The sequence below is a fragment of the Agelaius phoeniceus genome, chromosome 7 (genome assembly GCF_051311805.1).
Source record: "Agelaius phoeniceus isolate bAgePho1 chromosome 7, bAgePho1.hap1, whole genome shotgun sequence".
Classification (NCBI taxonomy): Eukaryota; Metazoa; Chordata; class Aves; order Passeriformes; family Icteridae; genus Agelaius; species Agelaius phoeniceus.
The window spans coordinates 36,350,735-36,596,191 of NC_135271.1; the positions used below are offsets into that span (position 1 = coordinate 36,350,735).

Here is a 245,457-nt window from a genome sequence, read left to right on the forward strand (position 1 = left end):
CATGGCTCAAAAGACATCCGCTGAGATCAAATACTCGGAGGAAGGATGTGTTACCGATGGCAACTGCCCACTTCCAGAGCTCTGGGGCCAGCTTCAAGCAGGCACCTCAAGCCGTTGGAAATACACAATCTCATGGCACTGCAAATCATTTTGTAGCATCCTTTAAGGAGCCATTTCTCCAAGGAAAGCTGGGAGCCCTGCTGCATAGCTGGGTAGCAGAGAGATGTCACCCACCCGCTTCATCTATAGGAGCTGGGCCAGCTCTGTGATGCAATTTTTCCCCAAGTGGAGCTGCTGAAAATCCAGGTAGGATGAGCAGTAGGTGGGAGCTAGGATAATACATAAAATCAGATGGTGACTTGCAGCCCATTAAAGTGGTGCTCACATCATTCTCTAAATCTGGCTGCTTCTCTTGTTGTCCAGTGTTTTGAGCTGCATGCAAAGCCAGCAATAAACTTCATCACTAAATCTCCTTTCTTTCTAGGGAGAGACCTAGAGGATAGTCCCAAGACAGGGTTAGCCTGCACCAGGAAGGTGACTCACCTGCATCAGTCACTCTTGTTTCTGTAGTGCCATTGAAATCTCCTTGGGATGCAGCATGGAGGAAGGAGCTTAGGAAGGCCATGAGCAACCCTTGATTGTGCTCAAGGAGGAAAGTAGCTGGCCATACAACAAAACATTTGATGGCCATGAAAGTTAGAAATCACACTGGAATATGCTCCTTAAAACACAGTGCCCATTGTTTATAACTGCCAGGCTGTGTTCCAGTCAGATTCCTAAGACACCATGTCAAAAGGGAACACCTGCACACAGGCTGAGTTCACACCACCCTTAAGTCAGGACATGCAGAAAGGGCAACCAACCAACCCCTGTGGCTGAGGTTTTTCATTCCTGTAAGCCCTAAACCCCCAGTCTTTAATATGGAGCACAACTCCATGGTGCCCCCAAGGCTTAGCATCATGATCCCCTACAGACCAAACAGGGTGTTGGTGACCAAGAGGGGGCAGGAAGCACAAAGGGGGTAAAGCCAAAGCAATTATTTTGTTTTGGAAACAAAGAAATACTTAACAGAAATCAGAATGAGGAAAGCTGCCCTGAGCTTGTTCAGTTTTTTATTTCCAAGTTCCTTTGGGCTCCTGAAACACCTTTTGGTACCTGAAATGCCACACTTATTACAGCTACCATCCCCTTAGGTTATATCCTTGATCCTGAAAGAAAAATCCCATGGGACTGATATATTGGTCTGAGAAAGAGGTCCCCTTCTCACTTGCTCTTCAAAAGTAACCAAGATAAACTAACCTGCACAGCCACATCTACAGAACATTCCGTCAGATTCAAAGTCTCAGTTTCCATCAAACCCTTCTCCAATTCCTAGAGCTGTTGAAATCCAGATGGGTCTGGTATTGCCATAAGCTCACACCTTCCAGGACAGGTATCAGCTCTCTGTTGCTACAGCATCTAAGACAACTCTGTTCAAGTTCCTGACTAAGGCTTAACAGCAAATGTACTGAAAGCAGTAAGCAATATTGTTTAGAATTCCTGTTTTCACCCTAGATTCCCAGAGGAAACACCAAATTCCGAGGATCACCTGGCTGAATCACTTAGTTGTCAATACAAATCTCTCCTAGTATATACACAGCATTTGGATTGATCACTGACACAGATTCAGCTTTGCTAGTGGTGATAAATGACTACAAAACCCTCATGTCCAACCTGCCCATTCCTATGGGCGGACAATCGAAAAGAGGTCCATGGTGTGTTTTGGGGGGAGCGGGAGCCGCTGAGCGGAGCAGCTGTGGCCGGAGCGCAGGTGCGCGGAGCCGCTGCCGGCGGGATGCAGCGAAGCCGGGGCGATGCAGCGGCCCCGCAGCAGAGCGGCAGTGGCGCCCGCTGGCCGCTCGCAGCATTGCCAGCGCATCCTCCTCCTGCCCGCCTCACTTCGGGGAAATGGCACTGGCAGCCTCGAACATTCACCCACACGAAAGGCCTCTGCCGAGGAGCACGCCGGGGTACCACGGCACAAGAAGCCCAGGGGATCTGCGGGCACAGCCCATCCCACAGGGATGCAGGTAGGACCACACAATCCAGGTCTCTCACATCCTTATCTTCTCTTTGTATTTCTACCCTGCCCAGCTTCCACCCTCTGCAAATATTAATCCAAAGGGAACTAATAACCTCCTTAGTAGGAATAGAAGTCCTCTCAGATAAGATACCTGTGCAGCCATCATGGGGTATCAACACAGTGAAACATATCCTCTGCATCTGTTAATGAATAGCCATTCATACTTCAGAGCAGTTGAGAAAGCTTCATCAGAAACCTGTACTTCAATTACGACCTCTGCATTAATGCAGAAAGCACAGAGGTGTGCAGAGTCATGTCTCACCACCTGGAAATGTGACCCAAGCACACTGAAGCAAGAATAAAATGCAATGTGCAGAACCACACTGTCCTGCCCATGAGAGGAAGCAGAGGGGCAGGGGCTGATGTCTGTAGTGATCAGTGACAGGACCCAAAGGAACGTAATTAAGTTGTCAGGGGAGGTTTAAGCTGGACATTAGGAAAAGGTTCTTCACCCAGAGAGTGGTGGGGCACTGCAACTGGCTTCCCAGGGAAGTGGTTACACCACCAAGCCAGTTGGGATATGAGGATATGCAGATTGATATGAATGACACCAGATACCTGAATACATGAATTGACTTTAGTAAGGGAAGTTTGAAGCACCGAATTAAAAGGAAAAATGAAAAGTTTGGAAAACAAGTTCAGGTGACTGAAGTCAAACTTGTGAGCCACAGACTTTTTGCAACTTGGGAAAAAGTTCCTACTTAGTTCCATCTTTGAATTAATCTTTTGAAGATGTCAGGCTCATTAATGAATCATTATTGCTGTGGCTTATCACTCCCCAAATCCATGTAAAGCCTTATTTGGAATAAAAATAAGCAACCCCTCTGCTACTTCCTTGCTATTTTTCCTCCAGCAGAAAAAATTGTTTATAAATTTTGTTAATAACCAAAGTTATTAACAAGACTTTTGTTTTCTGACCTGTATTGCTAGGGATGGGAGATACAGCCACCAAAAAACGCCCAGATAAAACCAAATTGAAACTCACAAGTCAGACCATAAAAGATATTCCAGCATCTTGACAGTTTAAATTGATTATTTGGAAGCAATTACTAACTCAAACAGCAGCTTTTTCACCAAGACTGAATGTCCAATTGGCTTAACACGAAAATTTATTGTTGCAACTCAGTGTGGATTAGGTGACTCAAACATCCAGACACGAGAGCCTGCTACCAGACCAGGGAGCAAAGCGTTTGGTGGACCAACCCCGAGATCTGCACACACCAGAACATGCCACAAGCTATGGTACACAGCGATCTGTGGGTGGTGCTGAAGGATTAGCAGCACCAGCCATCTTGCAGCACATGGCTCAGTTCCTTGAGGAAATGGGAAAAGGCAGAGATGTTTTACATGTTCTCTCTTCCCCCCCTTACATCTGCCCATTCCTCCACTCATGGAGCTCTACTCTATTCCTCGAGGCACAGATGTGAAGGACGTACCAAGATGAGCCAAGCTTCTTCAAGTTATTTAAGCTTTCCTCAGATTCACCTCACTGCATTCAAGCACCAAAATGTGCAATTAACTAGAAAGGAAAATGGTTTTTAATGGCTTCACCAGTAACCAGGGCCACTCAAACTACTGGATAGCACTGCTAGTGTCTCCATAGTTACACCTATAAATACAGAGCAGTGCACTGGGTTTGCATGGCAAGGTTTTGGGAGTGGGAGGGCTACAGGGCAGCCTCTGGGAGAAGCTGCCAGAAGCTTCCCTTGTGTCTGACAAAACCAATGTCAGCCCACTCCAGCACAGACCCACCACTCACCAAGGAGGAGCCCATTGGCAGCGATGGTAGTGTCTGGGCTAACAGATTAAAGGAGAAAAAACCCCAAACAGCAATTGCAGCCAGAGAGGGCAGTGAGAGTATGAGAGGAGCAGGTCTGCAGGTACCCAGGCCACTGCAGCAGAAACAGGAGATGCTCCAGGCACCTTTGAGAGACTGAAATTTTAAGGTTAATGACGAAAACAATCAGCCTTTCCAAAAGCAGCTGGTGAGGTGCAGGACTTTAAACCAACTTTTGTTTAGCCACAAACTGGTTTTGAGCCAGATGAGGGAGAAGGGCATTAAGCAGATCTTGTGAGATGGGAAAATGCTTTTTATCATGCAAATGTCCTCCCTTACACCACTGGCTGAGATGTAAAACTCCTCCTCCCTTTCCCCCTCCCCTGGAAGGTATTGGGACATTCACATGCACGCTGTGACAGCATTCGTTCCTGCCTCAGCGAGGATGATGTGAGGGAGCTGTCATGGCTTGGTCATAAACCATCAAAGACCCCCGAAGCACCCCCAGACCCATTTAGGGCCTGGACTGCACCTGACCCACAATGTTATATCCAACAGTGGAAACCCCACCTCCTTCAGGGAAGGAACCTGGGCATTCCCACCACACCTGAAGATACTAACCCAGTGAATTTTTGTGTTTCAGGGGCTCCCCCACCTCCCACAGACAAAGACTGTGACCATCACCTTGACTAAGGGACACTGAAGTCACCCACAATCAAGTCTTGTCATTGGATCCATGGGTGGTGGTATTTTTCATATTTTACTCTTTTCTTTCCATTATTTGCTTATGTATTTTACACTTTTATGGTGCTATTTCTATAGCTAACCAGAACAGCTACATAGCTCCGCCATTCCATGGCAACCAAATTATTCTAAAATGCATCTGCCATCCCAGTCCTACAGCCCATGGAGGGCTACATGCTGCAGCAGGGCTGTCCAAAGGAGGCTGTGACACTGCTGGAAGCCTGCAGTGGAGCTGGCCTGTGGCAGGACCTGTGCCCTGTGGAGAAGAGCCCAGGAGCCCATGCTGGAGCAGGTTTGCTAGCAGGACTTGTGACACCATGAGGGACCTGTGCTGGAGCAGAGGAACTGAGAGCAGCTCTCCCCCTGAGGAAGCTGGAGCAGCAGAGTCAGCATGTGATGGACTCAGCCCCCATTCCTCTTCCCCCTGTGCAGCTGCTGGGGAGGGCAAGAAAGCCAAGAGTAAAGCTGAGGCTGGGAAGGGAGGGGTGACTGGAATGAACATTTGGTTTAATTTCTCATTATCCTACTCTGATACAACTGGTCATAAATTAAACTGGTTTCCCCAAATCAGATCTGGTTTGCCCATGAGTAGCTGGTGAGAGGCATCTCTCCCTGCCCTTATCTCACCCCACAGACCTTTCATTCTATTTTCCCTCCCTTGTCCAGTAGAGGAAGGCAGTGATGGGGCAGCTTTGGTGGGCACCTGGCACTCACCATACATAACAGACAGGACAGAAAAGACAAACATTATTCCACTCCATCATCACTCTTTTATTGATAAAAGGATAGGTCTTGACAGTGGAGGAAAAAGGATGTTTCACAAGGAGAACAGGAAGTAGCTTCTACTGGTCTTTCAGTTCCTTCAGTCTTCTGATGGCAGATTTGACTGTCACTGCAGAGGTGGTACTGGAGGGAGAAGCAGAGTCATTTGCATGTGGCAGAACAACTGTGCTGGTGTTGTTTATTTTTGAGAAAGCACTTATCATTTCCAACTGTTATCATCTGACTGCGCTGTCAAACAGGGTCTAACTCCACTTTGAGTTTAATTTTTCCTCACAACACAGCGTAGGCCTGGCTCCACAAAGCACATGGAACTTCAGAGGCTGCATCCCAACCCCAATCTCCCAGTCATGCACTGACCACGTGCACCAACGTGTGGGCTCAGGTCCCTCACAACTGCTACACGCGCGTGGGGCAGGAGTGTTTTCTACAGAATTGTGGGGCAAGGAGCAAACAACAGGAGGAAGCAACTGCACCCTCACAATAAAGGTTATTATAACTCATTTTTTTTGCTTTTACAACCAATGGAAAACATTAAAATAATTTTTCTTGGAATAAATCTGGCTTTGCCTATTGCAAAGAATAGCAACCAAATTTTAACAAAACAGGCAACTTCCCCCATTACTATCTCAAGACAGATCTACTTAATGATTAGTAGATCAAAATTAAAAAAAAAAAAAAAAAAGAAGTCAAAAGCTGTATTATGCCACAGCTATGTGAGAATAAATACTGGTTAGAGCTTCTTTATTTCCTTACTTGTAAGTCCAGGCACCACCAGCAACTGTCTTCATGCAGGACCCGCAGTGCCAGATACCCACAGCCTTCCTCTTCATTTTGGTCTGGAACAGAAGAAAAAAGGAAAAAAATAAAGTCACTCTCCATCAGCTGAAAAAGCCAAACAAGAAACTTCAGGTAAGGCCTTCACAGCACTGCTATAAGCTAAGTTTAGACAAGAAAGGGACAGACAATCCTTTTACTCAAATTCTGCAGGCACTTGTGAAACACTTTTCCATTCAGATATGAACTGGGTTATTTCTAAAGGCCTCATCAAAACTTCAGCTTATCCTGAAGGAGAAAAATAGTAAGGAGCTACCTTGGTTATAACTACTGATATTCTCTCTGGTTTGGTGCTCATGTAACCCCACTGTTCCCAGGACTCCCTGGGCAAGCTCAGCTTGCTCAACCCAGACCCAGATCTGAAGAGTGAGTGGTGGGTACAGAACTCCCTCCCCCAGGCAGGTATCCCTCACCCTGCAGAGGTGACAATAGGTTTGCCCACACCTATGCCTGATTTAGGCAGCTCTGCAGGCAAGACTATGAACATTCTCACTTCATATATGAAAGGCAGTAAGCTAAAAACAAACAAAAACCCAACAATAAATCAGAGCAAGTAAAAACACCATGATGAAAATATTTTTACATTTCCAGACAGTTTTAAGATTCCTACTCTACAGATAGCAATAAAAATATCTGTGCAAAGCATAAGGTGATGGACCTTTCAAACTGTCAAAAACTAGATTTAACAGCAAACTTGAACTATGTACAGAGTTAAGATTACTTCCTATCAGAAATTCTTCCTCATCCAGAGTTATACAGCACACAAAAGCAGCAATTGCCATCAGAAGTTTAAAGTGGGAAAAGCAAACTCTGTTCCTCTGCCAGGTATGCTGTAAAAAGTTACTGAAGGACAAAAAAAAGTCCAAGTTAAGCCTTAATTATCAATATAACAACTGTGATGCTTTAATTCTGTCAGGTCTATTTTATTAATTATGTAAAATATAATATGGCAACATTGCTCCCTCTTTTGCATCATGAAACATAATAATGTTTGTTTTCATTTAACTACTACTAAACATTCATGTGAAATGTCTACTCTCTTTTTCAAGGACTCTGACAGCAGCTTAAAGCTCACTACACACCAGTCCCTGTCTTGGAACTAGGCACGTTTTTCTTCACTACAAAAATTACTGATGCATCAAATCCCCTCTCTAGCATCAACACCAATGTGATTTTTGAAGACTTTTTTGGGGGGGAAGGAGATCTCTCACCTTGCCGCAGAAGGAGCAGGTATACTTGGCATGCTGGCTGATTTCAATCTTCTTCACCATTTTCCTAAGGGATGCACCGTAACGGGTCCCATATTTACCCACGATCCCGACCTTCTTGGTGCGCTTGGCCTGTTGGGAGGCAAACCAGAATGAGCTTCAGCTCTACAGAGACAGCTTTCTCCTCGCTGCTCCCCTCTCCCAGCATGGCAGCTGAGGGCAGAGCACCCTACAGCCTTCCCTGCAGCCTGGGAAAACTGAGTATTCACAGCGTCAGGCTGGAAGGGACCACCTGGTCCAGCCTCCCTGCTCCAGCAGGACCGGCCCGCAGCACATGGCACAGGACTGCATCCAGACGGTTCCCGAGTATCTGCACTGAGGGACACTTAACGCCCTCTCTGCGCAGCCTCTCAGTGCTCGGTTCAGCAAAGTTCTTCCCCGTGCTCAGGTGGTACTTGCTGTGCATCGGTGTCTGCCAGTTTGTCCTACGGCTTGGCACCACCGAGAAGAGCCGGGCTCCTGCCTCTTGACAGGAGAAGAGATAATATCCGTACACTATTTTAAGTATTCAATTATATGTATTTATAGAATGAGATTCCCTATCAGTGGCCACTTCTGAGGCTGAACAGGCCCAACTCCCTCAGCCTGTGCTCATGAGAGCCGTTCCAGTCCTCCAATCCTCCTCGCTGCCCTCCCCTGGAGCATTAGCGATGAAAGGCCACCGGGCTGGCGCTGCCGCAGCCCCGCAGCTCCTGCCGGGCACCCGGGGCCGCCGAGACCGAGCAGAGCCCCGTCCGTCCCGGGGCCATACGGCGGTGGCACGGAGCGCTGCAGCCCCTCTGTCCCCGCGCCCCGGCTGCCATTCCCCTCACCCAGGCCGCCTCCCTCCGGCCGCCCGAACCGAGTGAACCGCTGTCGCAGCGCAGCGCGGAGCCGGCTCGGGGACGCGGCGCATCCCCGGCCCAAGCTCCGCGCTGCCCCGGGCGCGCCCCGCGGGCTCAGCGCGGCAGTCCCGGCGCGGATGGCGGCAGATGGCGGCGGACGGGCCCGGCCTCACTCACCATCTTTCGCCGGCCCCGACGCGGAGAGGGAGCGGCAGTGCGCAGGCGCGGGCGGGCCGGCGCGGGCGGAAGTGACGCCGGGAGCCGGGCGGTGCCGGCCCTGGGCGGTCGGGCCTGGCCGCGGCCGTAGCGCAGCGGGACGGAATACAGCCCGCAGGACGGACGGACGGACAGACAGACAGCTAGCCAGCCGGCCGAGCGAGGCGCCTGCGCTGATGCTCGGAGAGTGTGTGGGGCCTCCCCCACTGCAGACACTGCCGTGTGCTCCGCCAGGGTCCTGCTCGAGCAGGGAGGCTGGAGCGGATGAGCACCGCAGTCCCTTCAGCCTGACCCCTCCTGTGGAACGCTGTGAGACCCAGGCGGTGCATGGGCGGCAGCACCGCCGGAGCTCACATTCCTGGGTTTCCAGCGAGGGAAGTCACAGCAGAAAAGGAAACGGGGTAGTTCCATTCACTCACCTCGTTTTTAAAGAGGATAAGCAGTAGGTCAAAACAGGGACAGAAAACGTGCCCAGAACTGCAGAAAAAGTAAATATAAAAATCAACGAGGATGAATTCGTATAATAAAACATACCAGCCCTAAACCGTGAGGTTTCAAGAGATAGGGCATCAGGTCAGGTCAAAGCAACTTCCTAACTTCCTCGGGGTTAGCCTGTGCTGAAACCAGCAACCCTGAAAGCCGTTGTGTGCCGTTTCAGAGGCGATTCCCAGCACCAAAACACAGAGGGAAAAATACAGCAGTGCCACCGAGCTGCAATGCTTGTAGAGGGATTAGCAACTCATTAACCTACATTAAGAAATGTAATCTAGTTAGCCTGAGAGCTTTTTCATGCGCAGAGGCCGCTCCGGTCCATCCCCTCCTGCCAGGAGAGGGCCGGAGCTTCCCAGTCCCCAGGTAATTGTTGCAGGTAATTTTCCTCCATACCCACCCATTGCTGCCTCCAGCAATGACAGCACTCTTCACTTGCAGTTTAGCTAAGAGGGAATCAAGGAATCGAATGTACCCACCCACTGTGTTACTTTCCCTGGCTGGGGTCTGTAGTTTTAAGAGATGCTCATGGACGACAGATGTCACATCCCTTCTTGGCTCTTCCTCTGAGGGTTTGAACACTGACATTTTTAATGCCCTCTGTCATGCCAGGCTCTTCTGGGAGCTGGTGGGCCAGAGGAACGTTTGAGATGAGGGCTCAGCAAGGCTTTAGGCAATGGTATTTATATCTCCCTCAGCTGAATCAAAATTTCATTTGATATATCCTACGAATAAATCTGCCCTTTTCAGATCCTCGTCACAATGATGACTCACAGGATACAGCTTTGATACCAGTGTATTAAAAAACAGAAAAAAGTAATTTCCTTTGGCTGCCTAGTGACGATATGGTTAAAAAAATATAAATTGTCAGCCAACACATCCAGAGAATCTACTGCTATTCTCTGGTCTGTATCTACCGAGTTCAGGTTTGCTATGACAGTGCAGCACATGGTCATATCCATCACCTACCGGTGTCACAGAGAGCTCTGGCAACAACCAAACCCAGCCACCCTGGGTGACAGCCATTCCCAGCACTGCCAAAGTAAACACACATTTATTTCCAAGGGACTGAGAAGGACACAGGCCCAGCACAGCCATGCCTTGATAGTCCACCCCCTTGAACTTTTCAGTTTATTGTTGATGTATTTTAACCTGTTGTTGCTGTTCTAGCATCCTCCTTGAAAACACAGCTTTCTCCAACAGAGGTGGGAGCACTGATGCAGGTGTACAAGCAGGCAACCAGCCACAGTAAGATGCTCCAGATCAGTGAGATGGGTCCTTCCCTTTCTTCTGCTGGTTTTAGATAATGCCAAAAAGATACAGCTCTGTCATCTTCAGCTGGCAGGTGCAAGAGGCCCAGGAGTGCTCCATGTTCCTGAGCTTGCTGCGGGTCCCATCCTGCACACTGCCTTGTAGAGGTTCTTCAGCAAACCAGGCTCCTGTCTGAGCCTGCTGCCAGCTGCCCAGCCACCTCCTCACCACACAAATGATGGACTAATGGTGCCATTGGGGTAAGGCCTGCAGTCTCTCCAGTCCCTTGAAGTAATCACTAACAGCACTTTCCTGGAAGCTTCTTCTCCCCTTTTTCATGTAGTAAGGATAAAAAGTGGATCTCAGGTGTATTTGAAAAACCTCTGTATCTGGGCAGCAAACCAGCTGAAATTTTATGTCCTAACAAAGGGAAGGTTCACCTGGCATTCCTCTAGCAGGGCTGGGATTTATCAACATACAGACAAGACGAATCAAGTTAATAAGAAGCAGAATTCTCCAAGGGTACTTTCAGTGTATCTTAGGAAAGTACTGTTTTGAAGCAGCTGTAGCTTTACAAAGAAGAGAACTACTCCTATAGGAGACAACAATATGGGCACCCAAATAATGCCTTTTGCATTTTTGTTTTTCAGTCAACAGACAGCAACATTTCTCACCCCTTACTCAGAACAGCCCACTTTGCAAGTAGGAAGATCACTCATCCTACAGACAGATTAAATACTCTGTGTTCAAGATGACAGACATTTTCAAATGCCAAAAAGCGTGTCTTCATCACCTGGCCAGCTGCTGAAGTAAAAGCAGTGATGGTAACTCTCAGCCTCAAACCCAGAGATAAAGCATTTCCTCCAGCTGCCCCAGCCACAGCACCCCTTGCTACTGCTCACACCCCAAAGACCCATCTGCAGGCACGAATGAAATGCAGCTCTCCAAACTGTACACACAGCCTGTGGGGCATTTCCGTGACCTCACCAGCTGAAAATAGAACAATCAAACCCTTCAATGCAGAAAAGAATACCTAATGTTACCAGGTTGATATTACAGCACAAACATTTTTCTCCTCTGCCTTGCAAGAGAGGTATTTTTGTCAGTGTCTGGTACCTGCACAGAGCCAAGCACATCACCTCCACAGCACGTTAGCTACTGGCCTCCAGGAGCTAAATGTAAGCCTTCAGTTTGCCACCTTTTCTACAGATTACAGCTGTAAAACACAGCTAACTGGGAGATGGAATGCTAAGATAGATAAAGTACCAAAAGTTTGGTACATAACTCAGAACAATTTTTTAATTTAAACAGTTCAGTCCAGAATCAGTTTCTCACAAAACAAGAGCAAAAGTCTGCCTGTGTCCCCTTCTCATCATTCAACTGTAGAAATCAGTCAAGTCTTGAAGAAAACACCCACCCACCCACCCCACCTCCCTGAGAAGTCAGGGTTAATCCCTGGCAGTCAGCACAAGCTTCACCCTCCACTGATAGAAGAAGCTCCTGCCAATGGAGCAGGTCCTAATATTCAGCATGAGGCCAGAGATGAATGTGCAGAGGCAGACATGTACCTAAAACAGGCAATGCACATTTACTGGCACACAGCTACATTACTTAGCTCAAGGTGGTAACTTCCTCTTTTCCCTCCTCTTCCCCACCTCCACAAAACATCAAGATCTGTTTGGATCTTTTTTCCTCATGGCCAAATGGAATACCCAAGAGCCAGTCTGTGAGTGATCCAAGTAATGGCCCAATTTGCCAGTGAACAAACTCCTAGAAATACAGACTTTTGGAAATGGAAAACATTGTTAAAAGCACTCTGCAGGTGCTGATGAGTTAGTTTTCTCAAGAGTTCTGCCTTGGAGACAGATAACCATTATCTGCTTTTTAAACAAAACAACTGTGGAAGCTGACATGCTGAAACACAGCAGAATGATACTTGCCCATGTCCATTCAATCATCAGCAAAACGAGGACTGCAAATCCTGCAGGCTGCCAGGTGTGTGCTGCACATCTGTCACACTGTCAGTCTGCCTTCTCATCCTTTGAGATGAAACATCCCAGAGATACAGAACATTTCAAGTCTTTTATTTTCAAAAATTCGAAAAAATAATATGTGATTGCTTTTGGTTTTTCTTTTTTAATAAAAAAATAATCTCTAAGCTGCTATTTTTAGCTGTGACCATTTACACTTCCTCAATACGCCGCTTTTTTTTGGGACTCACTGAACATGCCTCTGCTTCTCTGTCTTGCAAGGCACTGCCAGAGTCAAACTCACAGCCAGCATCAGCTGCCTCCAAAAACAAAACATCATCAGCATCATCTCTGCTCTCAGAGAAGGTCTTCTGGAAAAGGTCATAGATTGTCTTCTGCTTTGGATCCGTCTGAGGAAACAGAAAAGAACAGGATCTGCATCCACATGGTCATGTAAAACATGGTGAGCAAAATCAGAGGACAATCCCCTACACAGTGCACATGTGTGTACAGATCATACCTCACATGATACACACCCATATGTATCTCATACACTACATACTCAAAGACATATGTATGACATGGATGCTAACAGGTCTCCTTGCAAGTAGCAGGCTTGGAACTTCTGTGGAGAGTCCAAGTCAAGGCATGGATCCTGGGAGGAGCTGAACAGTCTGGTCTGAACAGGTAGAACAGGTGTAAGGTCACCTGTGCCAATCTAGATGTACACAAGCCAAAGCCCATTCAGCCTCTCCCAGGGACCACCAATATTCTTTCAGGTCAATTACCTTAGGACAGTAATTAGTTGACTCAGCTGTTTCAGAGAAATTGGTTTCTGAAAGACCAGCTTCACCCAGCACTTTGATCTTCTCCTGAATCATTGGCCTAGGAGTGATAAACAGATATTACTGAAAGGAAAAAAATCAAGGACACTGCTTCATTTACTATGTGTAGATTAAAAAAGGATACAACTGGGAATAAAGATGGCTTTTCTACCAAACTTTATTGGCTCCTTAACCTGTCCTGCTCTTGGTTATAATCACTGTGTGCTGTCCTGAGATATCAATCAATTAAATTAGTAACAATTAGAGCATTTTGGGCTATAAACATTTGGAGAACACATACGTCCAATACAGAAAATAGCTGACTGAGGCAACAACACCAATGGTGCATTTCAAGGATAGCTCCCAACGTACAGCAGGAGGAAGAATCCATCACTGGCCCAAGAGGCTGAGAGGTCCTGGCCACACCTGCACACTGGACACTGAAAGATGCCAAGGCCACAGCACAATTAGTGCATTTACCAAACAGCCTTGCCCTCTTGTTCTTTTTCTTGTCTTTAAAAAGATGCCACTGTCCTTTCGAGAGCCATATTTCTTCCCCATTAAGCACTAATGACTGCACAGACAGCATTTCACAAATAAAGGCAGAATTACTGTCATTAACTTTCCATGAAATTTGGGTGATGCATCAGTTTCCAGATCCTTGCATTGTAGGGTTGTAATTACTTGCCATCATGATATTCTGGGAACTGCACAAGTTCACTTAGTTCATTCATTCCTTTAAACAAGGTAATAAAGATGTAATTTTGGATTTAAATGAAGCAGCTGGTGGATAATTTCTTGTCATCATTTGCAGGTCAGCTCCCTTGCAGCACTAAAGATTCCTCAGATTCTGCCCACCCCCAGATGGTCAGATTCCCCAGTCCTAAGGACTAATGTCCGCTGCTAACTCTCACTGAAGCCAAAAAGCCTCATTCCACAACTACCCAGAGGTGGGTCAATAGCTTTTAAATCTATTTGAAGGGCTCACTGAAGTGCAAGAGGAAGGCAACAGTGCAGTCCTCCTCCACAGCTCCCTGTCCAAGCACACAGCAGCCAGACTGCTCCTCAGAACTGATCTACAATACACTGAACCATCTCCAGTGTCTGCTGACTTCATTTCAGTCTTGCACTTTACAGTACCCTACCACAGCAATGTTCTGGGCTGGTATCTAAGACAATTCCTCCTTACACAGAGAAGGTTTTAGATGCATCAACTCTCCCAGAATTTCTCTCGAGAGCCCTTTCTTTGTTAGGTAACTACTTTTATTCCTCTTGCTTGTCAGCCACTCAGTCATGTCCACTGCAGCCAGGCCATGTCACCAGCTTGCAGCAGCCCTGGCACACATTGATCCTCCCCTCACAGGCCGTGGAAATCAGCACAAGCATTAACCCCTCACACCACATATGTTACAAGTGTTACAAACCAAAGTGTCTTTCTCACTTCTTACCATAAGTAGTCATCTGCTGTGCCTTTAGCCACCAGGTAGTGAACATTAACAGAGCTGGTCTGTCCAATTCGGTGTGCCCGATCTTCTGCTTGGATCAAAATCTTAACGTAAAAACATGACAAAAAGTGAAAACTGCAACATCTGAGAAACAGTGTAAGCACCAGAGAACAGAGGATCTCATTTCTTCTGCTTAGCAACTCTTATGTGGGTCCTGTTGCGACCTGTATTCTCAAACAGAGTAAGCCAAGAAGTAATCTGGTACACCAGGTTCCCAAAAGGCACTGAACAGTTTTCCAGAGTAGAGAGTCAGCATTGATGATGGACCCTTTCAGGTGCTGGATAAGCAAACCCTTTTAAGAGCTCTGTCAAATAAAGACAGAAGCATGTCTCCCTTTTGTGCCACCTTCCTCTGCCAGCAAGCTGTGTAAGCCAGCCTCACAGGTTCCAGCCCAGGCATCTGTGGTTGCAGAGCCAGCAAACCACAGAAAAAGAAAGAGACAAACCCTTTTAATCAGCAACATTTCTGCTCTCCAGAGAACATCCAACCCCTGTCCCCTCCAGGACACTCACCCCTGGGTTCCAGAAGAGCTCTGCAAACACCACCAGATCTGCAGCAGACAATGTCAGGCCCATGTTTGCAGCAGTGAGGGAAAGGACAGCCACAGCCTGCTTCTCTGAGAGCTGGAACTTCTGGCACAGAGCCTGCCGCTCAGCTGAGGATGTGGAGCCGTCGATGCGAATGTGCTCGACGTGCTGTGAAAGGGCAGAAGATGCTGTTTAGAGACCTGGTGTCCCCTTTCTTGCATACTCCTTCCATGTTTTAGGGGATCCCATTTTCAGTGATGCCACTGAGCAAAGTCACCAGTGCTACTGTGGGTTATAGTCTGGAACGTTATCTTCAATCATTCTTCACACTGCCCAGCGTGACCCAGGATGCTTTAGAAGCATCAATGGAAATCTCACATGAAAAGTTAGACAAACAAGAGAAGTCAAGAGAAATGACTGGCAGGTCTATCAACTCTCCCTACAGTATATTACTTCAAAAATGTAAGAGCACCACAGAGGTAAAGGCAGGCAGAGATGATGGGCTTGGGTAGCCTCATTCTCCCTCTGAGGAAAGCCTGGAGAACAACGGCCACACAGGGTAACACAAGAATTCACAAGCTCCAGGGCAGACAGTGGAATTAAAGAATATTAAATACATAAAAGCCATTCAGCTAATACAAAATGCATGCTGTGAGGCATTCACCCTGACAGCTCAGCTCCCTCGGTGAAGGGCACACTCAGAAGCACAGCAAGTAGAAATCATCTCTGTCATTAACTGTCCTGAACTACCTGACCAGCCATAAATCCAGGGGGCTGTTCAACAGCTTTGAAGCTGGAACAGTGATAAAGTTAAGACAAATCAGTCACTTACTTTCTTCTTCAGCTCTGCAACTACTGCATCCAGCATTATCTTGTGATGAGCAAACACCAGGAATTTATTTTTCCCACTTTCCAGTAACTCCAGGATGTATTCTCTACATGAAAAAGGAAAAACACCAAAACACTATAAAATTACGTGCTGAGAGAATACAGACTTTGCTCACAACAAATTTTGAAGCTACTGCCCATCTATACACAAACACCAGGAAACAGGCTAGCATAAAAATCTGCAGTAAAGTGCAAGCAGCAAGTCAAGTCTTCTATAGATTAAAATACAGAAAGGAAAACTCCCTCAGTTTTTCTTCACCACAGGCAGACATCTGCCTACATTATACTTGGGTGTCAAAGAGAATCAGTTTATTATATCCTACTTGGAACATGACATCCCAGGTCAATCGACTGAAGATCATCTATACTTAATTACAATCTCACTCACCCATCTCTATTTCTAACTTCTGCACAATCACAATATACTAAAGTAATCTGTATGCAGTTTAACTTCCTAGGTTTACTTGGGATTGTTTTTATATCAGAAGAAAACACCTCTAAACATACTGATCAGGAAAAAAAACTTTTCTTGCAAGGGTTCCCACTGACAATTTACTCCAGCTTAAGTATCTAAATTTGTCAGCTATTTCTAGGAGTTATCCACATGTATACAGGCTAGTGGCCAATGAGAGGCAACAAGGCTCCTTTTAAGCAACTTAAATGAAAACATCTAGATTTTCCCATGGATTGGCAGCCCAGGTACAGAACCCACTTCTATGTAGTAACTTGTATTACAATCAGGTTAACTGGAGCCTGAGAACACCTATAAGCCCATACAGATGATGTATTTTTTTCTTTGGAACAGCAAAGTTGTTGAGAAGATCAGGAATACCAAGACCTTTGCTGAAGTCAACACATCTAGGTCAGCTGCAGCTGTCACAAAAGACCAAGAAGGATTTCCAGCACTGTATTAAGATGGCAGACGACTTTGCAGAGTTCATAATATTCAGATCCCCATTACATGACAGTGTTATTTTAACAAAGAAATCTGGGAGAGAAGTGGGACTGCTGTATTTTAAAACAAATATCAAAGCAAACATTCAGAGTAGTAAACAGATGCCAACCAACACATCACAATTATTTTGTATTTCATTCCCACTTTCTATTTAACAAATGGTAAGTCATTTCAGTGGAAGCAATGGAAGATAAGTCATTAAGGCTAAGACATGGGAAGTGCTGATGATCATAGGACAGTATCTTTAGTTAGATGCAGCTTGTAGTAACTCATATTTTATATGCTACTAAACTCTAGGAAAAAATGGACTACTTCCTACTAGAGAGTCAAATAAACAGCACTTTATGGTTTTATATACAGTTCACACTTGTAACTACAATAAAAACATGAAAGTCTTGTATCTGTTCACTAACAAAAGGAAGAAACTCTTTAATAGAAATGAATGCTGGGACTATGAAGTGTAATTCTGTGCCAAACAAGCAAATTTTGCAGCAAGGTCTGTGACTGTAAAATCACGCAGTGCACATCAGTTGGTCCTTACATTCAGAGAGTTGTGGAAAGTAAATAATTTTCATATTATTACCATATTACTTATTAGAAAGTTATGCTATGACCTAAAGCAACTCCTTTGCAGTCCCAGCAAAAAGGCTAAGGATGAAAGGGCACAGAGAGAAATTACTTCTAGGGAAGAGAGAGTTAAAAGCACACCTGTGGTACAAAAATTTTACTACAGAGTTCCCATGTCAGCCCTGTCCCCTTCATGTGGAAGAGCCAAGAACTTCAGTAGGAGCTGTGAGATTCCTAAAGCACACTACAACCAAAGCTAAGCCCATCTCATAGGTTCTTTGGTTCAGGATTCTTGCTGCAGCAGAACTGCAGCATTTGTTTTCTCAAATTCTGTTGATGCTTTTAGTTTCATTATTTCCCTGCTCCTTAAATTGAAAAAGGGTCCAGACCAGGGAATTTGATCCAAGTCCCAAACACAAAGTCATTTTAAATGGTTCAAATGACAGGTTAGATTTGTATCTGGAATGAAATTAGAAGACTTATTCAGCCAAAGAACCCCAAGAGAAGAAAATGTTTAGTGCATTGTAATTACAATCAAGTTTTTCTAGGCTGTCTTGAGGCTATGCTTCATGTCCCTGCACTGTTATCTCTCAGGCACTGTCTCCCTGTTCTCAGCAGAAAAGCACATTTTACTGGGCAAGAATGAAGCAGTGACACGGAGCTTACACGACTGAGCGGATTTTGGCTTCTGCTGTTCTGCTGAAGTAGACAAGAAGAGCTTCCTTCTCCTGTTGTTTCTGTAGAAGGAAGAGATAAACAAATCTGAGTCTCAAAAATGCCTTTATGCCTTTTCTCCTTCTTGCTTACAGATCTGGTATTTCTGCAGCTGCCAATAAACACTTTGCTAGGAAAAAAATCAGCCTAAAAAAGCACAACAATAGGGGCCTGGGGGGGAAGTCTCCTACTCACCATTAGGTACAGCAGACACTCACACAGCCCTGACACCTCCCTCCCTACCTCCCACTCAACTCCTACCAGCTGGATGACATGTGTATCACAAATGCAGTTGTAGCTGAGAAAGCGTGTCCCAACTAAAATGGCAAGGAAAAACCCCCAAGTTCTTACAGAACTGTATTAGCAACCTAGGAGCCTACAACATGCATTTTCCACCCATACAAGGAAAACAAACAAAGAAAGCAAAAATAGACCCTTCGCATTTTTGGCCACTGCTCTGTTCACAACACAAATAAGTCTGTTTTTGTAGGCTGAATGAGATTACAAGTCTAGACAGGAGAGTAAGTAGAGAGGCAGAAGATATGAAAGACAATTACTAACAAGAGGAAAAAAAAAAAGAGGAAATGGTATTTCACACAAAGGACAAAGTAGACCACTTAGATCAAAAGCAAATCAAGCTGAGCTAGTTTTGATTGTGCTGTACACTCATTTAAAATTGTGCCTTCACATAAAGGTGTGGCTCTGTCCTTTAGAACCCAGGGTACTGCTTTTTCATGAAAAAGTTTTTTAAAATAAAAGTACCTGAAATAGCAATGGCTCATTGCGAATATAAGTTTCTGACTTACACTTTCATATCCTTTGGCCATCTTCTTTGCTTCAGCTGCCAAGGCAGCTTTGGTCTTTGCACTAATGCCTTCAGGAGCCACCACAACCATTTTGCGTTGCTTTGCTGGAAGCTGGGAAAGCACATCTGACTTCAGACGTCGGATCATGATGGACTCTTCCAGCAAAATTTTCAGTTCAGTTAAGTTGGATGATCCAGAGTAGTCCCAACCCCATGGCATCTGGAAAAGATCAAAGCAGTTATCAGTGTCAAACCTGTAAGAGACTGCTCTGCATACAATCCAAAAGCAGAATAAATTTCCAGGGAATCGGGACAAGGCGAGAACTTGATGGTCAGCAGGAGATTTGACAAAAACAGCCATAAGGTAGAAGTGTACAAACTAATCCACTCAACATGAAAAGGTTACTGACAAGCTTCCCTTCTTCCTATCTACAAGGGCCCAGGGAGGTGCAGGGAAGCAGACTATGCAGAAAGGTGGCAGGAATCCCTTCTCCAGCCCTGTGTCCTGATACTCACTCTCACACAGCAAGGTGTTGCTGCTCTCGACTTGCAGCTTTGAGCAGGCCAAAAGAATTCACTGCAGTTCTGTGCAGGCACATTTATCTCAGCTTTAAGCAGAGAGACACACAAAAATATTCTCTACGAGCATGAGGACAAACATCCTTAACCCAGATGCCTTCACAGAGTTGTTACACTTGTCTGACATGCTAGGTCAGAACTGCCTGTTCTCCACTGTGACCCGACTCCTGCTCTGCTTCCTGGCATGCTCTATTTCTGCCATTACTGTGTTTGGCTCAGACTCAAGCAAACCAGAAATAAACTGTGCCCCAAAAGACATTACTCCAAACATTGTCTCTTCAAAGCATCATCACTTCAAAGCCCCTCTGAACAAGCCATTCATTTACTCCTCCTTGAAGCACTCCCCTCTGAAGCTGGCCTATCCTCCAAGATCCTGTGTGCAGGCAATATACACCTGTTCAATTAATCTCAGTTCATCACTTCTCCTACCAGCAACCCCACAGCCTATCTTTTGTTCTCTAAGAAAGAACAGTGGCATCAAAATTGGTACATTCCCCAAAAGAAGCATCTTTCAAACAACTGTCTTTCAGAGAAGAGACCAATACAGTTTTAATGCTGAAGGAAGCAAGGGAAAAAAAAGAAACCTTTCTGCTACAATTTCACAAATAAGTATAGGGAATACAGCTACAGGAATACCAAAGACCAAGGTGGGGAGAGAGGTGACATCTTTCTCATAGCTCTAGTTCTAAATAATATTGGCAATGTCCAAAAATACAACCCCTGGTCTTGGAATAACAATCCAAAGTAATCCACTACATATACCCTCCTGAAATGCATATAATGGAGATGGGAGGAGCCTCAGCAGCTCAATCAGCTACATTAATTGATAAAATAGACTTAACCTTAAATATCTATATTGATTTTGTCTTCCCCAAGAGAAAACTGCTACAACACATAAATAAATGAAAGTAAAAGAGAAAGATTCACTGCATCCTCCATCCTCTCCTAGAATGCATGAGACAAAAAATAAATCATACTAGCCATAAGGTTAGTCATGCTACTGACTGTATTAAGGGGTGGTGCTTCGATGAGAACATGCTGTGGGATAGGAAGAAGAAGAATCAAAAAGCTTATAGGCAAGTAAGACCTCTCTGGTATCCAAAAGTGAATGTTCTTACTTCAGGTTGAGATAAAACAATCTGCAATTCCTATTGCTATATTGTACTGATGTGAACCATTAACTGACTTCAGATTCTGGTACTTATGGCTATCATTAAACTCATCTGACTTAATCTATTCCTACATAATTATGGCACCATCTGATTAGCTACAGTTGGTTCATTAAAGCAGGAAACAATTCAAATCCTTAATACATAGCCAGTTTGAATCCTGTAGAATTAAAACTTGGGCTCTGACAAGAGCCCAGTGGTGTAGGGCTAGAGTTAATAAGCCCACCTGGATCTCAGCCAACCCCTCAAAAAACCAACATGGGTATCACTGCTCTGCTTCCCTGAAACCAAGAGTGCAACACAGATGCATCCCTCAGTTGCATGGAAAGCTAGCTCAAGTCTGCCTGGGTTTGTTAGCTTTAGGCATTCTGCATGAAAGCTGACATTGCTGAGCCACAGTCTTTATGCTCCCTTTCTGCATTTCTCAGGCTCCATGGGCCCAGCAGAGCAGATGGACAGGACCAAGAAGGACCCCCTGGTGCTGTGCCCATCCTCCAAAGCCCACTGCCCACACTGCTCAGTGCACTGGAAGGTGAGTAGGAAGGACCAACATGATTAGGCTGCTCAGCAAGGCCTGCTGTGGGGCCTGGATATCCCTTGGGCTACCTCTTTCCACTTAAAAGCCCATGTTTTCCCACTTTCCACCTCCATAACAAGCATTCACATATGCTTTGTGTCCACGTAGCCAAACTGATTTCAGAAGAGCAGCATCCTCATAAGGCAAAGCACAAGGCACACACAGAGCCAAGACACCATCTACTGTCATGTTAAAAAGCACACACAGGCAGAGTCCCCACAGCATGTTTAAGTTATATGTTGCTTATGGTGCTGGAACAATTTGTAAACAAGGAAACATTCTAGCTCCGTGCTGCACCTAGCTAGTTATAAAGAGAGAATTACTTCTGGAATTATTAAAATTTACCTTAGTATACCCTATTGTGGAAAAGAAAAGAGAGAAAAAAGAGGGACATTTATTTTGCCAAAATACACATCTGGCTTTGATCCATAATATTACAGAACACATGCTTCCAACTGTGATTTTCTTAACAAATTGTTACAGCATCTTACATGAGTCAGTAAACTTATTACAGTGTTAGCAGAAGCTGCCAAACTCTTACAAATTCAGAGCATGTGCTCAGATAGAAATTACTTAATATTTGCCAACATCAGCCAATTTGAAAAATGAATTCACAGCATGTATTTTGGGAAACAGTCTTGGGACATCTTGTAAACAACGGGTGACATTTCACTTGCTGCATTTTTAAAAGTACAGATGCTGGGAGGTTGAATTAATACTTATAAACTTCTATAACTTTTGTAATCAGAACTGCCAGATATTTGCAATTTTCTTGAAACAGAAACTAGTCAGACTTTAGTTTTAAACTGAACCGATCAGGTTTGCCAATTTTTCTTTAATCTTATAGTACAATCAGATTTATTATTAATACCAAAACATTTTTACATAACACCCTTCATCCTTACACATCTTCAAAAGCCTTGCAAAGCCTTTCTGTGCAATTATACCTCCACTCATGATACTGCCAATTTCAGGACAGAAAGCAGAATTTATTCGAGTATTGACAGCAGAAGTACCACAACAGTTCTTCACAGAGGATGCAACTCCCAACACAGTCTCAGGTTAGAGCTACAGCAACAAATGCCAGGGATATTCCACAGTCATGAAGGAACCAACTACAATCAACTTTTAAATTTTTTGATTGCCAAGTGGATCTGTGGCAACCGATATTCAGCAGTCCCATCTTTTTCTCTAATACCATCTACATCTCTTCACTTCCAGCAGCCCCACTTCTCCAAACAACCAAATTCCTCCTAGGTTCATGCTATCATTTACTGAGATTAACTGGAACAAAATGTCCCAGGTGAGCATGGAGAAGACCAACAATGTTCAAGTGTCTAGGAGAGGCAGGTCAAACATAGAAAGAAAATTGTACTAGAAATCCTGACAAGGTTTTGAAGGGAAGCTGATATAGACTGTGACCTCCATGCTGAGTTTCACTGAAGGTTGAGAAGTCATTTACACTGGACACACTATTATAACCTGGATCCTGTAAAACAATTTTATTTTCTTTTATCCAAGGTCCATCTGCCTCATAATTGAAATGACAGCTACTTGTGCAGAACTTTACCCTTAACAGGGCTTATCAAACTCCAAATCTACTTAGACTCACATGCTGCAAATGAACTTTCCTTTTTACTGCAGAAAATCAGTAAGATTAAACTGTATCTCTTCATTTCCCTCTAGGAACCATTCTGAAAGGAATGCTCAGGAAGGAATCTTTCAGTTTTAAAGATAATGAAGCTTACCAGAAGATGTGGCCTCTCCCTCCATATGATTCCTACCATAGATGGATACCAGGATTGATACTCTGTGATTCTGCATGCTAATGGCCTTTCTCTAATCAATGGCACCAGCACATGACTACCAAAGCCAATTAAGTGCTCCTCTCACTTGCACACTTGCACATACACAGAACATCACTCCACTGGCTATGAAAGCAAGTGGGCATTCAGATCTAGGAAAAAGGGGATTCAAGAATTTTATATGAGACTGCAGTAAGAATCTTCTTGGTGGAAACTTGGTATATGTTAGCTACCCCAAACAGAAAAGAAAACAAACACAAAAGCACTACAAATAGCTGTAACTATTTTTATGGCATACACTGATGATGTTCAGCTCTCCAATAATACTTTTAAACACTGAAATGGTCATTTGGTGTTTCCTACCACTTTGCTGAACACACTGAATTAGAGCTGTAGGGAGATTTGAGTCCCTCTTTTGTGTCTATGCAACCAGCACAGAAGATCCTAGAGCCTCTGTGTACAGCAGCAACAACTCTTCTCTTAGCAGTGTGCATTCCAACACACAGAACAGACCTAGGGATAGCAAATCCAAGTACAGGTGAGTCGCCCATACCTTGGCAGCAAGGCAGACATTTGCTATCATGGCTGCAAATGCTGGCTTTGTGCAAAGCCAAATTCTTGCAGTGGCTGGACTCAGTAACTCTGTGGAAACAACTGCTGAGCAGCTGGCAGAGGAGTTATTTTCAAAATATGCTGAGGATTGCATCCATTTTCTAAATTAGAAGAGTGTGGAATACAAAGATATAGTCTGTAAGTCTTCCATTTTTTACTTACCTGGAGGTGTAAAATCCAAAATCCCAAGCAATGAAGTCCTTTATCAAATAGTGACTAAGACTAGGAACTAGGTTTTTTTGTTTGCTCTTTTTAATTTTTTAAAATCAATTATCCTAAATCTGCAGCTGCTTAAAGGCCCCTTAGTTACTCTGCCCCTTTTAAAAACTTGGGGGGAGCAAGATCTGATAAGAATAGGCTCTTTTTACCAGTTATGGCCACATTTGTTTCAGGATTTTTTTTTCTCCATTTTTATTTCCATGGCTTTCAGGGCAATAAACACTACTGCCTTCACATCTCAGTACTCTTCATCTTCACAGGCCCACCACTGCAGCACCTACCCCTCCTCAGCTTACAAACTTTCACAATGTTACTTTGCAGAGAAACTTTCTCAAGGAAAGATGTAATATCGTGCAGAAAGAAGAAGGAAGAGAAAGCCTCCACATTTTGCAACAAGGCAGCGCTGTGTGCAGAGCGCCACTTGGCCCTTTCCCAGGGCAGTACCTTCCTGGCGTCGCAGTAGCGCAGGCCGAAGGAGTGGAAGAGCGGGAAGAAGCTGGGCTGCACGGCGGCGATCTGCGTGTACAGCTCCGCGGGCCGCGACATGGCCGGCGTTCCCGAGAGCAGGATCACTCTCTTGGCAGCCTGGGAAAACCAAGCAGGGCATCGTTACCATACAGCTTACAACACACAAGAACACAGGAAGTCACCAGAGTCCTGAAAATAAATCCCAGACCCCCCCGTTCAGGTGCCCTAAATGGAAGAGTGCTTCACCTTCACCTATCGCTGCCTGAAGACATTCATGCCCAGTACTTCAAACTTCCAGGGACACGCAGTTTCTTAATACCCATCCTCACACTCTAAGAGAAGGGTACATCCATTTTTACTACAGTACTTTCTGAATCAGCATTTACCCACTAGACACATCTTATGCCTGGCTCAGCTTTTCATTTGGCATCAGCTATCCCAGGAAAATGACACACCCTCGCAGGTACATCCCCACCTCCAAAATAAATTCTCTCAGAATAAACCTGCCACAGCATGCCACAAGCAGACTGTCTTTCTCACAAAAGCAGAAGAGATACAAAGAAGAAGGATTTTTTTCCTTACATCTTTGTTTCATTTTTTAAAAGATTATACTAGCAAGGAGAAAAAAATGAAGCTCTCTGATGCAGGGCCAGAAGATCTGACAGCCAATGGTGAGTGTAGGCACATCTGGCTGGATACTAGAACATGAGAGAATAAATACAAATCATATAAGATTGTAAAATGTGTTGTAGAGGAGACAGGAAGAGGACAGAAAGCCTGCATCCAAAGTAGGTGCTCCCAAAAATCAGGGGCAAAAATTATACTTTAAAGTAGACTCTCCAAGATACACTTCTATCTCCATGCCACCACTGTTACCTAATTCTATTATTAGATAAAAGCTATGAATTTCTACTGCTGTAAATTCACATACTGTAGTTAAATTACACGTGCCTTGCAATTTCCTACATGGTTTAATGCAGGTTCATTAAAATAACAAAGAGATTGTTGAATGACATCTGTACCAATAGCTCATTCACATTTAAATGAAAAAGAAAATTAAATTCTTTTATCATTTCACTGAGATCAACAAGTCACCCAGATCTATTCAGCTGTTTCATCCACTTACCAACCAAATCTGGTGGAAAAAGAGTTCCGGAAATTAATTCAAGACTTTATCAACTATTTATATACAGGTTGTGATCAAGGTGGGACCTGCTTTCTCCAATAGTCCCTACTAAACAGATCAGAGGGAAATGTGATCACCACCAGGATCAGACAATTCCCATGAACATTTAAAAAAGCAGAATAGTTACTGAACTAAGTAAGAAGAGAGGTCAAACCTTTGAGCATGTCAGAAGGTGAGAGTTTGCACAAGACAGAGGTGCTGATGCTACTCAAAAGAGGAAGGAGTCACAGAAACCAGAGATACCAAATCCCATGAGGAAACTGATCAAGCAGAAATTAGGTCCTTTTTAAAAATAAGGTAACAGTAGAGGACAACTGAACAGAACCTAGACAATATCTGACACCTTGCAGAAACCTTTGAGGAAGAAACTGACACTACCCTGAGAAATCTGCTAAAAAGCAAGACAAGCAAGTCCCACAAGTGCAAGAACCCTCCAAATTAAACTTGTTCCTCATGGAACAACAGAAGGTAACTGCCAGAAAAAGGGAAACATGAAGGCAAAGGAAAAAGGAAACATGGGATGACAGACATCTCATGTAAGAAAACTCTGGATCAAGCTAAAGCAAGAACACACTCAAAGCAGAGAGAGACATAATAAATGCAACATAAACCCAACTGTGTTGAAAGGGTTTATGCCATTCTCAAGGCTCTTCTTCTCAGAGGGTGTTCCCTGGGAGCTGCACAAGAAGAGGCTGGAACACTAATTCCCCAGTAGTTAAAACAATTATTCAGGCTCCTTCCCGAGTCCCTAAATAGGTGTCAAAAGAGAGGATGATGAAGTTGCAGGTTATTTGAATTCTAAACTTGTCCAGCTGCTGTTTTGCTGTGTGGAACTTATTTCTGAACAGAGAGGGTATTCAACTACTGCAAGCTCTTACCAAGAGCTGTGACATGTCTTCTAATTAACTATTTAAAGCAAACTGAAAAGTAAAAAAAAAAAAAAAAAAAAAAAATCAATAAAAACAACAACAATAAAACCAACCAACCCCCAAAAAACACTAACTCTACAAGAGCTGTGAAGAACTTCAGAAATTAATTCCAGAAAATTTCATGGAACATAGGTGGTCTAACTCATTATCCCAAAGGTCCCTTTCAGTTTTAAAACCTGTGACAGATGGAGCTCAAGAAAGAACAGAAGGAAAAGAAATACCCTAGGACGACAAATTTCCAAGTGTTGAAGGCTGACTTAAATTCTGGATGAAAGAAATGGCTTTGATTCCCATTTCTTTTTCTAGTGGCAACTCATTTTGAATAGATGCCAATAAAGATTTGCTCCTGCAGAGAAGTCTCTACTGATCACTGCTTAATTCTTGTTTCCTGCTGAACCTTCTGTGCTGCCAAGAGTGAGCACGTAGCCTCTTTCTTCAAAGGTCTGTAACAATAATATGGAACAATGCCACAGAAAATGAGATTGCAGGGGCCAGAAAGGACTTTCTAGCAAAATCAGATCTTGTAATCAATTGATACATATTTCCACACAGATGAACTAACATTAGCTGCTCAGTTGCATTTAGGCATGAAGTTCACAGAACTGGTGGAGACCTGGTCTGAAGTTTTCATTTATTAAGTAGCCTAAGACAAATGTGGCTTTGTAGCATTACAAAATACACCAGCAAGAATTAATTCCACAGCTGTGAAAACATTTACAAAAGTCACTTCTGAAAGTCAAAGAATAATTTATGAAATTATGGCACTTACTCTAGAGGTCAAGACCCAGCAACCAACGATTGAAAGGGGAGTAGGTGAGGCAGAGGGGTTATGTGACAGCCAAATAATTGAACACACAAAGAGCCTCATTAACATACAATGACTGTCTCTGTGTTAAATGGATTTCCCAGCAGGAGCTCTGCCATATGCTATCAGACTGACATACTTTTTTAAATAAGTGTGGCTGGTTCTGGCTGTACATTTACTCGTGTCCCCAGTTTTTGCTTACTGTGTCATTTTAAACTGCTTAGCTTAAGAATAGCTTATCCTGCAAAATGAAAAATCTGAGAAGGACCATAATAAAATAATCACCTGATGAAATAGAAGATGTGGTAAAGGGGAAGAGTAGCAGCTGCTTTCATGAGTTTGTTTCTCTACTTCGGCAAGAGATCGGGCTCCGCATTTCTTAAGATGAAATTATTCCAAAAAAATATAAATACTTTTCCCTATTGTTAACTGACATCTAGACAGACAATGTGTGTCAAACAGCAGTGATAAGCTATGACTGAAGCAAATTAAACTGCCTTCCTATTCCAAGAAGGAAAAAAAATTTGGAAGGTAAGAGCAGATCTGAAGATGAAGCCCTGAGGGTCCACAGCTTCTTCAGTTCCAAGATGAACCTCCTTCTCTCAGCAGGTGACAATAAGGAAAGGTTTATTTATCTAATCCATACAGATTTGTAGCACCTAAAGACAGCTGCTGTTTATTTCCCAACAGAAATAGAAATTTTTGTGTTCCCTCCTCACCTTCTACCTTCAGCATGGACCTGTTTCTCTCCACTATTTTTAAGTTGCTCTATGGCAGCAAGCATAAAAGGTTTAGATTCCAGCCACACAGTGTATTTGGACTCCCATAGCAAAACCAAAGACCTTTAACCCTGCAAACATCAGGATGTGTATCAGACTATTAAATGGAACAGCAGCTCAATGGGAAGAGTCAAATTATTAATATTATCCGTGTGTTGGAGAGGAGTGCTCATAGAAACCACAAAGATTATAAGAACATGTAACGCCACTGGAATTTCTGATTAGATAGTACCTTTTATTTATCAGTTTCCAGTGCAGTTCTTCACTACTTATTGTAATGCTTAAAAAAAACCTCACCCATTTTCCATTGGGACCTTCCCTAGTTTCCATGCCTTGCAGTATTCCATGCAATTGCATGCAGCACCTTGGCTGGTGAAAATAAGTAGAATCCTTTCCACTCTGGTCCCCAAGAGATCCTACTACAGATCAGTGAAAAACTTTTGTTTTGTTTGTTTCCTCTCCATCCACATCCCTGAGGCCTTGCTGGTTTAAGGATATTGGTAGTATGTATGCTGACTCTCTTATGTTTACGTCTCCAAGCCAGTCTAATCTTAGAAGCAGAAAACAAAATGCTTACAAGAAGTGCAACACTATTGACACTTTCTGCCTCTGAGGGAAGCAGATCCAGGGCAGAGGTGAAGGGAAAAAACAGTATTGTCAGTATGCCTAGGAGAACTTAGTCCCAAACAGAAGACTACAGAAAACAGCAAGATGACAAGCAGGTCCTATTACCAATTGACACAGCTTTGAGTTAGGGGGAAGGACATGCCAGGCCTAACGAGGCCTTTTGGTGACTCAACTACAGCCCAACAGTATGAAGCTATTCTCACTTTGATGTGCATGGAAACAAGACACAAAGATCACTTTGAACACAGCAACCTCTGGCCCCTGAGTACGTGAGAGCTGCTGCAGCTGGGGACAAATCTCAGGCAGCTGCTGGCACAGACCTGCTGGTGTGAAAGCTGGCTGACTTTGAAAGCAGCATTTCTGCCACATGAGCAAACATCAAAGAACTGTTTTCTACTACAGCTTTCAATCCATCCTTCTCCATAATTCTGCAGGGATGCACACTGACTGTGTGCAAACTCTACCACCTCCTTTCACTGAGGCAGACAGAGCATTCTCCCCCATGTACAAGTCTGCACACCCACAAGTTTGCACATCCAGTGGAAGATGAAGGGAATAAGATATTTGGCCTAAACATCTTGCTGCTGCTATTTCACTCTATCTTATTGTTCATGCAATTATAAGTTCCTCTCAAAGTTCTGTCCACTAACAGTAAATTTGGCATAACACGTCTGTATATTTACTCTAAACTAATGACAACCTGGGATAAGCCATGAGGCAGTGAGCACAGCCACTCCATACATCCAGCCATTACAAAATTTCTTCCTCTGTCTCAAGCAAAACTTCTCTCAATCTCTGTCAGGGTAGCAGCTAAGTATGTCAGAAAAGATACCGAGTGGTGCACACACAAAATTTGCAGCTTTTGTTAATATTAAAAAGATGTCTAAAAATCCCCAATGGGCAAACTTAGGTGACATGTTTAATACATGGCTTTGGTTGACAATTCCATACCACACTTGCTCTGCAATATATACAAGAGAGCAGGAAAAGATGAATTATGACTGGCTAAAAACACCATTTTGAAAACCTGTCAATATCAGACATAAAAACTAAAATAACGCTTTAAATGCTGTAACAATGAGATAAAGATTTGAGAGGTGGAGATGCAGTTTGGCTATCTAACAAGACAAATTAGAAACTAATATCCAAGGTATGTCATCTTTATTATCAATGTACCAATTTAATCCAATTATTGTGCAGTTCTGTATAAACACTTGCAACAACTTATGTATTTCATTTATTATTCAAATGGAGAAGTCGAAAGTGCAGATTCTATCAAGATAAAAAGAATTAATTAAGTATGGATAGAACTGAAAAACATTTCTGTCTCCAAAACATTTTAACTTAGATATGTCCAGTGTCCTTATGGACTCATAAATCTTTGCAGCATGTAAGGGCCAAGGATCACATTTCTTAAGTAATTTCTTTTTTTTTGGTCCCTAAAAGTCAGTTCAAGCTTTTATACTTTAGGATATTGAGATCCTCATAGGAATACCAGCAACTATGGCAATTTCAGATAGTTTAAAGCAGTATTATGCTAACAGTCAGAAGTGGCAATGCTCAGAAGGTAGACAAGGCATGCATTAGCTCCAGGGCCTCTGGTTACAGCACTGGCACAGCTGCACACTGTAACCTTAAGGTAGGGACTGGGGTACCGGAAGCAGTTTTCCTCTCAAGGACTTGCTTATACAGTTACACCTTTTTCTGTTCTCTTCTAAGAGCCCTACTGCTGCTCAAATCATTTTAACATAAAGAAGGCAAGATTAACAATATTATCCTCAGCAGCACGTTTAGTCACATCTCTTATTCAGTAATTTCAAGGTATCATGTAAAAGAATGAAAATACTCCCAATTTCTATCCTACTGGCTACTTACTATAGGTATCACATAGTATAGTTGTTAGAGTCAGTATTTAAGTGATGAAAGCTCATGATGTTTTGGGAGTTCTTTCAAATACAAAAATATTGGTGTGATGTGTTGTGCCAGGAGTGACCACAGCATCACTCATTAGGAGATGAAGACACAGCTGGTAAAAGGGATATTTTTTAGAGCAAAATGCCTATGTTGGAAAGCAAGGAGAGAAAAATGGCTATTACAGCAAGTACTTCAGAAATTTTAGTCAGCAACCAGGCAAACAGAATTTACCTGAACATCTAACACAAAACATCTGGTACTGTATGCTCATTGCAGGTGAGATAATGCACCATGTTTCATATGAATATGAAACTCTTAATGCTTTCAGAAGACTGAAATTCAGTTTCAGAAGCATCAGCTCTCAATTCTTTAAGACCAGTGATGTGACAGCATAAAACTGTAAATTCTCAGGAAGTGCATACAGGCAATTAACCTCTGCCTAACAGCTACCATCTTTCACTCTCATATCTTGCAGCCTGCAAATAATTTTGACAAGCTGATCCTTACAAAGCTTCAAGTAGCAAAGGATGAGGCTGTTTTTTGAGCATTTTACTCAAAATGAGGGCGAATTTGTTATTTTCCATGATTTTCAGTCATACACCCTAATTACTGTATTTCAAACTGCTCACAGAATTGGACCTCCCACTTAAGCTTCCAAGCATTAAAAGCCTGAAGTGATTTGAAAACTAAGAGAAGAGTCAGGCCTTTAAGGAGAGCAACCAAGTTATTCAAGGACAACCATCTTCATCAAGCCATTAAGAATCTTGCATATTAGAGGTGGTTGCTATGAAGCCATCACAGATCAGATCTTCTCTTTATACATAGTGCTGGTTAATTGCTGAAGAGGAACTGCATCTACCTTCTTCCAATGTACAAACCCTGCAGTGTCTAGAAACTACCCCTAACTTTAATCTGTACCTGTTAGAGGCTACCAGGGTGAGTTTGATTCTTTGATCCCAGGACAACAGACAAACATTAGAATTTACATTTCTCCTGGTATCTTATAATTGACCACTGCCTCCCTTCTGTGGGCCACTTGTCCCACTAACATCACATTCTGCCATTTTCCAGCAGCTCTGTACATGTAACCAGAGGGAATGCTCCTAAGCCCCAGCCACACAAATACATTGGAAGCCTGCAGTAACAGTCTAGAACCCTAAAACCAGGGAAGGGCCCTAGGCAATGCCATTCTGACATGCAGCAGCAATCTGTGTACCAAGAAGTAACTGATGATGATTATTTTCATTTAACAAGCTATTTTGACACCACTATATTCTGTCTACTCTCCCTGAATACATTCAGTAAGTTCTGACATTCTATTCTCCCTGTCATGACAGAACTCATCAGCAGCACTACCACAATTATATCGAGCTTTTGAAGTTGTTTTGTTAGGTTTTACCATCTGATATTTGTATGGAAACAAGTGGTAAAGCCAAATTTCAGTCTTGGATCTACACTATTACCCAGATTTCCCCTTAAACACCAAAAGAATTCAGCTGCTGGCTCCTAAACCTGCTAAGTGGAGCTACACTGCCCTGGGAGCCTGAGGTTAGCAATCAGAGCTTTGGCACCCAGCATACACACCTTGAGTAGAGGCATGGCAGCTTGGCAGCGTGCAGTTTTTGTGTTCTTCAGGAAATGAGATTCATCCTGAAACAAAACAAGCATGAAAGCAAAGTCAGTTCAGATCCATAGTCAAAATGCAGGTTACAGAACAAATTCCCAGTGTTCTCAGCTATCTAGCATTAGAGGCCTTTCATTCAGGATATTTCAGGCACTGGAATAGTCACATTAAATTCTAAACAAAAAGACAGGATGCAGAGTAGCAGGCTTCCTGCACTCAAACCTGCAGCTGCAATCAAATGGAACAAAATCAAACCTTGCAGGCATGAATCATAAATGAACACCAAAAAAAGTGAGCAGAGGGGGCTGGAGAGGGAAGGAGAAAGAGGAATATTATTTCCATAACTGATACTCATTTGCCCCTATGTATCTTTTAAATGCAGCAAACATAGGAGGCCTATACAGTGCCAGTTCCCTTAATAAGGGTTAATGCAAATGATAAGGAAAAAAGAAATCTAATTAAGATCCAACTGTTCTGCTGATAGGGCTCACCAGGTGGGTAATAGTCTCCTACTCCAGACATCACCCTCAAATGGGCTTCACTTCTACTGCTATAGTAAGGCAGAATTTAAGGCACAAAAAGAGTTGGCACCCTCCAAGGGTATATTCTCATCTTTCCATGTGTGTAGAAACAAGCATGCAAAGACAATGTAACTGCTCAGCCTCTCAGGCACAGCCTTCTCCCTCCCAAATAACAAATAAGCTACATTAATTTTCCCAGCTACCAAAAGAAGAGTGGAAGAAAAAGCAGAAAAGCTCAGCACACAGTAGGACTACTCTCATCTGTAAAAACCTACCAAGGGTCCAAATTTGAACATATAAACACACAGAAAGAACATCTGCCATTTCAGGGCTGGTTAAAAGTTCCAAGGCAGTAGCCTCAAGCCTAAAAAAATAATAATCTGCATTTCCACCTTGACAGAATGTTTAGTCAATGTGTGTAGGAGACAAAATATAAAAATGAAAACGATCAGTTCCCCCATGAGTAGCTTGGTCTCCAAAGAACTCCATCTATTACCACATTCCCATCTGATGCTGAGAAACAGAAAGACTAATATGTTCCAATTGTCATGATCTTTGGGCAGGTGTGTGTGTGCTGAAAACCAGACTGAGAACATCAAATACTCATAGTAAGCTACAAATACACTTTTGCTCTCTATTGATCCAAGCTGGATTTGAAACACTAGATGTTTTGAATTTTTAGTAACTGAAATCCAGAAAAATGCCATTTACTGTGGCTCTATAAAAAGATAAAAACTGGAATTTGAAGTAATTTACAAAAGAAACTGTACAAATGATCAAAGAAGGCTTAATGCAGATTGTCAGTGGAACACAAGCTAAGGGAGATGTTTTTGATGCTTTACCCACATACTTGATGTTGAAAGGTTATCTGGTTTACTGGATAAACACTAACACCACCCTGAAGTCCAAGACTTAAGAAGATACAATTCCATGACTACTGTATTGACACACCACATTAAACACTTTTCTCTCCAGCAGAGGACATGACCAAGCACAGTGGAATCAGAGAGGCACCATAACCAGTAAAAGTGAAAACACAGCCTTAGGAAGCACAAAGGAATTAAACTCTACTAGTTATTTCAAAAGGTTTCAGAGAAACCTCATGCTTGTACTCATGAAGACAGCTGTGATTACAGCCACAATTACAAGATACTTTCAGTCCTAAATAAGGCCCACTTCACACTTCTTTGCTGTAAAAAGGCTACCCCATTTGCAGCATACAATTAACCTGAAGATTTTCATGTATCACTTACAACAATAACTACTTGGAATGTGCTCTTAAGTTGCTTGTCCATCCTGCTGAGGAGATCAAAACTGATGATGTTGATCAAGCTTCCTGTTAGGTTGTCTTTCCCACTCACTATGACATTGGTGCTTCCTGGACTCAAGGATGGAAGCCATCTGTGGAATGCCTGGAGGAAGAGGAAAGAAATTAATTTTTTTCTGGTGCTTATCTTCTTTGTCAAGATCCCAAAGCACTACACAGAATATCCTCATGAATATTTAGAGCATGGACCCACCCCATCCACCATTAGACATCACTTTGGAGCACAGTAAGGGTAAGCAGCCTTCCCATGGCAACCTCCCTGGTAATGGGAAAATCAAGAACAGAATTCAGGCTACAAGGCAACATCTACTTTATATAGCAAGGAAAGCTCAAACCCTATTCCTTCTTACTGGGGAAAAAAAACACCAACAAACAAAAGGAAAACAAACCAACCCCAGTAATACCCCAAAAAACCAAACAAAAATCTGATCTTTAGTGGAAATGTGCATAACTTCTTGAGAAAGGTACCTGCTATGCTCAGAGCCAGAGAATACTGTGACCACTGCTTACAGTAAAATTTAGTTTTCCCACTCAACAGGATACCTATAGCTATGAAACACAGACTTCTAAGCAATAAACATCTATGACTATAGCAATGTTTACTCCATGGTGAGGGTGAAGTACAACTCGTCCAGATGAACAAAACCCTTCCACTACCTCCTCTTCTTAAAAAGACCACCAAAAAAAACCCCAAAACCAAAAAAACAAAACCAAAATGAAAAGATCAAGTTGACAACACACCAGCTGCTCTATGACAGCAGCTGAAATTCATGTGGTAATTGTCATTCAATCAACCTCTTGAAATGCTCCACACACCAGAGCAAGATATCCTCCCCCAAACCCATCTGTTAGCCAGACCACCCACCCTTTCCCTTGTAATTCTGTCCCCAGTGACACCAAGCTCTCTCCAACATTTCAGTTCTGCTGATGTTGCTCTGCAGAAAACTGTCTGGGCCCATCAGGATCTGGTCCCCACAGAAATGTAACCAAATGGTGATGATAAATGGCATCTCTGTCTCTAGGAGCTTTGCCTGTTGAAATCCCACAACCACAATCATTCCTCTTCACTGTTCAGCAATCTCATGCAGCAGCAGGAGCAGTGAAAAGTGAGCTTCTCACATTTCTCAGTATGTGAGAAAGTAACAATGAACTATCCTTCTCCACTCACTGAAAGCACCACCAAATGAGCAAATGTGCAGGCAAGGTTAGATACCACCCAAAAAAGGATGTGCTTGACACCACATCAGAATTTACAACAAAGGTGGCAGCAAAGGAAAGTACCTGGAAACTCCTACTGTACTGCTCTCTCCTCTTATAAAGGACATGGGAACAATTTACACCATAAAATTGATCCTGAACTTTTTATGGGGTGCTGACCTTAGTCCACAAGAAGTGCTATGAAACTACACTGTTAATTGTTTAATTTTTAATGCTGAACTCTAAATGCATATGGGTGCAACACTTCAGATCCGAGAGTACCTTGTCCCTTCCCATGGCACCTTGACTATAAAGTCACTCAGTGGCCTGAGCAGAAAGCCAAAATACAACACTGATATTGCTAAGATGAAGAAAATTTCTGCTGATTTGGTTCCAGAAACACCACAAAAGCTTGTACCATTACAATACAACACATCTGTACAAGAATGAACTGAGTAGATTACAGACTATAATAAATTTCACCTTCTGAATTTCTGTGACACATTTTTCTTACGTCCACATCCATCACATACTCAAAAATCAAGCAGAGCTCTAAAGCAAGTGTCCTAACAAAACATCTCCTACAAGAGCCTCCTGGGCAGCTGGGAGTAGGGGAAGGAAGAAATTAAGCACTCAAATTAAAAAAAAAAAATAAAACAACTCGACAAAAATGCCTCATATTTCTTAAATCTCCTGAAGCAGAATGTAGAAGTTTATTTGCAGTTGCCCAATACTTCAGGAAACCTAGGCACAAATTGTTCCTGGTAGATATCCCATGAAGCAATGGATTCAGGTTAGGGGCTGTCCCACAGGTCTACAGACCTTGAGATTTCAAGTATGATGAGCATCACCCCCTTTCTCAGTAAACAACTTTATCTTCTTTTCACCCTGCATTTTGTTGCACTACTGGATAATAAAACTCACACCAAGATGCTCTAACAACCTGGTTATAGTATAAAACCAGTAAATCCAAATCAATACTTTTCTCATCAATGCCACATTCCAGGAAAAGCTAAACTCCCACCTCCTCCTTCTCTGGAAAGAATTCACTGACCTAAAAGCTCTGTCTCACCTTTTTCTCCCACAGTGAACATTTCACTAGCCTATGGCAACCCAACAGCCTCAGTGTACAAACTATGGCAGTGATTTATTTCAAGACACATTTCTCAGCCATACAAGCTTTCTTGGGCTTTGACCAACATTAATAAAGGACTCAGGGGAGTCAGCAGCATACACTGGACAGGCCAAAAGACATATTATGACAGACAATGATGATGATAATGGGGCTTTTTGAACAGAATGGAGAATCCTAGCATCTGGGACTCTGTTCTAGCCAAGGAACTGGCAAATACTGCTATGATGAGCACAAATACCAGACAATTGCTTGAATGTAACTATTATCTTTGACACTGATGAGTAAAATGCCCACTTGGAGCCAACTGACTTGCAGGAAAAAAGTTAACATAGGGTCAGAGGACACACTTTCTCTAGCTGTCCCTTTCCCCAACAGATCAGCTGGACTAAAAAAAGAAAATCAGCCATTAAAAAAAAAAAATTAGGCATATACCATACAGTCAATGCCAAGCATTTTCCCACCATCATCAAGTTTCTAAATCAGTACATTTTTTGGGGTTTTTTTCCCTTAATACATTCAGAAGTTTAACTTTTGCAAAGCACAATACAGTCTAACCATCCCACAGGCTCTTCACTGACCCCGTGCACATGGCCAAGCCCACAGTACCTCTGCCCAGGTAAACCTCACAGAAGAAGGAGTGACCACCAGCAAGGGCCATTCCTGCTGGTAATAGGCAGCAATGCAGATGGCCTGGATGGTCTTGCCCAGGCCCATGTCATCCGCCAGGAGCAAACGCCCCTTTCTGGAAATTGCAAAACTGGGGGAAACAGAGAGGGAAAGAAGAGTCAAGAAATGGGTTACTAACTGGCAACCAGGATGAGCACAAGTAATGACCAAGCCTCTGATGTGGATCACCTGGAAGTGATCTGGGTTCTTCAGTAAACCTGGATTTTCTTCCTTAGTCTTCATACAAATGAGCAGCTCCCACAATCTCTCAAAGCTTGGAAACTCCTTAACAGAGTGGTTCAGCTCAGTTCTTAGAGATTTTAATTTCATATGAGAAGTAGTCTGAAGACCTTACAATTATTTAAAGCACATTTTTTCCATTATATTACTCACATTCTGTTCCAGAGTTCATTCTGGCTAAGAAATTATTACTAAAAACAATAGCAATTTAAGACCATTAAGTACAGACTGTCTCCTGGATTGCATATCAAAATCAACAACTATTGATCATATATGATGGGGATAGGGACATTTAAATTTTTATCTGTACATATAATTAGTAATTTTAAATGGTTTAGGGCTTAGGTCCCATTTCTTGGTCCCTTCCCATGTGTACTTAGAATTCAAAAAACAACAACAACAGAAGAGATGCACTTGGGAAAAAAAACAATTACGTTACAAAATAAAAAAATCATATGACAAATATGTACATACTGAATCACAAGAGGGAGATCAGAGATGTATCATTTGATCAATTTTTTAGGCTAACAAAATACTACTTTCCACCTGACTCATGATGAATTCTATCTAGAAATAAAACAGATGTGTCACCCAAAAAATAATAAAAAATTCAAAAAAAAATCCCAAACAAACCATCCTATACCAAACAACCAAAAGCCCAAAGTGGCAGAGTGTATAACAGACCCAGACTCTAGAGAAATGCAGAGCCCTCCATGGACAAGAAGGCAATCTGTGCACCAATAAAAATGACACAATTCTAGACAAGGACTAGCACTTAAGAGCATGCAAAAAGGACATACTTCACACCTTCCCGCTGAAAGGGCATGAGGCTCATCACAATTTTGGAGTCCACTCCTGAAAGGTCAGCATCAGGAATGTCTGTCAGTGATGGAGATCTCTGGAGCTGAGCAGCAAAGGTCTTAATTACTGCTTCAGGCAGTGGCTCCACTTCTACGGACACAAGGTTCAGTAACACTTGCACTGCAAAGAAGAGAGCAGTTCATTATCTGAAGGACAACATACATACAACTTCCATTATGGATCTCAGGACACAACCCTCAACCTTGTCAAAAATATCATCTCCTATCCTGAAACAGCTCACAGAAATCATAGCATCATGCACAGGTGTCAGCCTGGCCTCTTCCCTAAGGTCTATTTCAGAACCACATGATGAATCACATTTCCTCCCCTCTTACTTAGACTTGATTATAAAAAACTGCAACTCTGATGCCATCATTGAGAGACGATTGCTACTAATACAGCTGGAGCTGGATTATTCATGCTGAGGGCAGCTTAGGGCACACTTTACTCAGAAGTGAAATACAGATTTGAATAAAAGAGCTCCTGAAGCCTAGAAAGCAGGAGCATCTTTATCTTAACCTTGGGATTCTGTACCTCTGAGGTGCCCACCATGCCAAAACCATCAGAAATGACCCAAGACAGTAACTTAAAGAATATAATTCATCTTCAATTTCGAAAACTCTCTTCTCCTCCTGTTCCCTGAATTCACACAGTTGGGTTCTGCCTCTACTTTACCACACTGGGTAAGAAAACAGGAAGCACCTCAAGACTCAGAGAAACAGCACTTGTACCACCAGCAGCAGCAGGCCAACAGCCATCCTTCAGGACCCACAGCACCTCCCTGCCCAGCTGCTCTTCTCCTGGACAGAAGCAGCTTACAGGCAGCCACTTCAGTTCCTCAGCACTTGTGTTCCTTCACCCATGAAGCCTCACAACTTTACCTTCCCAGTTCAACTAAAGGGATCCCCAGCACCCATTATGCCAAGACCTCAGAGCCTTCATCTTTTCATCCCACACATCATAACCAGAGCATCTAGCCAATTCTCCTCCTGGACAACCTTATTTTAGTCCCCTCCAGCAGCCTCTCTATCCCATCCCCCCAAAAATGTAAGTGTTTCTTTTTAATCCAACAGTTAATTTCTAAGCAAATTAACACCAGTTTTAAACATGCAGTGAGCTGTAACCAGGAGAACTTATTAAATAATTTTTGTCCAGTGACTATGAAATCAAAGACACCTCTACGCTAGGAACACAAATGCAGGGGCACAAATTTTTATTGCAGGAAGCAGCTTCCTTTTTTTTTTTTCTTTAATAGTGGTTTGTATATGAAGTCCAGAAGGCAAAAAAACCCTGCTTGGAAAAACAACTAAAATAAGAACTCACTATACCAGCAGTAAATGCACCAGAATTCAATTAGGTATTTTTGTTTCAGTCGTCTCCAAGAGGAAAACAGCAGGATGGACCCCTGCCATATAAAGGGGGAAAGCAATTCCAAGAAATATACATATGAAAAGATTTCCATTTGTGGTTGGGCAATGACCAAACTTTTAAAACTCTCTGGTTTAATTTATACTTCTTCAATAGCAGGAACTCTCTCCATCCAAAGAACAGCACAAGCTTGTTATTACACTCACAGACTGAGCTGTGTGTTAGCATAATTGCTACAATTTGCTCACTGATAATTCTGTTGCTATTGTTCTGTACATGAGCTGGGAGAGTGATTAAGATATATCTGCCACCAGCATGATTCATCCAACAGACAGTTTTTAGTGAAGTGACCTTTATATAAAGATGACTGAGCAACTAGGCAAAGAGACATTAACCTCTACAAACAGTTCCCAGCTAACAGATCTCTCTGCTGGAAATGGCATCCAGCCTAAATTCTCTTTTTTTAATTTTGATGTAGGCAAATGAACAGGCAACAAAGCAAATGCTGCTCCTCTAAAAGGCACGTGCTGGAATCCTCAAATGCCCTCACAAATTACACGCTGCAAGATTCATGGAATTATTTTCCTTTCCTCAAATCTGGGGGATTCTGAATACCTCATGTAATGTGTACAACTCCCAGCCAGCATGACTGATCCTATGACAGACTAGGAGGTGATGTGTCTGCTCACACTGCCTGGAACATGCTACAGGATCAGGCTCTTTGCATGTACAAAAGGCCTTTTGACCAAATTGTGAGCGATCATCAGCACTCACCAAAATCAGGAATGTCAACATCCCAACCCTGCAGTTTCATAACAGTCTCCTCCAAGACACACTCACTTGTTTCAAGACTTGGCCTTCCTACACAGCCCCACCACATGGCTTTCAGCCCTATAACCATTACTAATGTTATTAAGATATGCATCATAGAAGCAGGCACTTACTCAATTATTCAACACATTCTGGTATCCCATGGAAGCAGGAGCTCATGCTGGAGAACAAGTACTCTGAGAAACAGCATTTCACCTCTGAAAAACTCACACTTCCTAAGGATGTGCAGAGAGCACCTGGCTTATTATCCTTCTGGAACTTACCCCAACCAAATTCCACAGCCACAAACCCTCACATGAGCACTGAAGCAAACACAGCATGCTGACTGGGATGATAAATAATAGTTATAATCTATAAAACTTGTGTAATGCTATTCATCTCAAAGCACTCTATAATCTCAATTAAACATAAAAACCTGAGAAGCAGATGTGCTAGAAGCATGCTGCAGAGACTGGATGATTCTGCAAAGTTGCATCTATTAGGAAAAAAACCATACCAAAACACAGTTCTACATTTCAGCTTGGCAAGTCACAGTTTCAGCAGGATTATACAGATACATAAAGGCAAAAAGCAATAGACAGAAACTGATGCACAGGAAGTTCTCCTTCACTGGAGAAACACAGCTACTCACTTAGTTTGGGGTAATCCTCCAGCAGGAAATTCCACTTTCTGGTATTCATATCTGCAATAGTTACAACAAACACTGTCGTAAGTCTCTTTTAAAAAAAGACTGAATTCTCTGTCCATAGGAACATATCTATTTACCTACATCCTCTGCATTTCAAAACCATTTTAGAAGAACTGTTACCTCAATTTAAATCAATTCTCCTCTGTTTGCTGTCATGTTAAGCTGTTAGTTTGGAGAAGATTTAAAAGTATGACCACACATGAAATGGTGGTATCACCAGAGCAAGCCAAGATCAGCTCTCCTAATGAACCCATCTGCTCAAGGATTTTGGCAACCATTTTTCTTCACTGCAAGAAGGGATGAAGAATGTGTGCAAAATGTCTGCTTCTGAACCAACAAACTCTGACTTCAGTCAGTAAAACAATCACTTTCAGTTGTGCCTCCATACCCCAGAGTCGAAGTGCTCAGGAGGGTGCAGGAGGAAATTCATCAATATCCAACTTTAATGCCAGACCTATCTGGAAGGCTTATCCCTGGGTAGCAGCTGTGTGCAACACCAGGGAAAGAAGACTGAATTCAGAGTCAGGTGAAGGCAGAACAAGGAAGTGGGGCCCTGCCCAAAGAACTAGAGCTCCAGAATTTCTTCTCCATGCTGTCACTGCCTTTCTGTGACACCGCACATGTCACCTCATCACTGTGTCTCATTTCCCAAATTACAAGTGGAAAAAAAATTATATTTACTATAGCAATCTGAATGACAACATAAAAAGCACTCTACAGTTACACTTGCCTTGAAAATATTGGTAAAACTCCTGGCAAACTAAATCTGCTCAGGCAGTTGCAGCCACTGTACACCACAGTAAAGCAGAAGTAAGAGAACATCAGCTGCATTTGATAATAACGACAAGAACTTTGCATGGTCTCCATACTGCTGGCACACTGTCAGCACAACCCACCTCATTTACAGTATTTACAGTAAATGTCAATGTAATCATGCTGAGACCTGAACTATCACCTCAGCTAACAGGCTGAGGACATGTTCTGCCATGGGATAAAGTGCTGGACATGGATACAACACTAAACTAGAACTACAAGATCTGTTAAAATCTTCACCACAGCACATTCTCTTGTACTCTTTCAGAGGATGTACTCTTACAACCTCTTATCTACGAAGCAAGAGCAGTCTCAACATGGCTGTAATTACAAAGCAGACACAGCAGGAGACTCACCATAATTTCTGGAATCCATCTTTTTGAACACTGCAATCACTTCTGCAGAATACCCAATATCGACCTCAAATCGCAGGCGAGAGATGAGCACACACTTCCCTTTGACCAGGGCTGAGGGCTTCTTCCAGTTCTTACACATCTTCAAGAGGGATTTCACATCAAACCTACTGCCAACAAAATGAGAGCCTGATGCCAAGCCAACCACATTTTCTCCTTCCAGTGGTGCCAGAATTACTGATGGAAGTTGATTTGCTGCTTCCACTAGGGAGAATAGAGATATAGAAAAGAATTAATAACAAAGAACCCACACAAGTTTAAAAGGAATGATGATTTCCTGCTTTCATTCACAGGGACAAAGACTAGAGAAAGCAGTGGCCTGGAGGAGGAGGGTGGTGGGATTTTCCACAGAGAATACAGCAGGGGCAAAAGGAACATGTGACAGTAAATGAACAAGGGCCTGTCCAGCATCGTGATTGCACTAAGCTCCCTCTCTGTCAGCAATTCTAAAATGTGGCTCCCTAGGCCAGGGCAAGCAATCTTCAGAAGCACATTTAGCAGTAAATTGCACCCAGCTTACAGTGCTTTAACTCAGAAAATCACAGGGACAGGGGCATGGTGATCAATAGCATGTGTCTGAAAAGATGGGAAGGTGCTTCTGTAAACAACAAAGGAGAAAGATTTAAAAATCTGCCTCCTGCCTCATGTCAATATCTGATAAACAATCCATCTAGGAGGAATGCTGTAGGAAGGAATCTAGTCCAAATTCCTAAATCTCTTTTGTTACAATTTAAGTTCATTACCCTTTATTCTGTGTCTTACAGTTAGACTTGCACTTCCACACAGCCACTCCTGTCCTACCCATCACCAGCAATCACTTCTGACACAATGCCAGGGCATGGAGACTGGAGGGACAGCATTTTACTGATGTTAGCCTGAGAACACAGCTATCCACAGAAATAAACATGCCACTTGCCCCTGTGTTTCTCTGCCAATCCATACCCATGTGTTGCCTTTATTATTATAACTGAACTCTGATGGTTAAGAAATACTATTACTTTTTACAGCACCCAAGTAGTGAAGTTTGTGCACAAGCCTCCACCTCACAGATACTACAGTAACACAAAGATTCATGAACATCTCCAGAGTCCATTACACTCAAAAGCAGGGGACCATTAAGCACCCTCTGCCTCCAAGTATTTGTGGAAGGCAACTTCCCCTCTCTGTGAGATGTTCAAAATAAACCCAGGTGAATCCAGTCCTTTGAGCATTGAGCTGCACATGATGTTCCTCTCTGCTTCTTTTTAACTAGTCCAGAAAACTTATATACAACAAAAAGGTACAAACTTTAAGTTCAGTGGTCAAGATGTGAAAATGGAGAAAAAAAAATCAGACAATTTCTTCCCAATCAATTAATAAATAAACCATTTGGGTATCATCCAACCTTATTTTAAAATAAGTGACTTCCTGAATAAAACCAAGCATTTGAGATTTCCACTCCAAATAAAAAGAGTACCCACTGAAAATAATTTTCAAATTAGAGGGACTGGAAAACACCAATACCTTCTCCTCCCAATGCACCAAGCAAAAGATTTTAGATGCTACTGGTTTAGCATTGTGTAGTTAGAGGTCACCTCTACAACTAAAACTGAAAGAAATTAGGGAGGAAAAAAAGCATATTTTACTCCTTTATTTCAACATTTGCCCCTAAGCTTGACTGCGTGTTTAATTTACAGTACAAAGAAAAAAAAAGGTGATAGAGGATCACGTTATTCATAAAAACTAAATTACAAGTGGGAACTTTAAAAATAATTGGTTTTCATTTTCACTTTTACATTTTCAAGGCCCTCTTAAGTTAGTTCCCTTTTCTCAGGCTATTTTCCCCAATTTCACAGGCCAATGTTGGTCACATACTGTCTTCACTTGTAAACAGGAACTTTCCACAGAGTACTCAGGTATTTCATAGCTTTAAAGAAAAATGCTTGATTTCTAAAAACCATTCTCTTCATTTGCAGGCTCCTTGGTACAGAGGAGCTCTCATCTGTACTTCATACACTTCAAGCAAGCCAACAGCATTTAAATTATAAATGTGTGGCAACCCACATGGGAAGCTAAAATACCAGCACTCAACTGTGGTTTTTTAAAGTGCTCAACACAGGCCTAATTCTGTTCCCACTGAAATCAATAGTGATTTATCACTCACTTCAGTACAGTGTGCTTCTGAAAAGCCTACCTGAAGTGTTTGCCTCTATAATCTCTCAATCTTTCCAGAATAAGATGACAGGAGAGGAAAAAAAAGATGAACCCACCCTTGTTATACCAAAAAAAAGGCAAATTCATTTTCAGTCTCACTCAAAACTCTGGAGAACTACCCTTTATCTTTTTTTGACACACAAAATGAACAATAAATGTGTTTATAGAAGAGCTATTTAAAAAGAAAATACATTAATGGACCCAGAAATTAAGCATCAGCCACTGGAACACACTCAGTTTTCAAAACAAATTCAAAACAAGTACCAGCACAGCAGATAATTTTCCTATGATCTTGTTGGTTGCTGAAAAATGCAATGGTAGAGAAAGGGCAACCTGTGCTTGGTATTTAGATTACATGAAAAATTAAATTATTTCTAATCAACTACAAAACATCAGAAAAATGTTACAAGCTTGATGCCTAAAAGATGGGCATTATCTTTAAGTAGCACTATTTTATTACTCAAGACACTAACAAAGCTAAACAATAACTGTGGAAAGCAGGGGAAGGAGGGGGTGTCAAGATTCCACTTGTTTCTATCATTCAACATTTACTTACAGACAGTGCTGTAATCTTCCATGCTGAAATTCCATTTTTTCATAGCAGGATCTAAAGTAGGGCAAGAGTAATAGGGCAGAATATGAATCATTTGGGGCAGAAAAAAAGTGGTGCCATGAAATGTTCATGTGAGGTAAGAGTATTCAATCTACTCATGCAAATTTTTTGCCACACATCTGAGAAACACTTATGCCCATGTTTACAGCTATGTGACAGCAGAAAAAAACATGGGGAATATGAATACTAAGACTGGAATGCAACAGCCATTCACAGGGATCAGCAACACCTGAGGGAAAACAAAAATAGAATAAAACAAATAAAGATAATGGTAAAATATTAGAAGAAAGACAAAAGGGAGAGATTCCACTGCTCTCTGTAACCCAGGAAACAGAATCAGCTCATAACTCTGAACTACAGCTGAAGTGACCCATTTTCACATCCCAGTTTATGAATAACTTTGCTTCCTTCACTTCCAACAAACTGACCAGCTGCTGCCACTAAACTTCTCAGAACACTGCTCATAAAGGAAGGCTTCAGACTTCTTTTCTAAATCCAAGCTCAAGCTATTTATGTCCAGAATTTCTATCCAATTTAATCAGCATTTACTTCTTTAATCCCCCATTAATACCACATATTCCACCCCAGCAATAGGTACATTGGTAAGAGCAAGTAGCAACTACAATAGCAGCAGATGCCAAAACTTCAACCCAATTTACAACAGAGATAACAGCAGACAAACAGTTCTTACCATAGACTTTGCTTGGTACCTTCTTAAACACAGCAATAAGTTCAGCATTGTACCCTATTTCAACCTGGAATCGGTCTTCCCCATATTTCACACATTTTCCTTTTGTAACATTATTTGCTTTCTTATAAGAGGCAGCTTCAAAGGCAGAGCTCACACCAGCAGAGGTGGTCAGCTTCTGCATCCCACCACTGGCCTGAGAGACAAAACCTCCCTCTGTTCTTTCTGTCACTGTGTTTATGCTTTCCAGCATTTCTGAATCGCTCAGGGGGGCACTGCTTGGTAGTGAAACATATTTAATGGCAGATTTGTCCCAAGTTTGTAAATCTTTACTACCCTCAGGGTGCCCGCTATCAGTGAATCTCGGATGAGCTGGTCCTGTGGGGTTTTGGAACGCTGGGTTGCATTTGGGCTGCTGGAATGTTCCATGATTAACTGAAGTGTGTTGTCCATCTTCCTGACTACCAGCATCCAAGAAATGTTTATGGGAATAACTCAGAGAATTCGGGATGATCGCAGGGAACTGCTTTAGGCCACTTGCTTGCTCTGAGTCCTCTGAACAACTCTTTTGCTGCTCTCTGTGTGAGCCAGCCATCTGTTGCTCTGCTGTGTAATGGTTATAGCCTTTCTGGAGACAGCTCCTCTGCTCCACAGGCGTGTTTGGATTGCGTGGGGGTTGGCTGATGAACCCAACATGATTGTTTTCCTCCTTGGAGCTTCCCGGCTTGCCCGGCCTGTGCCCCGTGTGCGGAGCTGCAGCGATGCCCACGTGCCCAGCGCCCTGGGCTGCCAGCCTCTCTGCTCTCCTGGCCAAAGCCAGCCGCCGGTTCTCCTCAATCCTCCTCTTCTGCTCCTCTGTAAGGCCCGATGACATCTTCAACGACTCCAACAAGTCTCTTCCAAAACTACATTGGGAATTAACCACAGAGGCAACTGCTTTTTTAGAGGAAGAGAGGCCCGTCTACGGGGAAAAAAAAAACCAAAAAACCAACATATTATTTTTGTATTGATAACTTAGTATTATTGGTGATTGAGTATTACTGTAACTGATCCTACATGAATCTAGTAGTACAGCAAAGTAGATGGTAACAGACACTGATGAGGCCTTGCATGCCAGTCCTGCATTGATAAAACATATGGAAAAAGGAGAAAACTCCTATTCCACTACTGTTCTGAGTACTCTTCTCTGCAATTCCCAGCAGAACTAATAAAATAGCAAAGCACGGGGACACCCTGCATTGCAAAGCCAGCCCTGCGAAGGCACATGGAGGCAAAGGATTACATCCCTTTGGTGTTACTGTATCCTATTTCGGGTACCTTTTAGCAAAGATGGGACGATGCCCATCTTCCCTGTTCACCTTCGGTTCCTGGGTATCTCAGAGCGTGGCAGATACATGCTGAACCCCACAGGACAGAGCCACCTCCTCCTGAGAAAGCTCCATTCGCAGGTCACGGACCTTCAAACAGCAGCGAGGAGCTGCCTCCCGTCACTTCTCCCAGCAGCCCGCCCCGCTCCATGCGCTCGCTGCCCGCGTCCTGCGGGATGCCCGCCCCTCCGCTCCTCAGCTTCCTGAGAGCGGGGGGTTCACCCTCTGCCCCCTCCTCTCCCAGGAGCCGGGCAGGCTCCCGTCCCAAACTCCACGGAGGTCCCGACCGGTCCCTCGGGTCCCCCCGCCACCCGCGCAGTCCCGGAGGTCAGGCTTTCTTCCCGCCCGCCGCGGAGGCTCCGCCGCCCGCTCACCGCCGGCGGGAACGGCCCGGAGCGCCGCCGAGGGACTACAGCTCCCAGCAGGCCCTGCGCTACCGCCCGGTGGCACGGAGCGGCCGGGAGTGCACAGCACGCCGGGAGATAAGAGCGGCGAGCGGGGCGCGCGGGGCGCTGGGAAATGAAGTCTTCCGGTCGCGGCGCCATCTCGGGGGCGCTGGGGTTGTGGCGTTCCGTGGGGGGAGCCGGGACCCCGGGGCCGCCCCTGCTCAGGCCCCGTACGGCGTGCGGGGACTCTGCTGCCGGCCCCAGGCTGAAGTCCTTCCCCAGCCAGCACCCAGCGCTGTACGGGGGGGCGGACCCCCTCGCTGGCTGCCCCTCCTGTGTGGGTCTGGCTCGCCAATGCGTGCTGTTCCTGAACGGTGGCTGAGCGGAGAGTTAGCAGTGAGCTGATGTGTGAGAAAGGGTGACGGCACTTGTCAGCAGTGAGGAAGGAGTCTGCCCCCGGGGCTAGGAGCAGCAGCTGGCATTGGTGCAAGGCTGCTTTGTCATTTTTGAATATTGGTGGTAGGCTGGAAAAGACTTCTGAGATCATCGAGTCCAGCCTATAACAAACACCACCATGTCAATCACACCATGGCCCTGAGTGCCACGTTCAGTCTCCCTAAACACCTCCAGGGACGTGACTCCACCACCTCCCAGGGCAGCCCATTCCAATGTCTAATCACCTGTTCTGTGAAGAAATTCTTCATAATGTCCCACCTTAACCTCCCCTGGTGCAGCTGGAGGCTGTGTCCTCTCAATCTGTCCTTGGCTGCCTGGGAGAAGAGCCCTACCCCTGCTAGCTGCAATCTCCTTTCAGGCGCTTTGAGAGAGTGATAAGGTCTCCCCTGAGCCTCCTTTTCTCCAGGTTAAACACCCCCAGCTGCTTCCCAGCTGCTCCAGACCCCTCACAGCTCTTGTCTGGACTCACTCCAGCACTTCAATGTCCTTCCTGAGCTGAGGGGCTCAGAAATGGTCACAGCACTCAAGATGTGGCCTCACCAGTGCTGAGTACAGGGGGACAATCACTGCCCTGGTCCTGCTGGCCACACTATTCCTGATACAGGCCAGGTGCCATTGGCTTTCTTGGCCACTTGGGCAGTGCTGGTTCATGTTCACCTGCTGTCAGCCAGCACTCCCAGGTCCTTTTCCACTGGGCAGCTTTTCAGCCACTCTGCCACCTTCCTGTAGTGCTGCCTGGGGTGGTTGTGGGTGAAGTGCAGGGCCTGGCATTTGGTCATGTTAAATGTCATACCCTAATCCAAGCCCATTCATCCAACCTGCCCAGCTTTCTCTGCAGAGTGACAGTCCAACCTAACTTGGTGTCGTCCACAAATTTGCTAATGGTAAACTCAATCCTGTCATCCAGATTGCCAATAAACAGGACTGGGGCCAACACTGATCCCTGGGGACACCACTAGTGACCAGACAGATGAGGGGGTGTGCCTGGAGGCTGGAAGAGGACAGATGTCAGGGCTTTCTACAAGCAGAACACAAAAGAGGACACAGGAAAATATGGGCCCATTAGTATTACTCCAGGCCCTTGTAAAGTAGTACAGTCTTCCAAGAAACTATCACAAAGCAAATGAAGTAGGTGATTGGGAAAGCCAGCACAGATTTATTAGAGAGAAATCATGGCAGATTAACCTAAACACCTACTACAGCCAAACGACACTTTCTTTTTATATGGAAAGAGTAATGGAAGTAGTTAACCTGGACTTCAGCACAATATTTGACCATGTTTCCCATGGCCTCCTCCTGGATGAGTTGACCAGATAGGCTGAAGGGGGGGATCTGTGAGATGGGGAGGAAATTGGCTCCCAGGCCACAGCAGAAGGCAGCAATCAATGGGTTTTATGCAGGCCGGCACTGGCAGCCTGTCACAAGTGCAGTCCCTCAGGAAGCAACATTGGGTCCCTACGCTGTTCAAGAAATTACACTGGAAGAGGTTTCATCTTGAAATGAGAAAGAAATTTTTTGCATTGAGAACAATCAATCATTGAAACAAGCTCTCCAGGGACATAGTGGGGTCCCCATCACAGAAGGGTTTCAAGATCCAGTTGGACAGGGTGATAGAAAACCTAATCTTGGCTCCCTTTCCCACAAAGGGTTAGATCAGATGGTCTTTCAATGTGCTTTCCAACTTGGAAAGCACATTGATTATGATTTTGTGAACATCTTCAAAATAAGGTGATTATTCATATTTGCATCAGTTAAAATAAAAGTTAAAATAAAAGGTCCTCCCAGGGTTTTAATTATATATGGGGCTTGATCATACACATGAAGATGCCTTTCCTGAACAGTCACATTCCCCATGTGGGTGACCAGAGCAGGGGAGAAAGCAGAGAAAAGGCCCTGGGGAACACCATAACCCCCTCCTACCTCAGAATTTTACTACCCTGCCCAGTGGCAGGCCCAGAGCTGCCATCCTTGTCCCCAGACACCATTTTCTTTCACCTGACAGGCCCTTTGGCTCGGGACACTGCAGCCAGCTGGCTGTTTCACAGTTTATTCATTCTTCTCTCTGCTAGTTAATTAGAAAAGGTTATCATTAAATTGCTTCCTGATTAAGCAGCAGTGACTGCCATTAGTCAGGAGCTTGTCAGCCCGAGAAAAACAAGGCAGGCAGGAAGAGTGAGGTGCAACTCAACACACATCACAGCTCTGAGAGTGCTGTTCCTCACCTGGGAATCACACGCAGACATGAGCACACCACATGCACACAGGCACTTCCAAACACACCACTTTTCAAGAAAACCACAGGCTAAAGAGATGTCTGGGTCCAGGGTTTTGCCTCTCTCAAGCAAAAAAATCAAACTTTTTCACATGTTTCAGGTCCTCTTGCTGCAGAGCATGTTTGCTAGGAAGGGATGCATAGCCCCATGGTCTCTGTCCCGATCTGCCTTCGCCCTTTCTTCCCTTGCAAGCCAGCAGACTCCAGGTGGCTGCACAGCAGAGAGACACAGGAGCAGATGAGAGACCTTTTTTCTCTCTTTCTTGTCTCACTTTTCACTGCCCAGAGCTAAGCCAGATCCCAGTGTCACATATGGATGAGAGGGAGAGGGAAGGTGCAGAGCATAACCCTGCAACTGTTTCCAGCCACCTTCTCCCTGCCAGCAGCCATCCAGTTCCAGGTCCCTGGCGATGGCTCCTTATGCTTTGAGAGATCCTGTGGGGAAAAAACCAACAACTTGGGAAGAGCGAGAAAAGCCCCATCCAAGGACTGTCCCAGCTCATGCAAATATTGAGAGCAGAGCATTGTTTGCAGAGAGCCCTTGAGTTGCACGGTCAGGCAGACACAGACAGACGTTGGAGCATTTGCTCCATATGGCACAAGTTCAGCGAGACACAAGGAACAGCCCGGCCATGCAGAGAACAGACCTACAAAATGAGAGGCCACTTGCAAGCAGTTTGCTGGTGCACTCCAGGTGTCCTTTCAGTCAGAACATGCTCCCAGCAGTGGCTTGGACTCACCCTCCACATACTGGGTCAGGGGCAGAGATGCAGAGTGAAAATCCTGGGAGGGATGGTGAATCCCAGCTGTGCTGCAGAGGAAATGGTTCACATCCTTCCAAAGAAATGCTCCCATTGGTGAAAAAAATAAAGGAAATGGGGTTCTCAGTGTTGTTCTTAGCAGGAGCTTTGTCTCATTTGGATCTAAACCTCTTCTCATGAGCTGGGCTGGCTGATTGCTGGCTTCAAATGAACTGCCTGTATTGTACATCTTATATGAGCAGCAGCTAATATCTGAGTCCCCCAAAACTCCAGAGCCATTCTGGAATCTCATGGATTATCCTTTGAGGGGTCTTAGGCTGCTCTTTAGAGGTCCTATTACTGTCATATTGAAAATATTTGCCCCATTTCACCACTTTGCCAGCACACCTTGGTGGTTCTCCACATGAACAAGAGCTCACTTCCTTCCTCCTGGATGTGTGGCCAGCCTGCACTCTCTGCTGGGGCTGAATTGCATGCAGGGCTGCTGTGTGTAGCAAAGCTAACCAACAGAGAACTGGAAATCAGCCCAGGGTAAGGATCCTGAGATACCCCAGCTTCTGGGAGGGTTTTGGTAGCCCACACTAAGCTCAGAGACGCCATAACCAATGCCCAATTGCACCAATCTTTGACTTTGGCTGAGGAGAACTTGTAGTTTCACCTTCTAAAATAAATTAATCCCATGTTATCAGTTTGTACCCAGCTAAGACCAGTCAAGTGGTTGGACTGGGGACATACAGGTCAGCTTTTAAGAGAAGGTTGTTGTGCAGGAGAGTCAGAGAAAGGCCTCTGGACTGTCAGAGCTTGTTCTAGATGGAGAAACCTTTATTTTGGGCTGCTAGGGTCTGACCTGAACACTCTTTACAAGACTTGTCTTCTCTAGGCTGTGGGGTTGTACTTCCTCTGCTCTGGTATGGGATCCTCAAGGAGGTCAAACCTGCCTGATGGGGAACTCGAGCCCTGGGCTTGGAAGGCCAGGGTGTGCTTGGGGAGATGCCAACCCTGCATCCCCTACAATTCCCTGGATTTCTTTTCTTAGACAGCTGTAAATCCCCTTGACTTTCCCTCTGCCATTGAGGCCCATTAAGGACCAAGGCCTCTTGGCCCATTTGACAGCTCAGGCCCTTTCCCTGAGCATCTTTGTAGGACCAAAGACAAAATTTGGAGTTTGCTGAATCCTGCTGTCCTTGAAACTCTGATAAAAGAGCACCTGCAGAGGCTTTTCTGTGAGTTTTTCTAGCATGAGAAGGTTGTTCCCCTCCTCTGACTGCCAGCTCAGTGAAGACCACTTCTTTTTCCCTCTTTTTGGCTGCCCGGTGCAAGAAAAATTAGTTACCCTCCATTCTTTTGAAGCAGCCTCCTTTATCTGCACAGCTTGTTCTTCCCTGGCATGCTGAAGCCTTCCTGCTCTTGTTTATAGTACAACCCCTCCAACAGATTGCAGGGTCTCTTTTCTGCCTTCTGTCCTTCTTGGCTGGATTCCCCTCCATAGCTCCAGTCCAGAGCAATGGTCTGCACAGCACATGGCCCCCGCTTCCCTGCCAGGCCACTGCCTCACAGAGCTGCTGCAAAGTTGAGTCTGCTCCTGATCTTTTGTGTGAGGCAGCCCAGGTGTGGGGGGCAGCTCATTGGCACCCAGCACAAAAATTTAAAAGAAAAAACCCCATATCCTACATTGAAATTCAAACAGTGTTTCCAAAGCTTCTGTGTCACCAGCATTTAACACAATATGAGCTGTGATCCAGCTGGGGTGAGGCCACTGGCAATGTCAACTCTCCAGTATCTTATGCTTAAGACTGGAGCAGAGCACACCAGTGGTGGGATTCTTTTGTTCAGATGCTCAACAGAACTTTATCTTTGTGAAACACAGTTGAACTGGCAGAAGGGTACAAGGTTAGAAGGAAAGGCTTGCGTGCACACAGGGACAATTTAACTGCATAAGCTTTATTTCTTTAGGAAATGAGGTTAAACAAACTAAAGTTGCATTCCTAGTTCTATTCTGGAGTTTAAATTATTGGCTTGGTTTTCAAGCTCAAAACAAGCAGGTAATCCTATGGCCTTGTATTTATATGAAGCCAAGTATTGAGGTCCTGTTTGTTAAAGCTAGCTACAGTTTTCTGCCCTTTCTTCTTCTGGTGCATAAGAGACCCAGAGATATGGAGATATTCTTTAAGCAGTAGAATCAGAGGTCACTGGTGTGATATTACACCATTGTAATATTAATGGTCCTTTGCTCTTTCACAGGAGCAGCATCTTTCCTTGAAGGATCTCAAAGCATAATCCTGACCAAAAGGAGTTGGCAGAGCACCTCTGGAGTTCTGTGGGATGCAAGGTCTGATGCCAAGGGGTCTTCCAAGAGAGAGACCCAGACCTGTGGCATCCTCAAGACTTCCCTAAAGGCCCTGAGCTTACAGTGGGTTCTGAAACAGTTGTTTGCCATCCTCTGCTGTGGCTTAGATGGGAGCAATGTGAGACTGCTGCTTGAATTCGGAATGTGGATTCAGCAGAGAACTCTCTTCTACCCCAGTCTTCACTCAACCAGTGATGCAGGAAGCTTGCTCTCATCTTAGAAACTGTGAGTGCAGTTCTTGGAAAGTGAGCCAGAATCTGGCCTTGACAAACAGCACGCTTAAGCACATGCTCAACTTGAAGTGTGTGCTTAAGCTTGTTAAGCCTGCTTCTTCAACAGAGAAGATTTTCCTTTGTGTTGGGAGTCTCATCTGCTAAAGAAGGTGGAGGTCACAAGGTGATTTGTTTATTATATTTTGTGTAGCAGCCTGATCTAGAAAACACTTGCTGTCAGCTGCAGTATTTTGCTACCAGCTTGTCTCAGTGATTTCCACTGGGCTCCATGGGATAGCAATTATTCCACAACAGGGAGTGCTCTTGAAGTGTCAGGTCATTGTGCTTGCAAGGTACTGCTGCAATCTGCCCATACATCTCTTATTATAAATATCAAGGGTCATAGGCAATGGGAGTGCACGTGCTTTGTTTAGGGAGGGCATTTCCCCTTTCTGATCATAGTAAAAATTGTAATAGCCAGATCCTGAGAAACAGCCATAAAGGTTCTGTTTGAAAGATTGTGACTACAGAAAGCAGATGCTCATCAAGTTAAATAAGGAATTTAATTAGCCAGCATTTTATCTTGTTTTCAGCAACATGATGACAAATCGCATCTTAATAAAATAACATTAGGGAGCAGCACAATTCCAGTGCTTCAGGAAATGAGAAGCAGTATAAGTTATAGGCCTGTTCCCACCAAAGAAGTCATTCCCATTCAGAAATTTGACAGGCTGTTAAGATGGATAGTGTTTTAGCAAAATGGCCCTCTGGAATCTAGAAAGATTTACACCACTTTTGGCTTTAAAAGGCTTAATACAGGGGGCATGAATAGCTTGATGGACTGGTAATGCAATTAATACTTCTTTATTCCTGTGGTGGCACAGGTATGCAGGGTTCTTCACAAGTGAGTAGAGCAAAGTTGTACTGTTCTCAGTGGGGCTATAAAGAAACACAAATGTTAGACATTGTATGATAAGTAAGAAATTTAGTGTTTGTCATGTCAAAATTCAACTACAAGCTCTCATTTGATGTTTTGTGTAACATACCAATTCTTACCTAACACTGAGAAAGGTTTATTAAGGATCCACAGAAAGTTTGCTCATGATCTGATTTGAGAATCACAAAAGCTTGTCTAAGCTCAGCTTCTGAGACCCAAGAAACTACTGCTGTTTGGAATATTTATGTCCAGCAAAAAGGATTACAAAGCATAAGAATGACAACAATAACAGATGAGGAGAATTAGCTTAATTATACAAGAATAAAGGAACTACTTCTCACATTCAGCATGGCTGTCCACTGAATCCTTCCTTTTGTCTGTACTAGGGATCAGACCCAAGTTTTAGGTGACTGATCATGTGGTTATCACATAGCTGTCTACTATAAAATGCACATTTTGATCCTAGATTATATATTGAGGCAATACATTTCCCTTGCTGATCATCTGTTTTAACGACAGTTATTTCTGATGGTCTATTTGACATTTTCCATCTTTCATATTCAGAAGTTGCTCCATATAGCAGCTATTCATATTGCACCACAGAAAGGAGGAAAGTGCAAGAGTTGTCTGATTGGATCTCTTTGTCATGCGAGGGTGCACACATACAGAGACAGTACAAACACTGAGTTTATTGAATCAAAGACAGTCAGTGCAGAAGTGTGGGTTGGGAGTGGGTCTCCTCTTTTAACAGGCAAGAAATTCCTTTTAAGATTATCTTGCAGGAGCTTGATTTAAGACTGAGTGTAGAAGAGTGAGGTTTTCTCTTCTCTCTTTTGGTGGAAAAAAATTGAAATGTATTGACCTGGAAAATCCAAGCTCAGAAGCAGCAGCTAGGTTTTCAGCAAGTCCCTTGATTCTTTCCCCGTTGTCCATCTGGATTCACTGTAACACAGAGAAATCAAGCACTGCCTCTGAGGTCAAGTGAAGTTTGGAAATGGCCACCATTTCCATGTAATTTTGTGAGGATGGGGCACTGCTCCATCCTCTGAGAGCGCTGCTGGATGTCAAGGTCTCTAAGCAGTGGTGGGTATGACTTCTCATTTGCAGAGCTGTTTGCAGAATTGGACCCTAAGCCCTCCTGGAGTGAATTGTGAAGCAATGCACAAATCAAATCAAGATGCTGACTGAGATTGCATCATGGCACAATATCATGCTGACAGAATTTGAGGCTAAAAGCAGTGACATTCATGTCCTGCAATGTCTAATGCTTTGTAAGGTTGTAAAATGACAACTGAGTCCTGGAGGACAAAGACTAACCCCCTCGTGCCCTGCAAATACTTTCCAGTCCACAGCCAAATTAAAGACCAAGTCTTCACAATCTTCTGATCAGCACCTAAACTCGGTCTCTTAACAGCAGAACAGGTAGTTCCTTCTGAATTTGCAGATGCTGTCAGGTTTTATCCATGGGCATGACACCTTGCAGTATTAATGTTCCCTGTGGATGCCACCACCTTTTTTTAATAGATTTTCCACACTTTCATTAATTACTTAATTGGCATACAGTAGTATAAGAATTGAAGTGTATTCCTATAGGGCAGTCAAACTTTAGACAGGCACCATCTATTTGCAAGCAGAATTAAAAACAACTGGGAAAAGCATTTTCAGTTGTCCCTGCTTCGTTCCTGATTTCAGCAACAAAGCTGATATATTGCCAGGTACTGATCCCACTACCTGGGATTTGTCCAGGTTGAAAACTTATTAGCGTTTATTTGAGGGAAGAGGGAGAGAGAGGGAGAACACAGCTTGTATAAATCAGATTAAAGTATTGACAACTCCTAAGCAATGTTCATTCCAGGAACAAGTTCACTATGTGATAACACCACTGCTATAAAAGAATTGCATTTTGAATGCATGTCACTCTGCAAATACCTGGTGGGTCATGAGTTCTTGAGGCTCAGCTCCTAGAAGAGAAAACAGGATTGTTTAAAAAGTTAAATACTCTAGATGAAGATTGTGTGAATGATTTAATACGTGGGAAACTTAACAGCCGTTGGACCCTGCCCTAGTTGATGATTCATAGCCATCTTGGATCAGAATAGAGTAGAAATTATTGCAGGTGATACAGACTACATGAAAAAATCCAGGTCTTGACCCAAGCCTAGTGAGCAAAGAGGCTCACTGTGTGCCATGATTAACCTTGGCTTGCACATTTCAGTGGGGAGGCATGGTTAAATGCAAACCTAAAAGTACAAACTCCTGTCTCTTCTCTCCGTGTGGCTGCTGGATGTCACAACCATGAAATATAATAGTCAGTGTGTGTTAAGAGTCCTCCACTCTGCCTGGTCCACAAGTAATGTACATCTGTCTTTGATTTCAGCCACGGAGCTCAGCTTGGGCTGCAGACACTGGTGCTTTTCTCTTGGGAGCCCTTGATGCCCTGAGCAGCAAAGCTGCTTTGCCACTGGTGTCGAGTCTGGGCTTGGCTTCCTGACTGTCAACCTGGCATCTTGTATCAGCACTAAAATGCCCTGTGTTATTTTTATTTGACACCCATATGGATAGCAATGGATAGCAGGGTAGTAGGAAGCAGAATTAATATAGGGAGCAATGGATAGCAGGATAGTAGGAAGAAAAAGGGACAGCTGCAGTTGCAAGTAGAGAGCTCTTCAGTGGTTTTACCAGTGTCCCAACCCCTTTCCCCGTCCCTTTTTCACATACACACAGAGGCAGTTGAGCAGTGGCAGATGGGGAAAGAAAATAGATAAATAAAAGTGTCAGCAGGATGGATTGATTTGCACTTGGTCTCCTCTCATCTCTCTGCATATGTCTACTGGTATGTAAAGATCACACAAGCAAGGGACTTAGCACTGACCTGGAAAATTTATTTCACTGAACATAAAAATGAATCAAGAAGAAAAATGTAGGAAGGAGGTGGTCAGGGAAGAGAACAAAAGGAGATTAATTTTTTTTCCCTTGTACACATCAGGATTTCATTGGGACAGTGATTTTATGGGATCACGTGGTGCCAGTGCTTCTGCAGCTCTGTTTTGGAGAAAAGAGACCATGTGGGCAGTATCCTGTGCTGAGATCCCTTGAGGTTTTGACCATTTTCTGCCTAAATGAGGGTTCCCCAAGTGGCAGAGCCAGTCAGGGGTAGGCTCAGCAGCAGAGTCCCAACACATGATGACTTTAGATAGAAAAGACTCCATCTCTGTCTGCATGTTCTCCTGATACCCAGGAGGCTCTACCAGTACCGCCACACACCCAAACAACTTCAGGAAGAGCAGGAGAATACATCTCAGTGTACCCTGGGCCAATTCTCCTGTGCTTTACCAGTTTTTTATTAAGTCTTGATGCTTAACATGAAAGTCATACCCAGGATCACAGGCAGCTTCAACAGTGGAATGAGGTTCAAATTTGGCCTGTGTTTTATGCACGAAAACCTTCATTTTTAGAAAATGCTGGAAACATTTTTCCTAAGGCACCATTCTCCAGGGCATCCTTGCCTCCTTTTCATTGCTAGTTTCTACACAAATGCAGGATCTTTGGTGCTTAGTCACTCTACGATTCCTGCTGTTTATTGCCTCCAATGGGCATAATTCTCTGCTTAGGAGACCTTTGCGAGTTGCTGTGGAGGACCCGTGGGCTGTTGTCATCCCATTTCCAGGGGGTAATAAACAGCAGCAGTCAAAGTTCCATGGAAGAAAGATTGTGTGATTATTCAGTCATAAAAAGAGGGAAGAAAAATAGAGATATATTGCATGTGTTCTTACTTGCACATCACACAAGGTTGTGCGAATTGCTCTTGAAGAGAGCCGTGCTATGAGGTAAAATAGTTCTCTACACAGCACTTCACTGCTGACTCAAAGGGGGAATTCTCTTGCCTGTGCCTCAGTTTCCCAATATAAATCAAAGGGGTTGTAGCTCTTCCCATCTAGCTTAAGTGCTTTCAGGGCCAGGAATTAATTTATGTCCTTACAGGGCAGGGCAGGAAAGCAGAGTTGTGAGTTTGGTGATGATGCAGGGAAAGAAGTGTTTCCTGGGGTTGACAGCTTGTTTTCCCCCTCTTGAATAAGACCACATTGTCTGCGAGGAAGATCCAGAGAGACCCCACTAGTCTTAAGATGGAAAGGACTGGTATTAGAGTCAGCCCATCACCACAGTCATCTGCACTATGACCTGAGGGTTAAAAAACATCACCAGAGAGAGCCCAGGCCTGTTAGGAAGTAAAAGCCCCTTTAGCAGCATGGAGTTGTTGCCTACTTGCAGACACTGGCTCAGAAACCATTACTTTTGAGGGTTTCCTTTGAGGATCTGCAAGACTGAATATTTCTGTCTGCTGGGACTAAGTCATTAGGAGATGCATGACCCCAAAGACTGGAGGAGATTTCCAGCTCATCAGCACTGAGGGTTCATCCCACAGGGAAACCCAGGCACTCACCACCTTTATGGAGATGTTCAGCTTATGGCAGCATCCATCCCTAAAATGCTCCCCCACAATAAAATGTAATTACAAAACTCTTTAACTACATAAGCTTCTAAATCAATTAATTATCTTGGTAAGAAAATGTGTATGATCTTAAAATCTCACTTTAATTAACAAAAAGTGCATTAGGAAGCAGTAGATCTGGGCCATCACTTGGATGTAACAGTCTCTCACTTCATGTGCTCCTAAGGCCCTGGGAGAGTGTCAATGTGATGTTTAAGCTCCCTTTCAAATACTGTGTCTGGGCTACATGCAAGCCCAAGATCTCCTTTTCAGAACAAAGTTTCCATTCTGAGATACTATTGGGGGATGCTCCTTAGAAATGCAATGGTCATAAATCAATTCCTCTTTCCATGGATGTAAATCCACTGATTTTTCCCACTTACCATTCTTCTATTTCCCTCTGCTTTCATTGTCTGCACTATGCCACCTCCAACAACCCTGCCTTTAAATCCACACTCCTCTCTTCCTGTTGGAGCCTTCAGTTCATTCATTGACAGACACTGCACTTGTCCTTTGTGCAAAGTTGTGGGGAGAGGTCACCAAGGAGAGTGACACCTGCCAGTGGAAACTTTGTGCACTTTTTAATCACAGTTGTGATCTTTCCTGTGTTTCTGATGTGTGTTGGAGCATAGTCAGGGCAAGAGAGGAGACAATGCAGTATTTTAACAGGCTGTGGGGCAGCCCTCTGTTTTGTGCCTGACATTTCCAGGCAGATGTGGAAGCCTACTGCCTTCTTCTGTGAAAATGATGTGGATATGGTGGGTAATTCTTCAGCACAGGGAGACACTAGGATGTCCTCCTGCAATGTACTTCAGTGTGCCTTTCTCTCATCTCCAGTGTCCCTGCTCTTCTCAAGACCCATTTTATGCAACAAAGATCATTTAGGAGACACCTAAAAAGGGTTTCTTCTCATGTCTGGGTCTTGGGCTCTGCCAACATTGAAACTCACCTACTGCTGATGAAGCTAAGGAGATTATCTAGCTTGTAAGCAACTTCACCACCTGAACTGTATTTATGCAGCATGTGTATATCTGCCTGCTGATCTAGAAACAAACTGCTGTAGATGCGGAAGCTATCTGGGCAGCCTAAGATGTTAAATCCTAAGACTGGTAAGAATTTGGGGAAACAGTCTCAAATATCCAAATATTCATTATACTGAAGGAGAATTGTATTTCAAGAAAGATCTTAGCTCAGCATAGGATTCACAGGATTCATAGGAATAATCTCCTGGACATCCTGGTGTGGTGTCTCCATGCACTACCCCTTTATGCCAGGTACAGATCCTCCTGAGGACAGACTATCAATCTTCCCATACAAAATTGTTGGCTTTTTCTTGAGGATGGCAGTGTTGTGCCAGATGATGGTTCTAGGGGTACATCCTCAGTGTTACTGTGTCTGCTGATGAACCCTGGTAACTACACAAATGCTGGATGACATGCTAGATCCTTTCTGTTCACCTGGATTTGGAGAGCATGGGATATCTCTCAGGATCAGCCCCTAATGGGCTTGTTTAACAGCATTAGTTTTCCTCCAAATCTGTCAGACAAGTGTAAGCTAGTTCTAGGTCTGTTGTGTGTCACTAAAATAACATACATCTGAGAAAGCAATTAGACACTTGAAACAAATTTGACTTGACTTAGGAGAGTGGTGGAAATATCTAAGGGACTTTTGATTATATACTTTCTTTTTTTAATGTCTAATTTTCAGGTCCTTTTAGGCTTGGGATTTCATGACAATTACTACATTCCTGGATAGTTAAATCCACTCAGCATTTGGCTGAATGCCTTCTGAAGATATCCTGAAACACACCGTCTATTGCAGCTGCTCTGTTCCAGTCAGAGTTCTGACTAGTCATCCAAGGGGACAAGGAATTCCTTTTGTAGGAGGTAGTGTAGGACTTGTTACCAGGAAAGCTCCATGCTTGAAGTTGTCTAGTCCTGAAGAGAAGTGCTGTGGCACTGCAAGTTTGAATTTTAAATCCAGAGCCTAAAGAAAGAAAAAGTGGGGGCTGTCCTCATCAGCAGTAGTATCTTCTCACCCACATTCTCCTGCACATTGACTGGCCTCAAGCCTGCTTGTAGAGAAAGCTCTAAAACAAAGACATGGATTTCTTCCTGAACCCAGGCAAAAAGATGTGCAGTTATACTTTGCTTTGCTTGGGGTCCTCTTGCTGGACATGCCTGATTTTTCAAAGAAGAACCAATTCTTTTCTCTCCCCTTTGTATAGAGCAAGCTGCCATGGAAATAGAAATTTTTTTTCTGTATCAATTCAGAGACAGACCATGACTTTTGCAGGAAGAGAGCAAGTGGAAGTTCAGTCCCTGCCTGGGGAGAAAGCAATAGCACAGGAACTCCCTGTATACAGAGTGCAATGACTTTTGCTCCAGTCCAAGACAGCAGATACACCAAGGCACAAAACTCCAGAAATTATTTGTGTTCTCCTCAGAGAAGATTATTCCAATCAATATATAGATTATTTCTGAATGTTTAGAAGATGCATAACCCCCACCTGCTCAACCCAGCTTTCCAGCAGCAACATCCTTTGCATCAGCACATTTGCAACTGCCCAGAAAGAAAGAAAGATAAAAAAAAAAAAAAGTGACAGAGCTCCCTCTGGCCCCTGGCTGCATCTGCCCACAGGCTTCCTCAACTGAGTTATGGTAATTACATCACTTGAGATTTATTTAATATCTCTGTCCGGGAAAAAGAACTAGGAAGTCTGGCTGTGACAAGCAATCAGAGGGTACTCAGCTGATGAGCAGCTCCCCATCATTGAGAGAGCAGCAGGAACCTTCAATGTATTGGATTTAAGTAATGGTTTGCCAGAGGGATGGGGCCCATGCCACGGCAATCAAAGCTACTCTGCACCATTAAGGAGCTGTAAGTGGAGTAGGAGGCGCAGTGCCGCTATTGACCGAGTAGGTGGGCATGAAAATGGGTTTAGGTAACTGTTTCCTGAGAGATGGAAAACACAAAGGAATGTTTCTCTGGCAGCTTTCTGGCTCCCTGATCCTCTCTGTCCACATCAGCATTTATATTGTCTGTCTCTCACATGCTTGTGCACAATGGCCAGTCTGCTGAGTTCAAGCTGTTCAGCTGCAGTCCACATAATGTTTTCCTGCTTGTATTTGCCCTCTCCCTATCTCTGCCATTTAAAAAAAAATCCCTGAACTAACAACATAAAAAAAAAATAAAAATAAAAATTTGCTTATATATTTTTATATCAAGCTGCCACACAGGCAGACCAAGTATTCATGAAGCTCTAGCCACTTTTTTTTATTGCTTCCTCCACCCCCTCTCTGCTGAGCCATGGCTTGTACAGAGAGGTGAAGAGGAGGCACATGAATAGCAATACTTTTTTTGTCCTTGTTGAGGGAGTAGCTAAGGGCAAATGGGCCCACACTGTGCTTTAGATAACCAGTGTTAGAGTGTCTGCTGTGAGACCAACCTGCAGCCTGACACCTGAATCTTTCTATAACAAACAGTCCTGCCAAGATTCCTGGACATCTCCCCAGTCTAATTTCCTAGTCAGTAGCTTGGATGTAAGCAATGAAGAGGAACCAGTTATCCATTCTTAGCTGATTGAGTCATGTGTTTTTTCTTCCTCTTTGGGTACCCAAGGAGGGCAGAGGTAGTGTCTGCCAGAGGTGATGCCTCCCATGGTTATCCTCCCAATGTTAACCTCTTGCCTGTTAGTGGGCTCAAGAGACAATGGATCAAAACTCCCCAAAACAGGTCCTTCTGCAAAAGAACGTGCTGCCCATCATTTGCTGCACATTGCTTCCTGTGAAACAAAATTAGGAAGGCTAAACTGGCATCCTAACACATCCTGACTCTCACTGGAATCTCACCAAAGTGTCTTGGGCCAGCTCTTTCCAGTGCAAGCATTTTAAGCGAGACACCTTGATCCATACCAAAGGGCCTGAATGCAACATCCAAGTGTGAAAACATTGGCAGCTGTCCCATTAACAAAACAGAAATAATACCCACTCACCTCTGGGAAGCATATGGAGCACTTCCGATTTATTATTTGTTTTATTTATTTTGTCACATTTATCAGCCATACAACTCTCTGGGCATACAGCCCACACATTAAAACCCAGAGTATAACACAAAGATCTCCTCTAGCCTGAGAATATCCTTTCTCTAAAACCAGGCCTGGGCAGGAGGGAAGGATGAAAGATGCTTTACACAAGAGAAGGATGACAACAATATATTTTTCTCCAGTTCTGTTGTTGATGGAACCATTCTGAAAATGTTGGTGACATTAAGACAAGAAGATGGGAGCATTAAAAAGCAGGGGGGTGGTGGTGGAAAGCCATCCTGGAGCATGGACACAGAGACTCAGCCTCTAGCCAGCCTGTCTCACACACAGGAAGTCTCTAAAATGCTCTTTCCATTATTATTTCTCTAATGACCCCATTAGACACGTATGAAATTCTGAGAAGCTTTAATATGTTGTAGACAGCCACACTGGCAAATCTGCCCAGCTTTTCTGAGGAATGGCAGGCTGCATTGATGAATGTTTTAAAGCATCCCAATGTGTAATTTATTTCCTGGAAATTAATTGCATGTGCTGGTTTCATTTTCCGGTAGCAAATAATCAGTCTGCTCCTTTTTAATTAGGTAACAACATAGATTCCTCTACTAATCATGACACGATATTTTATGCACGTCATGTCTTTTTCTATGGGAAACAATTTCAAATCATTGTCTAGGGCCCAGCACAACTTTAAAGACACATGAGATTATTTATCAGTGGTATTGCCTGGGTCACTGCCAATGAAGACCTTGTACACAAGACCAGCTAGAGTACCCAGACTGGGCATTGGTGCAGGCAATGGCCTCCTCAAGGAAAAGTTTAGGGAAGAAACCAAATTAAATGAAATTTCAATGGCATTGTCATGATGTCAGACCCAGATGCCAAGAGGTGTGTCTCATCTTGCAGGTATTCACTGGTCCCTGAGCTGAGTTATTCCACTGACATTAGCCATATTGCACAGACTGTATCAATAATACTTTTGGTCCACATGAAACTCAGCACTTTTGTCAGCTGTTCCAGCTGGAATGCAAATACCAAGTTCCAGTTGAGACCTAAGCTCCCCCTAGCATTCAGAGGCTGCAGGGTCTTCATGGACACACATACATAGCAGGATGGGGTGGGGAAAGCCACTTCTGCTGATGATTGCAGAGAAGAGCTAATGGCCAACAGCAGCTGCTACTTAAAATTTTCAAACAGGCTGAGAGAGTAAAAACTATTGGCCTTGACATCCATTCATTACTTGCAGCAAAACTCTAATTAAGCAATAGTGTTCCGTCATATTTACCCTCCACTGGGCTACAAGGAACCCATATTTCTACTGAAATACATGCTACTGAAACAAAACAAATCTATCAGCAAAAAACGCTGCTGGAGTAAAATGTAAGAATGATATCATAGCTATTAGACCGTGAAAACCTCTGCAACAAATTAATCTGCTAGGGAAAAGTTTGTTGGTGGGGTTTCGGCTTCCTGCTGGGAACATTTAAAACCCTCACCACTACCCGAGACACCGCCGCTCCTGCGGCCTCTGCCTCCTGCCCCTGGAAGTTCCCGAGTGTCACAGGATCCGCAGCGGCCGGTGGGAGCTGGAAACCCGCCTGGAACACGCCGGGGCGCCGAGGCTTTGCCGCCTTCCGGGTGCCCCTCGGCGGCGGGGCCGCATCCCGCAGGGCTGGGCTCGGCGGGGCCGGAGCGGGGCTCGGCGGGGCCGGTGCGGGGCTCGGCGGGGCCGGAGCGGGGCTCGGCGGAGCGGGCGCGGGGCTCGGCGGGGCCGGTGCGGGGCTCGGCGGCGCCGGTGCGGAGCTCGGCGGGCGGGCGCGGGGCTCGGCGGGGCCGGTGCGGGGCTCGGCGGGGCCGGAGCGGGGCTCGGCGGAGCGGGCGCGGTACTCGGCGGGGCAGGAGGGGGCTCGGCGGAGCGGGCGCGGGGCTCGGCGGGGCCGATGCGGGGCTCGGCGGAGCGGGCGCGGTACTCGGCGGGGCAGGAGGGGGCTCGGCGGGGCCGGTGCGGGGCTCGGCGGGGCCGGTGCGGGGCTCGGCGGAGCGGGGCTCGGCGGGGCCGGGGGCTGGGCGGGCGGGCCGGGGGCGCAGCGCCGGCGGAGCCTCCGCGCCCCGCCCCGCGCCGCCCCGCCCGGCGGAGCTGTCCGCGCCCCGTGGTGCTGAAGCCGCAGCGCCCGCCCAGCCCCTTCCCCGCCCCTCCTCCCTTCCTCCCCGGCGTGGGCTCTCGCAGGCAGCCGGCAGCTCGGGGCATCAAAGGTTGGGAAGGGCTCCATTCCTCGCTTTGATTCTCCCCCCCTCACCCCGCCTTTTTGCTTTTTCTTTCTCTCTCTTCTTTTTTTTTTTTTTTTTTTCCTCAAGCTGGGGGAGGAAGAAGAGCGCGGCCACGTCCCACCCCTCCCTTCCTGCAAATCCCTGCTCGCACTGCAAACAATCTGCCTTCCCCATTGCATCCAAGGGAGATAGCAACAGCAACATCATCACGGCAAGCCGGATGGGAGAGCGGAGAGGAGGCTGCTGCTGAGGGAGGAAGGCACATACGCACACACCAGCTCGATGTTGCCAAAGCGGTAGGAACCGCACGAAAAATAAGCCATGCTGCCCCATATGTCTGGCGCATTGTGCTCCATCCGAGCTTTTTAGGAGGAAGAAGAGAATTATCTGCTCCGATTTTTTTTTCCCTGCCAGCGAGAGTGCGACAGACTTGCGATGGTTGAATGTCAATGCCTGTGAGAGAGAGCAACAGTCAGAGCAGGAGGAGGACAGAAGGGGAGGAAAATGAAGGTGGGGACGGTGGAGGAGAGAAAGAAGGAGCCTCGTCCAATGCATCAAAAGGAGGTCCCTGCAATTGCTGATAGAGCCCCGACCGCCTCGCCATCCACAATGGTCTGTACAAGCTGCCAATGCGTTTGATGACGTTCCTGTTTTGTGAAAGGAGGAAAGGAAACGTGACCATGTAAGATCCACGTTTCGCCGGTCAATTACATGCGAAGAATAGATCCGATTTCGACGTGGGTTTTTGGTCCAGGATGGTAACAGCTTAGGGAATAATACAGCCGCCTTCCCTCATCAATTTCGCCCTGATTTTTTTTTTTTTTGTGCGTGGTCCAGACAGCTGCTGGAATAGAGAAGGTCAGAATATATAAATATATATAAAATATATATGATATATATATTATATATATAAAAATATATTTGTCTCAGTACATCTGGGATTAAGCTCATTGAATGCTAATTATTTCTTTCCGGACTTTTAATATTTACAATGAAATCTTTTAAAGGCAACGGTAAAATCTGAAGCCACCTGGGAGCACAGTGTTGAAAACGTAGGGTGTTTTCCCACAAACAATGTGAAGGTCTTTTTTGTCAAAGAGGCAATTTTGATAATAACAACAGCTACCAATTTTGCATTTTGATAGCCAGACCAGCTGCTATTTTGTCTGGATGCACACCGGGAATCGTGTGATCGGGTTTTATTTTTTAATTGAAAAAAATTATTATAAAATAGAAGAAAAAGGAAAATTACTTGAGATGCCAAATACTGTCGAGAGAACCATATTCTCTCTCCTCCCCACACCCACCGGAGACGTGGACCCTTCTTTTTTACAGGCTTAGGAGTTGTGAGAGCCGATCGGGGGCTTTCTCCCGAGACCGCCGCCTGCGCCCCTGGACCCTCGGGCGTGGGAGATTTATTTCCTCCTCCCGCTGATTTCTAAGCAAACTTGTGGAGGGGGAAAGGATCCCTCGGCAGCACAGAGTCGGTTTTTTTCCCGGTGTGGATTTTTTTTTCAATCGCCGTCCCCGCCGGGTCGCAGCGGGCTGCCGGGGACTCGGCCCCCTCGCCCTCCGGCTCTGCTTTTGTGCGTTCCCCGGCGGCCAGCGCAGCCCCCCCGGCACTGCGGCCGCCGCGGAGCCCCCCCGGCCGCGGGGCGCCCGGCTCCTGCCCTTTTCTTTCCCCCGTGCCCGCCTGCCAAGGAAAGGCACATGTTAATACCACCCGGCGCGGGCATTTTCTGCTACTGCTGCTGCGGGCTCCTCCGTCCGAGACAGATGTTGCGAAACCAAGGCCTCCTCAAGTGCCGCTGCCGCATGCTCTTCAATGACCTGAAGGTCTTCCTGCTGCGGAGACCCCCCGCGCCGCCGCCGCCCTCCCCGCCGCCGCCGCTCCCCATGCCCGGCGGCGCAGAGGCGGCGGCGGGGGCCGCACCGCCCGGGGGGCGCGGGCCCGGCTGGCGGGCGGGCGGCGGCGGCGGCGGCGCGGGCAGCCCGGCCGCCGAGGAGTGGGGCAGCCCCGCCGGGGAGCCGCCCGCCTCCCTGCCCAGCAGCACCTCCTCGGATGACTTCGGCAAGGGCAAGGCCGAGGACCGCTACTCGCTGGGCAGCAGTGTCGACAGCGGCATCCGCACCCCGCTCTGCAGGATCTGCTTCCAGGGGCCCGAGCAGGTGAGCGACCGCGGGCGGTGGGCGCTGGGCTGGGCGCCGCGGCGGGCCCGGTGGCAGCGATGCTCCGCCTGAGGGACCCAGGGCCTGCTGCTTGAGGGGCTGTCCCTGTTGCTCGGAACAGGAACCCAGACCCAAAGGGGCTCTGCCTTCTGCCCAGGCCCCGGGCTCCAGATTTTGCACCTCCGTAGTGTTTCCCAGGGAGGTGTGGCGTGGAGGCGTGCTCCGTCCTTTTCTGCTTCCCGGCAGCCTTGCCCCGGGCACTCATGCCCAGCCTGAGAGCCGTACAGCCGTGGCATGGCAGGAGGGACATGCTGGCACCTTCATAGAGCCGAGCACATCTCAGCAAGGGAGGCTGTTCGGTGCTTTGTGGGTACCCAGTTGCAATGATTCCAAAAGTGATGCAGAGGAGGAGTTCAATGTACTCTTTGCTTTTAAAAATACAACTTGAGTCTGTACAAAACACGTGGCACAAGACAACCCCACTTCAGTGTTTCCCAGGGGATGGCTAATAGGAACTGTGCAGGTGCTCCAGTGCTCCCATGCTCCCAGTTGCACTATCTGCAGGAGAAACACGGCTGGCTACGATTGTACCTGATGAAAATGCAGCCCTGAGGTGCTGCTGGTACAGACTGAGGGTAGGCCAGTGAAGTTTCCCTCCACCACACAGGAGAATGAAACAAATGCAACCATGCTAGAATATAAGATGCCACCCTGGAGCATTATGCTCCATATTTAATGACAATTAAAAGCATCTCATGGCTGGCAACTTCCTTACATAGATGTACCCAGCAACATTTGTACCTGACGTGACACAGCTCGCAGGTGCAAGGAAGGCTGCAGACCTCCTCATGTGGGATCAAGCCCATATGTGCACATAACCATTATTACTCAGGATAATTCAATTACCTGTCATAATAGGGGATCCTTGTATGAAAAAGGGTTGCCAAGTTCAACTTGACTATTTCCATTTTGGGGACAGATTCTGGCATGTAAGGTGATACGTTGAAATCTGATGCAAAGTGGGTTTTACCCCAGGTGTTTTTTCCCCTTCACGGACCTGTGTGCTCTGCTAAGGAGAAAACCAGTGCTCATTTGAAAGTGGCCATGCTCTGGTACACGTCCTGCCTTTCCCAAAGTTGCCTACATCTGTAATGCAGTGATTGTGCCTTCCCTTAGGTTTGAGGATGGTGGTGATGGGTGCTGGAAAGTGGGGAATGGATTTCCATTATCCCTTGGGAGAGCCGGGGCCTGCCACCAACCAATCCCAATATCCACAGACCTGCTGGATGTGTCATACCAAGGGTTCCATAGGTCCCAGCTCAGTGCTCAATGGACTGTAGCCTTCTTTAATGGTTTATGCAGCTGGCAGATAGCTGTGAAATACAGTTTTCACTACAGGCTTTCAGATGGGAGTGGAGGAAATAATTATTTTTTGGAGATACTGTACACCTTCTTCTCTTGCTTGTCTTGTCCCCATCTCTTCTAAAAGTTGGAAGCCATGCAATTCGCTTCCTGGGAATTTGCATTATTCCACATTTCTAGTACTCTTCCCTGGCTTGCCATTCTGCCTGTGTACACAAGACGTAGGCACCTCCGAGATTGGCTTACGTGTCAAAGCAAATAGAGCCTAAGCAGAATTAAAAGGTAGCTTGCTTCCTTGGAGAACATTAATGCTTGAAAATAATTGGATGCTAATTTTCACTCTGAAAACCAGTGTAGGTTGCATTGTAAAAGTGAGACTATTTGCTGACCATCTGCCAGCCTACCTGAGTGAGGAGCTGAGCAGATGTGACTGGCATCTCATAACGCTTTCACCAGGATTTCTCTTTTTTGATTCTCACAGTTTCTGACCAATACAATATTTGCAGCTGTATTCTGCTACTCGTCCTTGAGCAGTACCTTATTCCACAAAAAATTTTTTGTTCATTGGCATTGCTTGAGGAGTATTTGAAACCTTTGCCCCTGCAGCAGCTGGGAAGCACAAGTCATTATGGAGGCCCAAACTGTGGGGTTTCAAAGCACAGCCAGATCCTGACACAGCTTCCTGGAAGTACAGTTCAGAATAACTGAGCACTGAATCGGTGCAGCTGATGTCAAGACCTGCAGTTTGGTTTATTTGGTGCTTATGTCAATAAAACTCCAACAGGGCTAAATCCCAGATTCCTTGTTCCTTTTTTTTATGGTGTTTATTACTGGTTTAGCCTTTATTTCCCATTTTTTTTACAGCTCAACAGCTGACCAAAGACTTCATATTTTGGACCCTCACAACTGTAAAAGTTATAGATGCACATTATTCTATACCACCCCTGCTAAGATCATGATAAAAATTTATCTGCTTGGAAACAAAATATAATTGCTACTTCTTTACTCTGCTGATTAATAACAATGACAGATCTAAACAGTATTTTATTTACCTGTCAAAACCATCTGAATTTGCTGCAGCTGTGGGCAAATTTGCAGGGCTGCATCACAGTAACAAGAACAAAAGCCTTCATTATAAATTGACTGTTAGGCGCTCTAAGCTTATTTACTCAGATAAAATGACAGTGAGTCTCCAAAAGATGTTTTAATCCTGTTTTGATATAAAAAAATCCTAACCAAAACAACAGCCAAAAAGGTTTCTTAGTAATCTGGCTTTGCAAGTAGGTTTTATTTAGTATCTAATGCAAAGTAAAATTTTAGGGATTTTTGCTTTAAATTTATGATTGCCCAACATGCATAATATTTCAGGCTACTGAATTCTTATATTTTAAGCTCCTCATGTTGGTTTGTGGTTCTTATGGGTAAGCTGATTCTTCCATTTAAAAATGTCCTGAGGACTATAGGAAGGAGGGAGACTCATTATTGTGAAGCTGTTCTGATCCTTGCATGTTAGTCAAAAGAAACCAGGGATGTGGGCAAGAAAAGAGTGGATCTGATGACCAGGGGATCACAGCATCTGGACTCGTGTTTTGAGGGCATTTCAACTGCTCTGGTCTGGCAGTTGAAAAAGGCAGCTGCTTTCATTGAAAATGAGAGATAAACATGGTTGAAGCTGACTGAACTCAGCTCTTGGCAATGGCATTTCCTTTCAGGGACTTGTTTGGCATTTTCAAAGGTTTCAATGACTGAACGTCCTGCACCATTGTGTCAGCAAATTCTGAGACCCTGGATTGAGCAGCAAAGCTCTGGGGAAAAAGTGAGGAAGAAAAATGCTGGAGTATTTTCTTCTGTTTTGGTTAATGCTTAGTGTTTGTAGAATTTTGTCTGCTTTCCTGGATCTCTGACAATGTTCTGCAAGAGAAAGAAACTAAGATGAGCTCCTCTCTAACAAATGTTTTACAGTATTTGGTATGGTTCCAAGCTGAAAGCAAGTCATGGGGATTACCAGCAAAAGGCATGGGTGAAAAGTCCTTTTGCATCAGGGGATAAACTGTTAGCCCACGTCACAAGGAGTTAGCAGTGCTGTGGAGTTTAGGGTCTCAGAAGTGGTGCTTTCAGCTATACTGAAAATAAATAGAAAACCATTCTTAAATGAAACTGAGATAATTTGGAAAGCCATGTGTTTCAAGGCTTGCTTGTTATATTGTCAGTTAGAGCGTGTGCACATCTTTTCTTACCTATCATTTTCAAGTCTGCATTTCTCTTTCTCTTTTTGGGGGAAAGATGCTGGAAAGATGGAGCTTTGAAAAGTCAGTAGTGGTAGATTTAGTTGGCTATGGAGGATCAGAGAGAGTAGATTGTGGACTCTTACCTACAGGCTGGTAGCTTGGACTTAGCTCAGTATTCAGTAGAAATGCTTGGATGAAGACTATTCTTCCCACCAAATTTCCTGCTAGACTTTTGGGACACCAGCCTTAATATGAGAACATGAAGACCTTCAAGAAAATTGGAAGGGAAGACAAAATGGATATTGAGACATGCATTTCCATGTGAGATGTGACTAGGCTGTGGAGGACCCTGCTGCAGGACAAAAAAGCTAAAGTTTAATGAATTATTATAAAGCCATGTGATTTTTATGAATACCTACAATCGTCACAGTTAATGATAACACTTCTTAAAGTAAAATTCATCCTTCACATCTGAAGCCAGTCTAGAGATCAGGGTAAGACTGTCGAGGAGCAGGGCCCTGGGGCTGGTGTCTTGCCCCACAGCTCACCAGCCTCCTGTGCCTGACCAGTGAGATCCACTCCTGCAAGTGTGTGTCTGGATTTCATGCTCTTGTAAAGTAATGTCTTCAGTGTGTAGGCACCTGCCATGTTCAGGACTTCTCTAGAATTAAAGTGACCTCAAATTATTCATCCTGGACTAACACACATTCTTGGGGCCCTGGGTAGGTTCAGGGCATGGTCAGTAGCATTGAACAGCTGGTCATTAGCCTGTGTTACTTGAAATAGCTGGTGAGAATCTCAACTTCTTCCTGGTACAGACATGAGCAAAAAGCATCATCAGCTCCCTGCATGGTAGGGTCTGCAGAGAAGGCATGAGCTAAGGTCAGGAGATATTGCTGGAATACAGACTGGTCTCTCAGCAGCACAGAGGAGTGGAGGGGGTGTCTGGGATACCTGATTTCTGATTTGCAATGTTGCAAGATTGAGGAAAATGAAGTACTAGAGTGAGACAAAAAGAGGCAGTCTGTGTCAGAATTCAGAGCACAAGTATGATAATGAATGAGTGGAAGAAGAAACAACTGTGCAACCAGTATCACAAGCGTGTCCAAAGCCCCGAAAACTTGCAAATATAGATGTTGGTGCTTCATGGGGTCTGTCCAAACTGGCTAGACCATTAGGACATTGTTTTCAAATGTGTTGAATCACATGACAGTGCAGGCTTCCATCCATGACCTTTTCATAGGTGTGTTTCCACAGGATTCTTTTCTTTGCTGTTAGAAAGAGAATAATTCATTAGAAAACAGCCAGTCCTGCTAAAACTGAAGAATAAAAGATGCTCGAATGCAGCCATTTAGATTTCAATCTATATTTTGTAATTTATGGGAGAAAGAAAGAAAAAGAGGATGCTTTCTGTGACATTAAGTCCATCTTTCTGCCTTCCCATCTTTGAATCTTAACACCTCTCTAGCTACCTCTTCTCTTTCACCTGTCCCAGGACGAAATCCGTACTGTGCAGGCAGAACGTTTTTGGCTTTGGCAAAGCTTTGCTTGAGCCATCAACTGAATGGAGCCCAGGATGTCATCTATTTTAGATTTAGTTGCTTTTGCCACAGAGTTGATTGGCAAAGCTCCCATTAACTTCAACAGCAAAAGTGTAGGCATCCAGTAGCAAGGACCTGACCCCTGTATTTCAATAATGTTGTGTGCACAGCGGGGTTTCTATAAATAATAGTGAAAGCCACTAATCCCATTGACTTTTAATTGCTCTGGAAGACAAGGTTTTCACCTTTTGTGCCTGCTGAAACTCTGATGCCTGACCCATTTATTTCAGTGCCACTAGCTAGCCTGAGCAGCAGTTTTTCTTTTCTTTCACTTTTCCCTGTATAAAAGGCTTCATGAAGGAACTTGTCTATGTGTCACTGTTTCTTAAACATACATTTCAGACCATGATTAACAGTGGCTGATGTCAGTTAGTGACAGAACAAGCAATGCAAAAGCATGTAGCTCCATTGTTTGCATCTGTAGAGTCACTGTTATTTCGACAAAGGCAACACTTGCCTCTGGAAGGGCTCTGTTCATACAAAACTGAATTGCATTTAGATTGTCTTTTAAGCAAAAATTCATTCCCAGCAAGGGCCTCCTCTGTGGCAGCCTTTTGCTCACATTGGTGTTTTTGCATTCAAGGCTGGCCCAGTCTAGAAGTCAGAAATGGCTGTGCCAAAAATCTGTGATACTGTGTGTCCTATGTGCCTGCTGCACATCTCCATTCCTCCTAGACCTGTAGTAAGATAATAAAATGTACTGTAATTGTTAGTGGTCCATGTCTGTGACCATCCCATCCCTTTACTATCTGGCTGCCGCAGGAATAAAGCCGTGTGATGGTGTTAGCTGTTACAGGTTATGCTCATCAGCCCTCCTCTAAACCTAGTGGCTAATGACAGCCACATCTGGCTGAGAGCGGGGATCTGGAAGGCATTAAATTCCATGCTATGCTTCATGAAAACTAGCTGGGTGAAGAAGAGGAAAGCTAGAAATGTCCTGCTGAGGGAGAGATTATAGCATTATCTGTGCTAGACAGTGTAGAGTCCATGGACGAGAGAGCTTCAGATGGAACAGCAGCTGTAATAGGAACGTGTATCCCATTAGACAAAAAAAGAATAACCCCATCATGATATGGTTTCCATGGGAAACCAGACTTACAGAATAGCTTGTTAACTTTTTATCTTTCTCTTTTTCCTTTGTTAATCAGAATTGCTTACCTAAAATGAATTGCTTGATGCTGAAGACTTTCTTCTCTTCCCCCATCTTTTCACAACCTACCTTTTATCCTTTTCTGATTTATCACTGGTTACAGTAGAACAGATTACACTGTTGGCAGTGGAGAGTGATGAGTGATGACTTTCTTCTGGTGAAGAAAGTAACAGCAGGACCTGGAAGCCTATGTAGATAATAAATGGAATGTCCCCATGCCCCTCTGTGAAAAGTGATGAGATAAGGCAAAATCATAGTGGGCAAACTGGTTCTAGTGACAAGGCCCCTATACTGAAATTCTCACACATCTTCTGTCATGTCATTTCTTGTTCTTTACACTCTTGGGTGGTTTTCTCTCACCTAGTCTTCCTTCTTTTTTTTCTTGGCCAAAGCCAATTGACACATCAGAGCTTGGTCTCACCCATCCTCTCTGTCTCTATCTGCACAGGTTCTCCTATGGCCTATGTACTATCAAATCCAAGCCTCCTCTCCGTGCAGCTTGGAACACAGGTGACATCGCTCCCAACAGTCACACAAGCTCAACTTGCTTCCCTGGGTGGGGAGTGAGAGATGGTACAGAATGGGAGAATGATACCAAATAAAAAAAGTGTTTACATATTATAATTTCCTACATCTAGTACCTTGTGTTTATTGTAGGAACCAGTCTGTGCTTGGGGAAAACTGTGTAAACTCCATGGAGGATGGGGTAGTTGTATCTTGAAGAGATCCTTGAGAAAGTTTTGTCTCCTCTGTAGAATAACTTTGCAGGGAATGTCCATGTTGGTTGAAGAACTGGACTGTCCGACATACTTTTTTCCATGGAGTAACAGACATATGCAAAACAACTTTGCAGAACATGAGAGAGAAAACAAACTTGATATTCAGCCAGTTTGGAGGTCAAGCACTGCTACGGCCTTTGTGGTTTCTTTGCCATGTTGCTCTTAGCAGAAGGTTACCAAGGTCTGCTTGATTGACAGTGTGTTCCTGTTTAATGTAAGGCCATGAGGTCACCTTTCCCATGCAGAAAGTATGTGCCATTAGCCCAGAGGTCAGTCAGTGCTAGAGGCACCTCTAAGGGTTGCAGTGCACTAAGCATTTGGAGGTGTTTGCCCTCACCGTTTGCAGACAGTCCTGTGGCCGCAGCCTCTGTCAAGTCGTTCCCTGGGATTGCCATTGTAACCTCTGGCACTGTGGAGGTTTAGCTTCTGTTTATTAATGTCTGCGCTGATCATGCCCAAGCCTGGGGCAGTGCCCGGGTCTCAAGAGATCTACCCATCCAAAATCCTGATAGAGCCTGGTCTAACCAGTTCTTAAGGATGGGCATAGTTGGAAAACCCACCTTTGCTGTTGGTGCTCATTTCTTCTTGTCCTTTCCTTTTTTCCCCAAGAAGTATGTAACTGAAGGTATTTTCCAGTATTTGCATGTAAATACAGTGAAAATTCATCCTGTCAGGACTTTACAAGTTTAAGTGACAACTGAAGCCATAACACTGCTTCTTCTCTAGGCCAAACAATCCCAATTGTGCATTTCCTTTTATGATGTATTTTCTAGACTACTAATCATCCTTGGTGTTACACTTACCAAATGGTCCATATTTTGCTATAAAAGCACTGGAAACAATTATCCAACTGAATCCTTGACAGTGCCTAGCAGGCAGAAAGGTTTTGAATCCTGCTTAACAGGTAGCAGAAATCATCCATTCCAGTCTAATGTTCGCCCTCTTTATTTATTCATTTATTTAGGGAACAGCAGATGATTATTGATTGTTACTCAGCTCATGATCTCCATGTCCTTCAGAGCTGCTTCTTGGCCAGTCCTCCATGCTGGCTCTGTGCAGTTGGCATTACTGCACAGGTGGAGGAGCTGCATTTGGCCTTTCTGAATTGCATCTATTTTTCCCCAGTAGCAGCCCCTTACAGGAGGCCTGCAGAGGCAGTAAGCATTAACTCTGTTGAATCTTCAGATCCATAATGACTTGAGCTCTTCTGCCTTGCCTCCTGAGGGGAGCTGGAATGAAAAGGCTGGAGGAGCAGTTGTGCTTTTCTTTAAGGATCCCGTGACTGCCATAGGTAAGACTTATGGCTGAGGCTGGTCCTGCCCACTTATGGCCATGTGGAGGAAGAGTGAATGGATCCTCATTCCTTCAGTTCAGGTGTCTGCTTCTGCCCCAATTAAAGCCACTCTCGGCAAGGCGGAATATGATTTTCCTGACAGTTTCAGGCTTCTAGCCAGTCGTGCTTGAAATATTGCCTGCACCACCCCTCCTGCTTCTTCAATCACTTTATGGATGGGGTGGCTCACATTTCCTCCTTGCACCTTCTTGTGCTAGGACTGTCACTTGGGGCATTAACCCTATGCCCAGTTTGAGCTTATGTTTTCTCATATCCCAGCTGTATACTCATGTTGCGTTCATTTGCTTTCTCTTAAGATTGCACAGACATTTGTTCAGATCCTCACTTCTTGCCTTCATTACTGTGATCCCTCCTTCTCCAATTTCCCAGCACAGGCATTGTCCTGCTTTAGTGGAGTCAAAACCAAGAAGCTCACTTCTTTGACTGGTATCTTGATGAAATAAATGGTTTTCCAAGAACTTCCATGTGCATCTCCACACCCTTCAGTTTTCCCTGTCCTTACCCAGATAGATCCTGTGTAGTTTTTTACTCCAATTCTCAGTGTTTGGGAGAGCTAAAAAAAGCCCATGTGGAAGGATCTGTTGAAGACATAACGCACAGCATCAGCGTTGCAGGAATCCTGCTGGCACTTCACCCACATCACATCAGCACCTACCCTGGCAATTTCCTGCAGGTGCTGAGCTAAAGCTCAATGGATGCTTTGCACTTGCTGCAAGTACAGGGCCATGGGCTAAGCCTGCCCCTCCAAACACCCCAGTGCTTTTAGTTTTATCAGTCTTCTTCTCTGTCTGATGTCTTGCATGACCTTGCACTGTCTGATGAATTAAGCACTTCCCTTTTCTTTTTCTCCTTGTTAAGCACACTAGGACCTGTCAGGGCTTAAGGTGCTGGAGAAGTACAAGAATATTATTATCCCATTCCAAGTGATATTAAAAGAACATTAAGACGGATCAGATGGGCATTCAAGAAAAGTAGGTAATAATAAAATACTGTATCAGAGAGAAATAGCAGTTAAGTAATTAAAGAGAGGGTTTACACAAGAGGCAGAAGGAGAGTTATGGGTGCTTCTGGCCTCCTGACCATTCTTTATTTTAGTACTATGATAATCTTTACAGGATGTCAATATGTCAAACATTGCACCAAGAAATGAAGCAAAGGCTTTTCTTGCCCTACAGAGTTCACATTTTAGGACATAAACCCCCAATATTTCCTTAACATTGAAAAGGCAGGCATTCTTACAAGATTTAAGGCCAGAGGGAGTTACTGGGTTAGTCTAGTCTGAACCTCTCTGTAATAGCAGTGAAAAAGTTCCCTCAATGAAATTCCTGCTTGAAGCTTAATAGCAGTGCAAGGACTGGAGAAGAAATACCCCTTCTTGATTTTCAGATCTCCAACAATGGGAAATTGTGGCAGTGCCCAAGGAGAAAATCTAGGGAAACAGAGAACTGAAACTGTCTTTGCATATCAACTTTTGTCTTTTCTGTCACAGAAAGAACTGTGTACTGTGTGCATCCTTAGAAACCAGCTTCAAAAACCCTTGGGCTAGCTGGCAGAGAAGATTTCCCTCATGGAAGAAGTTCTGTGTTTGAAGACAGTTTTATTCCACATCAGATTAAAAGCAAGAAACTTTCAGCCTGGAAAAACACTCATGGGATTCAGCTAGTTAGGAAAAAAACAGTTCATAGCCTCCTCTGACATATGAGAGTAGAAGTGCTGTCACCTACATTTAACCCACATCTGGAGAATTTTCTTCATAGATGGGATAGCTACATCTTAGAAAAATGTTTTTCTAAGAAAAACATTTTTAGAGCCCCCAAAGCCTGAAGTGAGGACTCTTTCATAAAGTGCAGTTTGCTATTCTGTCATGACCTGGCCCAGCTGGTCATGTTGGGTCATTGTTATTACCTTTCCCACTCCTTATGATTTATTACTTGCCCTTTTTGCAGTCATGTGAAATCTGTGGGAGAGTTCTTGGCCTTCTCATCCTGCAGCTATTAGTGAGATTTCCTCTCTCATCTTTTTCTTCGTGATGCCAGACAGGAGCTTCATCTCTTTGAAGGTGTGCTCAGGCATTCAGTGCAAATGTCAGATGATGGTGACAATTTTGAGTTATAACTCATGTCAAATAAATTCACACAACCTCAAAATATTTTAGGATTTTAGGGAACCTCAAGAGATCATCTTGTTCAACTTCTACTCAAGCAGATCTGACCAAATCAGATCTCCAGATATCCAGAGCTGGATAATTCCAAGGACTGTTATTCCAGTCATGTCTCTGGATGCCAGATTTAATATTTACCACCCTTGTGGTAAAAATGTGTGTGTGGGGGGGTGTATTTCTGATTTATAATTATAATTTCTTGTGTTTCAAATAGTATTTGTTTCCTCTTGTAACCATACACCTTTGAGAAGAGTCTGGTTTTCTTGCTGTACCATGAGGTGGCTGAAGACAGCAGTAAGATCTCCCCATAGCTTTTAAAGTGATTTTAGGAGGAGCTGTGCAAAAGAAAGGATTAAATGTCTGCTCTAACTCCCTGGTGTGGATTTGGACAAGGGCTGAGATTTGTGTAATGGTAGTCAGATAAATACCAAGAGAAAATACCTGCCCATCTATAGCTTGCAGAATGAGAACAAACATTGCTAATAATAGCAAAAGCTCAGTTATGTGTCTTTGTCATAGCCAGGACACTTCTTGATCCAATAATCACTAAACCTCAAGGAGGTGATTCTATCTCAAATCTGAGTCTTACAGAAATACTGGTTGTAGAAAACCTTGATTGAACAAGAACGTTTTTTGTTTAAATTGAACAGAAGGGTGAGCAAAAAGAGATCTGTGACTAAGGTTTTCAACTTTACAGAAGCAGATTTTGAAAAATTAATCTCTAAAAATATGCAATATAGCAGAAATTTATGATACGTTGTCTTATGACTACCAAAACAGCCATTAGTCTCTTTATAAGAAACAAAAGCATTCTGTTACAATTGCTGCTTTCTGGAATCTTACAGTAATTCTCTCTTCTACAGGCCATTTTTGCTTTCTGCCTTCAATTTATTTGCCTTGGAAAGCTGTTTAAAATCTTTCCCAAGATATGTTTTAATAGAAATGAAAAATATTCTCCTCTCTCTCTTACTTGCTTCCCTAAGCATCAGTACTTATCCATGTCAGTTCTGTTTATAAGTTTACAAGATACTCTCAGTGACATTTAAACTTCTCTGCCAAACCCAGCCACCTTTGATAAATAAAGGGCTGCAGGACTCTTAAGGTCTAATGAGTTGCCTGAAAATGTGTGCCCAAGTGGGGCATACTCCCCACACTGGGTTTGTGATGCCATGGAGGGGAACTGTCATAAGAGCCCACTCCTACTAGACATCATAAAAAAGGCACCTTACTACCAGGTACAATTCAGGGAAAACATATACACTGTTTGGCTCCATTGCTCTGAGAACTTCTGATTCTGCTGTTGTCTTTGCTTTTAATTCTCTTTACAAAAAGGCAAGAAAAAGATCCATCTGCCAGCAGATGTGGAACTAGCAAGTTTGAAGTTAATACTGGAATATTTCAGAACACTGTACATTTAGGAAACATAGGGACCTGTATAGTAAAAGTTCTAGAGCCTTCTCCACTGACCCCAGTCCAGGATCTGTTATTTCAGTCAGCCTCTTTCAAGGGCACTTCACAACAGGGTGGTCTCACACAGCCAAATGGTGAGACTTGCCCTTCAGGCAGCACAAAAAGGGAGGATGTTGATCCAGCCCTACCTAGGACTGCTTGAAAACCTGAAGAAACACCTTTGGTAGATGGCTGATGACAGCAGCTCTTCCTCAAACCTGCAGAACTCTATGTGTCACTCCATCACTGCAGAAAACTCAGCGGAGTGGAGAGCCAGGTGATCAGGGGAAGGATTGTAGTTAAGGGATCATAACTGGCAGGGAGAATATCAGAAATAATTCTGTGCAACTTAATAAGAGGAAGAACTTTGATCAGAGGCATCCAAAGTGCATCTGTCAGTAGGAAAGCAAACTAAGCTGCAGGGACTCTTCAGAAGTTCTTACTGCAATAGTAAGCCAAAGGAGATGCAGAAGCTGCTACAGGCTTATAGATTTCCATGGATCAGTCCAATAAGCTCACATCAGAGATTATTTGCAAACACAAGGCATACAAATGTGTGTGTTTGTGTAACTGAGCTGCTCTGCCTGTGTTTAGGAGGATCACAAACGTACGGGGTAAAAGTTGTGATCTCTGGAGGTGGCAGGGTTTCTACCATAGCATGGCTCTGCTTTCTGTTTGTGTTGGATCGAGTTATTTTTCTCTGTAATGGATGTGAGAAAGCCTCTGAGATTGGGTTTCTGTGATGAAACAGAAGATGGAGGGGGATGTTCTTGGGACAGATGAAAGCTGGAAAACACATGCTCTGCTTCTCTGATCAGCACAAGGTTCTGTTGCACGTGATGGAACCTCATTCATTCATTTATTCCTGCAATGCCACTGCTACCAAAAAAGCCCAATGGCATTCATCAGCTCCTTGCTTCTTTGCATCCCAGTTCTGCATTGCCCCATTTTGTGTGTTTCCTTCCATAGGATTTATAACTTCATCCCTCTCCAGGTGGCATCTCTCCAATAGGGCAATGTAACTCTGTCTTTTCTTACCAGATCATCTTTTGCCCCTAAGCACTGTGAGTGGAGCAGCAATACCAGCCCTCTTAGGCTACAGGGGAGATTTTCACCTTCTCTAACTACATTGTGAATGTTACCAGTTTTTCAGCATGCTCTGCATTTTGGCTTGATTAGCCTATTTGTTCTGTTGTATTGCAGAGACGAGGAGCAGTGCTTAGGCACTGAGAGTATGTTCTCTCTGTATCCTGTAAAATAAGAGAAAATTTGCTCAGCTGGAAATGAAACAACGTTGAGTTCAAAACTCATTTTGACTGACAACTGTTTTGCATTTTTGTACAACCATCAGTGCAGGCCAAGGTCTCTACCCCTATGTAAATGCTCCTAAGGCTGTTAGTCATTTGTATGCCAGAGATACTGACAAGTCAAAAAGAGGCTGCACAAATCCATAGAGATAGGGAAAACCATCAGGATTTCCCTCCATATGGCATGCCCTATACATGTTTGGAACAAATATGGAACAAAATTCACTGCAAGTCCCATTTCTCAGACTGCGCTGTCCACCTGGCCAATACTGTTTGGTACCCTCTGACACAGCTTTGGCTGTCATGGGTGGGTTGCAGCATGAATAACAGCCCTTCCTGTGATTTAGATCCTTTCAAGGGAGTGAGAAGGAGTTTTGCCAGATATCCATCGACCTATAAATGCATGTGGCATAACTGCTGGGACACAGCTGAACTCACGTGACTGTCTTTAATCTTGTTTCCTTTTAAATCACTGTGTCTACATTGCCTTGAGCTGTTTTTCTTCCCTCCTGAAATGTGCACAGCAGCTTTGGCATCAGTATCTCCAGTGCACCGGCTCTGCTTCGGGACTGCACAGCCTTTGGGGTCTCATGGGATGGTCAGAGGGCCATGGGGGATCAGGGTCCTGGGTTCCCATCAGCACATCCATGGGCTCTCTGTCTTGAGAGGTTCTGTGTGATTCCCAGGCAGCCGCAAGCATCGCTGCAGTGTATGAGTGTGTGCTGATCCCAGCACTCACTGCTGAGCAGGGACCAGCTGTACGCGTGTTTGTGGCAGGGTGGGAGAAGGCAGATGCCACGTGGCTGAGCCAAATTGGATTGAGGAGATTAAATGGTCATTTGTGGGTCACGTTTTCCTGCAGAGGGCAGATTGATGCCATGATGCACATCTGGGCTGTGGAGCAGATGTAGCAGTTTCAGCTGCTCTGAGGCACTTTCCTGGAGGACTCTGCTGAGCACACTACGGGGCTGGGAACACAGCACACCAACCAGGAGCTCTCCCAGCTGGGGAGCTGCTCTCTGCTGTTACTGGTACATTTGTAGTGAGAGATCTGCTCTTTTCTGTTTCTCCAGTAGTGTGTGCATGGCATCGCCAGTGCAGTGTGGTGATTTGCAGTGTATCACACCTGTACTGAATCACAATGGCTCACAGATCAGGCCTCCGTGTCTTGTGGTTTTTTTACATTCCACTTACCAGTGTTCTGTGTCCATCCACTGAAAAAGATCTTTCCATCTGACTGGTCAGCTGTAAGTTCACCAGGTCATGAAAGCAGGCTGACCTGGAAAGATCCAAGATATGAAGATGGTTCAGAACTTGATTTATGCTTGAATACTTTCTGACACTTGGGTGTCAGGGCTGTGACTGTGAAACAGTAGTGAGCCCTTGCTGGATAATGCAAGTGGTAAAGAAAACTTCCTGGCTATGTCAGAAGATCGCTAAGCAAATGGCATACTGTGATATGGAGGAAAACCACATGGCCTGCCTCCATGAGTGCTTGGAGAGGGCACCTCTGCTTCCTGCAGAGCCAGGTTTTGCCTTTCTGCAAAAGAAAAAGAAGTAGACTAAAAGGTGTGGGGAACTGAGCAGCTAACACAGTCCTCTCAAATGAGAGTTACCCTAGGAGGTCAGAATTAGCAAACCCCGGATTTTAGAGTCAGGGTGGCAGCTGGGTCACTGGATAACAGGTCCCAGCCCAGGTAGAGGGTCAGTCTCTGGCTCTGATAGGATACATTTAGAATAGTTCCCCCACTAGGATGGCTTGGCTAGAGGAGGTTCCTCTTCCAGTTCAAGTGAATGAAAGTGGATGAGCAACAACCATGGATCTCAGCTTCTCATCTGAGCTTTGTAAACAAACTGTGATTCTGGGCACATCACCAAGGTGGGACACAGCTCTGAATTGCAGACACCTCAATGTGAGTGTCACAATGTAGGTGTCTGCATGTGGACTGGGTGTTTAGGCAGTGAAAAATCAAGAGCTTGAGTCATGCCCACGCCATGATTTCTCAGTGGAAAACATCTTGAGGTAGGTAATCGTGCCCCTAGCGAATGCAGGCAGTGGAGCTGGAGAGCCAGACACCTACATTTGCTCTGCTGACTCACTCCCAGGGCTCTGCTGTCAACATTGACTAGACCTCCATTGATTATAGAGGAACCAGGGCAGCCAGTGCACGCAGAGCTGCTGCATCTACATAGAGTACACAGGACCCTTTCATGCCCCCGTAAAGCAGACTGGAAACCTTCACTTCTAGGAATGCTTTAAGGAATCCTTGCTCATCTACAAAACACTTCAACCTAGGTGCTCTGCAAATGCTGAGTGTTCATGTTATTATAAGTAAACAGGAATTCAGAAATGCATGCACAACACTGAAGAGAAGTAAACAGATGGGAGAAGTTGCCAAGTAAGGCCATGCTGAAGTGATGAGCAAAAATAAGTGTTGGAGACAGTCTGACATTTTTATAGCAAGACAGACACAGCCAGGATTTGAAGCATATAGCAATGAAATGAGGTCAAGAAGGTGAGCTGCCTTTTCTTGGCCAAGCTCTTCTCCTGTTGGGCAGTCCCTTCTGTGCTCAAGCAGCAAGTGCTCCTCACTGTTGGCCTGGCTAATCAGGGTAATCATGGTGCAAAATGGCTCCAGTGGACAAGGCAGGAAAAGTGATACTGTTTGTGGTGAGTTGTTGTGTGGGAGAAGAGATTTTAAATACAGCCTTGAAGTCACCGAGTGACACCAGCACTGGGCTGACTTGAACTGACAACTGCTAATTACTGAGAAAAAAATGACTCACTAAAAAACAGTAATTGTCTTACATCTAATAGATGACTTACAGTCAAATAGAATGCTACAGTCTTGGCATGGGGGACATGCATAATGTGACAGACAGCCTGCAGCCTCACATATCTTTTACAGAAATGGAGTTCAAAAGTTGCACAAGACGTGCTGTATTTTAATTAACCAAAGCCCAGAAAAGCTGCTCTGCAAACCTAGGCAGAAACTGCATGAGCACACCCTTCTCTTGGCAAAACACTGAAAATCCAGTCTGATTTTGCTAACAGCAAAAATCCTCTGGCTTCTGAAAAGTCACTATTTTCCATTTTACAGTATCCAACTGGAATTGCTGCTGGAAACTCCTATGGGGAGGGGAGAGCATCAGCAGAAGGGGTCTTCACAGAGAAATAGTGAAAGGGAGCAATTATTGGAGATTGATGTAGTGAACGTGTGACAGGCACTTCTGAAAATTCATGTGTCTGTCAGAATTGATGAAACTATTTCCTGTTGGTGTGATAAGAATGTATTAAATATTTGTCTGGGTTCACACAAGCATGGATTATAAGAAAAGTTCCTGTATATTAAGGGATTACATACTTTATTACAGTGTATGCTACCTAAGTAGCACTGGGAACAGTTCTCACATGTGTCTGTGCTACAGGGGAACAGTAAGCAAAAGGCAAATTGTTTATGGTGGTCCTAGGCGTAATTTGTATGAACCATCATGGTTTTCCTGTTTTTGGAATCCAGAATGATCTTTTCACCTTCATAAAGTGGCCTAAGTCAGTCTGGAATCTGATGGTGCTGAGGCTGTCATCATTTGGATATAAGTGGCTCTACCACGCTTCTTGGGCATGGGAGCACAGGGGATGTGTCTCTGGTGCTCAGATCCCTTTTTATCCTCCAGCAGGTCATTTCCAATCTCTGTTTTTGGAGGGATAGTTCAGCAGACCTTGGCTCAGAATTTCAAGATGCTGGGCCTGTTCAACAGACAGAGATGTCTGATGGGAAGCAAGGCACACAGCATCTCTGCAAACAGCACCATCAGTTCAATGCCATCTTTATTTTTTAAAGAAAAAGTTGGTTTGGTTGACCCTTGAGTCACTGTTCATTATTTTCCCACGTGCATGTCAATAATTCCATGTTATTGGGTCATTTCTCTTTGTAAAGCACTTCAAGTACAGTTCAACACCAGTGTGGGACATGCAATTCCCTGAGATGGTGGTGGCTTCCTGTTCACTTCTCCTTCTCTTTTTCTCACTCTCTTGCAATCACTTGAAAGTTCCCTTGAGCTCTTGCTTAGCTGGCTCACCCTTGACTCTAAATAGTAACAGCCTTAATCCAGGGGACTTCTCTAATCCTGGGGTCAGAGTGGGAAGCATGAGTGATTGCTCTGAGCAGCAAACCCATTTATGCAAAGTGTTTCACTCTCTGAGCAGCATCGTTCAGGAAGGATGAGATTAGGAGGATATCACTGGCAAAGTGACTAAGAGATTTATCTTATTCATAGGCTTGGCTTGTACTTAAGGAATTTACATTATTGGGATTTTTTAAAAAATCTGAGCTGGCTGAATCTATCAGTCTTCCAGCTGTGTCACAGATATTGAAGGCTTGTTGTTTCCTTCCTGGTTCCTACCTCGCAGCACCTACACATTGCTCCCACTGCTTTCTCTTGTTGCTCTTCTACACCTGTTTCCACTTGCCAGGAGTACCACAGCCTCCCCCAAGTCCCTAAGAGATTATCATAAGGCAACTCAGTGTCAAGACGCTTTCCCAGGTATTCGGTCTGTTTTTTTCTTTTAGCTTAATTAATTTCTTCATTATTTGTCTAGTTAATAGTGTTGGGAATGATTAAGAGAGTTGCATCTCCCTCTGACACTGATATGTCTGAGTATTTATAATAAAGAAAAGTCAATGTCCTTGAAGCTTCTAAGTCAGTGATTCCCCTCTAGAGCAGGGGCTGGGACAGGTCATAGTATGGACACAGATATTTCTCTGCATCTGAGAGAAAATATTTCTCTGTCCTGAGAGAAAATTCTCAGGCGCTCAGCCCTCAGAGATCCCCTACCCCAGCTGAGACTGACAATGCCAGCACAAGTGCCCCAGCTCACAACAGTGAGCAAAGGCCTGGAGTGCCTTTGCTCCACTACAATTGTGTATTCAGACAGACTGCTTGGGAAATTATATTGGCAAACCCCACACTCCTCTGCTAATGAAGACTGACACCTTGCTGGGGGATGGATGAGGAGGGGGATGGTTGGCACAAAGGAGTTGCACTGGGTAAAGGCTGCATGAAAAAAGACATGCAGTGCTGGAAGGCAGAACATCCAGGGTTAGCACAGTCAGGCTGAAGTCAGTTCAGGAACTCTGTCTTCCCAACATGGTGTCTCCTTGCACAGCAATTCAGACAGGAGCAGCAGGGACATTCCCAAGGGAAGGAAGGAGGTGTTACTGAAGTTGTAAGAGAAGTCAGTGTCACTGAAAGAAGGTAAAGTCTTATCTACAGACCTTTCCTGAGGATAAGGGTCTGGACACTGTCCAGTGTCTTGGTGATGTGTGTTCATGAGTAAGCTGAGCCAGTCCAAGAACTTGCAGCTATAATGAGCAGTAGCCCCCCTCAGCTCTGCATTTCAGCCCTTTCCAAGCTCTAGCAGCAGGGACCATGCAGCCAGGACCTTGATCTCAAATTTTTTTTTAAATTCTGTTTAGCTTTTTTTTAATCAATTCCCCTATCTGACCACCTGGTCACCAACACAGCACTGCTAATGGGGCAGGGCAGCACACACAGGAAGGGCAGTGGGAAGGAGGAGATGGCAACACAGGCATAAACTGTGCCCAGAATTGCATCCCAATACCAAGAACTTAGCTACTCCCTTCTAGCAACAATGAGGTATAAGGCATTTGAAGATACTCTGCAGCAATTTAAAGGGGATTATTTTATATTCAGCCCAGAGATAAAGCAAACTTCAAGCTCAGCTCTTCAAGAAAACAAGCTCCTTGCCTGGCCTGACATCTGAATATCTGTCCCAGGAGGGAGTCCCTTTTACCTCTGTAAAAGGAAAAAGAAAGCCAGTGACACTTTTAGGCATGGAGCCATGCCATTTTTGTTCTTACACACTTTGCAGTTTTTCCCAAGTGACACTGAAGTTGTTCCCAGCTCAGGGAGGAATTGTTTTCTGGCCATTCTGGGAAGAAGGGCTGTACGAGGTGGTTGCAAGCTGCAATTTCAGAGGTATCTTTCTTAGTACCCAAATACTCCCCCCCAGCACAAATAAGAGATTGACAATCTGGGCTAGTCAGTGGGGGATGCTAAAATGCCTAAAGGGACAGAAGCACATTATGTGTGAGGAGAGGTGGAGGGATTTGGACTTGTTCAGTCTAGCAACACGAAGATGAAAGGGGAGATCAGCTGCCTCCTTCTACTTGAAGTCAGAGCATAAAGACCACAGAGGCAGAGGTGTACAGCAAAGGGCTAGAGGCAATGGCACAAGTTGCAGCAAGGGAGGTACTCATTGGATATACAGAAGTAAACTTTTGCACTGAGACAAGAACCCAGATGTATGGTGGAATCTCAGTCCTCTGACATCTTCAATATTCAGCAAAATGGAGTCTTGAGAAGCCTTGAAGCTAGCCCAGGTTTGAGCAGAAGGTTGGACAAAAGAAATCCAGGGACCTCCCAACCTAAATGCTGTGACCTTAAAAAAAACAGGGGCTGAAGAGACTGAGAAGTGGCTGCAATGTCATTGGTCACAGGTTTTAGCCTTCTCCTTCTGGAGAATGGTGTTACAGGGAGAAGATTCTTAAGCATGCAGAGATGGGAGCCCACCCACTTGCCTGCCTTCAGACATGACTGTGCAGTGTGTCCCAACTTCTGTCTGACTGACCTTTGCACAGATGAGCTGGCCCAGCACGAGAGCCTGTCCTAATGAGCACAGCAAAGCTATGGCCTTTTGCACTGGTGGCAGCAGTCAGCCCATGACTGATGTCCAGGAGGTGCCTGTGCTCCACACTCATGTTGTGGGGACTGGTACTGCCATCCTTCACTTTGAGATCAAATTAATATCTAACTAATGAAAATTTGGGCTGGAAAAGACTGGATAGATGTGCTGTATATGCCCACCATCTGCCTTACCTGTACCTCTGGCATGACTCCTGCTCTATTCTCTAGATAACTTCCAACCTCCCATATCATCAATATGGTTTACTGTGGGTTACACCAGGTCCCTCCAGTGTAACATCAGACCCCTGCTCCCCAGATATCAACCTCTTTGCTTTCAGTATTATTCTCCATCCATCTTGCTGAGGCACCCCAGTAACAAATTCCCAGTGACTGTCAGCTCAGATTCCCACTTAGCAGCACCTCTTACACCCCCACTTCCCAGAGCCTTCCCAAGCTCAGAACTGCAAAGTACCACACTTGTGACCATCCTCACACAAGGCTCTTTCTCCTGTGGCACATCCCCACTTTCCTCTTCCAGTAGCTCTTCCAACCTAGCCCCCCAAAATGGTCCTTACAGGTGCTCTCCCTTTATCTTCACCTTCCTCCCTGGCAGGAGTGTGGGAGGAGAAGGCAGGCAAAACCTCTCCCTTAGAGTGGGCGTGCTTAATTTGGTGTTTGTTTTCAGTGCCGTCGGCTCATCACTGTTTAATGGATTTCATTTATGACGTTCAAAGAAAGAAAAAAAAGAGAAATATCTCTGCCTCACTACAGCACCTTATTTCAAGGGAAAATACCCTTCCTGTTTGCCTCTGGATGCTTGTTCCTGTCTGTGGGATTCAGCTATCAAAAGGCATAAGTGTGGTCATCTGACACATGCATTGAAATGCTGCTCATTTTCTCCCTCAAAGAAGTAGCTGAAAGGTTTCAATATGGTGCTATTCTGCCAAGGGAGAAAGTGATGATAAAATGCAGCCTACCCCAGAGGAGAAGCCAGACAAAGAGGGAGCTCTGGACAGGTAGATGGGCTCAGCTGGCCAGGTCTGGCTGCCCTGTGTCCCTGAGCATACCCAGCACCAGCAGAAAGGGACTTTATTCCCTACCTGCTTTTGCTGGCGACTGACTCAGAGAGCCCCTGCACTGGGGATGGCCAGGACATCTTGACCAATTTCTAGCCAGCCCACAAGTCCAGGCTATTTGAGACCTGTTTGGTTTTGTGTCCACTAAGTCCTTTATTTAACCAAAATCAGGCCTCCAAAAATGTCAAATAAATGATTTATATTCCTTTAAATAGTTACTAATTTCCTCTTTAAAAAACTTCTCTCCTGTTCTCCTACAAGGAGTTAGAATTAGGTGCCACAGCTGGACAGGGTAGGCTTTCCCAGTCTCTGCATGGGGCTTGGTACGACATTGCTGGTTTGCAGAGGAGCCATTTTCCTGATTGTGGCACTGGCTCTGACTCTTATTTAAGCTGCTGTGAAAGGAGAGGCATTAGGGAACAGCTATCAGGTCTCCAGAGAGCCAGACCCCGGCAGAAGTGTGAAACGTCACCGTGCCTGTGGGTGAGAAGGAAGAAAGTGTGTTAATGCTTTCGAGAAGCACCATCAGGCCACAGACTTTATTTCTCAGCCATCCATCTCACAGTCCTCTTAGCAAACCGCAAATAGTAACACCTCCCTCCATCCCTCCCTCCCTCCATCCCTCCCTCCCGGGAGCTGGGAGGCAAAATTAACTATTGCAAAACCCTGTGGGCGCATGAAGCCGAGTCCAAAGGGTCTGTGAAAAAGCCTTTCCACAATGCAGATTCTCACTTGTGATGTACTTCAGGTTTTTCATGGGATTAAAAATAAAGCAAGACGAGCCTCCTCCCAGCCAGCGCTCGGAGCTGGGGATGTGTGCAGCGAGGATTTGGGCTCAATGCAGACGCTGCTTTCCCCAGCACGAGTGACTTGAAGGAGTGAGCCCAGCGCCGCATTGTGCTTTTAGCACAAAAGGATGGATTTTGAGGCTCAGTGCAAAGAAGTAGCGCTGCCTTTCCCTGCCACCCTGCTCCCACCTTCATTATGGCAGAGTGCGCTGCCAGGAGCAATTAAGCAGAACGAGTTTTGTTCTCCCAAAGAGCAAGAGCTCTCTCATGGAGCAGTGGCTTCTCACTGCTGTAACGTGGCTTAGCTCAGGAATGTGGCTTAGCTCAGGAATGTGCCGTGGCTTTGAAGGGGTGTTGCCAGGCTGGTTTTGTTAGAAAGGGGCTGCATGAGAAGCCAGGGAATGTCATACAGGCTGGTTAAAGGAAGAAAGGATGGTGCCAGTAGGAAACCTCTCACCTGGCATTTGGAAGCCTGCAGCGTAAATGTCTGCTCTGCCGGTGTGTCCTCCAGCACTCCTCTGCCCACACACCAGCTCCTGCCTGGGCACGGGGGATACTGTGCTGTCCCTTTTCCCCAGGGAGACCATCAGGGCGAAGGCATTGACAATTGTACACCCTCAGACTGTATGAAAGAAGGAGACACATGCCCAAGATAGCCACTGTTAACCTTAACCTTGCCTCATTTTATATATTTTTACAGCTGCTGCAGATGTCTCGGTGTCTCCCTGAAGGGATGTTAGGTACTTCCAGCCCTTTCAGCTCAGACAGAGCTGCCTACCAGAGCTGATGGCTTTGGCCCTGGCTCCATGAGGCTCCCTCCTTGCAGGGAGGCTGGTTGAAGTCAGAATTCTCCCTGCTCTGAAAGGGACTTCACTCGAGTGCGGCTGGGCTTCAGCGGCTGGGTCAGGGCTGGCAGCTGCTCACCCAGATCTGATTGTAAAGTTGAGATGGAAATAAGACAGAGGATAAATAAGCAAGGATGTACTGGGAAGCCCTACAAGAGAAAATAAGGACATTATTATTGATTATTGAAGATAATAACAATAGTAGTTATCGACTTGATCTTGCAGCATCAACCAGCCATGTTGTGCTGTTGCAGGAGAAGGGAGAGGTGCAGAACCCCTGCACACCAGTCACACAGCTCATTTGCTCTTACCCAACAGAGCCAGAGAGAGCACGTTTGTAAAATGTAGCCTGAATATCATAAGCTAAAGTGACCTGTAGGATTTTCACACTACAGTCAGCTGGGGAGCTGTTGGCAGCAGCAATCCAGAAGTATTTTTCCATGGCATCAGCCCAGAGGGTGGTGGAATTGCTGGGAAATGTGTTGAATTTGGGGAGCTTTGGAGCTGCTTGGAAGTATATTGCAGGAGATGGAGAGGAATTGGTGTCTGGATTTATGGTAGTGCTGGCTCCCATTCCCAGGCTCAGTAGCAAAATGGTCTCTCCATTTAAGCTATCCCTGGACTCACTGTAGCTCCCCGGGCTCAGAGCTGGCACAGCCACCTGTGGAAATGCTGCACGATGGGATGTATCCATCCCAGACCAGCTCAGCTCAGCCTTAGTGCCAAGGCAGGAGATGCTCTGCATGGAGCTAAACACTAAACATATTTGCTGTCCTCCAGTTACCCCTCTACCTGGTCCCTTTGCAAGGCAAGTAGCTTTTAAATGGGGAAAGAACTATCAGGACACTGCTGCTGCTGCTGCATCCCAAGTGAGACAATGCAGAGCTCAGGTGACCCTAACCCACAGTGCTGTGGGATGGATGCAGCCCTGACTCAGGTAAGAGGCTTATGTTATGGAGGGCGTGTGACACTCTGTCCAAGAACATTTGCTTTGTCCTCTCTCACCCGCTAAATCTGATTTAGGGTGGCCTCATCTCTGAGGCCTCCAATTCCTTTAGTCTGTTTCCAATCACCCTCCTGGCCACCCTGCTAGTGTGCAGATGTATGTGTGTGTAGTGGGGTGTTAAGCCCTTTAGAGCATGAAATGTGATAGCTGTCCCTGCACGCAGTGAACTGGGGCTGCAAAGGGAGATGGAATTAATTGCACCAGCAGTAGCAGTTGATTGGCAGTCAGCATCGTGGCAGCAGGGAGGTAAGTCTGCAGAGGGGGAGCCTTATCAAAAAGCTGGAATCAGCTTAATCAGGAGGAGTTTTCTTCAGCTGGTAGCTGGACAGAAAAGACATCTCTTGGCATTAGTACCTGAAGGCATCCACCAGGTTGGAGGAGCACAGTGGAGGACCATGGCAGCCACTTGCACACATGTTGGCCCAGGCTCCCCAGGGGTGTGGAGAAGGACTCACAGGACAGCAGTTGGGATGTGCTGCCTGAGAGACCTGGTTTGATGGGATCATAAGAAAGCAGACACAGACAAATCCCTGAGATGTGGGCTCTAAGTGAGGGCTTGGGACTGAAATGAAATACCAGATCTAAAAGTGAATTTTGGAGCTAGCAATTTTCAGAGGTAGCTGTCCCTGGCAACTCAGTCAGAGGATAAGGGACATTTAGCTGCTCATCCTGCATGGGATTCAGCCTGGCATTTCTGCTCCCCAAGCGCGGAGCTACCACAAACCTGCTGTGCCATAGCAGGGTGAAGCAGAGTGCTAGTCAAAGTTGGTTTTACTGTGTTGTAGGCAACACTGACAGCTGATCTCTAATCTGTAGCTCATCTTCATAGCCTCAAACCCACTTTGTACAATTCACAGTCTCCACTAGGGCCAGATCCTCAGTGACTCCAGCTTGGTGTCTTTCCCTCCTTGGTGCCATGGAGAGGTTTTATTGCAAGCATCAGAGATGTGAGCACCCAGGCTGATCAGGGCAAGGCTGAAAGTCACCATAATGACAAATTACCCCATGGCTCTGCCTTTTGTTGCAGGGCTATTGCTACCATGTCCGTGACACAGAGATGAATCATTCTGCCCAGCGGTAGCGCACAGCCTCCCCCGGAATGGCTGCTGGTTACTCATCCACAGCAGGAATACGTGCTGCCTTACTCTTCCAGGAGGGTCATCTCCAGCTGCCTCTACAAAATGCCAGAAGGGGGTGTTTGGCCCATGCTGTGGCTGAGTGGGGCTGGTACCCTAGATGGGCAAAAAGAGGGGCAGCACATTGTCCCTGGCCCACTGTGGGGAGCACAGTTGTGCAGAGTCTTTTCTTAGCATCATGAAGAAACAGAATTTCCACCTTGCCATAGAGTCATTTGAGCTGATCGCAGTAGGAAGCAGGGCTGGGTAGCAGGGCCCTGGGCTCAGCTTGTAGCTGATTCCCTGCCTGAAATGGGAAAATGAACTAGGGCTTGTCTGCACCAGAGAATTTCCCCCCTGCACTAATCTGGTCTGGCAGAGGAGGCAGAGTGAGGTGCCAAAATGGTTTTTTTTTCCCTTTTCCTTTTCATCCTCTTTTTAAATAGCAGTTCAGCTGATGGGCAAAACACAGTCTAGAGTAGCATTACAGGCAGCAGAAAATTAGTTCAGCTTTTACCCTCATTAGCTGATTGCCAGTAATTAACATTTTGTCATTAACTACAGATGTTATGGCCTGGAAGAGAAGTTTGGGTGTCTTCATGTTAGCTCTCAGAAATGCACTGATTATCTACATTTAATTGACTGCCTGTGCCTCAGTTTCCTTATCTCCTACAGGGAAAAAAGGTCACCCCTATCCTCTGCTTTACATCCCAGCCTATAAGGGCTGTCAAAGGAAGATGTGCTGCCTTCAGAGATAGTTCTTTTTATGAAGTTCAGCTTCAAGAAATGCAATTTTTCACTCTTTCTAGCTTGCCATCTCTTCCCTTTAATAAGCCTCACTATCCAATAGATCATAATTTTCTTGGCATTGACCTTTCATTGTGTCCAGGAGCTTTATTCCATCTGTTATTTTCAAATAAGCATGGATGCCCACAAGTTCATTCATGCCTGTTCTTTGACAGCACCTGGTTACAGTAAGGTATCTTATAGAACCAGAGCTGGAAACCAGGAGGAACAGCTCTGAGGCCCAGCTCCTGATCTGAAAAAGCAGGCAGAGCCCAGCACCTGGATCTCAAACCCATTGACAACTGGGGATGGATAGCACTCACTCATGGGATGCCTCTTTGACAAGCTCCTCTGTGTCCCTGCATTTCAGAACAAATCCTTTCATAGCATTTGGTTTCTCATTAAAATAAATGCATTTCTCTAGCAACCTCCTCAGAAGCAATAGCCCCACAGTAGCAAATTCATGTGTGCAGCCTGGCATTTCAGAGGAACAATGTAATGAGAAATAAAGCCAGCTGGAGTTTAATCAGGAGAACCAAAAGAAGCCTCTCTCCTCTTCCCACTGCTTGTGCCTGGGGCATTGAGCAGGGCCCAGCACTGACCTGGTTGTGGTTCTCCTTCCCTCCTGTTCCCACTGCAGCTGGGAAACATTAAAGGCAGCAGCACTCTGTGCAAAAATGTCTTTCCAGGAGACTGCTTTAAGTGTCATTGAGTGAACAGGGAGAGGTAGGAAAAACTGAAAAGTCATGCACAATACCCTGCCAGTTTCCCTTTGAGAGTCATTGCTGTTTATGTCCCCAGCATCCCCCTCCTGTTCCTCCTGCTGTGCTGGGAGCCTCAGCACTCTCTGCTTCTCAGCCCTTCCTCCTCTTCTGCCTACATAGCCATCTACACCTTCTGATGCTCTTTCTGTGTGCAGGAGGAAGCAGAGTGGGGATTGACGAGGGAGTTCAAAGGCCCTGGGGATCGAGCAGTGACGCTTTCTTGCTGCCGCAGTGACTCCGAGTCTCTGTCTGCTGGTTTCACACACGGGGTTGTACACCAGTGCCTCTCCCAGACACTGCTGCGGTCTCTGCAGGTTGAGACAAAGGCTCTGGTTGTATCTGGAGTCAGTGGCAGTCTTTAACAGAAGGGAACATAGCTGTTCAGCAGAGCTAAAGGCAGCTGGGTGATTTCTGGCTCACACACCAGGCCCAGTGCTCAGCTGCTCTCTGCATGGGCAGGGAGTTTGCCTGTGCCAGCAAAATGCACATTGATGCAGCCTCACACACTGACCCCTCCCACGCAGCAGCATTGGCTGTAAATGCATTCCCATCACTGGATTTATATCCCAGCAGTGCCCTGGCCGTGCTATTGCTGTTAATAGGTGTCAGCATCAGCACCAGCAGCTTTGATAGCCCCCAGGCAGAGCTCATCTGAAGGATAGGGACATTGCAGTATCAAGGCTGGCATTGCTCCAGCACAGGATGGGAATATTGGTGAGGGAGTCCATGGACAGGCTGTCACACTGAAGGCAGGCAGCAGCAGAAGTGGGCTTTATGCAGCAATGTCCACTCTCACTCCTGTTTATTTTCCTCTCCTCCTCTATGGGTGTCACCTGCAGAGTCTTTGGCACTGCTTTTGTGTTTGGCATGCCCCATCTTTGCACAGATGAAATGCAAGTGTGGCTGACAACTGCTGGAGCAGCACTGGGAAAGCACGACAGCACAGAGCACACCATCCCAGGAGCAGCCAAGACAAGTGAATTACTGGGCATCTGGATAAATCCAATGGGGAGTCCAAGGATTGGCCTCAAGCAGGGACAGTATGTGGCCAGAAGGTGTGTCACAGTCATTAGGAAGGAGCAGGACCCCCGAGGCTGCCCAAGCTGTGCAGAGCATGTTTTCACTCAGCAGGAGCTGTGTGTCTCAGAGCACTCTGTGCTCTTGGCATCCCACTCAGGCTCGGGGCATGGGACAGTCACATCTGATCTAGTGCCAGAGCAGTGACCCTCTTGGCATGACTTTTAAGTCCCAGTGGCTCTATTAGCTATTGCTCAGCTCTCCAGCTCTGCCCTGAGAGTGCTGTCCTGCTGGAGGTGCGTTGGACAAGGCAGGAATCCCCAGTCCTGGGTTTCCCTCTGCTCTTGGCAGACAGGCTTTCCTCATGTAGTAGAACCACCAAACACCTACTGGTTCCCTGTGGAGGGAAAATCCTGAGGCCAGTTTTGGTGAAGTCTCTGCCTTCTCTGCTCCTCAGCACATCACCCAGTCACACCATGTGACAGAGCTGCTTTGCAGGCAGAGAGGGAACTCCAGAGAAGCCTGGAAAATGTAGTTTTCCTGCTTGTTAGATGTCTTCAGGATGGAAGGATCCTCCATCCACAGCCATGGCAAACACTGTCTCCCATGCTGGCAGCTCTGTGGTTTCCAGGAGTAAAGATCTGGGATCTTCAGGGAGGTCTGGAAGAAAAGGTGGATCAACGCTGATGAAGACTGCTTTCCTCTGTGCCTTGCACTCAAAGTCTCTGGTGCCTAACCATGTGAACTACAGCAATTTCCAGGATACCAAGGCACTTCTGACCCTGTCTTTGCATCCTCTCCATTTTGTGTGGGTACTCCAGAGTCAAATAAGGAATTCAGCTCAGTGCATTGATTTTCCTACACTGACAGTTTGTAATAAGGTTTCTCTCTTCTATGCATTCCCTTATTTTCAAGGCACATAAGCAATTTTATCTTAGAATCCTCTTATCCTTGCCAAGTTTGGCTGAAAGTTGCCAACAACTAAAAAAATATTTACTGGGGGCTTTACACAGGCCTGTGTATTACCAACTATGCGGTCTTGCAAGCATCATTCCCATTACAAGCCATGCTGAAAAGGGGAAGAGCAAAACCTGGTGTGACTGGTCATGATGGGAGAAGATGCAACACTATAGAGATGGCAGTGATGGCAGAAGTGAGGTAGCTCTGACTGTAGGAGAGAGGAAAGAAATACACTCAGCAGTGCTGCTGAAGCAATTGGATATATTTGACGTGTGTTGGGATGATCCAAAACACTGCAGTTCTGGACAAAAGTTGATACTTCAGGTGTGGCTGAGCATTGTTTTGAATGCCTACATGCTTGTGTATTTCACAGAGTTTGAGCTAGAGAACTGGACAGACTGTTGGGGGTCCCTGGGAAGACTGGGTCAGGTTCAAACTGGTGTGTGCATTTCTGCCAGCATTAGGGCACAAGCACATTGTGCCCCAGGGGGGCTTCAGGGCAGGACTGCCAAAGTGTCTGTCTCAAAGGGTTTGGATGAGAAGGTCTCTGACAAGGCCTCAGTGTACCACTGAGAACGGAAAAAGCCCATGGGATAGGTCCTCACCATGACTGCAGTAGCTAGAAGAGAAAGTCCTTGATTTTCTTGACAGTGCCCATGTGGCCCTTTGGTCACCAGGTGGAGGCCAGTAAGACCTTTTAGCATGTGGAACTTTTTCTGTTATTCAGAGTGTAGCAGCTTGGCCAGCTGTGGTCATGGGTGCCTTAGAACACCTGGAAATGGAAGTGGGAGAGGACTGTGTGCAAGTGATCAAGAGCCTGATTAACATTCTCCCATGGAGAATGTGTGTAACTGCTCAGTGTAAAACCATGTAAATTCCAGTGGCTGGAAGGTGACAGCTGTTAAACAGACATGCAGAAAGCTTTTAGAAACAAAGGTAAATTCATGGATTTCTTTAAGCAGTTATATTATAAAACAGTGCTCCTGGTTTCTCTGTGGTGTGAAATTCTGTCAGACTTCCCTCATTTCACACCCAGTGACACTTACAATTTCAAACATAACTAGATTTTGTTTAAGACTTCAGGAGTTGGGGGAGCTAGTGCATCTCTCTGTAAGTTCTTTAATAGCTAATTGCTTTCGCTCCTTCAAAAAAATGCACTTTATTTCTAGACTGTATCTGTTCACCTTCATCTTGCATCTACTGGATCTCATTCTGCCTGTCTACAGGATTAAAAAGCCCTCCACTGTTAAAAAGCTTCTCCCAGTGGTAGTACTTAACAGATTACAGTCGCGTCACGTCTTCACCTTCTCTTCATTAAGCTAAGAAGATTAAGCTTCTCTCTCTACTCACTAGAGAGACAGGTTTTCCCAAACACAGACTCACAGTTCTGCTTTTCACCTCTGAAATTGTAGGAGGTTTGTGCAGAGTCAGGGTATGCTCCAGATGGTTCAGATGACCAGACTAACCTCAAGACATGAGGATAAGGTGTAGGCTGTGTTTGAGAGGCTGAACTCACTCTGAGGTGCTGATTTGCCAGACTCTGGTCCATGGAGATGAAGCACAGTACTCTATAGTCTTGGAGCAATTGGAGCTTGGAGCAATCTCTCTTGGAGAGCTCTCCTCTCCACCGTATCTTCTTCCAGGATGTATTTACAGGAATTGGAGGTGAAAGAACATTTCTCAACTATGTCAACTTAGAGCAGCTCCTCTCTGCATCTGGCAGTCCTTGGGTTAATCTCGCACTTAGAAGTTTACTGATTTGCAGAAATTTCTCATTTACTTCTTGTGTGCACTTTGTTAAGGATAGGCCCATATGTCCTGTCTGCTCATCTAGTATGAAGAGGATTGACACAAACGAATGGTGCCATCCACAGCCTGATCATATTTGGCATTCTTGAATTTGGCAGAGGCTGTGGAGCTAGCTTAAAAAAGAAGAAAAAACTGTAAGATGCTGTCAAGATGCTTTCCTAAATGGTTTATTAGAAAGTACACTGTAAGAATCTGCTCAGCATTTTTGTGATTTGATCAAGAATACCCAGGAGGGATGAGTGAAGCAATCTGGAAGGAATAAGAATTGATCCAAAGCCTGAAACTTACTGAAGTTTTTAAGTTTGAGCAGCTTCACGTAACTGTTCCCATTGGTGTTTTCATGATCTCTTACCTTGCTAACACTGGGACCTGGGTTCCACATAACAGAACTGCTCTAAAGCCAGGACATGTCGTGCCTGACCAGACTTGCCAAGTCTTGAAGAGAATTTCTGCCTCTGGATTTCTGGCCAAGCCACACTCCTCAATCACAGGTTTCTCCCTCAGTGTAAATGCACAGTTTCTCATCTTGGCAGTCTGAGGATATTCCGTCATTGCTGTCACCCAGGAGCAGTGGGTGGGATATGCCTCTGAGTTGGGGACTGAAGGATGTTCAATCCTGTGTCTTTGCATGATGTTTTGTCTTGTTGTCTGTGAAACATGAATTCCTTAGCAGCTGATTTGGCTTAATGTGCTCAGATTATTTTGCGTCAGTCCTCAAAGCGTTTCCTGTCCTCTTTTCTCTGGTTTGTGGAATAAAGAAAGCGATGTCCAGCTTTGCCAAGGACTGAAGAGTCCTCAAGACTCAGAAATCCTCAGTGGGACACAGAATGATTTAGTGTGCAACAAGACTAAGCAAAAAACAGCTCCAAGCTTTAGGGGAAGTAGGAAGAAAAGTAATCATTGGAAATTACCCCAATGTCACCACAGTCTGCCTGCTGCTTGGGGCCCTTCCAGTCCAGACCCAATAGACTGCCCGGAGCAGTGTTACTGAGTTAAGGACCTCTGGTCCCCAGAGTGATGGAAAAGCTTGTGTTTATCTCAAGGAGCTTGCTTTCAGCCAGAATGGCTGTGACTGTTCCCATTGGTGGGAATAAAAGTTCTCATGGTGCTTTTGGAAAGGGCATCCAAACAAGTCCTGGTGAAAAGGCATCTAAACAAGTGCCTGGGGCACTCACCAGGCTGGGGAAACCACTGCTTCTGTCATCTGCCTAGGTCTCTCCTCAGAATTATGAAATTGTGGTAGGCCTGCCAACACCAGTGGCATTGATGGTAAGTTACTACTTTTAGTGGCAGTCTAATGCCTCCCTGCTTTGGGCTCTAATCTGCCACATTTCCAGTTACCTATACGGACACCTCCTCTCCATGTGTCAAGTAGGTGAGTTGGGCATTGAGCAGTACATTTGATGCCTTTATGTGGCACCAGACTTTCCAGAGCAACAGGACTTCTCCAGAGGAAGAATCTGCTTTCCCAGGAAGGTGATAGCATGGTGGTTGGGCAGATGAAGCTTAGCAGATAAGGGTACATATTAATTGTGAAATTGTGCAAGTAATGGGAACCCAGTTCCCTTTCTGTCCTGTATAAGGTCTTAGGTCGCAGATACACTCGGTTACAATGCTCAGACTAAAAATAATTAATCCTTATGAATGCTGAGAAGGAGGCTAAGGGGACTCCTGTCTTTTTGGTTATAAATCTTCCCTAAATGCATTCACCAGTCAATCAAACATGTAACTTAACACTGGCTACATTTCTTGGCAGCTAAGGAGATTTTAGCTGGCTGGGCAGGGCGAGTGGATCAGAGTGCTGACCTTTTGAAATCAGTGCCCCTGTGGTTGTTAAAATGTCCCCTCAGTGTCCCTCTGAACTTCCACAAGACACACATGGATAGGATGCTTAACCATTTGTACTTGAAGTCATGGGTGATAATTTCAAGCCTCGGGAATGCTAATCCCATCCAAGACTACGAAAGGAACTGTGTAACATTGAGGAAATCTTCCCATGCAAAGATTCTTTTCTATACAGCAATCATGGGTGGTCACTGTGTAGAATCATAAAAGGGTTTGGGTTGGAAAGGGCCTTAAAAATGTCAGGTTTCCAACCTTATTGCCGTGGTCATGAGGACCTACCATAGAGCAGGCTGCTCAATGCCCCATCCAACCTGGCCTTAAACACTGCCAAAGATGGGGCATTCACAATTTCTCTGGGGAAAATATGCATCTACAGGTTCACATTTCTTTTTGCACCTTAAAAACAAAGAACATGAGAAGGTTGGGCAACATAGTCTATAAAACTAAAGGATAAGAAAAAAGTAAAAAAAAGTCTCAAAATTATGTGTAACTGGGGAAGACCTGCATTCTCTTCAGCTTTCTTCATTTCTGAGCATTTTCAGAGTAAGCTCCAGAACTGCAGTCCCCACACTGCTCGCAGAGCCCAAGCCATGGCTGCTGCATAGTGGTTGTTGCTTATCAGGGGGCAGGAAAAGCCTGATGCAAGGACAGAGTGGCTTGGTGGGCCAATGCACTGCTGAAATCTGCCAATGACATTAGGTTCAGAGGCATCATCTGTGGAGAGGAAAACGGCAGAGGAGGATTTTTGGCATGGTCACAAGCATGGAGACCCATTGGACAAGAGGAAGACACCAGCCATGTGTTTAGCTTAAGAAGGCAAAGTCTGAAGGAAGGATGCTGGGCTATTCCAGCTCTGCTAGGTGGGGTATGGGAGACTACAGCATGAAGGAGCCACGTCCACTAGCAGTCAGCATGGTTCTCAAAGGAGAAAAATTCAGAAACAGCCTCAAGGGGAATGACACAAAGAGAAAAACTACTTTTAAAAGCCTGGGTCTTTTACTTGGGATTGATGCTTGCCGTGGGATACAACTTGGTCTGTCCAAGTTAAAAGTCTCCCCCATAAAAACAGTCAGCTCAGAAAAGTCTTGTGTAAATCAACCACTCAGAATCTGTAACTCTGATAGTCTTCACACACCCAAAACCTATTTGACAAAAATAATAAATTAGGTGGCTAAGGTAAGAAGAAGGTGGCATGAAACTTAAGCTGGAAGAAGAGGACTTGAGATTCCAAGAGTAGGTATACAATTCTATATGTATAGTTTGTTAATCCCAGCTGGATTTGTTTGTTTTAGTCATTTGAGACTTATTCACTAGCAAACTAAAAATAACTTTGAACTTATGACTATTTCATCATCTCTGGTTTCTTCTCCCTGCTCAAAAATTTGAACTATTAATCAGACAGTTAATCTTTTAATCTACATCTAGTTGATTAAATGGGTCTTAATCAGTGTAGTGCCTCCTATGAACTCAGAGTATCAAATTTGGGCAAGGTCTAGATCTCCACACACACTCTTCATCCCACCTAAGTAGCCAGGTCAGCTGTCAGGAGGCAGAGACAGGAGATTTGCTCTGGTCCAGCTCCTGCTCTCATAAGCTGTAAGTGCAGACATCCTGACCTTCTCTTGGCTTTGTCTCACCTCTCATGGCCTTGTGGCGAGATGAGAGAGAAAACAACAATCATTCAGGTCAGTATTTAAACTTCCACTCACTGTCCAACTGGTGGCTGTCCAACATGGCTGTGTGAGGACAAATCCAGCAGGCAGCTGGGACTGGCTCTGGCTGTAGCTCATTACCTGTAGCCAGTGCAGGCTCCTCAGAGGCACTGACAGTCCCACTGTACCTGAGCCATCTGTCCCAGGCACCACAACCTCTCCAGCTCCAATATACCTAATGCTATTCTCTGGGAAAGGCTCTTCCCAGCAAGTGCAGCTGGGAATCAGGCTCTCCTCCTGAGCCTGACCAAGGGACAGCAAGCTTTCCAGCTGGTGCTCAAAGGACTTAGAGCAACTGTATTTTTCCACTGAGAAATCACAAGGTCCACTTTAAATGAATAGCTTCAGCTATCCTGAAATCTCATGAAAACATGAAAAGTAAAAGGTAAGACTGTCATTGGGGTGAGAGGTCTCTATGAAAAACTGTCCCCTGTTGCCCCATACTGTTTGTCAGACCTCTCCACCCAGAAATGTCTTCAGCCCCACAAATCAGGATCTGAAAAAGGTAGCAGGAGGGCAGCTGAGCGAGGAGTCTGGCAATTCTTGCTGGTCCATCCCACAGTAACTGCTTTGCATTTCTCCTTCACTCAGAAAAGGCTGTTGGCCTTCATCAGTCCCAAAGCAAATTTTGTACACAATTATTCCTTCAGCCTTCACATGTGGTAGGCCTCTTCGAATGCCCCTCCCTCACTATTCTTGTGTGACATCCTTTCTCCTGGTCATAGGAGACTGTGCTTGAGACTCCCAGCTCCTGCTGGGGCTCTCCAGCCTGCTCCTGCCCTGCTGGCACTGCCTTCCTGGGGAACAGCAGACCTCATGCACAAGCTGCTTTGTTCCACATCAAAAACCAGTTCCCAACCTGTTTTGCATGGGCCTAGAGCAGGTAGAAAATATCCCTCCAGTCTGAGTGAGCCCAGGAAGGGGCCTTTAGTTCTTCAGAGCCAAAAACATGGTGGGTTTGAACAAACCCTCCCTGAGTGACCTGCCCCAAGACCATGCTGTGAAGAAAAATAAATTAGCCAGCCAGTAATGCTGCCTGCACAGACAGCATTAAATGACTCACTGGGCTTTTCTGCCAATTTGTTTGGGGTTTTAAAATGTTTTTTACTATTACTTAGCTTCCAGAAGTGTTTTTCATATCCTCTCATCTGCTTTTAATGGACTGCATTTAGTTTTCTTTTTTTTTTTTTTTTAACCCAATATTAAGGCTGTTGATTAGCTGTGTCAAAGTTTTTGGTATGTCTGGAGTTTCTTTTCCAAGTGTGTTAGGGAGAGCAGGCCATGAAGCAAAAATAGATGTCTTACATTTATTCACTGTGCTGGCCATGAAAACCATTCCTGTTTGAAATGAAGTCTTGTTATCTCAAACATGCCTCTTACGTCTGTGCTGGCAGCTGCCAAAGAAAATGCATTACTCTTCCAGCTTGTGCAGTGAGGTTGTGGCACTGTGTGTGGGAAGGGAGGAGTGGTTTTTTATGGAAGGACCCTTTACTCAAGTGCAGATGCCTTTCCATCACAAAATTTGTGCTTCTGGGATGAGGGACACCAGGAGAAAAGAAAATGGGGTTTGTTCCCCAGGAAAACATGGGGAAGTGCAATTGAGATGAATGGTGTGAGCATGTTGCATTTTTAGGCAGACTCTGCTGTCACTCAGCTCCAGTGAAGGCTAACGTGCTTTTCTGGTGGAGCAGAGGCCTCCAAGAGGAGCAGCACAGCCTGCACTGCCCACCTACACAACAGCACATCAAGGTCTCAATCCCATCCTTTCCCAAAGTCTTTGCCGGCTCTGGAGATGGAGGCGTGTGTGGATGAGACGATGCCACTCAGAGCTGCTCTCCAAATTACGTCATGGGAGAAAAACAAGGAATACAGGCAGGCTGGAGGGAAGGGGGAGGCAGGCAGACTGGAAGGGTGAGTCCAGAGGCAGGCAGGGGAGAGGAGAATGGTAGGATCCTAGAAATAGAGGCAAAAGGACAGTTTGATGCAAAAGGACAGTCATCAAGCCAGGAGGATCAGGGGAAGAGCATGGACATCCCAAGAACTGTGTGTGGCTGTGGTGGAACGTGTGGGTGTTATTTGCTATCTGACAGAGATTGCACAGCATCTTCATCATCCCTATCTAATATATTGATTGTGATTAATGCCATTACATGGCGTATCTGATTAATTAACAATGGCTGCTCCGCCACTGGCGGCTGCTCCTCACCCAGCAAGTGCGTCAGCTCTTACCCTGCAGATGCCAGCACTGGTGTTGCTGATCCCCACAGTGATCCCCACAGTGGGCTCCCCACTGCCCACCACCAGAGCACAGGGTACAAACAGGAGAGCTGGAGGGGAAGCACAAAAGCCACCACCACCCCACTGGTGGCAAACCAAGCTGTGTGCCTGAGTGTGAGCAGGTGTGCATGAGTGTGAGCTGGTGTGCCCGGTTGTGCAAGAGTGTGCCCGGGTGTGCACAGGTGTGAGCAGGTGTGCCTGAGTGTGCCCGGGTGTGCCTGAGTGTGAGTGGGTGTGCATGGGTGTGCCTGAGTGTGAGCAGGTGTGCCCGGGTGTGCCCGGGTGTGCACAGGTGTGAGCAGGTGTGCATGAGTGTGCCCGGGTGTGCCCGGGTGTGCACAGGTGTGAGCAGGTGTGCCTGAGTGTGCCCGAGTGTGAGCAGGTGTGCCCGGGCGTGCCTGAGTGTGCCTGAGTGTGAGCTGGTGTGCCCGGGTGTGCATGAGTGTGCCCAGGTGTGCACAGGTGTGAGCAGGTGTGCCCGGGTGTGCACAGGTGTGCCCAGGTGTGCATGAGTGTGCCCGGGTGTGCCCGGGTGTGCCCAAGTGTGCCTGGGTGTGCATGAGTGTGCCCGGGTGTGCACAGGTGTGAGCAGGTGTGCCTGAGTGTGCGCTGGTGTGCCCGGGTGTGCATGAGTGTGCCCGGGTGTGCACAGGCGTGCCTGAGTGTGCCTGAGTGTGAGCTGGTGTGCCCGGGTGTGCATGAGTGTGCCTGGGTGTGCACAGGTGTGAGCAGGTGTGCCCAGGTGTGCATGAGTGTGCCCGGGTGTGCACAGGCGTGCCTGAGTGTGAGCTGGTGTGCCCGGGTGTGCCCGAGTGTGCGCTGGTGTGCCCGGGTGTGCATGAGTGTGCCCGGGTGTGCCCAGGTGTGCATGAGTGTGCCTGGGTGTGCCCGGGCGTGCACTGGTGTGAGCAGGTGTGCCCAGGTGTGCATGAGTGTGCCCGGGTGTGCATGAGTGTGCCCGGGTGTGCACGGGTGTGCCCGAGTGTGTCTGAGTGTGCCTGAGTGTGAGCAGGTGTGCCCGGGTGTGCATGAGTGTGCCTGAGTGTGAGCAGGTGTGCCCGGGTGTGCATGAGTGTGCCCGGGTGTGCACAGGTGTGCCCGGGTGTGCATGAGCGTGCCCGGGTGTGCACAGGTGTGCCCGGGTGTGCACAGGCGTGCCCGGGTGTGCACAGGCGTGCCTGAGTGTGCCCGGGTGTGCACAGGTGTGCCCGGGTGTGCACAGGCGTGCCTGAGTATGCCCGGGCTTGCACTGGTGTGAGCAGGTGTGCCCAGGTGTGCACGAGTGTGCCCGGGTGTGCATGAGTGTGCCTGAGTGTGAGCAGGTGTGCCCGGGTGTGCATGAGTGTGCCCGGGTGTGCATGAGTGTGCCCGGGTGTGCACGGGTGTGCCCGAGTGTGCCTGAGTGTGCCTGAGTGTGAGCAGGTGTGCCCGGGTGTGCACAGGTGTGCCCGGGTGTGCACAGGCGTGCCTGAGTGTGCCTGAGTGTGAGCTGGTGTGCCCGGGTGTGCCTGAGTGTGCCTGAGTGTGAGCAGGTGTGCCCGGGTGTGCATGAGTGTGCCCGGGTGTGCACAGGTGTGCCCGGGTGTGCCTGAGTGTGAGCAGGTGTGCCCGGGTGTGCATGAGTGTGCCCGGGTGTGCACAGGTGTGCCCGGGTGTGCATGAGCGTGCCCGGGTGTGCACAGGTGTGCCCGGGTGTGCACAGGCGTGCCTGAGTGTGCCCGGGTGTGCACAGGTGTGCCCGGGTGTGCATGAGTGTGCCTGGGTGTGCCCGGGCGTGCACTGGTGTGAGCAGGTGTGCCCGGGTGTGCACAGGTGTGCCCGGGTGTGCAGGAGTGTGCCCGGGTGTGCCTGAGTGTGAGCAGGTGTGCCCGAGTGTGCACAGGTGTGAGCAGGTGTGCCTGGGTGTGCCCGGGTGTGCACAGGTGTGCCCGGGTGTGCCTGAGTGTGCCCGGGTGTGCACAGGTGTGAGCAGGTGTGCCCAGGTGTGCATGAGTGTGCCCGGGTGTGCACAGGTGTGCCCGGGTGTGCATGGGTGTGCCCGAGTGTGCATGAGTGTGAGTGGGTGTTCATGAGTGTGCCCGAGTGTGCACAGGTGTGCATGGGTGTACCTGAGTGTGAGCAAGTGTGCATGGGTGTGCATGAGTGTGAGCTGGTGTGCCCGGGTGTGCCTGAGTGTGCCCAGGTGTGCCCGAGTGTGCACAGGTGTGAGCAGGTGTGCCCGGGTGTGCCCAGGTGTGCCTGAGTGTGAGCAGGTGTGCCTGAGTGTGCCCGGGTGTGCCTGAGTGTGAGTAGGTGTGCATGAGAATACATTTGAAACTGTTATAAATTGAGATTTAGTAAGTAATTAACAAAGCTGCCAACCAGTGTCCACTGCAGATGCTGCATTTTCTTTCCAAATTCTTTTGCTCACACCTATCATTTTCCCCATACTTGCAGAAATGCATTTTTATTAAATACTAGATTTTTAAGATTGTAGCTGAGGAAAAGCTTGCTGAGCTCATGCTTGAGTTACCTATTTCTATCAGCTCTATCTTCACTAAACACTTTGCAGCAGAGTCCAAATCATCTTGTATCAGAACAACAATGGTACTAAATGCTGTTTGAATTACACTTGTGTGCTCATGAGAGCCCTCTGAACTTTCCCTTCTGCTGGGGTTACACCAAAGAGTGAGGGAAGGACTGGGAATTGTGTTTCCTGCAGCCATGTGAGTCTCTGGTGGCATGGTTGTGTCCCTGAGCAGCTTCTGCCCAGCCCAGTGTGAGCTGTGTCCCCAGCCTGGGCTGATGTTCATGGGGCTGCTCCTTCACAGGCACCAAATTCTTGTATTTTTCCTTTGGTGGCACCAAACAATTGGGGTTTGGTGTGGGAATCCTTAAAATCAGAGGGTTTGGGAAAGCTGCAAAAGGCAGCCCTCATAGAGCTAAGCAGCAGTCATAAGATTTGTCAGCAGAAAGGTTCTGTGAGATGTAGAAAGTGAGGACAAATAGAACAATGGTCTGTGTGTTAACCCTTGGCTAGAATAACTCCCTAAGCTGCAGAAAAGTACATCTACCAAGATATTAGGGAGTTCTAAGCTTAATGCATCTCTGTGCATTGTATCTTAAGGCTTACAAGCATGTATTTGAAATAAGCAAGCATTGTTTTAACCAAATGTACTTACAGTGTGCTTATAGTGGTTGGATAAATCTGCTGTCATTATGCTTTTGCTTTGTGTGATTGGTCAAAAAACTTTCAAAGTGAGTTGTAACACAGTTCTTTAGCTGCTGCTAGCATTTTCCCATGCCATGTAATGAGACTGATGCTGGAAAATAAACACCCCACTGATGGCAAATCAAGCTTTGTCATAGGGAGAGCAGGGTGGCGTGTGACAGCAGAAGTGATAGCAAAGGGGAGGATGTTCCTCTGGTCAGATGGAGCAGCAGGCTTGGAGGAGTCAGAGTTGCCCATGTGCAGGGCCTCGCAGCCCCAGTTGCCGTCTCTCCTTGTGACATTTCTCTCATGGATGGTTTTTGATAGCTGATAACCTGTTTCCATGACAACCAGCCACTGTTGTGACATCGGTCTTGAAACAAGCTCAGGCTGATGTTTTCAAAGTTCCTGCATGTCTCAAGCAGTCAGAGGGCTGCCTTTGTGCCCTCCCTTCATCGCTGGCAGGCCTCTGAGGCTGGGAGGAGGAGGGTAAAGTTTCCCTCTAATGAGGGCAGTGGGTGCCTGGCTACATTTTTATGCATTAGTGAACCAGAGAGAGATTAAAGGGTAGAGGCTCCACTAAAGGATTAGCAGATTTGGTTATTCAACTATCTCTTTAAATTATTATCCCTAATTATAAGTATGATGAAAGTCCACTTGGTGAGGGATTAGAAAAGAGCCAGATGCAGCTCTTGGGGCTCTTGTGCTAGAGCCTGGCTCTGAGGAAGTTCTCCGTGTTGTGCTTTTGTATGCTCCACTATGCTCTTTCTTGTCTGGCTGGAGAACAGCTCCCTTAAAGGGGAGCTGGGGCCCTGGTGCTCCCTTTTCTCCCCTCTGATCCCAGTGAGATGTCCCATGTGTAGGAGAAGCCAAAGGCAAGCAGGACCCCCATCTCCTTTTTGGCTCTTCAGCATCTCCATTTGCTTTCATATCTGACTGCACGTGGTTTCTTTGCCTTCCCACATCACAATGTGAGCAGAGTCTTACCATTGTTTCCAAAACCCTTTGGGGTCGTCACATATGCTGCAGACAGAAAAAGTATTTTAGTATTTTAAATCCACACAGTCTTTGCTGCACACAGATCTTTTGCTTCTGTGTCATTACTTTCACTTAAAGGGCTCCAAAGTGGTGTGCAAAAGCAAGGCTTGGGATCCTGCTGCTGGAACTCGTGGTGGGAGGGGAAGAAAGCCACTGCCACCAAAGGTGCAACAGCTTACATGGGGCCAAATATTCAAAGTGGTCTGGAAAAGGCTGAGCTGAAAGACACGGACTTCTTTCTAGGAAGAAAGCTGAAATTTGGGCAGGAAACAGAAACTAACCCATTTATGCCTGTGAAGTTCACACAGAGAGGTTCTAGGCTATTTTGGGTGTTATTTTGTGGGTGCTGAATCCCAGTTTTCCTGGCAAGCTAGCTTTCTTTCCTGGAAGCCTGCAGAGAGTCTGCTGTGATGTAGAGCTGAGCATTTGGGACCAGAAAAGGGTCTAAGATCAAGGGGTTGAACAATTAAGCTCAAACATCCTCTTAGGGAGTGGGAGAAGCAGCTGGCATCCATGAGCCTGGGTCATGCCAGGGTCTTGGAAGTCCTAGTCCCATGGGAAGAGCAGACCTTGCCAGCAGCTGTGAGAGGGACCTTACAGCCCCATGTGAACCATGTCTCAGGACAGCTCCTTGGGAGTCCCAAATCCAGCCACAGCAGTCTGGGTTCTCTTGTAACTGTGGTGTTGTGCTACAGATTTGATTGAATAATTTCTTTTTTGGGGGTGGGGGAGAGTAAATTGCTGGCAAGAATTCAAAACATGGCAATTAATAGGCTTAAAGTGTCATGTTTTACAAGACTGTGTGCACAACTTACAATAATGGGAATTGTAATTATAAGTTCTCCCAGCTGACAGGGAAGGCACAGCTTTGAGAGTTGGAGTGCCTTATCCAGCCCACCCCACAGCATCTCGTTGGGATGAGGAAGAAATGAGCTACAGAGCTTGGGAATAGCATTATTTTAAGGAACAGTTGCTACATAGGCTCCTAGAGGAAACCTGGGAGGTCCAGGTGGGGATCCACAATCAAAATGGACATCACTGTCACTGTAAGGGTCACAGGGCTTCAAGTTATGTGCTGGTAACCACCCTGGAAACCTGGGCTGGGATCCCTGCATTGAAACAGAAATACACTCCCTTTTGGACTAATATTCTGATGGCTGGAAAGGAACAGGACACCTCCAAAGTCCCTACCCCTTAAGCTGAAGGGTTTTTCAACATGTTTCAGTAACAGCATTCAAAGTCACCCTCTTGCTGCTTTAAATGGTTCACAGCTTGCAGGGCCTTAAATGAGTTGTGTATTGTGAAGAATAAATTACATCACAGTGTGTGCAATTGGCTCCAGCCGAAACATGAGCCCTCCTTTTCCTGAGTCAGCAAGTTCTCCTAACTAACTTTGAAGGCTATTAATGTTTAAATGTCATCTGCACAGAGGACCTGGGACCCTCTCTTTTGAATGCTGAGGTCAATCACTGCCTACAGAATGCCCACAGAGCAATAAGGATTTTAGTTATTCACACTCCCTCCTTTTCCAGGGAGATTATTGCTTTGTTCACAGGAATATGGTTAGGGGTCTTACAGCAATGCAAAGTATGCCAGGAAGATTCAGTGTGTGATGACTGGAGATCTGTAGTGGGTCCTGAGTTCTGGGTTTAGCTCTCAAGTTCACATTTAGTCCCCTGAACCATCTGCCCTTCCCATGCATCAGTTTCCCCAGCAGTAAATTTGAGACAGTGGTCTTCCTACCTATGAATCCTGAAAAACAGCTCATAGGAGAGGGGTTATACTCTCAATGTGTTGCTAATAAATACTGCAATATGAATCATTTGGTAGCCTTACATATAATTATATACTCTCCTTAATTATTGAACAGCTGCTTTAATAAAACATGCAGCAAATAATTCAAAATCTATTCAAATAAAAAGATGTGCAAAAATTCTTCCTGTAAATATGTGCAAAAAATAATTTGCGTATTATTTAAAAATCAGAGCAGTCCTTTGCTCTATCTACAGAGAATAATTGAATAGAAAAATACTGAAGTCAGTAAACAGCAAATTAATAATTCACGTAGTATTTACAGTCACAGTACACTATATTTTCCACCAAGTGCATGTTCTCTTTTTGCCAGTCGACCAAAGAGATGCTGCAATCTAAGACACTGTGTCTGGGCATTTCTGTTTGGTGACAGGGGGATGCTGCTGTGAGTGAATGTCAAGTTCCAGCTGACACTGGGGTCTATGAAAACTTGCCAAGATGGAAAACCAACCCCTGTCTAGAGATCTGCAACATTTCAGCTCCAGATCCATTCAGTGACCTCATCTGCATGATCTGCATCCTGGTCCTGTTATCACACACTGAATCCAGTTTATGGCACACAAATAAATTGATTTTGTGTTATTTTTCTTGCTCCTAGCTCTGCAGTGGTCAGTTTGGGAGGTGATTGTCCTATGTTAACATTAATTCTTCTCTGGAAAATCTATTGAAAGGCCTCTACCAAAATCTGTGTGTTGCTCAGGAAAAACAAGATGTCATTCAGGGTTCTCTTTTTAAGAGGAAATGGAGGTAGAACACTGATGTTACCAGAGATCTCCTGTGGGATTTTGGTGAATCACTCAGAGCCAACCTGAACTGTCACTACAGTGTGCAAATTTGGGGGAAAAAAGAAAAATTTTGATGGCCTGCTTTCCTGAGCCCCCTGCTTGTTTCTGTGGGGAGCAGTGCTGGGGTGAGCACCTTCAGTACTCACATACTGGGTGCTCAGGGCTTCACAGTGTTGAGTCAGCACTGCTGCAGGGTGGGGTTTGAAAGCAACTGCTCATTGCAGAAACATGGAATAAAGTTTCTGGAGCAGCTTCCTGGACCACCAGGTTGTGCTCCCAAAGGCAGCCCCATCCAGCAGTGCAGCATCTCCCCTTCATCCTTGTCCCACCCTTGACAGGGAGAAGGTGTCCTCACACTTCACACACAGTGGTGTGAGGGGACATCCCAAAGGCAGTGATGGATCAACCTTCAGAGGCAGCTGGGACCAGGCTGGGGATATCACAGAGTCATAGAATAGATTGGATTGGAAGGAACCTTTAAAGGTCACCTAGTCCAAACCCCTGCAATGGGCAAGGGGAGCATCAAGTTGTTCAGCCTCATCTAATCTGACCTTGAACATTTCCAGGGATGGAGCATCCACCACCTCTTTGGGCAACTTGTTCCAGTGTTTTACCACCTTCACCATAAAATCTTCTTCCTTATATCCAGTATAAATTGTGCCTTCTTTAGTTTAAAACTATTACCCTTTCTCCTGTCATAATAGGCCCTGCTAAAAAGTCTCAATTTTTATTAAAGGCCTCCTTCAAGTACTGGAAGGCTGCAGTCTGGTCTTTCTGGAGCCTTCTCTTCTTCAGGCTGAGCAACCCCAGCTTCATAGGAGTGGTGTTCCAGCCCTCTGATCATCCTCAGGGAACTCCTCTGGACTTGTTAAAGTACATCCGTGTCCTTCCTGTGCAAGGGACCCTGGAGCTGGATGCAGTACTCCAGGTGGAATCTCATCTTCTTGCCCCTATCTGCATCTCCACAAGGGATTGAAGTCTGAGAGTGAGACTAATCTAATGAGGGCAACCCTCCAGGGGAGGTTTTAGACCTGAATTCAGCAGCTTTTGGGTCACTTCAGTTCAGATCAGCTCCAGTCTTGCACTTTTTCTAATGGCACTGCCCAGGGCACATCTCTAGAGTTCAGTGCATTTAAAAGTGCTAACTAAATCTTGGGGGAGAGGGCCTTTTCAGGGGCTCTTTGAAGAAGTTTTTCTAAGATCTAGATTTATATTGTGTCCCTTCACTTTCTTCAGATGTGAAGCTTCAGTGCTGCCTGACTTCTCTGGGAGTTTATCCCCAGTGTGGTCAGGCATTGCTTCCCTTCTAAGAAAACAGAGCATTCACAGCATCCTAAGTGCTCAGGGGATTGGAATCAGAAAAAAATACTGCATTTTCCTTTCTAGCTCACAGATCTAAATCCTGCTCAGGGAATGCCCATGTAGGGTGGTCCTGTCAGGAGAAGAGCTGAACTTTGTTTCCAAGCCATTGTCCCAAATGATGTGATTTTGCAGGAGGAAGATGTCGAGACGTCCTCACAGCTATGTGTTAGTAGTGGTGGGTTGGAGTCAGGGAGTTTTGGTTACAGGGAAGGAAGGGGTAGGTGGTTCTTCAGCATGGGCCATGCTCAAGGAAAGGCCAGGAGCAAGGGAACTAGTCTTCAACCAGGAGTTTGGAGTGATAAAGCCAAAAGGATGGAGGTGTTGGTGCTGAGCAGGGAAGAAGGAGCCACAATGACACGACTCAGACATAGCCCTCAGGGTTGCATCTGGATCCTCTGAAGAGGGTGGGGAGTTAGTCACTGGAGATCTGCGTCAGGGGTTATTTCTTCAATCAGGATCCTCCCATTTCCTCCCTCTTTCCTTCTGGGAGCCTCTGACTGACAGCTCCCCAGCAGGGATCCGTGCAGCATTGCCAGTCACTCATTACTGCCAGAGATGTTACGCGCTCGCTGCAGCTGCGGATGGCACCGCAGAGGAGCAGGGGGTGTCTGAGGGACACCAGGTACCTTTTACTCCATCCATCATTTCCCTTCCTTGCTGGGGCTTGCGTGACTTCCTATCTGACAAAAACAGGGGTATTATCTCCAGCTCTGTGACCAGATTTTAATGAGGCAGTTCTTTTATTTCTGCTTTACATTTATTGAATGCCTGAATGCAGAGACGAGACACTGAATGAGGATTAAACCATTATCAAACCTGCCAGCAGTGGCAAACTGGAGCTACCTCTGTGTTTCCTGTCCAAAATCTCCTGCAGAGACTGACAGCCATCTTGCCCCAACCCACAGTCATGACTTTCAGCAGGGGATGGTCAGGTGGTTTGGTTTGAAAGTTTCTCATGAAAACCAACCTCCTACCCTTGACACTTAAGACTATAAGACCACAGAGCATAACAGGCTGATTTCACAAATACTGTCTTGCCGTCCCATCAGCTGAAGGGTCTGGGTACAGGTTATGACTGGAGACTCCACTACAGGATCTTACATGGTGAGGGCTGGTGGGGCTGAGTGTAGAGCTGAGTGTTCAAGCACCCACTGATGCCATCAGGAACTGGCCTCAGACTTCCTCAGATGGAAGCAGGGAACATGGGTTATCCTCATGGTGCAGCATGGATGTGTCATGTCCATCCTGGCCAAAACAGCTATTTTGATTCATCTCTGTTCATGCATTTTTCTTTGACATTCACATTAGAGGAAACAGAGGCAAGGGAGAGGGTAGGATCCACGTGGCAGCACCTGCTATTTTCACTCCTCCATGCTGTCCCACATTTTTAATTCCATCATCACTTAACCACCTGCTCAGGTGAGGTCCTCGGTCATGGCCTTGCCTTGATTTGAGGGCAGTGCCCAGAGGGAGGAACTGCAGGCTTTGTTTCTCCTGGCACGCCTGCAGTTGTGCACTCATGGGTACAGTCGTGATATTGTCTCATTCTTTAGTCACATACTGTCTGAAGTTAGGGCCTGACTGTTCTTGGAAGCCTTAGCTGTCCTACCACCCAGGTGGAACTTCCCCTTTTTTCAAGGGGGTGCTCTACTCCTCTGTAGTTTTATTTACATCTTTATATTTATGTAATTATCTCTACTCTTTTATATATATTTTTTTAGTGATAGACTCCATTGCTACCATGAGTAAGGACCCTTTTCTAGGTCTTTGTCATGTATTTATATATTTAGCACCTGCTTCATGCTAATGCTGCTGCTTTCTTTACACATGAAGACACTAAATGAAGAGCTGAAGTGACAAATAGGTTTTTCTCTTTTGTTCTCTAAAAATAATGACATGCATTGTTCACAGTAAAGATATATTTCAATCAACCAAAACAGAAGAGACTGTCTCCCCTCTACATATATATAATGCAGTTTCAACTACAATTTAAAAATAAGGAGTTATCCCTATAAAAGCTAATTCTATTAGTGTAAACGAGACATCAACTGATCAAAAACATGTTTGCATTTATAAAATATTTAAATTCTAGTCAGTGTGATTGTGCAGCAAGAAGACTAAAAATACCACATCTCGGTTTTGTGAGGCATAATTTCTGCCTTGGAGATCAGAAATTTCCAGGTGTTCAAGGGAAGGTGAGCACACTGCACCCCAAATACCTTTAGAAACATCTAGAAACCAAGCACTGTCCGCATGGATCAATAACAAACATGGCCCAGCAAGGAAGTGTCAAGACAGTTAGCATCCATTTGCTGTGGATGGTTAATGGTCCCCTCTTACCTGTCTTGACTTGTCCCTAAACCAGGAGCTCAGGGAGCCAAGCTCAGATGGGGAGTTTGCAGGGGAGCACTGCACATTAGATGTGATAAATCCCACACTCTGTCTCTCAGTCAAACTGTTTCTCTTGCTGTCACTGCTTCTCTCAATGTTCCTCTTCATTTCAGGTTTTAAAAAAGGCTGATGTTGCTGCTATGTATAGGTTATGCAAATGAGACATTTTTCCCCAAAAAATACACCACCTTCCTTCGGTGTGTTTCTAGAAAGCAGGAAGCTAAATAACTAGTTCACCTTGGCTCAGCAATTGAATGGTAGTGGGGACTTCAGGGTAGAAAGCTACAAAATCCAGCATCAAGAACAAGAAACAGTTGATCACTCATCACTTCTTCCAGTACAAGAGCCAAAGGGTGCCCAGGTGCCAGATCAAAAAGCAGCACAAGGAAGCACAATGCATCAGCTTGGCAGCTCACTTCCTTGGGATGTTGCAGGAGAAAATAAAAAGAATAAAACACCTGAAAGAGGGATTAGGAGTTACTAAACACAGTGGTCCAGAAGCAGCTTCTTTCAATGAGCTCTGGTCTGACCCTGCTCTTATGAAGGCTGTGGCTGGAAAGCATTAACCCCAACCACTGCTGCAGCCCCAAGAGGAACACTAATTAAAACACTTGTCCAGAGCAGGACAAACAGTGCCCTGGAGTGATGGGAGGTGATTCAACAGATATTGGTGGCCTTAGAGGCAATATCTTCTTCTGTCAGCAAAGGGGCCCAGCTGGATCCTAGGAAATGGGAAGCTGATCTGCTCCCCAGCCTCAGGAAAACCATTTCCTTGGTATTGCTCCTGACTCAGCTCTGTCTCAGTAATATGATTGTCACCTCTGCAGGGCAGGCACAATCTTTTACTATCTATTGGTTCCATTCTTAGGAGAAATCAGCCCATCTCTAAGGCAATGTCTCTCATTGTGCTTGCCATTGAGACGCAAATGGGCAATAATTATGTCTATTCTGGAAAAAAAATAATCCATTCCACTGTGTATTTTACTCTGCATATTTGAAGCTGTTCCATTTACAGACACCCTCCATGTGTCACTCCACTTACAGACTCTGATGCAGATGGTCCAATTATTTATTAATCTGGTTTTAAAATATCCTCAGCATGTTTCAGCAGGAGACACTTTCTTCAAGGTCCCAATTTCAGCACAGTCAAAAAGAGGTTTCCTGTTGAATTTGCTGGAGAGCAAGATTGAGTCTTCTTTTGTCCTTTCTGACCTTCCCTTTTATGTATACTAACATCTCTTAGACCTGGGAGAAGCAGTTACTCTTGTGGTGCATTTATATTTCTTAAATGTCTGAAATTGAAGGGATTATGGCTTAAATCTTTGCCTGCATCCCTAGAGTACATTCATACTCTCACAAGCCATAGACACATGGATCAGAAAAAGCATAAAAATTTATGTGAATTAAGTGTTAAAGAGCTGAGTTGGTTTTTTTGTTTTGTCTTTATCCTTTCTGCCACATGTCCCAGAAGATTCAGAACATCTGGAATGTTGGCTGCAGGCCTGAATGAACTAGTTTTAGTGGCAGCCCACTGGGTTTTTGCCCTCCCTCTTTACAATTGTGTGAAGCTGACCAGGTTATTAATCCAGTCCAGACATCAGAGCTGAATGAGGCATCACCATGACTCAGGGTTTTCCCTTGATGGGATATAGAACATGTCTCACTGCAGAATAAGCCTTCAAACTGGCCACCAACCACATTCACGGGCTACACTGAAACCCAAAGGCTAAATTCACCAAGCCATGGGGGATTTGAAACATCAGCTGTGCCCTTCCTCTGCAAAAACAGCAGAAGAAAGGTGCTAGGAAATGCATTCACCACCTCATTGCTTTCCTAGCAGTATTATTTGAGTGCTGTTGCTCATGTGCTCAGGGGGGTGATACACCAGAGGGGTCCAGAAAGCACTTCAAGATCTCTGCCTGCACCCTCCCACTGGCTTCACAGGATGAGGTCTGAAAATGGCCATAGACTTCAAAAGGTGACAAGCAGAAAATAACAACACTCCAGACTTCCCTCTTGTGCATCCTGTGAACCTGAGGTCATGGTATGACACTGCCATTGCCTCAGCCAGCCTGAGCACACCTGGGAGAAGGACTTCCTCGTACTGAATGGCACTGAGGGTATTTTAAAGGGCTGAACCTCTGCCTCCAATTCAGTGCTCTGCCCCACATGCAGGAGCAGCTGGAGGCACAGAGGAACGGAGCAGCAGGTTTCCCCAGCACAGCTCCTTATTTGACTTTATATCCTGATCTGCCTCTCAAAGGTACCCATCATTCAAATCACTTCATTGCAAGATTAAGCTCCCTTTTGTTGCGCCAAGTGAGTAAATTTAGAAACAGTTAATCAGTATATTTGTCTTACACCAATTAAATTATTATGCAGCAAACAAGGTTTCCCGGGAATAAAACTATTATTGTGGAAAATGAAAGAGGATGTTTGTTTAATTCCCTTCTGCAATGAATTGTTTGGACAATGCAACATTTGAACTGATGAGCAGGAAACACAGGAATTCTGCCCTTAAAGAGAAGTGGAAATCTCCCCAGCTCTCCCCCATCCCTGCTCTGTGGCTTACAGCACCACTGTCTGCCTTGGGCCTTGGAGGGAAACACAGACAAGAGGGACACTGAGGGCTCTGCTTTGCTGAAGGAAATCTTCAGCTCATCTGGGTTTTTGCTGCTGTGCTCCTTCATATTTTTCTTTCATATTTTTGGCTTTTTGTAGCTAGGGGTTCCCATCATTTAAAGACCCTTTGGCTTTAGGAGTAACTTGTGAGGCTTCCACCTCACACAGGCTGGTCTCACAAGGCTCCAGTGTATGCCTTCTGGTAAAAATAATATTCCTGCACTTGCTGCTGTAAAGTCCTGCACACATCAAAAGCAGAAGGGTGATGGTTCCTTGTGTCTGATCACTCTGGGATCAGTGATTTTGAGTGACCAGAGTGCGTCTGGGCTGAAAAAGACAAATGTGATCCTGAACACTGTGGGAAACAGGGTCTCCCTACTGTTCTCTGCAGTATTGATACCTGTGTGTGGCTGCAGGCAAGGCTGGGCCAGGGTAGCACAGGGAGCACACCATGCTTGGAGGGCTGTTTCAATCCAGCAACAGTGCAGAAACAGGCTGCACACAAACCCAAGGTAGCTTCCTGAGCAGGAGCTTGGGAGCCCAGGGAAAAATAAACTGCTGACCTGATTTGTCCCTGTAAATACACAGGAGACATGTAACTCTGGGTAGAGAGTTCAAGCTGTTCAAGCTTACCAAAATTATTCTGCAACAGGAATATTTAATCTAGATAGAGGTTGAATGAATTTAGGGTGAAACTCACAAGTTTCCAACTGACCAAGTAGGGAGCTATTGGAGGAACATTCCAGAAGGATCTGGGTCATTAAACTGAACTGATATTACAATGAAGCACAGCACGTTTGAGAGCAAATTTATGACATGCAATTACAGGAGGCTGGAGCTGGTGGCTGAAGTGATCTCTTCAATCTTACATCTTTCTTCTGAAAGCAGGCTCCAATTTCTGAGCACAAAAGTATTCACTCAGTTAGCAAGGGCAGATGTGGGGCTGGTGACCACCACCCAGCCTCTCCCCACAGCCCAGAGCTGCTTGCCATGGTCTGCTCTCCCTAAGGAGATGCTGTGCAAGGCAACAAAATCTCAGCACCAAAACCTCCTTCCTCTGAAGTCAAACCCAACAGGGCTCTCTTTCTGGAAGAGCCTTCTGTGAATATATTTAAGCTTTTATTTCTCTGACTGCAAGGATGAAGATTTTTTTTTTTTTCCTAATACCCACAGAAACAGTGGAAGCATCGTGGTTCACGCCACATGGAGGCTGGAGCAGAGTCAGTGTGAGGGGAAAACCCTTCCCAGCCCAGAGCAGCATCATCCCAGCTAAGGTGGACCCTTGCCACATTTTTGCTCACTTTCTCCCACTGCTTCTCTTAGAACTTTGCCAAATAATCACTGTCCCTCCTTGACCTTGCAGCTTTCATCAGGCCACACACACAGCAGGTCCACCTGTGCTTCTCCAGCCTTTTTTTGCTGTTTCTAGCGTGGGTATTCCCCTGTGCAAAATCTCCTCTGGGTGTTGCAAATCTAAATGAGAACAAGCAATTCTGAAACCAGCCATGATCACTGAAAGCAGCCAGCTCCAAACTCACACACATGCGGGAACAGATAAACCTCAAATTAGTAGACAGCTTATCACTCATTTATCATCACTCAAAGCTTCCAGTTTGCTAATACACCTGGGTGATCTTTTTACAATTACTGTAGTATTGCAGAGGAGCATCCTTCAAAATAATTCCAGGTAGAGAGAGCTTGTCTGGCACACAGCTCTGAGTATCTCCCAAGTGAAATAAGTACTGTTTCCACCTAAATAGGATCTAATGAGCCATTCAGTAGAGTAGGGGGGGAGGGAAGTCTTTGCCCTGAGGAAAAGCATCCCAAAGAACTCAACAGCATCTCCAGTCTGCTGCTGGCAGTGCTTGTCTCTCAGAAAATACAAGCTACAATAGTTTTCCTAAAGTATAAGTGAAAACACAGAATTGCAAGAAGGAAATGAGCATTTTTAGGATATTGGTTTCATAATTGTTCCCAAGAGTCTCAGTCTTCAGTTGCACAGTACCTTATCCTGTCACAGTTGCAAAAATGATTGGTAAAGACATATTATGGTGGATGGATTATTGCTCCCTGCATTTGTAGGGAGCCCGAGACAGCAGGTCAGAGGTGAGTGATGCCTGATCACAGGTTCACAGCAATGCAAGGAGCAGTAACAGCACTCCCAACAACCACTTTGCAACTCACAGACCCACAGAATTACAGCAAAATTACAGAAATAAGTAAATGCCTGCCTGAAAGGCTGCTGGGTTGCAATGGCATGTTTCTGTGAGTCTGGGGATAGGGCAGGGAGGTGAAGGTGCAGTCCCATAGTCCACAGCAAGGTCTGCAGAGAGCTTTCATCAGCTGACCTGATAAAAAGTGAAAAATTGGCCTGACCCACAGGGGAAGTAAAAAACAAAACAAAACAAAACTATGTAAGCAGACCCATTATTCCAGTCCTTGAACATGAAAGAAACAGTGCTTTGTGGACAGAAAACTTATTTTTATCCCCAAGACCATATCAAACTCTTGAGGTTCAAGAAAGGAAAAACAAAAAATTAGAACTGGATCAGATCTCTGGTGAAAAACATTCCTTCCCTGTTGGCTGAGGGTCTGTATTCAGGTTCACTGTAGAGGAAACAAGTCTGGAGCATAGAACACATCAAGGGTGAGGTATGTGAGACATAACCTACAATGTTTGCATCTTCAGCAGTCTCATTTTCTAGTCCTGCATGGTGCAGAGCCTAAAGTCTTCTCCAGGGATTGGAGGACTGGGAGGGGCTTCTGCACCAAAGATGATTAAAGATGAAGTGTGTTTAGCATCACGTTAAAAAGCTCATGTCAGCTCTCTACTCACATTCAGCCATTAATCTGCTCTTGAGAAATTCTGTACCTGGGAAACATCCAGAGTAAATAAAGGTGCATGCAGGAGGAATCCCAGTCAGCTCAGTTCAGAGCTCACACTTCCATTTCTACCTGGCTGCACTGAGGACAGATCAGTCCCCTAGGGGCTACCTGGACTGGGGCAAGGGCAAATTCCTTGATGAGAGGTAGGTTTAAGTATTTTCTGGTCACCACAGGCTGACAGAAGGGTTTTTTTCTTTTTGTTGTTTTCTTCTTTTTTTTCTTCTACATGAAAACAGCTGTGTTTTAGTAATAAATCTAGATTGCATTTCATTATGAAACACTTCCAGTCCATGCCTAGGAATGAGTTCACAGAGCACATGCAGGCACTGCATGAACATAGGGACAAGGAGAGGAGACAGGAAAGGGGAGGCTGAGAAAAATCAGTGGTACCTGCTCCCCATGAGGCAGCAAGACCAGTGAGCTAAGTCCTCCTAGAAAGGAGGTGCAGCCTAACATTGTCACTGTCCCAGAGAAATGAATCCTGCATGGCTCAGAGTAAAGCCAAACAAACTCACTAAAGCCAAGCAAAAGCCATAACATTGCTGGCTGAAAGGGAGCTCAGCCTCCTTCCATCCTGCTTCTAGGGACAGCCTCCATTCTGTAGCTCTCTATCTTCTCTGGCCCCACTAAAGATTTTAGGCTGGTTTTCAGCAGAGCTTGTTATGGACACAGCCACCCAAATAGCAGCAGCAGCAGCAGCATCAGAGAGCCAGCAAAATCTTCCCAAGCTTCCTGTGTGACCCATAGCAAACCCATACCCAGACAGCTCCCTGCTTTAATAGAGACTTAAGCTCCTCACAGCTGCTCTGAGAAGCTGTTCAGCTATGGACAGTCCCCTCCTGGGCACCCTGGGACTGCTCTTGGCCACTAGCCCAAGAGGACACCCCACTGCCTTATCCAAACCCTAAAACAGCCTCACTTTCCACTCTTCAGAGGTGTGCCCAGGATACTCAGGTGTGTTTGATAATGCCCTCAGGACTGTGGAAATGAGCCCAATGGGCTTTCTCCTGGGTCAGACCTGGTGAGGTGGAAGGCTGCAGCAGCTGCAGGTGGGCTGTGAAGATGCTGTGTGTCCTTGCAGGAGAGTTCTGAGCTGGGGAAGCCCTGGGGTCTCCTTGGACTGTATTTTTGGAAGTTAGGTGTCCAGAAATATTTTCTCCTTTAGACAGGATGCTTTTAGGGTTATATTAATACTTAAAGAATGTAGTAGGGCTGTTTCTCTAGGGCACTTTAGGATCCTCCCTCTGCTGCCTGGTGGGAACTGGGAACCTTTTCTATGTGTGACAATCTCCATAACTGACTACCAATGTGTAAAAAGCCTGACTACACCCACACCAATGATGAATTATGGCATTTCCCTTGTAGGCCCTCACTCCCTGTGTCTGTCCCAAGGTATTGTCCCATCATCTTTCACAGCTGTAATGTATGATATTCCTCCTGAGACAACATTGCAGGTGGACATGACAGGATAAGCAGCTGTCTGTTGCCATCTCCTCCTGACAGTCTGGAATGAAAAAGAAGAAATTCATGCCTGTAGAGAGGTGATGTAAAGTGCAGACGGGGAGGAAAGGGAAGGTGATGGCAGAGCGAGGCAGGTTTGAGTGACTGCCTGTGCATATCTGAGTTTGCTTTGTAGTTAATGCAGGGAATCCACTGGGTTTGCTTCTGGAAAACAGTGTGCACAAGGATCTGTGCAAAGCTGGGGACAGTGCAAAGCCTGGGCCAGCCCTGCTCTGAAGGGTTTGTGCCCTGGGACGATGAGCAGATAATCAACCCTGAGATCCTTCTGCCCAACATCCTCAGGCCCGAAGCAGAGAAGCAAAGCATCACCCAGGCTGAGGCAGGGCTGATCTGCCGGCAGTGTTGAGGTAGCGTGGCTTTAACACGTTCACCTAGCAGTGCTTTGTCCCTGCCCCGTAGGGAAAAGCAAATAACCCATCTCACCAGGCTCCCTCCCGCCTGGCTCTCTGTGCCCAGCCGGCCGCGATGGGCAGCCCCTGTTCCCTGCTCCAGCCCCTGTTCTCTTCTCCAGCCCCTGTTCCCTGCTCCAGCCCCTGTTCTCTTCTCCAGCCCCTGTTCCCTGCTCCAGCCCCTGTTCCCTGCCCCAGCCCCTGTTCCCTGCTCCAGGCCCTGTTTGCTGCTCCAGCCCCTGTTCCCTGCTCCAGCCCCTGTTCCCTGCCCCAGCCCCTGTTCCCTGCTCCAGCCCCTGTTCCCTGCTCCAGCCCCTGTTCCCTGCTCCAGCCCCTGTTCCCTGGAACAGGTAGCAGCTCCCGCGGCTCGGATTCCTCAGCGCTTTCGCACCTCGCTCCCTTCCATCCCATTACACCCAGGTGACCGTTTCCCCTCCGCCTCCCCTCTTCTGTGCTCCAACCCCAGCTTTGTCATGTCCAAGTTACCTGCAGGCTGAGCGAATAAAACCATTCCTGTGGAGGCAAGCATGCCCATATTTTTGGCTCACCTTGGGGAAAATCTCATTCAGCTTATGTCCCTGTTTCCTTGAAACCTCTTCAGGTAAGGAGGGAGGCAAGCTCCCCTCTGTAACCATTGACAAGTCTAATAGCTGCTGGCTAGGATTATTACTTTTTTCCTATTAAGCAATGAATTTAACCAGAAAACGAACCGGTCAGGAGGGACTTGGACACCCTGCTTTCAGTTTGTAATACAGCCAGCCCTAAAACACGTGGCAGTGCAGCAGAGCACGTTTCAAGACCTGCCCCCTGTGTGCTTGTGTTCCTCAGCACTGTTACCAGGCAGACTTTCATCTCCGTTATCTCCAAAGAAATAAAGAGAAGGAATTAAATTAAAAATTCAAAACCCGTTGCTCTCCTCCCAGCAGCAGGAGGGCAAAATAGCTGGAGGAGATGCTGAGCAGTGAAGGCCAGGATGCAGGTCCCACCCAGAAATCTTGTTCAGCTTCCATGGAGCTACCACAGCCCAGGAATGTGACCAAGCACGAGGAAGGGGTCTGGAGGACACGGGGTGTTCACACCCTCCAGACCCTGGGGCTGTCAGAACTCTTCCTGCTTCCTGGGATGATTGCCATAGCCTTGCCGGGAGGCACCACTGCTTTCATTTCATACTCACTGCCCCTCAAAAGGAAAACCTTGAAATGTATTTACTACCTGTGGAAATGTGTGGATACCAGAGATGAGGGCAGACATGGCTTGGGCAAGAGCTTTGGATGCAGGTGTTGTATCTCTGCCAGGGCCCCTTGACCCTGCTCTACCATCCCTGCAGTGAGGGACCACTGAGCACTGCCCTTCACAGATTTGCATGGTAGCTGGAGGTACTCGTTTTGGATACAAAAAATCATCTGCAACTGCCCATTCATTTCACCCAGGACGCAGAAGGTAGGCTGAGAATTTGTATGTAAACATAGTGAAGAGGAGAAGCCCCTCGACCAGGAGGCTGTGACGTACTTAGGTAATTTCTTTTTCCTTAAAGTTTCAGTTTGCTATCAGAGAACAATGGCAGGGCCCCTGAAAAACAGCTTCCACATAGGCACCTCTGCAGGTGAACAGGGCTGCTGCAGGGATGGGACCTGCCTCCAGAGCAGAACTGGCTGCCCCAGTGCTTTAGGCTGGACATGCTCCGACTGCCAGAGCAACAAAGACACACCAGTGAAGATCAATGTCCATGAAGACAGGTGGCCAGCCATACTTCACTTTCTCTTCAACAGCCTTGTTTTTTCAAGATCTTTACACACTGTGGACACATGTAGATAAATGAAGAGCAAGGATCACAACATGGAGCCTTCCCCAAACCCAGCAGCAGGACATCAGCAGAGCTGTGGGAGGGAGAGCTTTTGCCAGGGCCCACTCTGCCCATGCCTTCCCCACACAGCTCCCATCACACTGCAGCCCATGAGGAGCTTCTGTGGCTGCTGCAGGTGTTTCCCATTCCTGGAGCATTGCCCTGGAGGGTGATAGCTGGGTAATGAGTTTCTTTAGTCTTGCTTGAATGCTCTTGGCTCTGCAGACACGACTTCTCAGTGTTTGACATCAAAGAGCAGATGAGTAGCTGATTACACAATACCCTGCCCTGAGCAGTTAGTGGGACTTCCTCCAGGAAATACACATGTGGATAGTGATCATTTCTGTGCTTATCTCTCTACCAGCCCCAGTTCTGCAAAGGCAAGAAAAAAACCCACTAGGATCTTTCAAAAACCTCTTAGAATCACAACAAAGCCCAGGAGTGTTGTACTAAAAGAACTCAGCTCTTGGGACTTGCAGTCCTGTCCCCTTTGTACTCATGACATCCAGGGCAAAGCAATGAGAGCAGCTTCCCTCTTTCCTCTTCTCTCTCCAGTGCCCTTCTTCCATCCCAGCTGCTTGCATGAACAGAAGTGAAGGAGTGATGAGTCTTGCCAGAGTACAGCAGGTCACTGTCAGGGAAGTGGGCTGGGCATTTTCATGTTGTTCCTGGCTTGGTGCACCAGAAAGTGGAGTAGGGCAGCTGGGTGGATGTAAAGGACAACCCCGTCCTAAAAGCTGAGTGCAGGTTAGATGGACAATAAAATCTCCAGCACTGGAACTCAGGAACAGGTATTTGAGCCTTCCTGTGTGGAAACACAACTTGCTGAAAGAACTGTAAGTTGTTACAGAGGAGATGTGTTGTTTCAGAGAAAGGCAGCCTAACCTGTAGCTAAAGAAGGCCACAGCCCAGTCTGACTGGACATAGTTCACTGAGCTAGGCTAATCCAGCTGTGGTAGGAGGAATCTTGCTTGGCACAAACAGGTTCTGTATCTCAAACAGCAAATCCCATGGGGAAAGGGCAGGAGAACCAATTTGACAAAGCACAATAAAGACCAATAACAGAGAGACAATAATTCATATTTCAATAGGGCATCTTTCATGCTGAGGGATACAAATGATTGGGCCACTGTCTGAAGTTCAGCCACCTCTGGAGTGGAGCATAGGTGTGCATGGCATCTGACATTGCCTCAGTGTTGATGTTTTTGTTAGTATGTAAATTGCCAATCAGTACATCTTCAAAAGGCTATCACAGAGTCAGATGATAAATCAGCCCTATGTAATGCTTAATATCTGTGCACTGATAGTGCTGAAACCTCAAAGCCCTGGCACTCTTTATATATGCACATCTGTGTGTGTATTTCACTTTTACACACACCAGTAAACCTGGTCTTCAACTTGTGCTAAAGATTGATAAAAAATAAGAAAATGGCCTCTATAGCCCACTTGACTAATGTTACATCTGTTCTTATATTTATTTCTACTTTCTCTCCTCTCTGTTTCATATTCTGCCTGTGAAAGGAAAGCTGGATTCCCCAGCTGAAGTAGGAAAACACAAGAAGGCTTTCCAGGATATGTATGCAGGCAAAGACTGAAACACATGGATTTATGCAGCTTGGTATACCAGAGGCCTTTTGCCAGGGCAGCACTGAAAAAATCATAATTAGTGTTGTGCAGCTTCCCCTGGGGACAGTGCCCCCAGTGCCACTGGTACCTCTGGCTCTATCCTATTGCGCCGCTCTTGACTGGAAAGTTGTCACACTAGGCAAAAGGATTTGGGGATTAAGCTGCCTTTTCCCATGGTGTATTTTTGCTGCACTTAGCTAAGTGGGCCTGTGGGTTTATGAGCTCTGGAGCAGGCTCCTGCAGTGGCAGGGAGGAAGGTTCTGACAGTCAGCAAGAGCATGCTCCCCTGCCTCCTAATCCCAGCCTTTTCCCAGGGGACTTCACCTACTTTCCCAGGATGCCTTGAAAATAGAAAGCAAATGAAAGGGCAGTGTGACTATTCTTGCCATGGCCAAATGGTGTGAGGCCCCCTGCTTTTATCCTCTCCCTTACCCCATTCCTTACTCAGGCTGCTCTGTGCTGTCACTCTTCCATCCAGCTCGCTGCCCCTGAGCTGCCAGCCCTGCAGACATCCCCCACCACAGCCCCATGAGTACTTCCCTGGATCCCACTGGAGAGGTGCTGCTGGCAGTGCTGCCTGGTGGGATCCTGAGTGGTATCCATCATCATGGCACAAGTGCATCCTGCAGGCAGCTGCTCTGCTGCTGCTGGCAGACACCCGCAGAAGAAACCCTTTATATTTATGGCTGGTTTTCAGCTCACTGCCAGTAAAGGCAGTTTAGCTTCACTCTGGAGCTGTATCATTTAGAAAGGAGGTGCTTCTGCCTCCAGTGCACGTTTGTGCCAGCGAGCATTTTGACTTTCTGCCAAACACTCAAGTGACCTTATGGCAGGACTGGAAGGCAAGGCTCTGGAGCTCCACCGCCCTGCTGACCCTGTGGGCCTCTATTTTCCCCTCAGCTGCCTCCTTCATGTATTTTTGTTCAACATCTCTGCTTGCAGGGTTGACTGAGACATTAAAAAGAAAATGCCTTCATCACTAAGATGATAAGGAACTTGATCTCACATAAATTGGGATGTTCTGAGAACCATTTTAATTTCTGCTAATCAGCAGATGAAAAATAAATTACTTCAGATGTCATGTCCTATTGCACGAGTCTTGAAACGTTTGGAAAAGCCATAACAGAGTTACCCAGTAATTGAACAGCTCTACATGAGTGAACTTTGTAATTGCATATTCTTCTCCTTGAGCCTGGGAGGCTGAAAGGAAAAGCAGATCAGGCCACGTCTTAATGAACCTGCTCAGTCCCGCAGTGCTAGTGAAGCCAAAAGTAAACAAACCACGCTCATTATTTTATATCACAGCTCCCCTGCTGCTGCAGTAGCCACGTGTGTGTGGTCTCCCACCTCACTTTTGCTTTCAGCCCCCTACCAGGCTGTCCTCAGCCTTCACCCCAGGTGCCCCCAAGGCCAGCAGCCCACATTTGAGCTCTACCTCACACCACAGGAGACACAAACAGCTTTGGAGACAGACATAGCTTTGAAGGGTTTCCATCTCTGAGCTGCCAGTCTTGACCATCCCAAATGGAGCAGGGAAAGCTCCTGCATACCCATTCCCATCCTGACCTGTTGGGACAGTCCCTCCTGTCATGTCCCCATCTCCACTCCCAGCTGGGAAACACTGCTTTCGAGTAGTGGAGATTTGCTCTGTGCTTCTGTTTGTACCTTTTTATTGGCTTCCACTTATTGAATGTGCACATGGCCCCCTCGGTTCCTCACTGCACTGCCCTCAGTCCTGTCTGGGGGTCACTTGAGGGTATTATGGCAAATGACAACCCTCAAATCCTGGCTGCCATCATCTGCTCCCCTCCACTGATGAGCTGCTGGTACCAGGGTGAAGCAGCTCCTAAGCAGTTGCTGCACTTCTGGAAGGAGCTTCTCACTGCTATATGACTGCCAATAGCACCTGGCCATTTTCTCATTCCTGAAGAACCCAGGAATATTAGGCAAATATTACAGAGTAAAGATTTTCTTAGGTCTAATGTTGAAGGGTTTTTCAGCTTTCTCTGAGGAAAAAAAAAAACAAAACCGAAAAACCTATTGGTCTGTTTGTTTCACTGTCTTTAAAAGTGGGGTTTGTGTCTGGAGAGTCAAGCAGCATCCATTTCTGTAGATTTTCCTCAGCAGCTGATGGCATAATGTTTCCTGAAATGGCCATTAGCTGAATATCTTTATGAACAGCTTCCTAGGGAAGTAGCTGCAAAGTTCAATTTGCTGAATTATGAGCACATCTCGGATAAGAATTGCATTGTACAGTACTTGCATTCTGAAACCATTAACTTTATGCTTTGAACTTAGAGATAGTAAGGAATAATTGCTATCTTTTTTATCTATGGAAAAAATAAGTATATTTAGAAAGATTTTATTTGGATAAGGCTTTCTCTAGTGAAAAAGCCATTTGTACCCCCCCCCCCCCAAAAAAAAAGAAAACTTATATAGATGATTGTAGATATATTACAAGAAGCCATAACTTAAGGGTACTTGATTTGTGCTGAAGAGTTGTTTGACTTCATGGTGTCGCATCAGATTTATCCCATCGCATCCTAGGGAGCAAAATTGAGTTCCCTCTTGTATCTCACACAGAATAAATCCAAGTATTGTCTGAAATACTTTAATTAAGAAGACCCAGAGTGAAACAACAGTGGATTTCTTTTTCAGAAGTAACTACCTCATGAAAGGGTTGGGGTCTGTGCTAAATCTCCAGAAGCTTAAAGCCCTCAGTACCTTGGGTGAAAGCCCAGGAGCTACAGGTCATGACATTTCTTCTCTGGGATGCTGAAATGGCTCCACTCTGTATTCAGGATGAGTCTGGAGCTGAACTCAGTGCAACACCCAAGTGCTCAGGGGTGTTCAGGTACCTTGCTTTCACATGTGCAGCACTGTGACTTCCATGCACTAAAGGCTCTTCACTTAATCGGTGCTATTATCACACCTGATGAGGCACAGCAGGAGATATTTGAGACACTTGCCTTTTGATTCCTTGCAACCAAGCAACATTTAGTAAGAATTACTTAAATCAGCTAGTCAAAAACATGTTCAGTGACATTAGGATGAAGTGGGCTGTAGAACACATAAGTCAAGTAATTTTGCTTGTGAAAATCCTTCTGTAGAGAGAAAAGCAAATAAATATCATATTCTGTAACCTCTCTGCTCCTTGGGCTATTAATAATTAATTCCTGATTCCTTATTCTGTATTTCAGGTAAAGTTCAACTTTGTTCTAGTGGAATAATTTTTCAGGATCAGTTTCAGCTACTTTGTCATGGGTTTGCTGGTGGCAACAACAACATGGCAGGAGTGCTTGCTGGTCCCTGTGTTTGCTGATTTGCACTGAGGACTGCCTTGTTCTGATTTGCTCTCATTTGCTTATTTGCTCTGAGGAAAACTGATGGGTCAAGATTCCTGTTCAGAGGAATCTCCTCCGAGGAGGGCCTGTCTTGGCAAGACCTGCACACACAGATGGAGTTCAGCATCTTTCCTCTCAGTTAAGAGGACCCTTAGGGACTGCCCTTCCCTCTCATTTGCCCTGCAGTGGTGGACTCAGGTGAGAACCAATCCCCAGCATCCCTTTTCATGCTGTCTCCCTTCCCTGGCCAAGTGGGACTTAAATTGAATGGCTCTCTGCCCTTCACCTTTCACTGGCCTGAAACCAGGTGTTAAAGTACTCCATAGCTCATTGCACATAAAATGCCCTGTGATTCTCTGTTTCCCACAAAAACGCATTTTTTCTGCTGCTTTGAAGGAAATTGGTGTTAAGCCATGAGACACCCAGACCTTCCCAAACCAACTCCCTTTGGTCTTTACTGGTGGTGGCAAAGAAGCACCCAGAGATGTAGTAGCAGGCTGTGGGGAAACACATGACCAAGTTGCTGTCAGATAAATACTGAAACAGCCCTAGCCTAGATTAAGTCCTTTTTTTTCCTTTTTTATAGTGAAAAGGGGTTGGGTCATGTCCAAATATTTTATATTAAACTCTGCAACTTGCCCGTTTTCTCTTCTGTTACCAAGGCAAATGTGCCCCAGCTCCCTGACAGATCACATTAGGCTCAGTGGAGCTGTGTTCAGTCACCTAGCTCTGGAAATCAGTGAAGGAGCGAGGGCAGAGCCACCACTCCAGACTGCTCCCAGGATGAGTCACCACAGCAAAGGCTCCTGGCTGAGTGAGCCACAGCCGCCTCTCCAATGCGCTGGGCTTTCTGCACCCAGGACTTCTCAAGCCTCTTCCTTCTTCTTTCTTTTCTTAATGAGATTTTATTCCTTGTCTTCATTTCTCTCTCCCACCTCCTGCCCTGCAGAATTCTTTAAGGTTTTAGCAATTAAGGGAGGAAGACAAGGCATCCTCTTTCCTGTTCCTTGGCAGAGCTGAGAGATGATCTGAGTGCAGAGGAAACCCATCCCTGCTCCTGCCTGGCTGAGTGTGTGGCACCATTGCTTACCCTGTGGGAAGGTGGAGTACAGAGGTTGCCCTCAGGCCTCTCTGATGTGGCACCCATCCCTGTTAATAGGCAGTGGGGATCCCCTGGGGGCACAGGAACAGTGCCATGAGAGGTCTTGCTTTGGAACATCTTGCTCAGAGGTGGCAAAGTAGGAGCAGAGCAATTTGGTAAAGAGGGCAGCCACTGCAGCTCAGGGCCCTCTTGGGACTTTCCTGTTCTCTGCTGAACAGCCTTGAGAAGGGACCTCAGGTGCCTCTGTCAGATGCCTCTCCCCCACATCCCTGCACTGTTGTTGGGCATGGGTATTTGTTGTTGGGCATGGGGATTTGACCCACTGTCTGCCTGCAGCACAGCTGAGACTCTTGAGTCATCTGCTTCAACCAAAAAAAACATGTTTTGACTTAAAACATGGGCAAGCTTTGTTCCTACCCTGATGAGCAGCCAGATGAGGTGATGGTCCCTCAGTTCTGCATTGACAGAAGAGTCCCCAGGGAGAATGGTAACGCTCAGAAAATGGAAAGTCTTCCTTCCCACTTCTCCATCCCACTCCCAAATTCTGAGCTGACACCTCTGTCATTGTCTGTCTCAGCAGTGGTGACAAGCACAAAACACTGCAGACGGGAAAGAGCAGAGAAAACTTAAAATTTCCCTGGTCCATGGTGAAGCCAGAGGCTGTGGGCATCAGCTGCTCAGCTGGGAAGTCATGCCTCTTGTGACAGTGGTGGGATGAGTTTTCCAGCAGAAGGAAGATGCAAAGCAGGTCCCACCCTGCCCTCCTTGTAGCTGTGGCTACAGTCTTTCATGTTTTCATCAGAGAGGTGCAGACAAAGCCTGAGCAGCGTGGCAGCCCCAGCACTCCTCACAGGTGCCACAGCAGCAGCCTCTGTGGGTGGAAAGGCAATTTGTGTTGTTTTTGGAGCATTGGGAGCTCTGCAGATGTGATGGCTTTTCAGACAAGACTCACTGGAACAAATGTGGGGTTTTGGCTCAGGACCTTGTGAGACACATCCCTTTCCCAACCAGCGCCCACACTCCCAGACATCACCAAAATACTCCTGGTGGTCCCAGAGGGGTGTGTGATGGTTTTGCTGGGTGCACTAAAACTGAGATCCCTGTCTGCTCATACCCAGCCTGTAGGCAGAGATGCCTGAAGCACACAGAACAGCTAATGCCCATTGAAAACCATGAAAAAGCAGAGCTGTGCCCCCACCACACCCATCTCAGAGCCCCCTGCCTGACATGCCCAGCTGTGGCTGCTCATTCATACTGCCAAGAAGCTGAGGAATCCTGGAGAGGGGCCCACACCTCTGCCCACACCTCTGCCACAGCTGAGCCCTGCAGAGACATGATCCTGACCCAGGGAGCTGCCAGGCCAAGAGCACACACCAGAGGCTTCAGCCAGGCAGTCACAGACTTAATAAAATCAGAGCTAGGCAACAGAAACAATTGTTCAGAGCTGGATTTTTCTCCTTTATAGGGCTGCATTTTCTCTTCCTGTTGGGATGGGGGTACTCACAGCACCCAGCTCTGCTGAGGTGCCTGGGGAAATGCCATCTCACCATACATAACCATGTCCTGTCCTGTCCTGGCACCACAGGAGACCTAGCTCCACTTCTCTCTGGGTCCACACTGTGTCAATTTGCCCCAGTGCTGGAGAATTTCATGCAATATAACACATATGTGTACACACACATACACATAGATACCTGTTCCATGTCCCTTGTTGCCTGTTGCTGGCTGGCACAGGGTTTGCATGCATGGGGAAGCATTTGAGATGCTGGTAACAACGTGTTTAGTTCAAAAGGATGGAAGGGCAACTCTTGTAAGTGTGTGAAGATGGAGTGGTCATTAGTACATGTTTATTGAAGTTTACCAGCTGTATAACAATGGACTTCTCTTTGCCATTTTACTTAATTTGTCTGTAATTATGTTCCTAATATAGAAATAATTTGGCATTTATTTGCTGTAATAAAACTTCCCATTGCATTTAAACTCAATGGGAAGATTTAAGTATGTTTAGGAGACACAGCTGAGGACCTGAAATTAAATGACCCTGGCTTCCTTTTGCAAACAAGACAAACTCAGATAAATGCTAGCAGTCAGATGCATGCATGCAGATCTGTGAGCAGCAGCAGCAGCTGCATGTATGCTCCCAGAGAGAGATGGCAGCCCTTGTGATGGGACAACTCCTCCAGAGTCTCCTCATTGACCTGCTCCGGCCCAGGGCACTGCTCCTCTGACTGATGCTTTTGCTACTTTGCCTACCTGAGCTGGAAAAATGCACTGGTAAAGGAAAAACTGCAGGTCTTAAGATCAACATCAGCTGTCTTGATTTTCTGTACAGCTTGCACTGGCTTTCAAAATGTTTGCTTTAATGGTTGTGATAGTAGGATGTTGGTAACATGGCTCTTTCCAGCTGAGCTGGTGCTCAGGAGCAGCCCAGGCACCAGACATGGTGAGCACAGCTGGGCCAACCCAGGAGACCAACCACATCCTGGCCCAGTGACACCATCATCCCCAGCCCTGCCCTGTTTAAAGGAGACTGGGTGGGCAAATTTGCTGTACTTAATTTGCAGTTAAAAGAACAGGCCTGGGAAACACATCCCATGTCTGCCTGCTGGTGGGTGAGCAGCTGCAGCTGTGGATGGGCTCCCAGCACTGATAAATGACAGATAAAAGCCAGGCAGAACTCTGCCACCACCACTCAACAGGGCTGACGCTGCTCCTGACGTGGTTATTTTCTCCCTGGATATACCAAGCACCACAAGCACGCACTGGCAATAATTTTTTTTCCCATCCTTTCTCAGCACTCCTGCCAGTAGGCTTTAAATAGCAGGGGCCAGATAATCATTAACCACTTTGACATATTGCAGGGGACAGATTGGGAGTTCAGACAGAAAGGACAGAGCTGGAGCAGACCTGCACTACTGGTGCATCTCCAGCAGTATTGTCCTCCTCAGGGTAAAGCCAGTTCAGCCTGGCCTTGCCCTTGCTGCTCCTTGAGACAAGCTCCCATCATACTGAGAGATAGGGAAGAATATTATATATATAATTGATCAGTAAATTACTCTTTCCAGAAGTAGGGAAGAGCATTTCATGCATATGTTTGAAATGGTTGGGGCTGAGCCAGAGCACCTTTCCCTTTTTGTTAACTCTGTTTTTTCCTAATTTAGACTTGGATAACAGCAAAAAAAAAAAAAGAGAAAAAGAAAAAGAAAAAAAAGGCAGGTGCCCTGAGTCCAAAGCACACTTCAGTGTTTCAGAAGAGCAAGATGGTAGTGAGCAAACTGAGGAGGAAGCTTGCAGTTGGGAAGCATTTCTCCACTAGTTACTGACAAAGGAAAAATGCTGCTTAGACTCATCCCAGTGATGGGATATAACTCTACAATGGGAAGTTGCAAAAATAAATGTTGTGAAATAGGGAAATAAAAAAACCTTTGAAACCCTTCAAAGGGTTTTTGGAGAGCAGTCCCCAAAGGGATTTGGTAGGAATTGTTTGAGCACTGGAGAATATGTTGTGCAGACCTGTCTTCTACATACCTGCAAAAATGGATGTTAGGGATTTAATTTCCATCTCTAATTGTTGTGATTTTTGTCTCACTTTGGGATTGCTTTTGTGTTCCTGTAGCTTTTAGCATCAGAGGACTCTGTATAGAAAACCCTTCCTGTGTATCACAGCCAATGGTCTGTTCCTGAGCTCTCTGTACAGCCAGCAATGAGACTCCTTCTCCTTTGCTGTACAAAGGATTTATTCCTTTAATATGCCCCTGATGTTTGTTTTTCTGCTGGTACAGGAGTGCATGTGCATGTGTGTGCATGTGGCAGTGTTTTACAAATGCCTGCTGTGGATAGAATTGGGCTTCACAGGATGCAAAAATAGCTGTGTGCCACATACAAGGATGTAATATTTCAGACGGCTGGAGAAAATGTGATAAATTGAGTTTTTGCTAGATTTGCTAAAATCAAGTTACTGGGGGATTCATCTCCACAGCTGAATCCTGAGGTTGCAGGAGCTGGCAGGACTGTGTGTTTGAGCATCACAGTTAGGGAGGGAGACTGGGTCCCCATGGTGCTGTCGGACATCTGTGAACATCTCTTGGCTCTGAAGAGAGAAGCTCAGATATCAGAGACTCATTTATTACAGAGTCCCAGAAGCCAACATGAGTCCAGGCTGTAGCTGCAGCTTTTCCCCTCTGCCTTTGCCTGGAGGTTGTTGCTCTTAGTTCCTGCTCCATCCTGCTCCATTCCTGATCCCTCATCATCGATGCCTCCAGCTGCTCGTTAGACAAAGCCCAGGTCCTGCACTCACCATTTTGAGCCCTGTAAGAGACCCTGCTGTGCAGTGAGGTGGAAAGGCAGGGATGCTGCAGATCTGGGAGGTTTCTGCATGACCTCCTTACTGCTAGGGCCTCATTTGTGTGCTGAGGGACAAAACTGTTGACAAAATAAGGCACCAGGGACTGACATGAGAAGGGCAGACCAGAGGCACAGAGCAGTGGTCCTTGTACCAGGCTGGCTCTTGGTGTGGAAGAGGTTTGGTGAGTGGGGAAGCAGAGGAGTTGTGCCAAGTTCTGGTCCCTCCCCTTTTGCATCCTGTCTGGCAGTACCTGCTCTTCTGGGCTGCTAATCACTCTGGTGATGTCCCACCCCAGTCTCAGCCAAGGGCACAAACATGCACAGCCAAACCTGAGCCCCCTCAAATTGAACCTCACGTGGGGAGTTTGAGTGCCAGATGTCAGTGCTCATTCCCACGTGCACCTTTCTCCCATGTAATCCTTCCCTGCTTCCCTTCTTCTGGTTTGTTATGTCACCCCTTGCCAGGTGGAAAAGGTTCATGGAGCCTACAACTCTCCTTGCTCCCCCTCTCCCTTTGTATCCCCTCCAATATATAATGAAAACCAGTAACAAGTATAGCCAAGGATGGGTTTGTAACATAAACAGTTGTTTACAGTTTTGCTAAAATTTCATCAAAGATGACATTTTTAGGTGATCTAGCTGAAACAAATGAAACTATCAACATGTTTGCATTAGGTTTTGTAAAAAGAAGTATCACTCTTGCCCAGTGTGGTCCTCAGTTCCTTAGGTTCTGAGACCTGATGTAGTGACCTAGAAGCTGAGACAGTTTCCCACCAGGGTTAGCAAGAGCAGGATCTGGTTCATAACCTGAGGCAGTTGGAATGGATGTCTTTTACCATATCCAGCAGTGTTCAGTGCCAGGGTCTGTTATCCTGGTGCTCCAGCAGGCTAGTGATGAGGCTGATCTGGGCTGTAAGAGCAAATATCTTCTCCCCAGTGCTGAAAGTATGATTCAACCTTCCCTATCCCATAGATATTCTGCCTTTAAAAGCTTTTTAATCTTGGAGCGCAGCTAAAGAGACAACTGGAATCTATAATATGGCTTTTAAACACTAAACAGTGAGGAGTAAAATGTAATGGCTCTCTCCTAACCTAAATAAGCAATTACAAACAACTGTAAAGGGCTCCTGAGCTTGTGTGCACAGAGGATTTTAGTCTTGTGGTGAACAGGATGATAGCAGATGATAGATCAGAATAATATGGGGCGCTCATGGATACCCTGTTAAAAGCTGCACCAGAAACAAGGGGATGAGCCAGGAAGTTCAGTGTTTCAGCCACCACTCTAACTGTCTGAGTCATAGGGCAGAACACAATTTGTTCTCCATCTTGCTTGCTTCTAGGGTGCAAATAGCCAGCCCTGTAGTTCATCAATATGACTGGCTGGGATGTTGGAAGGTGTGGGAGAGAAATTTGAGAACATTTTCCTTGCCTGGGCTTGACGAAGCTCCCTGGGTCTGAGTAGGACATCAGCCTGCAGCAGAGGCTGTCTCAGAACTTATCACCACCACCAACCTCACTTTCTAAAATAGGTAGCAGAGACAAAAACCTGAGCAATGAACTGGTGGTGTCTGGTTGCCAACAGAGCTGGTTGGGGTCAGTGTGGGTCCTCTGGAGTGGTAAGAGTTGTGCTTATCCAGCTTTTCCTTCAGTGGTGACAAGGCATGTAAGAACCCAGTATTTGAGACTATTACATCCCTGACATCTCATTCACATCAGCCAAGCATTATTAGAGGGAAAAAGGGATGGAAGCAGCATGATTGCCTGAGCCAAACCAGGTAAAAAAGGAAGAAAGCTCAAATGGTGGATAAGGGAGCTTCTGCCATGCCTGCCACGTGTGCTGTGCCGTGCTGTGGAAGGAGGGGAGCCTCGCTGATGCTGTCTGTCTGTCTGTCTGTCTGTTTCAGGGGGAGTTGCTGAGCCCGTGTCGATGCGATGGATCTGTGAAGTGCACGCACCAGCCATGTCTGATCAAATGGATTAGCGAGAGAGGCTGCTGGAGCTGTGAGCTGTGTTACTACAAGTATCACGTCATTGCCATAAGCACAAAGAACCCTCTGCAGGTAAAGGTACTAGAGACATTTCAAAGTCTATTTATTCTTGTTTCAATTTTTGTTTCTGGGAGCAAGTGGATTTTACCTGTGTGGGTTTTTCTTCCCTGTGCACAGGGATTCCTATGTCTAAGACATTTAGAAAGGATTGCCAAGGGCTGGTCCAAAGAGACCCCATGTTCTGCTCAGTGGTTCTGGGAGCATCCCTTGGGAGTCTGCTCTTTCTCTCCTTGGCAATTCCTATATTCACTTGCCTCCTGTTGAAACTTCCACAATAGTGCTTTAACACCTCACAGCCATTCAAATGTGTTCATCCATAGGAGATCCCAGGTGTGCCTGCCTCCAGGGCCAGGCAAGGACTGTGCCATTGTGGGATTTACTGCAACAAAACACACAGTCTGTGACTGAGCAGTCGAGACTCCACGTGTTTATGGTTGTGCCATTAATCCTGATCTCCTCCTGCTGAGACTCCGCTGTGTTGGCGTGAGGGATGGTGGAGGCAGATGGAGGGTTCTTAGCGCTCTCCTCTCTGATCTCACCCCCTTTTTCACTCTACTGCTCTCACACAATCATGACACGGCACGGGAGGTGTTGACTCTGATGCTCTGGTCTCTTCAAGCCTGATTCTTGATGGACTTCTGCAGATGTGCACACAACAGGTAAAGCACATCTTGATGTGTCTGTGAAAGTCATCCAAGGACTCACATTCTTATCTGAAAAGCATTGTAGTGAATAAGTCACAGTACAGACTGGTGATTTTAAATCAGGATTCAGAATGGGGAAATCTGTGTGACTATTAAAAATTGGATAAATTATCCTTAATAGCTATTGATTTATTGTGGGGGCAATGCCTGAAGATGCATTAATTACTGCTTGCCTTTGCTGAGCATCATTAGTGCCTCGGCCATAAGGAAGCACATTACATCCAGGCACTTCTTCTTAATCAGCATCATCTGGACTGGAGGGGCATTACAGTGGTTTAGAGACCAGGGTCACGTCTGTAGGGATTTTGGTCTGTCCAGTGCCTGGCCCTCTGTGGGTCACTCTCTCCCAGGAGGCAAGGGCAGTGCTGGTGATGGTGCCCAGTTGTACAGAGGAGTGGAGGAATGCAAACTCTTGCTCTCTCCTTCAAACTGCAATCTCTGTGTGGTTTTTTCTAGGCCTGAGGTCACTTACCACATTGAGGAAACAGGGACAACCTATTAGGACTCCAGACTTAAATGAAGTACTGAAATTAGGGGGATATCATGGGGAAACTTTGCTGAGGGGGAAGGAAAAACCTGCCTGCTCTCTGAGAATCCCTAGAGCTTCTGACTCAATTTTCCATGAGCCATGGGCTGGACACATCAGTAGTTTCATCCCAAGCCTCAGACCCAGAATGTTTTAATTTCTTGGCTCTAGTAACTGAGAGCAGATTGAAACACAGGAGGGGAGATGTGGACAAAGCAGCTTTTGTTTATTTCTGGAAAGCTGCTCCATGAGTGCCCTAATGCTTCCTGCATCTCAGATTGGGGATGCAATGCTGAGCAGCACTGAAGGTTTGTGAGTACAAATTTGTGAGCCTTTGTGTCCCCAGAACCACCTTTAATGAATGACTTCAAACACTCTGCACTTTCAGGTGGCTCAGGGCAATGGGTCAGTGACTTTCTTCCTGTTCCTCACTCAACTAAAATTTGTTGGAGCTGCTCACAGACAAGCTTCCACCCCACATACACAACTTTCAGAGCCTGTGCAAACTTCTCTCACTCTGGGAGAGTGGCCTGATCTGATGGCCTTTGCCATGAACACTGGGTGGCAGAAACAGCTGAGTTAGAGAGCTCAGCTCCAGGAGCAAGGGTCCCAAAGGACTGTGCAGATCCGGGGCTTGGAGCCTTCACGTTGCTGGCTTAGACTTCACAGCACTTCTCACAGAAGCACTGGGAAATTTGGAGGATGGGAAGAAGCAACTGGAGTGAAAAACCACTTGGCCTGGAATAAATGCAGTGTGTAGAGCTACAGCTGTGTGCCTGGGTGCCCTGTCTGGTGCCAGCACAAAGGCACTGCTGGGAAGCAGATGCTACCCTGGCGTTAATATGCAAAATCCCGTGGGAAGTGGTGATACACCAGGCCAGGACTTCCTACCAGTACGCAGGGCCCCCTGGAACCCCTTACTGTGAATGCCTCATTTCTCAGTGGCTCTCACCATCTGGTAAGATACTGGGAAAAGGAGGCAGAGAAGACACAGGAGTTACTATGCCCCAACACTGTATCCCATAACAAGTGACAGTATGGGTGGAGGAGCATCATTTCTGCTTGGTCTGCACTCCATGTGTGGATAACACGGGCCAATTGAACATACAAGTATATCTCAAAGTCCCTGACCTTTCTTCTCAGAGTCTGCTGGAACTTGGGCCCAGCTTGATTCTTACAAGAAATCTCTGAATTTCTCAATCACAGTTCTCAAAGGGCAAATGCTGTAGGAAGTCAAGGTCATTTGTTTTTTCCAGACCAGCCACAATACAGGCAAGGACCACACAAGCCTCATGTCCTTGTCCAATATAACCTATTTGGGTGATGCTCTGAGCATGGCTAGATTCTAACCAAGATCATGGCCTTCCTCTCTCTTGTGCCCTGTATCTGATAGACTGCTAGAAGCCAGATCCAGGCAGCTGGCAGACCCTGGGCTCCCTGAAGCATGTCCAATTGGTCTGAGCAGAGCAGCACATCCAACACCCACATGTTCCCTGGGACCTGCATGTTTCTCTGCCCATTTTGACATCTGCTTCACATTTTTTGGAGTGCTTAGAAGCACAGCATGGGCCAAATGTGTCTAGAGACTCATGGTGTGGGCAGAGAAGTTACAGCCGGGTTCATGCATAATTAACACAGGCTCCTTCCAGCCTCCAGGCTATTACGATGCTTCATACCAGAGAGGGACCTTTAGTCTTCTGTTTTGGCAGAATTAATCTCTGTAAATTAACCCACCCCACTCCCAACTCCCTGGATTGCAGGCATTTAAGAGCAAAGGTCTTCAAGCAGCAATAGTGCTAACCTGCTGAGACTGGGGAATAAAGTTGTTGGGCAACATAGCAGGTGTCCTGCCAAGCAGCAGTCAGGCAGTGAATGAGCAAAAATCTTCCATCAGCTGTGAACAACTAAGAAATCCAGAGCTTTTGTCCATCCATCCATCCATCCATCCATCCATCCATCCATCCATCCATCCATCCATCCATCCACCAGTCCATTCTGCTCTCCAGTTTGCCAGTCACCAAGACAGGAGTCACGGGCTTGAGGGCTTTAAATGCTTCCCTCCACTGTAATACTTGTGTTAAGCCCATGATTTTTAAAAGACCCTGAAGGCACAGGGGTTTAGAAGCACGTGATCATACTGCCTGCACCCTGGTGCTGATACATAGTGGAGTAGGTATCTGCCTTGATGGGCCTCTGAAGTGTACTTAATCTATACACCTCCTTTATAGTCAGTCCTGAACCACATCCACTCTGATGCTCTCATTTTAGCAAAGAGAAAATCTGTTTGAACCAACCTTCCCAACAACTGTCTGCAGTCTTGATGAGTTCAGCTCTGATTTACAGTTTTTATCTCCAACTCTTCCTGCATTGCAGGCTGTTTCTGCTCCAAAGATCCCCAGTTATCCAGTGCTGGGGTTGGGATCTGCTCTCTGTTCTCCTCTGGCTCCATTTTATCCATGGTGATGATCTGTTAGGAGCTGATGGTCTCTTCATCAGAACACTCACAACTGCAAGAACAGCTGATCTCACAGGGTGTTTGAGCTTTAGCCTGAGATGCTGAGTTAAAAAGCTTGAGGCAAGTTTACTGATGTGTCCTGGTTGTCCCAGCCTGCTGAATCAGTTTTGTTGAGCATGAGCTTTGCTGGTCCCTGCTGAGCTTCAGCTGCAACCTGCAAGCAATGGGTCCAGTCACTGCAAGAGAGACTTCAGGGCCTGTGTGTTACAACAGGATTTTTCCAGGATGCTGGTGCTGTAGCCTGAGTCTTACCAGATGCTGTGGCACATGGAGGAGGGGGGTTTTCATCGCTGCACATTTCCATTACATGGCCCTACTGGGCCCTCCCTCCTCCTTGCTGCATTTCTAGTATCTGAATAAGCCACAGCATCTGTAAGTGTACAGCAGGGAAGCTATGCCAAAGCAGTAGCTTAATTTTGCTTGGCAAATTTATAAAAAAAAAACATCCTCCAGAAGTTAATTGATGGCTGGGGTCTTGGGACAGCAGCAAGGGGAGAACCACACCTAAGCTGCAAATGATCCTCTCCAACCTTCTAGGAAAAACCTCTCTTGCTTGTGACCCTGGGTCTGAGAATTAAATTGCTGACTAGCACAGCTCAGGATGTTAATGATGTGTATTAAGGGGACATGTCAGATACAGCAATAAAAATAAACTGAACTGCCTGAGGCAGGCATGGAGGAGCTCTCAGGGGAGTGCAGGAAGGCTCTTCCAGCAAATGAGACTTCTTTGCAAGCTGCTGCAGTAAGACATAGACATCTTCTGCAGGTAGTATCTGCCTTGGATATGCTTGTGCTGCTGCTTGGGAACCTTTGTAGACTGCAAGTGCCAAAGACAGGGAAATACAGATCAGGCATTAAATACTATAGTAATGACATTATTCATCTGTGTTACATGAGCAGGTTTTCACTTACAAACCTCTAAGCAGAAGCACTGAAGCAAACAGGGAAACAGGTTTGTGTCAAGTACAACTTGCAGGTTATGAAACAGTGCAGAAGAACAAGTGACATACTCAAAGGCAGCAGTACCAGCTTGGACCCTGACTAAAGTCATCACAAATGTCAGACCTGAGCTCCTAAGAAGCCCTTTCTGAGGCACCTGGGTTGCAGAGCTTTGTGATTTGTGCAAAATGGGGAAACCTGGGGAAACTGGTCTGAGAGAGAGTGGTCTGCACCTGTAGACATGGGTGGTGTGCCAAAGCACTTGGCCCAGGGGGGTGGTAGCCGAGGACAGACAGCTCCAGACAGTTTCTCTAGAATGGTTTGGAGGGTTGGAGCACTTTTCCAGTGTGGGTGGCAGACCATCACAGAGAACTGCTTGGACATGTTCTGAAGCCTTTGTGAGTCTGGAGCCCACAAAGCTGATCCTGTTATCCTGCAGGAGCCTTTAAAGCTTTTTGGTACCACCAAGTCCTTAGTTCTGCCCTGTTCAGCACTGGCAGAGCTTTCTACCTGCCTAAAGGTCATGTCCCTGACTGACAACCTGGGTGAGCTGAGTTGTTAAAGGTGCACTTATTTTAGTGCAGCTCACTGGCTACCAGGAGCTCGAGTCATTATCAGCTGGGGGAAGAAGGGCTCAGCTTTAGGTCTCTCCCCACAAGTGGGATTGCTTGACCTACTGTGATCTTGCTAGATCTTGAACATTTGAGTGGAGATTTGGAGGGAGGGGGCTGTGTCTGCTGCTAGGCATTCAGACAAAGAGCTTTGGGGGTTTCAGATGTGCCAATAGAGGGACTTCAGAGTTGCTGAGCAGCTCTACTGGTGACCCAAGAATGATAGGGTCATCTGCCAAGTCCCTGGTCTGCTGGCCATAATGAGGATGGAGAGGGCTTGGGAAAAGGGGTGATTTTCTAAGGGCTGTTATGAAATCTGAAAGACACCGTGCTGTGATTGAGGTGAGCTCCTAAGGCTACCAGCGCAGGGACACATCAAGCCCAGCTCCTGCAGCTGAAATTCATCAGTACATTCCACCTCTGAACAGCTCTTGGACCTTTCTGTCTGAGCACTCATGGGGGTAAGAGGCTCTATCTTCTGTCTCATGCTAACATCTTCCATCTCATACACTAAGATGTGTAGCAAAATAGAATTAAAAGATGAAAAATAATAACTCTAGTTATTAGTGGCTCAAGCTAGACCCGGGACACTAAACTGCAGTTCTCAGGGTTGCCAGAGAAGAAATACAGAGAGAAATACAGAGAAGAAATACAACATTTATAACATTTATTACTTCTTTTTTTTTTTTTTTTTTTACTGGAAATTATTAAATTCTTCTGCATGCTGGCTGTTTTCCCCAATGTTCAGCTTTGACCCATTTACCTCCTTGCCAGAGAGTAATCACACCCCAGTGCCACCTTCTGAACAGAGTCAGGACTGCTGCTGTGTGTGTCACTGTCACTTAGTGCCAGATGCAGGGGGAGAGCCTCCTACCCCCTGGCACAGCTGACAGACTCCAGGCTCTTCATTATCACCACAGTCAACTTCCCAGCAGCCACTGCCAGCTGAGCAGTGTCAGGCACTGTCCTTGCCAGTGTTTCAGCCTCCCTGTTCCCAGCCAAGGGGAGCAGGGTCTGAGGTTTTGCACTCAGGTGTAACTCTTCTGTTCTCTGAGCCCCATCCCCTTTGACAGTGTATTTAGTGCTACACCTAAGCCTCCCTTTCTCTGCAAAGCCATGGTGTTGGTTGTACATGGCTTCTAGTTGTAGAAAACAGTTCCTTTGCTGCTAATTGCTACCTTGGAAGGACCTGTTGCTAGCAGAGGCCTTGCAGTATGCCAGGCAGATGGTGAGGAGCCAGTCCATTACCTCCTCAAGAGAGAGAAATGATGCAGAATGATTTGGCTGGCACAGGCACATGCGGGTCAGTGTGCGGGGCCCGCAGTGAAGCCTTCGCACGCAGCCCCAGGCTGTGCTCTCAGCACTCTCATTCCCTCTGAGTCAGCCACAGCCAGTGGAATGGGAGATGAGGTCTGGGGAAAGCTGCAGGGGCAAAACTGCAACCCCATGCACACAGCCAAGCTCCCTCCCCACCACATGAATTTAGTCCTGGAGCTCTGGGCTAATGGCATTTCTTGCAGATTTGTCCTTCATTGGCTTATGGTGCTGTTGAGAACAAAGCTGGAGAGCTGGTGGGAGGATGGCAGAGCTGCTTATCCCACCCTCAGAAGCCAGATTTGTGATGAGTGCTGGGTGGGCTTTGCTCTGCTTGATGTCAGGAGAGGAGTTGCACCATTGCACCTCTCCTGTGGACTCCAGCACCCCTGCAGCATTGGGACTTCCAGGCTGCTCACTGTGTGACCTTCTCAGTGGCACAGAGGGGCCAGGTGGATTTGGTGGAGGCATGGAGCAGGTCAGGCTGTGGCAAAATGGAAATGGGCTGATGAAATGTTTACTGAGTGTCCCCAGTGCTAAGTGTTTTTGCTTTTGGCTGGGGCAGATAGCAGGAAGGGGACTGGAATAGCTGAGCCCAGGGAAGAGACTGGGTTTAGCTGAGCCCAGTCCTGCTTCAGGGGAGAACAAGCTCTCTCTCTCTGTTCAGCAGCTCAGTGGCCATTTCTGGGGCCAACTACCAAATAAGCTGGTACTGCCCACCTCACTGGTGCTGCACATCCATGGTAGACAATTTTAGAGCTGTCTGCCCATGCAGGATGTAAGCCAAGGAGCAAGGCTGGCAGAGGCAGAGGAATCTCCTTCGACTGCCACCCACAGACCTCAGCCTCTGGCTGAAGCTCTCGTTTGTCCCTCTCCAAATGCAGCCCTTTTCAGGGAAGTGCATTCAGTTCAGGGGTTTGGTCATTGGCCTGGTAGCAGTGCTGTGTGTGCCTGTACCAGCACAAGTCACTTCTTGTGCTTCACACTCTTCAGTCAGGGTTCAAAAGTCCTTGCAAAAAACATTGCTAACTCCTGGCTGGCCTGAGCATTAAAGAGGTATCCCGTACTTGAACTCCCTTCTTGCACTTCAGAAGGATGGAACAAGGCTTGATGGGTGATCCTGCTGTCCTAGGATGTGTTTGACCAACATGCAGGGCACTGAGATCTCACCAGACTGTCACTTCACAGGGGGACTGAATTTGGGCTGAATCTAGGCTAAACATTTTCAACTCCTCTGAATCCTCTGTACCTGCAGGAGGTTGAAGTCCATCCTTGTTTATCCTCCTGACAGTCCCACTGTGACTTCAAGGGCATGTATCTCACAGCTAGAGGTGGCCTATATACTTCAATGCCAGGAGAGACTGTCTCTCCTCAGCCTGTTTACACATGTGATTTTTGATTTGCAGGAGATGCTATGGACCACGTCCCCAAGTCTTGTTAAAGACTCCAATTTCTGCTCTTGGTTTTATAGGACAGTTTTCTCAGCAGTGTAAATCTGAGTGGGGAGGTTTTATGCTGGATGACAGAGAGGAGTCTGGGTTTAGGATATTTATAACGTAGCTTATACAAAGCTCTTTGACAAAGTGAATGGATTTGGAGGAGTTATTTCTATTTTTTTCTTTTTCTGAGGAAGAAGCATTGACGTTTACCTTGGAACACAGCCTGAATATGTCATCATCTAAAGGCAGGGTGTCCTGACCACAACTTGTGTTGTTTGTAGCATGTTCTGTGGGATGTGCATTGCCACTGTGAGATTCTACCTAGGGCTGTGATCATGTCAGATCTCACAAAGTGGCGCAGAGCCAGCTCATATGAGGCCTTCAAAAGAAAGCTTGGTTCTCTGAGATACTTACTCTTTTGGTACTCTTACTCTCCTGGATGAGGATGTTGCCTGGCTTCTATTTGAGGGAGCAACTGAGCTTTATGGTTTGTGATGGCCATCACAGATCTCCTGTCATTTTTGGTGTCTTGCCTTCATCCATCCTGCCTCACTCAGGTCACTGTGCTTTCCTGGTGAGAAGCAGGACACCTTTCAATTGCCTCTTTGGCAGTGTTGTCAAGAAACCCAAGGCAATGCACTATTGAACACCTGCCACGCTCCATCCCAGATGTGGATGGGGTAAAAGCACCTATGCCCAGAGGTGCTCTTTGAGATCTCCAAAGCCACCACAATGGTGTAAAACAGTGATGTGCTCCAAGTAACTAACTCTTCTCTTTTGTCCTCCCTCCCTCCCTCCCTGCCTTCCTCTTGTGCCCTCCCTGTACAGTGGCAGGCCATCTCTCTGACGGTCATTGAGAAGGTTCAGATAGCAGCGGCCATCCTGGGTTCCCTCTTCCTCATCGCCAGTATCTCGTGGCTCATCTGGTCGACCTTCAGTCCTTCAGCCAAGTGGCAGCGCCAGGACCTGCTCTTCCAGATCTGCTATGGAATGTACGGCTTCATGGACATTGTCTGTATAGGTGGGTGACCGTACCTCACACCGCGGCCACGGCTCACTCACCCCTGGAGAGCAGTGGGACATGGCCTGGAGAGCCAGCCCATACAGTTTGGCTTGGATTGAGTCCCACAGCTTTTTCTCCTCTTTGCTTTTTTGGCCCATTTTTTCACTGTTCTCTCAGCTCGTCTGGGCAGCGCCAGAGTGTTTCCTTGGCTGGGGTGGCAGAGGGACCCGCAAAAACGCCAGAGAGAAGCAGATGTCTCTTCAGAGCAAGAAGTGGGTGGGGAAGTCTGGGGGAGGCTGGGGAGTGTAAGGCTTTATAGAAACTCCTTTCCTCCTGGAATAGCTAATTTAGGGACTGCCTCACACCGGGCATGGCAGGGTCTCTCCACACGCAGCTCCTTGGCTCTCCAGCCCAGTCTCTCTGCCAGGCAGGAGTGGCTTCCCCTTCTTTGGCCCACCTTGGAGATGCAAGTCCAAACCAGGTCACAGGCCAGCCTGGGGTCCTTGTCAGGTTGGTACAGAGCAGCTCTTTGAGGATGCAGCTGCCTCACTCACACTGCACAAGCCTGCAGAGTACAGCAGCTGCTGTCAGCCTGACCCCAGTAGAGTCTCCCTGGGACCAGTGCAGGTCTGCAGATTGGAGGGGCATAGCTGCCAATACCTGCAGCAGTTCCTGAAACACTCTGGTGAGCACCAGCCACCTCCAAATGCCCCTGAGCAGTGTCCACCCAAGCACAGGCCACAAGATAACTTGTCAGTTCAAGTGACCCTGAAGGAAGCAAAAAGGGAGCCAAAGATCTCTTCATGTCTGGGTCCTGGCATCACTGTTATGAAGTTAGAAGAAGCCCTCCCAAGCTCAGTGGGAAAAGGCAGTCTTCTTGACTTGGTAGGTATGTGTATGTGTGGATAGAGCCATTCCAGAGGATAGAACAGCCCCCATTCCAGCCCTCAGGAGAAGCAGGACAGAGCTGCAACTGGTGGAATTTGGGTGCAGAAGTAAAACAGACCCAGTGGCAGGGACAGAATTCTGGACTGCACACCCTGGTGTCCAGGTTCAAATGCTCTTGGCCTCAGCAGCCTTCCAGCACAGGACTTGGGCCTGCCAAGACCAATTCCTCCCACTGTTGCCACCACTGTGCTAGCATGAGATGTGAGCTTGGCCTGTAGAGATCATCCTGCTCCTTCATGTGATGCTGGTTGGAGCTACCACATTTCCCCAGGAAGAAAGTGTGTTAAAGAGAGATGGGCAGCACCCATGTGTTGGCACAACAGGCACAATAGGCTATGTTCTCTTGCTGGAGAAATTGAAAGTGGAAAAAAAATTTTCCCTATGCATGTGTGCTGTGCACATATGTTGCTTTGTTGGCAGGGGACAGAAGTGGAGAGCTCTGAGCTGGGCAGACATCAGTAACATGATTAACTGGCTTTGATAAAGCTTCAAGAGCTGAGGGGAACTGATTAGCTCATCTGTTAATAGGAGGCAAATCTTCCCACATAGCAGAGAGCAAACCATGCCAACCTTGAACTGAAGGGGAACTGGGCAGACAGATCAGATTTTAGGTTCTTTTATTTGTTTGTTTGTTTTTTTTTAATTTTTTCTAAGGATTTGGCCTCTATTTCTCTTTCCCACCTTCTCTGAGGGAAAAATAAGTTTATTTGCATCACCATAAAGCATAATGCCCTAAGCTGGGAGCTTACATCCCATTCCCAGGAACATTTCAGAGTCGTGACTTGGGGCATCCCCTTGTCTCATGTTCCTCCCTGCACAGCTGGCAGTCCTGGGGTGCCAGGCATGCTGGCTTTCCCACAAACTCAAAAGGCAGTGGGAAGCATTACAGATGCAGTGAGTTAACATGTCTGTACGTGGGTTCTCTTGCCCAGAGCTGCTCCACTTGGGCTGTGTGCAGCACGTCTGCCTGTGCTGCCAGGCAGCCCACCCATGCTCGTCAGGGAGAGGGTGGGCACGTGAGCTCCGTCTCCATTCCTGTAGAAAAGCTCATATGTGATGCTGCCAGCCCTCTGCCCCTGCCACCCTGCAGTGTAAAACTTGATTGTATAGTGCATTTTTGCTCTTTGAAATCCCAGCTGTGGATGCTGCTGCTGCTGCTCCCAGCTCAGCAGTGGAGAGAAAATAAACTCTGAGCAGTACTAGCTGAGAGTGTGTGTTCACTTTCCTCCCCTCCTCCTCCTCTTCTGCCCAGTTCAAACTCAGGGACAAATGAGATCTCCAGCAGGAGCTGTGACTCCCTGGCTGTTGATGTGGTCATCTCTCTTTTCTGAGTGACTTCTCCTCAGCCCTGCAGATTTCAGGGCATGCACTAGCACTGGCCAAAAGGCTGCTCTGTCCCACTGAGGGGCAAGGCCAGGTCAGGCCAGGGGAAGGGATTGATCACAGGGAATTCTTTCCTATGAACACAAGCTCAGAATGTTGTGGTTGTTCTGCCTGGAGAAGAGGAGGGTCTGGGGATACAGCTTTCCAGTATGTCAAGGAGCCTACAAGAGAGCTGGAGAGAGACTTAGGGCAAGGGCATGTAGGATGGAACATGGGTCATGGCTTCAGTTTGAAAGAGAGTAGGGTTAGATATTAGCAAGAAATACTTTACTGTGAGGGTGGTGATGCACTGGAGCAGGTTGTCCAGAGGAGTTGTGGGTGTCCAATCCCTGAAGTGTTCAAGGCCACACTGGATGGGGCTCTGAGCAACCTGGAGTAATAGGAAGTGTCCTTGCCCAAGGCAGCTTGGAACAAGATGATCTTTAAGGTCCCTTCCAACCCAACCCATTCTATGAACGCTGCAACTGAGGTGAATTCCTCATTCATTATAACTTTGTGATGGATGCAGCAGTGTCTCCCTAGAAGGCTTGCAGTGAGTTCCTCACTGTGGAGAGGGAGAGCTTTTCTCCCTCTCTTTATCCTTCTTCCAAACCTTACTGCCTCATGCAGGGTCTTTTGACAAATAGTCAAAGGCAGCTCTGGAGATGGAAAGTTCTGCTCCTGACTGCCAGCATGGCCCCAAGCCTCTTGTTATTCATCCCTGGGTTTTAGTTCAACTTCTGCAAGTTTAGGATAAAACCTCTCATGGATAATTACAGTGGCAATGGATCTTGAAATACTGGAGTGTTGTCTGTGCAATTCAGTGTCTCCTCCTCTGCAGTAGAGCCTTTTTCCTCTTTTGTTACCTAGCCTGTGGGTGGGTAGGAAAGGTTTAGGAGCTAAGAAATGCTCAGTCATGGGGAAAGGGCAGGACATTAGGTGCACTCAGTTCTACCACAGTTGTTTTTTCCAGATAATGTAAGATGCTGTCTGTACATTTTTTTGTAACAGGCTGGGCAGCCTTAGCTAGCAGAATGTGATACCATAGGTCCTACAGTAATTGCATCAATTCCAGTTGTTTCTTCCTCCAGCTTGACCCCCAAGTTTTTCTTTCGCTATCAGAGGAGCAGAGGTTTGAAAGACCTCTCTTACTGAAGAGCAGGTGTGCTGAAATAGAGCTCCTCTGTAGTTCCTGCCAGTTTGCACTTCTGTTATACTTGGGTGTCTCACATCCATTGGGTAGCCAGTGATTCTTGTCCTGGAGGCAGGTTTATACACCCTGTCACTGGAGATGCTCAGCAGGACACTTCCTCTGGCACTGTGGAGTCTCAAAGCTGGAGAGTCACCAACTCTGCAGAGGTGTGAATAAAATCAGACAGGCAGTCAGCAACTGCCCAGCTGTTTTGTGTGATCTCCTCTCTACCTGGTCAGTTAGGGATTTAGGTAGCAATTTGCCAAGATAGAGATAACTGTGGCAATTTGCATGGGTAATCCCATGGCAGCACTGATCTTTTCCAGTGTGGAGTCAAAGGTGAGGGCATGAGTGCTTCCTTGCACATACAGCTCCCTCAGCACAGATTATTTGGTTGCTGTTATCCTCATTTGTTCTGAAATGGTCAGATCATCTCCAAGCTGAACTCTGAAAATATGTCTGTTTACTCAGAGACCATTGATCCATGGAACAAAATCCAGGGGTCTGGATTTGACCCTCAGTCACTAAACCTTCAGTAATATACTAGTTTTCTTTGGACTTTTCTAGATCTAGCATGCCCCACAAAAACAGTTGGGAGGGACAGGAACCATTATCTACCTCTTCACCCGTGATGAAAACAAAAACCACAACCAAAGTAAAACCAGTTTGCTCCTCATCATCAGTGGGACAGGTGGTATGGCCCCAATGACCAGAATCTCTGTCCTTCCGGGCAAGATGTGCAAAATGGGCTTTCAACACTTTCTCCCTCTTGCTCTCAGACATCTAACAGGAGGGCAAGAAGCACTGGAAAAGATTGCTTGGGATTTGTGGGAATCTTCAGTACTGGATTTTATTTAAGAACCTGTTAGAAAACATATGTCAAGAACAGGTTGCAGAGAGATGATCCCAGTTTGTGAAGGAGGAACAAATTAAATGCTTCTTGATATCCAGCCAGCCTCGATGTCTTTGATTCTGATCTCTCTTTCATCTGTGCTATCTCTGGTCATGTCTGTAGGACAGATATGAGAGTTGGATTAAACTAGAAACTGGTGATGGTGCCAGCATAGGTACAGCTCTGCTATGAAGTCATCTACAACGCAGACATCTGAGATCAGGAACCAGGAAGGGAATGAGAAGTGAGATGGGGACTGTTCATTTGATTAACTGCTCTCTCCATGGTCCATGAGAGGTAAATCCAAGAGGTAAATCTCTTGCATAGCAAGATTAGCAAAAATGCGGTTATCGAAATGCACAGATAAATGGAATGAGCCTTCTCAGGCCTCAGTTACTGAGCAGAGAGAGTAGCAGCTTAGAGCTGGCCTCTAAATCCTGAGAGATACCTGCCTGTTAATTAAATGACAGTCCTTGGAGAGGAAAGGAGGGGTTTGCCTCTCTCTCTGTCAAGGTGCAATTAGGGGAAGTCGACATTTGTAGAATAAGGTGTCATTTGGGGTCAGGAGGGCAGGAAAGCATCTCCTGTTAAACAGGGAGGAACTCTGCCAGCTAATGAGAGCATGTCACAGAGTAGGCTCAGGCATCCCCAGATGGGCTCTGAGGGAGAAGCATGTCCCAGGAGGGCCATTAGCAGGCTGTGTGCACAGGGCTGTGGTGATATGGTTTGTGTGTGCTGGCCTGCTTGGGATCACACGGGGTATCCCTGAGGTTGGCATGCTGGGGGTTTATCCTCAGCAATGCAAAAGTAATCTGATCTGCCTCCCTTGGATCACTGACTGATGGGCATTTCTGCTTTGTCTGTGCCCAAGTCCCTGCTCCCTGGCTTACCCTGCCTTGGTGCTGACAGCAGGGCACTTCTTCAAGCACTAAATCCTTGTGCTTTCTGAAGTTTTTCCCGCTCTTTCCCTGGCTGGCCCCTGATGGTATTTGCCTTTAAAATGGCACTGCACCTCAGCAGCACAGGATGGGCAGAGCAGGACCATTCATCCAGCCAACGAGTCTTGTTGGCACACCATGGCAATCCATTACAGATCAGGAAATGTCTGCCTGCTGTTTTTAATCCCAGCTGCCAGAAGGAATAATCAAAAGCATCCAGTATGTCTGACAGCATCTCAGCACAACCATAGGTAATAACATAAGAAATCAATAGCCAATTAAAACCGATCCACAGCATTTGATCTTTCTTAGTGCAGTGGGAACAGTAATTAATGGAGCTTCCTTGAAACAGTGACAATTCAAGCTTCCTGCCAAGACTAATGGGGTTTTGTTCTAAATGAGCTTTGCTTTCCAGAGGAAATGCTGGGCTGAGGTAGCCTCGGGGTGTTATCCAGCCAGGTCACTTGGGCCTTCAGCATTCAAAGGATTTAGGAGTCAAAGTCACAACAAAATAAAAAGAAACTGAGAAATGAAGTGTCTTCAGGGTCTTGGTCTTCATCTGTATCAGTCCCATTCTCAAAAGGAAAGCAGATGTTTTCATTCAGGTCTACACAAGTCCCCCAGGGTACAAAGCTGGAAGAATTGCTACTGCAGTAGGGAATCAGTTTTGAGGAAGCACCAAACCCACATGTTGGCTCAATGACATCCTAAAGGCAGAGCACAAGGGAGAGAAGTTCAGCAAATGTCTTTGGAGGAGAGACCTGACAGCAGCCCACACAGCAAATTGTGTGGTTTTGGCATACCTGGAAGAGATCTGTGAGAATATACAGAAGTCTTCTGAGACTTTCAGCTTGATGCACTGCTTGCCATGCTCTTCATGCACTTCTTACCCAATTTGCATGTAAACTGGAGCTATCAGGAGCTAATAGGAGTGGCCAGATCCAGGTCCTACCTTCAGAGCAGGCAGTTGGGTTAAAGCTAGGCAGCAAAGTCACCTTTTCTTCACCATGAACTCCGGTTGGACACATTCAGCCACAATGTGCGTGCTTTAAAAACCACTGAGCACATCATTGATCTATCAGCTGTACAGAGGCTGAGTAGACAGGAACAGTCCCCACAGGGCATATTGTGGGGCTCTCGATCCAGCTGGGCAGGGTCCCTCCTGGGGAGCAATCATTGTGGGCCCTGTAGCTGGGCCAGCATCAGGAGAAGCAATGCTGCAAAGCTGATCTGGCCTCTGACTCCTTGGCTGTTATCCATGAACAGTGGATGCTCGGCAAAATTGAGACAAGCCACCCTTCTGCCCCTGAAAGAAGGGACCTATTTTTATCCACTGTTGCATTGATTGTTCCATAAGAGAGCACAGGGGCAGCTGGCACGTGTGCACTACGTGCTCCAGCAGAGGCAGGACTGCAGGGGCTCCATGTGCCCACAGGACTCCGGCACAGCTCCAGTCGCTGCTGAGCAAAGAGACACAGCTTTGGACCTGGCTCTGAATGCTCTCCCTCTTTGCAGGGAAGGAACTTGGCTTCCAGCACAACCTGAGCAGCACCTAGGCTTTCACATGTGTTCGTTCAGCTCCACGCTCCTTCCCCACATCCATCTCCAGCAGGGCCCTACCGTTGCAGCAGGGCTCCAGAGATGTATTTATCGTGAATAACCATATGGTGCTCTCTGCTCCAGTGGATCAGTGTGCTTGGCGTTTAATGAGGGCAACATAATTAACTTCTTTTGAGGGAGAAAAGAAATTATTTTACCTTATGAACTGCATCTTGTGTACAATCAGAATGGTGCCTTACTATCACTAAGGTCCTTGACAAAATCATATGCCTGGTGTCCCTGGGTTAAGTTTCCGTATGTGGGCAGAGGCAGGAGCACTCACCTGCCTGTCACAACCTCTACACTGTGGCAGGAAATTCCCTTGTAGGCAGCTGGTAGGATCTCCCATGCCAGCTGCACAAATTGTGCTGTCTAGTAAGGGATGAAAAAAGTCCTCAGTTCTGTGCCAGGCTGTGTTTTTCCAACTGCCTTCTGTCCCATCACTCCTCCTACTACAGCCTGCATCCCACAGACACATTACTCCTGGAGGTGGAAGCTGTGGTCCATGGCAGGCTGTTGTGGCTGTAGAAAGAGAATTCAACTCCATGGTCACAGATGAGACCATGGTGGGGTCACCCCCCATGTACAGTGGATGAGGCTGCTTTCCCCAGCTCAGTGGGGAGCCAGAAGGAGAGGTAAGAAGAGATTAATATGAAGACACATGAATCAAGCTCTGGGATCACCTTGTAGAGACTGATTGATGGCTACCTACCAGCAGAGCCATCTTTCAACCCAGATACAACAGGCTGTAATGAAGAATATTGCAAACAAGCCTATGGGCTAAGTTGCTAAACTTAATTCTTCCTGAAAGCTACTCCCTGAAGCAGTGCTTTTGTTCCTGCACCAAGACCCATGAACAACAGCCGCAGCCTGAGCCCCTCTGCCCCATGGCAGAGTTGATTCCACAATATCCATACTATGCCAGGTAGGACAATTCACTCTGCTCAGCCACAGCCACATGAAGAGCCTTTCTGTGTTCTGCAAGGCTCTCTAAACCTTTGCTGCAGGTTTAGCCATGGTCAGCTCCATTCACTGTTGTCATACCTGTGAGCTCAGCACTGGCAGATCCCATAGGCATAAGTAAACCCTTTCCTGCCTCTCAGCCTCTGTCAGCATTCACTCATCTGGATATTGTAGCCACAAAGGCCTTCAGCTCTGGTGGAAGACCCTTGTATGTGCAAAGAAGAAAGGAACATGTTTTGCCTTCCTAGAGATCCTAGCTAGTAACAGATCAGAAATAACAGACCCTGGTCCTTTTGGCTTCTACTACCCTTTGTTAATTTTGAATAGGGCCTCTGTGGGAGAGGTGAAGACCTTTGCAGGGGAGAAGGTGGGGTGAGACCTGTGGGGACATCATCAGGGAGCAGAGAGAAGCTGCAGCACCCAAGGTGAAAGGCTTTGGGAGATCTCACAGAAATCCTGGGTTTGCAATGAAAGATTTTTTTTTTTTGCCATGGCTGTGAAGGACAAAGCAGCACAGGACAGGCTGCACCATGGTGTGTCCCAGGAACCTGTTTATCCCAACAAAAGGCTGGCCAAATTCCAGCATGATCACCTTCTGCCTCACATCCTTGGGATGCCTTCCTGCATGTTGGAGGGGAAAGATGCCCACATCTCACTCCAGTGAGGCAGTAGAGGCAATCACCATGCACATGCCAACGTGTGACATCACAGGCATCTCAGGTCCCTTAGTTTAGCCCATGTGCCCTAGGTTACCCTGGGGGATAGCAAGGGTGATCTGTACTCACCTTTGTGTCTCTCCTAATTAGTTTGTATTTCTCTTAGTGAAAAAGCACTGAGGTGACTGGAATAGTCTGGAGGATTTGGGCTCAGACAGGACCTGCATCCCTTGGAAAATGAAAAAATTGTGAAACTATTCTCATTTTTCCTTACAGAATTTCATTTGCTAATAAAAGCAGAGAGGGAGGCATTAGTTCTACTTTCAATAAGCAAATGTCATGTTTTGATCATTCTTGAACAAAGCATTTTGATTTAACATTTAGAGATGACTGCTCATGCTGAGTGTTTCAAATTCAGTGTCAGAATTTAGAATACAACATTTTTTAAAAATTCAATTCCAAATGAAACATTTTAACCTGTCTGCAAATACACGTGTGTTCTTCCATTTTGGGGAACAATGTGACTTTTTCAGGTCTGCAAGCAAGTGTGAAGGCAGATTCCCAAACCCTGCACAGCACAGTGGTGTTGTCCTTCTAAAGGAGTGTCCCTGGAATGTCTGGGGATCAGCATGACTGCACATGCAGTGCTTTGGTCAGAGTAGCATTAGCTATGGCATAGGAAGGTTCAGGACCCAGACCTGGAGGAATGGTTTCCCTCCTGCAAACAGAATGAAGTGGAAGTCACGTGCTTTTTCTCTCTTCATCATAAGTATTCAACTCCATGGACTTCTGTAGGGAATGTCTGGAAATCTGAAGGTGGAAAAGACCCATAAAATCACCTAGAGACCAGTGCTCTATTTAGCCTAGCTTGAAATGATTACTTACTCCCTTCTTTTAAAGACCTTGCAGTATCTGTCATGCACACAATGAATGTCTTTCACCTCTTGAACAAAGCCTTTTCAAGATGTGGGGTGTTGCTGTTATATCCATTTTAAATTCAGAGGGGAAAAAAAGGTTCCAAGAGAATCTGATCTACCCAGTCCTAGCTACAAAGCAAGGAGGGGAAACTTTGAGAGAGCAAGAGGGGATATGAGTACTGCCTCCAAGCCCTGTCCCTCCTGTTTTGGCACAGTTATGGATAGACACACAAGTGGGGAACGGTGCTGGAGAGGCATGATTCAGAAGCAAGGGGGTGTTCTCTTGGTGGAGCTCCCATCTCTATTTATTTAGTTGCTTTTTCCAAGAAGAGTCTCATTTATTGCTGCCTGCATAACTACAGACTTCCCTTTAATCCTCTGCTTTATAATGCCCTGTGAATTCAATACTGCAGGAGTACAAGGGCCCTTTAGGGCACAACATCCATTTTGCTCTATCTGTCCACAGCCAGCTGAGTTTATGGGAGTACTTCAGTTTATGCTTTTATCTACTGCCTGAGCAAGAATTTCTTTGGGTTTCATTTTACCTATTTTCACTGCTATTTCTTGTTTTCCTTTAGGGTGGTTTTTATCACTGTTTTGAGTCAAGGGGTAAAAGAGTACTGGTCTGGGCAGTGCAGGAGGAGAAAGTTGTGGTTGGTAGTTTGTATGTTGTATGTACAGATGGAAGTACTGTGGCATCTCCAGGGCCATGGTGTGGCTGTGTGCAACTGCAGGGGTCAGCCCAGCTCCTCTGTCACATCTCTGCTGGACAGCTGGTGTTATTTTCCCATTGCAAACAAATCACGTGGAAGTGCTGAAGAAAATGAAATTTCTTTTCTATTGGACAGCTCTTCTCAGCTCCTTAATTTTGCCAGTGTTTCCTCATGTTGGGTCTTATCAGCTCAGCCTACAGGGCCCTGCCCATGCATTGTGGAGAACATGGCTGGGCCGGCTGCCCTGGGATGGAGGCAGCACTTCACAGAGAAGATGCATTACTTTGCAGCCATAAAAGCTCCCCAAATGCTTCTGCAACACCCTGCCCCCAGCTCCCATGAGCCCCACAAGCCCTATGACAGGCAGTCCTACCTGTCAACTCAATCCATCCTGCTGGATGAAGCCTTCCTCCTCCTGCAGCTACAAATGCCATGTCTGTGAGATGGACAGCTCTCACTTCCAGGAGGAACCTGTAGCATCCTGTGCCCACAGGAATCACTGCTGCATACTTGTGTCACATGAACTCAGGACATGCTGCAGTGTCACAGCCTAGAAATGGTTTCTTGCCATGTAGCTCAGCCTCATCCTGCAAAATCTAAGTGCTTCCTGGGGGAGGGATGCTGCCAGCTGCCACACCAGGCACTCCCAGCAGTAATGAAAGAGCTGCCTCTGTCCCCAGCCCCCCACACTGTGCCCCAGGATCACCCACCTGGTGGAGCAGCAGCTGTGGGGACTCCCTGAGGTGGCAGCACGCTGGATCCATGTCCCACCTGGCAGGGCTCCTGCTGACTCTGGGCTGGGTGTTACTGGCTGCAGAGAGCTTGGGGCACAGCATGATGACCTGCCCAGGTGGGATCTGCTGCTCCCCTGGCTCTGCCAGGTGGGGTGGAGGAAGCAGGGAAGGAGAAGGGCTCTCACTGCACTTGGAGGGTGGTCCTGGCCCACCAGGGGCTGAGGAAGCTCTGAGGCACAGCTGCCTTTGAACAAGGAGAAATGAGCTGTAATAAACACAAGGTTTTCTGTTTAGTCAGCACTGGAAGGTTATGGGCCAGCTTGTTTTTGCTGTAGTGACCCAAAATGGAAGAGTCCAAACCTTCATAAAAGACTGGGAACAGCTCCTCTGTGCACACTGGTGGGAGCTCTTCCCTGGATGTGGAGGTACCAAGCTCTGAGGGGCTCAGTTTTGCTGGAGTCATGGCCCTGTGGCCGGGAGATCCAAGCATGGCATGCCAGTGCTGGGAAAGCTGTGTGACAGTGAAACCTCACTACCATTAATGCACTTTGCAGAAGAAGGAGTGTTTTGTCTTCCCCAGGTCCATGGGATCCATGATGGCCATGTCCAGTGATAGCAGCACTCAAGGGAGTCCAGCCATGCAGACATCCCAGTCCTGCTGAGCCAAAACACAGTTTAGACTCATACATAATCAGTTCTTTAAACATTAAAAAAAAAGTGCATTGAGAATGATTGATAAGAAAGTGCCTGATTATAATCAGCTAATTATTTTTCCATATGTTAAGCATTCACTTGAGCTCTATGAATACATTTTCAATTTATACTTTATCTCATTAAATGCTGGCAATTGCTAAGTTTGCACACCCTCCTAGTACAGTTCCAGCATTATTCAGAGCAGACCTTTGCTAAAAGTCTTGTGGACTAGAGAAATCCTGATCACTGGTCCAGTGTCTTGAAGCTTCCAGAAATTTCTAAAAGACAGCACCATGTGTTCCAGGCTAACCAGTAGGAACTAATCCTGTATGCAGGGTAGACTGTTCAGCTCTGGGGAAAAAAAATTATATTTTGGAGAGGGGAGATGATAGTTATGAAGGAATCTATACTTCCTATTTGATTTCCACAGAAAGCAAAGACTCCCTGAAAATTTGAATGTATCAGTAGTTTGTATGGGAAGCAACTGTTTAATGAAGGCATTCCAGAGCTAAAGAAAAGTAAGATGTGAGGATAATGGACTCCAGAAAAGCAGCAGCAGCAGCCCCAGGGGAGCAGAGCAGCAAGTGTCTCTTGGGAAGAGAATCTGAAGGATAAAAGAGCTGTGAACAGCTCACAGCTGCCAAAAGGGATGATACTAAAGGCACAGCAGCAAACTGTGCCTGTGCAGGGGGAAGCTCAGAAGCGTGGGAGAAGAGCACAGAGGCTGCATCAGGAACTCTTTGAGGACCCAAAATCAGAAGCTGCAATCACACAAAAGACAGAAAGAATAACCTTAAACTAATGAAAAGTCTCTAGAAATCACACAGGCATGGGGAGCTGTCAGACTTGAGCCCCAAGATGACCATCCAGAGATTCAAAAGGCAAAAATAACTGGGTCCATAAGCATAAGTGAATAAGAGCAAGGCAAGTCTAAGAGCTCAAATAGTATTTCATAACAAAGGGCCAAATAGTTAAATGTTGCCTTTGTTTCAGTCCTCAAAATTTAACTAAAATAATTTTAATGAGGAAAAAGGAGCCCAGGGCAGAATCAGAAAAGAACAGCCTCAAAAATATTCAAATGAGTTAGCTCTGTCCTTGTCAGCATGTCCTAATGAACTTCAAAGACAGCTGCAGGAACAGTGGCTGACCCATGAAGATTTCATCATCAGGAACTTGAGGAGGATGCAGGAGGTGCCAGGCAGCTGGGGAAATGCAAGCAGAGTACCTAACTTTAAACATAATCTCTATCAGATAATGAAGGTAGGCACTGAGGAAATGAAGGGCAAATCAGCTTAACTGATTCATAGAAAGATACTGAATATTTTTTAGCCAACCAATTGGTGAGCACAGGAGTATAACCAGATGTAATTTGGAAGGGTAATTGCAAAGTGGCTAAGGAGGAAGCTGTTAGTGCAATATGCTGTGGCTTGGGCAATGCTCTTGGTGCTTTGCCTTTGGACTCTCCTCCCAGAGAAGCATGTTCTAGATTAAATAACTATAATGCAGGTGTACAGCCAATGGAGAAACTGCTTTCTCAGTAGTTGTCAGTGGTGTGCTGTAAACTGGAAACACATTTCAAGTAGAGAGTCTTTTGGACTCTGCTGTCCTCAATATTTTTATTAATGACTTAGATAATTAAATAGTATCTGCTGTTATAAAATACACAGATGACACCAAGCTTGGAAAGGCTGCAAGCACTTTGGAGGATCAGATCAGCATTTGAAATTTGAAATTATCTTGGCAAATTGGAGGAATCAACAAGATGTAATTGAATATAGAAGTGCAAAGCATTACCCTTAGGAATGAGAAGTCAGAATCCCAAACACAAGCTGGACCAGTCATACTGCTGAAGACAGTGACAGACCAGTTTATTTCACCAGGGAATCAAAAGGCAGGTGGGATGTTACAGTGCTGATTCTGCACCTCTCTGCCCTGAGACTGCACCCTGCTGGGGAGTTCACCTGCAGAAAAAAGGGAGATTGAAATGAAAAGATTCTGGAGATGATGAGCAGGATTGAGGAGAAGAAGGACATTACCTCATTCCCAGCCTGATTAGTTCCGGGGTTCACAACTCTCCTCCAAATCAGCCCAAGTGCAGAGTCACACTGATGCCATGGCATTGTTTTCAAATACAAAACTACCTCTCCCTGCTCCTTGGTTCACTCTCTTCCCCATTTCCTGAAGAGCACAGGTTCACCCTCTTCCCCATTTCCTCTGCAGCCTTGAGTATCAGCCACAGGAGCACCTAAGAATGCCAGGCTGTTCAGAGAACTTCTCATATTCAGCTGGGACTGACCTGGGCACAATGGTGAGGGATGCCAGATACTATGTACCCTTTTCCAAGCCTGTATTTCCATGAACAGATCCTTCTGGCTCTCTTTTCCTGATTGATCATCAGCCGCTTTCCTGTTCTTAGGTCAAGATAAAAGGCGACTAAGGATGGAGCAAATAAGATAAGATTAAGGCAAAAAGATTGGTGAGGGCTGAGCTGGTGGAGCTTTGGAAACAAAAGTGCAGAAATTTGAGATTGTCACAAAAGATTAAAGAATTCACAGAAAGGGAGGGAAGGGTTTGTGTATGCAATGATGTCAACAGAGAGAAAGCCTTGCAAATAAAATGTTATCTCCCAGAAAGCTTGGTTTACCTTGGCCTGAGTCACAACTGCTGTGGAGGCAAACATTAAGCTTTGATCACAGCTGCCATAATCTTCCCTTGACACCCAATAATGAAAGCAACAGAAACAGGCTGAAGCATGGCAGCTGTCTGGCTGAGATGAAATTGCATTTGAAAAGGAAAACAAAAAGGAAAAGTCCTGCTGAAGGTGGAAACAAGAGGTGACAGGACAGGGCCTTTTTGAGAAGGCAACTGGTTGGAATGGACTGTGATTTTTTTCTTGTGTAGAGAATATCAGTGTCAGTGCAGGGGTGATGAGCCACCCTCTGTCAGTAGAAGCCCTGTTTCGGTAGTTTTCCTTACTGGCAACAGGTGAAACAGTTCCTGCCTTAAAAATTTACCTGCTTCTTTCAAGAAAATGCATGGCAGGTGTTGGAATAAGAGGAAGGGTAATTAGAGGCTGAAAATTCTGGGGAAAACATCACTTAGTGGCAGAGGCTGACCATGTTCAGGACCATGTTCAGGAATTCACTGTATGTCATTTCTGGGAAACTGCTGCTCCAAAGTTACTTTAAATTGTAGTCTCACAACCCCCTGGGTTAATCTCACAGGATGGTGGTACAGCAGCTGTGATGGTACTGCTTCCCCATCCAGAGACACAAACACAATTTCCTTGTTACTCTGCCACTGTTCTCCCAGCAGCCCTTCTGGCCCTTGGGCTGAGGACTTTTCTCTTGATCAGTTTTCTTACAAGCCCACTGATGCAATGCATCTCTGTCTCATCTATTCCAAGAGATTCCAGCTTTCAATAACTTTCAGATCAAGGAACTTAATCCAATGCTGGTCCAGCCAGGTCTCTACATGAGAAAATGGGAATGAGAGCAGCACATCATGAGTGCCCTCATTCCATGGGAGCTTCACTTCACCCAGCACAAACTAGGGATTTCATGAAGCAGGCAATGATCTGGACTAACAAGTGTACAGCTCACAGAAATTTTCCTTCTGAAGAGGATGGTTTTCACAGAGGATCCACTGAGAACAGATTTTGTGAAGCAGAAGAGGGCAAGATAAAATGGGGAGGAGTAGAAAAGGACCAGGACACTCCCAGAATCCATCTGAAACTCTATCATGATATAGACATTTCTGTGTTGAGGACTGCACAAAGAGAGAAGATCACACCAGCCTGTAATCTTACACACTCAGAGGATTTGGCTTATGGAATAACTGCTTCTAAATGGACACCTCAAGTTGGAAACAGTCCTTCCTAAAGGACTTCCCACTGAATTCTGGCCTTTAAACTGAACATTTCACCCCTGTCAACAAGAATGATTTTTCAGGGGAGCGGTGTTCTTGTTAAGGGATGCACAGAGCTGAATGTAAGAATTCAGATCCTAATTTATCTGAGGCAGGCAAGATTTGTTTCAGTGAGAGCATTAAGCATCCTGCAGCTTGATATTAACTGATGGACTCTTGCTTACTCTTGGCACTTCCTCTTGTGAATGAATCACTGTTACTTCCGCTTCCATGCCCACCCCTCCACTTGGTTCCTTCTTAATTTTACAGCTTCCTGAGCTTGACACTGGGAAATCGATAAGTAATTTAGAGCCCAGTAAATACAGATGAAAAGAGGTTATTTTGTACTTTTATAAATATTTGGAAACCAAAACTATCTAAGAAAACAGCTGCTCAATTGACTCAGCAACCCATCCATCAGCATCACACAGTTAATTGCATAAGATCATAAACATTTATAATTAGAAGGCAAACAAACAAGAATTTTATAAACAGCCCTCTTGAATCAGGCTGCACATTAAATATTTGTGATAAGGTAATTAAGAATAGATTTACAATCGTGGCTCGGTGTTTAATACTTTGTAGAATGGATTTGATTCTATGGAGAATGTTCTACAGCCAAAGAGAAAACATTTGATTTTGGTTCTTTTATCCCAGGCTTAAAGTGGTCTCTGAGAAACACTGATCAGAGTGGAATTTCATTCATTACTGATCAGACAGCTCATTTAAATGTATGTCTAATGTCCCTTGTCATGGGCTGATCCACTTCAGGCATGCTTCAAAGCTCTGTCTCCTTGGCTGGATCTGCAGGCTTTCCCTAAGTCCTGCTTTTTATGGTTGATACTTTGATCAGACCACGTCAGAATTCTCAACCATGTTTCAAAGCAGGAAGGAAAACCCACATTTGCTATTATGACATCACTGGGTTTGGTTATAAAAAGCCAGCAGCACTGCAGGGTTACAGCTGTGCAATCTCAGTGGCCTGTGGGAACCAGAGGGTAGAGCTCTCTCGTACTGTGGTGCCCTACACCATTCCCTGTCCCAAAATAGTCAGATCTGCGTACAAGCTAGCCAATGGAGTTAATTCTACAGCCAGTGAGCAGGCTCAGCACCCCATTTCAATGAATGTGAGTGCCCCTGAAGCTAATCTGGGATCAAGTCAGCAGGGCTCCTAAGTTATGCTTAGAACCAGGGAGGCTGGACACTCAATCTGTACTGAAGCAGTGATTTAAACTCTCTGACATCAGATGCTGATCCTAAGAAACCAAGTGGCTGCATCCTGTGAGTGGGTAATGGGGAGATCAGCCCTGAGGGTAAGATGACCTTCAGGTATTTTGGGGTCTGATGTGGCACAGGTTGTCTCCAGTAATTATCTGTCATCAGAAGCTAGAAGTGTCTGGAAAAGGTAGGTGGTGGGTAAAGCTGTAGCATCTGATTAATCAGTAATAGCTGTAAACCACTTTATTCTGGGGTGCCCATCATCTCTCTACATGTTGTTGGTCAAGTCAGCCCCTTTGTTTAGGCATGGGTTTGATTCTTGTGAGTCTTGTTCATGTATTTTTATGGTTGCAACAGGAAGGCAAGAGAGCTACTCTTCTTAGAAGGGTTTTTGATAATTTTGATCCTGACCCAGAATGGTGAAGCCTTCGTCATTAAGGACAATGAAGCCATCCATGTGCTAACTCACCCAGTCCTGCCTGCTGGTCTGGCTTCAGTTACATGGGACACAAAGGCACTTTCCTAAGAGACAGATGGCTGCAAAGCAGACTCCCCTCATTCCACATAAATCCCATTGTCTAGCAAAGCTTGTGAGGTATATTATATACAGTGTGCCGCTAAGCCAATCTACAGGAGATGTTGCAGCTTCCTTCAGCCTCAGTGGGGAAGACCTGTGTGGAAGCCACTGCTAGACCTAGTGCTTCCACAGGGTCTAGCCAGAGTCTGCAACTTCAGTAATAATAGCAGAGCTTAGTACTCAAGTACTGTCATCATCCAAGCAGCTAAAATTATTTAATTCCTTCGTCTCATGCAAGGGTGGGGAGGATGATGGAGACACCTGGGAAATGAGATAACTGCTGGGCTGCTGAGGGGCCTGAGCTGCTCCTTCTCTTAGGAACACAGAGACCATTAGCAGTGCCATGTCCTACAGCCCAGAGCCATCCCCAGACATCAGCCCTAAGCCTGCGGGTGGGCGGCAGGACACAGGCACTGTCTGCATGCTCTGCACACACTGGGAGCTCCTCTGCCCTTTCTGTCAAGCGTCCTGAGCTTCCCCTTGAGAGGAGGCAACGATGCTGGATGAGGTACCTGCTCTGCAGATGAGCAAAACTTTACCTTGGATAACAAACCACTTATGGGTACAGACAGAACCTCTTTTTCTGCTCAGTTGCTGCTTCTGGCCTCCACATGTGTGTCTGCTCTGCTGCTGTGTGTGTGGGGAGAGACATGGGCTGTGCACACACACGGCGCTGGTGCACAGCTGTCAGTGACACGTCAGCTGCAGCTACACCCCCTCCAAACACACGCCTGAGCCCAGTGAATCATGCCTATGCAGCATGCAAAATTAGCCCAGTGAGAGATAAACCTTGGGCATTTGTTGGTAAACAGATACTCTTTTGCAGTAAGAGCATAACTCACTGTGCTTCATTTACGATCCGTTTGTCGATGGCTGAGATAAAACCGTCATCCCTTTAATTCAGGAGAAAAAGGGATCCAGCAGAGGAGGAGCACCAGTGCTCTGCCTGTCGGTAATTAAAATACAGGATTTATCATTGAGAAAGCACTGGCTGGAGAGCTAAGCTTAGCCAGCTAACTGGGGGAAAATGCTGGGGAAGGTTTATGGTTCTTTCTAAAGTTTTGTTTGTGTTTTATGTCTATTTCTTTCCCCCTTCCCTCCAGGTCTAATAATACACGAAGGGCCCTCGGTTTACCGGATTTTTAAACGGTGGCAGGCGGTCAATCAGCAGTGGAAAGTGCTGAACTATGACAAAACAAAGGACATGGAGGAGCAAAAAACAGGGACCAGGACAAATCAGCGCCCCTCCTCCCAAACCACCCACTCGTCCTCCACTGGTGGTACAGCCACTAACTCCGCTCCAGCCGACAGCGGGGCACGGGCTGCCGGCCATGCCACAGGCACCCTCTCTGACCACCACTGTGCTTATACCATCCTGCATATACTCAGCCACCTGAGGCCTCACGAACAGAGGAGTCAGTCTAGTAGTAACAGAGAGCTCGTCATGAGGGTCACGACGGTCTGAGCAGAGGAATTCAGGAGGCCTTAACACGAAGCGGAGGAGACAAAGAACTCATAAAGCAGAGGAGCATGGTGTGCCTTTTTCTTTCTCTTTCCTTTTCTTTTTTCTTCTCTTCTTTTCTTTTTTCAGTAACTGCACAAGATATAAGAGGCGGCACCTGGCCAGCTAAGGAAAAAAGCAGGTGGAGGGAGAGCTGCACACTCATGCTAAAGAGGTTAATGTTTTCCAGCCTGTTTAAAAAAAAAAAAAAGAAAAAAAAGAAAAAAAAAACAACCCAAATCACAAAAAAACCAACAAAACAAGTGCAATACAGACTACAAACTGAGTAGGCAGAGTTCTGGGGAAGCAGAGGAACAGACGGTTGAGCATGTCTTACAAATCCTATTACCTGGAATAGGTAACGCTCTGTGCACAGCCCCCGTACACACACGCACACGCACACAAACACACACATAGTGTGAGATTTATAAAAACATGGAAGGGAACGAAATATTTGGAGTGGTTTTATTTTCCAGACTCCAATTAACCAGGGCTATGAGTTGTTTTGTTTCATGAGTCACTGGAGCCTTGTTTGATTTACCGTGGGGTACCTGAAGTGAAATGGCTGGGGATTTTTCAGTATTGATTTACAGAAGACAGATTGAATCATCTCACTAAGAAAATCTTAACAAAATCCAGGCATACCCAAATTTCACCAAGAAGCCTGTTTTTTTCATAATGTTCCTGACAAGGGGTTTGTGAGGGTAGAACTGGGAGGGGGGAGGGTGCTCCATAACCTTTATTTGACGTATAGGCATTTTTGGCAAATTTTGTACAAATGTTCCACAGGTGTTTCAAGCACAAGTACTGGTGTGATTCATGCCTTCATAACCCCAAATCCAGCATCCAGACCTTGCCACCCACACACATCATTTTCCATGCAGACATTCCAGGTTAATTTCCTTCCATTTTACTCTAATCACAAGAAGCTGACCCATCTTTGGTGGGTTTCTGCTCCCTTGCTGATTCAGACACTCATGCATTGGAGATGTACCTTTTTTTTTTTGGTGTCTGTATCTCTGCTGCTCAATTTGCAACAGTCTCACTCAGTCTTGTAGGCTGATCCTTTCACATCCAGTCTGTTAGTTTATTACAGAGTCTATTCCATTCAATCATCCAAAAGAGAGTTAGTCTGAAGAGGGAGCACAGTTGCTGACTGACTGTGTAGCACTTCTAATAAGTCTCCCTCTCTGGGATATATCCTCGAAGGTATCGGTTGCTCTTCAGGAACATTCTCTTTCAATGCACAATGGCTGAATCATTTGTGGATATTAAAGGGACACTGTCAAGTACTTTTTAAATAGTTTTTAGGGTTTGGGCTTTTTTTACTCTCCATTGTTTGTAATATTCTCTTACAAGCTTGAAAATAAAATTTCTTTCCCTACCGATTTTGTCCTTTTCCATTTGGGCATGTATGGTTCTCTCCACTCACCCCATTCCTTTCACCATCCCTGTCCTTCTCCTCCCCACCTTTCTTCTGTGACAGGAGGAAATCCATATTTCTGATTTCCTGCTGACTGTCTTCATTCTATGGAGGGTATGTCCCAACTCTATGGGGTTGAGTTATTTTGCAGCTGCCACAGAGGAAGCATGAGAGCAGGAACCCTAGAAATACGGAGATTAGCTGGGATTTTCAGGAGCAAAAGCTCAGCTATCACAAAACAATGACCCCATAGTGTTCAAGCCTGAACCCAGCTCCCTCCAAAATCAAGATAAAGTCTTCAGCCAAACTGCATCCATTTAGCAGCAGTGCCAAGCAACGTTGCATGATGGCTGAATGCAGCTGCCCTCCATCATCATACCAGCACCTCTCGCACCTTCTGTGGAGACAGGGCAAACGGGGGCTACCAGCTCCTCTGGCAGCCAGGCTGTCACAGGTCAGGTGTTTCTGGACTGGAGAAGGTGTCAAACTTCAGCCTCTGTGTTTGAGCATGGCAGCCATCCTGCAGCGTTGAGGATGGAGATGAGCAGCTTAAGGCAAGGTCGTATTTTTCACCTCGATTACTTGACAGTGTCCCTTTAAATATCAGAATGCAACAGAACAGGTACTTACTTCTCTGGCAGAGAATGTGGGAGGTGGAACACCGTCCGAGAAAGCCAGCTTACTGAGGACCAGTGTCAAACAGCATGGTTTCTGAGGCCACTGTACCTTTGTCTGACCAGATTTACTATCTACCAAAGAGTACTTTTGGCAGAGGGGAGAAGAGAGATGGTGGTGGGCAGAGGGAGAGGGAAGGGGCAGTTCCAGTCATCTCTGAAAGTAGCTATCCCCCAGAAGGAAGGTGTTGCAATGAATGATCTCTGGAAGAACTGTTTCAGTAGAGAGAAACCTGGCCAAAGCAAGCAAACACAGCAGCCTCTCACTCCTATGCCTGTTCTGGAAGCTGTCCACATTCCAAGAGATGAGTAATTATAGTGTTTTTGGGAAGGGGGAAGCATACACAGGTGAAGGGACAGCTGTCACCCATGATGTCGTTTCCCGCCCTGCCCTCCACTCATTTAATATGGAGAAGTCAAATTCCTTTAATTTGGCTAACAGATAAAATGTTACGAGGTCAGAAGCACAACTTGCTGTGAAAGAGTGGTGTACTCTGAGCACACAGGACTCTGCATACTCTCACTCCAGCTCTGCCACTGACTCTGTAGCCTTGGGCTGTTTGGCTCAGTCCCCCCTCCACGCAAAGGGGGAATAACAATACGTACCTACCTCACAGGGGTGTTGTGAGAATCCACGTTGGTAAAGCCTGTTGAAGTGCTGAGTCTACCGCCGGTAGTGACGAGGTGTGTGGTGGGGGTGAGCAGCGCTGCCCTTTTGCTGGTTACAGTGTGAATCACAGCGGGAGCCCATCGGCCTTCTCCTCCCTGGAGACCCTCCTCGAGCGGAAGCGGAGGCTGTCGCCCGAGTGCCCTCTCCTCCATTGCATGACATTTTAAGCGGCTGTGAGGTGCAGGATAGTGACAGACATGAAGTCCTACTTGACCAGGGATTTGCTACAACGTTTTCTATATCTGTGGGGTTTGTTGGTTTGTTTTTTCCATATATTGTGCTTAGAAATAAACTTTCCACTTAGGGCTGGCGGTTTGGGGTCTATTCTGTTGCATGGCAATGTATACAAGTCTTATTGTCTGTCTTACTGTGCAAATGATCCCGCAGCCCAGTTTCAGAGATGGGCATGGTCTGAGCCTTTTCACAGCGGCATAAGACTCAAAAGCCTGTCTAGACTGTTTAATATTTAAACAACACTATGAACTTGTCAATTGTATGTGTTCTGTGCAATACGAAGCATGTCATTAGCTGGCTTGATGGGCAGAGGGGCTTAAGGAAGGTCAAAACTTGTTCAAAGAGCTTCATACATGTGCCAGCATGGGAGCCGAAGGGCTGCCACCAGCAAAGCAAACTCGGGGGAAGCCATTGGAAACTATTTTCAGAACAGTTTACTCCAGAACAAGGTACTTCTGAGTTTACGAACTTCTAGGCTGCCAGCCTGAGAGAACAAGTGCAAATTTAGTGTGGGGGTTGGGGTTTTGAATTCCCTTTTTGTTTCCTCCTCAAAGTTTTGATGGCAGAAATACTGAGGATCTCTTCCTTCCATAGCACAGTTCTCTCATCTCCCACAATCTCCTTGTGCTACTATGCAGGACTTTCAAAGGTGCAAATGGAGACAGTACGCTCCTGAGACATGAAAAATAAGTTGTGTATTGGGTGATTCTAGCAGATAGATGAGATGGGGCAGAGCTATGCTGCAGAGGCATCTCTTCTTCCCCATGTCTTTCTTCTAGTCTTGTCTGCTGGGTCCCTGAAGAGACGTTCCCTGTACTTTGTTACAAAGCTGTCAGATCACCTTCCACTGACAAACAAAGCTTGCAGAGTTTGGCAGCTGTTTCTCCCAACGGAGAAAATTCTGGGTCCTATCACTGTGGAGACCCCTCAGTTCTTGGGCTTTGTGGTCCTCCAGCATTGTTTGGGGGTGGTCAGTGTGGAGGACTGTGTTCAGCCATCATCAGAAATCGTGCGTGTATGGTCCTGCTCAATCTTGTGATTTCTGCCAGTCCCCTGATTTTCTGTCAGCTTTGACAGGTCTTTCTGGTAATGCTTTTCTGGTTATGCTCTTCAGAGGTGTTTTGCTCTGTGTCAGTTGCCAATGCTGTTCTTGCCTACTGAAACATCAGTGCTGGCCTCCAGCTTCACAGCTCTTCCATTCTTGCCATCCTGTCTCTTGGTAAATACTCACTGCCAAGTTCAAACCCTCTTCCTCTGTGCCTGCAAGGGGTCAAGCACATGCACTAACCCAAGGGTCACCAGAGAACACAGGGAATGTTAAGAGTCTGTATCAGTAAGTCAAACTCTATAACCATCAGTCTTTAATATATATTTACTTTTCCAATCTCAGTGCCTGCTGTTAATTGGTTGCTACAAAAAAAAAGACAAATGCTGGCAAAACCCATATACCCAGCTAACACTTGATTTCCAATTTAAAATGTAAAAAACTATGGGCTGTTTTTCAGAAAAATCTGGTCTGTTCCCTGTTGTGGTTTCCCAAGCAAGTGGTGAAGAGGTTCTTGTTTTACCTTCCCATGATGGGATGGGCAACCCAAGGAAAGAGAAAGCCAGCAGCTTAGATTTGAGTCAAGAGAAGTGTCAGCTGTCCTGTTTTCACTCAGGGAGACAGGAAAATACTATTCACACCTACCAGATCCTTGGCTCTTCTCAAAGCCCTTGATATGGCAGCAGTAACTCTAGAGCCAATGGCTGCAGCTGGAGGACCATTCTGAAGAATTTCCAGTTCTGAAGACCATCCTCTGTCCACTTGTAGTGGTCAGTCATTCAAGCATCCTCTCTTTGTTTTCCTTAAGAGAAAAAGATTATTTGACTAAGCAAAGCACCAATGCTCTTCAGGGTAGGATGAGGCTGCACCATTAGCACTTCCAACCTGTGGTACATCCACCAGGATTCCTGTCCATCTTCTTGTGAGGATGCATGGTCAGAAGAGCTGCTCCTTCCCTGTTTTATGTTGGTCAAGCACTTGGAGGAAAGCAGTCAGGAGTGCAATTGCCTTAGGGACTGCTGGCTGAGTACCCTGATCTCCCCTCCAGCATCATCTCCCCTGTGACTGCTCCTTCTCATTCCTGAGGCAACAGATGCCTCATCCCCTCTGCCATCCTTAGACTCTGGCCCTGAAGATCTCATGAGCAGACACAGAACTACATCCTTCACATTTCCAGACAGGCAAATTCACTCCATTGATAAACAATGACATTCAAATCCTGAGAGGACAGGCAAGTGTAGGAGCCTATTGCATTGACCTTCACCATTTCTTACATGCTGAAGGAAATAGGGTGAAAACACCAATTGGTTTCCTCCATTTTGCAGCAATGGACCAGTGGCCCTGGGAATATTTCCCTCAATAATGCAAGTCTGACATGCAGCAGTTACTGCAGGCTGTCTTTGATCTCACATCTATCATGTTGGATAAAAGGAGAGCAGAATCTGACAGTTCTGTGCTGTTTACACAAACATCAAAAACTATCTTAGTTCATTATTCAAATTACCTCCAGGTCAGTGGGTGAATTTCTCCTTTGATGAAAGAAAGATTTTTTCTCTTTCAGAACTGGAATTGCAAGATAATAGATATGTAAACATATACATATATATTTATAAATGTTATCCTGAAAACATAAAGAAGAGATAAAAACCTAAATAAACCTACAACAATACTTGATTTTTGAATAGGTCTTGTCAGAAGCCAGGGAGTTGCTGTGTGGAAAATGTGACATAGGGTTTGACTTCAGGCAAAGAGAAGACAGAAGAGGGAACTACTTTTATGGCACTCTTGGCCTATCTTTACTTCATGCTCATTATTGTATAGCATTTAATTAAGACAGAAATATGTGGAAAACAGACACTCAGCTCCAGCAGCAGGAAACAGACTAAAGACCCCTCAAAACTACCTGAGCCTCAAACAAGCACAATGATGCAAAAGCACAAACAGCTGCCATCACAACTGCTTGAAAAGATGGATTTCTAAATGGGACAAGAACTCAGACAGAAATTCTTTTCCAAGCCACATTTCCCATATTTCTTACTTAAAAAAGGAAAAAAACAAAGAGAGAAAATGAAAAAGGAGTGTTCTGATACCCGAGTCTTAAAGAAGTAAGTAACAGTAGAGAAGAGGTACTAAGAGAAGATGCTCCTTTCTATGTTATATTATGCATCAAGATGTGCTTTGCCAAACAGAATTAGGATATCACATTCAGTTCCCCGATCATTCAAAGACAGTCTCAGTGACTGAGTCTGCTCAAAGAGACTTCCTAGGGTGTAGCCTTCACCAGAGTACCAGAGCTCCCACTGGATGGATGAGCTGGCATCAGGCTGTGTGCCTCCAGCTGCACTCTTCTGTGGCAGGATCACCACCTGTTAGCAAGTCACTGTTGGGCAGCTTTCATCAACTGATAGAGGTCATGATATTAATAATCACAAAAATTGCACATGCCCATCGGGCCCCTGTAAGGGACCTGTCTCATCCTTTCACAGCTCAAGCTGATGAGAGCCACTCTACTCTTTGGTCTTCATCACAGGAGAGCTTTCCTTTAAAATCCAGCCTGCTACACTTCTCTGGGAGTTCTTCTACCACACTTTATAGAGATCCTTTTTCCTATAAGGATGAACAGACTTCTAACCAACCCACCTGATCTTACTTTCTAGCTTGAAAGACAAAAATTAATGTTCTCTGACCAGCTGATCTCAGTACCTATGTTCTTATGAGATGATATTCTCCCTCCCCTTTCACTCACTGCTCCATCATCTTCGCTTTCCTTTGGAAAGGGGTGATCCATTGCTACCAAATGGTAGCAATCTCCAAGATGGGAATCTGGACAGCCCTTCTACTCCTTGCTAACAGGCACACAAACCTTCCTCCCGCTCCTCTAGACTGATGTGGCCAGCAGAACCCTTTTTCATGGAGTTTCACTTCTTGATCCAGAAGAGCAACCGCTTTGAAGCATCTCCTTCACTGCTATCAAGCTGTGGGATAATGGCATGGGGAATCTTTTGTTTCTTAGCCTCAGGGTAACTACAGTGGATGATGTACCTGAGCCAGAATCACAGTGAGGACGAAGCACTTGTATTTTGGATGGTGGTAAAACCCGGCTGAGGCTTGTTCTGATGACAGGAGAGCAAGAATCTTTGTCAGCTTCATACGGTAGCAAATCAAAATGGCCTTGTTCCCTCGTGTTTTTGGCTCATTTACATCAGCTCTCCATTACAAACAAACCCTTTTGTAGGCAATGCAGGCCAGGCCTGGGGAGGAAATCTTCCTCATTCCAGAAGCACAACCAGCCCGTAGCTATGCATCAATCCCTTCAGGACTTTTGCCCCTGAGAGGCTGAGTGCAAGAATGGAGGTTGCTAGCAGGGATGGCAAGAACACTTCCCTGGATCTTTGTCCCCAGGGGGCAAATTTTTCATCTCTACATGTGAGTCCCCTTTGAAGTCACTCCTAAGGCCTCCTTCACTACTACAGGGTCTGCCCAGGAGACTAAGCAGTGTCTCTGCATGGATCCCCCAGGTCTGCTGCTGGGATCCTCATTCAGGCCTGCCGGAAATCACATTGTTCTATGAGGGTTGAGATGAGTCAATGGTGTGTCCATGCAGAAATACTCTCTTTGAGACAGCTACAGAGATGTCTGTGGGGTTGGGAGGGAGGGGGTGGATTTGTCCAGGGCAGGAAGCACAGGGAAGGGAAGGCTGCAGTGTAAGGAAACATCAGCCACAAGGGAGGGGCTGACTAAGAGGAATGACCATGTCAACTGTGTTACTGTCCCGTCATTCTCCTGAACCCAGAATGGAAACTTCCAAGTGCTCTTCATGAGCTTACGTTTATTAGAAAACTATTCCTGGGTGTTCAAGATTGTTTTCTAATGAAAATATACATAATAAAAAAAGAAAATCAATGACTCTTGGTAATCTTTTCCTCTCTTCGCTTGTAACGCATTGTGGAATTCACCTCCTTTCTCATTTGTTTGCTACAATAAAAAGTTTCTTTCTGGTCACAATTCACACAGGGCCTCACACAGTCAACTTTTATCTTCTCTTTACACATCAGAGGCGAAGACTTCACAAAAGGAGATTTGAAGAAAGGGCCAGGGCTCATCATGCCTAGCACAATGTGTTAGCATTTTGACTTATCAATTGTTTATGGCATTCAACAGCAAAAATTGTTTACCAAACATCACTATAAGGTTCCTGTGTAGTGTCTTCCCTATGTTGAAGAGAGAAGCTTGAGGCAACCATGGTAAGTACATACAGCTATTTTCAGAGTACCCACCCTGATGTGCTGTGTCCTTCCCAGGGACTGTACAGAACTGCTCTCAACAGAGAACATCTCCTGTTCAACCAGTGCTGGAGTCAACCTCTACTCCAATCTTCCACAGATTGCTGTGGAAACACCAAGACACAGGCAATGCTCAGAGCAAGCATGCACAGGGGAAGGGAGGACTGTGGAAGCAATCACCACTGACATGGTTGGGTAAAGGGATGGTAAAGAGCTAGGCTAGATCCACAGCTCCTCTCCTGGGTGCACATGGCAGCCAAGCTGTACCCCAGGACACCTTCTGAGGCTGCCCCTTGTTCCTGAGGTGCCAGCTGAATGCCTAGAGCATCACTTGTCAAGGTGATGTGACCAGAAGCCCAGTGCCATCAGCCACACAGCCTTCCCATCTCAGGCAGAAAGCAGGGGCAGTGCTTCACCAGAAGATGGTCACAAGGAGCTCTGCAAACTCTACTTATGCCAAAAGATCACTGAACTTGCCCATGCTTGCACATGTGAGGATACTGCTCTGTGGAGTTAAGCAGTCTGTTCCTCATCCATCCCCTGGAAGCAGGGAAATCCTTTTCTTCTCTCACTTTTTTTTTTTTTTAATATAGGTTTATTCCAGTAAGTCTATTGAAATGCAGAGAGACAGAGAGGGAGAAAAGAACAAACAGAGAAAAAGGAAATAGGAAGGACAAGGAGGTGCCTGTAAAGAAACAGCTGTGCTAATCAGAAATGAGGGACAAAAAAGAAGAAGGACTCTGACAGTGGGAGCAGGGATAGGACTGATAGAGAGAAGGAAGATAAATGAAGAGGCTGGTGGCAGTTATTGATAACTGCAGTGATAACACCAATGGTTTGGAATAAAGAGGACAAGACAGGTCCTAGAGGATCCTCAGGGAAATGAGAAGGAAGCCATGAAACATGGACAAAATGGACTTCAAGGAGCCCTCTCCAACCAGCCTTTCTATGAGCCCAGTACCAAAACTGGTTCTTTGACAGACTGCAGCCTGACAAACAAACTTCTTGCTAGATCACATCTCCCCTGATTAACAAAAACCTGCATCACCCAGGCTAGACAAACACAAATCACTGCACACATCATCTTACCTCAAACCCAATTATTCTTAATAGAATGTATTATTCCTAATTCAAGGTGGCCTCCAAGGGCTGGTTTTATTCAGTGCACACAGCTCCATTGCTAAAAGCCATCATGTGCCCTGCACCTGCTCAGACCAAAAGGAATTTCCTACACCAGCCAACCATGGCTCTGCTGAACTGTGGCAGCTGTAACACACAGTGGTCTTTGCCACCTCAGTGGATTTCAAGAGAACAGGGATACTGAAACACTGGGTTGCTCTACAGAGATGTAAGGCAGTCTGTAAAACTGGGAGGTTTGAGTGATATTGCAGCCTGGATTCCCTCACACACAGAAAGGAGTGTTGCCAAAACATTGGGATCTGAGCTCAAGCTGCAAAATTCACGGCAGAATTGCAAAAATCACAGGCTCAAGAGTAAAAAGCTTTAGAGGCAAGGTGGTGGCAGGAAGATGTTTTAACTCCTTGAAACATGGAAGTATTTTGGTTTAGGAATGGGAGGAAATTTCAAAACCTAAACTACAATGAATGTAGGTATAATGTGAATGGGAATATATTTACCTGAATCTTAAAGAGAAAATAATCTGGTTTAATCTGAGAATTTCAAGCAGCAAGTCAGTGCCTCCCATCCAGAAGTTACTGGTCACTTCTAGAGGCAATGTAAGACTGTCCACTCAATGGCCAGAGGATGCCCATCTCTAAAGAAGATGGCAAACCACTGTTTGCAGTTACAGTGGTAAAATTCACAGTGTAATATAAGTCTATCAAATAGACAACAAGTTCATTAATTTTGAATGAGATCACCTAAGGGGCTGACATAAACCTGACTGAAATCTGAAAGATTTTTCCTCAGGCTTGAGTGGGTGCATAAGACCAGGGCTGTTCCCTTGGGGCATTTTGTTCTCCCAGCTCCTCAGTACTTTTCTGGTTTTGCAATCCTAAATGAAGAGCATAGGAGAGCAGTAAGTGGATCAGCTCTGCGAGGTCAACTGAGCCTGTGTTGCTGCAGGATTTGCAAAAATTACTATTTAGCCATAGTTAAACCATAGTTAGGTACCTGCATCTGCAGGGGAAAAGAGCCTGTTCACAGGCAGGAATGGTAATCAGCTGAAATATTCTGAGTTCCTACCAAGGTCAGTTACATTTGTAAACAAGGCCTCCCATCCTCAAAAAGAGCCAAAAATAGCCCCATGCATCCAGACAAGACAGACACAGAGCTGCACACCTTACAGAGAATAATTAAAGTATTTCACTCAGTCTCATTTCAGGTTTAGCTGGGAGCAACAAGCACTGATTACTTAATGTAAACAGTGCTCTGTTTTTTTAATGCATTAAATAACAACAGACACCCATAAACTCACTTATTTTATATACTTTTTTTTAATGCCCAAGCCTTCTCTCTAATCTGTGGCTACTGTGAACTTTATTGCACCACTAAAGCCCTATCAAACTTCAGAGTGGTCTCAGGTCAGAGCATAATGGATCATTTTCAAAGCTGTAACTGGTGTACAGGAAGGCAAAATCATTTCACTGAGTGACACTTTCACATACCAGCCATGTCTTTTCCATTCAGATAAGGTTTCTTGCTGGTGAAGGATGCCACATCTGGAGCTGTCTCTGCTCACAGCACATAGAGTGACCCTTGAAGCTTCTCTGTGTTTTTAATCTCCAGTAAACCACCTCTGCCAGCTGAGCAATGCTTAAGGCCATCTATTTCCACCTGCCTTTGTACATATTTAATGTAGTCATCTACAGCTACAGCTCACCCAAATTTATACATCTAAAGGCCACTTGTCAAATTCTAAGCTTCCTTAGTAATCATCAGAGAAAAATAGGTGCCTCCTAGGAATTATTCATCTCAATTGTGTTCAGCACCAAACTGCCCACACAGTTGTCTCGCATGATTTGAGATGCTTGACTGGCCTCCATTGTCTCAATTTTAAATTGACACCTATCTGTAAAGTTAGGAAAAAAAGCACCCACCCCTCCTTTGCATGTCCCACATACCCAGCAGTTGCATCAGTCATTTTTCCCCTGACTGTTAATCAGAGGAAGCAAGTTTGGCTGCCCAGGCTGAATACAAGATGTGGTCCCCAAAGCAGTTGCTTCTTCACTTACTGAAAAAGGGAGAGGAACCTACAGCAACTGTGAGGTTTTCCTACTGTCCACAGTCAGTGTGAGACTTCAGCTACCAAACCTCTCAGCCCTGCAGTTAATTGTGCTTGGGGTCTACAGATCATTACATCTGTTGCTTGAAACCTGCCTCCTGTTCTCAACTTCAGTTCTGAATTTGCAAATAGCATAAATAAAATGCTGTTCAACTTTTAGAAAGAGTAAAAGAAACCAAACCAAAATGCTTTCTAGGCAAATTTAGCACCTCAAATTACTGTTACCTCTTGAAAATTCAGGTCTAAATTTCTAAACACTCAGAGGAAACCCAGGATTTTTTAAGAAGCAAATTCTTCAAGGCTGTGGATGAAGCCTGGCAAAAGTTGTTCTCTAAACAGCAAGGCAGCTAGTCCTGTGCCTGTCACCATTTGTGACTCTCATCATTACAGCACATCTTGTAACAGAAGCATCTTTCAGAGCTTTAGGGAATAGTTTGTTTTCTTGTTTAAAGCCTGTAAAAAAATCCTGAGAAAGCAGAAAAGGAAAGGTAGAAAGAGGCTGAGTACCAGACAAAATGGAGCAAGCAAAGCCACCACAGCCAACAAGCTGGCCTGATGGAAAGCACAGCCTCATGCTAAAGGACAGCCTCAGGATTAGATATTGTGCCTGAAAATGTTTAATTAAGGCATTTGTCTGACAGCCAAAGCAAAGAAGAAGAGGCACAGGGAGGTGTTTTGAGGCTTTAAAATACTATTTGCAAGGTTGAAGGAGATCAGAGGCTCAACAAGGTAAAGCTGCTGGCACTCATTAAATTTTGCAAAGTAACAAATCTGTGCAAGGGAATCACTCATGATCTCACACAACAAGGAACTGGTGTTTTCAGGGAGAGCTCTGCACCCAGGAGTTTTTCCTTGGACTGCCTTTCTCAGCTACCCAAACAGCAACGCTCCTCTCCATCACCTGACCTGCAGCCTGTCTCAGCCTCCCCTTCTGGAAAGCCAAAATGCTGTTCTCCTGCAGGGCAGGAGCAGATGTCACTGGCTTCCCATCCCCACCAACAAATGGGCCTTGGGAAGCCCTGGTGGGATCAGCCCTGACCTGCATGTGCACATCAAAGGGCACCAGCAACCCTGCTCCTTGCCATGGACTTGATTGGAACACATCAGATTACACTAAAACTACAGCCCAGGAGGCACTGGAAACATCCACAGCACTCTGTGCTGTACACCCTCAGCACTCTGTTTCTGAACACGTGTAAAAAAAAAAAAACATTACTTCACCTCTCCAGAAAAAAAAAAAATCCACTGCTTCCTTTGGCATCTGTCTCCACACTTCTTCCACACTTTTCTCTGCCCTGTGGTGGTAATTGCTGCTGTTACTGAGATGCACAAGATTATGCAACAGTCTAGCATTTTGATTTAATCAGCACGGGGAAAAAACCTGCTCCAAATTCTATTAATAACTACCAGCCAGCTCCCTCCTTCCCTCCCTCCCCAAATTCCCATGGAAGGAGGATCACAGACAGATCCCTGCAAGCACAAACTATCATCCTGACTGGATCAATAACATCCATGGTGCCAGGAATCTGCAATGAATTTTGGGTAATTAATCTGCCAGGGAAACACAACCTTAATTAAGAACAGCCAAGCTGTTCTTTTCCCAAACCTTGTGCTTAATAAAGTCACAGTATTGGTTTGGCTGAGGATTTTGGTCTAAATTTTAATGGGTTTTTTGTTCCTAACAAATGTTTTGAAAGCAACAGTGCAGGCAGCAGGAAAGTCTTCACACAACAGTCAGAGCTACAAAGTCTTTACTTTGCCTTCTTGATGCCATATTAAAGGTGGATGATCTCATTATTTAAGTTGCTTCAGGGCTGGAGAGAAGCACTGGCTTCAGCTGGGATGGACACTGCCCTGGAGAGGCTGCTTCCATCCCTAAGGGGCCACAGTTGAGATAAAGCTGTGACCTTCCTTCCACTTCTTGGGAAGAGCAGCCAGGACAAAAGTTTTCTCAATAGGCCAAAATTTCATCTTTTTCACAACCCTCCAGGCAATCTGGGAAACACCATTTCCCCATTTCAGCCCTGTCAGGCTGCAGGCAGCAATTTGGGTATGGGCAGTTGTGCAGGTCACTCCAAAGCTCCTGAAGCAGTTGCTGCCACAAGACAGCCAGAAATGCTGCCAGGCACCACATGATGATTTAGGAGGCACCACATGATGATTTAGGAGGAGTACTGGTTATATTTCTGATACACAGAATTTAAGTTCTTTGTTCTACTTCAAGCTCTTCATTTCATGCATGATAAGTGTATCTATAGCAACACTTATCCAGTGTGCTCAGGACCTTTTTCTGGTGCCAGTGTCAATGGGTAAAGACTCAGCCAAGTCCAAACTCTTATTCCTCAGGGCAAAAAACCAGTTTGGCCACATCCAAACTGTCCATTCCTCCTGACCCATGTCAACTCCTGAATTTTGCTTGGGCCAAAATCAGGTCAAAATCTGTGTTAACAACTTACCAAGATGAGCCTGGGAGTGTTTCCCGGGCATCTGTTCATGACAAGGACATGTCTCAAACGTTCAGAAAGACCCAAGAAACTCCTCCCAAAGTGGCACTATATCCCAGCAAGGACTTGGTCAGCTGCAAACAAAACCCTCCTGAAGCAATTTTGGTCAGGTCAGTTTTGAGGGCCTAAAAAGGTGTGCTCCAGAGATTTTCAAAAAGATCTCCAATTTTACCAGCCCTGCTCACTCATCTTTGCAGGTCAAACTCTACTCACGTGTCTGAAGCCAAGAGGGGCCTCCACATTTATTGGCAAAAAATCAGCATTTTCCCTCATGGTATCCTGGACAGAAGGTAATTATGGTAAGGCCTGATGATTTAACTCCTACTATGGGAACAGCATCATGACAGCTAGATTAAAGATGTCCTTTATGAACTGTCACAGAGCAGGAGAACATGATAATGAACGAGTTAATTACACCAGCATTTGAGGCTGATACTACCCATCTGTCACTTTGATTAATTAAAACTCTGATGGACAACAATGAGGCCCTTCTCAGGTCTGAGAGCAATTAATTGCCAAAGTCCTCAATAAATCTAACAGCATCACTGAGTGAACTGGCAGAAGAGTCCACTGTGAACAGCCCCAGAGCAGAGGCAGCAGAGCATATCATGGAGTTTGAAGCATCCTCAACATGATGCATTAATCTTTTGGTGTCGCTGGGAGCTGGGGCCGAGGAGTTTTAACTTTTTTAATCACCTTTTCATACCTCTCAACATCAGAAGGGGCAGTCTCAGTAAAGGACAGGAACTGCTGAGGAAATTAAGGGCTTTGGCCCTTTTTGTCCTTTGTCCAGGTTCTGTAATGAATGGGCTGCATTTTTGCTCTTGAGTGTCTGTTTTCCTTGGACCAGTTGTAACCAGTCCTCACAAAGAGGGATTTTGGAAATGCAATGGGAAGCCAAACTCTTCCAATGCTTCCTGTGTTCAGCAATCAAAGAATGGCAGCAATCAGCAGCAGTTGCTCAGAAAGGGGTGGCAAACTGGGCACCTGTGGGCAGGTCAAGGGAAGACTCTGAGAAACCAGACACAAACCACATGTCCTGATTCCATCAGAGCAAAGACAGAGCATGACAGAGCCATAAAATATCCTGAGATTGAAAAGACCCACAAGGATCCTTGATTCCAACAGGGTAAAGCTGATCAAGGCACTTTCTACTGTGAGAAATCCCAGACTCCAGAACCACTTTCCAAAGAAGGGAAAAGAGGAAAGCCCTAGTGCACAGCCATTTAAACCCAAAAAATGTTGTCACTGTACTGCAGAGGAAATGTCCACAGCCAAGGTTGAGGAATTAGTGCTTTTCACTTTTTGCCCTCTGTCTGCACAGGAGTTATACAAACTAAGAACAACTACAAGGCAATGGATTTTTGAGGGAACACCACAAAAGTTCACTTTTTTGTGCAACAAACAGAGCTAGAGGGTACCAGATCATCTTCAAAGCCAGTGCAGCTCACACATGTGGTTTGGAGACTTCGCAAAAGGTGCTGCTTTTTCAGAGAGATGAGGAGAAAAAGCCTTCCTTCCATTTTTATCCTACTTGTGCATTGTTAAGCAGTTGTTGCATTTCACCTCGAACAGTCACAATTGAGGAAATAAAGCTTCATAGTACACAATAACAATTATCAGCAGTGATTAGTTAATATGGCCATAATGAACAATCCCACTGCCTGCCTGTCAGTTGGAGGCATCAGTGCATTGGATGATGCCAGCTGCTCTCATTAAACACTGCCTGGCTCCTGAGGACAGCTCTCTGCAGCACCAGCTCAGCTCAGCGTGATGCAGCTGCAACTTCCCAAAGCTTCTCAGGCTGGAATGGGACAAGAAACAGCAAGTTTAGACAAGCTGAAGTAAATACAGAGACCACTGCTTTATCATCACAGAAAGGTTTGAGTAGGAAGGGACCTTACAGATCATCTTGTTTCAACCTCCCTGCCTTCCAAGCCCCATCCAGCCTGGCTTTGAACATTTTCAGGGATGGGACATCCACAACAGGCAGCCTGTTCCAGTGACTCACCACCCCCTCATTAGAGAGAGGGTGATTATCCCCTGGGTGCATGGCTCTTGCTTATTGCTGGGTCCTTAGTCAGTAATTGAAAAGGAACCATGAATCAAGGGGTAAGCCACAATCCAGTTAGCAGATGATAACAAAACAGGTTTGCTCACAGGGCTCTTGCTTCAAATTCTAGTACCTGGTTCTTACAGAGTTTCAAAAAGCAAAGCAGTTCTAACATACAAATAAAGTAACAATGGGCTCTTTTTCCAGCTACAGGAAAAGAGGAAAACAGTCAAGGAAAGAAATAGATCTGAAATGGGGAAGGCACTTTCCAACAGATGCTATGGCCATTTGCAAATAGTAATAACTCTTTATCTCCATCTGAGCAAAGGAGGGTGAGGGACAGATGACACATACATACCTGTATTTCTCAGGAGAAGGATGGAAATTAGAACAGACCAGACATTTTAAGGATTGCAATTTTTGAAGACTAACAAAACACACAAGGAGCTGTTATTGCTCAGGTGAGCCCCAGGTGCCTCAAGGCATGTCTGCATCATGCAGAACAGAAGCATGCAGAAGTGCCCTAGGCATCACAGAAAACCCAGCTAGGTCAGAGCTATGCAAGTATCTCCTCAGAACATGGTGCTCCCCTGAGCCCAAAGGGCAAGATTAATCCTCCACCAGTGCATTTTAAGCCATCTTCAGGAAGCAGATAATGTGGCATGTCTCTGCAGATCAGCTGACGTGACAGATCCATACAGACATGTGCATCCACTGTGGACTGAATCCATTACTCAACCTAAGATTTGGGTCAGATTTTCTGACTCCACCTGCAGCTCAACTAAAGACCATTCCCAAAACCAGAGAGCAAGGATGTGGTAGGGATTTGGGGTTTTCACATATTTTTGCTTTCTAAGCCCTCCAGGTATTACATATTTAATTCACCGAATTCTCCAAGGGCCCTTCCCTTGTTGTCCAGCCCCAAAAGACTGCACATTCAGGAAAAGTATGAGAAACCATGCTCCAAGGACAGGGTTTTTTTTTCTTTGTCCCAGTTTTAGGTTTAAGCCCATTTCACATATTGATTTTTAATGTTAAAGTTTTAGCTCCCTCCAAAAAGCCATGTTAGAAGAAACACTTTTCATAACACCATTAAAACCTTGCTGCCACTGCAAAGAGAACCATCATTCCAGGCTCCCTGCAGTATTTGGCCATTACAAGGTAAGATGGGGATGTGGGTATAACATTAGCTTCAAATTTCTTTCTTACCACTGTCAGTTTGAGGTAAGCCCCAGTGTTATTTTTACCCACTATATAGACCAGGTTCTACAGAAGAACTTGGTGTAACCTGCCACACTGCAAAACAAGTGTCATATTGAATTAGTGAATCTCTACTACACTTCTGTCCTGTTCTTTCACAAGCAGGCATGTAGTAGAAGAGTAATAAAAAAAATAAAAATCACTTTCTAACTCCTGTTTTATAAAACAGTTAATGCCTCTAGTTACATAGCATTATTGTCATGGACAGTCAAGAGAAGCACTAATTAGCCTGGCACAATAGACAATTGCATTCTCAGTTCTCAGTGTCAGGAGAATGTCCCATTTGTACCTTTAGAAGCTGTGTGAAGAGGAAGAAGGGAAAGCAAAACCAGCTCTTCTCTGATGTAGTATAGTTCTTGAATAACCAGTTACTGCAGTGTGGCTGCCTTATTTTTGTCATAGACCCATCTGGATATGCAAAGGGATTTATTTTATTCACAAGAATATACAAAACAAGCATCTCTCTGATGAAGTCAATGGAACTGTATTGGTATGCAAACCAGCAAAAATAAAATCAAAATGCAACACATCACTTCTAGGATTTTTATCTCGATCTGAGATCTGCAATCACAGATGATGTCTCAGACCATTCACATATGGCTGGAGTTGAGCAGTTTGGTCTAGTTCAGCAGAACTCAGTTCAAGACACAAAAACACCATTTAGGTTTGAGGGAATTAGAGATAATAAGTTTTGATTCAAGTTCACCTCTAAATTGATCTGATTCTCCCCTCATTCATGTGTATAGTACAGCTTTTAATGTCTTCTTCTCTAACAAAATTATCACACTTTTCTCATCCCTTTCCATCTCATGTACTTAACACTGCATTTTCACAGTTCCTTCACAGGTGGCCTCTGAGCCAGGTATTCCTGAGGCACAGAAAGGGGAAGGATGGCTGTCCAAGAAACTGTAAAAGATATGTTGAATCTACCAAAGGGCTCAAGAATTGCCCAGTAAATTGCTCTCAAAGGTGCCCTGAAAGTGCATTGTCCCTCTAGCACAAAAACTGAGCAAGGCAAAGGGTGTACCAGCACTGAAAGATGAGTTTATGTGATGAGCAGCACTGAAAACTGATGTTAAAATCCCATTCAAAGCTTTCCTCAGAGAATTGACCTAATCCACCTCCCCTGAGGGTAGAACTCAGCAAAATTACAAGTAAATCCCATATGTCCTAATCACAAGTATCACTGATTAGCCACCAGAACATGTTTTCTAGCACATAAGATCTTTGAAATGCTTTTATATGCTTTGTTTTGCCAAGCAGAGAGCAACACCAACTCCAATGATGATGGAGGACACATTCCTGCTTTGTGTCCTCCATCAGCCACCCTGCAGCAGGCAGCAAAGAGTGCATGAACAGCCCCTTGCATTGAAGCAATTGTGTCTGGAGACCTCTTGTAAGCTCATACAGATTTTAGCATGAACAGATGATTAGATTCCTTTGATAGTTTTGAAAATGTTTTTTTTTTAGACATTTCAAAAAGCAATCAAGGGAGTGAAGGGCTAGTTGAAAGGGATTGTGTTCCCTTTGGAGTGAGGCTCTCGGGCAGCTGCATGAGACAGCAAACACCCACATACTGGGCTATGGCAGTGTCCTGCTTTTGGCTGGGAGAGAGTTAACTTTCTTCTTAGTAGCTGGTACATGGCTGTGTTTTGGATTTACTGTAAGAATAATGTTTATAACTCACTGATGTCTCAGTTGTTGCTAAGTAGCGCTTACCCTAAATCAAGGACTTTTTAGTTTCTGATGCTCTGCCAGCGAGCAGGTGCACAAGAAGCCAGGAGAAAGCATGACCAGAACAGCTGACCCAATCTACAGGAGGGATATTCCATACCACAGAACCTCATGCTCAGTATATAAACTGGGGGAATTGGCCAGAAGGTGCTGATCAGTGCTCAGGAACTACTGGGCACTGAGTAGTGCACAAGCCAACTTGGTGCCAAGAAAGAAGGAAAATCCTACAATGGGTTTTCTTAGGATACCAGACCACCACCTTGCTCATTGCTAGATCAGCCAAGCACAGCTGCTCTCTTGGTCCCACCACACAAAACACAGATCCTCCCAGGCAACAGTGACCCCAAAAGCTCCAGTGGCACAGACTCTGCTCCAGGCCATCTGTTTTGCAGAGTAGGTGGAGCAGTATCAAACAAGCAGGCTGAAACTTTTGTTTAAGGATCACAATTTTAAACTGACATCTCTGCAGCCTGCACCAGCTTCTGGTCTTGAAAACATATATGGGTGATGCTCTTTCCTGCCTCATGCCAATGGATAGATCAATATGAACCTCTTTATTCATCTAATTATAGCTGCAGGGGGGGCTCTTTGCAGCTCAGGTTCATTTGTCTCCCTGTGATGTTAATACAATCAGGCACAAGGATCACTTCATTAAAAGATCATCTATGCTTGATCTTATTTGAGCTAGAAAAATCATTCCTTTGTCATACAAACTGTATGGTCAAAATTGCCAAGCTAAATGAATCAGTGTAACACAGGGAGCAGAGTTCAGCTCCAAAGAGCAGCTGGAAGAGGAGCTGTCACTAAGCAAACACAGTATTTCCACCATGATTCAGATGGAGGATCTATCCACTACACAGAAAAATGGGCATTCTACAATCAGGTACAAGGAGGAAATGTGGAGTACAGTGGATGTAAGGTGCAGAGTATCTGTGGCAGAATCCAGAGCAGAGCCTAGCTCTCCTTCACTGTAAAATGATGTCCTGTTTTATTTAGTCCACTTCCCTCCACCTTCTTCCTACATGTTCCTCCAGAAGTACAAAAGACAGGGTGTGTTTGTTTAGAGTGTGGTCAAACAGACACTGTCCTCAGAGCAAAGGGCCTCTTTTCTAAGCAGCTGCTGGCCCTGAAGGGATGAGGCCTGCAAAGGAGGCTGAGAGTGTCCCAGAAAATGCAGCTCTAGGTTGGTACTTCACAGTCACCTCCTAGATGCAGCTTCAAGCTGGTCACCCTGTGAATATACCCTTATACAAGAGCACATCTTGAGTGATACAGACACAGACTAGAGATTAACAGCCAAGAGGAAGGATTTAAATTTGAAACTCTGTTATTGCTAGAAGATGCTTTAGCCTCTTGAGTAGAACAGACAATAAAGGGGGTAAGGGAACAGCACAACCAGCCTGGTTCCACTGGATGTTTTTCAGATCTAACCTATTTTTGCAGACATCATCTGAGGACACCTCTCCTCGAGGCCTGTGGGTAAAGAACTGTTTCTTTGTTAATTTTGCAAGGAAATCAATGCAGCCTTGGCACACTGTAACACACACAGAGAATATGCAGGCAGAGCACAGCCTTTGCCACTGACTGCACCCCAGCCCAAAATGGGCATCTTCAAAATCCTCCACAGGAACAATCTCATCCTGCCTACATCTGCATTTCTACCTTTACTGACCTACCTGTGTGCATATTGCCTCTCTATATTATAAACCACTCAGATGAAAAATAGGAGCAATACTTTTTCTTTTGAAAACCTCAGGATGAAAGTAAGCTCTTACAGCACTCTCTGTGCCACTAAGTTATTAATAAACACACAAAGTCCTGAAATCTTTTTAGCAGATTCTCACTGAAAGAAACCCTTACCACCTGTACATGCTAGAAATTCAGCAGCAGGGAAACATGAATCCTTGGTTCATTATTCATAGGAGTTTCTGGACATGAATTAAATACATATGCTTGACACCAAAACTGCTCATATAGCAGCACCATAATGTGAGTTTTTCTCACCTTATCATCCAAAATGATTTTCAGGAACTAGTAATCACAGGAAAACTCAGGAAGTGATAATTATGGGTCACCAGGTTGACATTGGCCTCAGAGAGCAGAGATTAGTTGTACAGCAAGATGAAAAGCTATAATGGAGCAGCCTAGCACAACAAATTGGCAAGAGGCCTAGCATGCAGCATTGGAGAAATAGTTATATCCCCAAAGAATGGTACCTTGGAGCCTCATGGGTACCCTTCTGGAGAGGTGAAAAGCCACTTTTGAAAAGCCATTAGGACAGAAGGATTTGAGGGGATCTCATTCCAGTCCCCAAGAGTCAGAATCAGATGGCAATTTCCTGCAATTAATGGTTTTGACTCCCAAACCTGGAAGCACAGCACACATTGTTGATTTTATCTGAAGGTAAGAGCTGGGAATGACACACAGCTGCAAAACAGGCTGGAGAGTCTAGAGGATGAGCATTCACAGCAGCTGTGTAAGCTTCCCTGCACCCTGCCACCAGAGCATTTAGAACCTGATCAACCAGGCTGCCAGACCTAGATGTACCTGGGGATTTTGCCTCAGTATCATCTGTGCAGACAACGTTACCCAGAGGAAAATTGTAGTGCAATGAAGACATCAGCTTCTGCCCCATTGGCTGGTTTTGTGCTGTCTCTGAGAGTACACAGAAAATCCTCAGAGACTTTAGGAAATCTTTCTACAACAAAGACTTTAGCCAAGGGTACATTACCTTCAGATGCATTTGCTCTTCTAGGAATTGGAAATTGGTGATGATTGTTTCTTTAAAGAAACATTGCAGAGGGGCTGGACTAGGTGACTTTTCAAGGCCCCTTCCTGTCACAGCATGTGCCACAGCACATGCCACAGTTGACAGGGCCACAATACACAGTGTCACCATACAATATCAGAAGGCTTCAACTCATACAGAATACCACCAAACCTCAACAGAAGGCATCTGCCCATACAGAGCAGTATCAGCTCAAAAGACTTCAAGCATCTGCCCTTCTTGTTCTTTAGCCCAACCTTTTATCCCCTCATGTTCATGCACTGCACCTGTGTGCCCTCTGTTCCCTTTGGGGGTTGGTCAGTGCCCCTGGGCACTCCATGGCTCATTGCTGTCAGTGCTGCTCACCTGCTTCTCACAGCTGTGCCCATTGGGGATGAGACTCTGCCTCAGCCCCATCCCAATCACCACAAACTGTGTGCCTACCACACCTTCCAACCCAAACTCCTCTATGACTTAAAGTGTAACAAAATATAGAGTTACATCCCAACAATTCCTGCCATTCTGCAGCTACTGAGTGAATGATAGAACTGTATTTTCTTCAGTTTCACTCATCCCATAGGATGAGCTTTTGTACTAGCCACAAATCATTTGCAGCCTGGCCTAGAGTAATTTTTCAAGACCAGATACTGGCAACCTAAAGACCAGATTCCATCACAAGGAAATTCCTGCACAAAAACTCCAGCAGTTAAACGTCAGAGAAGGATATTATTTTGCTTTGGATACCTAACATACATATTCTCTATGTAGTTGTGACTTGGCATTTCAATTCTCTTTACTCCACAATAAATTTTTGAAACTGCCCACAGCTCTTCTATGAAGAACTAGATTCTGCAGAATAATCTTCCCTTGAGGAGTACACAGCTGTCTAGAAGGTGGAGCTGGTCCTGCCTTCCTGCACACATTCAATCTGTAACATATATCCATAATGGGGTTCCCGTGATTTCCAGTGGTCCCCTTGGGTATGTGTCATTCTTGTATTTTAAGTTACAGTAACCTGTGGGCAGCAAAAGGTCATTCTTGCATGTTTTTCTCTCATCATGTTTGTTCCTTTTCACATGTCCTCTGTCTCATCACAGTTCTTACTTCTGAATCATCATCAGCTTTAGGTTAACAGGGATTATACACAATCTCATGTGTAAACCTCGAGCTGTGAGTCATTCAAATACTAAAGCCTATATTGCTCCCATTTCCTGAGGACTGCAGAGAAATCTCTTGCAGACAAACTACAACCCAATTACATCTTGTCTTGCTGGACTAACCCTATTCCTTCTACATTGATTTTGTCACTGCTGCCCGAAGGGAACTTCACGACCATTTGCATTTTTAAATAGGTCAGTGTGTGTGTGTCTGGGAGAACTGTAAGTAAATGCTCATTATGTAAAATAGATCATTCTTTCTGAAATGTGAAAAGAGATACAGAAAGGCTGTTCTTTCCAATAATAACCTTTGAAACCTCATCTGTTTCCTCTCCTTGCCTTTCAAAGTCATTAAGTGGAATAACTGCTTCTCCATTTCTTCAGAATACCTCAGTCTTTGTCTGTTTAATGTCTGCCTCTCATATATACCTGGTGCCTGTGGGACATTTAATGGAACTCCCACTGTTCCACTTCTCCTCAAGACTAATGATCACATTCTCCTCATGCCCAGGGAACATCACAATAACTCGGTTTTTTTTCTTCATTTATTCCCATCCCCCCAAATCTTGTCATAAAACTTTTGCACGGATATATCTTCTGTATATGAAGTCTCATCCAACCAAAGTCTATCAAAAGTCTTTCCTCTGCCTTCCCTGGGAGATATCATAAGTAAACAACTTTCCCCAATTACAGAGGGAGAACAACCAACAGGCAGAGAGATTTTTGGTCAGAGCATGGTGCTAACAACACCAAGGTTGTGGGTTCACTGCCTGTATGGGCCACTCACTTAAAAGTTGGACCCCATCACCCTCGTGTGTTCCTTCTAACTCAGGATATTCTGTGAAACTGTGAATAAATGGCCCCTAATGAGCCTTCAACAGAACTAGGAATAAAACCCTACTGTTGCTGTCCTCAACTAGTGAACCATATTAGCTCTCATATTCTTAGAAAATAAAACAATGAGAAAATTTTAATGCAGCTATGGAGGACACAGCCTGTTTCTCTTACTGTTTAATTTACAGGTTGATTTAGATGGAATCATTGAGGATTCACCTCTTCTGGAGTACCTCCTTTATCTTCCAAGAAGCCTGACCACCAGATCTCACATAGTTTTGAGCCACCCCTTGTGACAAAGCCACAGATCCCTTACAAACAACATGAAGCAAGCCCACCCAGCTTAGCTATGCATATGGTCCCTGTAAGTGCATGTGCTCCCAAGTTTTCCTTGTTGGTTAGCCAGCAAAAGTACTAAAGACAGAAACCTTCCCTATCTCTGCCTCTTCAAGGCATTTCTGCAGCAAGTGCATTATCCAAAGATAATGTTACTGTTGCTAATCAATGGCTTAATAGCTACAGGACACACTGATAGTCCTGGTACTTTAAGGGATAGCATATAAAATAAAAGCAAGTTCATTAAACATACGCAATTTCCCCATCACCAAGCCAACTTTCCTTCCCAAAATCTTTATTCCTCTTACTCAGGGAGAGAAAGGGCATACTTGCTGGCTGATGTTATCTTTGATGAATTCCCCCCAGCCTGCCCAAGAAAATGAAGTGAATCAGCAAGTTGAGCTGCTAGAAGATCAGATGCTAGTTAAAGGTGGGATTCAGATGATATACAAATTTTTACAGCACCCGGCACAGTTCTCTGAAAGGTGGATTACCATCACTTGTGCTATGCTCTTCTTGGAGAGCATTCAGCCTTCTAAATCTTGGTGTTAAACTGAAATGTAGAGATCCTACAGGTGGCAACTACTGAAAGTTCCCAAGGAGTAATAGAGAGGAATTTACATCACAATCACTAGACAAAGATCATATGATTTCTCAATTCACCTTTGCTGAGCCATTTTTCATGCTTTGCAGGCAGAGAAATGATACCTTCTCAACATTCAGGACAACTGTGGGCTAGGAGACCAAATTCACACAGGACTCAAACAGCATTAAGCCATCACAGGAAAATGCTCTTGGCAGTCTCTCACCCATTCAGATCAGAGCCTTTAATGCTGGCCTGCTTGGGACCAAAGAAAAAAAATTCTCTCCATCCCCCTCCCTCCTTTTTCAGTAAGTAAATGGTCCCTAAGCATTCTGATACAGCTTCTGTAACTTGTGAAAAGTCAGCATAGGGGCCATTTGATGTACTCACTCCATGGGGAGAGAACATTTGTCATTTGACTACTTGCATTAGCAGGCTGGAGAAGGCATTCTCATACATCCCAGTCATATAAAACTCCAGCAATCAGGTACTAACAGCTATTTTACCTTTCTTTTCCTAGCATTATATCTGATCCACATGCTTCAGGCAAAAATATCTGCACCACAGTTGGTCTCCTCAGGGGCTTGTGCTCCCCTTATGCATTGTCTCAGACAGCAGACAGAAAACGTTTCTAGTTATACCCTACATTGGAGGTATTTCTGTTGTCTGATAATATCTTGAAAGCTGCAAGATTCACTCCCTTCTGGAGGAAAAGAAAATGACAGTTATTACTGCCTATTATTGTACGTTAAAATAGGAAGAAAGGATGAGACAGAGTTGGAACTCAGTGAGCCCATGAAGAAAAACAATCCTTTGGTTTGATATATTTAAAGCAACAGTGAATATATTTCCATGGTCAACCTACTAATTCCATTATAGAGGCCCCAGATCTTCACAGCAGTCCATACAGCTGACTTGGTGCATAGGAAGGGGTCCTAAGAATCAATACACCAGTAAATATATATGTGACCAAATCTGAGTACTTTTTAGTGCTGCAGAATAATTAATTCTTTGGTAACAGCAAAAAGTACTGTAAGTATTTCAGGTTCCTGACTAAAGAGGTGCTTTTGATGGTCAACTATTGAGACTTGTACTGGGGAAGCATCAGAAGGAACAGAATTAATTTTACTATGTCTTAGTCATGCTGCCTTCACAAAGTTTATTGGGAAGAAGCAGATTAATTTCTATCCAGCTTAAGTCACTAAAGTACAGTATGTGCAGAGTCAGATGAGCAAAGAGTCTATTTTAAGGCACTCATCTCACAGATGCACTAAAGCTATGCCTGGTTTGTAAAAACAAAATTGAGAGGTTTTCTCTTCCTGTTTAGTTCTTTTATTTTCATAAAAGCAAGCACTATTCCAGAACAGTAGAAGAGGGAAGGTAGAGTGGGACGTAATCTTTCCACTTACCAAAACTTGCTGCATGGAAAAATATGATCAAACTTTAAGCTAAGCTTTGTTCAAATGTTTTTCAAGTAATTTTCTTGTAAAGAGTATCTCGATGCCAATTTTTTATGCAGAGTTTGATCCTTTGGGAAAAATAAGAGAGGCTAAAAATTACAGCCTTGCCTTTTTTAATATATCTATTTCAGACCTTCATATCAGAATATGATAGTATTACAAAAGAAAACTTCCCCTATTCTGGTTTCCTTTATTTTCTTTAATATGTGGTAATCTATTCCTCTAAAATTTTCAGGTTCAGTAGTCACAAGAAGAGTCCAAATTGGTGCAGAACTTCTAGAGCTGCCCTCAAAACAGTGCAGAGAAATGCTATACACAAACTCCACCCCCCAAAAGGCAAATCACTTCTTGCAGAAGTCAGTGCTGCCTTACTTTAGCAGCACCTTTAAGTAGTGAGGGCTTGTTGAAAGAACTGGTTTTTTTCTGTGGTAGTTCTTCAAAGAATTTAGAAACAAAAACCTGGGTGGGCTTCCAGTCCCCTGCTAGTACTGGGAACATTTTGAGTTTTTAAAAAAGTCTTTGTAACCCACATCTCAAAAGAGACACAAGAAAACTTGGAGGTTTCCTACATCTGATATTCACAAGCACTCCCAGCACTGAGCTCCATTACTGTAATGGTACCAAGAGAAGAATAAAGATGGAAGGGGAAAGGAAGCCAAGCTGAAAATTTAGTGGAAATGAGTTTTCCACTGTCACAAACCAACAGCTAAATTTAATACTTATTTCACACTGACAGTGGTGAGGCTGAACAAATCCAAACCCACCCTTATAGGCACAGCAGCAACATCCACCAGTGTATTTGCCAGCTTAGCAACATGCAAGTCAAAACTCTCTTTCCAGATCATCCCCGACCCTACTGAGATCACAAGGGAATTCCTCCCTGCCTTTTAACATGTGCAAATGCAGACTATAAAAATGGCCTGTGTCTTTAGAATTCACAACTGAGATAACTGATTTTCCTTCCTCATTTTCTAATTCCAAAGATCCTGCTGCAACATCAAACAGACAATTCTGTCAAAACCCCAAATACCAGGAAAGTCAGCAAGATATAAATTCACCCTGGCAACTAAGAGACCACAGTGCAGCAGAACAGGTCTCTTCACATTAGAAGTGTTTTGATGGCATGTGTAATACTTCTGTGCCCCATTCCAAGGACAGAGATGAAGCCTTGCTTTCAGAATTCTCCAAACATGTTGACATCATACTGTTGACCTGACATTCATTTCAACCTGATTAATATCAAGCAAATCACAAGTCTTCAACTATGTAACATTCTAGAAGTTATTTTTTATTACTGTGGCATATTGACAACTGTCCAAGAGTACAAATTTAGTTTCTGAGTATAAAAGGAATGATATCAAACTTGAGAACTGCATAACAGGTAGCAGACCCCCCTACCCAGTGACAGAACAAAATGCTCTTTGCAGAATTGATATAGCCTAGACACTTACAGATTAACAGTATATTTAACCAGGACAGTCTTACTCTTCCTCTATGACTCCCAAACCCAGTATTTTGTCCTTTTCTGTGGAGTACTCTCAGTTCCATGCTATGGTCCCAGCTCCCTCACATATTACTTTCCCTTTCTGGTATAATACTTTTGGATAGTCTCCACCTCCCAAGGTCCACACTGCAAAATATTTTTTTTTTAGTCCACACCCCTCTTCTAATTAAGGAAGATTCTAATTAATTCTAATACAGTCTTCTTTTCTGTAGACACTCTGATAATTTCTCTGCCTATAAAGTACATTACGAGGGATGTGCTGCTGCTTTCAGGAAAACAAATGCACTTTATGTTTCCTTTAAAGCTGCTTTTGAAGTGAACAACTAACTTCTCTAGTGCTTCTGAGGACTGGTCAGTATGGCAATTGAAAATGAGAATTCTCAGTGTAAACAGTGAGTCGGCCCACTAAACAGCAAGTCAGACTCATAACTGAAAATGTGAACTTAAATTAAATGCAAAATCTCTTTCAGTCATTGAATGAGAACCTGAAAGCTGACCCTTTGCCAAAGAACAAATGTAAAATCAGGCTGCTGATGTGACAGACCTCACCAAGATCAGAAGCTTCTGAAGACTGAACTCAGAAGCCTGAGGAGAATGAAAGATGCTTTTCTTGCCTTCCAAGAATTCACTTTTATTTATTTTGAGTCATAAATTTTCATTCCTCTTCTCAGTACTAGCAACTCCATCACCACACTGAGCCTACCTGTACATATTGTGCTGTACAGGTAGCAAGAAGATCTATGCAGCAGCAATTCTCCATGAACTAAATGTATATTCCTTGACAGAAGCAATACAGTCTAGAAATGTGGTCAACTAAATCAAAAGAAACAAAGTAACTCCATATTCTGGTCACCAGGTTCTATATTCTGTGTGGTCTTGACCCAAGATTGTCTCATCATCACTGCAATGTATTAAAAACTACTTTACTGGGGGGTGTTGCAAAGTTTAGAGTTTGTAAAGAACAGGGTAAGTATACTCTGCTTCTGTGGAGGGATTTTGATATTCAGTGTTTGCATTGTAGGCCCAGAAAAGGAGCTTTTGATAGTTTCCTATAGGCACTGCATAAGTAGTCACCTGATTTTAGCAAACATGGCTCTGAAGACAAAACTTGACCTTTAAAATATTTTTATTAAACAAAAAAACTCAAATAAAGTGTATAAGAAACCCCCAGCCAGCATACTACATATATTGGCCTTTAAAACACTGATCAAATAATCCTTATTTACAGTTGAGAAAAATATCTTCTGGTGATACAAAAGCTATAAAGGTCTGCAAAAATCACTTGCTCTCTGCCATCTGCATTTGAGAAATGCTTTCAATTCAGTCAGGATAGGATGTAAGACAGGAGAGAGCAGGTTGCTGTGTAAGGAAGTAGGGGCAAAAAGCAATTGATATTTCCCACACAGGAGCTGTTGGCCAGTATAAAGTGCAAATATTCCACAACATTTTCCAACTAAAGATCATGATTTTCCCTTTTTTTTGTGATCTTAATACCATTTTGCACAGTACATTTATACATTTATAATAATGAAGCACCAGCTTTTAAAGGAATGAATCTGGTTCTAAGAGACAAGCATGTGTGAAGGTGTCATTACTGTCTCTTCAGCTCTGTAATCAGACTTGAATGTCTCTTTCTAAGCACTATTTGACTCGTTTGGATTGCTCTGTGTAGACATTACTCCATCCTGGTTAGCAGTGTTAACTATTATCACTTCTCTAGCCCAGATGTCAGTGTACAGCTTTGAGGGACTCTTCTGCTCTGGGTGAGCAGCTCTCAGCAGTGTATGGAATGGACACAGAACTGATTCATTCTCCTCTCAGCACCAGGAGCATCTACAGTAACTGTACTAGTTACAAGTCTAAAAAAATCAAAAATCCCAGCCCCTGAAACAGGGAAATGTGTCACAGAAAGGGACAGAGACCTTAGGCTGCTGCTGAGCTGACAGGATAGAGAACCTGTAGTGCAGAGAAGACCATAATTACTGATCTGGGGTCAGTGTGGCAAAATCAGCACACCTGGCTCTACTGTGTGCTTTAGATTCTGTTGTGTATTTCAAACGATGAACTTGTGAGTCCCTGACCTAGAATTTTTTCCTACCCAGCTTCTGTGGTGGTTTTCATGGTGCTTTGTTGGGTTTTTTTTGCTCTACCTTGTTTTTTGTTTATTTGAGTTGGTTGGTTTTTTTAAAGCATGAAAATCAGAGAGTTTTTCATTTCTGTAACAATAAACCTATAGGGTTACCTCCACTAAATATTCAGTATTACCTGGTAACCTTGCTGTGACATTTCTGTCTTCCCTCCCAGGCAATGCAACAGGAATTTCAGGCACCAGAGCAGATTCTCATTAAATTTAGTAGTGTTCAGCTAAAAGCAATACAAAGGACAAGCTAACTTCAGTTCTAAAGAAAAGAAAAAAAAAAAATGCCTTAAAGTTATCATTACTGCCCAAATACTTTAGACAATTTCAATCTTCTGTTCTAGTTTTGAAAGTCAGATGCCATTTATACCAGCTGGAAACGTTTCTGGGATTTCTGTTCTCATTTGAGAAAATAAAGATGGATGTACTGTGTTCTCATTAGCATCTTTTTTTGGGCCCCATCTCACAGAGACATCTCTTCCAAAACTTCGCTTCTACAGTCACCATATATCACTGGTCACATCATGTCCAGCTGCAAACAGAAGAAACAGATTTGAAAGAAGCAGCACTGAAGTAATTTCTTATATGTGTTTAGTGCTGAAGAAAACCAAGCAAATTTGGAAATCCTTATCATGTAACATAAACAGATTGCACAGAATTCAGTGCTAATCTTCTATAAAGTCCAAAAACAAACCAAAAAAATCTCATCTTCACATAATCATCTGTGCAATTTATAGATTTTTAAAAGTACAGTCCAAATGTAGAAATCTGTCTGTTATCGAAGCTTCTTTAAAACCATCTACATCATCAGCTGAAGCCTTGGAGACAGATTTGTAATGAGACAGCCTGTAAAAGATAGCTAAAATATTTATTAAAAAACCTGGTATCCTTGAATTTCAGCAAGCCTATATAGAGAAGTTTAATTCAAAAGATCAAAACATCTTTTTAAAAATGTTTGAGTTTTCAACCCACATAAATAGCAGTTCAAGATCTACAAACCTTTTAAAAAGCTATTATAGTAAATTATACCAATCCACTTTTAAATGAGTGGCTCACTGGCTCTTTTGAAGCATATTAGAGGACACATTTCACCCCTGTAAACACCTATGTTACTACATCACACAGTATAGCATTTGCCATCATGAAATTACACACCTGCCTAAGTCTTACAATAGCAAGTAAGTAATTTCGTGTGGCTCTTCTGATTCAATTCCTTAGGTGCTTTCTAAGCCAGGCACTCTAATATCTACTGCTTTAAGAAGCATTTGGCTCTCTCATTGCACCTTTCCAGCTTAAATCTTAAGCCACACCCCATCTTTATGGTACTCACCAGATCATCAACATCATCACCACCTTCATCTGTAGGAGGCAGAGTTTCATTTTTCTGTTCCTTTGGAGCCAAGAACTAAAAAAAAAAAAAAAAAGTATGTTAAATTCACAGAATGTCTCCTCTGTATATCAAAACAAAGCCATCTGAAATTAAAATTCAGGAAGGAAGTGTTTTCTGGTTTCCACCCTCCAAAACCATATTAAACTACAAAAAACTTCATAAGACTTGCTTTTAAAGGATTTTATGGTGAAGTGTGTAAAAAACCAGGCATAAGGGTATGGTTCTTGAGACAACACATGTAGAGGGCTGTAGAGAACCCTGTGATAAGGATGCTGCAAACATTATTCCCTAGGCTGAGGGGGAGATAAGAAAGATGCATAGAAATCATTTGAAGTCTACTAAGTCCACAGAAACAACCTCAGGCACAAGAAGTTTTTGAGACATCAGTGGCTGCAGCCTGGGACTATACATTTTCTCTATCCATCCTTTTTTGTCCACTGTCAGATGGGATTCTGGATTAGATGGAAATTTTATCCATTTCAGTTTGACCAGGTTTATGTTCTTCAGAAATATTGTGTGTAGCTACAAAATGCTCAGGGATAACAAAATCCCTGACCCCCAGTGATATGAGTACATACATGAGGGTGACCAATGGCTTCTTTGAGATGTTTCCTACGCACAGCATTCTAGTTTTGTGTTGAATTTTTAAGCTTCCCTATTTAATTCAATTAACATTTACCAAATGAACAAAGATATCAATTAAAAAAAACTCCTCCAACATGCAAGATGGTTAGAATGCCAGTCTTAAAAATGGAAAATCATTATGTAAAATTACATTGCCATAGCTGCTGATACAACTCACCATATGCCCTTCTCTTAAAGCATGACATTCATAAACAGAAGAGAAAGGTAAGTTGCTCAGATACTATAAAAACTGAAAACATACAGACAATATCTGGAGTACAACCACCTCCAAAATTATTTCACAGATTTTTCTCTTGGCCTAAAAAAACCCAAAACATTAAAATGGTAGGGAAAAATGGCAATACTTAACTCTTACTTAAAAAAAGCCTCCAGTTGTCTACAAATCCTAGTTACTACCTTTTTATCAACATCCTTAATATAAAACCTTTTTTTAATCATTATTAAAATGCACCAAGCCCTGCCCCCCAAGAAACCATAAGCATGAAGCTATTGAGGAAAAGCCACATTCCCAGACTTGGAGTCCTGTCATCCTTAAAGTCAGAAACAACTTCACTATAACTCCAGATGATGAAAGAGAACAGCTAAGCAGAAAATAGCCACATTACACAGGCTATAAATACCTGCTTAGATAACTCTTTTGTGCTCCTAAAAGGGAGCTGCTGTTCAGCTGGGGACTTCAACTGTATCAGAGAGGTTGTGTAAGAGGCCATGGGATCCCTATTAACATAATCAATCTCTGAGACCATACATTTCTAGGGTGAAAAGCTTAAACATTATTTTAATAAATAAAATATTCTGATCCTTCTCTAGAACCCCAGTGACAGCTTTAGGCATGGGGTAAAACTCTGACTTTCTTGTTGCATCCTCTAGGATGAAAAGTAAATACATCATGTTTGGGTAACACCAACGACAGAGGACAGGCAACCTCTGCCTCATTGTCCCAGTGACCAAAGGTCAGACCTTTCCTACATCCTAAGCAGCAACATCCAAGAGAAACATAGAAATCTCACTCCACAGACAACATTCATGTTCTAACATGCTGAGTTTAACTTATCATAGAGATTCTGTAGCTGAAAAAAAAAGAAAGGCAGGGAATGTGACAGAAGGAATTAGAATTTCAGCATGCTGTACGTCTGTTTATCTTTTTTGTTGGAAGAGTTCTTAATCTAGTAGTAATATAAAGCACATACTATGAAACTAAAAGCTAATGACATTTGTCAGCTCTGAAAGGCTTTCTGTGCCAGATCAAATTTCCTTTTTTCACATTTAATTAAGAGTCAATTGGTATTTCTGGAAGTAGCACATTTTTCAAAATTTTTACAATCAGCTTTCTCGTGCTAAATTATGCAAAGGAAGCTAAAAGCTAGAGAAATGTACAATGAAGATTTGCAGTAAATTGAAACCTGAAGTTTCCATCAAATGCTGAACATCCAAAGCTGGGTTTTTTTCTGAAAACCTGTTTTACATTTATGCAAAAGCAAATTACATATAATAGCTGTGCTGAAATCCATTATCTTCCCCAAAGCAACCAGAAAAAGCACTTGACATTCCTGCTCTTTTAACCTACCATCCTCATGCTCTAAAAAGAGTATCTCCACTATTACAGGGAAAAAAAAATTTCTCAGTGATAGGAAAATATGCATGCATAACCTACCTCAAGCAAAAAGAAAAAGGAAAGTTTGACCTGTCTAATAAGCAGCCTGGTAAGTCTTCCTTTTTCCTGCAGACAACAACCCTACAAAACCTGTAATCTTACAGACAAAACAGTCTTGAAACTACTAGCAGCCAGTAAACAGCACATAAGAGAAAGGGCTTTTGTGTCACAAAGGCCAACACTGACAGACAACCTCATGACCTACAGGCTTGCACATAACCTCTACAGAGGTGAAGAAAACTTGCATCTTATTCTGTTGGGAGATATTTGAAAAAATCCAATATAACACTTAAATGAAGGGTATCGCCTTTGGTACAACAAATAAATGAACCATTTTTGCAATCTGCTGTCGACCTAGGAAAATGCTGGCTTTGTATCACACAGGAAAATTGTGGCAGGGTTTAATTGGACCAAAGAAGACTAGATTTTATACCAGCCCCACAATACCAAGATAAAATACTCTATCCCTGCAGATCTTTCTCCAAGAATACACAGTCTTGCATTTTCTTAATGAAAAAGTCATATGAGCCCTTAACAGCCAATGGGAATTAGGGTTCTGGGTTTGGATTTGGACAGTGTGTGGGAAGATGGTTATCTAGTGAATATCTGGAATTGCCAACTGCTTAGTTAGCAAAGAGATGCAATCCAATTACTCTGGTAGTTAAGGTAACTGCCATCTTGGAGAACTCTGCTGCAAAACTGATTTCATGCAATATCTTGTATTCCTCCAATTTAATGAGAAGATATGGCTATTGTATGACCCTCAATCAATCACAAAATGACCTTCAGTCACAAAATAGTTTCCTGTATTGCAATATATGGTGATTGCAGGATGATGGTAAACAGAAATGTAAATTTGCAGTCAGCCTATAAATGCCTTCTCCAGCTTAGCCTGGCAGCTGTGAATCCAGTCCTTGATACTCTCATTTGTGCTGCATTCCCATGCAGGCACAGTATTTTTTAACCACCACAAGCTCACAGGGAAGACAATGGTATGCTGCAAGGTCTTTGTGGTTAGTAGAGATTTCCTTAAGGAACAGTGGCTATTTCACACAGCATTAGCACATTCTTTGAGCATCAGTGGTAGTTTCAGACTAGAAAGCACAGTTCTCAAGAACAATATTGTCTTAGGAAGTTTCCAAGTAATTTCATAGCACTTGAAGTACATAAAAAAGGCTGATACTCTTTAAAACCACCACTGGGGGAAAAGTTGCTCTATACCTTTATGTGTAATGATAAATAGCCAGTAGGTCCTTCATGTCTAGAAAAATCATCATACTCTGTCATTTGTATCCTGCACATGTGCTCAGTTTTCTGGACTTCTAGTTTGTTAGCTTTTCATTTTCATGACATTTCTGTGCCTTCTTCACCTTGAGGTAAATTGTTACAGATGAAAAAAGCAGTTTCTAAAATACAACGTTTTTCTACTCATTAACTAAATCACAGAGAACCTACTTCTACCCACTTCTGCCTATTGCTTATGGAAGGCCTGGAAGCTGCAAAAATCAATGTGGCATCTTCTATAAAAGCTACTTCTCTGCAAAATGGTGATTTTAGACACAGTTTCACCTTCAGGGGGGGTCTGTGATACAAGGACCTTTCTCCTAAACTAGCAGCCTGATACAAAAACATCCATCTTATCCTCTCCACACAAATATCATTTTTGACAGCAGCTTTGAATTCTGCTTCCTTCCAAAGAGGAGGCATCATTCTGCCTGTTACAATTCAGTCCTTTGTAACTGGGACATCCTTCATTCATCACTGTAGTTACTAAAATGCTACATATCTGTAGAAATTATACCTGTAAATAGTCCAAAACTCCCATTTCCAAAAGGATCTAATATGGTCACCAATAATACCCCCAGCATTATGTATGATGTCCACCCATCCACAAAAGCTGCATAAAGGGAAAATATTGGTATCACTGCATGTATGGTGAAAATTAGCCACAACAACTTGAATTGCTGGGGTTCCCAAAACCTTTTTTAAAAAGTATCATATTTTTGAACTCGTGCTACCAGTGAGAACATATTTCTTTCTGTGAAGTTCAAAAAGTGATCTTAGATATGTAAATAGCACTCTGCTGTTCCACTACACTGAGTTGCTGAAGTTCCTATTCTTTGTAGAGGATATTTTCAGATCATTTCAATACATGCTACTTTTTAAAGACCAATTACAGTAAAACTTGTACATGCTAAGGTAATTTTGCTCTGAAATGCAGAAGTTTCAATTGTGTGGCAAATGAACATTCTTATTTCTTCACATGGATCTTATTTCATTCAGCTGAAGATTTATCCACATGAGAAACTCTTCAGTTCCACAGCAAGAGCTCTATACAAACACATGCTTATTAAAAAAAATGATACCTTCTCAGCCTCTTCATCTGTCACCAAACTTCCTTCTGCTTCATCTTTAGTGATCAAAGAAATCCTTTCTGGAAAAAAAAAAACAAAACTACCATTAGAAGGCTTCCCAAAAATTCACCTAATGTTACAAGTGAAAAAAACGTTCCCCATTCCAACTTCTGGATGTGTCATCATCACCAGCAAAAAAAAGAGTATCACTCAAAGGAAAATGTGACTTGCATAACTGAGTCAACTATGATATAAAATATGATATAAAAATAAATTAATGAGCATATTCATAAGCTTGTGGAAGTATCCATTTAGGAAACTGCTAATATTGTGACAATCAAACTAATGAGACACTGAAATCATAGATCACAGATGAAATGCTGAAAATCTATTAGAAATTGCACTTTTAGTCATTCACAGCATGCTCTTAGGTCCTCAGAAAAAATTAACTCCTAGCATTCAGACACTTGTGCTGTGATTATACCAAAGTGCTGGTCCTGCCCCACTTTGCTCCTTGGTTGTGCCAGCAGCACCACTGTGTGTAGTGATGTCCCACCTCTCCAAAAAAAAACCTTCCAAAAAATCTCAATTTATTCTGACCCCAATAGTTTTTTGAGTCTAGTTCATCACTTGACCATACAAATGCTTGTGCCTGAATAAGCAGCTGTGGGTGTGAGAGCAAAGAATAGGAGATTCATAAAAATTTCAGCAGCAGTGTAAGTGTAGAATCACCTTCATGTGCCCACAGAACCACATGGCAGGGTTTCATGAACAAAGGAATTTGTCAAACAGCTCTGCCTTTCTTCTGAGCCACTAACTCATTAACTTACATCCACCTTCTTTTGGTGATGGCAGTCACTCATGACAAGACCCAATGCACACCACACTTGGTAGAAAAGAGGGGATGGGTCATGTGGCAAAAATGAGAGAAAACAGAACTTCTGCTCTTGTTAGCAGCAAGTAAAAAGCAATTTCAGCTGCCTAAGGAGAGCAGCCAGATTATGCATTAAGTATCAAATTTCATTTCACCATGTTCTCAAAGGAAGATAATCTATGCTGTATAAAAATATCATCTCTCTTTGTATTTGTTGGTTTGTTTGATTTTTTCCTCAAAAACATACTTCCGTTTGTCAAAAACTCTGATTTATACTAACTAAAAATTATTCATGGCTTTGAAAGATCCAAGTTTGCTATTTTCAAAGTTTATTGGTTTCTTTTTCAAAATTTATACAGAGAAGGTCCCCTACAGCACTACTGAATATAATGTTCTTGTCAGTGTTGTCCTGTGCTGTTTTTTTCACATTGCTAAGCAAATTCCCATGCTGTAATTCAACGCTGGACGAAGCAGACATTACAGCATGTCTGGAGTTCATCACTTTGAATGGTACTACACAAAATCACATCACTGCATTTTATAGCATGCATCCTTAAGAGATACAGCTGGGCATTTAACAGATTTCCTTAGCATTGGTTCCAATTAAAAACAAGACTATGATGTAAAAGATTTTTTTTTAGTCCGCTACATTTCTATTTGTGAAAGTGTTCCTTTATTTATCACTTGTGTAGTCTCTGAATGTCTTTTAGAATGGCACTGCCTTGTATCTCCCAGTTTAATCATAGGTAGGTGTCATACTACCACATATTCTGTCCTTCAGGTTACTTAAATACAAAATGATCAGTGACACATTTCAACGCTATCTATGACTTTTTGGAAGCTTAAACTACAAGAATCTTTTTATAGCTCTACTGCATGAGTTTTTTCCATTTATTCTGAAATTCAGCTGAAATTGTGTCGTCTTCTCCTTACCCCATAACATTTAATTTGTCTCTTCTTCCACAATTAATTTACCATTTCAACAAGACTTGGCAATGCACTATGAATAATGCTGATATAAAACTATTAGTGCAGAAAAGGAAAGGAAGCTGCAACATGGAAGTTTTTTTTAAATAGGCTGCAGGAATGAAGCATATCAAAATGCTGCAGTGGGGTTATCTAAGTGCCCCACTGCTAATGAAGTTTTCTTACTTAATGGATAAATGCAATACAGTTAGAAATTGCCTATTTTTTTTTCAGTGCCATCCTACCTTGTACCATGATCTCCCAGAAATCAGATAAGGCTTTATCTTCCAACTTTGATTTCAGGGACTGCAGAAAGTCATTAAAGCACTGCACCTTGGACAGCTGAAAAAATGTAACAGCAACTGTAAGCAAGAACTATTAAAGCAAGCTTAATTCTTCATGAAGTCATTTAACATGGTGAACACAAAAGTCTCTACAGAATTTGGGTTTTATTTCTATTAAAACTCTGAGTTCTAAGGAGTGGTGAGCCACAAAAAGCACCTCTCAGAAAACTAGAAAGACTTGCTTGTAACTAGCTTTGTTGAATAAGAAAATTGTAGGACTGTACTTTTAACTAGCACAGGCATCAGCTCATAGGCCTTCAGTTTTATGTTTAAACAAAGACAAACAACAGCAAGTAAAACCAGAGAGGCTAGTCCCCATTCCAGGAACAATAAAAACCCCCATAAAATGCAACTCTATTTCTAAAATTTGAAACATATTTAAAGTTAAATTCTTTTTGCTGCAGCAATAAATTATCAAGCAAACAGCCCTATCATGCCTTTAATTTGAAAGAGGTAAGAGTATTCATCCATTGACATTACCTTCATGGCCTCCTCTCTAAAAGCTCTGATACAGTCAATCCCTTTCATGTAGTACTGGGAACCTTTGTTTTCCAAGAACTGATCAATGCGGTTTATCAGCTGCTGACTCACTGGAAGACAAGGAGAAATAAATTGATAAACAAACAAAAGAATGCACACTTTCAAGAAAAAAAACCCAAGTTTTCTTTTACATCTCTCTTTTCCTACTCCACAGGCACCTAAGTAGTTAATCCTACCCACACTGCCTCAAGCTATGCAAGTTGATAATTGTTATATAAGCTAGTGACAATAATTTCAGCCTCTCTGGAAAAGCCAGATATACTAGGAAGAACATCAAGCATGTCCAAGGCATACTTTTCCCTGAAAGCCAAGAAAAAAAGCAGCGGCCTAACTTGTTTGATAAAAATTTGGAATCCTAAAGCTTAGGGAGATTAATGTTCTACAACACAAGCATATCCCCTAAACATCCTTTGCAATCAATACATATTTCAATGAAAGCATTAAATTTATGAGAAAGGTGTAATAATGTCAAACCAACAGGTGTAGGGTGACTGCAGTTAAAAGACCTTGCTGTTATTGACATCAGGGTATGTATTGTCTCTTGTACAGGCAGTTTGATAATTTTTCATCAGAGCAAAGAGGTTTATGATTATAGAGATTATAAACTGTGCACGCCTGACAAAAAGCAGCAGAGGTAAACAGTGAGACCTGTACCAACAAATGGGGAACACCAGTGTTACCCTTACTGTTGAGCTCCTAAACGCAGGTAGCTGTAAACCACTGCAAACAGACAAGAGAAAATGTCACCCAAGAGCTCTGCAAATCCCAACTAATTTCTGCTAGATTTAGTAATTTACTTTCTCTTCGTGTTTACTTACAGTTAAGGAACTGTCCAATTTTACCCTCTGACAAACACCTCAGCCAGGAAAAAAACAAGCGTGAGGAGGATACAACAGTGATCTATAAACTCAGAAGCATTGTAAAAAGAATGAATAGGGAGTTGATAGTGCCCTGCCTCTCTCAAAACAAGAGCCAAGACTTTGGTTAAGAACAAACAATAAACAGGATCTTTTGAAACACACACCAGCAGTTAAATCAGCCTTTGGTAAAGGGTTAAGTCTTAACAACTGAAAAAATGAACAAATTCTCAGAATCCTTAAAAGAGGATGTCTATCAAGGGAGATTACCAGTGTTGTTGCCATTGAGGAAGAAGATTCAGGAAAGCTTTCTGACCAAAGCAGAAAGCTTTTCAGCATCTGCCTGTCCCTGTTCTTGTACTGTAAAAAACCAGCCAGTGGATTAGCAGAACATTTCCTCTGATCTATGGCCCTTCCCAGCTCCAGATGTTATGGGCATAGACACCACTTCAAGAATCTCAGCTATGGAAGAAAATCACCTGCCAGAGTGGTGGAAGAAACAAGAAGTAAGCACACCAAGAAGGAGACATTGTTTAAGTACCGTGCTCCTCTCTGCTCTTGCGAGTTTGCACAGAACCAGCTGTTATATAATTTTCTATAAAATGCCTAATTGAACTGAATCTGAAGGACAATATCTCTGCATAGTTTGAAACAAGGCATTTTTGATATTCTTCCACTAGGTTTTGACAGTTTCTAGAAAAGGAGGCAGATAATGGTTCTGCCCAACAGCAGCTACAGCACAAGAAAGTGTGCTAAAGTGCCTACTGTGCCAGAGGTAATCAGCTCACTCTCTATTTATTTCACCAGTAGCTGACAAACTAAATTGAAGTCTAACTACTTAAGCTTCCCAAGTTAAGTCAGTCCATTTTTTTCATGGTTAATGATTTTCTCATTAAATGTTCTAATTTCTTATGAATTGCACTAATAAAAGCAAGTCCTGCTGGTGTTTTCAGTGGTGGTGGTGGTTGTTTTTAAACACTGCCTTCTCATTGATGTGTTAAATTAAAACCCCAGGCACTATAAGGGTGCAATAAAAGTCTTTATTGTCAGAAAGATTCCAGCATACTGTTTGAAATTATCAGACACTCTACTACTTCTTTTGCATTTAATTTTTTTCTAAATCCCTTTCCATTTGATTGCCCTGGCAGCCACCAGAAGACTTCCTTGCTACTGACTATGAGATGCCTCCTTTTGAAACCTGTTGTAAGGAACCTAAGGAAACCTGCAATCTTTTACCAGGCACTGAGAGTCCATAATATAGGCAGCAAACAGGTTACATAGCAACAGCATTTAAAGTCACATTCCTTAACAACCTGAAGTATCTTGGCTAAAAAGTTGGTTCTATCCATTGGGTTTCCCTTAAATGATAGGCCAATGATGGGTGAAACTAAAAGAGACAAAAATTCCTATGTTCTGATTAGACTACCAAATTATTTCAGGGGGCCAAAAGTAATACTAAAGACCGAAGATAAGGATTATAGCAGGAAATTCTTGAAGTTCCTTTAGACTTCTAATCTGAGAACTTCGTTGATTTCCTGCTGCCTTTTCATTAGTCGGAATCTTTGGGTCTGGATGCAGCAAAAAATAGATGTCCCTGTTTTTGGAGCAAAGCATGTTCTGCATAAAGATGGCTTTTTAACTAAGCTTTGATATGCATTAACTCTGATGTGTCCCAGACAAATCTCAGGCATTGATGTTATGAGGAGTAGGCCCTTAAGTTACAAACTGACAGCCCATTCAGCCACTCCTGTGTAATTGCAACTTTTTTCTTCTCTCCCAACTTCCTCACTCCACACACATTTAAGAAAGTGAACAAACAACAGACTTCTACATTTTGCATTAACTGGAATTTCCAGCACTCCTAATAACCACCACATTCTACAGAACAAGAAATTTTAATCTCTTCTTGCCTCTTTCTACTGTACCTGACTGGTTAGATAACAAATATAGTTATTAAGGGTTAGAGAACTGCAAGGGGAAAAAAAATCCCAGAATAGAAGATCTTTTAGTTCTAGCAGAATTTAATCCCTTCCCCTCTGGCATTCAGATACATTTGCTACTCCAAAATACATTCACTAGTGCTGTCATTTTCTGTGAAATATGCCATGAACAATTATATTCACTTGTTATCTCTGAACAGCTACAGTACAGAAGTGCAGTTATATTTTCATGTTTGTTCAGTTCAGCTCTTGGTCTTGATTACTATACCAATCAGATTACACAATAATAGTAGCCAAAATTGTTTATTATTACAGTCCAAGCTTGATTTCTTGGGCATTCCCCCCCCCCCCAAAAAAAAAATCAGGTTAAAAAAAATTTCTTCCCTTATACAAAAGGCTCCTGTTGTTAATATTCTGATTTACACACTGCTGGTGGTAATGATTTGTATTCACGGACAGTCCTTAAAGTGTGATTCACTGACAAATCAGTTAAGTCACCTGATAATTCATTTTAAAACACTGCTCTGTACCATCTTTCTAGAACTGAAAAGAAGAAAGAAATTCTGAACTGAAAACTGTACTAATTTTTAAGGACCTCCTTCATCTTTAAGCCAAGAAATAAGAATTTTAAGACCAAGAGCTGTTGGCTGTTGAACTAATCCAGTACCCTATGAGGTGCTGTTCAGTTTTGAAATGGTGTCTCTAAATGTCCTCTGAGTCAGAATGATTGAGGCTGGATGTCTGAAGGCCATATGACCCCAATCCCTGCTAAAAACAGGATGCACGGTGGAACAGGTGCCTCAGTGCTCCGCAGACTTGAGTTCCCTGTGGCTCCAAAGATGGAGAGTCTCCAATTCTCATGGGCCCTTTTTCTATGTGAGCCCCATCATTGTGATCTTTATTATCTTTTTCCCCATAACATCTAATTCAAATTCTGTTTGTTGCAACTCAGAGCTTTGACTCTCACCCAATCACTATGCTCTTCAAAGACAAACCTGGCTTCATCTTCTCTGTGAAGCAGATATACAGAAAACTTCAAAGTGATTCTATATACTCAAGTATTTGGTTTGCAAAAGCCCTTCTAATGACTGAATCATTTTCATCAAACCAGTCATTGCACTTGGCCTGCCTAGCAGTAGAGCATGAATAGTCTCTGAAATATACAAAAACATTCTGTAAGATAAAAATGCAGACAAACTGCAAAAACATGCCAACAAAGAATTAAATGAAGTATTAGCTTTTTAAAAAACTATCTTAGCTCCAGAAAGGTAATTAACTATACTTATCTCTACAGAAAATCTTGCAATGAAATATCATCCTTTTTCACATTCAGTTACTGATTCTTTCAGCTATGTTTTTCTAGAAATGCCTAGGAAAAAAATATTAACTAATTTACTATAAATATAGAAATGAGAGCTTAGTGCAATTTGTCTCTGGACATGCAGATTTCTCTCCCAGCTGAAAAATCAGTAAATAAAAAAAACGTTTTCAACATCATGTTCTCAGACAGGAGTACTGTAAGATGCAATGAAATGTGGCCTATAAACTCACACAGAAAATTTACAAATCAAAGAAAATACTGTGCATGTGTCAATACCTTTTTCTACTCCCCTGATTCTATCTTATACAGAAGCCTATGAAAATATAACACAACACATCAGACATGATCTGCTCTCCAGAGATGCAGACACGGATGGAAACCTCCAAACAGGAGGATGAACTGGCAGTACATGGCTACTCCTTTGGCATTACAAAGACGGCAAGCACTGACTGCATTTTCTGAAGCCTTCTCTAAAGCCACAGCAATGAGAAACTCATTGTACACACTTGGGAGCAATAATTAGATTCTACTCAGGTAAACTAATCTATTTTATGTGCAGTCATTGACAAAAACGTCAGAAGCTGTTATCAGGGGACATCTCTTTGTGATGACTCTACACTTGTGACTTGCTCAAAATAAGACCTGCATAACATGACATCTCTCTGGCCATGAATGCAAATAAGAAAGGATGTCTAGAGGGGAACACAATTCTAGTTACATGAGCATCAGCATTAACCAGTAAGCTGAAACCATCAAACAAATCTCACCAACTTCACTTAAGCAGCTCCCTACTAATAAAGGACACAGTTTTCAGGTAAATCCAAAGTTGATTATTGTTTCAGGAATTGAGCTGCCAGTCCAGAAAACTTATCTCTAAGACCCTTACCAATCTGAAAATCTTTGATTTTCTGCAGATATTATTTAGGCATTAGCGGCAAAGATGTCACACAGCATCAGACATGGACTAGCTTCCACTTAAGACTTCTGCTATGAAAGGTGCAAACCCTGATTAATGCATCCCAGTGAGGGCACTGCAGGAAATATACTGGTACCTATTTTTAGTGATAAATATACCATCAGGACTTCCTACAAGCTGTTTCAGAAGAAAAAGAAAAATAATCACCTTGCCATCCTCTGGTACTGCTACCTTTATAATTTTGGTGTGGGTGTGCCATTAACCTGCAGCTGAATTAAAAAGCAACTGTAGCGTCACTATTTAAAGTACAACTCTTCCTACTGCTACAACTTCTCTATCTACTAAAAAACAACCCACCTCAAATCAAACAGTTGAAAGGTCTTTCTCCTCCCAATGAAAGGACTGCTGTTATTTTAAAAGGTGAATGTAAGCCCTATTCAGTTAGGAAGAATGTAGCAGATATTTTTTTAATACAAGAAAGAAAAACAGAATGCAACTTAGCAGTTCTCCTGTCTGCATCCTGACACATAAAATGCTACCCTTTTTACAAATAAGTATTTGAATCCCACAGATTATCCTTTTCTGCAAAGAAATTTTATGTCTTATGTTCTAGCAGAGGGAAAAAAATTCATCATTAAATGACAAAATTATACCAAAAAATCCCTTAGAACCACTGAATAGTTTTAAGGCAGAATTTACTATTTACATAACCAAAGTGCAATATAGCAAGCCATTAAAAACATGCCTGCAATGTTCAATTTGTTAAGCCACCTAAAAGGCTCTGAAGCACAAAAAGGATTACCCAAAAGAAAAAGATAATATGCAAAGTATGTTTTTATTTATAGTGGCTTCTATCTCTCCTGTAAATGGGTGACTGCACTACATTCTGTTTAACTACACCTTATCATTACAGAGCAGATCACAAAGAATAAAAGCAAATTGCTCACAATTTCAGAACTTTCCAACCATGTACTGCAGTTATCTCCAGCACAGCTACCAAGTGGACATATTTAAGCACTCTTTCTAGTTAAACCATCTTCAAGGATAATCACTATAGTTATTTCTGCCTTAAAGCTTTCCTACATGAAATTTATCACTGTAACAAAGTAGTCAACTGTTCCACAGTTTCTGTATTCTAATGTATTGTACAATGCTTTTTTTACTGCATATTAATAGAGCTAAGATTCAAGAACACAACTCCAAATATTTTTTTCAATAAATAATTTCTTCTGGGTCTAATGAAAAATACATGCAAAAAAGCTAGCTAGATAGCTTACAGGTCTGGAAATTTTGGAGAGAAATAGCTAGGCAGGCTTTAACAGGCTGTATCACAACTCAATATACTGATAAACACACTCCTGAAACTACATCCAAAAGGACCAAAGGTCTTGTTGAAATACCCAGTACCTCACTTAAGCACCTCTGCAAATCTTTCTTTGAAAAATGGAATGTGACATTAATGGCTATTTGGCAGATCAAGTTTATACCCTGCCACAACCTTCAAATCACCCTTTATGAGATACAGGACCCCGTCCATCTTGTGCATTCTTCTTAAGACACCTTTGGATTACATATATCTCTGCATTGCTACTCCAGGAGGGAAATACCATACAACCAATGATAATTTGATGGCATTTCAGACTTAGGCCACACAAGACAATGTTTGACCTGTGCCTTGTGTTCTTCTTCATCTCTGAGAAGAGTCAGTGCACACAGAGCCTTCTCTTAACTTTCAGATTACAAATACTACCTGCTTACTCCACTCTGAATTCACCTGTGCTTTCTTTCACTCACAAGCAGTAAGAAATGACCTTTGCAAGTGAAGATTTAAGTCCCAGGCATGAGAGTCTCTTTTTTGTTCATGCAACATGAGACAGGTTTCTCACACTCTGCACACCCAACAGCTCTCCACTTCAGGCCAGAAAGACCCTGGGAATGAGAAGCCGAGGCTCATTCTGAATGAGGCAGTCAGGGAATATCAAGGGGTCTTCTGTTAGAAACACCTGAGGGGTTGCTCAGGTGCCTCAGTGTAGCTGTCTGGTGCCTTCTTACCCAAACACCTGAGGCTTTTAATTGGGGAAGGCAAGTATTAACATGGGAATTACAAACAACACCTTCCTTGGCTGAGCGGCACTACAAGCTAACCTGTAAATTCCAGAGCAACTCACATTGCACTAGAAACTTATGTTTAGACAAATGGATTGCATTTACTGAACTCTGAAGTTGCTACTAATATAATTAAGATAGACAAAAGTCATTTACCATCTTTGAAGTCAGCATTTTTCTTCCTCACCAGAATTCGGAAATCTTCTGCCGGGTTAACACTGCCTACCTACAAAAAGTACAAAACCAATTCAATTGTCTTCCAAAAGCCATCTCTCTCTTCCTGTCAGGCAACAAGAATCTTTACATTTCTTTTTATTTTCATATGAAAACAGAAACCATGTACTTCTCCGCATTCAGACTCAAAAATGCAAGTCTTATAAAGTGTGTTAATGCACAGTACTCCTGGCAAAGGCTGGCTATGACATGAGTAAGATGAACTCACTCTGCTGCACTGTTACAAGTTGGCCACTTCTCTGCTGCTGAGAGGACAGAAGCACAATCATTCAGGTTATCTGCCAGTTCAGCTTTGAGATCTTCTGTAGCACAGACCTCTCGGACCTCCCTAATCTCACCAGATGCTTAGTAAGGAGTGTGAGCTCCCAGGCACATGGGTACAGAATCAGTGGTGTGCCACTCCAATAGGACCTCAAAATTAAAAGCTTGCCCTTAAATCATCTAGGCTTTCTGGCAGAGTCTGACATCTTAAAGCCAGAGTTCTAAATGGGCATGTAAATGCAGAAATCTTTCAAAGGAACTAAAACCAGGTCAAATATAAATAAACACTGAAAAACGGATGCATTAACTTGAGGGGGAAAAAAACCAACAACCCTACATTGCTTAACATTTCCTATCAGCAATCATAATTCTCCTACTTTTTTTTTTATGCTTTGCTGTCAAAATAATCCATGGACTTTGCAATAAGTTTGCTTGGTCTCACTGTATTTCTTTAAGATCTAGCAATGCCACTTTTCAGGAAATATCAGAAAATTATATTAGAAGTGCAGACAACTGACACTTTTTTAGACTTCAAATATTTTTATAAGCATCAATAATGCTTTTTTTTCAAAATTAAAGAACAGCACATTTGAAAACAAGAGAAGTTAGCTCAGTATTAAAATTTTTTTATAATAGGAAAACATCAAATAAAGGAAGGTGCACAGTTACAAGTTAGGTTTCATCTAAGCCATAAAATTCTAAGTTAGATCTAGTGGCAAGATGCAGTCAAATTTCTGATTTAGACCCCCAATTAATGCAGAGAACAATGTCTAAAATCACAGCAATACTTTTGATTAAATACACGGAGGCAACTTCTATGTTGCAGAAGATATGAAATACAGCAAGAACAAAATTCAACCACTGAGCTCCAATTTTGTTTTCTTCAGATCCTCAGGCTTTCCTTTTAGAGTTCTAAACACCAGGAGAGAATTTTGTCCTAAAATATCCACGACTGATGGAAACTTGTGTTAACACATGCCTAAGGGCAGAGAAAGTTGTCTTCACAATCTCTAGCAGAGTTTCAAATGTACAAGTAGACAGTATTTCAGTCATGTTTCAGCTAGAAACTCTCCTTTTATCAGGAATTCTGTATATTCACTACAATAGACTTACAGAATTAATCTTCCCCTTTGATAATCAGATTTGTAAAAATATGCTTACAGAGGTGATATTGCCTTCAGCAAGTTTCATAAGGCTAAAGCTCTCTTCCTCATCTTCAATTTTTGGTTTCTTAAGGCTGGGTTCATCTTCACTGCAAATGAGAAGGACAAAAATGAATATAAACACTTGAAGATGATGGTCCTGCCTACCAACTAGGGAGTCAATAAATTAATGAAATTTACACTGAACTAAAACTTCATTACATAACTGTTCCAAAATCAACACTCAACCATGCCTTATTTTTCCCTTGGGTTGCACAAACCAGAGAGTAGAAACAGAAATCAAACTTCATCTTCACATACAGCAAAGGCATCACTTGTTGAAGGTATGAGATTATTCCTGCTTATTTCAGGTGTGAATTTCCTTATACAGACCTCCTTCATCTTTCTAAATACAGAATATCTCCAAACACTTTATCTGGAATGTCTGTGTTGAGTTAGCCTTGATAATTTACAGTATATAACATGACATTTGGTATTTTCACTAGATTTTTTTTCTAAACATGAAATGTCAGTGAAAATTTACCATTTTCGTAGGACATTAATTTACTGTTCAATCACTACCTGCTAGAGCCTGTCTTGGAATTTACAGCTAATACAAACCTGTTTACACAATGGCTTTTGAGTCTAATGACCACTATTCTCCAGCAGCACATGAGAGCTCTGTAAACTTCCACCTTGTATTTGTTAAAAACTGACAACAAACTCCAGTTAAGCAGATCAGAACTCTCTTTGGACATTTTAAGCTACATCTCAAAATGCTTTTAAAAGACTATTTTTATTTTTAAAAGCTAATTGTGATTTTGGGCTACATTCTTACTTTGTCCTTAGAGGTAACATAGAGCAAGGTGTACATTCAAACTAGGAACTTAATTCTCACATGTAACATGCTACACTTTAAAGCATATCTCAGCAACAGAGGAAAATCCAGATAATCACAAAAGGGGAAGAAAATCAGATGCTGTCAGGCTACTGACACAGATGAATTGATTTCTATTTAAGAATGACTGAAAGCTACTGAGCAACCCAAAGGGCAAGATTTGTGTTCAAGGAATCCCAAAACAAAGTAACAAGTTTTTCTGAAAAATTCTACTACTATCAAAAGAAGAAACTGCTTGATGATGTAGGGACAAAGCCAGAGATCCTGGACTAGGAGCCACTTTTCATTGTGCAAGATTACAACTGATTGCAAAAACTGCATTGCACGTTACAGAAGCAATCAACTATTAGCAAGAACTTGTGGAGTCTTCCTTTTTGCTTTCTATAGCACACTCCTCCCCTACTTTACAATCACTGTCTATCTCACTTTGTTTCAGCAATCTTCTCTGTCCTTAATTTTGTCACTACCAAAATGAAATCCCTTCTCCTCAGCAACTCCTGTCATTCAGCATAACCTTACTTATCACTCTGGGAGAAATGATGACTTTAGCTATGCCTAAGGACAAGGATAGGATACCTTTGCTTCATTCTCAACTCTGCTGACTTTCTGGCTAACCTTGAACAAGTTGCTTGATTGTTTTGAACATCCAGTATGTCTCTCTGTAAAAGGAGAAACTGATACTTATCAACACCAGAGAGTTTAGAAGCTCCACGGGAACCAAAAAATCTTGTATATTAACATGGTCTGATGAAAGGTGTAAAGAACAACAAAAATTCTCTTCTAGAATATTTTCTTCCAAAAGTATATGGCAATCAATTTTCTTCTTTTTCTTCCTGCATTATTTTTACTGATTCAAAATGTTTTGGGATTGGAGGAAGGAGAAAATAAATGATGATGCTGCATTTAACAGCCTAGGACCAAATCTACAGTTGTCATTAATCAGTGCAGCACAGCAGAAACTAATGAATCCATAGCCATTTATACCAGCCAAGGATCTGACATTTAGAATATGCACTGATTAGCAGTATTTTTAAACTGCAAAACGTGCAATTACTATTTGAGAAAAATTAATAAAATACAAGATTAATTTAAAACACCCACTTCTACATTAATATAGAAGCCTTTCACATCCTACAAAGCTGGATGAGATAACAGCCTCTCCACAGCCAACCTAAGAAGGAAAAAGTAAAATGTTTTCTATATTATTGGAATTTTTTTTAAACTACACAGATCTTAAGCAAAAGTGATACAAATACTGAATACTGAAATCTCTATTAAGATATCATGCCTACAATTATGCTGCTTTAGTCCCATTAGACCTTAAAAATTAACAAAGAAGAATCTGGTCAATATGATGACAGGAGATACAAAACAGTTTTAGAAAACAAAAATAATGGTTAAGACATCTTTTAAACAACTTTTTCCAAATACTTAAGTGCAACCTACATCTTAGTATTAATAAGTTGAATCTCATAGAGCCATAGCATTTAGAATCACAGAATGGTTTGGGTTGGAAGGAACCTTAAAGATCACCCACTTCCTACACCCCTGTCATGGGCAGGGGCACCTCCCACCAAACCAGGCTGCCCAAAGCCCCACCCAGCCTGGCCTTCAACACTGCCATGAAGGGGCACCCCCAACCTCTCTGGGCAACCTGTGCAAGTGCCTCTGTTATTGAATATTTTCCTTCATCATTGTTACAGAGATGCACTTTCTTTATCCAGTGAATAAATTCTATTATCTCAGCTTTTCCCCAAACACAGAAGAAAAACACAGTTAAGACTGCTGTTGTAGCAATAATAAAATACTACCAGTCCCATTCATTACTACAGTAATACCATTTTTCTGCAATTTTTAAAAAATCTTAACTATCATTCATTCTTCTTTGTTTAGTTGAGTCTGTATTCTTTCACTTCCTTTACAACTTTTTAAGAAAAAAAAAAATCATTTTAATGCCCAATATCAATTTCTATCTACATTACTTTTACAGCTACTTTTATCACCTCTCTAAAGGAAACCAGTTTTTAAACAAAATAGACTTCCTTCTTGCTTGTCAGATGCTTTTGGGAAGATATATTTTAAAGCAACTAACAGTAATGGGTCACTGCATTTTGTTTAAATTCTCTCTCTAGCTTGTTTGAGCCCAATTTTTTGCCTTTTATTTCTAAAACGGCTCTACCACTTTTTAAGATATACACATAAATGTACATATGTACATAAACCCAGAGAAACTGGGGCATGGAGTAAGGAAAAGAGAATTTAATCAGTATGAACTTACAGACACACCAAGGCAACAGGAATATACTAAAATCAGCAACAACAACAAGAAAGCCAGGTGTTTCCCAGTCTGTAGACTGGAATGTGGTCTTAGTCTCAAGTAGCAAATTGTGGAGTCCTGGGTCATGTCTTCCCAAAGAGAAGATGCTGAGAAGGCTCCACCCAACCCAGAGGAAAGGACTGAGCTAAGCAAGAGCTCAACACCCCTCCAAGATGCCATTCCTAGTGCTGAAAGGACTGAACCAAAAATGACAAAATCAAGAGAGAAGGAGCTAACTGAGAACACTCCAATGTCTCAGGGACCCCACTAGTTACATTATAGATTTCAAGAAATTAATTTCTCAGAAGCAGATTTTGTTTATGCAAATTGATTTGGCTGGGGTGACAGCAAAACTGCAGTATCAATTTAGCATTTATTCTTCCTATCTGCAGCACAAATAAACTAAATACAGTATATTCAATAACAACAAAAATACTCTGTCTTAAAACTGTTCAAACAATAGCTGTTCCAGGAAGAGTTATAACAGCTTGATTTTTTTTGGAGAAAACCACATTAATTGCACAGCAGATAATAATGAAACTGCTTTTCTTTTGATATTCAAAATGAAAGCTAGACAATTACCTAAATCAAGCATGCTGAGAAGGAAGGCTCAACTTTATGGCTAATTTAAAGAGCCATGGCATTTATTCTGAGCTAAATTAGACACCCCCCCTGCCATTAGTGCTATTTGAACTCTTTTATAACCACCTCTAGGACAAACTGTCTGACCAGGACACAAGAAGCAATGCAACAGATTGCCCAGAAAGGATGCACAAGCCCTGAAGGTTTTCAAGGCCAGACTGTATGAATCCCTCCTTAGATCTCACAGGTGGTTTTGAGCAACAGGTTGACCAAGAAGCCTCCAGTAGGGTCCATTCTAATCTGATGGATTTTGTAATTCTGTGACAGCAAATACAGACATGAGGAACTTACATGAGTAAGTACAGGCTCCCCAGACATGAGGAACTTACTGGTTCCTATTGTGTCCTGCACTGCAACAGTATGAGCACCACTATTCACAAGATACTCCAGACATTCTGTGGCACCACAATATTCTCTATCTATCAACATTTTTTCCAGAGTGCAACTCATTGATTTTCTGTTCAAAAGATTCTGAGTCTGATTCATCCAGCAAAAACAACCTGATGTGTAAAAAAAAAAGTTTCAAAAAAATCCATAATACATTTCTAACGTACTTGTCTTTGAAGATGTCTTGTGCAGTCTTCTCTTCTTTTTTCTTGCCAACTTCCTTCAGGGGGAAAAGTGCTTTTACTCTTTCCAGAGGAGCCTGACACCTTTCTCTTACCACACAAGGCATCTCTAGCATTTCTAAAAGATTCTGTTCTATTGGTGGCAGTGGCTTATCAGCGTGAAAAGCCTTGTGCTGCAAACACTGCAAGAAACAAAACAGTCTGAGCAAAGTAGAACTTTCAATTATATTAAAAACTTACCATATGGTAAGTGCAAAATATCTTCCATATTAAACATACTATCTTTGTATTGCTGAAAAATATTCTGTCTCACAATGGACTGAAAGTTTATGATCAACTGTTTAAGGACATTATTAATGACATTAAACAAGAATTCTGATGCAGATGAGTGTTCCCACACTCATTGGAATGAGTGCTATGAAAATTATTAGAAAAATCCCAGGAATGAAACAGTCATCTGCAACTGTTCATATTTTTAGCTTCACTCTACCTTTAAAAAGCAGTTCTCTTATAAAACAGTGCCATGGGAGAGATTTCTATACACTTGAAAATTAAGTAAATGAGATCTATCCCAACTACACATTCCAGTTATTGTAACACTTTAATCTCCCTCAAAGAAATAATTTCCTCTTGGTCAATTACACTCAGTATGCATACAGGAGGAATGTTCACAAGCTTAAGAGAATGCAAATAGAAAGAGAGAATATTACATGTGCACAGGTGAGGCACAGAATATATGCATGTTTGGAACCTAGCTTTGAAAGGAGTAGGGAATGAAGGGGCCTGACAGATGCACAAAGCTGGAACAGATGGTGAGAGCTACAGAGAAGGATTTTTCACCCAAGTGTAGAGTCAGTGCACACAGTCACAGAGTCAAGCAGACAGGGAGAGATGAGGTTAATGAGGCAGGCTACAGAAATTCCATGGAGGGTTTTGGAAACAAAGTAAATATCTTCACAATTTTGTGAAGTGTGAAATAGCAATAGAGAGGTATGTGCATTTACAAATACACAGATACCAGTGCATGCACACAAACACATCAAAACATGTGATATACAAAGGAGACAAATTTTTTTCCATGTCCATGGTACTAGGAGCATTAGACATCCATATGGAGGTACCTACTCAGTAAACTAGGAATACAGCAGAGATTTGCTCCCCTGTTGGCTGTCAGACATGACATTCATTTAAAAAACAAAATCAAATCAAATCAAAGTTCCTATTCATACTGGAAATCTGCCAATACAGAAAATCAAGACAATATGTGACACATCAATACTGGTGTGTTTTCAGGCTGCCATTAACATTCCAGTCCATACTAGAACATACTGCCAAAAGGAGGCAGTTGTACAAGGCTACTGATTTGGAAACACTTGTAATGATTTAAGGCACCATTATTTTGAAAGAGTAAAAATGTTGCTGGGAGATGCAGTAATGGCTCTTGTGACAAAAAAAAAAAAAAATTAAGTTAATTCAATTAAACTCACAAAGCAAAAAAACCTAAGTCCCCTGTTATGCCTTTGTGTTTCAGGCTTTTGTAACTGACATCTTAATGTGTGCAGCTGCAGGAGCTGAGCAGACTGAGAGGCCACAGCATCCACTTGTACCTGTTTTTAAAGTAGATGACTACATCTCAAACTTGAGATGGCAGGTACTGTCAAAACTCAGGTGCTAAATGGAGACTAAGTTAAACAGACAACCTGGAGTTTGTAAACCAATACTGTCCCTCTTATCCTTGCTTCCCCCCTTCCTTCTGTGTCCAGCAAGGATCACTCCCACCCTCCCTGCTAGAGGAAACCCACACTGCCACTGCCTTGCAGACTCACTTCTATTCATGCATGCGGTCACCAAGGCACTAGCTCCTCATTGCTCTTCCTAATTTCTTACATCTCCATTTCTAGAAACACAGCCAGCTTTCAGAACAGGGGTCACACCAAGATACTGGTCAATGGACGTAATGAACTGGGCTTCACACCATTAATTCTGTGATAAGCAATGACATACATGCACCAACAGAACCACCATTGTGAGCAATTTGTTTATTTGCTAACAAATAAAATGCACTGCATTCCCTAATCGTCTTAGGTGATACAAATCCCTGTATTTAAGATGGACAACTTAAACAACAATGTTGGAAGTCTACCATTACAAAAGCTACAGAGGTTCACCTAATTTTTTGTGGAAGCAAGGAATAAAAGTTGAAAATCTAGATGTAGGATATTCCTCATCTTCCACTCCAGCAAGAATTAACAACTACTTCTCACCCACTCTGTCATTTCCTGATGCCTACCACTACTTCCAGAGATATAATTTAGCTTGATGTTTTTGTTTAAATTCTGGCTCTTGTCACGTATCATTCCAAATATCTTCATGAGGCAACAAAGCAAGGAAATGAAGTAGGAGTTCATCCTTTTCTTCAGAGTTATTTTTCAAAACCATTTATAGGTTCTATTCAGCCCAATCCACTTACTGGCTATAGTCAAAAGATGATGCAGAATTTTTCTTCACAGTTCTTAAGGAACCAGCAGTACTGTTTTGCCTAAGAACAAAATACTAAGAATCTGGGATATCTTCACAGCAAAGGAGAGAACAACTTACACAGATTAATAACAATTTTTTAATCATACACACAAATGGGGCTGAGTGTGGCCAAAAGCACTAAGGGGACTGACAGTTTAGGGCTTTCTGAACAGCAAGGACAGAAATTGCATCCTATCCCATGAAATCAGTAAATGCTTTTTCTACCAGTAGCACTCACCCTTACAAAATCCTATAATCCTCTAAGGAAATTGGCAAGTTACTCAGTTACCCTCTTCCAGCAGCAATTGACTCAAGTGCTGGAACACTACCATCACACTGTTTCAGAAGACAAACAGTCTAAAAAAAACATCTTTCACCAATAGAAGACATTCACTAAACTAAAAGAATGCAAAACTCTATCTAGCAATATAACAGAGGAAATCCTACCTAAGTACTTCATTTAAAAGCAATGCCCAAGATTTGTAATATCCAAGCTTAACAACCCTTCCAAAAATAAGAGTTGTGAAGAGGTCAGCTCATTTTAAGTTCTTGCCCTGCAATAACCTCCAACTGATCAAATCTTGCACTCAGTTACACACTGTCTTGTCAATATGACTGGCAGAACTTGATGAGACCTCTGAGTTCTTCAGGTGTCAATCAGAGTAGGGTTGAAGACAGTGGGCTTACATGTGTTCCTGAAGCACACATTGACCTTCAGATCCTTTGGTTATTTTAACAACACTGAGGAAGCAAGGCTTTGGGAAGCTAGGGTAAGCTTTCTTAATTTAAAAAAACATCTTCTTCCTACTTGTAAACCGAAATAAATCATGTGGAATTGCTGAGATATGAACATGATTGCTATAATACCATTTTTGGTCAATTTTCAGAGCAGAGTCACACATTCAATATATCTCCATGGTTCTGCATACAGCACAATTCTGCAGTTGCTTAAATTGCAACATAATTTTCTTTATTTTTGAATTTGCTGCGTCATTTTTTAAACACTTGGATTCCAATGTATAATTAAGTCTCTCATCCTCACAGTTGCAATGAAAGTCTTCGTGATATGAAAGGAATGCAAATCAAAATGGAGACAGCTTGATATAATAACTGCAGGAAGCGTGAACTGTTCTGTTGGCTCGTAAAGTGCATCAGCTTAGACACCCCAACAGAACACTTTAAATGTCAACAACCTTAATAACCATTTATTACTGATCCAGTTTCACCTCAGACTGACCTGGTTTGGAATACTGCTAGATGCAACACTGCACAGAAAAGTCATGGGACACAGAATGAGAAGCTGAAGATATCCCCAATTTTCAGCCAATTTTTCTCTTTGTCCAAAAGCTGAAGACTGAATCTAAGTCTACAATGCAGTGTTGAGAGGCAAGTTTTAACTTGCCTAGTCTGTGTGCCTATGAATATCACTGATGCTGTTGTGGACACCTCAGCACAGGTATAATTTCCCTTGCTTCCTGGAAACTAGAAATTTTAAAGATACATCTATGTCAGGGACAGCACAGAAATCACCGGTTACCACATACTTTAATGCCAGAGATTTATTTCTGCATTTTCACAATGAAGATCTTTCCAACGTGAATCAAAGAAAGACAGAAGGCTGAAAAGTCTTAAGAAAAAAAGTTTTTTAAAAATACCATATAGTTCATCTCACCTGATATAATCTCTGAAAATGAGGGTTTGGAATTTTGCTGGGCTTAAATAGATCCTCAAATGTTTCTTCATCTTCATGAACCAAATTCATAGAATCAATCAGTGAGTCAACAGCAGATAACTGATCCACTAAGGCAGCAATTACATACAAAGGAAGATTAAATACACTTGCAGATGGATGCATTTCTTGAGACAATTTATAAATGAAGATTTGCTTCACAATGCAAGATTTTCACCCAGTCATTACATGCCACAGAACACACTGCAGCTATGGATGTGCCAATAAAGAATATGGATAATGGACACAATAATAAACCCCTGCTTTATTTAAGGACTACAGTGTAAAGTCATAAAGACTTTTCCCCCAAGACCTCAATTATTGTTGCCTTTCTGCTTTAGCTTTTCTTCTTTTTCAAGATGTTTTCATTTGCAACAGAAGGTTTATAGGCCACTTAGAAAATAAGGATAACAGTTGGTTTGCAAAACTAAATGGCATAATATAAATTTTTAAAGTTATGATTGCAAATTAACACAGTTCACAATAGCCAGCTACTGCTTTGGTAAGACAGGTTTTAGATTTGTTATCAAACTGCTAGTTACAGGCAAGAAAACAGAAACAGCTATAGAAACAAACCAGCATGCTAAATATACCCTGACGTGCAGGTGCCCATTCAATGCATCTCATAACAAATGAAAGAAGCAGGAGTGGATTTTAAATTACATCCACTTAAGACTCATTGCTGTGCAAAACTCTCAGAACAGCAAGTCAAGTTTTGTAGTAGCTGCATGTTCTCTAAAGATGCCATCCATCTCAAGCTGGACACCAATAAGCACACAGTTTAATAACACTCCACAGAAAATACTGTCTTTGCCTTTGTACATTATATTAACAGGCCATACTGCAAATGGCTACAGGACCAGCTTTGCACCAACAGAGCAGCTGCCTCTGTTCTAATTCTAGCTAGCTAATCACACACTGCAGATCCCACAAGGTTTGGTCATTTACTCTCACAAATGAGTTCAAAGATCAAAGGATACAGAGGACTAATTGCAGCTCTCTATCACAGGAACCTGTGAGACTCACAATGCTGTCATTTAACAGGACAGTTGAAATACTGCATGCAAACTTAGGTCTGCTCAGCCTGCACCTGAAGTGCCAAAGCTTTAACACACCTTTACACTTCAAGATGACATCACCATAATGGATGCCCAAATACCTGGGTGTTTTCCTAAGCCAAAATAACAACAGAACTTATGCTTTCATTGGTGAGCAAATATTCTAAGATGCTCTAAAAGAGTTAGAAGACAACAATCAGGTTTCTTGACCAGCAAATGTCTTACCTGTAGGAATGCATTTTTTACTGTTTTTCAAGGATGAAAATACATATTGTCTTAGGTCTTCCATATAGGGTAGCTGCACATAGATGAGACACTGTGCAAGAGGAAAGAAAAAACAAATGAGCCTGAAGAAAAAAAAAAACCTGTATCCCCAGAGTGCCATGTCAGGGCAATCTAAAACCTAAGAATAATCTGAAGATGTAATGTCTGTGCACACGAAAACACTTAAAATATGTATAGAGCATCAGAATCAGAATAAAACACAGCATTATATTTTATAACATAGTGATGGCTATACTTGATTTTTCTGCTTGTGGAATAAAGACCTCCCCACCCATCTGATCCCTTTTTCTCGTGCAGAGTTCCAATTATCCATGCTTTAAATATCCAATACATTGGCGCTTTGGGAGGTTTTATCACAGCTTAGTGTATTCCAAAGTCAAAAGCTGGATTTGGTTTTTTTAACATTTCTCTGCCTCATTTTTTTCTTTATTCAATTACCTCCTCCAGTTCATACCACCCTAAATAATTGCTTTGCATCTTTTATGTTTATACCCTTCAAAAGTCTGAAGATTGTTGTGTCCGCCCCCACCTCCGTCACGCTCAGCCATGCTATACATATTTAGCTCTTTCAATAGTCTCTCGTAAGAAAGATCAGGGGAAACATATGCTGCAAAAGTTCTGACATACTGTGTTGCTTCTGGGTCTCTCTGCAGAAGGCTAAGAGAGAAGAATTACCTCATATGTATCCTTAATATATGGAAAAGCTACTCCAATTTGTGGATAGCATCTTCTATCATAAGCATAGCGCACTACAGCCACCACTTTCATCTCATCCAATGCACGAACAAGCGCAGAAAAAGCAACTGCTGCATTCTGGAGGGAAAAAAGAAGTCGAAAAAATCATGCAAGTTCTTAATCATGAAATACATCTTTCACAGGGAATTCAACAGCATTGATTTAGTCAAGACTAGTTTCCATTTCAGCTATAACTTTAACACAAGCGTTTTTTCATGTTCATAAATCAAAGAAGCAGAAAGGTCAAATCTCATCACGATAGTGGTTCCATTCAAAGCTGAGCCAACTTTAGATTCAGCACATTCCACCTTTTTCAGCAGGTGTGAAGAACTCTCAGAGGTTTTGCATGAGATAGCAAAAGGGAGGAAAGTCCCTTAAAGGAACATATTAGAGCTCCACAGTGAGCTTTTTACCTCCAGTTCTTTGAAGGTCTGTTCTAAATAACACAGTGACAGGGCACACTGTTGCTCTGCATGAGAATCGACTTCAGCACCAATTTCAGGTTCCTCACAACCTTGCTCAAACATAGTATCTACCAGTTTTTCATTATTCATGAGATACTGTATTCATTTGGGGTTTAATCCAACTTCTTTTTAACCTACTAGGCAATGAAATAAGACATTTCTGTAAACTGCATTAAAAGTATTTATTAACAAAGAAAGACAGGACAATCTCAAGCATCACTACTATTCTTTTCTGTTCTGCAGCAAAATACATTCAGCATTACACTTCAGTTTACCTTACCGCATCATCTTTGGCTGCAAAGACCTTCAGAGCTTGGTTGCCCATGTAGTAATGCCTCTTGATCTACAGATTCAAATGGTAAAGAGTTAGACTGACCAAAAGGTCACCAATACAAGTGGACCAATTAAATTACAAAACAACTAGCATTACTCAAGTCAGAAGTCACTAAATTTAATTACAGTGCATAGAGGTTAAAGCCCTGTATTTGTCTCATATCTCCATTTATCACTTAATATGGATATTCAGTCATATTGGATAGGATATTATCACAGCCTCCTAGAGGTGGGCAGGAATGAAAGACAGTGCTACTGGCAGCTGTTACCAGTCTGAATTCTACTTCAGTAAATCAAAAGTCACTGTGGAAAACTACGGTAGTTAATACAAGGCCTAAACCTACCATATCCACGCTATTAAATTTTTCTACCAAAGATACATCAAAAAGGAGCCACAAGAAGTCTCATCCTTAATTAATAAAGCTACTTCAACACCAACCCAGAGTATATACAGCTGGGCTAGCAAAGAAGAACTTCTGTTAGCAGAGTTTATTCTATTCATGACCATGGCTGAATCTAAAACAAAAAGGAAAAAGAGTTTCATCAAGGGGCATCACTGGAACAGCTGGAGCTACAGCAGCTCACACACACACAGAAAGCCTACAATCATAGGAGACCTGTCACAAAGATCACATTCTACTATGGACACTGATTAAAATAACCTCTCTTTGTTAAAGAAAAAAACCTCTTTACATTACAGTCTCAGAACTAACGTCATTATATCTTTGATTTTTCTTTCATTCATTTCACCTTTTTATTTTATCTTCTTTATTTAGCAAATTACCATAAGGCTGTTGAAGTCAGTGACAACCTGCAGCAGAGCAGGTCTGTCCACTGTTTTACAGCACGATTCTTCAGCTCAGATTATTCTACCTGCAATCCTTCTTTCCTGTTCTGTCTCTAAATGCTCAGAAAATTTTACATTCAGTATAGTATACATAACTACATGTGTGTATCACTACACCTTTTTTTGTTTGCAAAAGAAATTGTCCCTTTGTAATATTTTCAGGTATTATTTCTTGATTTACATGGCATGGCTTATAAATTAGAAATCAAAGTTTAAGCGGCCTCTGATCTTCTTTCCTGAGGGATGTGAACAACTCAGGAAAAGAATATAAGGTGGTTCTATTCCTTATTTAATTATGTATTTGGAGCTGTTCCAGTTTTTCTAGTCAATAACGAATCATCTTTCCATCAAAGTTTTTTAAAAAGCAATTTAATATAAAACATACATTTGAGTAGTGTCAGTTTTATCATTCCAAACAATAAAATTTAGGAGGCAAAACTTAAGATAACATATGGGTCTTGAAAATTCCAGCTGTAGTTAAAACTTCCTGATATCATACCTACCTATCCACTATAATTTTAATCCTGCAAGCACGCCTGAGTAATTTTATTCCACTGAGGGGATGTGCAGCTACTACTGTGCATAACTACTCATACTCCTGGCTACAGGACCAGAGTACACTTGAAGATATAATTTCTGTTTCTTATGAAATCCAGAGACAAGAGGAGTATATAATAAAAATTAATTAAAAGCAATCAATATTTGGTACATTGAAAAATTTTAAAAACAACTTGTTAATTCTTTTATGCATATTTATGTGACTCAAAAAGTATTCCTAAAATTAACTGTAACCCTACAATTATTAACTATGTATTTGAAGGCATTACCACACTATCTGACCAACAATGGGAAAATAAAAATCCACATGAAATAACAGTTTGCTCACAGGAACACTATATTCCTCATCTGCTTTTCTCTAAGTTTCCATTTTCAAATAAAGTCAGACTAAGCTGAAACAGGAGGCCAAACTCCAGCATAAGAAAACTCTGCACACAGCAAAATACATCTTGCAGAACTAAATGACAATAGCAAGACTCAGCTGGAGGCCAATAATGTATGAAGAGATCCAAGAAATTGTCTCATTGGAACACAGGATTCAGACACATTTCACTTATTATTAGATCCAGTTTCTGGTACAGGAGGTAGCACTCCCTAACATCTCTCTGGCCCAGGCCAATTTAGGGCACATAAGCTCAAGCATGAATGAGATGCTTCCTTGATCAATCACTTGCAGTGCACAGCTCCCACATTACTCAACAACTAAGTCTGAAAGTCCTCAGGGAGCAACCAGGTTACAGATTCCAGTTGGGCTGGCTTCTCCTTTCAGTAAATCACATTACTTCCTGGCTCCTCAGTGCTTATGTTGTGGAACACCGCACTGCAGTAGTCTAATGACACATCTAGCAACATGCACGAGGTCTCTGTGTCACCTGTATTGTAAAGTAAGAAGATGTTTAGTTACATCCATTTGGGAGCAAGCTCCCACAGATGCTTCCTAATTCATTTGCATATTTCCTTCATTGTAAAGGTGATGATGCCTTAGCCTTTATCAAGAGCTCTCCTTTGTTTAGGCAGTGAGAGATTTCAAAGAGCAGGAGGGCTGGGAGCTGTCAGAAGTGAAGGTGTAGAACTGCCATGATATCATTTCAGTTTTGACTGGTGAAGAGGACTGGGTGTAGGTAACTCCAAGATGAGTAAAGTTTCAGTCAGAAACTTTTTCAAAGAAAAAAGATGGGGAGCAGCTTAACATCCACAGCAATTACTTGGCACTCACATCTCTGTGCTCTCTCCTCGTGAGTCCTTCTTGAAGAACAGTTTTGTTAAGCCTTTGCCTAAGGCTTTGCTAATGCTTAACTCCTGGATTTTCTGAAGAAAATCACCTTGTGCTGGGTAACTTTTATTAAAGTACTTGCTCAAAGTAAGTTTCTTACAACTGTCAGGGACAACAAACAGCAAAGTCAATACCACAAGTAGAGATAAGTGCATTACAAACACTGAGCATCTCACGGAAATATGGAGAGCTTTTGAATTATGCTACCTTTGTCTAAGAAGTCTTCACTATATTTAAGTTTTTCACAATAGAAAGAAGAGACCAGTCATGGTTCACAAACTAATCCTTATGGAATTGAGAATGAATGGAGGTAGCTTGAGGCTTTCTTTAACATCACTTTAACATTGAGGGAGAAGCTTCTGTTAAGAAGCAGCCATACTCTTGGCTGGACAAAGCCCAGAAAGGCTGCTGCCTGAGCTGAACAGAACACAGACTATTAAAGTCTGTGAGATGAAATGAGACTACAATACCTCTGTCTCCTCTTTGCAGAGATCTGAGTTCAGTGACTCTGGCTTCACTTGAGGGACCAATGACCACACTTATGAGCTTCTTTCCTTCACAAGACCATATATGCTTACATGCACTAGAATCAGCAAATAAGTCAGCCCTGCATACCTGAGTGGAGATGTCCCATTCCCAATACTGAAATCCAACACAACACCATGACTTCACTGAATTCAAACCAAGATCAAGTGTCTTGAATAACCCAGGAAGCTGAATAGGAAGACATTTAGTATCACACCTGTGAGGATCTAGTGAATCCCAAAACAGAAAAACACTTTCCTTCTGTTTTGTATTTCATTTGCTCTTCATCTTCCTTGGAAAAAGGAACTATATCACTCCCATACCGAAAACCTGGAGAACGAGAGAAGAGCATCTGGTAAGCATATGGGCCTACAATTTTAACACTGAAATTAGCTCTCTGAATATTTTAACAATGCATTCATGCCCCACAGCTACGTTCCACACATGCTCATCAAATTACTTTCCCTGTTAACAAAAAAAGCCCAAACACCCATAGACACATTTTGTACTTCACAAAGCACTCCTTGTACATCATTTTATGTAACACAAGTACTCTCAGAGAGCAGGAAAGAAAATAAGGGAACATCTTGCCTAACAAAGTTATGCTCACAGAATAGATTTAAGCAAATCAGAATAGATTTCAGCAAAGAGATTGCAACACTCTGCAAACGGAATACAAGCAACCTCAAACATACCACAAATCATATCACATGAGGTGACACCAGAAGAGATTCAGAAAATAAAATGTGCTAATAGTAGAAGCAAGGTACACAATGGAAAACCAAAACACTCTTGGTATGCAGAACTGGTCTTTTTATATATTTCTGTATTTTACTTCCCATGCCATACATTACAGGTATATGTCCACAAAATAGGGAGCTGTAATTTCTCAGAGGTATCATCTGCTCCAACTGCTTATTCTCCTATCTCAGCTTCCAATATCCTTCCTGTAATGCTATCACTTTATTATGTTGCCACAGACTAAGGATGATATCCTCAGGTGTGCAGAAAGCAGAAGGAACAGAGATAAATCCTTGGATGAAAAACCTATAAGCAGATACATTTTCCTACAAACTGAAAAGCAAACACACAGAATGAAAGAAATTTCAGTACGAGAGATCATATTTTGTATTTGCAGCAAATTATGACATTTCTCAAAAGATTCAGTGAAGTCCAGGAGGCATCAGGAGCTCTTTTAGCATTAGAAATATCACACCACTGACAGGGAAATCTTTTATCTCTTTTGTTTACATTGAACTGCTCACCACTTCTTTTTACTAGTATCCCACAACTACTTACTAACTGAAGCAGTCAGAAGATTAGCTGAGAACAGACGCAAATCCTCCAAAATGCATTCTCTGTAAGAAGTGGATTTTTTTACACAGTTTTGAAGTTGTAAAATGTAACTAGACTATCTTTTAACCATCATTTTTGATTAAAGAAGGTCACATTGTCGTTGGGACTTTATCTGATACTGCTATGAAACACCTATGAATGCTAAAATTGAAATAGATTAAATTAAAAAATACAGCTTATTCTAATTTTCAATTTATGTTATTCATCTGACAGCACTCTCGATTCTGTTATCTGAATAGTTCTGCTCTTTATAGTTAATATACTTGCCCTACTTGTGTGGGATTGAAACAGAAAAGGAAAGGAAAAAAACAAGGAGCAAAATGTATCTATACAATCACAAAAAATGAAACAGATTTGCTTAACTCAATTTTTAAAAGTAAGTACACTATTTCCTGCTGTTTCTGGGGCCTGTAGTCTTCTAAGGAAATTAATCTGCTCAGAAAGAAGCTGCAGGTCATAAAGGGTATGTTGCGTACCACTACTTCAGATTGATCCTGTTATAGTACAGCAAAGCTGGTACTCTTGAACACTAAACCCTCCTTTGATGGCTTCATCTTTCCAAGTGCAGAAAAACTAGAGCAGTTGCTCATCTACAAAAAAGCAGCACTATGAAAGCATTCATGTTATCAGTACAAGTGAAGATCTAAAAATGGAGTAGTGGTAGCAGAACTACTCACTACAGAACTGAGATATGGCCTTCCACAGTGTGAAGTTCAGAAAGCTGTAGTGCCTTCTAAGCTCCATCTGTTGTTATTATTATTATTGTTGTTGTTAGTTCTATTATTCTTATTCCCATTGTCCTTATTATTCCTATTATTATTATTCCTACTACTGGCAAAGTAAGATTTTTTTCTAATTATGTGAAAACAAAGTCTCATGTAACAGTCTCTGCTCCACCAGCCTACAGGGCTCACATTCTAAGATCACAGCGAGGCTTCAAGGTATAAAACTAAGAGGCCCTTAGGTGACCTAAGAGGCCAAGACATTATCTTCCCTTTGTCTTCAGGGTGCACTTAAAGATGTCATACCTTGAATAGTGTCATCTTTCTGAACCTCTGTCTCATCATCATCATTCAAGCAGTAAACAGTTTCTTTTTGCACATCCTCTTTTCTGAGGGTTTTAGCATCCACAATTGCCCAAAGTTTTTTCACCCTCTCTTCTGTGACCTTGGTATCAGAATTCAAAGAAAAGGAATGTTTAACATTTCAGTGGGATCCAGAGTACTTACCAGAACACACAAAAAATCCTTAGCCTGAGTGCTGCATTGTTTTGCCAACAAAAAACTAATAAAGACTGTCAAATAATGCATCTCTGGCTGCTACCACGTGCTTTCAGCACTGCTCCATCTGTATGAGACCTAACATACGAACTGTAGCATATTGACAGCATACTTGTCCTGGTTTTTCATTAAACCTGTAGGTTAAGCCATTTGTGGAAGTCTGAGTCACAGTATGGCATGTAACTTGCTTGCTATGCAATTTACTACCTCCAAATGTATAAATACTTTTGACAAAGCATTAAGAAATATGTTAAAGATACAGTAAGACTGAATGTTCACTCAGTTTGCTTGGCCAAGTTTTCCATCAGACTTACTACACTGCAGGATAAAAATACCTTATTTTACTGCAACTTCCCCAAAAGGCAAAAAGATCCCAGTTACATTATGGGACTTGGGAGGGAAAGAAGGAATAAGTATTTACAATGACTGAATGTTTCCCAACTACAGGGAAATAAAACTGCTTTCTTTTCTCTCTGTTTAAGTGAAATTGATGGTAGAGCTAGTACATGTGAAGAAAAATGTAGAGCTGAGCAGAAACCAGTAAAGGCAGAATAGAGCATGTCAGTATGACATACATACATATGTATGTACACACATATGACCTCAGGCCAGTCACTCAGTTCATGTTGCTTATTCTCCCAAACTTACTTTATTTTGTGTGTAAACATCTTTGGGAGGGGACTCTTTCTGTCTATTTGCACTGGTCTGGCACAATAGCCTAATAAAATAAATTTAGTAACTATAAATAGAAAGTTGATGCCTTTCAAGGCTAGTATACCCAGCTCTCAGACTTCAGATATATTTCATCTTCATAATATCAGGCTCAGTCTCATGTTGAAACAGCAAACCAATTAAACTCCATCTCACCAGATCCATCAATATTGCCACACTACACAGTTACCTATTAACTATTCTATAACTAGAAATTTGCACATTCGCTGCCTTTAAACACACTTTTTCCTAGGACTGATTAAAGGAACCATATCAACTGTAAGAAACAGAGTAGGGCCAAGCTCTGCCAAACAGTACAAACAGGCTGAAAAAACAGACCTTTTATTCCAAGTCTGAAATAACAACAGATGTGATTTGAAACAATGGCTGGTAAAACATTTACACCCACCATTTTATGCACACATGTCCAAAATTCCTCTCGTGCCTAGGGCTTAGAAATATATATAAAGTCTCACATATCACTGATGCTGAATGTAAATCTTCAATCACAGCATTCTTAATCAGGGTCATCAACTCCAATACCACTAAGTGCCAGAGCAGACAACAATTACTCCTATTTCTGTACCTTATGAATTTTAGTTATTTAATGTGTATGGTGAAGTTAAAGTTGCTGTGGGAACCAGAATTTTAGATGTACTGGCTTCTAACCAAACAAAAATCTCTATCGCAATTATCTGGATGTTGTTTTATCTTTATTTTCTCAGCTTTAAGAGAAAAAAAAACCCAACATGTAGTGGCACCTAACTTGCTGCCAAATTGCACTAGAACATATGATTTTACACACTTACTGATTTGTAGGCCACAATCCTTATAGACAAATTAGGACCAATAGTGAGCTGGCAGGGCCAAGGCATAGGCTTCCTTTCCATTTTCTTAAACATTGAAAGGCGTTCCAGGCTCTCTCTAAATGAAGGAATCAGGAAAACAGCAATGAACTCTGGTGAACTGTAATAAAGTATTATAGACAATGCACTCTCCTTAAGGAAATGCAGGGGTCCAAACTGTTCCAGCTTAGATTGCATAAAGCAAATAAGCTGGGTCAATAATCTTACCACTACCCACTGTCAGAAAAGAGAATGACAAAAAGAAGTGGTATAGTAGATTATCCCCATCCTGAGCCTTTATGATGGTGTGACACCAGGGCTTAAAGGCACTGTGTTAGATCTAGTGATAAAACCACACAATTGCTTCTTAAGCATTTTCCATTTTTCTGTGCTCATCCAATTAGGGCATGTAGCAAGCTGAACAACACAAATTAGAAAAGGCTCTCTAAGTGGTAAAATGCTTTCTATAGGGAAGCTAAAGAAATAAAGAATCCAGTTTCAATTAACAGGATTTTGTTTATGCAGAAATTAACTTTTGACACTTTTTTAATACAGTACTAGTGAACTCATTAATTTAAGGGCATTCTGTCATAGTGAAAGAAGTTACTTCAACTATTTCTAGCCTAAACAGCAGATATACAAGTTAAAAAAAAGAAAAAAAAACACAAAAAAAAAGGAACTGTAATGAATTTATACTAAAGCGTTAACTTAATTGCACAACTTTTAGCAATGGAGTCCAAAATTAACAACTCACCGTAATTTATAATATATCATTGTGAATTCAAATAGGCTTGCCCCCCTAAATAGCTTTCAACTAATACAAACTGTATTGGTAATTTGGCTCTAAAACTCCAACACAGAAAAAGCTCTCAATTTTTTTTTTTTTTATTGCATGATAAAGCAAAGATAAAACAAAGCTGAACTACTCCTTTTCACATTATGATAAAACCTGGAATCCACCACTCTTGATTAAAGCACTTGTCTGGCAGAAATCAAGATCAACTCCTAAAATTATCAGTAGAGAATTCAACTTGGCATTCTACTTTTCAGGTTTCCTAGTATGAACAGGGTTGTTTTTTTAAATTCTAAATGCACAATGAAAGGCAAAAACACACTGAGATTTTTATCTGAGATAAACACTGAATTTCCTTTTTAGTTTTGGAGGGTTTTTTCCCTTAGGGAAAGGAAGATTTTTTTTTTGCTAGCAATAAAGACATCAAAATAGAATTTTAAAAAAGAACATGGCACTACATCATTAGGAGTACTGCAACACATACATTCAGGGATGAGCACAAAAATCAAATATGTAAGTGCCAAATGCCTAAAAATGTAATTTAAGCTCAATTTATTATCTCTATTCTTTAATTTCTTATATTTACAGAAGAAAAATGTTGCCTGTAATTAAAGATGACCCAGTCAATAAAACATTTCAGCTTTTATTTTATGAACACAACCTTTCTTCTCTGTTCTGCAATCTCTTCCCTCAAAACCCAGAGGCAGCAGAAGTACCTCCTGTCTAAGAGGCCAAATATCATAACAAAAAAATCACAACAAAACCTCCTCACTCACTTTCCTGGCATGGCTAATTTATTTTTGAAATATTTTTACCAGCAGGAATAATTAATCTAGGAAAATGGAGAGTGTTTCTGTGTTGGCCAATTATCATGACAGATTTGCAAAGCTGACTTCTTAAAGCTTGATAAGCAACTTAATTGTATCTAAAACCTCACATACTCTTAAACAACTTTTCCAACTAAAGCTTTAATCTACTATCCAAATGCCTATTTATCCAGAGATTTTGGATTTCCCCTGAAAGTATGGCACAAAGACAGCTTGTAAAGTAGCAAGAGTCTCTGATAAAAAAAAAGTATAAAGAGGCCAAGCCACATGGTAGGTTCATGCATATGGATTATCCTAAAGGATAAATGGGCCAGGAAAGATTCTGCTTTTCTGTGCAGTCTTTGAAGCAGTGACAAAGCCTGCTTTTTTCTAGAGCCTCAGACTGCTCTGTTGACTAGCACAGAACACAGACACAATGACACATGTCTCTTCAGTAATGCACAGTAATGCTCAAGGAGAAGCTTCTCTGGCTGCTGAGGTGCAAAGCTGACCAGCTGAGCTGGGGAAGGGAAGGAAATCCCACAAATAAACTGATGAATTACAGCGTACAAACCTACAGGGACGACTCTCATCTAAAAATTACCTTTGATAATGACATTACAGCTGTGCTCTGCTAAGCTTCCTGAAAATCACATTGTCTAAAAGATCACTTTTCATAATTGTAGAACAGAACTACTGAGACAGTAACATCAGACTATGAAAAGGCATGTAGGTGCATTTTGCCTGTTCCCCAACTAACACAACATCTATGTAGAAAAGTCTTGGATGTATCATCAGCTACAGTTTCAGAGATACACAAACTTTTATTCTTTCACTGGGAAAACAAGAAGTGAAAAATCATTTTTCAACTCTTGTATTCCTAATGCAAGAAAAATGAAAAATAAAAAAGTATATTGTTTGTCACAGTGGCACAGTAGACTGTGATTAAAGAGCAGGATTCAAAAAACAACATTTACTCAAAGAATTCGTGGGAGTTTATCAAACTAGCGAGCTAAAAGTAGTCTGCAACCAAGGAACAAAGGCTAGCATTAAATGCAGATAAAAGCTGAACTATGAAGGCTGAACTATACCACAAATTCCATCTCTTCCTAAAATGTGTTTTTGAAATTACATTTACAGAAATGTTCCCACCAAAATCCTCCAACACTAAAGATGGAAGGAAACTGATTTTTTTTTAAATTTATATACAGATATAGAAAATTAATTTTCCCCTGAAATCTCTAAGCTCTTTTACTTATTCTAAAGCCACTGAATAAACTGTATGAAGGGCACTGAGGGTACAGTAAATCATAAAATTCAGTGACTTGAACAGATTAATTAACTTCATCTTTTGGAGAAGAAATCAGCAAGCATATCTATAGGACAATAACCAGGATTAGCCAAATTTACCTGAAAGTATAAATTTCTTCCAGCCCTCCTTCTTCATCCAAAGTATACATGAGCTTCCTCACCACATCAATACCTTGCTTTTGTTGTTCAGTTAAACCCTTTATTGGAAAAGAGCTTTTGTCCATATGAGCATGTACACTGGCACTTTTATCTCCACTTCCATCATCAACACTCACTGGGAATGGCAGACTAAGAACAAAAGAAGAGGCAGTTAGTTTGACTTTCTTATGAAAATACCCAAGCAAAACAAAACAAAATGTTCTTAGGATTGACAATTTCTATCTAGCTGCAGACAGATATATAAAGAGTTACAGAACTTGCAAAACAAATTAAGCAATATTTCAAGTCTACTTGGCATTGTTAACATCTTGACCAGAGCGATGCACGAGTTCAGGGTATTGTGCATCAATAAAGACATCCACATATAGGAATAGATTAAACAGTAAAGTCAATGCTGATTAGAAAGCAAGATCCATTAAAAAAGATTGAACAAAATAAAGCCCGTAGAGAAGAGAATTAGAGGGCAAGATAGCCTTAAATAGAAAAAGCTGTTGCAGAGAAGAAGGAAACAATCAGTTCTTTGTATTCTGCCTGCACACCTATCACAGCATGGAGTCAGGTCAGATAGTCAAAAACCTGATAAAGGCATTTCAAACCATAATCTCTAAAAACCAACTGCCTGAGGAGAGAGAAGAGTCTCCATCACTGCAAATCTTTATCAGAAGGTTAGACAAACACTGCTCAGCAATGACAGACATCCACCTGACCCAGTCTAAAGCAGAGGATTGCTCCAGATGACTTGTTAAAGGCTGTTCCAGGCCTGTGACTCTGTATTGGCTCAAAATGCCAGCAAGCAGGACATTCTCTGCAGTGGAGCTATTAGGTATTTCTGGAACAAATGTTATTCTTTGAGATTTTAATAGCTTACAACACTGGGTGAATTTCTGACTGAAGATGACACATTTTTCTTGCACTTCATGATTCAGATTTTAAAATTTAGCCAGGGGTTATAGATAAAATGATTTTACTGTTCTTCAAAATATAGGAGAGTGTTAACTAAATATAACAAACACAGTAGAGAAAAATGCGTAAGAGCCTCAACTCTGTGCCCCAGAAAACACCTGCGGATTTTTCATCTCATCCAATTCTGAATGAACCACATGATACCTTTTACCACATTTCTACAAAGTGAAGTAACTTTAGCGTTGTATTATGTTTTTTAAAAAGCAGCCTACACATCTCTACCATACTTACACCTCATTAGTCCTCACTAAACTTATCCATGAAGCAACAGATAATAAACAGAGTTAACATTATGCACAACAGTGTCACATAGAGCCAAATTAAAGATCAAGCTTCAGCAAAGTGTTTGGTACCTTTTTAGGAAGCAGATTCCACTGACAAAATATAGAAACTGTATTTTTAAGCTGATATGGCAATATCAAAAAGCTGATAGGTAAAGTTAGGCTACATTCACTATACAATACCCAGAGACTACTGTGATGAGAAGTATGTAATACCCAACACTACACAGTGCTCAGCATGTGCTTGGCACCTGGAAGCAGGGAGGAAAACCAACTCTCTGCTGCAAGTTACAACCTAGTCTATGATCAGGACATAAGAGATGCAAGCATAGGTTATAACAAAAGGTTTAGCAAGACTTTTTTTTAAACAAGCGTTTTACATTTGTGCAAGTAAAAATCAAATAATCCTTTGCTCCTGTGGGTGGGAGACAGGGTGCAAACCTGCAGCCAATGCTGTAACAGCAACATTTCATTTCTGCTTCATAGACAAGAGAGAAGCAGTTGAATACCAGGGCTCCAAAAGATGTACTCTGACTGGCAGAGGTACTCAGATTCATGGTGATGCACCTCTACTGCCTCCAGTGCCAACAACAGCTCAAGTAAGCCAGGAGGGGCACGTCACACTGGAAGCAGAACTGCTTTTTCTGTGTAGACAGAACCTGATATTTTTGCATCCAGCCTCCCCTAATCAAAGGCAAAGATTTTTTTGTGGAGGATCAGACCATGATTTTCAGTCACATTTCCCTACCTAAGCCCTCTTATCTTCCAGATGGGTTGGCAAATGGCTTAAATTAATTCATTATTAAGTTCACAACATTGTTCCCTACAGAATGCTGGATCTAGGTAAAAGTACATGGTCAGAAGTAAAACTAGGGCTTTAACTTTCTCCTGTGAAAGTATTTATTATCAACAGCCACATAAAGTTTTGCTTTTAAATAAACTCCTCTAGAAGGCTAACAGCTTCCAGTTGCCATCACACACAGACCTTAACAACACTATTGATTATCTGGATCAATGCCTGTATCTACAGCATGACAATCAAGGGATTCCTGTTCTAACACATGAGACATTGCTTCCATCTTCCAAGCCCATCATTGTGAATACAACCCTTCTCTTCAGACCTGCTCCTCTATTGACACCAGAATCAAGCTATTAATATCTGCAACATGCTCTCATTATTTCTTCCCAGTAATGTCCTTACCTAAAAGGATCTAGGCCATTGCTGTGACAAAATCACTGTTTCTGAGGCTATTTTGGCTTATTGTTTCTTAATTCTAATTCTCTGCTTATATTTTTCTTTTGTCTCCCATTTTACACTTTGGCTCTAAGCTATAAGCTTTAGGGGAGAAGAAGCCATCACCTTAACATTTATTTGCACATTATTTAACCAAGGGGACTTGGCTCGTAAGTGGAATTCAAAGTACGTATAATTGATAGAAGTACTTGCTATTTCAAGATAATAATTAAGAAAGAATAATTTCCCTTTAAAAGATGGCATAGTACATAGCAGCCATCTTCATACTTACAAAAACTGAAGCGAAGTTTCTGTTTTCTTCAAGTTAGCAATGATAATTTCCAGCTGATCCTCACTGACAGGACTGCTAAGGTCTGTAAACAATTCAATGTGTCTCTTCTCATATTTCTTTCCTCTTAAAATAGAGAAAAACATTTACAGATATCAAAAATATTATAAGGCCATTTTAAAATAATTTCCTTACAAAATAGTAACAAAAGTAATATATTTGTAATTACTTTTACCAAAGAAATTTACTTGTAAAATGAAATAAAGCAAATAAACCTATTTGGTAGAAGTTGTTCTATCATAGGTTATATTGTTCATCCTAAGTGTTTACATGAGTCCCCTTTCTCCCTCCTACCTTAAAATTGAGGATTTTAGCCCTGTGACTGTATAAATCACTAACTACACCTAAATGAATGGAAGTCTGCCAATTTTCATCAATGTGGATAAAATGCTAATAAAATACGTTAGGCTGTTTATGGATTAGATTGATTATTTCCTTTGCAGCTGTAAGTCTGTTCTTGCAAAAATGCTTTTAAATTACTGTTGCTGGTGGGGGTTCCATTTTAGTAATCTAATTCAGCAGATTCATTGGAGAACATGGACTTTCAAGACTACTTAATATACTAAGAAGTGGTAACAGTACAGATCAGGAAGGCTGAATGACAGAACAAATATCAGTTGAACAACGACAGAACAAAATTCAGTTGAAGTGGCTGAATTCAGTTTTGATCTGGATAATCAAACACAAGAGTGACTTTCTTGAATTTTTACCCTATAGTATTTTCTCAAATGAAGGCAAACTCCGTATCAAAGGGGTTGGTGTATACAAGCTACAACAAAACCCAGTGTTCCATAGCTATTCAAGACTATAATGGCATAAATACAGTAATTTCCATTCACAACAGTTTTAATCACTAAATGGATACAGCCTTCCACACTGATTACACTTTATTCATGAAAATATAAATTGCATCACCAAGTCCAGTCTTCTGCACTCACAGTTAGATCATATAACCTTTTTAGAAACATGATCAAACCCTGGTTTGAGAGGAAGTGCAGTTACCTTCCTTTCCCTGAACCACTACTTCACAGAGTGTTAGAAACACCTTGCCAGCCTCAGTGCACTCACTGATAACTTTGTAACACTGATGTCAACATTTTTTCTCAGCTTAAAGAGTGTTTTTTCCTATTGCACCTTTATTTCCACAGCATATTTACAAACAGCCACTTCATCTCCAACAGTCTTTAAATTTCTAGGCTGAACAAATTCACCTTTTTAGTTTTGTTTTCCTTTTTTTCTTTCTAAAATGTGCCATCACATTTAAATTCAGTAGCCCTTTCCTAAGCATTTCAACATCCAGATTAACAGTTTCTGAAAGCAGAACACAAGGAATGTGACAGAAAGGGAAGGCTTTGTGCCTTCTATAATGGTAGCAATGCTCTCATGGCACTACTACAGAGTTGCCAGTTGCCTCAGAAAGCTCTCCAATTGTCTGGACAAGTCTGATGTCTCATGAGGATTGTTTAGCGGCAAACTTCTGTGGTGTGCTGTTTATCTTTAATGCTTACTCAGGTTTTTTTTCAGAAAGCACTTCCCATGTTTATACATACAGTAAACATAAGAGTGACAAGAAAACATCAGTGCAAAGTCAGACTTTTGTATAAGCTCTCAGGTTACATACTCACATTGTTTGTTTCTGAAGCAAGTCCATACACACAATAATAGCATCCAGAACTAGGCAAAATTAAGAAAAATCTCAGAATTTGAATCAAGTAACAAATGTTATTTTTCGAAGAAAACAATTTTACATTTTCACTCCCTCTCAAACACTGACAAACACGCATTTTAGTTAAGAAATACTCTTTTTGAGATAAACACTTTTCAAATAACTGATGTGGAAGAGGTTCCTACATAACTTGTGTGTATTGTGATCTTGTCTCTGCCCCACCTACCCAATGGAACACTAAAAAGACTACTTCAGATCCCAAAATCTCAACTGCCAATGAGAGGCTCAAGTCCATGAAGAGGCAATCTAACTTTTAGAATGTTACTCTGAATCCACCAACAAAATTTCAACATATATAATTTTCTCACAGAAGTTTTTCTTTGAACCACCTGCATCTGACAATCTCTTCAGAAAGCACTTCATCACGATGTCCACTGGGAATGTGTGAGCCAGCTGAGTGGCTGCACACTTCTGAAACAGCTCTGACTGCCTGGACAGAGCTCACAGCAATCATTTTATGGCCAGAGAGAGACAACACAGGAGACTGAACTGAATGTAAATGAAACACATGAAGGAACGCTATAGAGATTACCCTTTAAAACTCTTCACCTTACTTGTAACTAAGAGCAGAACACAGTCAAACATGAATGGCATTCAAACCAGGGAGTAACATTTGGCAATGTTCAAAATACTTTATAAACAAATCAGTCTGATAAACCTCTAATCTGCTTTCTCTGGGGTAGAGGTAGTTTTCTTCACAGGAGCTGACATGGGGCTGTGTCTTGAAATTGTGCTGGAAACAGTGATGATAATATAGGGATGTTGTAGTTGTTGGTGAGCAGTGCTTGCAAAGAGCCAAGGCCTTTTCTGGTTCTTGTACCACCCTGCCAGTGAGGAAGCTGGGGGGACACAAGAAGTTGAGAGGAGACACAGCAGGGAGAGCTGGTCTCAACTGACCAATGGGATATCCCACACCTGGCATCACACTCAACATGTAAAGCTGGCAGGAAGAAGGAGGAAAGGGGGATATTCAGAGTTTGAGTGTTGGTCTTCCCAGGTAACTGTTAAGTCTGATGGAGCCCTGCTCTCCTGGAGATGACTGAACACCCACCTGCCCTAGGGAAGCAGTGAATAATTCCTTGTTTTGCTCTGCTTGTGTGCACAGCTTTTAACTTCCCTATTAACTTGTCTTTATCTCAACCCACGAGTTTTCTCCCTTTTACCCTTTCAGTTCTCTCCCCATCCAACTGGTGGAGGAATGAGCAAGTAGCTGCGTGCGGCTGAGCTGCCAGCTGGGCTGAAACCACGACAGTCTGGTTTCTGGAACTTCTGCTGACTTACTTCATAAACAACATTTTTACTAAAAAGCATAAACCAAGTTCTGTAATGCTATTTTAAAAATACATGCCTTATTTGAAGCCTAAAATTATATTACTATCTTTTTTCTCTCTAATTAACAGAACACTTCATAAAAGCAATGATTCCTTTTAAGGCCAAGGCTACATCTGTTAGCCTAAAAGAACGTCAAAAAGCAGCTAAGTCTGCTTTTGGACAAACTTACAACCACAAATTAGCTCAACTCTGATAGTAGTTAAAACTTGGGAGGCTGAGCCCAATTTCACAACACTGACTTCCTGTCTCCTACGTAACTGAATCAGTTCAAGAAGTGCTCTTCAGCAAAAGGATACAGTCTGCTTGTGCAGAGCCTGCTTTAATCAAATTTTGAATGTCTTCCAGCAGATCAAAATCTGGCAGCATTAGTGATCTATGTACAGTAATGTTTTGGTATTGATTCTCACTGGCAAGGCCATTTCTAGTGCCATTAGTGCCAAACAGAACTACAGCGACTTCATCTTTACTCTCAGCAAAAACCTGTAGATACAGAGAACACAAAACAGGTATAAAAACACAGGTAGATTCATACATAACTATGTTAGGCAGATTACAGCTAACTGAACTAATTTTGAAACATCAATTATAATGGATTTACTGGTTTTTACTTATTCGGTGCTATCCTCTTAAAACGTAAACTTACAGTGAGATCACAAAGTTAGATGTAATTAAACTAACAAATTTACAAGAGGCTATCTGGGATAAAACAAGTAAAATTGGTTGACTCAGTCCTCAAAATGGGTCTTCTGTGTGGCAATTAATAAGTGTTGAAATATTTTAGGGAGAGAGAAAAGCAATTCTTTTCCCTAAACGTTTCTACTGCCCTGAAGAAAAAAATGGTGACCAACCCAACTATCACATCTCATGCACAAAAAATACAGCTGAAACAAAGAGCCCTGTTACTTCTGCATAAACAGAAACTAATTCTCACTCATTCCTCATTTATTTCAATGATTAGTAAATGAGGAAAATGTTTCACAGATGTTTTTAACACTTATGAAGTCACACACACCTGTCTCTGCACGAACTTTGTCATAATCTTCTTGGCTTGGTCAAGTGAAGACTCTTCACCAGGGGAAGAACTGCTCATTGTAAGGCCTACATCCAGGCACAGCACTACTGCCACCTGGAAAGGAGGAGTGAGAATAAAAAATAAAATACAAGCATAATTACTTACAAGGGTACATACAAAACCCAAAAATCAAACTACATCACAAGTGGTTTCTTTTACACTAACTGTTAATAAGAGACAATGGTGGAAGACAGAACTGGCATAACTGCACTGAAAAAAAAAAAATTTCATCCTGTACCGTGTTCCAGATATTTCAGTGGAAAACACAAAAAATCCTATGTTACACAATAACCTGTAAAGGGCATGTAATTTCTGTACAATCTCATTAATGTATTAGGGATCTAAGGGCTTTTCTGTGCCAGGAAATTAAAGAGATATTTTAGTTGACAATTGCAAGAATGAATTCCAATTTCAACTTAGGGGCTTAAATCCCTCACATTAGTCTATGTTTTTGCATTTCTGATCACCTCTTTAGCTGATCTATACAAAACACTGCCCAAGTCTGCCCATGAATTGATTTATACATTAGAAATAAATAAAACTGTTTCTTGCAATTTCTCATTTGACTCTTAAGTTCCTCTAAAGTTCTTTCACAGACTCCCCTTATCTTGATTAATCATCCACATGAATGTAGTTGCAAGAGGAATTCAGCAAAATGAGGCCCTGCATGTCCAAGGCCAGCTCAAATTTATTCTCATGGATTAAACCAAAGTTCCCTAAATATACATGAAAACCTTGACGGACTGCCAGTGGATTAAATTACACTGCCTGAAAAAATTGTTTGCCTGAACACAGGAAAGTCAGGTATTACCTAGGCTGGAGCCAGCTGACTCATTTTAAAATACAAAATATAGCCAATTCCAGAAGAAATTAAGCTGACAAAAGGATGTGGGCAATAATCCTAAATCTGTCAAGGGACACAAGCAAAATGGATGAACAGCAAGATAAGGCATTGGTCTAAGCCCTGCAAGCCCAGCCTTGCAAGCAACTACAAGGTCCTGCTGAGCAGCAGAGCTCCACAAGCTCTGTCCAGCAGGTTACTTACACCCAGTCTCAGCACTCCACTCCTCACCCTGCCTTCACCAGGCTTGCCTGGGAGCTGGGAATAAGTGCCTGAGCCAGCCAGGTCTGAAGAAGCTCAGAGTGGAGCAGAGGCAGTTCCAGAGGCTGCACAGTGTTCTCACAAGAGCCCTGTCAGTGCCCACCTCCAGCCTGGGGAATTACTGAATCTACCCACAGCAGCAGCTGCAGACCCTCCTTGGCTTGGTGCTGTGCTCCCTAAAAACGCTTCATAGACGGCAGGATGACAGCAGAGAAGCCACAGAAGTGCAGGAGTGCAGAGCTGCTGTTTGCTTACAAAACACACCATCAAGTGTCAAGTGCCAACATGCTCTTCTGGAAGGCAGCAAACCCAAGCTGGGTGCCCGTTCAGGTATGTGGAATCTTCCTTCAGGAAGAGGACAGCTCTTGTGGTAAAACCCTCCTTTATGTCTCTCTTCAGCTGTTATTAACCTGTTATTACCCCCTGGCCACGCCACCTGAGCACGCAGAGCTGCTGCTGGCAGTGCAGGCTCCTGAGCGACACTCGCCCGGAGCTCCGCACGTGTGACCGCAGGACAGCCCTGTCACACCTGAGCTACACCAACCCGCCCTGCTCAGTGCTGATAAGGGCGATGTGAAACAAGCCTGCCTTTATCTCTGACCTCTCGGTGCTGAAGCAGCTATAATAAAGCAAAGACAGAGATGGCTACAACAGCACAGATAAAGCTGCGTTTAACAGATACTAAACTGCTCCGTAACACAAGAGACCTGAACACAGCTTTCACCAATAAGTTCCCCTAAACGCACCACACATACAAACTGCATTTTCAACAGAGCAAAACCAGTTCTAGCATTACTCCAGCAAGAGTAATGCCAGTCACTGCTGCGCAAGCAGAAACACTGATTCCATGTCAGCTTTGCACCGGCAGCGGCTCGGCGGCCAGCACGGGAAGAGTTACGCTGTGCCAGGGATGGGTGCCCGTGGGTGCCCGGAGCCAGGGATGGGTGCATGTAGGTGCCAGGAGCCAGGGATGGGTGCCCGTAGGTGCCCGGAGCCGGCGGTACCCCCGGCGGGCCCCCTGCCCTCACCTTGCCGCTGGGCGCCATGGCGCTCGTGCCGGGACGCGGTGCGCCGCGTTCAGCGCTCCGCCCGCCCCGCGTCCCCCCGGGAACACGGCGGCGGCGCCTCGCGTTCCGCGGCGGGGGCAGCGCCGCCTAGCGGCGGACGGGGGCTCGGGCGGGGCCGCTGCCGGCGCTGCCGGTTCGGGACCGGCTGAGAGGAAAGCTGAGGTGGGCACGGCCGGGCTATGGGAGAGGGAAGGGAGATGTCGGGTGCCCCCCGCAGTCCTCCTTCCAAGTGCCACATCTCGCAGGCGTGGCTGTCATTTTAGCCGCAGTTCGAGCGGAGCGTAGCCCAGGACAAGCCCGAGGTAGGTGACTGAGGTCCATGAGGAGAGGCGGGTCCAGGGCAGGTGTCAGGGGCCCTTCTGCCCTGCTCTATCCTACAGCACCTCCCGGGCCCCCCATCCCGATGTAAACCCTGCTGTCAGCCCAGCCCCACAGGCGCTCGCTTGTCCCCCACCAGCAGCACTGGAGAGACAATCGGGAGGGTTAAAGCTGGAAAACTCGTGGGTTGAGGTAACGAGAGTATAATAAGAAAAGCAAGAGCCATGCACACCAGCAAAGCAAACCAAGGCATTAATTCACTGCTTCCCCAGGGCAGGCAGGTGTTCAGCCATCTCCAGGAGGGCAGGGCCCCAGCACATGTAATGGTGGCTATGGCCAAATATCCACACTCCATCACTCCAAACAGTCCCTCTTCCTCCTCCTCCTCCTCTCCCCTCTACATACTATCATGTTATATGGTCTGGAATACCTCTTTGGTCAGCTGGGATCAGCTGTCCCAGCTGTGTCACCCCCAACTCTATTGGAGCATGGCCATACAAAAAGCAGAACAGGCCTTGGCTCTGTAAGCTCTGCCCAGCAATAACAAAAACACCTCTATATTATCAACCCCGTGTTCAGCACAAACCCAAAACACATCCCCATACCAGGTGGTGTGAAGAAAATTAGCTCTATCCCAGCCAAACTCAGCACATCTTTCCAGAGGGGCTGTCTCCAGGGCTCCCCAGAATCCCACAGGACACAGCCTGCTGGGGAGCAGCCATTCCCCTTCACCACTGGAACAGGGATTTCAGCTGCCCAGAGCATCCCAAAGTTGCATTCTGCCCGTGAATCACCAATGGGTCAGGTTTGTTTCATTAAACACTGGCACAACACTAGCTTTGTCCCACCATTAACAACAGATAGAATTTCTGAACCACACTGCATCCAGGCTGTTTGATCAAACTGGAACCCACTGATTTTAAGAAGTCCTAGTAAAATATATGCTATATCAGGTATATCTTGGTGCCCATTGGCTATGAAATCATTAGAGATATATGAGAATGGCAAGTATTTCATCACTTGTATTTAGTACTTCTTGTTCTGCATTACCTTCCCTGTATCCTTTGAGAGTATCTTTACCAGTGTCTTTCACTCCTAGGTATATCTCAAAACTCATATATTATCTATAATTATTCTCAAAACAGAGCTCCAAGTGGGGATATTAGTGTAGCTACAAAAGAGTAAATCTTACATGAACACTTCAAAAATCTTGTACCAGAAGACGACCCTACAAACACAAGTGTTTCCTTTTTATACTGAGTGATGTCTGAAGACAAAAATCCCCTTTCCCTCCTTACTACACTGCCATGCTTTGGGAATACTGGTAATTGAGGGATTCTCTCTTCAAAGCACTTTGCATATCAAAGGAACAGAACAGCTTGGCAATGTGACAAACATTTTAGGGGAAACCTGTAGACAAAAAACCCCAGTCAGCTACTGCCAGAGAAAATCTTGCATTGTCTTCCTGAATGTCTCTAAGGAGATTTCAGATTAATCAGCCAAGGAAATCAGGCTGCTTACTATCATTATTATTATTCCTGATGTTATCTTAGTCCAAAAGCCCTCCCTTGGGCTCACAACCAGGCAAACCCCACTGCAGCTGATTTCCAGCATAGCTTGAATTCTAGGCACAAGACAGGAGATGAGCACACACACACACGAGGGAAGAATAGAGAAACAAGAACTCATCAATTTAATCAGCAATAGCTTTTCACACACCAGCAGAAAAGCATTTTGCAAGGCATCATGATCAATGAACATTTTATTTTTATGCTGGGGTTGGAAAGTAAAACCTCAGCCCTGACTGCTGGAACAGAATATTGACATAAACCCCTTCTCTCTGACTCCTAGATTTGACAAGAAAGCTGAATCCCAGGCTTTGGTCCAAGCTCTTGCAGCTAGAGCTGTAATTGCAGACATTACTTAGGGAAACCCAATTTAGGCCAGAACTGGGAACCTCTGATTGCAGAAGGTTTGTATGCCCAGCCCAGGTAGCAGTATCCCATTTCCTTACAAAGTCTGAGTAAAGCTAAAGACACCTATAACCATGAAACTCCATCTGTGATATTCCTATCCTTTAGCTCTGAGTCTGACCATAAATGGGGGCTTTTAGCTCTCTGGCAAAACACATAAACAATAGACCCAAACATTTCCACCTCACACTTTCATGCTGCCAGATTTCTTCAGAGCTGTTTCCACCATTCAAAGGAAAACTGGTTAATCATTCCTGAAACAAACCTTAATCCACATTTCCTTTTTCCTTTGCAAGTGTGAACAGAGCTACCTCATTGGTAATCATCAAATCTGACTAACCAACTTCATCTGGGGCACTGGGGCTTTGTTAGCCTGGATAAAGATTTGAGGTACTTTGCTTGTAAAAGCATGAGAAAAAAAAGGCTGTAATTAATTGTTTATTTCTATTGTATGGAATTCCAGTCTCTGGGTATAAATAATAAATATGTGACATCTCAGAGGACTCAGAGTGATCAGCTGTAATCTCATTCACACCAGAGTATGTCCCACCTCAGTGTCAGTGAGGTTCTCACTCATTCCTCTGCTCATTCCTTCTTTGGTTAATTCCCCCCAAACCAAGCCTGAATTAAGTAAGCACACTCCTGGGAAGGAGCAATGAATGGTCTGCTTTGTGCTTAGCTTCACTCAATGCCTTTACAAG

The 245,457-nt window shown here is 43.9% G+C and overlaps 4 protein-coding genes across 9 annotated transcripts; 1 reads left to right on the forward strand and 3 right to left on the reverse strand.

The window, feature by feature from the left end:
• Positions 1–5,390: 5,390 nt before the first annotated feature.
• RPL37A (ribosomal protein L37a) lies at positions 5,391–8,664 on the reverse strand. The gene is made up of 4 exons (XM_054636609.2): positions 8,530–8,664; positions 7,472–7,600; positions 6,180–6,262; positions 5,391–5,549 (listed from the first exon to the last, which is right to left on the reverse strand). Exons 1-4 carry the CDS (start codon positions 8,530–8,532, stop codon positions 5,486–5,488), a joined length of 279 nt encoding a protein of 92 aa, XP_054492584.2. The 5' UTR covers positions 8,533–8,664; the 3' UTR covers positions 5,391–5,485.
• A 3,707-nt stretch (positions 8,665–12,371) lies between these two features.
• Positions 12,372–47,741, reverse strand: SMARCAL1 (SNF2 related chromatin remodeling annealing helicase 1). Of its 4 annotated transcripts, XM_054636534.2 has the most exons (18): positions 47,229–47,643; positions 45,915–46,872; positions 45,167–45,217; positions 42,361–42,621; positions 41,135–41,185; positions 38,244–38,424; positions 37,144–37,294; positions 34,132–34,290; positions 32,318–32,383; positions 24,470–24,610; positions 19,066–19,284; positions 18,212–18,282; positions 15,968–16,070; positions 15,121–15,303; positions 14,551–14,651; positions 13,067–13,163; positions 12,841–12,957; positions 12,617–12,688 (listed from the first exon to the last, which is right to left on the reverse strand). In XM_054636534.2, exons 2-17 carry the CDS (start codon positions 46,783–46,785, stop codon positions 12,841–12,843), a joined length of 2,823 nt encoding a protein of 940 aa, XP_054492509.2. In that variant the 5' UTR covers positions 46,786–46,872; positions 47,229–47,643; the 3' UTR covers positions 12,617–12,688. The 4 variants fall into 4 exon arrangements, with proteins under 4 accessions (XP_077037702.1, XP_077037704.1, XP_054492508.2 ...); XM_077181587.1 differs by lacking the exons at positions 12,841–12,957; positions 47,229–47,643 and adding an exon at positions 47,653–47,741 and having other exon boundaries at positions 12,372–12,688; XM_077181589.1 differs by lacking the exon at positions 12,841–12,957 and having other exon boundaries at positions 12,372–12,688; positions 47,369–47,643.
• A 17,606-nt stretch (positions 47,742–65,347) lies between these two features.
• Positions 65,348–171,828, forward strand: MARCHF4 (membrane associated ring-CH-type finger 4). 2 transcript variants are annotated; one of them, XM_077181590.1, is made up of 4 exons: positions 65,348–67,617; positions 135,876–136,037; positions 144,896–145,088; positions 163,482–171,828. In XM_077181590.1, the coding sequence occupies exons 1-4, from the start codon at positions 67,159–67,161 to the stop codon at positions 163,841–163,843; spliced, it is 1,176 nt and encodes a 391-aa protein (XP_077037705.1). In that variant the 5' UTR covers positions 65,348–67,158; the 3' UTR covers positions 163,844–171,828. The 2 variants fall into 2 exon arrangements, with proteins under 2 accessions (XP_077037705.1, XP_054492442.1); XM_054636467.2 differs by having other exon boundaries at positions 65,349–67,617; positions 135,876–136,031.
• Positions 171,829–192,752: 20,924 nt separating this feature from the next.
• Positions 192,753–242,543, reverse strand: XRCC5 (X-ray repair cross complementing 5). 2 transcript variants are annotated; one of them, XM_077181592.1, is made up of 21 exons: positions 242,427–242,543; positions 240,237–240,350; positions 239,521–239,704; positions 237,792–237,840; positions 236,110–236,232; positions 233,280–233,468; positions 230,235–230,349; positions 228,463–228,601; positions 226,296–226,408; positions 222,823–222,885; positions 222,019–222,156; positions 221,284–221,374; positions 219,944–220,071; positions 215,737–215,933; positions 211,345–211,435; positions 209,845–209,914; positions 202,489–202,598; positions 201,910–202,006; positions 199,837–199,904; positions 195,112–195,186; positions 192,753–194,313 (listed from the first exon to the last, which is right to left on the reverse strand). In XM_077181592.1, exons 1-21 carry the CDS (start codon positions 242,442–242,444, stop codon positions 194,299–194,301), a joined length of 2,187 nt encoding a protein of 728 aa, XP_077037707.1. In that variant the 5' UTR covers positions 242,445–242,543; the 3' UTR covers positions 192,753–194,298. The 2 variants fall into 2 exon arrangements, with proteins under 2 accessions (XP_077037707.1, XP_077037706.1); XM_077181591.1 differs by lacking the exon at positions 222,019–222,156 and having other exon boundaries at positions 242,427–242,528.
• Positions 242,544–245,457: the final 2,914 nt, after the last annotated feature.

Excerpts from the sequence above, each read along its gene's own strand:
- RPL37A (XM_054636609.2), bottom strand. Across the intron at positions 6,263-7,471 it reads CCTGCTCCTTCTGCGGCAAG|ACCAAAATGAAGAGGAAGGC; the intron begins GTGAGAGATCTC and ends CTTCTGTTCCAG. Across the intron at positions 5,550-6,179 it reads GGTGGTGCCTGGACTTACAA|TACCACCTCTGCAGTGACAG; the intron begins GTAAGGAAATAA and ends TTCTCCCTCCAG.
- SMARCAL1 (XM_077181587.1), bottom strand. The coding sequence starts at position 46,785 with ATGTCATCGGGCCTTACAGAGGAGCAGAAGAGGAGGATTGAGGAGAAC. Across the intron at positions 19,285-24,469 it reads GCTACTGCGACGCCAGGAAG|ATGCCATGGGGTTGGGACTA; the intron begins GTACTGCCCTGG and ends GATCTTTTCCAG. Across the intron at positions 14,652-15,120 it reads AGCTCTTCTGGAACCCAGGG|ATTTTGATCCAAGCAGAAGA; the intron begins GTGAGTGTCCTG and ends TTTTACGTTAAG.
- MARCHF4 (XM_077181590.1), top strand. The coding sequence starts at position 67,159 with ATGTTAATACCACCCGGCGCGGGCATTTTCTGCTACTGCTGCTGCGGG. Across the intron at positions 136,038-144,895 it reads AGAACCCTCTGCAGGTAAAG|TGGCAGGCCATCTCTCTGAC; the intron begins GTACTAGAGACA and ends CTCCCTGTACAG. Across the intron at positions 145,089-163,481 it reads CATGGACATTGTCTGTATAG|GTCTAATAATACACGAAGGG; the intron begins GTGGGTGACCGT and ends CCTTCCCTCCAG.
- XRCC5 (XM_077181592.1), bottom strand. Across the intron at positions 211,436-215,736 it reads CAAGACATCTTCAAAGACAA|TGAAGATGAACCCAGCCTTA; the intron begins GTACGTTAGAAA and ends TCTCATTTGCAG. Across the intron at positions 202,599-209,844 it reads AAATGCTGACTTCAAAGATG|TGAGTCAGCAGCTGATAAAC; the intron begins GTAAATGACTTT and ends CTTGTCTTCCAG.